The following is a 288,358-nucleotide window of genomic DNA, read 5'->3' as shown; positions in this document are numbered from 1 at the left end:
GATAGAATTCCATCCAGAGAGAGTATTATGTCAAACTTTCAACTCACAAGGTTTCATTAGACCATGATACAGATCCTAAGCAACTTTAATGAAGTTTGGAGTTGTACAAGGGTAAAAACACGAAGAAAACTAGAAACCTTTACAACAAGACCAAAAAGGGTGACGAAACACTGGTAAATTGTCCAAATTTTGTGAAATTCATTGTACAAGCTTGAAATCACATATAGAAACCTACACAAGTCACATTGGGCAAAAAAATCTAAAATAAAAAAGATTTATATTAGGCACGCCGAAGATAAATCTCTTACTAGAAAGGTCATTTTGTGACATTGAGATCAGGGTCTTTGTCAAGCTGTGGGGACCCCATCATGTGATAAAGTTGAGTTTACTTCCACAAATAGGTGCATCCATCTTAGGCACGCCTAATATAGTCTGAGGAAAGTTTCAGTGTTGGGGCATTGTTAAGGCTGTTACGCCGCTAGCGGAAGCTAAATAGCGAGAACTCAACCAACAACAGAATTTGTCAAACGAGGACGAAGCTTGACCCACAGGCGCATGGAAACAACTAGGTGGGTGTCAAATCACCTAATCGACCTTCTAATGACAATCACTACTAAGGAAATCAAATCTAAGTTCTAAAATACGCAAGTGACTGAAACCCGTACTACGAACGAATGCTATATGAAACAGGATCTAGAATCATTGAATCGATCTCAAACTCAAGGGGAAGTCTATGCACTAGGTAAGAACAACACCCTAAAGACTTGAACTGCAAAATCAACCTATAACCACTCCGTGCGGTAAACGCGTATGAAGACAGGCCAAAAAATACAGGTGATCGAAACTTGACCCCGATGGTACTAATGTGTAGCTCTACTCGTTGTGGTTCTATAGATATGCTGCACGCTCTATTACGACACACGAGTTGGAAGAAAACTCACACCGAAGCTCGTAGGAACTTACCACACATAGAAGCCGATAGCGCGCACTCTTGGTATCAGTGCGTAGCTCTCGCCGTTGCTAACACAATGGCGGTGTCACTTCTCCAATGGCGGCTCCGTAGCTCGCGTAGCAAGTAGATAAGACTCTCTCTCTCTCTCTCTCACTCTCTCTCAGACACAGTCACGGCGCTCAAAAACTCACTTTGATTAATCGGAATTCCTTTAGATTACAAAAACTTTGGCTTATATACCTCAGCCTTGGAGGTGAGAACATCTCTAACTAATTACATCAGCAAGTGAAATTACTTCGGGATTACAAGCTGGAAACTCAATTGAGTCCCGTTATTAATGAATGGCTCAATTCAAAATCAATGTCGGAAAGACATTTATTACAATCAATGGTTACAAAAATGATGAGTGTGAGCAAAAATGTGGGTGTGATCCTCTGCTGGCTCGCTCAACACTCCCCCCCTCCGCGTTCATGTCGTCCCTGACATGACCTTTATGCTTGGTCAATAAAGTCCTGTCGTCTTGAGCATCTGCAAATGTGATTCGTATCGCAGGTTGCCGATGGTCAAGGTTGGGCCGAATATTTTGCTTTCGTGGGTGAAAAAGCCGGTGTAGAAAGCTTCTTCGAATGTTTGCATGTGGAAGCTAGGCAAAAACATAATCCTCTGGTATAGGAGGTGCAACACTTTTGGAGAAGGCTGCAATGAAAGATCATACATCATATCAATCACTGTGTCGGTCGTCGATAGTAGACTCGAGGTCGTGGCTTTATCTGGCGCAACCACTTCAATGCAAGCTAAGAGAGTCCTGCAAATTTTCTTGAGCATCTAACACGAAAGGTCAGGAGAGCCAGTAAAGAGCTTGATGGTGCCCGTTAGGGTTTTCACAATGTAGGCTTTACCTATTCTCTCTCCTGCCTTTGGTCCTGGCATCCTTGGGTAATTAAGCCAATTTGGCTTCTTTTCTGCAATCCTGCCATGCTCTTTCCAGCTTCTGACTCTTGGCACCGGGCAGAAGGTTGCATCCTCCTGAATCTCCTTTGGTGCCTCTACCAAGTAGATGAGGTAGGCTGGGTATTTGTTCAGCCAACCTTTCCTCCATCTAGGCTGCGAATCTACAATCTTCTTTGATTGTTCCTCTTTTGTGATGTCGCCTTCGTAAAGAGCAACATACTGCTCCTCCTCTATTCTCTTTTTCGTTTTTATCACTTCAAACTTCATCAAAGGGAAAGGCAAGCTGGGTTGCATCCACTCTTCATGGAGCACTTTTGTGTCTAATCCCTGAAGTCTAATGGAGATTAGGAGTCTCCTCTCCCATTCCATTTCCGCCTTGGCATTCTCCTCTGTTGACTTTTCTATTTGGTCATGGAGCCTTTGTTCTTCTTCTTCAGAGATTCCTGAAGTTGAGGTCACCTCGTGAACTGGGGCTGGATCTTCAATTGTGGTTGCCTCTCCAGTTTCTGGTAGCTCTATGGCTGCTCCACCTGATCCTTCTTGTGGTGTCTCTGTCTCTCTTCTTTGTTGCTCTTGTAGATCTTGGAGCTGTTTGCGGAGGGTCTCATTCTCTGTTCTTAGTGTTTGATTTTCTAAAGTGAGCCTCTCCTCTGCTGCCAATGATCCCTCCGCAATGTGCAACCTTTGCACTTGCTCTAATCTTAGCTCTCTTTGTAAGCTTTGGACCTAGTCTTCCAGAGTTGGTACAAGAGCTCCCTCTTGTTCGGTTCCTGCTCTGCTAGCTCTAGGGGTAGTCCTGAGTCTAGTGATTGTTCTTTCTTGGAGCTCGACTCTTTCCCTTAGCTCAATGAGCTCATCTTTAGCCGCCTCCAAGTGGTCTTCCATCCGCTCCCTTGCTTCCTGTGCACTTGTTACTTCTCTTGAAGCCTTGGCTAGCTGGAGTATCAAGCCATCTCTCTCGTTTTCCGCATCGTAGAGTGATGCTTTATGACTTTCAGATTCAGTCATAGCATCCTCTAATTTCCTCTGCAACTCGGCTTCCCTTTGTTTGGCTATCCCAATCTCCACTTCCTTTGCCTTGGATCTTTCTTTGATCTTGTTGAGCAGTTCATGCACCATGTGCATGTCTTTTTCATCTTCATCTGTCAACTCTAAATCTTTTTCGGCCACCACCTCCACTGGCTTCGGCTCTTCTAGTACGTTCTGCTCGTCCAGTTTTTCATCACTTTCTTTTGTACTCTTTGTATTTTCCTCTGTCCCTCTCCGATCATCTCGTTTTTGTAGGGTGATCCCATAAACCGCCTCAAGGGCCTCTTCTTCAATGTACCCTATCGCTACCAGATCCTCATAATCTTTTTTCTTTTGCTGAATTGGATCTATCTCCTTTTCCTTGGTCCCAGCCTCCGGCTTTTCCATACCAGCCGTGTCCATCTCTACTGTGGTCTCTTCCACAATGAATTCCGTCTTCTTCGCGCTGGGTACATCAGTAAAGGAGGGCTGATTGTCCTTAGTCATCTTGGCTTTCCATTTGTTTGCTTGCCCGTATTTCTCTTGAGGTTCAGTAGACTCATCTACTTTCTTCTTCCCCTTGTCGTCCTTTTTCAGCTCAGCTTTTAAAAGCTGTACTTCCTCTTCAGTGTATGGCTCGACAGGTTGCTGCTCCAGCATAGCCTCTGACTCCTCATAAGCTCTAATATATTGATCATATTGATCAACATGTGGCCTGGCTGAGCTAGTTCCGACTTTAGAGGGGTCTGGCACCCACTTTTCTTCAAAGTCCCCCTTTAGAGCTCTTTCCGCTCTAAACTGCTCCACCAGTCTTTCCATTCTTGCCGCTTTCTGACTTTTGGTTTGCTTGGGAGCAACCTTCTTCTTTGCTTTCTTCATAATCGGCTCATCCACATTCTCTTCAGGTTCTGAAACTATTTCTAGTTTCCTGCGTGCTCTTGTGGATGCCCTCTTGGATACTTCAGGCTGTTCTTCCTCCTCATCGGCTTCTCTAAGCCATTCATTATGGGAGGGAACCTTTGGCCATTGATCTCTAGCTCCAATAGCTTCATAAGCTATTCTTGTCAGAACTTCAGCTCCTCCTATATACTTTGGCTTCTCGTTGTGCATGGCAATTACTTGCTCGTGGATGTGTTGAGCGTAATTCACCTCTTTTGGCATATTTCTCTTCAATGCCCATGTGATGGTAGTTGCAATGGCATGGGGCGGTGTCGTATACTTTTGCGGTCTTTTACTGCAAATATGGAGAAATTGGTTGTACAGTCGGCAAAGGGTTGCCGCTCTTTGGTCTGCCATATCTCCATAAGTTGCATTCTGTTTCTTGGACCCATAAACCTCTATAGCCTCCCTTCTTTCCCTGACAGAGCTCCCTTTGTTGTTCAGCTTCAATGCATCTGCAATGAGCTGTGGAGTGATCTGTACCTCTACTTTCTCTCCATCTATTGCTGTCAATGTGGCTTTCCCATCCTTCTGAATGGATGTTGCCAACTCGTACACTCTTCTTGTATCCACACCTGATGGTCTCGAGGTGAAGAAACTGTGCAAGTCTGCCCTTTCCAGGTACCTGCTGATGTGCTCTGACCTGCTATAATCCACCAATTCTTGTGGGATCATCGGTATATCCACCGCTTGCCCTTGAGGATCTCTGAAAGTCCCCTGGTAGATCTTTATTCCCTCTTGTTCCAGTACTGCTTCCTCCACCCAAGTTTTGGTTGGCTTGAGGGTTTCTGCTGGAATGTCAAAGGGTTCCGCTTCTGCAAGAGCATCTTTGATTGTCGGTCTTTTTCTCTTCGTTGCCGATAACTTGGCGGAATCCATGGATCCTGTAACTCCAATTTCAGAAGTTAGCGTCTTTTTAGTACTGAAGGCCGAAATGAAGCTTTTAACTATTCAAATGACTTGAAAATTGAAACATGAGCTAGTCAGGGCCTAAGGATGCAGGGTAGGTGAAAAAATATGCAAACTGCGCTCAAAATCATGCTGGAGACATCATACGCGTATGATGTCTTTTGTGTCAAAATGACTTCATATTGGTTGTGCTTGTAGCTGATAGTGTATACATGAGTATCATATGCTTGGATTTGAGTTTGGATCCCATTTGGTCAAGTTTTGGCCAATTTAGTCCATATCAGGCTCTTGGAAAAATTTTGAAAGGGAATTGGATTTTACGATCCAAATTGGATAAAACTTGGTGGTTCACCTTCAAATGGCATGTAGATCACTTCTGTTTGGTGGTTGAAGCCCTAAGGTGCCAAAATCACATAGTGAGACATCATACGCGTATGATGTCTTTTAGTGTATTTTTGGACCAAATTTCTCTATAAGCTTGGATATGGCTTTAGATAGGCTTATTCAGTGGATTTATGAATTTTGGATAGATTTTGGGCTAAAAATGGCTCTGGAGACATCATACGCGTATGATGTCTTTTTCATCAATTTTTCATGGGATTGATTCTGTGGACTCCCCATGTACTAGTGAAGGACTGTCTCTACTCAAATCTTGGTTTGGACTTGAGTATGTTGAGTTTGGGCTAAAATAGGCTTTGGATGAAGGATTTTCCCTCAATTGGGCTAATGGGGTGATCCACTTGACTAAATGGTTCCAAACTTCATATGTAGCATGTATTAGATATATATAATGGATGTATGATGTCAAATGAGCAGTTTTGGCTCTGTAAGTGCAAATAGACATCATACGCGTATGATGTCTTTTGTGTCAAAATGGTGCTTTTTGGTTTCAGATAGCTTGTAGATGTGTTAATCAACAATCCTACAAAGTTTCAATGAGTTTGGAGTTATTTTGACAAAATTAGGACCAAAAATCAATTTTATGGCCTACTTTGCGTCTTTTTGGTTTTCCTTGGGTTTTGTAACTCCAATTCTCATGATACTTGGTTCATAGGATGTGATTAACATGTGGAATGAGGCTATGCACTCAATTGTTGAAAAGGATGTGAAAATCATGCTGTGAGTTTTCTTTTTGTTGGTCTTTTTGTGCAAAGAATGCTTTGTGCTAGTGCCCTAAGCCCTGCTAACTAGTTTTCAACTTAAAAAGTCATCAGTTTAGCTAAAAAGCCCCCTTATAGGCATTTCAGTCTCCGAAGTCGTCTTTTTGCCTTGGAGTTGAATTTCTTCAACTTTTCTTCTCGAGAGTTGCATTTCCAGCTCATTGGATATGTTGTGAAGCCACCTATTTGGTTGAACTTGACTTTGGCTCCCCGTTCTCCATCTTTCTCCATTCGGTTGCCCGAAAGCGTCTTTTTCACCATCGGTAAGTGAATCAGCTTTCTTTTGGGTTTTGCTTGCAACATAAGTCATCCATGTATATTTGAAGCTGCTTGTGAAGTTTCATGTCATTTGGTCGTCAATTTTAGCCGTTATGCCAAAATGACGCTTTGTGTGTCCGCCGCCGAATCGGTTGTTCCAACCTACTTTTGGTGATCCAAACCCGGAGATACTCCATGGTTGCATTGCCCTCGATGTTGTTAAGCTTCCTGAGAAGTTTTGTGTCGTTTCGACAACTTTTTTCTGTTTGCCTCTTGCAGGCTCTGTTGACCTAGGGTTTTTCAAGTCGTTCTTTCTCGAGCTTTGAGTGTTAGAAACCCATCTTCTATTTAGGGTAACCCACCTCTAAGTTCTTGTAAGGTTTGGTTAGGCGGTTCTGCCCCTACCTAGCGTTCTTCCCCATTCCCCGTCTGCTCTTGTTTCTTGGTTTTGGTCAGTTTTCGCGACAAAAGTTAATGATAAGCATCAAAAGCTTATGGCAACGAGTCTACCTCTCATGTCTGGTGTCCTCTGAGCTCTCGTAGCAGTCGTAGAAGGCGGTAGAAGGTCGGATGCTCCTGTGTGCTCTTTGCTCTCTCCAAGAAGGTAATAGTGGAAATGAGCTTGAAAGTGAAGTGAAAAATACTTAACTTCGGACTTCCCGGATCACTTGTTACCAAATTTGACATGTGCTCCTATCTCGTCGTGAAATGCACTTTAGGATTTGAAATTTCTCAATTTGGACTTCGTTTGACCTGTTTCTGAGAAATCTGTCCACTTTGCCAAAATTCTGTCATTTCGGGCTTTCCGCAACTTTTTCAGAATTGTACCCAATTTTTACCATGGGTTTCCCTTGTCATTAGGACCATCACCGTCTATTCTTTTCTTTTTTCCGATCTCATTTCACCTATTTTTTTATTTTTCTTTTACTTTGATCAAGAAAATCATAAAAAATAAAGGAAAATAGCAAATTGAAGCCAAAAAATTCCAAACATACACGATAAATAGCTGGTAACCCTGTGTATATGAATATACAGTTATTTGTGATTTCTGGACTTGGATTACCACTTTTTTTACTTTTTTGCTCCAAAAACACTCTTATTTAGTGATATTTACACGTCTAGAGACCCAAATTCATCATTTGATCTCTTCTTGTTGCAAAAAAAGGTATATAAGGGCATAAATATTATCAATATCCGCAATCAACCATAAAAATTGCAAAATCATGTAAGACATTGCCCTTTTAATATAATTTTTGTTTTTCTTTGTTTTTGGCGCTTGTAGCTGCTTTGTAGCTCCTGTATACCTGTATACCTCCCCCCCTCCTAGTCTGAGTTCTCCCGGACGACTATGAAGTGTCTGTGGGCGAAGCATTGTAGTTGTTTTGGTCATAAGTTCCCAATGCAATTGTAGAGCGATGATACAACAGTCTTTCCAATAAAGCTGCTCTTTGTTTGATTGAAGGATTGGTGGTCGGGTTTTGGGTTGGTTTTGGCACTTCGGTAGTAGAATCAGTAGATAGATTCTTCTTTACTTTGTTGTTCTTTTTTACAATCCAAATCTGCTTCTGCTTCACTTGTGCTTGCCACAAACTCTTTGCGACCCAAACCTGCTTTGTTCTTTGTGTTGATTTCCTCGACTTGAAATACCTAGGAGTTTCCGTTGATTGTACTGAAGGGAGTTCCTGTTTACAAATCTTTGGGATCCAAATTTGCTTGCTATAGCTTTGTGCCGTCATGAACTTCTTTGGAATCCAGATCTGTTTCACTGTCCTTGATTGTCTGGAATCACTCTGTTGTCTGGTATTGAAGACTCTGTTTTCCACCTTTGTGTTCTCTGGCACAACCTTTTTTGGTCTCCATACCAACTTTGACTCGTTTTTTCCCAAGGTTGAGCTGTTATATTATTGCTTGTCTTCCTTATCCACTGTTGAGAATTCCTCGTCGAAGAGTAATCCGGTTGTATAGAAACTTTTGGTTGCCATTGCTTCTTCTTTTTCTCTGGTTGTTGTTTACCTTTGTCTTTGGATTCGTCCTTTGGAGTTGGCTCTTCTCCTTTGGTGAACTTAACTGATTGACTTTCACCTTCGTATTTGATAAGCACTGAATTAGAACTCCAGTCAATCATTGCATTGTATTGCTTCTGCCATGGTTGTCCTAGCAATAATGGATGTTGTGTAGCTTGGTCTTCAACCACGTAAAACATATGAGGATACACATATTGGTTAATCTGTATATGTAAAACTGTGCATCCGACAGTTTTGATTGAATTCTCAGAGTAACTCTTTAACTCTTGCTTGGCAGTTTGTAGTTTAGTGTCATTTGTCAATTGTCTATACAAACTGAGTGAAAGTAGGTTAGCTTGAGCTCCTGAATCCAATAGTGCTCTGGCTTTGATTTGGTTGGTTCCTACTTTGCATTCAATGATGGGTTCTTCTTTGTCATTATCCATTTCTGTTATACTGACTGCGTTTATTCGTATTGCTCCTTCATTGCGCTGTTTCTGACGCAGTAGTCTTCTTTTCTCCATTCTTTCCTTCGCCTCGGCTTGCGCTTCCTCCACAATCTTTTTCTTTTTTTGGACACGCAGCTTTTCTTGATGTATTTTGAGAAGCATGTCTTGGGTTAGCGGCAAAAGATACTTTTTCACTCTGCATCCACTAATCCAATTGGGCATTTCTTCTCCGTCTAATGTAGCAAGCTTGACGGCTCCACTTGGTGATAGATCTTTAATCACCAGAGGTCCCATCCCTCGCTTTTTAAGCTTCTTAGCATGCTGTTTCAGAGTGTAAACTAGGACATAGTCCCCAACCTTAAACTCTTTAGTCCGCACATGCTTATCAAAAAATTCTTTTTGTCGCCTTTTTTGAGCGTAGATAGAAGCTACTGCTTTTAGGCGAAGCTCGTCTAGCTTTTCCAGGTCATCTATTCTATCAGAAAGCTCGTGCCCTGTCCACTCTAGATCCTTAGCCACCCTTAAGGTTGAAATCAAGAATTCTATTGGTAAGATAGCATTTAGCCCAAAAACCATGTTATATGGGGTCGTTCCTATTGATGTTTTATATGCTACCCTATATGCCCATAATGTTGAATGCAACTTCTGGTCCCAGTCAGTTCTCGACTCAGATACAATCTTCGTGAGGACCGTGCATATGGTTTTGTTTGTTGCTTCAGCTTGTCCGTTTGCTTGTGGATGATACGGGGCTGATTTCCTATGGATTACCATGAATTCATCTAGAAGGATCTTTATCACTTCATTTATAAAATGTGTGCCTCGATCACTCACAATTTCTATTGGCAATCCATATCGTACAAAGACGTATTCATATAGAAATTGTGCCGTGGTCCTGGCATCTGCTTTTTGAGTTGCCTTTGCTTCGACCCACTTTGTTAGATAGTCTGTAGCCACAATGATGTATTGTGCATGAGTCTTATATGCAGGAGGTGAAATGGGTCCGACATAATCAATCCCCCATTTTGCAAAAGCTCTTGCCCCCATCATTGGTCTAAGCGGCATATCATCTCTTTTAAGTGGTACTTTGGTCCGCTGACAGTCATCACACCGTTTAACGTATTCCTCAGCGTCCATATGTAATGTTGGCCACCATATTCCTGCGGCTAAGACAAGTTTTGCTGTCTTATCACCTGAGAAATGGCCTCCACCTACTCCTCCATGAGCTTGCTCCAGGATTATCACATACTCAGACTCTGATGCGCAAATCCTAAGCTGGTTGTCTTTACCTCTCTTATAGAGTTGATCTCCTATTAAAGCGTAATCTCTAGCTTCTGTCTCTACAGATTTCTGACGAGCTTTTGACGTTCCTTCTGGGAAAGTTCTATTTGTGAGATATTCAACAATATACTGACTCCATTCTGGAGCGATCATTATCTGATATAATGTCGAATACTCTGCTGGCGGTTTTGATGAACATACAATACATACAGTGACATATTCATGTACGCTTTCTTTCATTCCTGGCCAATAGACTCCCAATTGTAACAAATTCCTATATGTGTTCCTTCTTGAACAATGAAATGCACATTCCTGAACATGTGCTTCGCGCAGATATATATTATATTCCTCAGGATTGATGCATAGTCGTAAAACATGATCATTTCCCAATTGATACAACCTTCCTGCAACCAATTGAAGATTCTTGGATTGCTGAATAGCAATATGTTTCTGGTTGTATTCTCTTCTATCGAACTCTCCTCCATAGGTTAATAGGTTAACGACATTTTGAGACCACTTCGGTATCATTTCTATGTTGAACAAGTACGCGTCTGGCATGTCGTCATCTACTCCTATAGGGTCTTCTCCATTCGTCAATCGCGAAAGATGATCAGCTCTAAGATGTGTTTTTCCTTTCTTTACTACTACCGTGAAGTCGAATTCCAGTAAGATAATGAACCATCTCACTATTCTCCCAGTATTGCATGGTTTATTCACTAGGTAGAGCAAGGCTTGGTGATCCGTAAAAAACACAAACTTGTTGGCTAGAAGATAATGCCGAAATTTCTTCACAGCATATATCATTCCTAATCCTTCTCGCTCTGTTGTGGTGTAATTCTTCTCTGCATTGTTGAGCTGTCGACTGGCGTAACAGATAGGAAAATCCATGTTTCCTTCTTCTGGCTGAGCCAAATGCATCCTATTGCATATGCCGAAGCATCTATATGCACATGGAATATCTTCTCCCAATCTGGTGATTTCAAGACTGGAGCAGTAATGAGTGCCTCTTTCAATTTCTTGAACGATTCCTCACACTCCTCTGTCCATTCAAAGTTCACTATTAGCCTGTAAAGTGGTTGGCCTATTATAGCGTACATGTAAATGAATCGTCTATAATATCCGCAATGTCCCATAAAGCTCTGTACTTGTTTCGCATTGGTTGGTCTAGGCATATCCACTATAACTTTTATCTTCTCTAAATCCGTGGATATTCCGTTTTGTGAGACAATATGTCCCAGAATTCTGCCCTGTCGGACCATAAACACACATTTCTCAGGATTGAGACAAATGCGATATGTCCTACATTTCTCAAATACTTTTCTTAGGTGTTCTAGATGCTCATCTCTCAGAAGAGAATGTACACATAAGTCATCCATGTATATTTCTAGAAACAACCTTAAGTATTCTTTGAAAGCATGCGTCATCAGCCTCTGGAAGGTTGCGGGAGCATTGGTTAGACCAAAAGGCATAACCCGATAAGCATAAATTCCCCACTCCGTTGCAAAAGCTGTTTTATGTTGATCTTCCGGTGCTATGGCTAGCTGGTTATATCCTGAAAAACCATCAAGAAAGGAGTATGCTGTTTTCCCTGATACACGCTCTAGAACATGATCAGTTATCGGCAGGGGATAATTGTCCCTGATTGTTGCAGCATACACTTTCTTTAAGTTGACACACACTCGGAGTTTTCCGTTCTTCTTGGGTACCACCACAATCGGAGATACCCAATCGGTGTGTTCAATCTCGTATATGAATTCAGCTTCCATTAGCTTATCTATCTCTTCTTTGATTCGCTTAGCAAATGTATCATTATATGTGTATGGTCTCTGTCTGCTAGGCTTTGCGTCTTGTTTCAGTGGGATTGTGTGTTGGCATATCGATGGGTCAACTCCCTTTAAGTCCTTATAAGACCATGCAAACACATCCCTATACTCTCTGAGAAGACTCAAAAGTCTCTCTTCCTCGCCTGGAGACAAATCTGTGGCTATGTACACCGGTCTAGGTGGCTCACCTGGAGCTGCTAAATCAACTTTTTTTGCATCCTCCGGTCCGTCATAAGATTCGTTCTCCTTTCTCTCTCGAATAGGTGGGGTTAATACCACCTTCCTATCCTCTATTGTGAATTTCCTATAGTGAGAGGGAACATCCATGTTTTCCTTGATTTTGGCGTTTTCGTCCTCTCCACTCTCAATTTCTGTCGTCCAAACTTCTTTCAGAGTTTTCTTGAGCTCTCTGTACTTGTTTCTACGTTCTAGCTTGGACTCCGTGTGTTCTCTGTTGCGCTTGTTCTTTTCTGATTTTTCTGTTTCAGTTTTCGTTCCATTCCTTTGAACTTGATTTCTTGAGCCTCTTTTGTTTTTTCGTAAGCTCTTTTGATCATTGCCTCTCATTCTTCCAGAAATCTTGTCCTTAACACAATCTTTCGCCTTTACTAGCATTAGGAATTGATTTTTTCCTCTTATTCTAGGCATCGGATTGGTTCTAACCCCCTTTGTTTTTCTCTTTGCTCTATAGCGTTTCTGGCGTTGTTTAGTTTGGTTCGGAAAATCATAAAATCGGACATCCGTTATAGTTTCTTCGTTTCCGCTTGAATTGTCCGTTGACTCGTTGTCTGCTTCATTTCCCCACTCAGGATGATCGGGAATGTCGTGAAACACCTCTTCTTCATCTTCCTTTTCCAGTGTATCGTTCTTTTCAGTTTCTTTTTCGAGTACAGTTCTCAACATGAAGTACGGAACCACGTCGTACCCGTCCTTGTCGCAAAATTTCGTTGTGGGACCATCCGGAATTGCACAAACATCTAGGGTTGCTAGAATGTGTGTCCATTCTAATGGTTCAAGCGTGTCCTCTGGAAAGGGTTCTCCTACATAAGTTTCGTCTTCGATAGCCCTTTCTAAAACACATTCTTCTCGTTTCAGACTTCCACATTTCGAAGCTCCACACATCCATAACTCCTTGGGCTTACCTAACCAAGCTGGAAATTCGGATCCCGCCAAAGTAGCTGAATCAAACTCCTCTACCGGTGTTCGGTTCACATCTTTGTAGCTATGGTCTTTCAGGTTCACACGTGTAGTGGTTTCCATATTTCTCAGGTATATGTGATCGTAGCCCCAATCCTGGACCATTTTCAACTGTCTCATGAATGGTCTTCCCAGTATGATATCATAGTTATTCTCCTTGCCAAAATCGACAATAGCAAAAGTATGTTCGTATTCAATGCCGCAAGAAGTCACTACAACTTTCTCTAATAACCCCATAGGTTTCTCCATGTGTCCATCTGCTAATTGGAGTTTCAACCTAGTCTTCCTTATTGCTGGTTTCCCCCATTTTTTCCAGATTTCTTTTGTAGCAATGGCTACCCCAGCTCCGCTGTCTAGTATTGCCATCGTGTTACTCCTTGGAATTCAACTGGTAAGGTTGTATTCCCCTCTTCACCTTCGCAATACTCTCCGACCTTGTTTAAGGGTACAGGCTTAGCGTTCTTTTGTGGTTTACTCAGCTCTTGTATACCCTCTTGCAGTCTCGATGTTGGGTCTTTTATCCCAAATTTCTCCAAGCATTTTCCTACAGTGGTCCACATATGTGGTCTTAGCCTCAAAAGCTCAGCTAGAGTGATAGTGCATGTCACTGGTGTTGACAAGATCTCTATCAATCCTTGCGAGTCCATGACTTTTTCTGATGAGATTCTTCGTGAGGGAAGTGCTCTAGTCTCGGATTTTGCTTCATACTCTCCTAAGTATGAAGGTAAGGTATTCAGTGAGTGAGGTTTGCTCTCCATTGTTCTAACAGAGCCCCCATCTCCCCAGTAAGATTGCAGATCCAAGTCCACTTGAGATCCTGCCTCAAATTCCACTATGGGAGGATTCCTGATGTCCTTTTCCCAATTTGTCTGATTAGCTTGGCAACTTAGCTCGTTTGCAAAGTTTGCCTCTCTCACTTGTTTCCAAAATTCATTGTAATCCTCATCTCTTCCGTAAGACCTCTGTATGACTGGATGAAAACTCTCTATCTCCTGATCGGTTGTGTTCAACACTATGCGGTCATCCTTGTGTGTATTTTCAGGCTTTTGTGCACTGGGAGTCTTTTCAGCTACCCGTGAAACGATAGTCTCTTGCTGAATTGGGTTTTCCGTTCCACAATTCATTGTTTCTTTTGGTGGTTCTAATAAGGCTTGTGCAGTCTCGATCATTCTCTGGCACATTTCAAGTCTCTGCTTTTCCAATTCCGCGTTTGGGTATGTCATCCACCTCTGTTCTTGTGTTTGGTTGTTCTTTAACCTAGCTTCGTAAGCTCTCATCAGTGCGTCCAATGGTTCGTGTACTTTGTCGACTAGCACTGATCCCCCTGAGCTTAAGCTCGTTGTTTCTTTGATACTCTTTTGTTTCGTTCTTTGGGCTCATCTCTCGTTTCCCGTTTTGACTCTCAAGTTTTTCTAATCTATCTTTAGTTCGCTTTAGTTCCTCAGCTAGAATAGCGTCTTCACGTTCTTTTCTCAACTTCATGCGTGCTTTTCTAGCTTTCCATGTGTTTTTCTGACTCCGCGGTCCTTGACTAACCATTTCAGTCGCTAACTTTCCATTCTCAGGTTCTCTAGTGGTTTTCTTAGCTTGAGCTCTAGTAACAACTTGCGTTGGTATCAGAGTTTCATTTTCAGACCCACTGCTGGTAGGAATAGTTTCTAGCATATTCAATGTCGTCTTTTGCACTTTGTTTGGATTCTTTGAACAATCCTCAATGAAGTGAGTAACCCCACACTCAGTGCAATAAGCGTTAATTCTAATGATTTCCGTATGTGGACAAACATTCATCAGATGGTCACCTCCACACTTGTAACAGGGTCCTAGTGCTGGTCTTGGTCCCATTTGATTCGTCCTTTGTGGATAGGATGGTCTTTGTCCTGTTAACCCTCCATGAGCTATGAACATCAATGTTCTTGCGTCCAAATTGTATCTCTCTTCATCAGAAGCACTTGTAATGTTGGTATTCCAACATTCCCAATCATGCCCCATGGTTCTGGTTGTTTGGGTTCTTCTGGTGGGTAATACATAGTTGGAGACATGTGTGCACCAGATTCTTCATAATAGGCTTGAACAGGCACTAGGGCTTGTTCTTCCTGATTCTCTAAGGTTGGTGCATATCTAATGCCTACTGGTCTTGCTCCTGGTAAAGGTGGTTGTTGTCCCAATACCGGTTGCGGTCTTTCTATCCCCATAGGTCCTGGCACATTTCCCGTTGGGTATCGAGGTACTGGATGTACTTGAGGTGGTGCTAATTGAGCAGGAGGTGCATACTGACGCTCCCTTACATACCCTTTGTTGTAATAGCACTCCTCTGTTGGATGGTTTGTCCATTATTGTTCAATAGCACACCATTTCAGTGGTTTTGGCAATGGTTTTTGGTATGGTGCCATCCTTTTTAGAGCCTCTTCTATCATTTGCTCTACATTTGGCATGGTTGTTGTTTGAACATTATTTTTAGTGGTAGTCTCGCTCGCTATGGAGGAAGAGCTACTGGATGCAAAATCTGTATCCGCTGACACCTCTCCATAAACCGTACAGTTATCCACTAAGTACAATGCCTCTCTCGTCACTTGCTCGAAACTTGTACAAGCTTTCAAGTGCAAGTCCTTCTTGAGAGTGTCGTTCCTCAGTCCCTCAATAAAGAGAACAGATGGTCGTTCATGTACTGGACATCTCTCAATGTATTGTTTGAAGCGAAGTGAAGCTTCCTTCACTTTTTCGTGTTCTCTCTGTTTAAAAGCATATATTTGTGAGACCGTATTGTGCTTAATCCCTCGTTTTGAGAATTCCTCAGCAAACTCTCTTAGCAAATGGTCAATGTCATGGAATCCCCCTATGTTCAGTGGTTGAAACCATGTCAATGCCGTACCTTCTAGAGTAAGACCAAATCCCTCGTATTGTGTATGGAAATCTGTTATCTGCTCAGCTCTTAAGACTTGCTTAAAGAGTGACACATGTGCATACGGATCTCCTGAACCACCATACTTCTTTGGCATACACTTGGCTACTTGAGATGGTCTCATGTGTCTATGGTTGGCTACCAATCTCATTGCTCCTGTGTCCCGGCTAAAGCTTTCTCTAGCATCATGGACTTCATGGGTTACCCTTGTCGGTTCCCCTGCCCTGAATCTACTACTAGGAGGTAAATGTGATGGTTCCGCTTCGAACCTTGGACCTGGAGTGGTATACGTGGGGATTGGAACTGCACTACCTCGATTCGTATCCATTGACTCTCTGGAATGTAATGATCCCATTGGTCCGGGCTTCGAGTACTGAGGTTGACTGAAAGAGTCAGCAGCCTGAGTTCTTTGTCCTCCTGTCGTCATTGGGTTTTGCCCTCCATTTGTTGGTGCTGGACTTTGTGAGCTAGAAGTAACATAATACTGATGTAGAGGTCCCCCAAAGTATGTATATCCTTCTAATTCTTTCTTGCCCATTGTTGAGTATTGCCTGCCATACTTGTCGTAAGCGGCAATTTTCACTTCCGATCCCTCTGTGTAGGTAAAGACATAAAGTCTTTTTTGGTCTGTCAACTCTCCAGTGTAGGGTTCTTCACATCTATAATAGAGATCTTGCTCCCCATTATTATATTTGTATAGCCCCACATAGATGTTATCAGTGTTGATCCTTGTAGTTTCATTCTCTCTTCTTAACCTCGCATCAGGGAAGTTCATTATTGGTGCTTTCTCCTCAAGTTCTTCATCTACTTTGGCTTTGGTGCCCATCAATCCCCACTTGTCCACAATGTTAGGGTTTAGGACTACCAAGTACATGGTACCCTCGTCATCTAGATATCTATCTCCGCTATAGCTCACAGGCACTAAGTCCTTGAACTCACTAGGTCTATCTTCTATCTTCACACAATAGCGGTCCATTCCATCTTTGTAGATCTTGGCACCTTGCTCATTGTCGTACTGATATTTTATGAACAATAGCTTCATTGTGGCGGAAGGGTTTGATGATCCTGCTGCCATATTTTCTCTGTTGTTCAGGTTCAGTGTTCCAAGTGTTCGGTGAAAATCTCGTAAGATCTCTCCGAAGAAGTATCAGAGACACTTCCTTCAAAGATCGGCTCTAATGGTTGCACCCAACTTTGGTTTACACTTCCCTCGGTTGATATGACACTTGCTGGTTCCCCTTGTTTTGGTTGGTTATTCTGGAGGTTCCTGCCCGATCTCAAATTCATCAATTCCCCTAAAGGACTTTAACTTTTCCGTCTCGGCAATTTGTTTTCCCCAAGTTTTTGTGGTCAAAATTGATCCAAACTGATTGATACTTGGTCAATTGTTTAATCTTGTCAGTTGGACAACTTCTGTTTCATCAAGTGAGAATTTTGTTGCAGTTATGCTGAAAAAGACATTATACGCGTATGATGTCTTTTTTCACAGATTTAGACTATTTTGGTTATGCTCACTCTCAGTAAGCCCCTTATGCTCTTTCCACTCACAAAATTCAGTTTGAACTCTGTTTGAGCAAGTTATGGCTAATTTAGGCTTTTCTTGGCAATTTTCCGCTTTTGACTTGTTTTTTGGGTCAATTGTGATCCAAATGGGATGAAACTTGAAATATAACCTCTAGACAGCTATTACAATGGATCTGTGTTAGCAAAGTATCAAAATATGTCCAAAATTAGGTCAAAGACATCATACGCGTATGATGTCTTTTTCATCAATTTGGGTCAAAACTTGATATTTATGCTTTCTACAGTGTTTGTAACAATCTTGTCAGGTCAGATATAAAAAATAAGCAGTGGATGTGCTAAAAGACATTATACGCGTATGATGTCTTTTGTCCCAGATTTTGACTATTTTTGGTTTTAAGCCTTCTCCAATGTTTATAATTGAGTTTCAAGTGTTTTTGTCAGGTTTGAATGTAAAAACAAGATCTGAATCCAAAATTTCCTATTCTTTGCGTTTCTTGGACTCCGACTTGTCTTTTCGGGTTTCTTTGAGTGTTAATGCCTTGTTTTAAGTTGAAATTAGGGTATAACCCCCCTTTTGAACACTCTGGTAAAGTCAAAATTTCTGTTTTGGTCTCTGTTTGGTCATTTAGACATCATACGCGTATGATGTCTAAAGTTGCAGATTTCCAGTTTTTTGGCACAGAATCCTTCCTAAAGCTTTCTCAAGTGCTCAGCAACTCCCAGATACACAGAAAATTTCTCTGACTTTTGTTTATTGCAAGTTTCACTACTAACTCGACGGTTTAGTGATCTAACATGCAATCAACCACATCAAGCAAATACTCCAATGATTATTAGCTCTAGATCAGGATCAAATGAAGTCCTACCTAAGCTATTCCTTATCATAAAATGGGTTTGGTAATTGTGACTTTAAAGATATCCATTGTCACTCACGGACTAGCAAATTCTTCTTCTATCAACAACTACTCAACACCAACAAAACAACAAACAAATCTAAGCTAAACTAAAATTACTGTCAACACGGAAGACCCAGGAATACCCCACTTCCTAGTATCTCTCGAGATCTTCGGAGTCCACCACTCCTAGATCTTTTCTAACTAAAGTATACAAAGTAGTTTATACGACTCACCTCGTAGGATTAGTCTAAGGTCACCTACTTAGGGCTCTCGTCCCCGACAGTGGCGCCAAATGTTAAGGCGGTGAGGCGGTCCGGGGCGGGCAACAAGAAGAGTGGCCTCTAGACACCCTTCAAGGCTCCCGTGCTGCTCAATGGGGCTGGGGCACAACACAACACAAACCAAAACAACAAACCCACCGCCAAATCCCAACTACACAAGGGGCACCACCTAGTTTAAGAGCGAACTAGGACGCAAAAGAGGAGAATCGTTAGAGCAACCCACAAACAAGCAAGGAATTTACACTAACCCTAACACCAATGGAATACTCTCACACACTAAAACACGAGAGAGAGAGAGAGAGAGAGAGAGAGAGAGAGAGAGAGAGAGAGATAGTGCTCGGGCTGCTTTGAAATGTATCGGCAATGATCAAGCAAACATAACTATATATTTAAGAAAGAGAGAGAAAGGGGGAGGGGGTGCTTGTTGCATTAATACCTTCTTACAAATCTGTCATGACAAATCAAAGTGAGATTAGTACTTGTTCAACATAGCTTGCGTAAATTTCACCACAACACATCACTAGAAAAGCCACCCCAATCACTGTCTTAAGGCCAGGGGAGTCCTCTCCACCCTGTCGCCCTCTTACAGTATGTGGGATTTATGGCTAGATTGATGACAGCACCAGAGACAAGCTATCAAGAACTTAAAAAAAACCAAGACACTTACGCATCATTGTTGTCCATTACTTCACGTTGGAAAGGAGACAAAATATCCAAGATTAGTCCAAATCCACCCTCCTTGATTCAGCGAATGTTGGGCTTACACTAGTAGGAGAAATGATAGATTTCCTACTCTCAATTGAATGATCACTCTCTCTCTTACAATGGCATAGATTTCCCTTGCTAATCCCCTATTACCACACATGCACATGCATAAGACAATGAGCTTCCACTCAAGAGCTCCTTCTAGAGAGGTTGAGCTTGGCTTCTCAAGCTATAGCATAGTGCTCTTGCTTATGGCTTCCCCCTTTTATGCTAGCTACACCCTCCTTTTATAGCAATTTTGAAGGCTAGGGTTACTCCTCTAACCATGGTTGAGTTAGATTTTCAGCAATTTATCTAATTTCTTTTGCTTGGAATTATCAAGAAGTTGGTGGGGAAAGAGAGAGGAGAGAAATGGAGGTGATAGGACTTTTCATAGTGGGTTAGTGTTAGTAGAGTTAGTATTAATTTACAAATGGAATTGAATATTTACAATGGGAGTATCCATGTAGGATACAAATAAGGAAGAAAAACTCTTAAGAGGTAAGAAAAGGTGGATTTCTTACAAGGTTGATGCTCCAAGTGTCTTGAGTAGGGCCAATTTTGACGCTTGTTGACGGTCCACTAGCTTTGACGGTACATTTTTTCTCCACTCTTGACCTTCCTTGAGAGACAAGGTAATTGAAGCTGAGTAATCAACCACCATGATGCTATCTTTTAAGAGAAGAGGCTGAATTTTGTGGTTTTTTGATAGATATGGGTAATTTGGAGGAGGAAAAATGAGACTAGGTGGTCAATTTTGGAATGGAATTGTGTGTGGGAGGTATGAGTTCACCATGGTTTCTCTTATTCTTCAAGGTTGAGGAGAAGGTGAGTAGTGTGCAGAGAGGAGTGGTGAGAGAGATGGGGATGATGAGTGGAGAAGTGTGTGTGAAAGAGGAAAATGATAAAGTGGAAGAGAGAGTGTGGCTGCATAGCATGGGAAAACTGGGGTCCACTAAAAAAATCATAGCTCACAGCTGGTAGCTCCAAAAATCATGAAAAAATTTGGGGTGATTATTCAGAGCGTGGGCTACATTTTCTCTTTTGACCACCGCTCCAAATTCGGAGTGGAGATAGGTGCCAAAATTCTCACCAAAAAGCCTGTTTTTTATGCCTGCAAAAGTCTTTTAGTGGTCCCCTCCTTTGTTGAATTTGTACAATGCATCCAAGAGTGAGCCCCTCCTTTGTCATATTATAATACAAAGCATTCAAGTTGCCCTTGACCCATGCATGGAGGAGGATTATTGGTGAAATAAGAAATATATACATGGTGGGACTAGTGTATGGACTATTCATGGACTTTAGCTCAATGAGCACATGGTGTTAGAATAATGAGTAAAAATAATAATAAGAATATGGAGGAGTTATGGATATGGAAAGATATTGGAATCATATGATATGGTCCCTCCTTGAATTATTTTGGGTGAAAGAGGAAAAGGTATGCAAGTAAATAATATAATAAAAGTAACCAATGAGTAGAAATCAATTTTTTGTTTTCACGAGGGTGAGGGTGAAAATGTGGGAGTGATTTGTATGAAGGAAAAATATGAGGTTAGAGTATGTACATATTGGCAAAAAAAAAATATAATTATGGTGTAAGAGGATGAAAGAAGGTGTACATAGGTTTAATAAAACACATACCTAAGTAGAAATATTTAAATAAAATACCAAAATAATTATTAAAAATCCCTATATTTAGGCCATATATACAATGAAATATTTACACACAAAGAGGCCATAATATACTTTTATTTTTTTTTTTTTTTATTTTTTTTGGCTCACCTAGCCCAGTGACTAGCTAGCTGAGGGTTTTTAAGAAGATATGGGAAAAGTTCCGTGACTCACGCACGCCTATGTACAGTGAAATGGTAGGGATAGCCACAGTGTTTGGGTGATTTTGGTAGGGTGAGGTAACTCACTGTGGCAATTACAAAGAGCCGAAAAAACGGCTATCATTAGCCCTCCCCCTGGATGATGGTATATTCATGTACCATCATAGAGCATCTTTTCCAAAGAGAGTGCTTCAGAGTCCTTGACGAGATCTTCATTGTTTGGCCCCTCATAATTTTGGCTGGAGTTACACTCATGCTTCATGTAACAATACTTACATGAGACAGCGGCCTTTGGACAGATCTTTGGTAGATCCTTTGGTAGAAGGCGACTCAAATAGGGCTTCAAGCGATACCCGTTTACCTTCCTGGAGAGCTCTTTACCATTCAAGTCCATAAGCTGATAGTACTAGAATTGAAAGCCTTCTTGACTATGTATGGCCCTTGCCATCTAGTTTCAAACTTGGCATCAAAACGATTGTCAAGTCGATTGTCATACCTTAGCACAAGCTCTCCTTCCTTGATGCCTTTGTCCTTCAGTTTCTTGTCGTGCGTTTCTTTCGCTTGTGTGGCTTTCCTCTTGTAGCACTCGTATGCTGCTTCTCTTTTCCACTCAAGCTCCACTAACGTAAGAAGTCGATCCATCCATACCTCTTGATCATCTTGTGCTGATTTGCCATGAAGTCGCATTGTTGGAATGTTTAGCTCAATTGGCTATAAAGCCTCTTGACCATAGACCAAGTGAAATGGTGTGAACTCCGTGGCTTCCCTATATGTGGTTCGATACGCCCACAAGGCACCATCCAAGAAGTCATCCCATAATTTTGTCTTGTTTTGCACCATCTTTCTAATGATTCCTGCAATGACACCATTAGCCTTCTCCACCAAACCATTTGACTGTGGGTAGTATGGTGTGCTATGACGATGTAGAATGTGAAGCTCTTCACAAACTTCTGTGAGCAATCCTTTTATAAACCCTGGACCATTATCAGAAACAATCTCCAAAGGTGTGCCAAATCTACAACAAATGTGAGTGTAGACGAATTTGCTTACTGTCTTCTCATTTACCTTTGCCACACTTTGTGCTTCCACCCACCTAGTCATATAGTCTACAGCCACTAGAATGTAGAGTTTACCATTTTTTGTCCTAGTCAGAGGACCCATAGCATCAATGCCCCACTTTTCAAAGGGTCCATTTGCAAGCACTATTTGCCTCGGGCCATGCACCAACCTTCTATTTCCATTTATCTGACAAGTGTGACAGCTTTTACACCAATGTTGAACATCCACATGCAAACTTGGCCAAACATACCCCGAAAGCAAAATCTTCTTCACAGTTAATTCTTGGGCAAAATGACCACCACATACCTCTTCATGCAAACCTTTTAGAATGGCTGGAATTTCCTTAATAGTTGGTACTCGTCTGCACACTTGATCCTTCCCTCTTTGATAGAGGGAGCCTTCTAGGAAGAGATATACGCTTGCCTTCTTCATGAGTCTCCTCTTCTGAGCTTTTGTGAAGTCTGGTGGAAACTCACCCTCCAAAATGTAGCCAATGATGGGAGCCAATGACTCCAATCCCTGGTACCTCGGTTGCTTCACAGCAGCCGCCACCATGATGACCTGCACTTCTTTCTTTACACATGCAACGGCTTGTTGTGCAAGTAAATCAGCATCTTCATTCTGTTTCCTAGGAATATGATATAGTTGCACTTCTTCAAATTGATTAAACAATCTACGAATGGCATGAAATTTTGTCCGTAAGCTCTCATTCTTGCATGCCCAAATACCTAAAATCTGTTTAACAATGAGAAGTGCATCTCCCTTTACCATGAGGCGTTGTATCCCTTGGCCAATGCACATCTTCAAACCATGAAGTAGAGTGTCATATTCTGCTTCATTGTTGCTAGCTGAACTTGGTAGATTGAACTTCTCTTTCATGACCACCTCTCCACTTGGGTTGAGCAACACTAGCCCTCCCCCTGCTTTTCCTGTGGCTCGACGAAAAGCTCCATCAAAGAACAAAGTAAAAGCATTAGGAATACTTTTTGGTGGTGGCAATGGTAGGGTCTTTACTTCAGGCACCTTAATCTCCTTTTCGTGCACCCTATAAGTGAGAATCCCTGCCAATTGTGCACGCACACTATCTTCTACCTTGAAAGAGTATTGAAACTCTTGCAACTCCATAATCCACTTTGAGATCCTAGTACTAAGATTCATTTGAGATGACACCCAAGGGAACAAATTTTCTGCAGTGAGAATTACAAAAGGTTTTGGTAGCAGGTAGGATCTAAACTTTCTCACCGCAAACATGAGAGAAAGCATCATGAGTTCTACTTCTGTGTAGTCTCTCTCCAAAGCATTCATGACCCTACTAGCAAAGTAGATGGGTCGCATCCTTGTACTGTGGGGATCTTGTTGTAGCAACACAGCACCAATTGTTTCTTTCCCAGCACTAGAGCTAACAAAGAATGTGTACTCCCAACAAGGAGGCATGAGTGTTGGTAGCTCTGACAAAATGACTTTAATGTTACAAAAGTACTCTTCAAGCTCATCAGACCATGAAAATTCTACTTGTTGTGTCAACTTTTGCAAAGGGTGAAGTAACTCCGAGGCTAAGTGAATGAAGCGTGACATATACTTCACCTTTTGAATGAATGAGATGACCTCCTTAAGACTCTTGGGTGATGGTAGCTCAATAAGAGCCTTTGCCTTCGAAGGATCCACTTCAATGCCTTTGTAAGGAACTTTATGACCAAGCAAGATTACTTCATCCTCACCTATATGGCACTTGTCGGGGTTGAGTTGACCTCCCATGTCGTAGAGCTTCTTTAAACCTTCTTCTACCCTTTGTAGATGCAATGATTTTGAGCTATAAATACAGAAATCATCAATGAACACCCTAATTGACTTTCCAAAGAATGCTTGAAACACCATATTCATGAAACGTTGGAATGTTGCAGGAGCATTTGTCAGACCAAATGGCATGACTCTAAAAGCATAACAACCCCAAGGAGTGATAAAGGTTGTTTTCAATTGATCCTCCAGTGCAATCCCTATTTGAAAGTAACCTGAGTAACCATCGCACACAGTGTACTTCTCATGACCAGCTACCTCATTTAGTATCTCATCCTGGAATGGGAGGGGAAAGTGATCTCTCTTTGTTGCCTCATTGAGGGGACGGTAATCCACACACACCCTCCACTTGCCGTTCTTCTTAGGAGTGACAACAACAGGAGAGACCCACTCTGAATTCTCCACTGGATAAATGAACCCTGCTGCTAGAAGCTTTCTTACCTCCTTGAGTAAAGCCTGCTCCTTGATGACTCCTAGCCTTCGTAGCTTCTGAGCCTTAGGTGTGGCCTCTTGCTTCAACTCAATTTTGTGTTGAACAGCATCTACTCCACGCACATCGGTGTAGTCTTTAGCAAAAAGCCTAGGAAACTTCCTTAGCACACATTTGAACTCCTCTCTTTCATTCTTTGTAAGTGTTGTTGATAGCATACCTTCCAGCATCCCTTCATCTTGATCACCTTCGTTCTCTTGAGGACCTATCTCCTCCAAGCCTTGACAAGAGGTCTCTTGGTTGCTTGGCTTAAACCTTACCCCCATGACTTCGATGGAAGACTCCTCTTCAGTAATGCTACCGCTACTTTCTTCTTCTGAAGTGCTATCGGTCCAACCTTCTTCCGTCTCACTTTGAGATGATTCTTCATGGAGCTCCTCTTGGCGTTGCTCCTTCATGTCAAAGACAACCTTCTTGTGATTGTCATTCCTGCAAATTAGCTTTCCACTCTCCCAATCCTGCAAAGCTCGCATTTTCATTAGCCATGGTCTTCCTAGGATAAATGGGTAACCATTTCCCTTGGTAGACATGACATAGAAATCCACTGCCTTCTTAATGCCAAAGGCCTCCACAAAAACATTTTTACAAATGCCTACGCACCTAGCCTTGCTATTGTTTGCCATCTTGACCCTAATTTCAGGTGTCTCATGGATGTGCATGCCTAGTTTTGCATGAGTCCCTCTGTCATGATGCAAATTTGTGCACCCCCATCCACTAGACCTTTCCTAACCAATCTCCCTTTGATGTAACAGTCTAGCACCGGTGTAATGTCCTCATTCATTTCAGCTTGTGCAATTTTTACAACAGGCACACTCTCTTTTACCTTTCTCCTAGTGCTAACTGCCCTTGTTAGATCCCTCCTAACTTGTGGACATAATGCAAGAAATTGAGGCCATGAAATATCAGGACCCTTACCTCTCATGTCTTCCAACAAGTTGTACGGAGCCATACCATGTCCAAGAGGGAAGTCTTGGAGGTTGATACGACGTCGAGTCCTCTTGGTTTCCTTGGTTCCCTTTGCCTTCTTGCCTTGTCCATGGTCACTCTGTGATGTGACTCCTTCTTTCTCTTTACCTTTTCCTCGGCCACGCTTAATTCCATTGGCTTCCATGTCAACCTCATTTGAATTTGTCACCTCTACCACATGCACATTTGGATCTGGCAAAGGTGGAACTCCTTCTACCCCTTGTGGAGGTGGTCTTGGTCCATTTGGCCTTTGTAGAAGCCTTGGTTGTTGACCAGTTCCTTCACCTGCATTCATCACTGGGTAATTCAAGTTAGGCCTCCCTGGCTCCCCACGGGGCCAAGGACAATTATACATCCCATGTCCAGACTCTCCGCAATTCCAACATTGCAAGACTCTCCTAGGTCGTGGATCTCGCTCTTCAGACTTCTTTGCTTGTCCCTTTGGACCTACAGCTTGTGCAAGGTGAATTGACAGGCTGCTTAAAGATTCGTTTAACTTCTCAATTACTTCCGCCGTTACCTCAGGAAGCTCCCTCGATGTTGATGCTTGTGACTTACCTTTGGGTCTAAGACCTTCTATTGGAACCTCTCCCCTTAAGCACTTGAGTTTCCTATACTTCTCAGCAGCCCTAGTTTCAGCTGCATCAAAAGTAGCAGGTGCACCCGCCTCAACTTTTACCTTAAGGTCAGGAAAGAGTCCGGCTATGAACCTCTCCTTCTTTAAAAATTCTGCACCATCACCAGGGTTAGCAGCATTTCGTATCCATAGAGCCCAAAGACGTAGAAACTCTTGCTTGTACAAGTAGTAGTCATCTAAGTCTTTTTGCTTATGAGAAACAATGTCTTGCCATAGTTTCTGAGTGTTTTGGGGATCAAAGAAGTATCTCTTAAAACGATTTAAAACTTCTGTGTAATTCCCCTTAACTTCCTCAGGCAAAGAGTCAAACCAAGTACTAGCATCTTTCCTAAGGACCACCTCAAACATTTCTACACGTTCTTGATCGGTTACTATCCTCTTGATACGGCAAGACATCTTGAAATTTGCTAAAAATAATTCTGCATCCTCTCCAGGCTCTCCAAAGAAAAGAGGATATCCAGACATTTGGCGTTGGCTCTCCATTATTATGAAAGATTACAACACGAGTTACAATAAGGGATACAATAGAGATCTAGAACCACTCTCCTGCAAATGAAGAAGTGAGAAAACACCACTCTAGGTTTTCTTCTTCAGCTATCCAAGCTTCAATAAGGTCTCGATTTGTTTGATCAAAACAAAAGGGTAGACTATTGATGAGATCTAAGAAGGGTTGAAATTCTTCAAAGCTAAGGCGATAAACAGAAATCTCTAGAACTTCCTTTTCTGGATCCAAAAGAGCAACCACGTCCCAAGTGATAAATTGCACTTGCTCTACAATTCCCAATGCACAAGCGGTTTGTATAAAAACTAGATCTTCATGCTCGTCGAAGGCCGTGAGAAAGTAGCAATTGACTAGGAGCTCCTTTCCTTCGAGTTCCACACAGTCGGAGTGAGGCAACCTTCTCACAATTTCATAAAGAACATCCTCATCAAGTCCAATCAAGTTTGCAAGATTTAAAGACTCCACTTGTGCTACAAATTTCCTGGACAAAAACTCCTTAGGATTATGGTTAAATCATTCAAAAGCATAAAGAGATTTACAATGTCTCTATGAACAAAGTGTCATAGAAAGTAGAGAAGGATGAGAATTTATACAAATTTGCAATCTTCTCTATGCTCTCTTTATTAAGACAAGCTCTGAATAGCTCCCTATCTCCTTTGTTGAAAGCGAAAGGAAGACTATTAATAAGATGCAAATGAGGGAAAAATTCACCAAATGTGAGTCTATGAAGCATGAACTCTGGCCGCAAGTTTCCTGAAGAGTCTTCCTCAATGGTGAAATGCACTCGCCAAACGCCAAATTTCACTCTATTTACCAATCTTAGGGCACACACTAGTTGGATGAATGCGCGGTCTTCCTTAGTGCCCAACAACAAGAGGAAAATGGAATCAACGCGTAGGACCTTCCGTCTTAACTTCACCACCCTCTTGTTATGAGGGAGACGCCTTACTACTTGCTCCTGCAACTCAATTGGTAATAGAGCTAGATCTCTAAGGATTGAACTTTCACTGCACACACATTCCCAGTTAGAACAAATGATCGTTTTTTTGTTTCTTGTAACAACTTGGACAAAGAAAAAACAAACATACACACTACTTTGCCGGGCTGCACTTCATTTTAAAATAAAATGAACACATGTACATCAAAAGAAGTGTGGTAGTTGATGAGAGGTAGAATGACAGGGTTTGGTGATGCAAGAATTTCTCCTGCTCTTTGGGCACCAAACATGAACACCATTCGTTGTTGAAAATGGATCTTTCTACTAATTGCAACGTTTATTCTAATGTGTGGAGTAAAATGAAAGGGAAAAACCTCTATTCCTGGGCCATTATCCATGGCCTATGCATGTCCTAATGCTTAAAACAAAACAAAAATATAGACGTCCAAACTAAGGTCGTACCTAATGAGAGGCAAAATAAAAGGATTTACTGAAGCGTTTATCTCGGCCAACCTAAGAGGACCTAAAATTCTACGAATGACACGTTGAAATTGCAACTTAGTACTAACAATTATGTGTACCTTTTGCCTTGCAATGGGAATGAAGGGATCATACAAATCTTCGTGATTCATGCAAACTACTTGACTATGCTAAAGGTTGATTCTACACAAAAATACACAAGCCGTCCTCCGTGGGGGCACCAAAATTGAGGCGGTCCGGGGCGGGCAACAAGAAGAGTGGCCTCTAGACACCCTTCAAGGCTCCCGTGCTGCTCAATGGGGCTGGGGCACAACACAACACAAACCAAAACAACAAACCCACCGCCAAATCCCAACTACACAAGGGGCACCACCTAGTTTAAGAGCGAACTAGGACGCAAAAGAGGAGAATCGTTAGAGCAACCCACAAACAAGCAAGGAATTTACACTAACCCTAACACCAATGGAATACTCTCACACACTAAAACACGAGAGAGAGAGAGAGAGAGAGAGAGAGAGAGAGAGAGAGAGATAGTGCTCGGGCTGCTTTGAAATGTATCGGCAATGATCAAGCAAACATAACTATATATTTAAGAAAGAGAGAGAAAGGGGGAGGGGGTGCTTGTTGCATTAATACCTTCTTACAAATCTGTCATGACAAATCAAAGTGAGATTAGTACTTGTTCAACATAGCTTGCGTAAATTTCACCACAACACATCACTAGAAAAGCCACCCCAATCACTGTCTTAAGGCCAGGGGAGTCCTCTCCACCCTGTCGCCCTCTTACAGTATGTGGGATTTATGGCTAGATTGATGACAGCACCAGAGACAAGCTATCAAGAACTTAAAAAAAACCAAGACACTTACGCATCATTGTTGTCCATTACTTCACGTTGGAAAGGAGACAAAATATCCAAGATTAGTCCAAATCCACCCTCCTTGATTCAGCGAATGTTGGGCTTACACTAGTAGGAGAAATGATAGATTTCCTACTCTCAATTGAATGATCACTCTCTCTCTTACAATGGCATAGATTTCCCTTGCTAATCCCCTATTACCACACATGCACATGCATAAGACAATGAGCTTCCACTCAAGAGCTCCTTCTAGAGAGGTTGAGCTTGGCTTCTCAAGCTATAGCATAGTGCTCTTGCTTATGGCTTCCCCCTTTATGCTAGCTACACCCTCCTTTTATAGCAATTTTGAAGGCTAGGGTTACTCCTCTAACCATGGTTGAGTTAGATTTTCAGCAATTTATCTAATTTCTTTTGCTTGGAATTATCAAGAAGTTGGTGGGGAAAGAGAGAGGAGAGAAATGGAGGTGATAGGACTTTTCATAGTGGGTTAGTGTTAGTAGAGTTAGTATTAATTTACAAATGGAATTGAATATTTACAATGGGAGTATCCATGTAGGATACAAATAAGGAAGAAAAACTCTTAAGAGGTAAGAAAAGGTGGATTTCTTACAAGGTTGATGCTCCAAGTGTCTTGAGTAGGGCCAATTTTGACGCTTGTTGACGGTCCACTAGCTTTGACGGTACATTTTTTCTCCACTCTTGACCTTCCTTGAGAGACAAGGTAATTGAAGCTGAGTAATCAACCACCATGATGCTATCTTTTAAGAGAAGAGGCTGAATTTGTGGTTTTTTGATAGATATGGGTAATTTGGAGGAGGAAAAATGAGACTAGGTGGTCAATTTTGGAATGGAATTGTGTGTGGGAGGTATGAGTTCACCATGGTTTCTCTTATTCTTCAAGGTTGAGGAGAAGGTGAGTAGTGTGCAGAGAGGAGTGGTGAGAGAGATGGGGATGATGAGTGGAGAAGTGTGTGTGAAAGAGGAAAATGATAAAGTGGAAGGAGAGAGTGTGGCTGCATAGCATGGGAAAACTGGGGTCCACTAAAAAAATCATAGCTCACAGCTGGTAGCTCCAAAAATCATGAAAAAATTTGGGGTGATTATTCAGAGCGTGGCTACATTTTCTCTTTTGACCACCGCTCCAAATTCGGAGTGGAGATAGGTGCCAAAATTCTCACCAAAAAGCCTGTTTTTTATGCCTGCAAAAGTCTTTTAGTGGTCCCCTCTTTGTTGAATTTGTACAATGCATCCAAGAGTGAGCCCCTCCTTTGTCATATTATAATACAAAGATTCAAGTTGCCCTTGACCCATGCATGGAGGAGGATTATTGGTGAAATAAGAAATATATACATGGTGGGACTAGTGTATGGACTATTCATGGACTTTAGCTCAATGAGCACATGGTGTTAGAATAATGAGTAAAAATAATAATAAGAATATGGAGGAGTTATGGATATGGAAAGATATTGGAATCATATGATATGGTCCCTCCTTGAATTATTTTGGGGAAAGAGGAAAAGGTATGCAAGTAAATAATATAATAAAAGTAACCAATGAGTAGAAATCAATTTTTTGTTTTCACGAGGGTGAGGGTGAAAATGTGGGAGTGATTTGTATGAAGGAAAAAATATGAGGTTAGAGTATGTACATATTGGCAAAAAAAAAATATAATTATGGTGTAAGAGGATGAAAGAAGGTGTACATAGGTTTAATAAAACACATACCTAAGTAGAAATATTTAAATAAAATACCAAAATAATTTATTAAAAATCCCTATATTTAGGCCATATATACAATGAAATATTTACACACAAAGAGGCCATAATATACTTTTATTTTTTTTATTTTTTTTTATTTTTTTTGGCTCACCTAGCCCAGTGACTAGCTAGCTGACGGTTTTTAAGAAGATATGGGAAAAGTCCCGTGACTCACGCACGCCTATGTACAGTGAAAGGTAGGGATAGCCACAGTGTTTGGGTGATTTGGTAGGGTGAGGTAACTCACTGTGGCAATTACAAAGAGCCGAAAAAAAAAAAGGCTATCAGCGGTTAGCCGCTAGCGGAAGCTATAAATGCGAGAAAACTCAACCAACAACAGAAATTTGTCTGACAGAGGACGAAGCTTGACCCGCAGGCACATGGAAACAAAACTAGGTCGGGGGTCAAATCACTAAACGACTTCTTCTAATGACAATCACTACTAGGAAATCAATCTAAGTTCTAAAATACGCAAGTGACTGAAGCCCTTACTACGAACGAATGCTTATACGAAACAGGATCTGAATCATTGAATCGATCTCAAACTCAAGGGGAAGTCTATGCACTAGGTAAGAACAACACCCTAAAGACTTGAACTGCAAAATCAACCTATAACCAAACTCCGTGCGGTAAAGGCGTATGAAGACAGGCCTTGAAAAATACAGTGAATTGGAAACTTGACCCGACGGTAAATGTGTAGCTCTACTCGTTGTGGTTCTATAGATATGATGCACGCTTGTTTCGAACACGAGTTGGAAGAAAAATCACTCACCGAAGCTCGTAGGAAAATTTCCAACATAGAAAGCCGATAGCGGCACATCTTGGTATCAGTGCGTAGCTCTCTCCTGTTGCTAACACAATGGGCGGGTGGTCGCTTTCTCAATGGCGGCTCTGTAGCTCGGTAGCAAGTAGAGATAAGACTCTCTCTCTCTCTCACTCTCTCTCAGACACAGGTCACGGCGCTCAAAAACTTCACTTTGATTAATCTGAATCCTTTAGGTTACAAAAACTTTGGCTTATATACCTCAGCCTTGGAGGTGAGAACATCTCTAACTAATTACATCAGCAAGTGAAATTACTTCGGGATTACAAGCTGGAAACTCAATTGAGTCCCGTTACTTAATGAATGGCTCAATTCAAAATCAATGTCGGAAAGACATTTATTACAATCAATGGTTACAAAAATGATGAGTGTGAGCAAAAATGTGGGTGTGATCCTCTGCTGGCTCGCTCAACAGGCATATTGGGTGTCTATAGTGCTTGAAGAAAGGGATTTTTAGATATTTTGTGACTTCAAATTGACAATTCATGTGGAATCACATATGGTTTGAAGTGTTGGTGTGCAGGGAATTACAAATTTGCGTAAAAGGACAACACAAGGAGTGAAAGCACTATGTCTAAAACCAACTTAGGGCACTTTTCATGTTTTAAGTATCCTTTCAATTATATGAACTTAAGGTTTGTAGAGTTTTGGGAAACTTGGGTACCTTAGGAAAGAATAGGAGCAAAGCATCCATAGAAGAGAGTGTAAACCAAAGAAGACCATTAGAAACTATTGTGGAAGAAGTTTCAAACACTTATTTGGACTCGAGCTCTACGCCGATGTCTTATTTTTCAACTCAATCAAGAGGTGGGACCTCTCTCAAGTTCAAGCATATCTTGACCTTTTTCAAAGCCAACAAGTATGAAGCCCAAGTTTACTTGCATCCTAGCGAGGGATTTGTAGTAAGGATAAATGATTCCATCAAGTTTGAAGAGGAGTTAGGGAAAACAAAAAGACAACTTCTATATGGACCAAATGGGATGCATTCAAGATACAGGATCTTGATTCAATAGAAAAATGGGGATTGGAGGTTGATACTTTAGTTCCTATTAAGGCTATGAAAGAATGACCTCATGTGCTAGAATTTTAAAAATATGACTTGATAGATACCAAACCTTTGAAACACATACCCACTAACAACCCCAAGCTTGGAATTTATCGTTGGGAATCAAACAATGTCACATATCCAATCTGGACTACCCATGCCAATTGACACCCTTAAAGATTGTGTAAATTTTCAAGATCAAGGAGAAGGGTTTAGCAAAACTACTTGCCATCCCTTTAGGGATTGTTATAACAAGAATTTTTTTGTGATGACTCCGAAGGAGATTGAACAAACCAGATACCACGAAAATTATTTGATCCAAGAAATGACTACATGAATGGTATAAGAAACTAGAAAGAAACTGAATAGAATGTAGGAACAATTGATAGAGCCTATGATAGTATGATCATCAAGAAGAAGCATAGCCAAGGGAATCCACCTCAATGATGAAACCAAGGGGAGTAATGCAGGAACCACCTTTAACAAGGAAAGAATGAGTGACTCTAGGACAAGGAGAGGTCCACCTGAGTCACATCTACCAAACAGTTGGTTTGAAGGTTTAATTGAAGAAAGGCCTGCTTGAAGAGAGAGAATGAGTAGTGAACATAACCGTAGAGTGATACCACCAGACTTCCAAAAATGGGTCAAAACGTACAGTGGGTCAAAGGAATCCGTATGACCAATTAGCGAGCTTTAGATAGGTTTTGAGAGTTGAATGCATAATCGACTTCCATACATATTTTGAGGGGGTTGGAATGACCTTAGAGGGCAAAGCTTTAACATGGTCTCAAACCATACCTCCTCGATCGATAACCAATTTATCAACTTTGGAAATGAGATTTGTTGTTGCTTGTTCAAAAATGGGGATCAAGCATATTACTGTAGCACAAATCTACAATTCCAAACAAAAACAAGGAGAGAGTGTCAGCGATAGTGTGAGTCGGATGAGACAATATATAGACAGGTGGGGTTGGAGATCCCAATTGCACAAATACCTGTCTCACTGTTTTTAGAGGGATTATTAAACAAAGAGCTGCATGCTATCTTGTATAGCAAAAAACACATGACTTGGGAAGCATGCAGTCAGGATGTGATTGAATTGAATGATAATTTCCAGATCCTCAACAAGGAGAGCATTGGTAAAGATACACACAGTAAGCAAACTGCATCCTCCGTGCCAGCACAAGTAGGAATAGTTTTTGCAGCTCCTACCAATGTTGTAGAAGACATGATTAAACGCATGAACTATTTGATGACCAACATGCAAAGGATTCGTATGAGAGGTCAGTGGCAGGGACCAACCCCAAGGAAACCTATGGGACAACAAAGGAGATTGGAATGGTGTTCCATTGAAGGAAAATGGACAAACCATGAGACAAATGAGTGTTACTACAAGCCAAAATATGATGGAAATGTCCATAGTATGTGCCAATGAGTCCATTGGGACAACCCATGTATATATACCCACCAAATGTAGTGACAATGCAAAAATCTCCCATGAATATGGAGAGACCACAACCAGTATTAGGCCAACAACCGCCACTCTCAGAGAATAATGCTATACTAGTCCAGTATATGTTTCCCAAGGGACAAGTGGAGGAACATGCTCTAGTACCTGTTACACCATACCCTGAAACAAGTTCAGTAATTATGGGGGTAGAAGAAGAGTGGTATAATAAACCTAATCCAGTCTCTATAGAACCCATGTGCCAAACACCTACAGACACAACACCAATTTACTTCATTGCAAGCTAGGGAGCTAGACTGCGTAGAATAAATAGAAAAATGCAAGTGCATCGGACAAACCCAGCAAGGAATCAAAACCAAAATTGGCAGCATTGGTATTGGTTCATAAAATTTACAAAAGAATCAACACGCCCTTGTTGCAAGATTTCCAAGATGGATTAAAAGACGATCAAACATTGGAAACCAAATGGAAAAATTATACAACACCTACTATGGAAGCAACTAAATTAGAGTCTTTAAAAACCTGGTGCAAATCATGCAAACCATGCTGAAAAAATAGAAACCTCAATTGAAAATCATAAGGAACCCAGCAAGAGACAAAGACCCTCAGAGAAAAAACACAAGAGAAGGATGAGTTTGAAACTTTAGAGAACAATGGGACACATTCACCTAAACTAATAGTTCTTGATAGTGAGGAAGGATGGGACGGAGTGCCAATAGTCAAAGAATATTGGCCAAACCACCTGTAGAAAGGAGTAAGGGAAGCCAAAGATGGGAGTTTGACTCAGAAATTGTCTCAAATTGAAGAGGTATGTCTAGATAGAACACCCATGGAATAAGATGAACAATCTGTATATGGATATTGGGAATTAGAGTAGCCAAGCTTAACAAAAGGAGGAACATTGAAAATGCTACTTTCATACTTAGGTGAGAATGAAGATAAATCAGTGGTCTACAAAACGACAACACTAAATAGACCAAAACAAACCCTAGATGTGGCTAAGTTGCAATGTTATAACAACTCCAATCGATTTCTCAATCACATTAGGTGAGCTACTAAAGTTACGGACACACCTCTGGGGAGATTTTCAAATTACCATAGAAAAGATCGGACTAAAGGGATTATCTCAAATTAATTTGGAAAACTTGCAAAATGAGGAGATACGTAATAAAATTGTCAACTTTGTGCCCATGAACAAAGTAGCACATTACTATGAGGGGAACGAGGGAAACACAACTCTTCTAGTACAATACAATGACGTAACAATGATGGCTGTTTTGAATAGTGGCAAAGGATTAGCCATAGAAACAAAATATTTTTGGGAGGCCTAGGGAAAGATAGCAATCAGGCAAGCAAGGATGAAACTACAACTAGAAAATGGACACATTGAGAAACTAATGGGCTTACTAGAGAATGTGATAGTCAACTTCTGTGGAATTCACTACAACACACTTTTGCCATTGTAGATTTCAGAAAGAAACACAATTATTGTACTATGTTGAGAAGACTGTTCATGAGATAGATATAATTAATCCAAGATTGATAAAATGATTGTCTCTATCTAAAACAAGTAGGAGTGATTACCCGAGTGAACTTGAAAGACCACTACTACAAGGATTTCGTGAGAACACCTATACAAGAATCGGACTTTGAAACCTCAGGAGAGACTAAATTGCCGTCATGGATACACAAAGACACTCCAATGTGGATGTTTAGGGATTATAAATTGGGTAGTTTATAAAGGGAAGACTGCCTTTTAGATAGAGAAGTGAATGATGCAGACTACATACCTGAACCATTCCCTGATCGAACCTTTTGAGTGGACTTAGATTCTAGCCACCATGGATGTGTGCATTAATGAATCTATACTTACACACTTCTGTGGTGGTGTTTATTGAAATGATCGAGGAGCAACAGCCACGCATGAGCTGGAATAAGAAACGATTACAACGGAGGAATCAGCCTCGAAAAAAGAGCATGTAAGTGCAAAGCTTCTACTCAGGGGAGGGGAAGAAAAGTACTTCGAGTTTCCAAACCAACATCAAAGACGCCAACAAAGGTATCACACAAAACAAGACAATAACCTGAAAAATTAAACATCAAAACCTGCATTAGAAAACAAGACTCAATTCTTAATGGAAGTAGATGTAACAAATTGCATAAAAGACAAGATAATGGAAAGATATCTAGACACAAAACATTCAAAGTAGCAAAAAAAAAAGAAACAAAATTTGCACAAGCCTGATAATATCAAAGGAAAGGAACCTTAGATGACAAAAATTGAACGCAAAGCAAAATACAAGGAATCAAAATCGACATTGAAAGAAGACTAGACCATGGAGATGGAGTCAGATAGTGAAAATCCAGTAGCAATCAATGTTCCATTCCATTATAAAAAATACACATTGCAAGATTGAAGGATCATTGTTGAACAACCCTTGTGACAACCAAAATAACCAGGGAGCTCCTATGAAGGGCCGGAGAATGCCAAGCAAATTGACCTTGTAGAGCCTGGAGAAGACTTGATACATGCATCCATAGGTACGGATTAGTCGCAAGAAGAAGAAGAGATTTGAATTTGTACGTTAAAGGATTATAGGGATGTATTTTCATGGTCTTAAAAAGTTCTCAAGGGAGTGGATCTTGCCATCTTCCATCATACTATCCCTATGAGAGATAATGATAAGCCATGCAGACAAAGACCATATACCTATAACAAACATTTGCGAAAAAGACCAAGGAAGAGATTGCATTAGGAATAGAATGGGGTCTAAAAGGGCCTCTTTATTTGGTAGTTTAAGGGAGTCAAACATGTAGTATTAAGAAAGAAATAAAAGGAAAGATTTTGAACTCAAACACACAAAACGACTAGTTTATTTGAAATTAAATTTTTGTCAAATGGAAAATCTAGCGGGCAAAACCATATGATGTAACATATGTATGGAAAGAGCACAAAATGCAGATCACAGATTCATAATCTCCACTCAAATTGGAGATTGTATGTAAGAGTTATGAAAGGGCAAAAATCATAAAGTTGTCCATCCCCTTTTTTGGGAGAAAAAGTGCATCCTTTGACCACTCTTAACACCTGTCTTACACACCCACCGTTCTTGTACACATGGAGTGCACCTTTTTATCAAAACGTTAATCACCTCCATAATATCATGGCAAATAAAAAGGCCCTCCTAGACTCGATTCTCTTCTTAATGAGAAACTCAAGGAGGTCGAGTTCATCTACAAAATAGAACACACCGATTGGGTATCACCAATTGTCGTGGTGCCTGAGGAAAATGGAAAACTCAGAGTGTGTGTAAATCTCAAGAAGGTGAACGCCCCCACTATACAAGATAACTATCCTCTTTCCATCACAGACCATGTGCTAGAACAAGTAGCTAGCAAAGAGGCTTATAGCTTTTTGGATGGCTTCTCTACTTACAACCAATTGACCATAGACCATAAATATCAACATAAAATAGCTTTTGGCAGGGAATGGGAATTTTTTTCTTTTCGGGTTATGCCTTTTTGGTTTGACCAATGCACCAGCAACATGTCAAAGTCTAATGAGCCATGCTTTTAAGGAATGTCTGCAAACTTTTCTAGAAGTATAGAAGTATATATGAACAATCTTTGTGTGCACTCCACAAAAAAAGAGAGAGTCATTTCAAGCATCTACGAAGTGTCTTTGGGAAATTTTGTCTACTATATAGGATTTTCTTAGAATTGAAAAATGTGTTTTATGGTTAGACAAGGCAACCTTCCTAGACATATTGTGTCAAAAAATGGTATAGCCACAGACATGGAGAAGGTGGCAGTGATTGGTGAAATGGCTAGACCAACATTAGTCAAAGAAGTTTAGGCATTTATGGGGCATTGTGATCATTATCGTAAATTTATCTACATATATGCAGTTATAGCTAAACCCATTAAATCCTTATCACTCATTTTGAATGAAAAAACAAATGTGATAAATCATTCCAAAAGCTTACGTAAGCTTTGACCACAACACCAATACTAAAAGCTTTAGTATTATCTGCATATATGCAGTTATAGCTAAACCCATTTAAATCCTTATCACTCATTTTGAATGAAAAAAAAAATGTGAGAAATCATTCCAAAAGCTTACGTAAGCTTTGACCACAACACCAATACTAAAAGCTTTAGTCTGGACCAAAGTGTTCCATGTGCATGTTGATGCTTCAAGTTCTGCTATTGGTTCAATCTTAGCCTAGCGAAGAGAGGGAACCATGGATTTTTCTATCTCCTATGCCAACCAACAACTAAAGCTATCAGAAAAGAACTACAAAACCACTGAAAGATAAGATCTTGGGATGGTGTATTCAGACAAGACATTTTGACACTACTTGCTAGCTAACAAGTTTGTCTTTTTTTTAGAACATCAAGCCTTACTCTACTTGGTGGACAAACCATGCAATATAGAAAGGATTGTGAGTAATTGAATTTGACTTCACAATGGTAGTCAAAAAGGGTATCACGCACCAAAGAGTGGATCATCTGTCAAGACTCATCATAGGGGAAGCACCCAAAGAGGTAGATGACACTTTACTAGATGCATATCTGTTCTTTGTGGAAATTTCTCCAAGCCGGCCAGAAGACCTTGTATCCTTAATGGCTATACCACAAGTAGATTCCCAAATACCAATCTGTATTACACTACAACTCATATAGCAATCCGTCCTTTATCAATTGCTGGCTGGAAGATTATCTCACAAAAACAAGGATGGAATCATGCTTTTGTTTATTAATCCTAAGGAGCAAGACACCTACTTGAGTCAAGATCTTACTATGGTAGTAGGACAGTATTTTGCACAAGATCAGATCTTACAAGGGTTGACTTGGTTTTGAGTTTACTGGACTACCATGAAGAGAGATGTTCATGATGATGTGAACAATTGCTCTCAATGTAAAGAAAAAACCTCCATACCCCATGCCGTGTTATTTAAAATTTCAGTGATACCGCAGTGGAGTAGGTACCTCGTAGAATATCTAACTAACACTATGAAAATCTTAAATCATTCACCGCGCTCATTTTCTGTGTTTTGTAGAGAGAGAGAGTCAAAAATGGGTTGGCCAGGGAAGAGAGAGGAGGGTGGGGGGAATTTTATGGTATTTCAAGTATTACCACAATTATATCCGCAGTTATTAGTGCATTTATTATCAAACCTAGATTAGGCGCCTAAACATTCAAATTTTGTTTCCCCTTGTTTTTCTTGTGAAAAAAAAGTAAAAAACATTGTATAAACTTTCAAACAAATAATATTAAAACATGAAACAATAGCTATTTGGATAAACATGAAACTACAAAGAGGGTGGTCCATCCTAAAATTATGCACGTCCTCTATGTAAAACAAGCACCATGAGAGATGAGAACCCAAACATGGACGCCGTCTTTTGTCGAGGCATGGGGATGATAAACTGAAGTGTGTCTACATTTTACCAGATAATCGCATCTGTGTTGGTTTCTTGAAGCACTATCTTGCAACAACGTCCTTGAAGCAAAACATGTATGTCATCTTTTGTCGAGGCATGAGGATGATAGAGTGAAGTGTGCCTACATTTTACCAATTGGTACCACCTATGATAGTTTCTTGAAGCTCTTCTTTAGAGCACTCTTGCACTGTGCACAACACAAAACGCTAGCTCCACTTGCACCATAATGCTTTATTTCATAAAACATTGTCCCAAAAAATTATAAATATTTTGTTATCAATGAAATTAATCACTCCCAATTCATTAACTTAATCTAGCATTCTTCAAAAAATTAGAGAGAGAAAAAGAGGATAAGAGTGATGAATGAACGACATAACAAAACGTTTTTGTAACTTAAAATATACAAAATGTTTATGAATCATCTTCCAAAATATCTTTACAAAAAGTGTCATCCAATTCTACGCCATGGCTCCTAAATCAATAAAGAGAGAAATAAAATTTTCATTTGTAGATGTGTTGGCTTCACCATCTTCAAATTTTCCATCCTCCATCTCATCATCATCATCATCGCGGCAATCATCCTCGCTAATACTTGTGGCTGTGGGACTTGAATCATTGATCTCTCTCTCCTTTGGCTCCCTTTCCTCCAAAGTAGTAGGTGGAAGAGGGTCAAAGATGATCTCCACTTCATTAGTGCCAAAAATGGTTCTCCCCCGAGGTGTTACGTGAACTACAATCCAAAGCTCTGGTTGGTGGATTGCAGGGATATAAATGACCTAAAGAAGAGAAGCTTAAAATGAGTAACATTAATTAGTAAAATTAGTGTTACAACCAAATAAAGGTGAAGAAGGTAGCCACTCACCTGCTCACAATTGCATGGAAAAACTAAATTTTCATACCTCCATGTGTGATGCACACTAGAGTCCACCATGTAGAGGCCAACATTTGCAAACCACTTGCACTTGAAGATGAAGGTATGAAAGGTTCTACAATTAACCTCTAGTATCCTTTCAGTATCCCACAATACTTGGCTTCATCACCATCTGTGTCAAAGTTTCCCATGATGGCATAGTCCATGGTGGTCCATTGCTCGTCAATGTGGCGAGTACAAAAGTGACGACCCTCTGACCACATACAGTTAAGCGAAAAGCACTACAAAATAAGAGAATATCTTTTATCAATTACAAAGATAAAATCAAGAGAAAACTATACAATATGGTTTAAATATATGAGTACTCTACCTTTGGTACGTAACCTCGTATATACTCCCATTCTTTTTTGGTGATGTCTTCCCCGCATGCTTTTGCTTTGGTCATCCTCTCATGAATCCACTCAGCACTAATGAGATCTGGGAAATATGCAAGTTGTCTAGGCACTAGGGTTTCCCTCCTTCCTTCATGTGCTTGCTTCCATGATTCCCTCTCCTACAAATGCCTTGCCTTTGCCTCAGCCCACAAGTCCACCCACTTGACCTTTGCATTTAGGATACAAAAGTTCTTGACCACCAAGGATAAAATCATATCTATGCTCAGTAGTTTTCCCTTTCCACTTGGCAAGTGTGAAGTCATCCTTGCATTCTCCTGATCAGACCACATGTGAGTCATTGAGGGATCAATTTGTGCCAAATACTCTAATATGTAAACAAATGCCTCTTACACAATCCACCCTTCGGTCATACATGCCTCTGGTTGGGACCGTAGCCACACAAAATCTTTGAAAGTCTTTTAAAAACTCTCTAAAAATAACATCCATCGTGCATGCGCTACTCCACATATAGCAATCTCTTTAACCATGCAAACCAAGAGGTGGATTTGGCTATGAAGAGGTAATTGAGGGAATGCATCATCATTGGCCCACACAGTTTCCATTGCAAGTGTTTGAGCAGCATGAATGGCATCTATTTTAATTTCCTTGGAGCTCACAAATCTACAAGAAAACACACAAGAATACACTAAGTGCTAGTTGATGTTATTGTGTACATAAAAAAGTTTAGCATAGTGGAGTCTTATACCTCACTAGCTCTCCAAGTTTGAATAGCTTTCCTCGCTTTCTTGTCCTGGCATATGCACATACTCATCGACAAAATAAACTACAATGTGAAAATAGTAAACAATAAAGTGAGAGAAAGTCATACACAAATCACATGTGCCATAAAAAATAAACAATAGAGATAATAGAGAGGAAGAAAGACTTACATGTAGAATCTTGTGCTAATCCTGGAACTTCAACCCATACAATTGAACGCTTCCATCTTTCTTTGTTGTTGTGAAAGTTCCCTTTAGTGACCTCATGTATCCTCTTGGTGTGCAAATAGACGCAATGGTATCCTTGACTTGATCTAGCTCTTCTCTGTCTAGCATCCATGGCACTTTAGGAAGCACAATCTTCCCTTTGGAGGCTCAACATGGAGTGTCGGAGGCGGGGAGATGTTTCAAGGCCCTCAAATCCTCCCTCGCCCGCAATGAGTCCTTTTTTCCAATAGTGTGGTCCCACGTGGTGTGAGCTTCATTCTTGAATATGTGCATGGGATCCAAGAGGTGTTTTATCTTTACGTCCTTTCAATATGGAAGCCTTAAAAATATGGAATACCTTGACATCCCTTTAGGTGGAGTAGTCGGGGCCATATCATTGTTGTAGTGCTCTTCCCTTATAGTTGCCCAATCTGCCATCGTGTGCTTTAGAGGCACCTTTCCATTTGTTGGAGCCTTGTATTTACTATGACCTTGGGGCAAGAAATGATGGCTGTCTAGATAGACTACCTTGCGTATGGCACCTGGTATTTTTGTCACCAATGATGGTCCGCAAGTGGGGTAGGCATTGTGGCCCGATGTGGACAACCCTGCACACATATCACATCATTAGAGAGAAGCTTCAAACTATGAACAATAACTAGATAGAGAAGAATAAAAGGATTCATAAAAGAAATTTCTCCAAGCCCAGGATAGTTGTGCATTGTCCACATGAGGATTTCCTTCACAGTGGATTCTCTACTCTCCTTTGAAAGTGAGACATCTATGACAGGCATGCCTCTCCATAACTCCTCCAAATCCATAATAGGAGGCTTGAGGTAGACATCAAGATTTTCCACCTTGTAATTCCCATGCACAAGCAAGGAAAGAAGGATATTTTCCTTCTTGGTTGTCTCCCATGGAGGAATGTTGTAGTTGATGATAACCACATGCCATGTTCTACATGAATTGAACTTAGTGCCAAAGGGATTGACACCATTTCTTTCCATCCCAATCCTCAAGTGGCGAGGTTCTAGCCCAAACTGTAGCCACTATGTCTCTTTGTGCCTCCATGTAGGTGAATCGACAGGGACATGCATCATTCCATCATTTGAGCAGTGGTTGGTGTGCCATGTGAGTAGCTCCATGATAGACATGCTTTTAAACATGTATTGAATACAAGGGAATAGTGGAAAATGTCTTAATACCTTACGAGTAGGTGCACCCCACTGACTCTAGTCTTCTAGCGTGCTTCCCCACACACAAGACATGAGATAGCATATGCATGATAGTTGTAGTATAGCATGCAATCGTTGACGCACGCGTGGATGCACTCATACTCCATGCCAAGTGCAATGACATACGATCTAGCCCTTCTTTGATTTGAGGACACGTGATGATCTTTAGGAAGCAGAGGGAGAGAGATAAAGAGGGAAGAGGGATAGAGAGATAGAAAGGGAGTGATATATAGGGAAAAGGATAGAGGGAGAGATCAAGAGGGATGAGGGAGAGGGATAGAGAGATAGAGGGAGAGATATAGAGAGGAGGGAGAGAGATACGGATAGATAGAGAAATAGAGGGAGAGATAGAGAGAGGGGGGGGGGGGGTAGAGGGAGAAAGATAAAGAGGGAAGAGGGAGAGAAAGGGATAGAGAGAGAGAGAGAGAGAGAGAGAGAGAGAGGAGAGAGGGGGAGAGGGATAAAGAAAGGGGGGGAGGGGGAGAGAGAGAGAGAGAGAGAGAGAGAGAGAGAGAGAGAGAGGAGTGCAAAATTTCCTTTTGCTCTCTCTCTACTCTATTGCTCTCGTCTTACACGTCTCTGCATCTCTATAAATAGAGTGTAGCGATAGACAGTTAATGATTAGAGCTTAGGTTTCTTTCTTATCTACCTAAGAAAAGATGAACTTCTTTAATCTATAAAAGGTTGGAGTTGTTCATTGCAATAGAGTAAGTAGGACTGGTATTTATTATCTCGGTTGGCATGCTTGTTTACAGGGTTTGAGGGACATCATCGAGAATTATGGTCTTAATAATGGAATCTTTTTAGACTCGCCTATAGCTTTACCATTATTAAGCTACTAGCAAGCTCAATAGGAGTCGGTGCCAATTATGCATTGTTAAACCCAGTCCACTAATTTTTGTAATAAACAGTATTATAAACCACGGGTATAGTTACTTGAGTGCATTTTTTTGAAGACTAAGAGAAGTAGTAACAAAAGATTTAGTCTTTTTCTATCTGTACCCTCTCTATAGGTATGTTTAGGTGTAAACAGAGGATTGGATGCTAGGTTTTGATACTTGTCAATCGATAATGTAGATGTTAGGCAAGAGACCACCTGGCGGGGAGCAACCATCACATTCTTCTTTGGTTGGTTCACATCCAGATGGGCTCCCATCCAAGGTGGATATCGCCACTAGTGGACCCGAATCTTGAGGCGGTAAGTCCAAACAAATACATTAAGCTCATTTGTAGTTAGTTTCTTGTGAGCTTGAGTGTAATTTTTTTCTGATATTTGTAGGCATGGCCCTCCTACACCTTCGGAGGTACCGGTCCATCTACCCTGGTTCCTCCACCAGTGGTAGACCCAAAAACTCCAACGGGAACTCTCTTTACGAGACGAGTACCTCCGTTCAATGAAGGGATTGTTTGGTTGTTACACTCAATAGCAGCTTGCAGCCTACGGCGTTTCTCAGCAGTCCACGCAATGGGGGACCCAGGGAGGGACTCCCTACGTCTAGAGCATCGCATCGACGTCATTTTCTTCTACAATCTGTCTTACCGACCTATTCCTCTCTCATTGCAGGGCCCCACACCAATGCATTCCACTCCCGCTTCACCTTAGCATCATTGATGCACTTCTTTTGGCAGGGTGCACCGACATTCGTCGAGCAGGGGAGCGATCATTGACAGAGGAGGAGCGGCGGGGGGATCTTGTGGCTTCGCTTGTTTTGGTAGTGGGAGGGGAGACGAAGTCCCCTATTTCAGAGCGTTCCACCCCAGACATAGAGGATGAGGATACTAACGCACCCATGTCAAACACGGATGGGCATTACTATAGAGTAAAGTATGGCGGGGAAATGGACTTTGGGATAACATAGAGCAAGGCTTTTTATGCCATCTCAAATTCTTATAGATTTGATGTATAATAATAATTTTGTAAAGCTCAGAGATTAGCAGCCCGATCATGCATGCTATATTGAAAATAAGTTGCATGCTCAATTTCCAAACGTCCCCAATGAACAATTTTCATCACAGTGGTTGGAGGGCTACATCAAGACATTTTTTAAAACTAAGCAGAGCAATGTACGGCACGCAGTGGCCAACCAGGTTAGAGATCTAGACAGGAGCTATCCTGGAGGCAACATGGCAGATGTTGAATGGGAGTGGGCTATGTAAGAAAAGGGCAAACAAGCTGCAACGGGATTATCCTATAGACAATAACACGAAGCTCGGGCCAAACAAACTCCCACACAGTATGGTTTGAGAGGCAAAGCAGCATGGAAGGACAAATATGTAAGTTTGATTAAATTATGTAAACTGGCTCAAAGAAGGTCTTAGTTAATGAATTGCTTTTGTTATTGCTAAATATCAGTCTAAGTCGACCAACCAAAGAGATGGTCAAGTTTCGGGAGAGGCACGCAAAATTCAAAACTTGGCGATGGTTGTTGGAGAACCATCACATCTCTCGGGATCCATTTGACTCAGTGGCGGTCGGATCTCTACAGGCGGTAAGTATAAAAAAATAACTTTAATTTAATTGTTTTCAGCTGTTGATTTGTTTAAATTGAGTTTGGTTAATGTAGAGTCAAGGCAATCAAATGTATGTGACTGTGGAGGAGGAGGAGGAGGAGGAGGAGGAGGAGGAGGAGGAGGAGGACAGATAGAAAAATATTTGTACTCATTTCTTAAAGTCCCAATGTGGCACAAGAAAAACTTTATGAGCATATGTATACACAACTGACTAAAATACCATCTTATTTGTAACTTTTTAAATAGTTGGTCTTTTGCACTATAGATTGTCAAGGTAAGTTATATTCAAATTCTATTGTTTATTTTTTGTTTACACTTTTCCAAAAAACAATTGATGTTTCATATGTTTTATGTAGGTCAAAAATAAAGGTGCTCATTTGGGCCACCCAAAATGGGGTGGCCCAAATGAGCACCTTTATTTCTAAATAATGGTTTAGCAATAATAGTCGTGGATTTATTTTTCGCGCCTATTACCATGCTTATTGCTTATTTTTGCGCCTATTATAGCATTGAATATTACCGCACATGCATGTTTTGTCTCTCATTTTCCATTTGTTATTCCGCGGTAATAGAAGTGGCTCTCAATTTTTCCTCTTATAAATGTTAAAGAATATTCTCAAAAGATATGAGTATACGAAGAAGTAACACAATAGAGACTGAAGTAGCCAATCATACAATGATTGAGGAGCAGCTCTATTGACCTGGGCTGCATTTATACGACCGTATAATGAAAGTACTATTTATTATTCGGATTATATAATGTTTTTCCAAATAATACACACAACGTGTAATCAAAGGAATTCTTTAATCAAAGATTTCTTCAATTGAAATATTATTTGATCAAAGAACCATATAATATATACGCTTCTTCAATCAAAGGAGCGCATTAACAACTTTTGGAGTTTGTCAAAGATAGAGGAGACAGAGCAAGCAAGTATATTCAATTTCTTAGTTTTATTATAATTTTATTTTTTTTACTAATTCATATTGTGCTAGATATTTGCCTTGCACACAGAATTGGTTTGGAGGTGCGTAGGATTATGTTGAGGTTGTGTTGACATAGTCACACTCCTCAAATAGATAGGCATTAGAGCTTTGTCTTGTGGTTGTGTAGACCAATTGAACACGCTCCAGAGAGAGCCATAGGGAGTGTAGAGTACCACTTGTGTTGTGTTGAGGCTCCTTCTTCAAACTTCAAAGATGGGGTATGAGTTTGTCACTTTGTCTTGTGTATGAGAATACTCACACTTCAGAAGTTGAAAAAATATGCAAACATATCTAGAATCTTGCTATCCAATATAGTTTGCTTCACATGCTAGAGACAAAGCTAAACTATAGTATAAATAAAATATACACATTGCCACATTTGAAGGGTGAAGAGTTAAGATTAACTTTCTCTTCATCTACAAGTGTTTGTTTGCACTATTGTTTTTGCTTTTGTTTTATGTATCCAACTCACCTAAGCAATGGTATCAGATAGTGAGTGCTAAGTTGAAGCTTTGCTTCTCTTTTCATCATTTTCTACTACTTGCAATAGGTGAGTAAACATATACTCTCTACGTGTTCTTTGTAACTATGACAAATATCTTTTTTCCAGATGTGATGATTAATTGTTTGATTGTTGCATTGTGTTAGAGATTTTCTCACACTTCAACAATGATCAGATTGATTATTTAATCTTTCAATGAATTAAATAATAGTCACCACTCTTATGTTAGAGCTATTAGCTCACACAGTTTGGCTAATAGTACGTAGTGTACACTTTTTGTAGTCTAATAGACTACTTGTGTGTGACGTCGACTTCCAATGTTCTGTGTTTGGTAGTTGCCACACTTGTGTTAGAGTCTTTAACTCACAAGTGATCTGTTAACTACTTTTTCATAATATTAACTTTTAGTGATCTGTTTTCTACAATTTTATCTTCCATTGCATTACAGCTAAATTGATTGTATAATTATTCAATTATTGATTAAAAACTCTTAGGAAAAAATTGCAGATATTTCATTTATTGCAACAAATCTTTCACTTTAAATTTGTCTAAATATTGAACATTGATACTAAACATTTTCATATTTCAGCATATTTGAAATTTGTATCATTCTCTTAGTGTTAATATATCATTGTTTGTTTTAATAGCCATGTTAGAGACAAAGCTATCTTGAGCACATCATAAACCGTCACTGAAGCTATTGTTTTGCTATCTACATGGTGTGGAAGAGAATCAGTTCCGTCGATGTTTTGAAATTTTAGAGCCTTGTAGTTTCAATGATTTTGTCACTACATCGACAAAAGAAATTGCTGTGAGCACTTAGAACAGTCATTTCCCACAATATCATTTGATATTGCAATATTTAGTGGCGATCAAAGCTTGGCCCAAATCTTGATTGTTTTTTATGCTCTCGAAAACCTTGAAGTCTGCACTCTCCCTCTAGTACTTGAAAGAATGCAATTGGTTCATCAATTACATGCAAAAATGAAAGAAAATAGCAAGCTATAAGGCCCTAGAAAAATACCAAGAGTGACTGGTCCTATCAAGCCATCCAATGAGACACAAGAAGCGATACCTCCCACTCAGCCTACCAATGTAGAAGTAGTAGCCCAAGGTGATGATCCACTAGTATTACACCTCCTAAAGGACCGACATGTTTTCCACTTGCAAGCTCCCCAACTCGGAGAAGGTAGATGGGTACATGTCAAGCAAGTTCTTGTGCTACATCCTGCCTTCTCAAACCTTTTGTATGTAGCTAAAGTATTGAAGGTCTAGCCACACGGGCCGACTGCTGCACAACAAGCCATGGAAGAATCCATCGCTTTAAATATCCAACATCGAGGAATAATCTTGCCACTTGGCATCGTGCGTCACTCCCCACGGCCAATGCTTATCTTAAGATATTGGAATGGAATCCATGTGGAGTAGTGGATACAAGCATGTCACTCGGAAGGAAGCTAGCTTGCCATCAAAGAGTTTTTGCAAATAGCTGGTAGTATAGAGTGCTTCCAAGACAATATCTTACATATTTTTAGTGCTCTACTGTAAATGTAAAAGTACTTTCATCATCATGTTTTTTTGCACAACAACCTTCACCCTCAAAACATTATGTTGCGTTTTGCTAACAAGGGTGTTTATTGCGGCATTACAGATTGGGGCACTTCTAGCTTATTCCCAACTATGAAGACATTTACAAATCTAAGAGGTCTGTCTTTGGAGTGTTGTAACAATCACCTTCAAGACTACCCTTGGGCTGCCCCCGAGTGTATCTCCACCAACCCTCCTCCTTTTTCTAAATCCATGGATATATATTCTTTATGCTGGGTTCTAAAACACATATTTAATTGCATGCCAGAGCCAAGTGATCCAGATCAAAGAGACTTTGTTAAGAAAATACATAAAACTCTTTATTTAAGCAAAGATAAAAATCCCCAAAGTCGATCTTCAGCTTTTGATTTATCCCTTTGTATCAATGGAGCCCACAAAGCTGGCATAAATGTTGTATCTTCTTTTGGTTTCCAACCAAACGATGAATGAATACAAATATCTTTTTGGGGTTGAAATGTCATTGTATTGTTAATGCAATGTTAATATAAGTATCAAATCAGGATGTAAGTGACCATTTGATTTTTTTAGTTCAAACTATCATTATATCATTGAAATTGGTTTAAGTGATATTTGCATCATTGTCTCTATATTGATTTGTCAATTTGATTTGCATTGGCTATATGGTTGTTAAACTTTGGTATTTGGTTTGTAGATGTAGGTGAAGACCTTGATTACAACGAGGCACAACGAATTATCAGATGGAGCAGATTTGATGCACGGACAATCAGACTTATCAGTTGTTCACAACATTCAAGAAGATAAATCGAACCTGGAGGACAAGCCCTTGAGTCACAAGCAATGCAAAGAACTATGTACAAACCACTTTGTTTGGAATACCCTTTTCAAAACAAGTGGCCACACAAAGAGAAATCCACTAGTAGATATGTCTAACTTGCAACATATGGGCTTAGCTCAAGTTCTTCTCCAACGATTTATCAATCAACAATGAGATATCCCCAATAATAATTATATTTCCATATACTTCATTGAGTAGTGCTATGCACATTACATATTGGATACGAGAGTTAGTTGGGATGATAAGCTTCCTAATGTGGGTGTTAGGCTTGGCCGCATTGCCGACAAGGTTTCCTGCAGAACGACCAAAGGCCCCAGCCATCACGAAAGTTCATGTCGTCTTTTTACTAGAGAAGCATGCAAACATTGTGGAGATTAAAATCTAGGGATTTGACCTAGCAAACCAAAGTGAAACTTCTGCAGGCTTGAAATTGAAGGTGTTAAAGCTTGAGACACAGCTTGATGCCACTAGAAGAGAGATTGCACTAGCTCAAAGCAAGATTTTAAAGTACAATGAGAAGTTTGGTCCCCTTGCATAAGAAGATTTTGCAACTGCCACAACCAACCTCAATGCATTTTTGGTTGCACCTTCCTACTCTGCATCTATTGGCTCTAATGAATTTCGCTTGAATGAGATTTTGGCAAATCTCACTCAGCATGCTAAGTTGTAAAAGCTATAACTTCTATTGTTGTAATCCTTCAAGCCAACAATTTTTAATCATTTTAAATAATGAAATCAAATATTTATTGCTTTGTCTCTTTTTCATCTTGGTTATAAATTGTATACAATAAGTATAAAATAAAAGTGATAAGACAATCATACAACACAAAGTGACATAGAAAAAAGAGAGAGATTTTCAGATATGGCCAGCAAACTCAAGCTGATTACAAGTACGTTGTACCAAAGGTATTTTTAAACATTTCATCCTCAAACATCGGAACCATGCCATCAACTTCTTCCATGTCTGAACATTTTGAAGCCACATCCCACTCTGACTCACCATCACTTTGTACCTCATCAACAATTTCTTCATGCGTTTGATTTATACCAAAACAATGTTCAGCTACTCTCATTGCAATTTTGGTTGGATCATGCAACAATCTCATATTAAAAAGCACATATACCAGAGCTTCACCTTGTTTTGTATTTAATCTATTTCTCTTTTTAGTGTGTAAGAAGTCCAATGAAAACCAATTTCTCGCACCTACCACTTGAAAGAGCAACAAATAATACTCTAATATCTACGTGTTCCAGTTCTATCTTTTCTCCATCATATTCTTTCCACCACATAGGTGTGCTAACATTTTTGATGGCGTCAATGTGCGAAGGATCACCAAACATACCAACCCTATGGACATAGTCAACAGGTTGATAAAATGCATCTTTCCCCTCATCCGACCCTACGAGCTGCATGCACACAGCTTTGAAACCATGCATCTCTTTTGATTTGGAGGATTGTTGACGGAGATAAAACTTTGGATCCAAAGAGAATGTTGCATTGTGTCACAGCGTGTGCATTTACGCCCATTGAGATTCTACGCATGAAACTAGAAATGCTTTATATCTACTAGTGTAGCCTTGAAAGTCCTTGACTCAAAGCTTTTGAATGGATTCTAACATATACTAGTACATCTTTCCAAAAACAAAATATTCTTTATCCACCAAGCACAACAGGTCTACAAAGGGTTTTAGTAACATTGATAACCTTTTCCACATTTCTCCAAAACGCTGAAGAATTGACGAGTTGATGAACCCTTAATGTTGTAGCTTGGTAGCTAGGATATTTGCTAAGCCATGCATCCTATTGTTTGTCGGCAATTGTCTCCACCAACGCATGTCAAGAATATTTCGGTGTTGGAAACACATATTATGAGTAGCAAACCGAGTCGCACAAAAGATTTGTGATGCCTTGTTAGGAAACTTTGTTCCGAATAGATGATATGAAAAGTGATGCTCTCATTAGAAAAAATATTGACTCTCCATGGGCCTTGTAAGAATCCCTAATTTCAAGGAAGCCTGCCAAGATTAAGGGGGACAAAGGCTTTGAATGGGGCTTCACCTTTGACCACTAAAAAAGTAGGGGGGTAGAGAGTCTTCTCTCTCTAGCTTTTTGGCCAACTTGTAACTGGCCTCTTAACTCTCCCATGCCACCTAATCAAATCCGTGGGTCAAAGAGGTCAAAAAAATGACTTTTTTCAAAAACTTTCAAAAAAACTCTATTTCCCCCTAAAAAGTACCCCCAACATATATACATATTAAAAAAAAGATTTTTAAGTTAAATTACTTATAATTCAACATTTTTTGACTCCCTCCAAAATTTTAGGAAATTCCCCAAAATTGAAAACTTTCCCTCTTAATCTAAGTTCCTTCCTACACCCATCCCCCCTGCACCTGCACCTGCACTGCTGCTGCACCTACACACCCATCTTCATCCTTAGCATCGCTCCATCCTACAAGCTCTATCCCTCCATCTCTCCATCCTACAATGCCTCTTGACGACGTGACCAATGTCCCAGCAAGCTTTTCACGCGGTAGGTCTCCAGCGCTTTTCCTACGCCTACCTCAAGAGTATGTTCCGACAAAGAAGACATGCTTGGGTACATAACCTTCAGCCAACGAACGCCGCGCTCAAAGGGAGAAGAATGTGGATCTTTGGACTGACGGATGCTTGTAGGGTGAAAGCATGTTAATCTGTCATGCTTTTTCATGTCCCGGACAATGCTAACTAGCACAATTTTGACATATGATAACTAGTACAATAACTTGAGCTACATCTCCAAGATCTATGACATATGATATATCAATAGAGAGCACTTGAAACAAGGAATCCAAATGTACAACCACCGACAAATTTTGATATTATTTGTAAAAAATTTACCGAACGTCCAACTTTTTGAACATGTGCTAACTTGAAACTGCTAACTAGCACAAAAAGCACGAGAGGTTAACATGCTTTCACCCTGTATCCAAAGGATACTTCTCTCAATGTCCATCCGCCTTTTACAAACATTCCATCACTGTTGCAATACGATGGAAATGGAGAGCAAGGTTTGTTGGGCTACTGCAAGAGACTCAATAGACACGAGATTGCGTGGTCTGAGATCTACTTGCATCATTGGCTGAATGGGCGTTTCCACAATCTTCAAGATCAGATGCAAACAGCTACTAGTGCGCTTGAAGAGGCAAAGAGCACCATCACAACCAAGGAAAATGTAATTAAAAAGATTGAGGATACTCTTTCACACATGAAGAGTACTGCCATGGGAGGTAGGGTGAGGAAACGAGAGTTGTCCGAAATTCAGACTCTTGCACCACGTGGTGATGCAAGAAAATTAAGGGTGACAGCTATGAGGTAAGATGTTATTCGCCTCATGTTTTTTGAGTCTAATACCGCTCATAATTATTGTTTTGAGTAGTAGGAACTTCGTCCAAGAAACGTGAGGCGTCAAGAATGCGTCTGCTCGGGCTTCTTTACTTCGTTCTTATTTCAACAAAGAGGACTTTATTGGGATGCTTGATGCTCCATAGGCAAAACACTTGAAAGACGCAATCACTAAGAGAGTTCTTAGTGATTTTTATAATATTGTCACTGATCTAGATGTTCAGAATATTTGTGATGTTGTTGGGATTAGTACGAAGGGCTATCAAGCAATACATCAAGGGTTAAAAGATGCATTAAGAAGTCGAGGAGTCACGAAAAACCTATTCCCACTTCCTCACAGAGTGGCGATTGCCAAGAGGGTGTCAAATGAAGATGTTGTTCACCGATTAGGGGACTACTTGTATATTGAAGACAGAATGCCTCTTCAGCCGCTCCATAGCAAATCACAAGGAAGGAAGGGCCGCGGGAAGGGAAGCGGTGCTGTTTCTAACAGTGTGTTGCGGACCCTCTGGAGTATCTCCTTCCCCAAATTTGGCAAGAAAAATTGCACGTAGCCTCTCCCAATTGGTTTTGTTTTGGGGTTGCAAGGCCTCGTACCATGCCTTAGCCTCCCCTTTGAGAACGAGTGGAAAAGCACACAGCTTTACCTCTTCTTGATCTCTCCCAGAAATTCTGGTGCATCCTCACCATTTTTAGAATGAAAGGTAGGAAAAGTGCTTGACATTTTTACAATACAAGGAGGCTTGTGTACCACAAAGTTTTGACTACGATGAATGATCACATCAAAATGAAAATATATACATCAAGTGTTAGTTCATAATTTATCATAGGCAAAATAAAAGGGTTGATTGAGGCATTAATTTCATTAAGGCGAGTGGGTCCAAAAATTCTCCTAATGGTTGCTTGAAATCTAATTTTGTAGCAATTATGATGTGCATAGATTGATGAGCTATGGGTGTAAAAGGAGAAGGAGCTCCAGGTTGGTTCATGTGACAATGTGTTCTCCTTTTTCTTTCTCTTGAAGAAAGTTTCCTTTGAGTGGATCGCTATCTAAGCGCCTCTTGTCCCTGCCTCAAAACAAAATAAAAACATGGACATCAAATGAATCATCATAATTAATGAATGGAAGAATGATGGGATTTGGAGATGCCAAGATTTCACCAAGTCGTTCTGCTCCAAACATTCAAACAATGCGTTGTTGGTAAAAAAAATTGCAATCTGCACAAATGTTAATTCTGATGCGTTGTGAAAAATGAAAAGCATATGGTGCAACTCTATTGTTCATGAGGAGAATAGAAGGCAATTAGGAAATTTCCTCAGTGGGGGCACCACTTTTATGAGAGCGGATTTTTTGAGATGGGGCTTAACTCAAGGCTCCCACCAGACAACCACTCCGTGAGACCCTACACACGCATGTTGCTTAGGGGCACCACCCTCTTTTATGGAGAAAGAAAGAAACCAAAACAAACCATATACAACACACACACACACACACACTCACACCTTCCTTATGTGCTTCAACACAAAATGCCCTTCAACCATTCAACACACACTTCTTAAGCAATCCCTTTGAACACTGCACAAACTCACATGCAAAGATTGACCTTCACAATATTAGTGCTCATATACTTCTAAGAAACGCAAGCACAAAACCTCAAAACTCAAAACACCATAATGCACAAATACTTGACAACTCCTTTCCTTTCCCAAAAGAAGAGACTACTTACACACATAAGGCGGCATGCATAGAGAGCTCTTCTCATCTATGCAGCCCCAAGACTTACTTACAAAACATAAGGAGAGAAGCCAAGCAAATAGACACCATGGTGCACAAAAAAGTTTCTCAACAAACAAGCAACCCAATGAGCAAAATATGAGAAGCTGCCAAGATAGGCTTACCAATTTTACATGCGTTTAGAGCAAAAGTGTGACGACGACACCCCAATTGCAACAATTTGTTGATCAAACCATGAGATATATCATTGAACTTGATATCCTTGCTCTCATATAGAATCTAAAATCCTTATTTAGGGATGAGTATGAAAAGAGAAATGTTTGCAAGAGAATGGTAGCAATAGCATATTGATGCTCTCCCTATGGTGCCGCTTATGATAGCGAGCTTAGGAAATGGATAGGGGAGACAAGAGGAGAGAGAGATTAGGGCTTCCCTAACCTTAGAGGAGGTTATTTGCAGCAATGGAGTAGGTGTGTGTATTTTTGTGCTTGCAAAGGGCCTTTTATAGTTGTACAAGACCTTGGGTTAGGTTTTAAACTTGACTAGGGTAGGTAATTAACCATAGTTAGGTTCCCTTTTGACCATTCCTCAATTATGCAAAATAAGGGACTTATTTTTTCATTAAAAATAGCTTCTTATGTCGTGGAGGCTCATAAGGGTTGATAATGTATGTGGGCCCCACCATGATGTCCCTCCAGTGGCTCCTGCAGAGTGTCCCCATCCTGTTTGTTGTGTCTCTGGAAGCATCTTGAGCCGACCTCCACATGCAAGTGGTTTTTACTCCCCATTGGTATTTTAGAATGTTGGAGAAGTCAAGAAAAATTTTCACCTTTGTGGTTTACCTGATTGTAACTTTGACTGCAGTAACAGTGTCCGCAGCACCTTGTTTTCACCATAACTTTCAGTGTAACTCAGAATTGGGTGTGTGTAAAGGCAAAGTTGACCTTCTCAAAGTGTTTAAGCTGATTTTGGAGTGTGTTCTAAAGTATACCACGAGATAAGGCGTTTCAAGATGCATCCAAAACACCTTTTGAACCAAGTCTCCTTGTAGGGGGCCTTTAGCATGCATCCAAGGTTGTAGCATGCTTTTTTCAAAAGAGAATCCACCTTAACAAATGAGGTAGGCTCAAATAAAGTTTGATTTATTGGGGATATACATTATATTTAAGATTTATTGACCAACACAAGTAAATGATCCAAGAGTTGGGTCACATAGTGGTGGGGAAGGGAAGGCCTACAAGGTTAACCCTACCCGTGAGAGAAGATGGGTAAGATAAGTGCCCATAAATTATTTATTTATAAATTATGGGATGTAGATAGCCATTTAAATTAGTAAAGGTAATTAGTTAAAAGAATATGCAGTAAAAAACTAGGAGAGTAGAATTAAATTTACTATTTACATTTAGCATGAAGAGAGAAATATGATGTAAATGCATAAAGATCTAAGAAGGGTAAGGACGTGTTTGTATGGAAAAAGGCTATTACGGAAAGAGAGAATGAACACTAGGTTAAAACTTTGATAAAAAATATATAGATTTGAGTAAAAATGTAGTTCAAATACAAAGTTACCATTTAACGCTACTCATATTAGCCCTCCCCCTTCATCTAGGATCATTCATGCTCCTAGATGAAACAAAAGAGTTTTTTCCTTTTTCTTTTTTCTTTTTTTTTTTTCTTTTTTTCTAAAAACAGGGGGAGTGATATACACTCTTTTACTCCATTAGACCTGCTTTTCATTACCTCAATCCCATAAATCGGAGATGGGAGGGTTGCCTTGGGTATGTTGAGATTCCAAGGCTGGTTCTTCTTTGCACATCAAAGCTTTAAAAATAGGTTGGAGCATTTGCCAGGAAGGGAGCATGCCAATTTGGAGATTAGATGATGTAGGTAGATGACTTCCTATCAACGGATTGATACGTTGAAAGTAGGGCTTTAATCCTCATCCATTGAAGTGGTCTTGTGGAGTTTTCCTGATAAATCTGCTAATCTGTAACTACCATTCCCAAACTTTGTTTTTATCATGAAAGGTCCCTCCCCTTTGCCAAAAACTTTTTGTCAAGTCGAGTATCAAGTCGGTTATCTAGCGAATAAAATACCTTCTTCAATTCTTTCCCCTTGAGCTTTTTTGATTTTTCATTGGTTTTTGGCTTGGGCAATGTAATATATTAAATAGACTCTTTTCTATCAAGCTCAAGTCGTTAAGAGATCTAAAATTCCCCTGCAAAGCTTCTTTTGGCCTCTGCTCCCCTGAGAGAATGCGTAGGCTTGCAATCTCCATCCTCAATAGGAAGGAGTGCCTCCTGTCCATATACAAATGAAAAGGAGTGAATTGAGTGGATACCTTGAAAGATGTTCTGTATGCCCATAATGACGATCCCAGTCGTGTGGTCGATCTGCAACCTGCTTAGAAATGATCTTACATATCATTCCATTCACCTTTTCAACCAACCCATTTGCACTGAGGGTAGTAAGGTGTAGAATGCAAATGTTTGACTTTTACTTTGTCAAAAGATTACCTAGGAGCTCTGCTCTAAACCCTGGACACGATCTGACAAAATCTAATGGATTGAGTGCGAATCTACTGCATATGTGATCAAAGATAAAATTTTGATACCTCCTCGGCTGTAATTCGTGTTGTACTTGCTGCTCCGTCCATCGTGTCATGTAATCTACTCCCACAATGATGAAGACCTTCCGGTAGATGTGCGAGGTAAGGGGCCTATTGCATCCAACCCCACTTCTCAAAAGTCATATGAAATTATTGGAACTCGAGGTTCGTAAGTGAGTCGTCGATTTCCAGCAATCTGAAACCTTTGCATGACTTACACCAATGCTGGACATCATGGTGTAGACTTGGCCAAACAAACCTGCTTGCAAAATCTTCCTATTTGTAATATCATGAGAAAAATGACCCCACAGACATCATCATGGATGTAAAGAGGATTCTCTCTATTTCTTGAACGAGGAGGGCACCTTCTTAGCACCAAATCTTTCTCTTTATGATACAGATCATCTCTATGAGTTGGTAAGGAGTTGCCTTTTTTACCAACCTATCCTTTGCACTTTATCCAAGTGTTTAGGGCACTCACCATTTTGGAGCAAAATATGATGTCCTTCAATTCCTCTTGCCCTTGGTACTTTGGTTTGTAGAGCTTCACACCTCCCACCATGATCTGAAGTTTCTCATTGGTGAGATAATCTGCTTCCTTGTTGAGGGTTCTCACAACATGCTGTACCTGTGTAGCTTCAAAGTTCTTTATCAAAGCTTTTCACCTGTCTAGCACTCCACTAGAGTAGGGTTCTTGCACTTCCATATCCCTTGGATTTGTCTAATAACTAGTAAGGAATCACCTCTTATTATAAGTTTTCGATGCCAAGTTTTCTGCATTTTCAAGCCCCAACTTTAAGGTGTCATACTCAGCCTCATTATTAGAATGAACATTTTCTAAGGTGATACCTTTTTAACAAGAACTTCCCTTTGTGGACTTAGATAAGAACCCCCCTGCTGCCTGATCGTGTTGTCGTCGGTAAGCTCCATCAAAGCAAAAAATGTGTGCATTGTCCATCTCCTCCTCATTTTTTTGTGGTGTAGCTTTGTCTCCTGCCTTTGGTGACTCTTTCCTTTCTCTCACTTTGTATGTGAGAATGTCTGCAAGACCTACCCTTGTGCTATCTTCCACAAGAAAAGTGTATTCAAAATCTTGAATTTCTAGAACCCATTTGGCTATCCTAGATGAGAGGCTCATGTGTTGCAAACATATTGTAAATTGTTTTCCATGGTGAGAATGACAAATGGTGCAGGTAAGAGATATGATCGGAACTTTCTTACCACAAACATAATTGTGAATACCACCTTCTCCATATCGGTGTAGCCCTTCTCTGCAGCGGTCATGACTTTGCTTGCAAAGTATACTGGCCTCATGTAGCATGTTTTTGGGTCTTTTTGCATGAGAAATACACGATGGCCTCCATTCCTACACTTGGCGTGATGTAATATGTATCCTTTGGATTTGGTGGCATTATTGTTGGAAGAGAGTTGAGAATACCCTTTACTTCAGTAAAGCATAATTCGTGTTCCTCTCTCCATTCAATGTGGGTTTGTTTGTATCTTGTGCAAAGGTGCAATAGCTTCCGCTAGAAGGTGAATGAACGAGACATGTGCCTTACTTTGTGGTTGAAAGTCATGAGCTCCTTGGTTGTCGTTGGTGGTTGTAGTGACAAGAGAGCATTTACTTTTGATGGATCCACTTGAATTCCTTGCAAAGAAACCACATGACCTAGCAATACCACTTGTGACTCAACAATGTGACACTTCTCAGGATTAAGCTGTCCCCCAAATTGATGAAGCCTCTAAGCCCCTCCTAACTTTTTGGCAATGAAGTCTTTGGCTACTATAGATACAGAAGTCATCCTAAAACCCTAATTGACTTTCCAAAGAAGGGCTGAAAGACAAAGAGTTGTAAACCTTATAAAGGTACTAGGAGCATTTGTGAGCCAAATGGCATCATCTATAGGCAAAGCAACCCAAGGTGTGATGAAAGTGGTTTTTAACTAATCTTCTTCTGCTTTTTGATTTGAAAATACCCTGAATACCATCACACACTGTGTAACATTCATAGCCGGCTACTTCGTTTAAGATTTCATCTTGGAAAGAAGAGGAAATGATCCCCTCTTTGTTGCAGCATTGAGCGGTTTGTAGTCAACACAGACTCCATTTTCCGTTCTTTTTAGGGGTTACTACAATTGGGGACACCCACTCAGAGTTAGACACAGGGTAAATGAAACAGCTTTGAGGAGTCGATTAACCTCTGTCAAAAGTGCCTCTTCTTGTATTTTTCCTAGGGCCTTAGCTTTTGAGCCACAGGTTTAGTACCTGGTTATAATTCTATGCCATGCTCTATAACATCCACACCTCTAATTTGTGAGTAATCAATGATAAACAATTGGGATACCTCTTGAGCATATCGATGTAGGACCGCTTCTCTCAGGGGTAAGATCTTTTGCAAGCATCCTCTCAAAGTCTTCAAGTGCTTGTGGTCACCTTTGTCATCCTTTGTTTGCTCTTTGTTGGGTCAACCTCTATTGATGGAGTTTTTGATGTGTTGAAGATGATTCCCATTACCTCCAAAGATGATTCTTCTTCGCTATTGGATGTAGTGGTTGAACTTTCCTCGTCGCTTGAGCCAAAACTCTCTTCACTTTCTTCATCAGCTGTGGTCTCATAGTTGATGTCGAGCTGCTTTCCTTCATGCCAATCGTATACTACATGTTGCCCTTTTTGAGAATCAATTGTCCTCGTCCCCATTTTTGATCTGCATTTACAGCGATGAGCCAAGGCCTCCCTAGGATGATGGGATAGCCCTCCCCTTGGTGGCATAACATACATGTCCACACTGCATTATATTACATACAGAAACTTTTACATTCTCGATGATTAGGCACTTCACACTTGCATTGTTGGCCAGCTAGCTTAACAATTAGAGGATTTAGTGATTTCAAGTCCTAGTCTATTCATGGCTCTTTCCGTGGATCACACACATTTGTGCTCCACCATCACATACACATTGGATACCTTCCTACCCTTACATAAGCATCTACAATAGGTTCACATCTTGTTGTGGCTTTGAAGTCAATGCCTTTACTGTCACCTTTTCTTTCTTTCTGGGGAGTCTTGTGCTTACAAGTTTTGACCAGTGCTTTCTACCTTGGTGATAGATGTAGGAGTTGAGGCCAAGAAATATTGGGCTTTTGAGTTTGCAAATCTTCTAAGATGTTGTAGGGTTCCATATTCTTTCCTAATGGAAAATCGTTGATGCCGATCTCCCTTCGCCAAGAAACGTGAGGCGTCAAGAATGCGTCAGCTCGGGCTTCTTTACTTCGTTCTTATTTCAACAAAGAGGACTTTATTGGGATTCTTGATGCTCCATAGGCAAAACACTTGAAAGACGCAATCACTAAGAGAGTTCTTAGTGATTTTTATAATATTGTCACTGATCTAGATGTTCAGAATATTTGTGATGTTGTTGGGATTAGTACGAAGGGCTATCAAGCAATATCAAGGGTTAAAAGATGCATTAAGAAGTCGAGGAGTCACGAAAAACCTATTCCCACTTCCTCACAGAGTGGCGATTGCCAAGAGGGTGTCAAATGAAGATGTTGTTCACCGATTAGGGGACTACTTGTATATTGAAGACAGAATGCCTCTTCAGCCGCTCCATAGCAAATTACAAGGAAGGAAGGGCCGCGGGAAGGGAAGCGGTGCTGTTTCTAACAGTGTGTTGCGGACCCTCTGGAGTATCTCCTTCCCCAAATTTGGCAAGAAAAATTGCACGTAGCCTCTCCCAATTGGTTTTGTTTTGGGGTTGCAAGGCCTCGTACCATGCCTTAGCCTCCCCTTTGAGAACGAGTGGAAAACCACACAGCTTTACCTCTTCTTGATCTCTCCCAGAGATGAGGTGTGCCATCTCCAAATTATCTAGAAATTCTGGTGCATCCTCACCATTTTTAGAATGAAAGGTAGGAAAAGTGCTTGACATTTTTACAATACAAGGAGGCTTGTGTACCACAAAGTTTTGACTACGATGAATGATCACATCAAAATGAAAATATATACATTAGGTGTTAGTTCAAAATTTATCATAGGCAAAATAAAAGGGTTGATTGAGGCATTAATTTCATTAAGGCGAGTGGGTCCAAAAATTCTCCTAATGGTTGCTTGAAATCTAAATTTTGTAGCAATTATGATGTGCATAGATTGACGAGCTATGGGTGTAAAAGGAGAAGGAGCTCCAGGTTGGTTCATGTGACAATGTGTTCTCCTTTTTCTTTCTCTTGAAGAAAGTTTCCTTTGAGTGGATCGCTATCTAAGCGCCTCTTGTCCCTGCCTCAAAACAAAATAAAAACATGGACATCAAATGAATCATCATAATTAATGAATGGAAGAATGATGGGATTTGGAGATGCCAAGATTTCACCAAGTCGTTCTGCTCCAAACATTCAAACAATGCGTTGTTGGTAAAAAAAATTGCGATCTGCACAAATGTTAATTCTGATGCGTTGTGAAAAATGAAAAGCATATGGTGCAACTCTATTGTTCATGAGGAGAATAGAAGGCAATTAGGAAATTTTCTCAGTGGGGGCACCACTTTTATGAGAGCGGATTTTTTGAGATGGGGCTCAACTCAAGGCTCCCACCAGACAACCACTCCATGAGACCCTACACACGCATGTTGCTTAGGGGCACCACCTCTTTTATGGAGAAGAAGGAAACCAAAACAAACCATATACAACACACACACACACACACACACACACACTCACACCTTCCTTATGTGCTTCAACACAAATGCCCTTCAACATTCAACACACACTCCTTAAGCAATCCCTTTGAACACTGCACAAACTCACATGCAAAGATTGACCTTCACATATTAGTGCTCATATACTTCTAAGAAAAGCAAGCACAAAACCTCAAAACTCCAAACACCATAATGCACAAATACTTGACAACTCCTTTCCTTTCCAAAAGAAGAGACTACTTACACACATAAGGCGGCATGCATAGAGAGCTCTTCTCCATCTATGCAGCCCCAAGACCACTTACTTACACACAACATAAGGAGGAGAAGCCAAGCAAATAGACACCATGGTGCACAAAAAACTTTCTCAACAAACAAGCAACCCAATGAGCAAAATATGAGAAGCTGCCAAGATAGGCTTACCAATTTTACATGCGTTTAGAGCAAAAGTGTGACGACGAACCCAAATGCAACAATTTGTTGATCAAACCATGAGATAGATCATTGAACTTGATATCCTTGCTCTCATATAGAATCTACAATCCTTATTTAGGGATGAGTATGATAAGAGAAATGTTTGCAAGAGAATGGTAGCAATAGCATATTGATGCTCTCTCTATGGTGCCGCTTATGATAGCGAGTTGGGAAATGGATAGGGAGACAAGAGGAGAGAGAGATTAGGGTTCCCTAACCTTAGAGGAGCTTATTTGCAGCAATGGCGTAGGTGTGTGTATTTTTGTGCTTGCCAAAGGGCTTTTTATAGTGTACAAGACCTTGGGTTAGGTTAAACTTGACTAGGGTAGGTAATTAAACAATAGTTAGGTTCCCTTTTGACCATTCCTTCAATTATGCAAATAAGGGACTTATTTTTTCATTAAAAATATCCTTTTAAGTCGTGGAGGCTCCATAAGGGTTGGTAATGTATGTGGGCCCCACCATGATGTCCCTCCAGTGGCTCCTGCAGAGTGTCCCCATCCTGTTTGTTGTGTCTCTGGAAGCATCTTGAGCCAACCCCTCCACATGAAAGTGGTTTTTAACTCCCCATTGGTATTTTAGAATGTTGGAGAAGTCAAGAAAAATTTTCACCTTTGTGGTTTACCTAATTGTAACTTTGACCTGCAGTAACAGTGTCCGTAGCACCTTGTTTCACCGTAACTTTCAGCCTGTAACTCAGAATTGGGTGCTGTAAAAGGCAAAGTTGACCTTCTCAAAGTGTTTAAGCTGATTTTGGAGTGTTACTAAAGTATACCCACGAGATAAGGCGTTCAAGATGCATCCAAAACACCTTTTGAACCAAGTCTCCTTGTAGGGGGCTCTTTAGCATGCATCCAAGGTGTAGCATGCTTTTTTCAAAAGAGAATCCACCTTAAACAAATGAGGTAGGCTCCAATAAAGTTTGATTTATTGGGGATATACATTATATTTAAGATTTGTTGACCAACACAAGTAAATGATCCAAGAGTTGGGTGGCATAGTGGTGGGGAAGGGAAGGCCTACAAGGTTAACCCTACCCGTGAGAGAAGATGGGTAAGATAAGTGCCCATAAATTATTTATTTACAAATTATGGGATGTAGATAGCTATTTAAATTAGTAAAGGTAATTAGTTAAAAGAATATGCAGTAAAAAACTAGGAGAGTAGAATTAAGTTTACTATTTACATTTAGCATGAAGAGAGAAATATGATGTAAATGCATAAAGATCTAAGAAGAGTAAGGACGTGTTTGTATGGAAAAAGGCTATTACGGAAAGAGAGAATGAACACTAGGTTAAAACTTTGATAAAAAATATATACATTTGAGTAGAAATGTAGTTCAAATGCAAGGTTACCATTTAGCGCTACTCAACAGGTATCCAAGGCAAGTGTCGATCTAGCAAGTGAGAAGCGGTGGGAGTTGTGGAAATATTTGTGTTCATGCACGACGGAAAAAGATCCCAATGTGGAGGTTGCTAACCAACGCAAGCTAGTATGGTCATCCTTTCAAAAGGTTGTGCAATTGATGAATCTTTCAAGCACCACCGTTTAGCAGCAAGAGGACTTCAAGAAGGTGCTTTATGAATTCACAAAGGCCGCTAAGGACGGATGGTCTGAAAGCAAGATTACACACTACATGGTTTGTTTTAACGATCTTAATACATATGCAATGTTTGAAAATGCAACTTTTCTATTGGCTTATCTCCTTTTTCGTTGTTTTAGCACATTCTCTATGCGCATGGTGCATACTTCATGGACCGCTATGGTTCGCTTGATATATGGAGTACACAAGGCATGGAGAAGTCCCACTATCGAGCAAAAGGAGTCTACTTCAAGAATACTCGGCATGGTGGTGGTGGTTCACACTCCAACTTCCTCTAAGAGATGTTTAACTGGTTTTTTAGGCACAACTTTGGGAGAACTCACACTAGTGAGAAAGCAAGAGAGTCGATGTTAGCAAAGCAGTTACGCAACGCCTCCCGTACTGTAGCATCCGAGAAGTGGAAACGCTCGCGAGCGTCCCTGGGCCATAAAGCTTGGCGTGCAACTAAGTATCGAAAAGGCAACGTTTGGGCATCCGGTCAGTCGTCCGCATGATCCAGGTTTACTTGTTAAATTCAATTGGTTTATTTGAGTTTCACTTAATTGGCCGCATAGTGTGAAAGGGACCCAATCTTAGAAAAACCTATTTAAAGGTTGAAGGTGCTCATTTTGTCATTTTCCCTACTAGGTGCTACCATGGCAAGAACAAAACAAACGGCAAGGATTGCATATCCAGAGGGGCCGGATGGCCAATGACTGAAAGGTACAACAACAAAAGCTAGAACTTCACAAGCTCAAGGTGAGGTCCACACAAAAGAAGTTGGAGCTTCAAATCAGCATGGCCGGTCCTCTACAACAGCAAAAGAGAGAAGGAAGCATCGCCTTGTTGTCTATTCATCGGACTCCAACGATTCTGATGGCAATAGGGAGGATGAGAACGACCAAGGCAAAGAAACAAACAGCCAAAAGCAGCCGTCAGAAGGCTCCGAAGAGACACAAACGGATGAAGATGCCCCATGGGTTGGCATCAAAATACAAACTTATGAGGCTCACATGTCTATTGGGGGTAAGACACTCCCTAAAGGGAGTGGACCTACACCATCACATCCGCTCAATAGTGAAGAGCACAAATCAGATGGAGAGTGGGTGGAATCAGATATGAGGTGTTGGAAGTGCGTTTGCGGAAAAAAAAAAGAGAAAGAGCATTGTCTACAAGAAGAGGAAGCAAGCTGCCCCAACTCGTGCAACAAATGCACCTCCCCGTCGACCTCAGAAGGTGCGAAAGCGTAGCCGTGCTTTTGCGGAGATTCGCCACTATCAAAAGAGCACCACCAAGCTCTTGATTTGGAGGGCCCCTTTTGCAAGGCTATGCAAGGAGGTTTTGCAATTGTACAACACTCAGTTTTGGATGGGCGTCGTGGCCATAGAGGCAGTCCAAGAGGCAGCAGAGCAATATCTAACTACCATATTCGAGGATTCGAACCTATGTGCCATCCATGCAAAGCGTGTAACCATTATGCCCAAGGATATGCATCTTTCTCTCCGTTTGCGCCATTAGGAATAGCTTGTAATTAGGCATCAAACCTTTTTGTATTTACAGAACTTCCAAGATTGGGAAGAATTTGAATATAAGCGTTTTTTGATTGTATACCCCACTCTGTGCATTGTATTGGGAAGAATTTGAATATAAGCATTGTCATGAGTTTTTTGGAGCAAGGAATTGCGCATATGTATATATCCATGCATGGTGCATCAAATAAAGGATTGCCCATTTTCCAGAGCCAGGTGGTTATGTGGGGCCCACATGTGTACAAGTAGGACAAGATGTACATAGTGCATCAATTTTCATAATTACCACCACCAGTGTGTTTTCTCTACAATAATGAGGAGTTGGTAGTGCGTAAAAATTCTCGAGGAAGCTATCCGCGGGCCGACGACATGAGGTAAGCAGGCGCATCAGATGGCATCTAGTGGCGTCAGGACGACGAACGGGGTCAATATTTGCACGTGGATAAATACGGACACAACGTGGGTGTTTTCTTGTGAGAGTTATGCAGAAAGGTCATCACTAGGACCAATTTTTGGGGCCACTTCACGTGGTTGCGAGACGCATTATTGAAAAGAAATGAGTGCCAGGTGTGCGGATGATGCAAAAAGGTGACAACTATGCACTGCGAGGTCAGTTTTTGGCCTGTTCGGGGTCCGTTTGAGGTCATCTAAAAGGCCAAGGGTGCCCAACTAATAAATCTAAGTTTGGGAACTGAAAAAAGCAAGAGAAGACCAGAAAAAACGTGGAGAAGAGAGGAGGAACAGCTGTAGGTGTGTTTTTGGGGTTTTTGGAGCCTGTTTTGGCCGTAAACTGCTCATCCGAGGTCGGATTTGATCACTTTGACATTGTAGACTGGGGTTTTGGGACGTTCCGGACACGATGGTGCTGTCCATTGTTCCAAATTTCTCACTCTTTTTTTGCTGTTTTTGTTGTGTAAGATTCTCCGGTGAGTGAAGCTTCTGCTCTAGTTTGTGATTGTATCTGGCTTATTTTTACCCATATTGTGTGAGCTATTTGCCCCACTGGTGCAGGCCCAAGCTCATTTGTATCTAAACATCAGAAATTCTCCTCTTTTGAGCTGAGTTTTTTGGGTGTGTGTGTGTGTATGTGTGTTTGTGTGGAGTGGGCAAGTGGATAGTCTCTCTCCTCTCACTCCAGAGGTGTGTTCCCTGTCTCGGCCAGGTGTGTTGTGTAAGCCGAGTGGTGCCCCATAGTGTGTGTGTGTGTGTGTGTATCTTCCCAATACACACTCTTGGGAAGATACACACACGCACACTATGGGACACCACTCGGCTTACACAACACACCTGGCCGAGACAGGGAACACACAAGAATGTGAGCGGGATGGAAACACACAGAACGCCTCTATAACGACCTGACACACACACTTGGGAAGATACACACATACACACACTATGGGGCACCACTCGGCTTATACAACCCACCTGGCCGAGAAACAGGGAACACACCGATGGAGTGCGAGGAGAGAGACTATCCACTTGCCCAATCCACACAGACACACACACACACACACCCAAAAAACTCAGCTCAAAAGAGGAGAATTTTTAATTTTTAGATGTAATTGAGCTTGGGCAAACACCAATAAGGAAAATAGCTCACACAATATGGGTAAAAGATACCAGATACAATCACAAATTGGAGTAGAAGCTTCGCTCATAGGAGAAACTTACACAGCCAAAACAACAAAAAAAGAGTGAGGAATTTGGAAAAATGGACAGCGCCATTGCGTCCGGAACGGCCCAAAACCCCAATCTACAATGTCAAAGTACTCAAATCCGACCTCGGATGAGCAGTTTACGGCCAAAACAGGCTCTAAAAACCCCAAAAACACACCTGCGGCTGTTCCTCCTTTCTTCTCCACTTTTTTTCTGGTCTTCTCTCATTTTTTGCAGTTCCCACACTTAGCTTTATTAGTTGGGCACCCTTGTCCTTTTAGATGACCTCAAACGGACCCCGAACAGGCCAAAAACTGACCTCGCAGTGCATAGTTGTCACCTTTTTGCATCATCCGCATACCTGGCACTCATTTCTTTTCAATAATGCGTCTCGCAACCACATGAAGTGGCCCCAAAAATTGGTCCTAGTGATGAACTTTCTGCATAACTCTCACAAGAAAACACCCACGTTGTGTCCGTATTCATCCACGTGCAAATATTGACCCCGTTCGCCGTCCTGACGCCACTAGATGGCATCTGACGCGCCTGCTTACCTCATGTCTTCGGCCCGCGGATAGCTTCCTCGAGAAGTTTTACGCGCTACCAACTCCTCATTATTGTAGAGAAAACACACTGGTACTGGTAATGATGAAAATTGATGCATTATGTACATCCTGTCCTACCTGTACACATGTGGGCCCCACATAACCACCTGGCTCTGGAAAATGGGCAATCCTTTATTCGATGCACCATGCATGGATATATACATATGCTCAATTCCTTGCTCCAAAAAACTCATGACAACGTCTTTTATTGTATACCCCACTGCGCATTGTATTGCTTTAATTCTGTACCATGAGATGTAGCACTGGTCCATGTTTTGTCTACATTCTTTTGTATGTATGAAGCCATTCGCTTGTTATTGTGAAAACTTGCCTACGTTAAGCACTTTGGCTAAGTGGGGCATGCACTTCCTCATGCATCCATGCTATGTGAAGCATTGAAGCAAGGGAAAACTCACTATTGCATGGCAAAAGCATCTAGAAAGTCTTGAAAATAGCTTGGAATGCCCACAAAGTGGCTGCCACAAGGGCGCGCATTTGGGGCTTCCAGAGGCATATGGATGGACAAAATGCGCGCCCTTGTGGCAGCCTTTTCTAGGGCATTCCAAGCCCTTTCCGATGGTTTCCAAAAAAAAAAAACAAGCAATAAGGATATTTTATTTGCTTCAATGCTTCAATTAGCATAGATGCATCTGGAAATCATCCCCCTTTAGTCCATGTAGCATATAAATTTTGAAGGATGGATATTGCAACTGTGAAGTCATGCCTATACTCCAAATGGGCTAGAGATTGCCACATGGTTTCCTCTTGTGATTTGTTATTACAACTTTAAGTATCTGGGTCTAGTCCAAGATGGGGTTGAGATTACCCAAATGAGTTTCCAAAACATATTTATCTCTTGTCTTTGGGTTTTGCACATGTTATGTACCTGGGTATCCTTCTAAATGGGCTTTACATGCTCCAAAATGAGCTGCCACAAGGGCGCGCATTTGTCCCTTTCATTTGCTGATGGAAGGCCCAAATGCGCGCCCTTGTGGCTGCCCATTTTGGGGCCTTCCAAGCCCTTTAGTAGGCAAACCAATAACTTTGGAAGCCTAGAAAGCATATAACAACTTTAAGTATCTCGGTCTAGTCCAAGATGGGCTTGAGATTACCCCAAATGAGCTGCCAAAACATATTTATCTCTTGTCTTTGGGTTTTGCACTTGTAATGTACCTGGGTATGCTCCTAAATGGGCTTTACATGCTCCAAAATGAGCTGCCACAAGGGCGCGCATTTTCCCCTTTCATTTGCTGATGGAAGGCCCAAATGCGCTCCCTTGTGGCAACCCATTTTGGTGCCTTCCAAGCCCTTCAGTAGGCAAATCAAAAACTTTGGAAGCCTAGCATATAACAAAGTATGCATATTAATAATTTTAAGGCCTGCCAAACCCTTTAGTAGTCATATCAGAAATTATGGTGCTTCTCATACACAATGGAATCCAAACATACAACAAATTCAAAAACTTGCAAGTAAGAGAGTCGTAGACACCAAAAAGTAGTTTCGTTTAAGAAATCAATGCTTTACATGATTTCCGGCTTTTGCTTTAGGATCTTTCGGATTACAATTTTTTGGTGCTTGGCCTTTTGGGGTGGCTCCCTGTTAAGTAAACTGGTTGTGATTTCTTGGGTGTCATTAACCCCTACAGCTTGGTTCATGCCGACATGGGTGATAAGGTGCCCGCGAAAGTTAACGTCGAAAGTGGATATTGCAAAATATTTCTTTACAAGCACTACAAGGTTGGCCGATTGGGCAAGGGTTGTTAAGAACAACGCCTTGGAGAGTGAACGGAGAGCAAAAATGTTGTAGCGACCATTGGGAGAGTAGTTGGCATGCACAAACACCACGACACCAGTTGGAAGTGTGCCGAGGTAGTGACCAAGTGCCGCTTGAGGTCCGAACGGCGTCCTCCTCCCCCCTGACCGTTGCACCCAAGTGTCAACCTCCAAAACAACTTGCAAAACATAGGTTTTGTGAGAAATATGGTAGAGAATTATGATATAACATTAACAAAATCATTTGTAACAATCAAATGTAAGTGAGCATCTATACCTCTTGTTTACGATCCTCCTCATTAGCATGCGGGTGCAAGTAAAGATCCACACTTGACTTCCCCTTTGGATCAAGCAAAACAGGTGTTGCAGCAGGTGATGGTGAATCCACTCTTGCACATTTAGCCAAACACATGGCTTGCATGGCCGCAAACTCCTCCTCAGAGACCTTGGTGTGCTCGAGCGCTGCCACCTCGGCTTGTGCGATCGCCACTGTGTCCGCCAAAGTATTCCCCATGGACAGTAGGAGATCATCGTCATGGGAGGTGGTGGTATCAACCTCAAACTTGCCATAGGCATCGAGGATGGCGAAACACTCATCCATACGAACCTCAAAGGATTTCTCCAGATCGTGCATAAACACAAACTCCTCCCCACCCACCACAATGGAGGAGAAGCGGGTAATCTCTACCTCAAGGATGGCATCCCGAGTGGTGGTTCCTTTTGGCGGTCCCGAGGATGAACTGACAGATGGAGAAGCCTCCAAGAGGCCTTGAATCCCTACAGGGTAGGTCAAGGCAAGCATCCTCTCCTCTACGGATGTGTCAATGGCCGCAGGCTTGGGATCCTTCACATCAACCAGTACCCCGCGGATCTGCAAGTGTGGTAGCAGTACGGCAGGGCCCGTTGGGCACTCGTTAAGGAGGAAGATCATTATGGCCTAGACAGAGAAAAAAGTTTTTCGGATCCTTCCCTTACGCATTGCTCGCACATCATCAGCTTCAAGCCGCACATATTGTCCGGCAGGTTGTGCTATGGTGGCAAAGCGTGCAAGCCCTTGATGAAATGGCATGTTCCCTTCATAGATGTGGTGGAGAAGATCCTCAAGGACCCATTACCCTTGCCGGTTTGGTAACTCAACAATGAATCTCCCCATGCACGTGGAAGTGTATGAAGTAATGTGCAAGAGATTGAGAGTGGAGGGTCAAGGTGGTTTCCAAATCGGGTTGGGTTGTGAAAAATGCTTGAAGCTCAGGGCGATTTGCATGCCCAGCCTCAATAAGGAATGCATCTAAAGCACTATTAGTAGCCATGTCTTCTCTTTGCGTGATTGGGTATGCTAGGTCTCTCTGCAATGCTAGGATGAAAATGGTGAAATGAGGAGGTGGTCCCCCTTATATAGACATATTCCATCTCGAAAAAAATAAAAAATATGCATTTTAAAAATAAATTTACACCACCTTAAAACTCAAGTACAACACCTTAAAAACTTTCAAAATCTTTAATAAAATATCCAGTATATAAACGATTAAAGTTACAAGCCAATTCACTTAGACAAGATGATTTCGTTTGTAGCCCAATCTTTGTAAACAAGCATAGTGGCCTCCATCCGCCTTCCAATCTACACAACCAAAAAATGGACAATCAAAATACAAATACCCACAAAAATTAAGAAAAGATAGCTAAGCAAGCACAAAGCAGACCTTGCGTTGTTCTAGTTTGAAACTTGCATTCCCGACATCCTCGAATCCCATTATGACAAAGTGTTCCCGAAGATTGGCAAGAGTCCAATGCGGACTCACTGCAACCACCTCCACCTCATTATTGGGCATGCGGACACGAATTTCAAAGGATTGAACCTCTTCGGCTGTCAGCTGCAAGGGTATCTATTTGCCACATTTGTGCATCCACCTCTCGTAGCTAAACCGTGCATACAAGGTGCACATTGCTTTCAAATATCGAAGTCAAAGCTGTGTGGGGGACACATTGCACTTGTAACAATCACCATCATGCAAACCGTCAACATATCCCCAATTGACACCTAGAATGGTGTCCATTGCATCTATGTCAACTTCTTTGCAAACAAACATTGTTGGTGTTTCTACAATCGGCAGAGAGCGATATGCATGCACAAACAAATGAATGGGACAATGCTAACTGAGACCCACCGATCTGGTTGCCTTACCAAACTTTAGGGACCCTTGGAAATCTTGCATCACCTTGCGCTTGAAAGAAAGCAAGGCCCAATGGTCTGGAGTCGTCCATTCTACACTCTGCAATGAGGGTGTCTCCACGGCTTCTAACCTACCATAGCTTTCGCTTGACTTCAGCACCACGTACTTATGGGAGTACATGAATATTTGTTGCTCGATAAGTTTTTTCAATGAGACATTAGGAAACATAAGCTCCCCAATGTGAGCATGTATAACCATGAACGTGCCTGAGAGGCACTCAAGCGGCTCCTCCTCAACTAAGCTGGATGGAGAAACATCTTTACAAATGCCCTTAGTCAAACATAATGATCGCATAAATGTAAACATGATATATGCATGGGATAGCTAAACCATGAGGATTTACAATGAGGTGCAAATTGAGTTGAAGCTCTCTTCAGGTGGATCTCAGCTGCACTATACACGTGTTGCACGATGGCCACCATTCCGGACTTGGTTTCTTTGAATGCCAATAGTCTTCTCTTCGAATGGCGTTCCAATACGCCTCGACATTGTACGCGATGAGGTCCAGCACTAGATGGTTGTATGTAGACCCATGAACCCTTCTTGAATACCTGTGGGATCCATCCCCCCTCTGATTTTTTTTTTGTTGTGCAACACAATCTCCTGTAACTCTGGTTTGGGCCGTCTATGCGTGTTAACGGTGGACATGCTTGGGAAGCTGGGCTTAGGAAGGGATTGGAAATGGGTGGGAGGAAGGTGAGGGAGAGAAGTGGGCAAGGATGTGGGCTATTGTGTGTGGGTACTGTGGAGAGAGAATGAGGAGCTGAGGGAAGGGTGAAGTGAGCTACCAAAGGTGGCTATGGTGGCTTTGACAATGGAGATAGAGAAAGAGGGGAGGAGTGAGAGGTAGAGGATAGTGGAGCTGGGGGCTATGGGGTGTGGGACTGTAGGGGGTTGATGGAGGTGTGAGAGAAGGGGGAGCTATGGAGAGAGGAAGAGAGTGGTGGAAAGCTTTTGGCTATGGCTGCCTTGACTGTAGAGAGAGAATGGGAGGAGGAAGAAGAGGGAGAGTGTGGGAGAGAAAAGTAGTGAGAGAGGGAGAGAAAAGTGGATTTTGGGGGGGAAAATTGACTTTTTGAAGTTAGTTTATTTTTGGGGCAGTTTTGGAGGCAAATGAGACAATTTTGACACTTTTTAAAAAAAAAATCATTTTTTTGGGTTTTTAAGCGTTCGCATTTTTTCTTTTTGGGGGTCCCTCCCTCTTTTATGACACCTCTTTCCTCCTATTCCCCCCCCCCCCCCCCAACCTCCCTCCCACCTCTCTCTAAGAACCAAGCATTGAAGAGGGAGACAATTAGGTTGCACCCCCACCATTCCTCCCCATCTAGGTGATATCCCAAGAGCCCTCTCATTGGTTCTCCCTTAAAAGCCTTCACTAATCAAAAAGGCCCAAGGAGAGTCCATATTTATCCTAATGTCTAATGAAATTTACTATTGTGATTGCTTCCAACAAGTAGTCTTTATTTTTTCAAATTTGCCAATGTCTTCTAGAAGAAAATTGATAGAATGTACACAACATGGTACCCATGTTAATTCCATTTACTTTGCTTGCATTGCAAGACCTACACCTTTGTAATTTGCAGTATTGTCGCTGAAGATGGTTGTCACATTCTTAGGCCCTCCAGCTTTTGATATGGAACGCTCATAGATCTTTGAAAGAAAGGAAATGATTATTTCTTTAAGGACGTATCAATGGCTTCAAAAAATACTAACTCTCGAGGACAAATCAGCATCATATTGATTAAAGGCTTTTTCTAACAATTGATCTATCCATCCAAAGCTACAATACATCCATAAGTAGGAACATATTCTAGATAATCTAACATCACAAATCCTTTTTTGGTGGTGCCATCAATGCATCTTTGAAGATGGGGTTGCGCACTACATTGAACAGAATACCACATGTGATGCTTGCATCCACTTCAAATGTAGTATTTGATCCGCAGATAACCCTCTTCCAATACCATCGATACAACTTCTCTTTGAATTAGATGCATTACTAGATGAACCTACTTCAAAGGATGTACCGTGCACTTCACTCTGGAAACAAGGATTAAAGGAATTCTTCTATGTATTTGCAGTGCCCATCGGATCCCTCCTCATTCATAACAGGTTCTTCTTCATCCATTGGATCTGCTCTTCCATAGTATGACCACTTTTGCTTACCCCTTTACTTTTGCCTTCAAGGACAACTTTTACTTTTTGTAAATTGTAATAAATGCGGAATACAATAAGGATCTAGTAGCAAGGAGAGTAGAGAGAGACACGATGCAAAGTAGATTAGTGGCAAATCAAAAACTTTAGATTAGCACACTCTACAAATTGATGGCGTCATCCACCCATGCGCTCTCAAGGTAGATCTTAGATGGAAATTTAGACAACTAGAGCAAGTGAATACAAGGAACTAATAATCCTTACACAAGGATATGCTGTGTGCGTCAAGTGTGCACACCATTCTACCAAAATACTCAAGAAAATGCCTCCTTATATAGTTGTAAGGGAGCCTCTAAGCGCCCATGTGCAGCCGTCCTTAGATAGCCAAGTCCAAGTAGGACTCTCCCATGCGCCCATGTGTAGCCGCTTTTGGGTAGACAAGTCCTCCTAGAAATCGGCCACCGGCCAAGGAAATCCGGCCACCGGCCAAAGACCACCGAACGGCCATTTTCCGATTGTCTTCCGGTCGTCGTCCGGCCAAGATATTCCGGCGAAGGAGAAGTTGCCCCTGAATTTTCTCCGTACCACCCACGATCACAAATAGAGATCTCATCAGCGTGCATAGCTGGAATCCACCAAATATATGTGCACCATTGGCTTCTCCTCATATGGGGGCCTTACAAACTGTGCAGCATATATTGTGGTGGCAAAACTTAGAGAGGTGGGCATTGCAAGTATACCAACATAAATAATCCAAAAAACTTTCAAATATGTCTTGTGAAGTCAAGGTACAAGGCCCAACATTGCCTAGCACTAAACAAATGCTCTTTGATCCTCGTAGCATTGCCACTGAACACATGGTGACAAGACTTGCACTTCAATCGATATGCAATTTGTCGTGGTAAGATTTCATGCACGTACATCCACTCATGACCACGAACCATGATGTAAAAAGAGATCTGTAAGAAATAAGACAATTGTAATTTGTAAATTGATCATTTTATTGATCAAACATATTAAAGTAAACAATTGATTAATTGATTATGCCAAAAAAATGGAAGTACATAGTCAATTGTATCCAACAATAGTTTTGCATTGTATGCACATATCCAAAAAGAGAATATAATTCATTGTTTAGGTATTTTGAATAAATTTTGGATACTTTACACGTAAAGGTGATAAGAATTGTACCCTAAACAGTATTTTGTTGCATCGGATCATCTGTGAGCATAATTCTCTAACTCAACACGATGGTCATTGGTAACCAATGATCAAATTTGGATTGTAGCTACACTATCATGAATTTTTACAAATCACATTCACTATAAGAGGAGTAGTCTATAACCGTTAGCATTGCCGTGGAGAAACAAAGAAAAATGGAGAGAAAAATTGTGTGTGTGGCAATAATTGCGACTCAAATTGCGATAGTGGTTTGAGAGCAATATTCACGTTAATATCTGCGATAATATACCCACTCCTAGTACCGCATCAATTGCCGTTGATATTAACATGCTAATTATCATTAAACACCCATTCAGAAATAAAGGTGCTCATTTGGGCCATCCAAAATTGGGTGGCCCAAATGAGCACCTTTATTTTTTACCTGCATAAAACAATGAAACATCAATCTTTTTGAAAGAGTATACAAAAATAACCAAAAAATTGAATTTGAATTTACTTTACCTTGACAATTTAATGTGCAGAAGATCAACTATTTAAAAAACTTACAAATCAAATGTAAATAGTTATATATATATTGTTCCACATTGGGACTTTATGAAAGTTTGGAAATATTTTCCTATCTAATCATCCTCGTTCTTATTGTCGTCCAGAGGCACGTACGTTTTATCACCTTGACTCTACATAAACCCAAACCAAATTAAACAATTATGAACAACTTGAACAACTCAAAACAATTGATACAAAACTACTTGTTTAAAAACATACTGCTTGTAGTGATCAAGCCGTTGCATTGAATTGCTCGCGAGAGATGTGGTTGTTCTCAAAAAACCATCGCCAAGTATTAAAATTTGTATTTTTACTCCCAATACTTGACCATTTCTTTGGTTGGTCGAGTAGGAGTGATATTTTCCTAAGTTAACAATAACAATAACAAATCATCAATTATAATCTTTATAATCACCGCCTTAGGTTGTAATTAATCAATCTTACATATTTATGTTTCCATGATGCCTTGCCTCCCGAGCCATAGTGTGTGGGAGTTTGTCTCGCATGAGCTTTGTGTTGTTGTTCTGGCAAAGCAGGAGTGGAATGAAGTGGCGTAGGACCCTCTTGTGATACCATGGGAGTGGGACCCTGCGATGCCATGGTAGTGGGACCTTGCGATGGAAGAGGAACAGCACGATAAAAAGGGGTCGTAGATTGAGGTGTCATCGATGCGAGGCTCTGGATGTAAGGATTCCCTCCCTGACTCCCCCATGGTGTGGAATGAGGAGAAAGACCATAGGTCGCAAGCTGTTGTGGAATGTAGTGGCCAAACAATCCCTTCGTTGAACGGAGGTACTGGTCTCGTAAAGAGAGATCCCCCTGTAGGTCTGGATCTACGATCGTTGGAGGAACCTGAGTAGAGTTGGTGTACGATGGCCATGCCTGCAAATAAAAAAAATAAACCTATGTCACTCATAATTTAGGGTTAAGTAGCCAAAAATAATCTTCATTTCTTTGCTTGTTCTCACCGCCTCAAGACTCGGCTCCACTTGAGGCGATGTCCACCCCGTGTGGGAGCCAACCAAAAGAAGATTTAGATGGCTGCTCCCCACCAGGTGGTCTCTTGTCTGTCATCTACATTACAAAGAGGAACATGAGATTTAGCTTTCCCCCTACTCACTCGTCTATTGAGGGCGAGCTTTTTGAAATGGGGCCTCTAAACCCAAACCAATGGGCCTACCCTCACAAAATGTTCGTAAAGAGGTACGCACACTACTTGGGGCACCACCTTCTTTTGCGAGTGGAGAAGGAAACCAATAAAAAAAAATAACACTTGCACTCACCCACCCAAGCAACACACTTTGAAAACCCCCTTACTCTATATACACTTTGGACACTTGAACACCATCAACGATTATGCAACCCAATGCCGTGTATCAAAATGAAATATGCAATTTGTGGAATAGCATTCACCTTCTCCCCATAAAAATACCCATAATACATCCAAACTCTTCCTCTCTCAAGCACTCATCAAAAAAAATCATGCGCGCAAGACTTGCCTCTCAAACACACAAGAGAATCAATTACATCAAACTAACACACTTTGCATAGAGAGCTCATCTCCATCTATGCAATGCCGTGACACAAATAAAATCACCATGAGAGGTAGCCACATGCATATGTAATGAAGCAAAAGAGATTTGGAGTGAGAAATTTCTTTAGACCAATTGAATAAGTGTGAAGAAAACAAACCAATGGTAAATTGAGAATAGAACACTTACTTGATTTCTCGCACACCTTTTAAGGGGAGGACAGACGCTGGCTAACCATCACGAATTGCGACACTTGAAAGTTTTTGAAGATGATTTCATGATCATTAGCATAACCATGAGAGAGATCATGATGTATTTACAAGTTATTGAGGTGCTACAAATGATTTATTGGGTTGATGGAGTAAGAGATTGTAGAATGGAGAGAGTGGAGAATAGAGTGGCACTTCCTCCAAAGAGGAGGGTTAGGAGGGAGGATGTGAAAGAGGGAGAGTTGGGGTTTTCTCTACTATTGATCAAGAAACAACATGAAGTTGAAAATATAGGTGTGTGTCCTTGAGTCTCTCCAAGGGGGGCTATTTATAGTTGTGTAGGAGTAGGATTATGCTACACTTAATTAGAGTAAGTGATTAGACCTAATTAAGTGTCCTTTGACCACTCATTGAATATTGGACATAAAAGGGACTATTTATTCACCAAAAATATCATTTTAGACCGTGAAGGCTCCATAGGGGTGCATAATGTAGGTGGGCCCCACCATGAGGCCCTACGGGTGGCTCCTGCGGGGTATCTCAACTTGTCTGTCTTGGCATTTAGAAAGCATCTTTAGGTTGGTCCCATCACATGCAAGTGACCTTGAACACTCATGGCTCTTCTAGAAGATGAGTAGGGGAAAAATAAGATCTCACCCTCTTGATTTACTTGATTTACAGTTCCCTTTTGCTGCGAATCTGTCAGATTTACACTATTTTGACCATAACTTTTTACCTGTAGCTCGGAATAACATGCTTCAAAAGGCAAAATTGACCTTCTCAACATGTTTGATATGAATTTGGACTATTCTTCACGCCCATGCACCAAGGAACTCGGTTTGGGAGGTCCACACTAGGCTAGGGAACCTTTTGCTTCCAAGTCTTCTTGTATGGGCCCTTTGCTTGTATGCATCCAAGGGGAATCATGCTTTTTCAAAAGGCTATGATGCTTAAACAAATAGAGGAGGGCCCAATATTATTTTCTTGTGAAAAGAATATACAATTGGAGTCTTTTTGAAAGGAGAAAAACTATATGTATATTCTTAAGAGATATTGGGCCACCTATGTAGGGGGCATAGAAGACTTGTAGAGAGGGACCATAATCTTTGGTAAAGACAAGTGGAGAGTTGATTTCCATGGGAATTTATCTATATGGGGTGGAACATGGATATATTATTTTTCTACTACTAATTCAAAAGAGGTAAGAAAGTTTGGGGGTATATAGTTGGTTATTGTATGCTTATTCTATTTACAAAGCAAAAAAGAAAAGGGTGGTAATATAAATATATGACTAAGGTGACATTTTTGAGAAGAGTATAATGTATGTGTCGCCACAAAGGTTAAACGAAGAAGGGGAATTTACTCTAGATAACTTAATAGCGTAGAAAAATATATACACATATGAGGAAGAGGACGTTGAGTAGGCTGACAAATGTTGCAAAAAGATGGTTACCATTTTATGCCACTCACTATAAATACGCACACAAGTATATTAGCACACAAGTATGTAGATACATATATATACTAGTAGACCTAAGTAAAGGCTAGTAGTGCCAAAGGTCAAGTGGCACCTCTTTAGATATCATCACAGTCTCAATCATGATAAAACCAAAGGTACGTTGTGGTAATCCATGCATGAGTGGATCAATGACCACAACACCATGATTAAAACAGAACTATACCCAAGAGTAAGCCTCCAACCTTCGGGTGCTATGCTCCCGTACTTAGTGCTTACATACATGCATTACAAATATATATGTACACACAAATATAAATACAATTATGTAATGTAGCCATCGTTTTGAGTAGAGATAAAGAGTTATGGTTGTAAATGTAGCCATCGTTTGTGTTGTGCGGAGTGCGAGAGTACTCTTGCTTCTGTAAAGTGCTATGAAAAAGAGTTTCTTTATTGTGCTTCTTGTGCAACATCTCTTTACATAAGCTCCTTGTTTGAGGGATTACTTTGCACATTGCATTTTGCTTCCATTTTGAGGTACGGTACCGTTGAAAGTTGTCCAACCTAATGCCTATTCCGTGGGGAGAAAGAGATAGGAAGAGATAGAGAAAGATATAGAAGCTAAGGAGAAGAGAGTAGAAAGCAATTTCTGAATTCCATCAGCTTCACGAAAAGAACGTTTTTTTCATAGCACTCTACAGACGCAGAAGCATACCTGCTCTGCGCACATCCCAAAATGGTTGCTTTGCCTACAACCATTGCTCTTTATCTCCCTCTTTCTTTATCTTCCTCTCTCTATCTATCTCTTTCTCCCCACGGTATCTCTCTCCCTCTATCTCCCTCTTTCTCTCTCTCTCTCTCCCTCTTTTCCCCCCTTCCTCTCTCTCTATCTCTCTTTCCCTCTTTCTCTCTCTTTACCTCTCTCTCTCTCTCTCTCTCTCTCTCTCTCTCTCTCTCTCTCTCTCTCTCTCTTTCTATCTCTCTATCTCTATCTATCTCTCTTTCTCTCTCTCTCTCTCTCTCTCTCTCTCTCTCTCTCTCTCTCTCTCACACACACACACACACACACATAATAACAATATCTAATTCTCTTAAATGATTTTCTCATGTTAAATTGGTCATTTAATATGGGGAAGTATCAGAGGAGAAAAAGCTAGGTTATTGGTAAGGCTAGCAACTTGGTCACAGTAGGGATCCAAAGGGAGGGCCATCTAAAAAAGAGCAATGTGCAACAATGGGCTCCAAAGACCTTAGGGTTCATCCCATTAAGACTTCCAAAATGCTAAGGTTTTAAAATTCAAAGGTTGTGTCCAATGGTCAAATCTTAGGGAAATTGGATGCTTTGTGAGTGTACACAAAAGTCTTCAAGACTCCTACATAAAGGGAACAAGCACTGTAAGTAAGGGATGAGAGAGAAACACACACACGCACACTCACAGGCTCCCTTTACACAAAGGGAATAGGGGACACATGTCAGATCCCTAGCCCAGTTGCCCACAAAGTACACTCAAATCCTATTGTATGGCCATAGAGGTGGACCAATGAGAATTAGGCTAGAGTAAATCTAGTTCAATTCATTTAAAAACACTTATTAATTAAAGAACCAATAAGAACTAAGTTCTCTAGAAGACTATTGCCTAGTCTCCCAAGGCGTCCAATGAGCATTCAACAACTCAATGGATTTTTTTATTCCTATTGGCCAGAAGAAAAAGGGGTCCAATGAGAGATTAATTGATTTATATAATTACCTAAAGCTCTCACAAAAGGGGAAAGAGGGACGTATGTCACAAAGCTATCACTTATGCTTCTCATTTTTCATTGGCTAAGAATTGCAGGTTCCAATGGGGTGTCAGCATGAGTATTTTGCAAGAGGGGTCGACCAAGAGAGAGAGAGAGGGGGACGATTTTGGCAAGGCATTAACACACAACACACACTCTCACACAATCTCATGTGTGAAGCAAGAATACTCTTTCTCTCCTTCTCAAGCTTTAATTGAAAGCTCATCATCTACTCCAAGCTTGGAGAAGGGAGGCCTACACCAACAACTCTTGGCTTTGTGATGCAAATCCAACCAAGAGCCATGCTTCAATGCATGCTCATCTCCTCTACCATGCTAATTACTAAGCTATGCTAAGCTACTATGAGTGATTATGTGAGGAGATATACTTCTTTCTTGTAAGACTACTCCTTCTTCCTCTCAATCTACTCTCATACCCCGCTAGCTCTCACCATCTTTGAAGGTGTGTGAGGTCTTGGGTCTGAGACCATGACGGAATTGATGTTGTGTTTTATAAGTGTTTGCTTAGTACTTGAAGCTTCCATCTTCATTGCGGTAGCTAGTTATTGAAGGAAGCAAGTATTGAAGGTCCTCAACTGTTGTCAATAGCTTAATGTCTCTCTCGTTTGAAGTATTGTTCATGCCTATCTAACTAGGTGTTATGCTTTTTATTGCTCTCTCCATCCAAGCACTCTTGCTATGCTCATTAGGAATCTAATCTAATGAAATGCTCACTATGTTTATTCTTATTTGCGCTACACACAAGTTACTAGGCCATTAAATTTTACATTGGTATCATAGCACAAGGTTTCTCTTTTCTTGCTTAAGAAGGGAGGTCCTCAAGCTAGATATAAATTGTTGGTATTATTAATTGTAATTGAGTAAGTAGAATACTAGGGATTTTTCAACCTTGTAGTCCGTCTCCCTTCGTGCAAATAATGGGGCATCACCGTTGAGAGATATGGTCTTAATAGTGGAGTCCTACGAGGCTTGTCTACGGCTTAACCACTATTGAGCTATTAGAAGCTTGATAGGAGCCAGTACTCTATTGGTGTTGAAAGACCCTCTCTTCTTTTTCTTGCACTTAATGATATTTGAGCCACGGGTACAGGAGATTGAGTGTTTTTCTAAAGAGGTAAAGAGGAGTAGCAACTAGGGCTTGAAGTGCCAAAGTACACCTAAAAAAGTTTACACCTAAAAGTTGTTAGAATGGCTGACAACAGTAAAGAGAGTAAATTAGTGTTGATAGCTTTGATTTTACTAATGAGCAGGCTACTAATGATGCCCCTATGCTTGTTAACTACCTTAATTCTAGGCTTCAACATACCATGGGCAATCCATCCCTCCAAAGTGAAGTGCAACGGCATCTTTGTGCTCATGGGATTCTCCAAGTCCCCCCACCATGAAGAGAGAGTACCTAGGAAACCTCCTTGTGAGACTTCCAAAAGAGGCCTCTTTCCGATTTGGGAAGAAGAAGAGGATCCATAAGAAGGGCTCAAAAATTTACTACTTGACAACGCATCTCCTTCCTAAAGGAGAACTCAAGATCCCCTACCAAAGGAACGAGAAAGAAGTGAGTCTCCTGCCACCTCGGCAGAGATGGCTCCACGAAGACGGCAGGCAAAATGCTCTCCAGCACCTCCTAAACGAAGAAGACCATCGCATACTTCTCCACACCATAATTCAAAGAGGGATGACAGAAAATAAGAGAATAAAAAGGCGAGAAAGAGGTCACCCTCTTCTACATCTTCTTCATCATCTTCCTCTTATGAAGAAAGTGATGGCGCAAACAAAGAGGAACAAGCCAAGAAAAGGCAAGAAAAAGGTCACCCTCTTCTCCATCTTCCTCAAATTCTTCATCCTTTTGAAGAAAATGATGGTGCAACTTTTGAACCATCAAAAAGAACAGGCCATAGGAAATCCTACGCCACAAGCAAGAGATCGTCCAAGATCACGAAGTTCAAAGAGGGAGGAAAGAGTATCTCTTTCCTTACCTACGATGGCACCTTTGGCGCTACGGATAGTCTTGGCTTTCATCCAACAATTCGATGCAGAGTTTGGAGATGAGGGATTCACTGAGTTCTCTAAGATACACCATGTAGCTATGCACTTTCAAAAGTCTGCCAGGCAATGGTGGTCTAGCCTACAGGAAAATCGTGAAGCTCCATGAGCATGATCTTTAAGAGCTTCCATCATGAAGCAGTTTTTGGCCACCGATGCCAAAGACAAAGTACTCATAGAATGGCGGACCTTGAAGCTCTCTCCTTATAAATCTATTTATAAATATGTAGACAAGTTTTGGGACTTACGTCTCAAAGCCACTGTCTTCAAAAGGATGGATTTTGGAGAGCAAAAACAACAATTTTTTTGCGGGCTTAATTGAAGAAATGGCGGAGTATGTCAACTCCCAAAGGCGATGCACCATATCTATGGTCATATACCATACCATGGTGGCTTCACAAATCAATTTCCAAATAGGGACCAAGAGAAATCATGTGCCCACGGGAAACAAGGGTTCTAATGAGCCTAAGGGGAAGGTCAATGTCCAAAAGTCTCCTAAGGGCAACTCCAATAACAACTAAGCTAAGGAGAAGGGAGTTTACAAAGGCAAAAAAAAACTCTCTCCTAAAGAGCCCGTTGATTTTTGGAGAATCCAAGAAGGATATGATTTTTTTGCATCACACGATGGTCGAAGAGCGCGACAAGATGAACAAATTTATGTGAGACAAGCCCAGACTGATTCGGAGCCAATTGAACACTAGAAGCTCTTGAAAACAGCCTAAAAGTTCAACGGCCTTTAAAAAAAATTTCCCACTTGAATTATGGCCATGCATTAAAAAAAAATATTATACTTGTCATTTTAGGGCCCCAGGGACCCTCAACATGACGGGCCACAAGGGCGCGCAAATTGGCCATCCAAAATTTTTGAATGGCCAATTTGCGCGCCCTTGTGGCCCCTCATGTTGAGGGTCCCTAAAATGACAATTACAGGCTTTTTTTAATGCATAGCCATGAGATAGAATTGGGCAATTTAATGTATTCATAGAAAACCCCCCCCCCCCCCAATGACAAATAGCTAAACATTGTATCATGCCATGCATTAACAAAAAGCTTGTACTTGTCATTCTAGGGCCCCAGAAAACCTCAACATGAGGGGCCACAAGGGCGCGCAAACTGGCCACAAGGGCGCACAAATTTTGGATAGCCAGTTTGCGTGCCCTTGTGGCCCCTCATGTTGAGGGTCCCTGGGGCCCTAAAATGACAAGTACAGGCTTTTTTTAATGCATAGCCATGAGATAGAATTAGGCAATTTAATGTATTCATAGCAAACTCCCACCCCCCCCCCCAATGGCAAATAGCTAAACATTGTATCATGCCATGCATTAACAAAAATCTTGTACTTGTCATTTTAGGGCCCCAGGGACCCTCAGCAAGAGGGGCCAAAAGGGCGCGCAAACTGGCCATCCAAACATATTGCCCATAAGCTATCTTCTTGGCTTTACCTAACTCAATTTGGAGTTATGAGTAAAAGTTGAGATTTAAATTTGAATTTCTTAATTTATTTGGATAGTATTCATTGCTTCTTATTGTCTAAATTGATTGAGAAATTAAACTTGAAATTAAATTGAGAAGTTAAAAGACTTCTAGACTTAACCAGTGGTAATAATAGTTTCACGAAAGAGTTAGTAGAATTTTATTTTTTTTCTTTGAAGAGTCGGAAGCATAAAGATGATTCCTATATCATAAACATTGATATACATGATTTTATCATTGGTATCAATTAGATGATTGAAAATCATGTTTTGATTGATTGTTAAGAAAGAAAAATGATGATAAGTCACACTCTTCGTGGAAAGAAAGAGATTCTAAATCTAGTTTTGGCCATGATATTGATAAGGTGACTTAGATAAGAGTGTGAGACGTTTCTTGTGTTTGCTAATGAGATTAAAGAAGAATCTGGGGATAAACAGAAAGAGACAAATCCAGAATTTGTAGAGGATCTCTTACATGAATTTAAGAATGTGTTCGGGACGATCTTCCTGGTATACCTCCGCCTAGAGTGGTAGACCATGCCATAGATCTATATCCAGGAGCAACACCTTATTCAAGGGCTCCATACAGGTTCAATATTGATGAGCTTAAAGAGCTCAAGATACAACTTGATGATCTTTTGAAAAAGGGTTTCATTAAACCTAGTGTATCTCCTTGGGGTAGTCCTGTGTTATTCCAAAAGAAAAAGGATGGTACATATAGGTTATGCATTGACTACAGGGGATTAAAAAAACAGACCATTAAGAACAAATATCCTCTTCCTCACATAGATGAATTGCTTAGCCATTTGAGTGGTGCCACAATATTTTCAAAGGTCGACCTTCGTTCTGGCTACCATCAAATCCGCATTAAGGCCGAGGACATTCCAAAGACTGCTTTTCGTACACGTTATGGGCATTATGAATTTACAGTTCTTGCTTTTGGTTTGACTAATGCACCGGCAACTTTCATGTGCTTAATGAATAATATTTTTCACCCGTATCTTGATGACTTCATTCTGGTATTCTTGGATGATATTTTTGTGTATTCTAAGAATGAAGAAGATCATGCATTGCATTTAAAGAAAACATTTGAGGTTTTGCGTGAACATAAATTGTATGCCAAAGCAAGTAAGTGTTCTTTTGCAAAGGATCAAATTGTGTATTTGGGAAAAGTGATTTCTAAAGAGGGGATTCACATTGATCTTGACAAAGTTAAGACTATTGTGGAGTGGCCAACACCTAAGTCATTAAGGGATGTGAGAAGCTTTATGGGGAGAGCACACATTAAAGATTTCTCTAAGATAGCAAGTCCTTTGACCAAATTGACCAAGAAAGACAAGGGTTTTGTGTGGAGTTCTAGCTGTGAGACTTCTTTTGAGACCTTGAAGGCTAAAATAGTGGAAAATTGTGTTTTAAAAGTTCCTGAGATGGGTAAACCATTTGTTGTGTCCTGTGACGCTGTTGGGCGCATTTCTGACACCCCGTTTTTTGTAAATTTGTACATACGGACATGACGCCCGATGTCAAAAGGGCGTGTGGGCTTTCTTTTTGTGGGTTTTTTAGATTGCTTTAGAAACCACATGTACATGCACTGCAAGTCACTAGTCTAGTGACAGCTGTCGGGCTACTGTAAGTGCCCGTGAGTGAGTTTTTTGAAGTGAGCCTTGTATATAAATTAAAACTCCTGTACAAACTAAAAAAAGTTCATCCAAAGATCAGAAATTTGCAGGTTTTAGCTCGTTCTGTCTCCTTGGTGCTCTTGGATGCAGTTTTTTGCCCCGACTAGCCTTCTCTACGTGTAGTCGTGCTGGGACAGCTCTCTGTTCGCGTCAATTTTTCTCATGGGGGCGTATGGAATCAATTTTAGTCATCTTCAGCTTTCTCGCCAATCATTTTTCAAGCTTTCTCTCAATCTTTAACGCCCCAATTGGAGTTGTGCTCATCAGGTTACGACTAGTTCTCTGCAGGGTTATGGCTATGGCAGCCTAGTGGCAAATTGTGTGTAGACAGATTCTGAGGGCATGTATCTATGAATGGTGGAATTGATGTTGAAGTTGTGGGTTTGTGATGTTTGATTGTGAAAGGAGAGGCTCTTGTCTTCATATGCATTGGTCGGCGTGTGCTGTAAATCCATGCTTTGGCAGGGTTTTGCTCCTATGTGACATAGTCTCTTCGGTTGGGGACGACTAGTAAATTCCCAAGGGTCTACTCCTATTGGACTTGTGGTGTTTCAAAAGGATTTTGCGAAGCTTTTTGTGTCTTTTAGTTCTCTTTCAACGCTCTTGGGTGACATCATTATAGAGGTGTTCTAGTTTGCTTGTTTCCCAACAGTGTTTTGGTGCCCGCCACCGAGGAATCGTTTCAAGTTACCTTCAGTTTACAGGTTTTGAAGACATGGCGTTTAATTTTCCAGAGTTTAGTGGGAAACCTAATGAAATTTCTAAAGGTTTCATTGAGAGAATGGATTTTGCTTGCCTTCTTGCTGACAAGCAAGACCCAGCGTTGGTGCTACGAATCTTCTACTTCTGTTTGAAGGGAGATGCTAGGGAATGGTTGGAAGGCTACGAAAAGGAGCTACAATCAGCCCAACCTCCTCAAGTCATGACTTATGAAATGGTAAGGCATGCTTTTCTTACACACTTTCAATTGGTGGAAGACCCACAAAAGGTATGGCAGTCTATTCAAGGCTAAGTACAAGATGAAGGCCAAACCATAGAAGACTTTGTCAAGGCATTCAATACGTTATGGGCAAAGTGGTGTACATCTTTGGCGGCTGAAATTACTCCAGCCATGTTGAAGAAGGACAGGTTTCTTGCAAGCTTGAGGAGTAACCTACGCTTGAAGGTAGAGCTTAAGCAGCCAAGGACCTTTGAGGAGGCAGTTGAAATTTCAAAGAATAAAGAGTGGAAATCAGAGCGTCTTCATCAACTTGGAATCAATGTGGAGCCAAAGCTTGAAGTGAAAGCGGTAGAGCAACCAAGGGTCCTCATCAGGGAGCCAGGTTATGATCAACAAGCTTCTCATGATGTGAATGCCTTTCGCAAGGAGATGCAAAAGGTTGTAGGTCTTATGAAGAATCTTAGTGTGAATATGATGGGAGGTGGAAGAGGTCAAAGTTATGGATATGGACGTGGTTATGGAAGCAATGAGGGTTATACAGGTGGTAGAGGAAGAGGCATGGCTGGAAGAGGGGATATGTTTCATTGCTACAATTGTGGTGAATGGGGTCATAAAAGCCCTCGATGTGACAAGCCAAAGAGAATGGGTGGCGACATGTTTCCTCTTCCTCCACAAATTCCTTCTCGAGCTCAAGATTATGGTATTGAGATTAAAGGGGAAGCAGGACCAAGTGGATTGACAACAGAAGAGAAGGGAAAAACAAAAGTGGTAAGCATAATCCGTTTGGAGAAGAAAGAGGATGATTTGGGAGCTATGGTCATGCCTGTAGGTAAGAGGGTTACAAGAGATCATGACATGAGTGATGCAAGTCCCAGCCATAAAAGAGGGAAACAGGTTGAAATAGGTACAAGTAAAGAGAAAAAGAAGAGAAAGCCCAGGAAACACTACAATGCATCCGACTTTCCTTTGGGAGAAGGGCAACCAAATTATAGTTTAAGGGCTGATTTGGTGGGTAGAAAGGCTTATGTTACCTTTGGGAAACTCATGGAGATGTGTCCCAAGTTAAAGAGGCAATGGAAGCACGTAGTCAACCCCATGAAGAAGGAGCCTGCAAGGGGGTCAGTGAGAGTCTTGTCTTTGAATGAGCTACCTGATATATGTCCTACTATGGATGCATGACATAAGAGGAAGTGCATTGGAGAGGCTTATATTGATGGAGGTGCTCAGGTATGTGTTATTACTCAAGCTTGTGTATCAAAGTTGGGACTCAACATGGTGAAGAATTCAGGTTTTCGCATAAAGCTTGCCAACCAATCAAGGGTGAGGTGCTTGGGAGCTGTAAAGGACTTGGAGGTGGATGTATTTGATATTAAAGTTCTGGTAAATTGCCATGTTATGCCCGCGGGTATTGGTGCTTTCCCTCTCATCCTTGGAAGACCATGGTTATAGGCAACCAAAGCTATACAAGATTGGGGACATGGTACCATCACTTTCTACAATAGAAGGGGTGATAAGAAGAGGTTTGACATTTCTAGAAAGCAATCTTTGGATGCTGATTTTGATGAGAAAAGTACTCAAGTGAAGAAGAAGACAATGGGAATGAGGGCAATGAAGTGGAAGATAGCAGCGATAGTGATCTAGATGTTTCCTCCTTGTTTCTTGAAGAAGAGCATGATGAGAAACAAAGATTTCTTGGCCTTATGGAGAATGAGGATATCTCTGGTCCTTATGAGCAAATTGAAGAGCTGATGCAACCCAAAGTTCAACCTAATGTCAAACAGGAGCTGATACAAGGTATGTTGTCTTCCGACTTGACTAGTCATGAGAAGGGTGAGTACCTACATATGATACAACAATTTCTCCATTTATTCATCACTTCTTATGAGGAAATTAGAGGCTTTAAGGGAGAGGAAATCCACATTCCAATCAAGAAAGGAGCTCAGCCCGTACGCCAAAAGCTAAGGAGAATGGGACAGGTACAACTTAATGCTTTAAAAGAAGAGGTAGACAAGCTTCTTGAAGCAGGTTTCATATGTCCTGTGAGCACTACAGAATGGGCGAGTCCTGTTGTTGTTACACCCAAGAAGGATGGAAAGTGAAGGATATGTGTTGATTTTAAGCCTCTAAACGCAGCCATGAAGAGGGATCCATACCCTCTTCTTTTCATAGATGACATACTTGATTCTATTGCAGGGCATGAGAGGTATAGCGTATGTGATGGATTCTCTGGATATTTTCAGCTCACCTTGGCTTTGGAAGATCGAAAGAAGACCACATTTATCACTCCATGGGGATGCTTTTGTTATTGTATACTTCCTTTTGGTCTTATGAATGGCTGTGCGTGGTATCAAAAGCGCGTCAACAAGTTGTTCTCTCCCTTTCTTGGCAAGTTTGTGAAGGATCTTATTGATGACTTTTGTGTTTATAGCTCTAGAAAGGATCATTGTGCAAATCTTGGGATGGCATTGAAGCAATATGATGAAAGTGGAGGTCAACTCAACCCAAAGAAATGTCATCTTGCTCAACCAAGAGTGAAGTTTTTGGGGCATATGATCTCAGAGAATGGGATTGAAGCGGATCCTGACAAAGTGAAGGCTTTGGTGCTCCTCCCATCACCTAAAGATACAAAGCAACTTTCTACTTTTATTCAAAAGGTGAAGTATATGGCAAGGTTCATTCCTTTGTCCTCTCAACTTCTTTATCCTCTACAAGTAGCAAGGTTGGATCCTCTACAATGGACAAATGAATGTGAAGAGGTTTTTCAAGGTATCAAAGAGATTCTTGGTTCTCTTCCTGCTATGCAAGATCCTAATTGGGATAAGGAGTTTTATGTGAATCCATCAGTAGGTGAGGATGCTATTGGAGCTATGCTTCTTCAACGAGGTAACAATTCCCACTACATGAAGCCTATCTATTGTGCTAGCAGGGTGAATCTAGAGGTGGATAGAGGCTATACTGAGGTGGATCTCATTATGGTGAGTGTGATTTATGCATGTAGAAGGTTTAGGCACTACCTTCTCCCTAAACCATTCACATTCCTCACTAGCTACACTCTTCTACCTCAATTGGTGAATAGCCCTACTTTGTCAAAGAGGCTCATGAAGTGGATTGTGGAGCTACAGGAATTCCAATTCTCTTTTCTTGTTGAGGAGAGTACAAGGGCTACATTGGCTGATTTGCTTACCTATAAGGAAAGCCCTCTTCTTCTTAAGGAGGATGCAGTGAAGAAGCAACACATGGAAGCTCCTGACATAGACAATGCCTATCTATTGTTTTTTGATGGCTCTTACAGGAAAGCGTATGGTGAAGCTTCAGGAGGTGTGGTAGTTTATGATCCTCAAGGTGCTTTGCTAACTAAAAGGATTTTGAAGCTTACAGCACAAAGCAACAATGAAGCTGAGTATGCTACTTTGGAGAAAGGTCTCAACCTTTGCCTTGAGCTGGGCATCCGTCGTGTGAGGGTAAGAGGTGATGCTCTTTTGTTGATTAATCAAGTACTTGGGGTGTGGCAAAGTAAGAATCTAAGGCTGAAAAATATGTGTTTTCAAGTGAAGAATCTGCTTAAGCATTTTGAAGCTTGGAGTTTAACGCATGTGGACAGATCTCAAAATGAAGAAGCACATGGTGCAGCGCAAGCTTCAATTGGGCAATTGTATGTGATAAGGGATGATTCTCCTCTTTATTTGGGAAGGGAATCTTTACAAAGGGAGGAAGAGTTTCTACAAACAGGTATGCTTCCATCAGAGCTGGAAAAGCCAAAAAAGTACGCCTTCCTACGTCGTGCCAAAAGGTATGTTCTACTTGGTGATGCCTTGTATATGAAGGGGGCTGATCTTGTGATGAGAAAAGTGCCTTGGAAAAGAGGAAATTTACAAAATTTTAGAGGAGAATCATGAGGGTTCTTGTGGTGGTCACTTTGCATAAAGTCTTGAAGGAGGGTTATGTGTGGCCAAGTGTTCAACGTGATGTTCATCATTGGTGCAAGTCTTGTAAAGAGTGTCAAAGCATCCCATATAGGGTTCTCAAATCAAAAATTATAGGCACCATTGTGGCTTATGATGTGTTTGAGAAGTGGGGTATTGATGCAGTAGGTCCTCTACCTATGACAGCTAGAGGCAAATGTTACATACTTACTGCTGTTGACTATCTATCGAGGTGGGCCGAAGCCAAAACTGTCAAGCACATCACGAGTAAAGATGTTTCCTTATTTATATATGAAGATATTTACTGCAAATTTGGCATGCCATTGGAGTTACTTTCTGACAAGGGTCCAGGTTTCAGGGGAGAGTTGGTGGATTATCTATGTGAAAAGCTTCATGTGCATCGCAGGTTTACTACTCCATATTATCCCCAATGCAATGGCATGAATGAAAGGTTTAATGGAGAGCTCATAAGGATGCTTACAAAGATGACAAGAAAAAATGTGAAGACTTGGGATTTAGAGCTACCTTGTGCTCTATGGGCTTATAGGACTGCCATCAAATCAGGTACTGGTTTTTCTCCCTTCCATCTAGTTTTTGGCAAAGAGGCTTTACTTCCTATTGAGGTGGAGATACCATCCTTGAAGATGATGCTAAAGCTTGAAGAAGAGCCCAAGGATGCATTCAAGGAAAGACTTTTATATTTTCAATGTGTGCAATTGGATAGGGTGTTAGATTTTGAGCATTATGAGTAGGTCTTGAAGAAGAATCACGCAAAAGCAAATGAGAAGGTAAAGAACAAGGACATCAAGAAGGGTGACATGGTGCTTCGTTACAATAGTAAGCTTGATAGAACTTTTCAAAAGAAATTTCAAATCAAGTGTCAAGGTCCTTTCTTGGTCTTAAACAGGTTTCCGAATGGCACATATCAACTTGCTGACTTGGATGGTACCCCGCATAAAGCACGTGTGAATGGCTACAGGTTGAAGAAGTATATTGCAAGGTTGATGAGAGTGATTGAGGATGAGCCTTCTTTTGAAGAATTTGCTGATCATGTGGTTAATGATGAAGATGAGGTGAAGACTCCCTCATGTGGTTTACAGGATCTCTTTTCTGCTGCTGATCATGAATGATCTAGCAGCCTGGGGTGTGGCAAACTATGTTGGGCGCATTTATGACACCCCGTTTTTTGTAAATTTGTACATACGGACATGAAGCCCGATGTCAAAAGGGCGTGTGGGCTTTCTTTTTGTGGGTTTTTTAGCTTGCTTTAGCCAGCACATGTACATGCACTGAAAGTCGCTAGTCTAGTGACAGCTATCGGGCTACTGTAAGTGCCCGTGAGTGAGTTTTTTGAAGTGATCCTTGTATATAACTTAAAACTCATGTACAAACTAAACAAATTTCATCCAAAGATCATAAATTTTCAGGTTTTATCTCGTTCTGTCTCCTTGGTGCTCTTGGATGCAGTTTTTTGCCCCGACTAGCCTTCTCTACGTGTAGTCGTGCTGGGACAACTATCTCTTCGCGTCAATTTTGCTCATGGGGGCGTATGGAATCAATTTTAGTCATCTTCAGCTTTCTCGCCAGTCATTTTGCAAGATTTCTCTCAAGCTTTAAAGTGCCCCAATTGGAGTTGTGCTCATCAGGTTACGACTAGTTCTCTGCAGGGTTATGGCTATGGCAACCTAGTGGCAAATTGTGTGTAGACAGATTCGGAGGGCATGTATCTATGAATTGTGGAATTGATGTTGAAGTTGTGGGTTTGTGATTTTTTATTATGAAAGGAGAGGCTCTTGTCTTCATATGCATTGGTCGGCGTGTGCTGTAAATCCATGCTTTGGCAGGGTTTTGCTCCTATGTGACATAGTCTCTTGGGTGGGCGACGGCTAGTAAATTCCCAAGGGTCTACTCCTATTGGACTTGTGGTGTTTTAAAAGGATTTTGCAAATCTTTTGGTGTCTTCTAGATCTCTTTCAATGCTCTTGGGTGACATCACTATAGAGGTCTTCCAGTTTGCTTGTTTCCCAACAACGCTAGTGGTGAACAATAAGGTTAATTGTGTTTTGACAGAAGAAGGAAGAGTGGTTGCATATGAGTTTAGGAAATTAAGACAACATGAATTGAACTATGCAACACATGATCTAGAATTGCTTGCTTTTGTTCATGCATTGAAGCATTGGCGTCATCTTTTGCTTGGTGTCAAATTTGAATTGCGTACTGATCATCAAAGCTTGAAGTATATTTTCACTCGGCCATTGTTAAACAATAGACAAAGGAGATGGATTGAATTGCTGACTCAGTATGATTTTGATTTGAAGTATTTTTGTGAAAAAGAAAATAAAGTTGCAGATGCATTGAGTCGTAGGTCCATGTGTAGTTTGTTGACTATTGTGCGGTCCAATTTGATTGATGATATACATGTTGAAGTTGAAAATGATTCCTTTTATATGCCTATTTTGAGATTCTTGCGTGAAAATATTGGTGAGATGTATGAGAACAGATATCACTTGTATAAGGGAAATCTGTATTATTATGATCGCTTGTGTATTGCTGCAAATTTTGTTTTCAAGAGTCAAATTCTGCATGAGTGTCATAATTCACCTTTTTCTGGTAATCCTGGATTGAATAAGACATATGAAAAGATTAAAAGTTCATTCTTTTGGCCGCGTATGAAATTGGATGTTAAGACTTATGTGCCTGAATGCTTTCAATGTCAACAAGTTAAGATTGAACATAAGAGGATGCCTGGTGACCTTCAACCCTTAGACATTCCTTTACAGAAGTGGGAGTCTATATCGATCGTCTTTATCATTAGACTTCCTACTACTCGTGGAGGGTATGACTTGATCTTTGTGGTGGTAGATAGACTCACAAAACAAGCTCACTTCTTTCCTGTAAAATTAACTAATACTGCTTTGACCATTGCATGCTTGTTTGTGAAAGAGATATTTCGTTTGCATGGCATGCGCAAGAGCATAGTGTCTGACAGAGATTCTAAGTTCACTTCTCATTTCTGGAGAGCGACTTTTGACTCTATAGGTACCCCGTTACGCATGTCTACTGCTTTTCATCCTCAAACAGATGGGGAAACAGAGAGAGTGAATCGTATTTTAGAAGATATGTTACGAATGTATGTCAATGAAAACCAATCTAATTGGAATGAATATTTGCCTTCGGTTGAATTTGCATACAAGAGTTCATATCATTCATCTATTAGGATGACTCCGTTTGAGGCAATGTATGGCTATAACTGTCCCACACCTATTAATTTTCTTAACTCGAGGAATAAGGTAGAACTGTCACGTGAGATGCTTGAGAAAATGGATAACGAGTTGGCCAAAATCAGGGGGAATATTAGAGAAGCTCAAAAGAGACATAAATTGTATTATGACAAGAAACATCGGGTTGTGGATTATGAAACTGGTGATATGGTTTTCTTAAAGGTTATTCCCGAGAAGTCTCATTTGATTCTTGGAAAGGATAAGAGATTGTCTCCACGATTTGCTGGGTCGTTTAAAATTTTCAAGCGCATTGGTTCATTAGCTTACAAACTGGAATTGCCTTCTCATGTTAAAGTGCATCCTATATGTCATGTGAGTTTATTGAAAAAGTATGTTCCTAATGTGCATCATGTTTTACAAAACAACTCTAAGTTGAAAGATGACGGACCATTGACTGTAGAACCAAACTTAGTGCTCACTACAACACTAAATGAAGATATCGACGCGTATATATCGACGACCATGCTTTTCACGCGTATATCGACGACATTAGCGGGCGTCGCTATACACGTCGCAGTGTGCGTCGATATACACGTCAAAGGCTTTTATTTTCCGCGCGTCTATCGACGCGTATAGCGACGCAAAAAATTTTGGGGGAAAAAAGCGAAACCCGCGCGCAACGGCCATTTTTGCCTGCTCGGGTCTGCTGCGCAGGTATTATGTCCATCTCCACCCTCCCCAACCCCTCTCTCTCTCTCTCTACCTCTACATTGTGTGTGTGTGTGTGTGTGTGTGTAGGAAAGAGAGAGAGAGAGAGAGAGAGAGAGAGAGAGAGAGAGAGAACGGTGTGTGTGTGTGTGTGTAGGAAAGAGAGAGAGAGAGAGCGGTGTGTGTGTGTGTGTAGAGGAAAGAGAGAGAGAGAGGTGTGTGTATGTGTGTGTGTGTGTAGGAAATAGAGAGAGAGAGAGAGCGGTGTGTGTGTGTGTGTGTAGGAAAGAGAGAGAGAGAGAGAGAGAGAGAGGTGTGTGTGTGTGTAGGAAAGAGAGAGAGAGAGAGAGAGAGAGAGAGGTGTGTGTGTGTAGGAAAGAGAGAGAAAGAGAGAAATGTGTGTGTGTATGTAGGCAATCAAAGAGAGAGAGAGAGAGAGAGAGAGAATTAATGTATGCTTAGAAAATTAAAATTAAAGAAAAAAAAATTAAAGAGAGAAATGAAATGAAATGTTATGTTAACGTCTTCGAAAGGCCAAAGTGACCTATGAGACATGAGACAAGAAAGTTACAATGTGATGGATCTGATACAAAGTCAGAGTAAGAAGATGACAAAATAAAATATTATTATATCCGAAACTGCTGGGTGTGGACTAAATGGCTAAATGAGCTAGTTGGGATAGGTAGATCTCTTCCATGGTCAGTACTCTGATCGGGCGTTGTGCATGTCGAGCCAAAGTGACCTAGCTAGATCCTCTGATGCAGCCTCTGTCGATGTTGTGTAGTCCTCCGTAGTCATGGGCGTCTAGATCTCCCTAGATCAGTCGCTCGTTGAATCATTAGAGAGATAGGGAAGTAGAGAGCGAGAGCGAGAGAGAGAGAGAGAGAGAGAGAGAGAGAGAGAGAGAGAGAGAGAGAGAGAGGAAATAGAGAGATAGAGAAAGAGAGTTATATATATATATATATATATATATATATATAGAGAGAGAGAGAGAGAGAGAGAGAGAGAGAGAGAGATAGGGAAGTGGAGCTCCAGGAGTTATGGCAGAGAAATAGGAAAATAGAGAAATAGAGAGAGATCGGAAAATAGGGAAATAGAGAGAGAAAGAGAGATAGCGAGAGCGAGATTGAGAGAGAGAGAGAGAGAGAGAGAGAGAGAAAGAGAGATAGCGAGATCGAGATCGAGAGCGAAAGAACGAGAGATAGGGTACGTCGACAGAGAAGAAACTATGGAACTAAAAGAGGCAAAGGGGTTTTGCCTGCTACATGCATTGCCATGTACACCTGGGAGTGCACGTATGTGTCTACCCATATAGGATTTGACCAATAAAGACGAGATTTTGACCCGGTGGTCCTGATCTCCGTACACCTCTGGACCGAGGTATACGGAGATTAGGCAAGACTAGAGAATGCGAGGTAGTTTATATTGTGAGGAGTATATATATATATATATATATATATATATATATATATATATATATATATATATATATATATTAAAACAACATTCATAATCATTGTAGATGGCAACGTCATCAACTAACATGGAGGAAAAGATTGCATGCTATTGCACGCTCTGCAAGTATCAAATCCTGCGCAAGCGTAGGATATGTAATGAGCATGTGCACAAGTACGGAGAGTTTGCTAGAGAAACCGTATAGAATCTGCAATACGACTTCTACGGAATGGGCATTGATTTCCGCGACATAGCACCTACATCTGAGAGAGAGAGAAAAAAGATTATGCGTGAAGGTCCGACCAATATAGAGCCACGAATGGAAGTAGAAAAGGGCTTACAGACAGAAGACGACGGCATGGAGGAGATGTTGGATGCCTTCTTCCAGACAAGCGGGGAGAACGCGAACGAAGCAGCACCAGAAGCCGTGCGCTTATCTCCTGAAGACATGTTGAGGAAGTTGGCACGTCAACCAATCTATGAAGGCGCCAAAATATCTGTGCTTCGTACTTGTCTGGTGTTTTTGAATCTTCAGTCAGTGTACGGGTGGTCAGATGCAAGCGTCACTGCTTTGTTTAGATACGTATTTTACAAAATATATTTTTCGATTGCAACGGTGATGTGCTTGGAGATCTTTTTAATTTAATGTGGCTTAAACAGGTTATTGCGGGAGCAACTTCTCCCGGCTGGCAATGAAATGCCTCCCTCCAGGCCAGACGCAAAGCAACTTCTGACCTCAGTTGGCTTGGACTACAACAAGATTCATGCATGTCCAAATGATTGCATTATTTTTTGCAATGAATTCGCAGATTGTCTGTCGTGTCCTAAGTGCGGAGCAATGCGCTACAAACAAGAGGCAGTTGGCGAGACAGTGCTAGCTAAAGTGTTGCGGCATTTCCCTATTATTCCTAGGATAAAAAACATGTTTCGTTGTGGTTCCATTGAAAAGTTGATGCGGTGGCATTCTACGAATAGATCCACTGACGCAAAATTTAGGGTGCCCGCTGATTCGAAGGCTTGGAGGCACATTGAAGATACCTGGCCACATTTTAAGAGTGAACCACGCAATTTGCGTTTGGGCATGACAATGGATGGAGTCAATCCATTTGGCTTTAGAACCTCGTCATGGAGCACTTGGACTGTGTGCCTTATCAATTACAACCTCCCGCCGTGGCTTGCTATCAAGAAGGGTCATTTGATTTTAAGCTTGATTGTACCTGGTAAGTTCAAGGCAAAAAACATGGATGTTTATCTAGCTCCACTAGTTGACGAGCTCCAGGAGTTATGGCATGGGATCGACATAGCAGATGCGGTTGAACCAGTAGGACAATCCATGGACTTCTTATGTGGACTATGCATAATTGGCCAGGATACGGAGAAGCTTCTACTAATGGTTATTGATTTACAAAATTCTCGCTATTCGCAAGCCCTTTGCCTTGGCCTGATTCATGCTTTGATATATGCAGGACTAACAACTTTGGAATACAATGCATGTCCAATTTGCGGGCAGTCTTTGGATGTGCGCTATTCTACCTCTCTTCGAAAGACAATTTATCAAGGCCAACACCGTTATCTTCCAGATGGCCATCACTTGCGCGAAGGCCATCTTGGTCGCGTCGAATGTCGTCCTATGCATGTACAAGAGTGGCGTCGCCGATGGGAGAAACATGAGGGTCTCTTGTATTGACGAACGAATTTCTATCCGTTTCTGACCCAGAAATGCCTCGACTGTGGAGCGATGAGGAGGATGCAAGACTGGTGGGAGAGGAGCCGCAAGGGCAAGGGGTGCCGAAGAAAATGAACCTAGCTATGCGAGAAAAGATCATGAAGTTCTGTATACTAAATTCAGCACTGATGCAAAAATGGCTTGAAAGGTACGAAGAAGAGAAAGAGAGACGCAATCTAGAGCGACAGGATTTCAGGCGAAGTCGAACGACTAGAGGCTTACCCTTGCCAGACTTTTTCGCTCCTCTACCTGAATTACCTACAATGGCATGGTTGGACAAGACAGTGAGAGCAGCTCGACAGATTGGAGAACCCATATCTCTAGAAGAGGAAGAGCTGGCTATTGGATGTGACTGGAAGTATCATACATACATGGCACTGTGGTCGCATGGAAAGCATTTCAGAACACAACAAATTGATAGCAGAAGAAACACGTTTGACAGTGGGGTAATGGTTAGTTTCATGCAGAAGAGCAGGGCCAGTGCTAGAGACACGAATGACAGCACTAGCAACCTGGATTACTGTGGCCTGGTGTCAGATATCCTGAAAGTAAGCTTCAGGCGGTTTGAGATGTTTTTGTTGGACGTGAAGTGGTTCAAGGTGATTACTTCTGGTCGCAATGCAACAGTACGCAAAGATGGAAATAAACTTGTGCAAATAGATTCTACAAAGATTTGGACAGATGCAAGCGACACATTTGATCTCCCCGAACATTGCGAGCAAGTGGTATTTGTATCGGACCCTCGAGAGCGACAATGGTGGTTTGTGGTTTAGGTTGCTCCAAGAAATAAACAATTATTTGAAGGGCAAGATCTCCTGGAGGAAAGTCAGACGGACGACGTCCATACTGCTGTGACATTAGATGAGATGGACGAAGGTATGGCAGAGGAAGCTGACAGATATACGAGGGATGACGCAGACGAGCCAAAATTGACACTTGTAGATGAAGATGCAATGGATGAAGACAATCTGCCAGAACGAGTTGGGGCAGAGTTATGTTTGCAATTAGAGATAGACGATGATACGGTGCAAGATCTTATCGATGATGCCTCACTCGTCGAGGCCTAGGCCTGTAAGTGTTTGTGTGAAGACTTTGATTTAAAATTAAGCTTAAAGTTAATTTAAACAATTGTGTTCTAACGCTTTATTTTACTTTCTTTGTGCAGGACTTTAGTATGGCAAACGAGATTCTAGATCCCGCTTCCATGAGTGCAGATGCATTCATGGGCTTCGTTACACGGATGACGCTTGCTCGGATGGCAAAGGCTTCTCAGTACTGGGTAGCCAGAGGCACGGGTACTACGCCTCCGGGGTTCACACCCGAGGGTCCGACTCCTAGGGGGGGACGCCTACGAGGTTCAGGACGCCTATGGGTACGACGCCTTCTTCTCCCATCACGGCCGCTTCAACACCTAGGAGTGGGGCAGAGGCGCGTACGTCCTCATCTCCGCAGCACGGGCGCACTCACCGATCTCGGCGATCGTCAGGTAGAGGTGGTGGTTGCTGTGGAGGAGGGTCCACAGATGCTTCGACCCCTCCTCGCTCACGATCCCCATCCTACCCAGGCACACCTCTCGACACACCTCTTGGCACACCTCCGACACCTTGGGGGGCACACAATCCTAGTGCCTCCAAGCTCTATACTGTACGGGGAGATGGTTCTGTTGACATGGATAGAGTCAGGACTGAGATGCGACAGCGGATTCAACAATGCAATGGAAACCTAAACAAAAAGTCTATCAACCAAAGTTTCCATCACAAAACAGCATCAAGAACAAGCCAAAGGGAAGAAACCAAGTGTTAGTATCCAAAGAACACATCCAAGTCAAAGACCCAGTTTGAATACATGAAGCACGGGTTCAACCACAACAACAAAAGGTGACAGGGTGGGTAGCATCAAATGAGTCAATCACTACTCAGGGCTACTTCCAAGAAAATGCTAATGCTTGGGCCAAAAATCCTAAAGTAACAGCCTGGATCTATTCACCTCAATCAACAAGTTCTAGAAAGAACAAGCCGATCTATCAATAAAAGACAAACAGCTCAACCAGGAGAAAGAAAAATAGAAAAAGACAAAAGAAAAGACCTTTAAAACAAGCAACGTGACAAGTATGGGTGCCAAAGTCAAACTTCAATGAAGCTACCCAATACAAACAGGTACAACATCAGATGATTCCAGTCAAGCTACTTGAAGCACAAGGATTTTATGAAGGTAACAATCAAATATGGTTACCAAAAATTGTAGCTCAATCTGAAACAACCAAGAGAAATCAGGCAGCATAAGCTTCTACCCAAAGGAAAGCAATGACAACGAACAGCCAACAAAATCCAATTGAAACTAAGACTGCTTCAATCTACAGATGGATACCTTGCCATCAACTAGAGAATCAAGGCTTCTACAAAGGAAACAATCAGTTATGGATACCTAAGCCTAGTGTCCATCAAGTCATCGAGAAAAAGAAGCAAATACAAAATATGGTCACACACATACCAAAGACAAGGTGGGTTCCAAAATTTCTCGTAGAAACTCAATCACAGAGAACCCACACATCCCAACAACCGCTTTTTATGCAAAGTAAATCAAAGGCTCCATCAATCTCTACATCAGCTGAAGAACTAGTTTCACAAAGCAATGTGAGCATACAACAGGCAAGTCAACAGGAGCCAAGATATGCCAACCTACTCAACAAAATGGTGGAATCCAATGAACAACACAATGGAAGAGGCCTAAATTTCCAAAACTTATGGAATTGGGTTTCTGGCCTTGAAAGGTAAGTTCAAGTCGCCATTAAAAATACATGGCATAAAAGTCAGAGTCGAGTAGCTAAGCCACTAAATGAGCGAGGCGTTAGTCCCAAACCTTCATGTAATATTCTCTATGGTCTAAGCGTCTTAGCTATTCTAGGTACCGCTCAAGCTGGAAGAGTTGATCATAATTACGTTGTGTCGCTCATGCTGGTACAACTAAGCATAAGAGTCGAAGTAATTGAAGTATAGTGGTAAGTGAAGGAGGAAATCCAAAAGACACTCACGCACTCAACACAATGAGGAATGGGTGGAGAAGCTTTTACATCGAAAACCCTTCTTGGAAACGTGGAAGCTATTGAGACATCCTTTGATGTCACCTGTGCTACATTTGTTCCTTGAAGCACCCATCAAATCCCTCTTTCGCACTGCATGCTTTCGTTTGAAAATTTCTCATATGCATATAGAGTGTCCCATAATTGGCATTTGCATTAGGTACTCTTCCTTTGTTTCTCCCAAGCACTCACCTTGCATGACAGGTACTTCAAATTCAAATGCTCAACTCCAATAAGAGCATATAACAAAGGCACTTTTATCCCACCGGGTTTTTCTCTTTGGTCATCCAGGTTTTAAGACCCTAATCTAGAAGCCCTCATCATCAACTTCTTGTATATATTCCTTCTACATCAACAATAATAAAATGGCTATCCAAATTAATCGACAACGACTTGGAGCAAAAACTGTAGGTCTCCATATGATTATCAAGAGAGTGCTTTATCTCCAAGGTCGACAACAAAGCTCCATCAAATAATGGCAAGTTAAAGAGTGGCCTACAACAACAAGCAGTTACAAACTCTGCAAGAGAGTCATCAACAACAATCAAAAGTAGCTCACACAATGCTTCAATGTCGGTGACCAACTCAAATTGTAGTGGAATTTGAAAGAAAATCCATCATCAAGTCCACGCCACAAAGAGGATCAGTTCTACAAGCTCAAACACATCAACATCCATCTTTATGGCAGCTAAGATTGGAAACACATAGGCGAATGCACAACAAGGAGAAAAGTTGCATCGACAATCAAAGCTCATATCATGTATCAACAACACCACATCTATGCATCACTCAAGGAAGGGGGGAGTGTCATCAACGCTAAAGATCTTTCGAACAATGTCATACAAAGACCACGGACAAACAATGATAACTTCAGCAAAAAAGCTCCCAACAACAAAAGCTAAGGAGTTCCATAGTGCTAAAGCTAGTGAGAAGAGTTGCAAGTCAATGACAAAGACATAAACATCGACTGAACTCTTCACAAAAAATATGAATCACTCAAGGAAGGGGAGAGCGTCATCAATGACAAAGAAATTTCCAAGCTGAAGACCAACCTTGAAGACAAAGCTAAAGACAACCCTATGACAAGACTGCACAAGGTGGGGCATGGTGACTCGGATGGGGCACGGTGACTCTTTGAGATTAAGGATGCTATCTCTATCTCACAGCAAAGGCAAAAGACTGCTACTGATAAGCACAAAAGATCCCAAGCCTTTAAAGAAAATGATTCGGTCTTGCTTAAATTTCCCAAGGCTTGATTAAGGCACACCACGAGCAAGAATCCTACGGCACACCAGAAGTACTATGCTAAGTTAGCAAAAAGGTACTATAGCCCCTTCAAGATTCTTAGACCAATCAATGAGATGGCCTATCAACTCAAGTTTTCTAGTCATTGGCTCATACATAATGCTTTTCATGTGAGCCTACTTAAGCCTTACAAAGTAGAGCCACCTCAAGAACCAACTATTGAAGACCCACCGGAGATCGAGGACCAAGAAGAGGTGTTGCAGCCCGAGTCCATTCTCCGAGATGAAGACAAGGTATTAAGAGGCGGTAAGATTATCCTATGGTATCTTATTAAGTTTAAAATTATCCTTTTGAAGATGCTAGATGGATGCAAGGCATACAACTAAAGGATAACCTGAACCTTATCAATGCTTAAAATGCTTCCCTAGACTAAAAAAATGTACAAATGTTTAAAATGAACAAAGTTTTTGTCCTATAAGACTCTCTTCTTCTTTACTGTGCACAAATATTAAGTAATATGCATGCTTAGATCAAGTTTGTGGAGACAAAGTGTTCCAAACACCAAGTAGACCTTGTCACTTTAGTATGGAAGATTGAGAGGACTAATGTTGAGACATGCTTGCGGCAGCCTTAGGCTCTCAAGCGCCAAATAGATTAGTCATCAACTCTAAAAGGATGTCGTAGGGTAAGATAGGGATCCTCTACCCGCTAGGAAAAGGACTAATTAATAGGCTTTATCTTATGTAACCCATAGTCGAGGATGACTATGATTCCAAGAGAGAGGTAATGTTATAATAACTAATATCTAATTCTCCTAAATGATTTTCTCATGTTAAACTGATCACTTAATATGGGGAAGCACCAGGGGAGAAAAAGCTAGATTATTGGTAAGGCTGCAGCTTGGTCACTGTAGGGATCCAAAGGAGGGAAAATAGGGATCAAAAGGGGGGGCCATTTACAAAAGAGCAATGTGAAACAATGGGCTTCAAAGACCTTAGGGTTCAGCCCATTAAGACTTCCAAAATGCTAAGGCTCCAAAATTCAAAGGTTGTGTCCAATAGTCGAATCTTAGGGAAATCGGATGCTTTGTGAGTGTACACAAAAGTCTTCAAGACTCCTACATAGGAGGGGTGAGCCCTGTACGTAGGGGATGAGAGAGAAACACACTTACAGGCTCCCTTTACACAAAGGGTATAGGGACACATGTCAGCTCCCTAGCCCAGTTGCCCATAAGGTACACTCAAATACTATTAGATGGCCATAGAGGTGGACCAATGAGAATTAGGCTATAGTAAATCTAGCTTAATTCATTTAAAAAGACTTAATAAAAGAACCCATAAGAATTAATCTCTCTAGAAGATTATTGGCCAGTCTCCGAAGGGGTCTAATGAGCATTTAACAACCCAATGGCTTCCCTGATTCCTATTGGCCAGAATACAAAGGGTCCAATGAGAGATTAATTGATCTATATAATTACCTAAATATCTCACAAAAGGTAAAATGGGGACACATGTCACAAGGCTATCACTTATGCTTCTCAATTTTCATTGGCTAAGCTTGGCAGGTTCCAATGGGGTGTCAGCATGAGTATTTTGCAAGAGGGGTTGACCAAGAGAGAGAGGGGACTGATTTTGGCAAGCCATAACATACACACACTCACACAATCTCATGTGTGAAGCAAGAAGACTCTCTCTCTCCTTCTCAAGATTTAATGGAAAGCTCATCATCTACTCCAAGGTTGGAGAAGGGAGGCCTACACCAACAACTCTTGGCTTTGTGATGCAAATCAAAAAAAGAGCCAAGCATTAATGCATGCTCATATCCTCTACCATGCTAATTTCTAAGCTATTATGAGTGATTATGTGAGGATATATACTTCTTTCTTGTAAGACTACTCCTTCTTCCTCTCAATCTACTCTCATACCCCACTAGCTCTCACCATCTTCAAAGGTGTGTGAGGTCTTGGGTCTGAGACCGTGAGGGAATTGATGTTGTGTTTTATAAGTGTTTTCTTAGTGCTTGAAGCTTCCATCTTCATTTCACTAGCTAGTTATTGAAGGAACACAAAGAATCGTATTGTAAAATGTCTCCCTTGATGGGGGAAACCTATAATACAAAGCCTTTTGGAGGGAGGACCGGCTCCATATAAATCCGGTCCTCAACTGTTATCATTAGATAAGTTTCTCTATCTTTTGAAGTATTATTCATGCCTATCTAGCTAGGTGTTATTATTTTTGTTGCTCTCTCTATCCAAGCACTCTTGCTATGCTCATTAGGAATCTAATCTAACAAAATGCTCACTACGTTGATGCTATTTTTCGCTACACACAAGTTACTAGGCCATTTAATGTTACACACTTTCTCTATGTCTCCCTCTCTCTCCCCCCCTCCCTCCCTCTCTCTCTCTCTGTCTCTCTCTCTCTCTTGTTGAGATGTAGAGAGAAAGAGAGAGAGAGAGAGAGAGAGAGAGAGAGAGAGAGAGAGAGAGAGAGACGAGACAAGAGACACACCAAGTACGCTCCAAAAGATTGATTCCTATTGAGGAAAAGATGCAAATATATAGGTGAGACCAAGTTGAGTAGAGTGAGCCATATATAGTTCCAACACCCCCACTCAAACAAAGCTCTCTAGCTTTGGATGAAAAAACCTTTGGGGAGTTCAAGGGCAAAACCCAAGCCCCTATACAATGTGAAAATATGAACCAGCGATGATGATGTGAAAGTGAGTTGTGTATCTATGTACAAATATACAAGTGACTCAGAGATCACAATGTGAAAATGTGGAGTGTGCGTAGTCCATGGTACCTAAAGGATTACAATTTCATATGTATAAAGCTACCACAATAGCGGAGAAGCTAATCTAGAAAGAGTAAGGTAGAAGCGACTCCAAGCTTCGAGCACAAGAGGATAAAATGTGACTCGTTGAGGCCTTTGGTAAGAATGTCTGCAATCATCTGGTCACTTGGGCAGTGCTCAACCATAATGGTTCCTTTGCGTACTTCATACTGACATAATGATAATGGATAGCAATGTGCTTTGACTTATTATGTTGAACATAGTTTTTTCCAAGACTAATAGCACTTTGGTTGTCACACCGCAAGGGTGTGCTAGAAAGAGGAGAATGACCAATATCAACCAGCATTTGTCGAAGCCAGATCAGCTTACAAGCTGCAAGTGATGTCGCGATATATTCTGGCTCAATTGTAGAAACTCAACACAGCGTTGTTTCTTGCTGCTCCAAGAAAAAAGACAACCATTTATAAAGAAGCAATTTCCACTAGTATATCGCATAGATAAATGTGATCTTGCCCAGTCTGCATCTGTGTAACCCAAAAGAGAAAGAGATTGCATGGAATCCAATGTGAGTTGTCGACGATAAACCAAACCAAAATCTGTAGTTCCTTTCAAGTATTTCAATACACGCTTTGCAGCAGACCAATGCTTAAGAGAAGGACGTGCAATATGTTGTCCAAGATAATTAGCAACAAACAGAATATCACGACGAGTATTCATGCCAAGAAACTGAAGAAATCCAATCAAGTTAGCATAAGGTTGATTCGTGACAAGTTGACCGCCATTGTTAGAAGTGTTCTTCGTAGAGCTCACAAGACAAGGTGTGTTGGCCGAATGTGTGGATTCTATACCAAATGTTTGAATAATATCTACAATAAACTTTGACTATCGAAGGAATAAAATACCTTTTGTATGGTTTCGTTGGATCTGAATGCCAAGACACGAGTGAATCTCTCCAAGATCCACCATTTCAAATGCAGAAGACAATAACTTTTTCACTTGCTGAAGAAATCTCAAATCATCGAAAACAAAGATGGTATCATCCACATAAAGAGCAAGAATCACAAAGCTGCTACCTTGGCATTTTATGTATAAGTTGGGGTCTTAAGAGCAAGAAATGAATCCTTTAGAGGTGAGAAAAAGATCGAATTTTGTATACCAGGCTCGCAAATCTTGTTTGAGACCATATAGTGCCTTATGGAGTTGAGCAACAAGGTCTTCTTTACCTCGAATAACAAACCCTTCTAGTTGTTCCATATAAATTTTCTCTTCCAAGTCACCATTAAAAAAAGCAGATCGCACATCCATTTGATATCAAATTGAACAACAAATGCCAATAAAACTCGAACACTTGTAATGCAAATGAATGGTGAAAAGGTCTCTTGATAATCAACACCAGCTACTTGGGAGTAACCTTTTGCAACTAGACGTGCCTTGAACTTGTCAAAAGATCCATCTGATTTTTCTTTTGTCTTATACACCCACTTACACTTAATAGTTATACAACCAGGAGGTAGTTCAATTAGTATCCATGTACCTTTAGAGATAAGAGAATCGTACTCTGCTTCCATAGCCTCTTGCCATTGATCTTTTTGTGGTGAAGAGATAGCTTCATCATAAGTAACGGGATCTTCAGAAGTAGAGAAAGAATTATCAACAATATCATCAACATAAACATGACATGAGCCATGTTCAAAATCAATAGACAGATCAACAAAAATATCAATATCATCATTGGCAACATTGGGAATGGATGGTTGTGAAGAGGAAAGTTGCTCTATAGGAAGAGTTTCATCTTCTGAAAGAAATGGAAAAGCCTGAAGCAATGATTTAGTATCATCAGAATCATCCATGGACCATGAGCCTCCCATAAGCTGTTCGTTCAAAGTAGCATCACGATTCACAATGACTTTCTTGGAGGAAGGGTCATAGAATTTGTAGCCTTTAGAAGCGTCAGAATATCCAATAAAAATAAATTCAAGACCAGGAGCATCAAGCTTTGTTCGTGTTTCTTTGGGATTATGAATATAAGCAATGCATCCAAAGGTTCGAAAATGAGATACACAAGGAATGTCACCTGTCCATGATGTGATGGGTATTTTACCAGAGGGTGCAGTAATAAGAAGATGATTCTGAATAAATACTGCCATTGAAGTAGCTTCAACCCAGAAAACACTAGATAAACCAGAATGAATCAGCATACATCTTACAGCATTGAGAATAGTGCGATTCTTTCGTTCAGCAACGTCGTTCTGTTGAGGTGAATATGGAATAGTGTGTTCATGATGAATTCTATTGTCAGCACAGTAACTCACAAATGCTCGAGAAACATATTCGCCTCCATTGTCACTACGAAGCTTCTTAAGGCGACGACCGGTTTGAAGTTCCGCAGCCTTGTGAAATTGTTTGAAAACAGATAAGGCCTCATATTTTTGTCTAAGTAGAAATACAGTCGTATACCGTGAGAAATCGTCAATGAAAGTAATGAAGTAGCGATATTGTGATCTTGAAGAAGGTAGAGGTACACATATATCAGTATGAACAATATCCAATATGTCATGAGAATGAGTTGTATTTGAAAGAGGAAAGGGTTTACGCTTGTGTTTCCCAAGAGCACAAAACTCACAAATTCACATATGGGGATGGGCTTTAAGATCCATGCCATGAACAAGATCACGACGCTAAAGATCAAGGAGTTTTGAGAAATTAGCATAAACAACACAGTGCTGCCATACTTTGCAATCATGATCACCTGGAGCAGTGACAACATTTGCTACAGCATCATTGAGAGAGAGTTCAAACAAATTACCGTTTCGAGGAGCAGTGGCTATAGGCTGTCCATCTTTCTCAATTCGGCATTTTGTATGATCAAATCCAACAAAGAGACCAAGATCAACAAGTCTAGCAACTGAGATTATGTTGAAGATCTGGTACATGTAATACTCCTCGCAAAATTCGATCAGTGGAAGAAGATAAGGTACCAAGATATAAGTCTCCAATACCCTTTACTTGACAAGTAGTAGCATCAGCAAGATAAACAACACGTTGAACTGGTAGTGGATGATAGTTATGGAGCCACTTAGACTAATATGTCATATTTTTTTTAGCACCAAAATCGATAATAAAAAGTGATCCATCAGGTACATGAAGTATTCTGTCTAGAGCAACTAAACATTGGACACAACTTGTTTCTAGTATAATATTGTTTCGATATTCAGTAGCATTTTCTCTATTAGGATCTGTGTCGAATCTTCATCATATTGACGTGCCCAACAATCATCTTCAGTATGGCCATTTTTGTTGCACTAAGAACACTGCTTATTGGCAAATTTGAGACGAGAGAAAACATTACCGCGACGGCCACCTCTACGGTTTCCTCGTTGAAATGGACGCCTTCGAGCATAAAAATCATGTTCCATCTGTTGTGACTCAGTCTCCTCTTGTGAAATCATAGTTGTATCATGACCAGCATTACGACGTTCTTGACGTTTGCATGGTCTATAAAATTGTGTATATGCATGGCCATGATTGGCCCTTTTATGCTATTGATGTCAATGCATATGAACACACTATGCTGTGTAAGAAGTGGGTCTTTAGCATTGCACTCAAGGGTTTTTGATGGCGAGGTATCTTGTGTTGGAATTCTCTTGAAGAGTAAGTCTTGTAACAATTGAGCTCATTTTTTGATTATGCAATATGCACTATCCACTGCATGATGACTGAAATCCGTGGTCACCATTGTGGTGATGGTTTAATTTTTGGTACCCATTTATACCTGATTGTTGCGAACTTTGTCTTTACAACCATTTTACAACATTCTCTGGTCCTGATTTTTGGTTTGTGCTTAGGTTTTCAAACCCAGTTTCTTGTTTGTAATGGTGGTCTCCTTTGTTGAGAAAGATAGGATTGGTTCGTTGTAGGCTTGTTGGCGGTGTATTGTAGCTTTTTAGGCACCCATATTTGTTGAGGTTGGTTGATGACCTGACTTTTAGGTATTCAAATTTTCATGGTTCCCTGTATGTTATGATTGTAAGAAGAAATCTTTGGAGAAGCAACATTAATAAATATATCCAATGACTCCTGCTTTGTCGATTGGAAATCACCGAGAGCTGTTTTCCATTTTTCCTTGCTATATGCAAATGGTACCTTAATCTATCCTCCTTTAAGTGCAAGTTCCAAAATTTTGGCATCCCATTCTTGGATTGATTTATAGGTTTGCATCCATGGAACTCCAAAGATTAAGTCTTCATTCATGTGCTCATCTAATATACATATGAAAGTATGCAGGCATGAGAATCCATGAACCATGATATTCAAGATGATTTTCCCTAAGGTTGGAATGACTTTTTTGTTGCATCCTTTGACTGGCAGGCTCAACAATACTCAAGTGGTTGAGTAATTGCCTTTTGATAGGTTGCATTTACTCTGGCACCTGTATCTGATAAGGCCTTGACTGTGTAGTTCTCTTTCAGATTCACTGTGATTCGCATATCAAGACCATCCAGCCATTCCTCAATAATTTTGACCTCATAATCTACTAGGAGTTGAAGCTTAAGGGTGTCGAGATGTAGAGCTTGAGGAATAGGGCCTTGCCGCTTTTTCCTTCAAAACTCAAATACATGCTTCCTCCTAAGATTCATCAATGACCAGCTGTTGTTTAAGCTTTCTTTCCTTTGCTACATGCACTTTTTACAAAAGATCATTAGTCAAGGGTAGATGGTATTTTCCGAGTCGACATCCACTAATCCAATTTTCCATGATTTCTCCATCTAAGGTAGCTAGTTTGACAACACCACTCAGTGAAACATCTTCAATGACAAAAGCACCATGTCCTTTTTTCGTGAACTTGGGTATATGTTGTTTCAAGGAGTACACTAGAACCAAATCCCCTGGTTTGAAAATTTTAGTTAGCAATTATGAGTCAAAATTTGTTTTTGTTTTTTATTTTGTGCATATATATGTATATATATATATATATATATATATATATATATATATATATATATATATATATATATATATATATATATATATATATATATATATAAGCAATGGCCAATAGTCGTTGTTCATCTAGTCGTGTAAGTTCTCAAATCGTTCTGAAAACCCGTGCCCTTTCCATTCCAACTCATGTGCGACGCTGAGAGTGGGTAATAAGAACTATGTTCGCAGTATTGCATCCAGACCATAGACCAAGTTAAAAGGAGTCGTGTTCAAATCTGTTTTGAATAAAAATTGTTACGTCCACAAGGACAAATAAAGATACATCTCCCAATCCGTTTTTCTTGAACTGACTATTTTAGTTAGTATAGAGCTCAAAATTTTGTTTGTATGTTTTGCTTCACAATTTGCTTGAGGATGATAGGGTGAAACCTCGTTATGGACTACCGTAAACTTGTTTATAAAGTATTCTATCACCTCATTGAGAAAATGCGATCCGTGATCACTCACAAGCTCAATAGAAAGTCTGTATCTAATGATTATGCATTCGTACAAGTCCACAACAGTAGTTTTAGCATCGTTCCTCCTAGTGGCTCGTGTCTTAGCCCATTTGGTTTAGTAATCTATGTCCACAATAATATATTGTGTCTGAGTTTTGTATACCGGTGGTAGTATCGGGTCCACAAAATTTATACTCCACTTTGCAAATTCACGATCGCATAGTTGAACAAATTCTTTGGCATAGACAAACAATATTGGCCACCAGATGCCTACCATCAATATAGGTTTGGCTGTCGTTTCATGAGACAAGTGACCCCCTACTAGGTTTCCGTGTGCTTGCTCCAAAAAAGGAAGATATTCCTCTTCATTGATACACAGTCTAAGCTATTGGTCTTTCCCTGGTTGATAGCTAAGTTGCATTATACGTTAAATATTAAACATATTATAAACGTTCAATGCCCGTATAATATGTTAGGGAGGATAAAATTTTAGTATTATACGATGAAACATCACTGGATTCGGCTCTCCGTACTATTTCTCTGTACTTTGATTGAAGAAAATTTGATCGAAGAAAATCTTTGATCAAAGTGCTTAGTATATATATGCAACCGCTAGAGCCCCTTTACTAGCATTTCACACAACAAAATATTGAGCCATTTGATAAAAGTAATTCTTTTCTGTCTATAAGACAACATATTTATAGGAATACAAAAATAATAGTTAGTTATTTATTAAAATTAATTTTAATGATAGAATTAGATTGTAATTTTATATTTGTAGTTTTTATTGTCTTCAATTTTTAAATTGAATAGTTTTGAATCAAAAATAAAAATTACAACTTTCTCTTTCTATCTTGGAGTTTTGTCACCACTTAAAGAGAAGAAAATTATATTTGTTACCATATATCATTGTGTTGGAGTATATACTCACACTTGAAGATGGTTGCGTATTGTAAATAGTGATTATTTTCTTTTTTGATAGAGTAAAAGTGTTTACTCTGAAGGTAATCAATTGTTTCACTTAGATTAAGGTTTAAGAATTAAGAATTCCTCTAAGTCCTTGTGTTAGGGTGATATACTCACACATGACAAAATTTTGGCAAAGTTTCTAATTCAAACTTTTTGACCATACTTGATGCTTATCTTGTATGGTTAGAATGCTTCAACTACGACAATATTATCATATTGTTGTGTTAGAGTAGCTGCTCACACTTTTGGATATATTTTCAATTAATTTTTTTTGGTCGTTTATCTTATGCCGCTAGAAGTGCTTCAATTACAATGATGTTATCACCTTGTTCTATTAGAGTAGTTGCTCACACTTCTAAGAAGATATGCAATGATCAATACAATTTTTTTTAACCAATCACTATAAAAATGTCTAATTGTTTACCGCGGTCTTTTACCGCGTTTTGTAGAGAGAAGGTCCAAATTCATCTAGAGAGGGAAGAGAGAGGAGGGTGGGGGGATTTTTTTTGTATTTAAACTATTATCGTGACTATTTTTTCCAATATTATTGCGTTTATTACTTCAATTATTATCGCTATTATTACCACGTTTATTTTCGAGGGGAGATTTAGAGTCTCACTTTCAAATTCACGCTTAAATATTCCCCCCCTCCCCTCTCCTTCTTCAAATTTTGGTGTTTCCCTCCTCTAAATAAAAAATAAAGAATATTATATAAAAATTTTAAAAATTTTAAAAGAAAAGATATGAAAACATGTAACAATAAGTAGCTATTTAAGATTACATTTTGTTACTAATCATTGTCACTTGATTAACATAATCGAGCATGTTCACAAAATTAGAGGGAGGAAGGAGGGGAGAGACAGATGAATGGATTACACGACCAAAAATATTCATAACTTAAAGTATGCATAATGTTTAAAATCACCTTCCAAAAGATTCCTACATGAAGCGTTATCCAATTCTAATCCCATGGCTCCTAAATCAACAAAGAGAGAAATGGAATTTTTGTTTGTGGAGCGTTGCCTTCATCATCCTCAAATTCATCATCTTCCATCTCATCATCTTCATCATCATGACAATCATCCTCGCTAAGACTTGCCGTCGTCGGACTTGATTCATCAACCTCCCTCTCCTCTGTCTCCACCTCATCCAAAGTAGGAGGTGAAAGAGAATCGAAGATGGTCTCAACTTCATTAGTGAAAAAAATGGTTCTCCCCTGAGGTGTTACGAGAATTTCAAACCAAAGTTGTGGTTGGTGGATTGCTGGGAGAGAGAGAGAGAGAGAGAGAGAGAGAGAGAGAGAAGGGGAAAGAGGGAAAGAGAGAGAGAGAGAGAGAGAGAGAGAGAGAGAGAGAGAGAGAAAACATGAGAGATAGAGATAGAGAGATATAAAGAGAGAGAGAAATAGAGGAGGGAAAGATAGAAAGATAGAAAGAGAGAGAGAGAAAGAGGGAACGAGAGAGAGAGAGAGAGAAATAGAGAAGGAAGGAAAGAGGAAGAGAGAGAGAGAGAGAGAGAGAGAGAGGGATAGAGATAGAGATAGATAGGGAGAGAGAGGGATAGAGATAGATAGGGAAAGAGAGAGAGAGAGAGAGAGAGAGAGAGAGGGAGAGAGAGAGATAGAGGGATAAAGAGAGAGATGTTGGAGCTATATATGGCTCACTCTACTCAACTTGGTCTCACCTATATATTTATATCTTGTCCTCAATATGAATCGGTCTTTGGGAGTGTACATGGTGTGTCTCTTGTCTCCTCTCTCTTTTTCTCTCTACATCTCAACATGGTATCAGAGCAGTAACAATCACGCACCGATTCAATTCATGGTGACAAAACAGTGTGTGTATGCGATTCGCATGTAAGATTCAAAATTGCTACAAATTTTATTTTGGAGCATTGATTCTTGTTGACTGTGGTTGTTTTGTGTTAAGAAGAATATGATTAGTGTTTTGTGTAGTGTTTATTGCTAATCAATCTAATGAATCATTGATTACGTTTTCTTGTTGATGACACCCTCCACTTCATCTCAACTTTTGGGGTCTTCTGCTCAAAATTTGGAGAAACAAAAAAAGCACCATGGAGCATAGTGTACATAATGTTTTTTATCCAAAAATTTTTCATCTCCTCAAGCTCTTCGATTTGAGTTCTAGGTTTGCGTCATTCGGAGTTCGCAGCAGAAAGTTATGCTGTTTTTACTACAATTGAGCTTGACGCAGCTTTCGTCCTCGTGCGTCTTTGTGAAGCGTCCACGATCGCTTTTCTAATTTTGGCATTGAATTTTTCGAGCAAATTTAGATTTTTGCTATTTACATTGTGGCCGTCAATCTTGCGTTTCACACCATTCTATTTTGAGGACTCTTTTATTATTAACGTCTCCTTTTTTCTGCTTTTTTGGGTAACGTCTCTCACATCTTTGATAAAGAGCTCATCTCTAGACCAAGTTTGATCCATGTGCAAATACCATCATGTTGGGGAATTGATGAGAATTAGGGATGCATTAGAGTCCAAGTCATCATACTAGAGAAAAATGACCATATCTACACCACAAAGTGATATTTTGCACTCTCCGTGCAAAATATTGATCCGTTTGACCTCAAACTCAAAGGGGGGACTCTATACATTACACTTGACCCTTACTAACCTTCATTGGGCACATAACTACTGGATAGGGACTCCAAATCAAGCTTGGTTTAAAAGAGGACCATCAACTTCATCGTAGGCAACACCAACTGCAAGATACACAACCAAGGCCATCACCCACCATAACTAACATAGTAGAAGCTAGATATGGCAAGCTAGGGGCATAAATAGCAATAAAATGCAACTTTTATCTTAGGTGCGTGGAACATGATCTACCATGCTTTAAGCACTTTTTGCATGTTTTTTCATATGAGCCTAATTCCCTTACCTTATAGATAGCCTACAGCACCTAGGTACACTTTTCCCATGCATACATTAGCCCATGGTCACTTTACCGCCCAAAAGGCACTAAAAGTGGACATAACTCACTTTTAGCTTGTCAAATGAGTCCAAAACTCACCAAACCAAGTCCCCACTCTATGAAGCAAATCAAGTTGGCAGAGCCCAAAATGGCCCAAAATCAAACAATTCTATCTTAGGCACGCCTAAGATAGAATTGTGACCAAGAGGTCTAACTCATCTAGTTATTTCAAAACAGAAATGCTTATATGGCTCATGATAATTTTCATCTTTGGCAAAGCACAACTCCATCAATCATCACAAGCTCTAAAAGCGGAAAAGTGGACACAAAGTTAATAATAACTCTCACCACAGGTATCAGAAAGCCATCACACTTTATGCATACCACCTACAACACATACACACCTTGTGCATCCGCTCTGGTACAAATTTACATACATACACACACACATGCATCTTAGGCGCGCCTAAGATAAAGTTTACCAAAAATTGTAATTCTAGGTCCTTATTTGCTTTGTTAGGTTTTCTACTTATTGGGAATTATTGGAACTATTGTGACAACCATATTTGGTGCTTTTTTGCCAAGTTCTCTCATCAACTTCAAGAGCTCCAAAGAACAAGACAATGAAAGCAAAACTGGTAGAGCTTCCCCCATATCAGCTAGATGAAGAATCTCTGGAAGAGGCCAATGTTACAGGGCTGGTCAAAGATAAATTAGAACATCAACATGTCATGGTGTACGGTGGCACATTCAAGAGTGCACAAGGATCTCAGGTAGAAGTGCAAATGCTACCCAAAGAAGCTCAGGATCTGGCAAAAGAAGATGCACTTAGGCCTACGGGGAAAAATCATCCTACAACATTACAAGAGAGCCTATGAACTACTACACAACATTACTGAAGAAGGTTAGGCCACCATTTTTTACTTAAATAACACCTCGATTGAGGTAAACATCATAGAAGATCAAGTAGCAGATGCTCTAAGATTGGCAAAGGGTTGAAATCCAATGAGAGACTCCAAGCTACCCACAACATGCATATTTACTAGCAAACAGACACTTCCACTTCACTGCAAAGCGGCCACCACGATACATTGTTCCAAACCATGCATTGGCATCTACATTTACACACGCATTCAAGAAAGAGGGAGCCCCTATAATAGACCATGCCAACTACATACATACACCCTCACACATGTAAAGAAGCCAGCGAACATCACCTTTTTGGGAGCTCCTGGTGTGATTACAAGGATAGCCTATTAGGCTATCGGCCAAATAGAGCATCTACCATTGACGCCAGAACAAAATCTATGGCTAGCATGCAATAAATAAGAAGAAGAAGAAGAAGTACAAAAACGAGCACCATCAATAGCCACAAGGTTGCAAGTAAGACTAGTCAATGCATCAGAAGAGGAGGCAGCCACAAGAACTGTTGTGGTAGCAAAAATAGCTGACATCAACAACGAAGAAGAGGAGGAGGAAACTCCACTCGAAAGAAAGAAGAGAGAGAGAAAGAATATAAAAAAAATGGAGGAAAAGGATTTCAAGAAAAGACTGCATCCTACAACACCAATAAAGGAGCCTGTTCAGAAAGCTGCTAGGGTCGAGAAAGAAGCAGCTGCATTTGAGCTCAAAAGACGGCTCAGGGGTGACTTTGAAGAGAAGTGAAAACCCTCACCCACGAGATTCAAGGTTCAAACTAGAAACCCCATGTACAATTTTCATGATGATCCTATGGCAGTATTGGAACATCTTTATCAATAAGGGGAGTGTCAAAGAGAACAAGCAACGGCACAAGAGAAACAAGTACGCAAAAGGAACCACCCAAACAAGAACAAGTACACAACAAGGAAGTTCTACACTCTAATCCACCAAGTGAGCAACCCCAAAAAGAGGCAAGTGCTCCACATGTTGAAAAAATTTAGAAGCACATACAGAACCTCTCGAGAAGCCTGCAGAAGAACAAGTTGATAAGCCTGATGAAGCACTCTCAGCAGAAGCTAAAAATACAAAGGTGGATCATCCTGAAGTGAGCACTCCTAGAGGGTGGAAATCTTGGAAGATATCAATGAGTATGCCAAATATGCTCATGATGTTCTGGATAGAATGAAAGAAGAAATTCATGCTCGCCATCAACAGCTTCATAACCTACACACATGTCTAGCTTTAACTATTAAACACCTTGAGCTAGCCAAGTCCTTTAATGAAGCATACCAAGAGGCAATTGAGGTATAATACAAGGAACTAGTTGAATTGACTACAAAATCCACAGTGGAGATGGAAACTCTAACAGCAAAGAATCAGCAACACAAACAAGACCGTTAGGACACAACAACCGTGTTACAAGACTCGACCTCAACAAGTTCAAAGGATGTGGTCCGATTAAACATTGCGAATAATCAACTGGGACAATCAGAAGAGTATCACTACCAAGAGCAAAACACGCTACTCAATCAGCTCAAACATAACCCCACCATGGCCACACTACAAGTCCCTAGAGAAAAAGGTTAGAGACATGGAGATGGAAATAAAGCTAGAATAGATGAACCGGCAAGAGCTCTCCATTGGATTTATGAAATGGGAGAGAAGGATATCATAAGAAAATTGCACAACTCAAAGAAGACCTTTGCAAAGCTCAAGATAAAGCTAAGGCACATGCATCCACTTCACAGGAAGAACAAACAGACACAGCACTAGGAGATAGATATGTCTTGCACTTCATGAATTTTGAAGAAGACACATCTCAAGAAGGCAGTCTCCCAGAGCTTGTGATTCCTCAAGAGGAATTTGGACCCTCCACTCAGCCAAAAGTCTATGTTGCAGAGGAAGAGATTGCACTCAAGAAGCCAGTCAAAGAGAAAACAAAGCACATATGGAAAGAGCAGATGTAGTGGGAAGAGTGCATCTTGCACTCAATCAATGTCAATCTTCTCATACCGACTACTATCAATGAAGAATGGCATCAGTAGGATCTCCCCTTCCCACTCCTCAAGTTTGAAGTGCTACAAATTAAGGAAAGATTTCTCAAGGACATTGAGGCTAGCTATGCAATGGTACATCCAAAATGGCAAGAGATTTGGTTAAACCGACACTCTAGGTATCTCATCCTGTATGCAAATGCACCTCCGAGTATAAAGTAGGATCCTATGTAGTGTCTGATAAGAAGAGTCTGTAGTTGGCAACCACACCTTAACATTCAACAAAATCGATCATCTTGGTTAAATTATCCCAAGTTCCCACCACCAGCAAAGGGCATCCTACTGAAGATTTCATGGTGGACAATCTTTCATGGACTATTCAACTTTTCATAGGAATACCAGATTTTTCATGCTGGTAAAGATCTCCAAGATGCTCCTTAGCTGTCTACAGACTTTCCACCATGCCGAACAAACAAATGCAGCATGGATGTCATTCCTCGAGGTAACAAAGGATTGTGCTATCATCTATGAGGCCAACCTTAGGAGAAAGTGCTCCAATGTTTTTATGCTCGGGTGATGTTCTTGCCATCCTATCATGTGCAAACCTTTGAAGAGGCATTTTATATACGCTTCTTCACTTACAAATCAGAGATTTTTGGCCTAGTCATCACTAATCTCCGAGCAAGGTTTGTAAACTATTCAGTAGTGGAACAAACGAACAAAATTACCATGCAATTCATGTCCACCAAGGATAAAGAGCTTCACTTGAAATATCAACAAGGCTTGGAACATCATGCAAAGAGGATTGACGCCAGAAAGCCTGACCACTACTTAGCACCCTAAGTAGTCACGAACGACACAGTCAAGGAGGGGGGGAATTTTAACTGCTCGACTAACAATTAAAGGACATCATTTTTATTTTTACCCTCATTGATTGTATCACAACTTTTTGTATTAATGAGAAAACTCGTAAAATTCAAAAGCCGTTATATTATCATTGACTATTAAAGAGTGTAAAGGGGCTGAGGGACTCCAAGTTTGTAAATAATTTTAGTTCCTAAAAGCATTGTTATTACGCCCAAATAGCTAGAAATCCATTCTTAAACCTTGGCTAAGGTATAAAAGCCAGCTTTTAAAATTTTGGACCTAAGTTTTTGGATAATATATGAAAGTGAGCGACATTGCACACTAGTTATGAACACAAGTCCTTATCCTTTATGGACAATGGTAAACATGTGCTTTTACTTGGTGAGAAAAATATACCATCTACACCTCTTATATGTACAGCCGAGCTTTCTATTTTGCAGAAAGCAGACTTAATAGATGAGGTCTTTTTGTGTTACTATTTGTCTCCAAGTCTTGTGAATTCTCAAGAGCAAAGTGCGGTGAATTCTAGTAATGGTATACAAAGTGCAATGAATTCTAATGGTATGCAAAGTGCAATGAATTCTATTGATAAACAAAGTGTTAACAAATCTAACGAGAAAAGTTCTCTCAGTTTTAATTCTCCAAAGCAACGTGCAACTCTTGTAAAACAAACATTACAGGAATTACAAAATTCTCCATCCCAGCATAACTCTAGTTTATTTTCTCCTTTTGCACGGCAAAAGCTAACTCACTTACTCACGGAGTATAGTGATGTGTTCTCAAGTGATTTACCACCGGGTTTATCCCCTACACGTGATGCGCAGCATGGCATAGATGTCTTGCTAGGCACTAAAACGGTGAGTAAACCACCTTATCATATGAGTGCTAAAGAAGCCAAGGACCACAAGTCCATGCTTGTACCCATACTTCTCCTCTCCGCGTGTCGGAAGGCGGTTCACGGCAGCTTTCTGCAAAATTATGGTTTAATCATTAGGTAAATCTTCGAATAACATATATTTTATCAATAATTTAAAGCATACATATAATACTTACAAACTCATGTCGAAGAGTATCGTAGCCTCTACTCCTCAGAGATGTGACGCTCCAGCAGATGTGACATTCACAATGCTGCAGAAGTACGAATGTATCCAGCACATCTATCCACACCCGCCTAGAGTTCACTTGAATCAATCCACTCTTGTCTTTAGGCACAGTCGCATTAGGGCCGCTGTTAATAACTTTGAACCACTTGAAATCAAAGATAAACATATCAAACTTTTTAAAGCTAATCTTCAAGATGTCTTGGATGTAGCCAAAGTATTCAAGCTAGCTAGTCTCTGTATTCTCATCCCTGGCACTACTTCTACTTTCTTGGACGAAGCTTGCCCTAACACCACTGTTGAAAGTGACCCTTTGTTCGTCGATCCGTTGCACTCTAAAGTGTTTCCCATGCGACCATAAAGCTCCATATTTGTGATACTACAGACACAAAATTGAAACAGACTAAAAGTTATTAAAGCAAACTATCCTTCATGTGGAGCTTTGGACATGAAGTTTGTGAAATATACATGCCAATCGCAACCCATTGACATCTCCTGTTCCTCTTCAGTAATTAACACTCCACTCCTCTTTGCCTGTGAGAGTGTCTCATCTAACCACCACCCAGTTGGAAAGTCATGCAATTTTTGAAGATGATCTGGAAAAGGAAGGTTTCTAGTGGCACAGTGGCGCTTGAATTGAAGGCGATCTGTCAAGCATTGTGCTTTCCCCTTTTGTACCTCTCTAGCCACTTATGCATGATGTCTGAGTTCAGAAGGCAAAATCTCATAACCTTTTCTCACATTGTGATGTCCATCTTCCTAACGATGCCTTGTCCATGTGGCTTGTCCCCTGTCACCTTGACATTGACCTCAATAGTCCACATTCGGGGCATCGCTCGATCAATTGAGACAAAAAATTCACTGATGAGGACAAGCCTTGCTCTCCCTTTTTCCAGTGATGGTTTTCCATATGATCTCCCTCACATTCTTGAAGATGTGCATTGGGTTGAGCAAATGATTAATCAATGGGTAACTCGAGGAAGGTCTTTTCATTCCAGGTGGCATCTAATCTCCCCTCTCTAGCCACATGTTTTTCCAATCACTCGCTTTCATTGGATGCATGTCATGATGCATATGTTTGGTCCACGTAGCTCATGTCCTTCAGACAAAAATCTACCATGCTCCTCGTAAATTGTCTTGCTCAAATGCTCAAAGCGGCGGAAGCCAAGTCGAGGACCACATTTTGGACATGCATGATTGCCCGAGTAAATCAAGCCTGAAACATCACAAAATTAGAATATAAAACCGTTGGCATAGCCATGAATCACATGTGTGTGAGGGTTTTAAAGGCACTTACCTGAGCACTCACCGAAGCCTGGCCAATCGTGCATGGTCCACATGAGAATGCCTTCCACATGTACATTCCGTCGCCCAATTGGTTGGGACATATAAACCACATCGATTCCTGTCTACAAGATTTGGAGCTCTTCTATAAGTGGTGCCAGATAGACGTCCATGTTCTTTGCTTTGTACTTTCCTGGGATGATCAATGACAACAACATATGGACCTTCTTGATAGTGAGCCATGGTGAAAGATTATAATTAACCAGACAAATAGGCCACGTGCTCCATGAAAAACTTCGTAATCCCACTACAAGAGGTTGTGTTCTCTTGTGACGCTTATAGCGACGGAAATACATTGGGTTTTTTAAACCCCCGGCGTCGCTAAAAGCGTCGCTATTAGCGTCGATACGAGAACATCGCTATAGCCGTCACTACCGCAGTCTCTATCAACGTCGCTATAGGCGTCGCTATATTGGGTTTTTAAAATCCCCGACGTCACTAAAAGCGTCGTTATTAGCATCGATACGAGAACGTCGCTATAGCCATCACTCCCGAAGTCTCTATCAGCGTCGCTATACAGCGACGCTGCAGTGCACAATTTAGCGACGCCCGAGATTAAAAAAATTTGGTGGCAGGGCATTCACCCATCAACCATATTGAATGTTTCATTGGTCTATTTACCTTTGAAAAAAAGTACAAAGGTAAATATAAACCCAAAATAGTCAGCCACAAGACAATATAATCATTAACTCCATCATCCATAGTACGTATTGTTTGCAAAATAAAGATACAAAAATGACAAGCGTGAATTGATGGAAGTAAATAAATGACAATTGTACACAGCAGCAAAATCACTTCATTGTTAATCATTGCAAATGTAATAGTTACAAACCATTGTCATTATTTAAAAAATATATATGGTTTTCAAAAATACATAGTTACATGGTCTCATGATACATAAGCTAGGACAAAAAGAAACTAATGCTATCTAGCTATGGCTAAACTGACGTCATCTAATCAGACATCTCATTGCGTCCAAGCGGCGTATCTATCGGATTCTGCAAAAAAAAACAATAAGATATATAGCTTTTTGTAAGTATAAACATATAGCGAGAGACGTTTATAAAAAAATACAATAAATAGAAAAGAATAAACCCTAATACTAACCATGCCGCCACGAGAAGTCGGGATGTCTATAAGGGCGTTTAAGCCCTTCCTGCCTGCGTACTCACGCTCGTACGGAGTGGGATCACGTCCTGTAAACGACCACTGTCAAAACATACAAAGAATCCATTATGTTAGAATTTCAAATCCCATAAACCCTAAACTATCGAACACAGATGCGAAAACACTTACAAAATCGGTCTCAAATGATGCCCACCTGCCGCTCCCCAAGTGGTGCAAGCTCTCTGCCTCTACTCGCGCTCTGGCTGCCTCCTTTTGTTTCTTCCACTTGTCGGGATTCTCACGCACTTCTTTCTTCGCATGCTTCCAATCTTCTTTGGCCAGCCAATCTGGTATGTTCCATCCATGCTTGATTGCTTTTTGCACTTCGGAACGCTTTATGCTTGCAGTATTCGCGCATTCGAACCTTCATCACATCTTCATTGAAGCGGTCATCCCGTGTTGGAACGGGAAACTCGTCATGAAGCATGCTGATGACACTGTCTTTTAATTCATTCGGTACTTCACTCCAGGTGTTTAGTATGTAGTTTCTAAACACCTGAGAGCAAAGACCGCACATGCGCGAAATCACCTTGTTGCCGTCATCATCCAAGATGATGCCGCCGCTGAAGTCGATGGAGTAAGGCAAGCCCTCTCGCTGCTGACGCGTGAACCTGGGTGTCTCGACAGGAGTCTCTAGTGGCGTGTCAACGGGGGTACGGATGCCAGGTGTCTCCACTGGAGTTTGAGCCCCGAAGCGATGAGTGTCCACTGGAGTGACTCCTGGAGGAGTAGCTAGTGGTGTGTAGCTATGGGGAACGGCACTCAGCCGCGCAAAACCACGTGTCGATGGGGATGCCGTGGCTGGTGTCGGGACGAGCAAAGAAGGGGAGGGTAAAGAGCCTCGTCAAACAAAAGGCGGTGTCGAAGCATCGGTGGCGCCACCGCCACCACCACCACTAGAGCGCCGGTGCCTAGACGAGTGTGAAGATCGTCTCGTCGACACCGAAGCTTCGGAGCGCGCTGAGGACTCCGAAACAGAGGGAGATGCGGATGGAGTAGGAACGCGCGATGGTGCACCTGAGCGATGACACTCCACGTACCACTGTCTCTGCTGGGGTGACAAAGAAGAAAGAAACTCATCGTCATCCATACCTGCATTAAACACACGAACATTTAAACTTAATATTGAATGAATGGAGTAGAAAAAATGGACAAGTAGAGAGAGAGAGAGAGAGAGAGAGAGAGAGGAGGAGGAGGTGCTCGTCGTCTCTGCTAATGAGAACATACCTAGAGCATACGTACCTGGAGTGGACGCAAAGACCATTAAATACAATGACGCAATGACGCATATAAATACAATGACGCAATAACGCAAATACTTAAAGAGCTGGAGAATCGTACAAGAACACTCCAGTGCTTGTAGCTTTGGAATGTTCAAAGGCTAGCAGTAACAGAAAGCGTTCTTCTTCAATTCAACTTGAGTGATGAAAGAGGCAAGTGCATAACTCTGAATTTACAAAACGGAGCACACTTGTTCAAATAAATTATTTATGGCTTTAAGAGATTCTTGCCCTTTGTCGCTCTTGCTTTGCATCCTCATATTGTGAGATCCACTTCTGCGTGACTGGATTGTGAAGCATGCAAAATCGGTTGATTTTAGCCTCTAGAACTTTCGTAATCTTCTTCTCAACACTAAGATTGCACATGACAATTCCAGATATGGGATCCACATCTATGGTTCGCCATAGCGTGTCCCGAGCTCTATCAAATCCATCTAGCCACTCTCCAATGTACACTAGGGACTCTGATACCAGCCAACCTTCTGCCATGCTACCCTCCGGACGTGCCTTCTGACTCACATATCCCTTGAGCGTTTTCATGAAACGTTCTAAAAAGAACATCCATCTGGAATGTACTGTGCCGGCTATTTCCACCTCATCAACTATGTGAACAAGAAGATGCACCTGAATGGTTAGCATGGTAGTAGGAAAATGTTTCTCAAACATACACACAACCTCCGCAGCGTTTAGTTTGGCGAATGGTATGGAGTGTACGTTGATCTCCTTTTGTGAGATCCATTGTACCAACTTCGCAAGTTTGTAGATTGTGTTACGGACGTCAAGAGACAGACATCCCTCAATGGAAACCTGTAAAATAAACTGCAAAACATGTGCAGCAATGATATTAAAGTACTTCCACACACGAATTTGTTACACAATTCTCACTATGATATACTCCACTATGAACATACCTGATACATTTTATGCCAGTCGTGTGACTTCAAACCGGTAAGCTTTCCTTCTTTAGTAAAACACGTTTGGAGCGAGTGCATTACGCCAGTGGGGGTCCGCAAAGATCGAATGGTCTCTTTTACTTTGCGTTCTTGGGCTCCTATGAAAATCCATGGTGCTTTAGGGAGTTTAATCGATCCATCGGACGCTGTTTGTGGCCATTACTGCTCCATAAGATCCACATTTCTAAGGTTAACTCTGGCTCCCAAAGTATCTTTCTTTCCGGTCAGATGGTCCCATAGTAGATTACCCACATTCTTGAATATGTGCATTGGATCGAGCAAGTGATTGATCATGAGTCGGGACCAATATGGTAACTCGTACCATAGAGATAGTCTCTTCATCCCTAGGGGCAATCTGTCATCACACATCTCCTTCTGCTCTAACCATGCTTGTGCAGACATCCTCGGTGGCTCTCTTCCCAAAAAGCCATCGCGTAACACATGATTCTCTGGAAGATACGCTTGATGACCTTCGTAGATTTGCTTCTTCAGTGAGGGCGCCCTACGTGCATTCAGTCTAGGTCCACATGTGACACATGCTCTGTATCTGCTTGTTTGAAGCCCAGCATGTATACACATGATAATAGATCAACTTGAGAAAAAGCAAGATTTACAGTGTCTGAGTGAGGAGTGTAAATAGATCACCTGAGCATTCTGTTAGTCCAGGATAGTCATGCATGGTCCACATTAAAATGCCTCTGATCAAAGCATTCCGTCGACTTGTGTGTCGGCTCATATCCACCACCTCTATGCCAATCCACAATTGTTGTAGCTCTTCCTATAGTGGACGAAGATACACATCCATATTCTTCACTTTATATCGCCCCGCCACAATCAAGCTTAGCCATAGGTGCCCCTTCTTTGTAGTCAACCACGGGGGAATGTTGTAGTTGACGATGACAACGGGCCATACACTGTAAGATGTTGATCTTTGACCAAATGGATTTACGCCACCCATAGCCAGGCCTAAGCGCAAATTTTGAGCTTCCCTGGCAAAATCCGGCCATGTTCCATCTATATGTTTCCAGGCTGCACAATCTGTAGGAATCCGTAGCACACCATCCGAAGATTTATTCTCCTCATGCCATGATGCTAGGGCGGCCATGGACTTACATTCGAAGAAATGCTTGATGCGAGGAAGCAGAGGAAAATGTCACAAAACCTTTTGTGGAATTTTTGTTCCGTGGAGATCTACTCGATATCTTTCGGAATCACATTTCGGACACTTCTCCATGTCTATGTATTCCCCTCTGAAAAGAATGCAGTGAATTAGGACAAGCGTGGATCGAATTATAATCCATCCCCAAGTTTCGCAAAATCTTTCTTGCTTCCTCTCGAGAATCTGGCATCACATTATCAACTGGTAGTATGTGCTCTTTGAGCAATCTACACAACATAAAAATACGGTAGAATTGTGTAAAAATCTATCAGATCATTATACATTTAGAGTTTTATTAAAGTAAACTAATTGTAATAGATCACCTGAAAAGCGTTGTGACGCTAGTATCACTCTATCCAAACTTTGTCTGCATGTTGAGAAGAACTAGGAGCGCTTTCAATCTAGACACACGTGCTCCATCATACAATGGCGTATCGGCTTCACTTTTTATATCATCACGGACAAGCCTTTCTGAATCCATGATCATCTCGATCATTTCATCAACTTCGGGCTCAAACATTGCCTCGTTGGGAATGTGGTCTGCATGATCATCCCCCGAGCTGTCAGAGGATACATCTTGTGGCCTCACATATGCTGCTTGACCAAAGCACCTGCGAACACGTCTATTGGGTTGCAAGATTGCTGCCTCTTGGCCAGCGTCAGAGTCCGACGAGTTATAATTGGCAACAACTCGATATATAATAGATGGATCGAACTCGCCAAATTCGTGAACGTGCTGCAAAGAAACGTGTCTTGTCCGTCGCACAGCATGCTTGCAATGGTTACAAGGACATAAGACCCTCGTTGAGAGATAGGTGTTTCGGTTGGACGGCCCCACATCCTCGTCACTACTCATAATGAGGGCAAAAATCTTATAACCTGGACAACAAATTTAATCTTCTATTGGCATTCTTCGTCTTTTCTCTCTCTCTCTCTCTCTCTCTCTCTCTCTCTCTCTCTCTCTCTCTCTCTCTCTCTCTGTGTGTGTTCACACTGTAAACTACCTCACATTCTCTAGTCATGTCCAATCCCCGCACACCTCGGTCTAGAGATGCACGGAGATTAGAACCAACGGGTTATAATCTCGTCTTTATTGATCAATTCCTATATTTATGGGTACAAGAAATCTACACACCCACGTCTACATGATACTGCATGTAGTGGATAAAACCCCTTTGCCTCTTCTCTTGCTGTAGCATTTCACAGCATCTTAACATCTTTTCATAGTAGATCTTTGTTTGTAGCATGCAGGTACGTCATTCTTGAAATGTAGCTGATGTCTGCTCAAGGCACTTAATTCTTATTCTAGATTTGACGGGATGTGGTGTGTGTGTGTGTGTGTGTGTGTGTGTGTGTGTGACCCTTGGAATCGTCATCTTGCATCACTAATTTGTGCGTATGCTCAATTTTCTCTTCCATTAGCTGAACATGACGGCTTATTGTATGGTAGCAGCAGTCGAACATGCAAGTGGAATTGCTGGTCCGCATGGACTGTCGAGACTGTGAGCGCAAGAAATTTTCTCGCCATTTCTTCTAACCTTATCTTAAACGATTTCTTCGCCATTTCTTCTAACCTTAATTAAATAACCTAAATCTAATTTAATATAACATATATAAACCTAAATTAGTAAACCTAAATCTAATCTAATATAACGTAAATCTAAATCTAGCGTAAAGAAACCTAAATCTAATCAAACGTAAATCTAACTAAAAATAAACCTAAATCTAATCTAATTTAATTTAAATAAACATAAATCTAATTTAACGTAAGTCTACTAAAACCCTAATTAATCTTTAACGTCTTTTGGGATAGTTTCCTACGGCGTTAAAACTCTCTTCTTCTTGTGTGTGTGTGTGTGTGTAGGTGTGTGTGCCAATAAAAATAGAAAAATGGTATAACCTTTCTATCACTCAAGTGTGGTAGATTGGTTATGCCATTTTCCTCTTGAATAACAAGTCTTGGTTTCAAATCCTCGTCGGCTAGATTTTTAGGTCTCTTTAGTTAGTTTCCTATGACGTTAAATTAAACTCTCTTCTTCTCGGGTGTGTGTGCACGCCAGTAAAAAAAGGAGAAAAATGGTATAACTATTCTATCACCGAAGTGTGATACATTGGTTATGTCATTTTCCTTATGAATAACATGTCTTGAGTTCAACTCTTGTTGACTAGATCTTTAAGGTCTCTTGGGATACTTTCCTACGATGTTAAAACTCTCTTCTTCTTCTTCTTCTTTTCTCTCTCTCTCTCTCTCTCTCTCTCTCTCTCTCTCTCTCTCTTTGTTTTATATATATCTCTCTCTTTCTCTCTTTTCCTCTCTCAATGTGTGTGCATTCTTTGATTATGCATGTGTGTGTGCGCTTTTTTGGTTTATGCATGCTCTCTCTCTCTCTTTTCCTCTCTCAATGTGTGTGTGCTTTCTTTGATTATGCATGTGTGTGTGTGTGCATTTTTGGTTTATACATGCTCTCTCTCTCTTTTCCTCTCTCAATGTGTGTGCTTTCTTTGTGTATGCATGTGTGTGTGCGTTTTTTGTTTATGCTTGTGCTCTCTCTCTCTCTCTCTCTCTCTCTCTCTCTCGTTCTATCTCTCTCTCTCTCTCTCAAAAACACAATGTGTGTGTGAGTGAAAGAGAGGGAGAGAGAAAGAGGGGAAGGGACCATGAGAGTGAGGAGAGGGAAGGAGCATACCTGGCTCTCTTCCTCTCCTCGTGTGTGTGTGTGTGTGTGTGTGTGTGTGTGAGAGAGAGAGAGAGAAGGAGAGAGAAAGAGGGGAAGGGAACATGAGAGTGAGGAGAGGGAAGGATCATACCTGGCTCTCCTTCCTCTCCTCATGTGTGTGTGTGTGTGGAGAAGAAAGAGAGAGAGAGAGAGAGAGGGAGAGCGTTACCTTGCTTGCTTTGAGCGCGTGTCAAAAACTCAGATCTGAGATCTCAGTTTTCGGACACTCTCGGTTATTTTTTTAGCCCTGTTGGCGTCGCTATATGCGTCGCTATGAGCGTCGCTATGTTACTTTTAACATAGCGATGCCGTGCATTTTCATGTTTGAGCGTCGTAGTATGAGCGTCGCTAATGTTAAGCATGGCTTGTAGTGTCCGAATGGATTTACTCCATCCATTGCCAGACCAAAGCGGATACATCGAGGCTCGTTCTTAAATGTAGGCCATATTTTCTCTATGTGCTTCCATGTACGAGAGTCAGCAGGTACCCGCATCACATCATCTGTTGATCTAGTATTTGAGTGTCATGTCATCAAAGAGGCTATGGACTTGCACCTGAACATGCTCTTTATTCTTGGAATGATAGGAAAGTGTCGAAGGACCTTTGCAGGGATAAATTTTCCTTGTGTGTCCTCCATGTACCTGATTGATCCACAATCGGGACACTGTTCCAAGTTTGCATACTCATTGAAAAAAAGTATACAATCATTAGAACATGCATAAATTTTTTGATAATCCAAGCCCAAATTAGTAAGAAGCTTTTTAGCGGCTGGAGGGGTAGGGGGCATGTGATTCCCTTCTGGCAAGATTTGCTCATTGAGCAACCTGTTTTTACATGAACAAGTCAGACCTTTGATCACTTTATATGAACTATAATTTGCACTTTACCATGCTTAGGATAAAATGTGTTTACCTGAAAAGTTCAGTGAGACTGAGACGTCATACCAACCATAGACAGACTGCAAATTAAGCATTGCGAACGCGATACGGAGAACTGATATTTTTGCACCAGTGTAGAGCGGCATGCGTGCAAGACTTTGCATCATCTCACCTTCTTTGTCGTTACTATCATGCCGTCAATATGAACGGGATGGCTGAGGTTGGTCCACAGTGCTGCGTTCAATGTTGTCCCCTTCTATGTTGGAATCCATGTCAAAGAATGCGTCCAACATCTGCTCCATTTTTACTTCTTGAAATGCCGCATCAGGTATTAGTTGGGAGGACTCAGTCGATGGCTTCTTGTTTGAAAATCGTCTTCTCTAGGATGAAGTTGGAGCAATATCTACTTGCGGAATTTGACCTTCAATCTCTAGACCAAGAGATCGATAACGCAGGTCTTGTAGTTGCTCTATCGAAAAGAGATCGTGATTGCGTATGTATTGGTCGCAGATTTTTTGTTTTTGAAAGATCTGATGCTTGCAATGTGCACAAGGACACGCCATCCTATCGTCCATACTTTATGTACCAATGATGCAACAAATAATTAAAACAATCTAGTTGTCATAACAACACACTACTAAGTACATGACAATACATGACAACCTCACATTCTCTAGCCAGACGCGATCCCCGCACGCCTCGGTCTAGAGGTGCACAAGGATTAGGACCACCGGGTAATTATCTCGTCTTTATTGGTCAATGACTATATATTAAAGTTCTTGAAGTCTGTGTGCACTTTTGAAGTCCGATTGCGTTTTTTCAACTATTTGCTGCTAGCTCTAAGAACCTCACATTCTCTAGCCAGGCGATCCCCGCACACCTCGATCTAGAGGTGCACGGAGATTAGGACCACGACGTAATAATCTCGTCTTTATCGGTCAATGACAGTATATTAAGGTTCTTGAAGTCTGTGTACACTTTTGAAGTCTGAGTGCGTTTTTTCTACTATTGATTTGACGATAGCTCTAACCTAACTTAGCTTATAACATAAACCTAACCTAACTTAATGTAACCTAACTTATAACCTAAAACTAACATATAACCTAAGTTAATCGAAATCTGTTTGCGTTTTTAGAAGTACACGAGTCATCTGATTGCGTTTTTCCTACTATTAATTTGACACTAGCTCTAACCTAACCTATAATCTAACCTAACCTAAAACCTAAATCTAACCTAGCTTAATGTAACCTAACTTATAACATAAACCTAACCTATAACCTAATCTAATCAAAGTCCGTTTGCATTTTTAGAAGTACACGAGTCATCTTCGAAATCCGTTTGCGTTTTTTCTACTATCAATTTGTCGCTAGCTCTAACTTAACATATAATCTCATCTAACCTATAACCTAAACCTAACCTAACCTAACCTAACCTAACATAAAAATAACACAATGGTGAGGCGTTTAGCAAAAGGCAAGCCATACAGCTTGCCCACAATGCATATGTGATGCTTGCAATCTCAAACGGCTCCCATTGTGTTGTTTTTAGGGTTGCGAAACAATTTTATGGCCTAAAAACCGCTCGAAGACATATAAACAACACAATGGGTAGCCGTTGTCAATATTGCAAGCCATAGAGCTTGCCCACAATGCATATGCCTTGTGGGCAAGATTTATGGCTTGCCATATTGCCAAACGGATCGCCATTGTGTTGTTTTTAGGGACATGAGGCAATTTTAGCGTTTGAAAATTGCTTGCAAACATATAGACAACACAATGGTCACTCGTTGGCAATATGGCAAGCCATAGAGCTTGCCCACAATGCATATGCATTGTGGGCAAGCTCTATGGCTTTCCCTTTTGCCAAACGGATCTCCATTGTGTTGTTTTTAGGGCCGCGAGATAATTTTAAAGCTTGAAAATTACTCGCTGACATATATACAACACCATGGCTAGCCTTTTGGAAATAGGGAAAACCATAGAGCTTGCACACAATGCATAGGCATTGTGCAAAAACTCTATGGCTTGTCGTACTACCAAATAGCTTGCCATTGTGTTGTTTTAAGGGCTCCTCAGCTATTTTAGGGCTTGAAAACCACTTGCGGACATAAAAACAACACAATGGCAAGTTGTTGGCAATATGGAAAGCCATAGAGATTGCCCTCAATGCCTATGCCTTGTGAGTAAGCTTTATGGCTCGGCTTATTGCCAAACGGATCGCCATTGTGTTGTTTTAAGGGACACGAGTCAATTTTAGCGCTTAAAAATAGCTCGCAAATATATAGACAACACCATGGCGAGCCGTTTGGCAATACGACAAGCCATAAAGCTTGTCCACAATGCATATGAATTGTAAGCAAGATCTATGGCTTGCCATATTGCCAAAAGGCTTGCCAATGTGTTGTTTTTAGGGCCACTTAGCTTTTTTAGGATTTAAAAACCGCTTGTAGACATATAGAAAACACAATGGCGAGCCGTTTGGCAATACGTCAAGCCACAGAGCTTGCCCACAATGCATATGCATTGTGGGCAAGCTCTATGGCTTGCCGTATTGCCAAATGGCTCGCCATGGTGTTATTTTCAAGGCCGCTTACCTATTTTAGGACTTGAAAACCGCTCGCGGACATATAAACAACACACTGGTGAGCCGTTGGCAATACGAAAAGCCATAGAGCTTGTCCACAATCCATATGCCTTGTGGGTAAGCTTTATGGCTTGCCGTATTGTCGAATGTAGCTTAACCTAACGTAGCTTAACCTAACGTAGATTAATTTAACCTAACCTAACGTATAAGATAACCTAACTCAACCTAACCTAACTTAACGTAGCTTAACCTAACCTAACCTAATATGACCTAACCTAATGTAGTTTAACTTAATCTAACCTAACGTATAAGATAACTTAACCTAACTTAGCCTAACGTATAACCTAACCTAACGTAGCTTAACATAACATAGCCTAACATATAAGATAACTAACCTAACTTAATATAACTTAACTTATAACCTAAAACATAAACCCCATCAATTGCATGATTTAAAAAACGATATAATTCAAAACGAAATTTCTTCAAAACATGATTTTTTCATAAACCAAAACAAATTTTTTTCATAATTTAAAATCACAAACCATAATTTCTTTTAAATCATTGAAAGTTTAAAGCATTAAATTTCTTTTATTAATATACGAATTAATTTAAATAAATTTAATATGCATTTAAAGGTTCGAGCACTCGCATTCGTCCTATTTGAGGAATGAAAGTTGTTGTAAAAGTCTTGGAACCTGTAAAAACGCACCCTAAACCCTAAATCTACAAGTAAACATGAAACAATCTCACTTTAGTGTTATGGGCTAACCCACAAGCAAGATTAGCACTTCCAACAACTTGTTTCGCACCAGATCTGTAAGAGATGAGGAAGAAGAGAGCTTGAGAAAATGCGCATGAAAGCTCGAGGTTTCGTTTTTTGCAGGTGCCGTCGGTACAGAAGTCGGCTTAGGCATCGGAATAGCCGTCAGAGCAAGTGTCGAAAAGTGCATGCGCGCTGACGTCAGAATAGGTGCCGGAACATGCGTCGAAAATTTAAAAACAAAATTCTTTAAAAACTTTATCTCCTCCATGCATACACACACATATATCGACGCTCGCTAGTGACGCCGAGAATGTGGCGCCAAAATTTAAGTGACCTCTTGTAGTGCATAGCTTGGTTGGAAATGTGCTATGCATGGTCACCCTCCAAGCTTTAAGTGGTTGCATTTTGCACCCTCACATATGTTGCTTGAGTAAAGCACATGCGCACATATCTATTAGGTTGCAAGATCGTTGTTTGTTGGCCAGCATCAGAGTTCGACAAGTTATAACTGGCAACAACTCAATCTATAGTAGATGGGTCAAACACGCCAAACTCATGAACGTGCTACAAAGAAACATGCCTTATCTGTCACATAGCATATTTACATTGATTACTTGAGGACATAAGATCCTTGTTGCAAGATAGACATCTCCGTCAAACGGTCCCACATCATCGTCACTACTCATAACGACTACCTTGAACCCTATATAAATTAAACATAAATTTACTCTTTCTTCTCTCTCTCTCTCTCTCCCTCTCTCTCTCTCTCTCTCTCACCCCTCCCTCTAGTAGCAATCAAGCAACCATAAATCACATTGTAAACAACCTCACATTCTCTAGCCATGCCTGATCCCTACAGTACACCTGGGTCTACAGGTGCACGGAGATCAGGACCATCGGGTTACAATATCGTCTTTACATCAATGTCTATATTTCTGGGTGTAGCAAATCTGCAAACCCACGTCTACATGACAATCCATGTAGCGGGAAAAAACCCTTTGCCTCTTGTTCAACTCTAGCCATACCCTAGCTAGTATATACTACCTTAGATTTTCTGGCCATGCCTGATCCCTACACACCTCGGTCTAGAGGTGCACGGAGATCAAAGATTACCACGTTATAACATCATTTTTATTGGTCATGTATATCATTTTTATTGGTCATGTGTGTGCATTGTACCCATGGCATTGTGGCAACCGAAGAGGCCACAAGCAATGCTCGAAAATCCCACTCACAAATTTTGAGATTTACCTCTCAATTTTAAATTTGAAGGTGAGAAAACCTACAAAATTTAGAGAAATTTAGTGTAAATTGTTGAAAACCTAGATTTAGTGTAATCCCACTTACAAATTTTGAGATTTACCTCTCAATTTTAAATTTGAAGGTGAGAAACCTACAATATTTAGAGAAATTTAGTGTAAACCGGTGAAAAAACCTTCAAATTTTGTCGATTTACCTTTGAAAGTTCTCATAAGTAGGTTTGCCAACTTATTCGAAACAAGAGGAAAAAAAGTAATGAAATCACGTGGCCTGCCAAATAACCTCTAATAGTAAAAACATACTAGAAATTTAAGAGTAAATTTAGGAGATGCCGCATGACTACAGAAAGGGGAAGTTCAACTCAGGGTTTAGGAGATTACAGCTCCTACGAGAGAATGCTGCGCTTGAAGGCATTTCAAGCTTTGAGGTATGGCGGAAAACTCAACAAAGCCCATTTCCTGAAGGTGCCAACTATCGTCAGCACGCTCAATAGGCCTCGCTTGCCACCAACACTCGCCTCCTCCTCCTACGTCTCTGCACAACCGGAGCTTCAAGAGCCTGCCTCAGTGCCTGCCCCACCTCCTTACGCCCCCGACATTGAAACAATTCTTTCCTACCATGAAAGAACCAAACATTCCTTCCAAGAAATACACAAGAACATGTTGTTTGCTTGGTTGCCCGTTTTTCGGTGTAATAGGAATAATCTTTGAAGTTCTTAAAGTCGAAAAGAATGTAGCAGGGCATATCTTTCGTTTAGCACGATTTGAAAGATTGTTGAATAGTCTATTAAATAGAGCTTATATGAATGACTTTGAGATATTAAGAGAGAACATATATTCTCTTTTTTAAATAATACACTAAAGACGTTTTGATGAAGATTAATGAATAACAGATAGTCTGTCTATGAACAGTAAAATTGAGATTTTTATTAATATCAATATTTTATATTTATGTGTTTTAGCTTAAAATGCATGGATAGGCTTAAAATAAGTTGAAAAAGTAGTGGAGACCCAAAAATAAAGGTTTTATGAGTCGCGATCAAAAAGTTGCGTTTTCAGACAAAGAAAGACGTTTTTTGCAATTCTGTCTGAGTACCCTTGTAGACCAAACCTATTCCCGTCGTTTTGAGTACCTAGATTGCTCTGTTCTGAGTTCGTTTGTAAAAGTTATGATGAAAACAAACAGAAGACAGCAACAGTGTAGTATACACAGGGACAGAACGAAATACAACATCATACAGTTCTCCCGGCTATCCACCAAGAAGTGGATTGTTTCTTCATGGTAGAGTATGGCAATTGAGTTTATGAAGGTATATAATTATGTTTTTTAACTTTGATTATCATGTTGAATTGGTTGCACGAGTATGTTCTTTTGGCTATTTTGTAGGCGATGCAGAAATCAATGTGTGAAACAGGATCTGTGCAAAGTGTCATGATAGAAATCTAACCTTTACGGATCGCTTAGCGATCACGTTCTTATATTATTCTCGCAGGTATACTTGGTGCGAAAATCGTGCACGCTTTTCGAGGAAAAGAAAGATAAAAGCACGACGGGTGGTGCGTTTGGGGATCATTCACCGATCTCTTCTTTTGCGAGTGCGAGTGCGAGTGAGACGCTGCATGCAAGCGAACTGAAGCTCGAGGGTGGTCGGGAGGTTCGAGCTCCGTACAACAGAGTGCGCCCATATTCAATTGCTCCTCTGTTGTATCAAAAGTCTGCAAAGATTCATCAATACAAAGATCTCTTTCTGTACCTTTTGCTCTCTATCTCTATTATTCTGTTCCCGTGACAATTGGTATCAGAGCAAGCGGTTGATTCTGGACATGGAAGGATACGAGAGGAGGATGAAGAAGCAAGAAAACCTGATTCGGCGACTATGAGAAGATCTGAAAATTGCAAATCGGGAGCGTGGTGAGGCTCTGCGGGGCAAAGCAACACGAGAGCTTGATATCTATGTAGACCTTGATGGCCAACATGAAGGTGAAAACCATGCTAATCCACTTGGAAACAATAATCATCGTAGCGGCGTTGGGGTACCGCCAAAAGAAACGATGACGATATAGGAGAAGCGACAACCAAATCATTCTTATTGAAGGCTAAGCTTAAAGAGTTTGATGGCATAAGAAAGATATGCGAAGATTTAGAAGCGTGGATTGAAGAACTCAAAGATTTGGATTATACTTTCAATATCGAGAACACGACCACGAGACTTTCGAATGCTCGAGCAAGGTGACCGATAAGACAATACGTACCAAGATGGCTCAATTGGAGACTTTTGGCGTTGCGTACGATAAAGGTAAGTCATCTATCCCTTTTTTGTGATGTTTTATGTCTTTGATACGTCCTTTGAAAGCTTCTGTGGGATCGAATTTATGCGTAGAAGTTGAGATAAAAATTTGAATTTCTTAATTGATTTGGATAGTATTCATTGCTTCTTATCGTCTAAATTGATTGAGAAATTAAACTTGAAATTAAATTGAGAAGTTAAAAGACTTGTGGACTTAACTAGTGGTAATAATAGTTTCACGAAAGAGTTAGTAGAATTTTTATTTATTTTTTCTTTGAAGAGTGGAAATCATAAAGATGATTTCTATAACATAAACATTAATATGCATGATGTAATCATTGGTATCAATTAGATCATTGAAAATCATGTTTTGATTGATTGTTAAGAAAGAAAAATATATCTTTAATCATTTGATGATGATAAGTCACACTCTTTGCGGACAGAAAGAGATTCTAAATCTACTTTTGGCAATGGAATTGATAAGGTGACTTAGATAAGAGTGTGAGACGTTGCTTGTGTTTGCTAATGAGATTAAAGAAGAATCTGGGGATAAACATAAAGAGACCAATCCAAAATTTATAGAGGATCTCTTACATGAATTTAAGGATGTGTTTCCGGACGATCTTCCTGGTATGCCTCCGCTTAGAGCGGTAGACCACGCCATAGGTCTATATCCAGGAGCAACACCTTATTCAAGAGCTCCATACAGGTTCAATATTGATGAGCTTAAAGAGCTCAAGATACAACTTGATGATCTTTTGAAAAAGGGTTTCATTAAACCTAGTGTATCTCCTTGGGGTAGTCCTGTGTTATTCCAAAAGAAAAAGGATGGTACTTATAGGTTATGCATTGACTACAGGGGATTCAACAAACAGACCATTAAGAACAAATATCCTCTTCCTCACATAGATGAATTGCTTAGCCATTTGAGTGGTGCCACAATATTTTCAAACGTCGACCTTCATTCTGCCTACCATCAAATCCGCATCAAGGCCGAGGACATTCCAAAGACTGCTTTTCGTACACGTTATGGGCATTATGAATTTACAGTTCTTGCTTTTGGTTTGACTAATGCACCAGTAACTTTTATGTGCTTAATGAATAATATTTTTCACCTGTATCTTGATGACTTCATTCTGGTATTCTTGGATGATATTTTTGTGTATTCTAAGAATGAAGAAGATCATGCATTGCACTTAAAGAAAAAATTTGAGCTTTTGCGTGAACATAAGTTGTATGCCAGAGCAAGTAAGTGCTCTTTTGCAAAGGATCAGATTATGTATTTGGGAAGAGTGATTTCTAAAGAGGGGATTCACATTGATCTTGATAAAGTTAAGACTATGTTAGTAACAGATGTAAGAAGCTTTATGGGTCTAGCACAATATGAGAGAGCACACACTAAAGATTTCTCTAAGATAGCAAGTCCTTTGACCGAATTGACCAAGAAAGACAAGGGTTTTGTGTGGACTTCTATCTGTGAGACTGCTTTTGAGACCTTGAAGGCTAAAATAGCGGAAAATTGTGTTTTAACACTAGGTTGGTAATGGGACGCTTTTATGTCCTGGGACACTTTTATGTCCTGTTAAGTGACCATTTTCCTAGAATTATACCAACAAATTCAAAATGGATTTTGAGGTGCTATCTATCTAGAAAGTTGTCTCATGAGCTGAAAAAAACTCGACATTTTTTTGGAATATCAATTTCATCTTTAACCTTGTCCTTGCACAACATTTCACAACCTAAACTGTGTGAAAAAACGGGTCCTGTTTTTGGCTTTTTTCAACTTTTTGCAACTATACCACTCTAGAATTCATGTTTGTGAGGTCTATAATGCTAGAGAGCTATCTTTAGTAGTCCTCAACATGTCCTGATGCTTCTAGGGACAAATAAATATTAAAGTTGTAAGTTATGACCAAATTACAAAAATTGTCAAATCCTGTTTTTTAGCCAATCACTACAAGAGGTTGTGTGCTCTTGTGACGATGTTAGCGACGGAAATACACTGGGTTTTTATAACCCCTGGCGTCGCTAGAACCGTCGCTAATAGCGTCGCTATATGCGACGCTATAGGCGTCGCTATATGTGTCGCTATGAGCGTCGCTATATAGAGACGCTCATAGCGACGGTCATAGCGATGGTTATAGCAACGTTTACACAGAAGTCTATAGCGACGCTCATAGCGACGCTACAGAGCCATAAATAGCGACGGTTATAGCGACGCCCGAGAGAAATTTTTTTTGGTGACAGGGCATTGAATGCCCTGCCACCCATCAACCATATTGTACTTGATTCACTTTTTTAAAAAAGTGCAAGGGTAGATAATAGACCCAAAATAGTCACCCACAAGACGCATTGTTTGCAAAATTGACAAGCGTAAAATTGACAATTGTACACAACATAGGCAAAATGAATTGATTAGCAAATGTAATAATGACAATTGTACAACATCATAGGCATAAAGAATTGATTGGCAAAATGAACTGCGGTGACAAATGTAATAATATACATGGTTCAAAAAGACGTATAAAATCCGTCTCATGATACATAAGCTATGAGAAACCCTAAACTAATGCTATCTAGCTACGGCTAAACTGACGTCGTCTAGTCAGACGTCTCATCGCGTCCAAGCGGCGTATTTGTCGGATTCTGCAAAAAAAGACAATAAGACAGCTTTCAGTAAGTATAAACATATAACGACATTTATAAAACAATACAAAAAATAGAAAAGAGTAAACCCTAATACTAACCATGCCGCCGTAAGAACTGAGAATATCCATTAGGGCATTTAAGCCCTTCCTGCCTGCGTACTCGTGCTCGTACCGTGTGGGATCACGTCCTGTCATCGATCACTGTCAAAACATACAAAGAATTCATTATGTTAGAATTAAAAAACTCATAAATCCTAAACTATCGAACATAAAGAGCAATGCGAAAACACTTACAAAATCGGCCTCAAATGATGCCCATCCACCGCTCCCCAAGTGGTGCAAGCTCCCTGCCTCTACTCGCGCTCTGGCTGCATCCTTTTGTTGCTTCCACTTGTCGGGATTCTCGCGCGCTGCTTTCTTCACATTCTTCCAATCTTCTTTGGCCAGCCAATCTGGCCTGTTCCACCCATGCTTGATTGCTTTTTGCACTTCGGAACGCTTGTGTTTGCATTATTCCCGCATTCGAATCTTCATCAGGTCTTCATTGAAGCGCTGATCCCGTGTTGGAACGGGAAACTCATCATGAAGTATGCTGATGACTCTGTTTTTTAAATCACTTGGTACTTCACTCCATTTGTTTAGTATGTAGTGTCTAAACAGCTGAGAGCAAAAACCACGCATGCGCGAGATCACCTTCTTGCCGTCATCATCCATGATGATGCCGCCGCTGAAGTCGACGGAGTAAGGCAAGCCCTCTGGCCGGTGACGCGTGAACCTGGGTGTCCCGGCAGGGGTCTCTAGCGGCGTGTCGATGGGGGTATGGACGTCACGTGTCTCCACCGGCGTCTGGGCCCCGAAGAGAGGAGTGTTGAGTGGGGTGGCTCCTGGCGGAGTAGGTAGAGGTGTGTAGCTGCTAGGAACAGTCAGCCGTGCAAAACCTGGCGTAGATGGCGATGCTGTGGCTGGTGTGGGGCCGGGCAAAGAAGGGGAGGGTAAAGAGCCTCGTCGAACACGAGGCGGTGTGGAGGCATCGGTGGCGGAATCCCCACAACAACCGCCACCACTAGAGCGCCGGTGTCTAGACGAGTGTGAAGCTCGTCTCGTGGACGCCGAAGCTTCGGAGCGCGCCGAATGCTCCGAAAGAGAGGGAGATGCGGATGGAGTAGGAACACGCGATGATGCACGAGAGCGATGACGCTCCACGTACCACTGTCTCTACTGCGGTGACAAAGAAGAAAGAAACTCCTCATCATCCATACCTGCATTAAACACACGAATATTTAAACTTAATATTGAATGAATAGAGTAGACAATGACGCAAAGACCATTAAATACAATGACGTAATGACGCATATAAATACAATGACGCAATGAATTGAGTGATAGAAGAGGCAAGTCAAAAACTCAGAATTTTCAATCAAAAGATGTGAGCGCGAGTAGAAAAGAGCGTTATACACCATGGAAGGTACTTAGAGAGCCAGAGCTTTTACAACACGGAGCAAAATTGTTCAAATACAATATTTGTGGCTTTAAGAGATCTCTCTCTCATCCTCGCATAACTCAACATAACTTCCTATATCTATATAGAGCTCTCTGTTTGAACACATATCCTCTGTTTCATTTTGTAGCTCCTCTGCATGCACCCCATATAGAGTAGTAGCATCTTGATGCTCGTCTGGCACCACCGCAGCGGCTTCTGATTGAGCATCTTCTCTGATCTCCTCCATTGATGCCGTTGTGATTGGCACCGAGATTGCACATGACAATCCTAGATATGCGCTCATCATCTATGGTTCGCCATAGCGTGTCCCGGGCTTTATCAAATCCGTCTAGCCACTCTCCAATGTACACTAGGGACTCTGATACCAATCAACCTTCTGCCATGCTACCCTCTGGATGTGCCTTTTGACGCACATATCCCTTAAGCGTTTTCATGAAACGTTCTAAGAAGAACATCCATCTGGAATGAACTGTGCCAGCTATTTCCACCTCATCAACTATGTGAACAAGAAGATGCACCTGAATGGTTAGCATGGTAGTAGGAAAATGTTTCTCAAACATGCACACAAGCTCCGCAGCATTTAGTTTGGCAAATGGTATGGAGTCTACGTTGATCTCCTTTTGTGAGATCCATTGCACCAGCTTTGCAAGTTTGTAGATTGTGTTACGGATGTCGAGAGACAAACATCCCTCAATGGCAACCGGTAAAATAAACTGTAAAGTATGTGCAACAATGATATTAAAGTCCACATTTTATGCAATGATATTAAAGTCCACTATGAGCGTACCTGACACATTTTATGCCAATCGTGTGACTTCAAACCGGTAAGCTTTCCTTCTTTAGTAAAACACGTTCGGAGCGAGTGCATTACGCTAGTGGGGGTCCGCAAAGATCGAATGGTCTCTTTTACTGCGCGTTCTTGGGCTCCTGTGAAAATCCATGGTGCTTTAGGGAGTTTTATCGATGCATCAGAAGCTGTTTGCGGCCAATATTGCTCCATACTATCCACATTTCTAAGGTCAACTCTAGCTCCCAAAGTATCTTTCTTGCCGGTCAGATGGTCCCATAGTAGATTACCCACATTCTTGAATATGTGCATTGGATCGAGCAAGTGATTGATCATGAGTCAGGGCCAGTATGGTAACTCGTACCATAGAGATAGTCTCTTCATCCCTAGAGGCAATCTGTCATCCAACATCTCCTTCTGCTCTAACCATGCTTGTGCAGACATCCTTGGTGGCTCTCTTCCCAAAAAGCCGTCGCGTAACACATGATTCTCTGGAAGATACGCTTGATGACCTTCGTAGATTTGCTTCTTCAGTGAGGGCGCCCTACGTGCATTCATTCTAGGTCCACATTCAGCCAGGCCTAAGCGCAAATTTCGAGCTTCCCTGGCAAAATCCGACCATGTTCCATCTATATGTTTCCAGGCTACGCAATCTGCAGGAATTCGTAGCACACCATCCGAAGATTTATTCTCCTCATGCCATGATGCTAGGGCGGCCATGGACTTACATTCGAAGAAATGCTTGATGCGAGGAAGCAGAGGAAAATGTCGCAAAACCTTTTGTGGAATTTTTGTCCCGTGGAGATTTACTCGATATCTTTCGGAATCACATTTCGGACACTTCTCCATGTCTATGTATTCCCCTCTGAAAAGAATGCAGTCATTAGGACAAGCGTGGATAGAATTGTAATCCATCCCCAAGTTTCGCAAAATCTTTCTTGCTTCATCTCGGGAATCTGGCATCACATTGTCAACTGGTAGTATGTGCTCTTTAAGCAATCTACACAACATAAAAACACGATACAGTCGTGTAAAAATCTATCAGATCATTATACATTTAGAGTTTTATTAAAGTAAACTAATTGTAATAGATCACCTGAAAAGCGCTATGATGCTAGTGTCACTCCATCCAAACTTTGCCTGCATGTTGAGAAGAACCGGGAGTGCTTTCAATCTAGACATACGTGCTCCATTATACAATGGCGTATCAGCTTCACTTTTCATATCATCATAGATAAGCCTTTCTGAATCCATGATCGTCTCGATCATTTCATCAATCTCGGGCTCAAACATTGCCTCGTTGGGAATGTGCTCTGCATGATCATCCCCCGAGCTGTCAGAGGCTACATCTTGTGGCATCACATATGCTGCTTGACCAAAGCGCCTGCGAACACGTCTATTGGGTTGCAAGATTGCTGCTTGTTGGCCAGCGTCAGAGTCCGACGAGTTATAATTGGCAACAACTCGATCTATAATAGATGGATCGAACTCCCCAAATTTGCGAACGTGCTGTAAAGAAACACGTCTTGTCCGTCGCAAAGCATGCTTGCATTGATTACAAGGACATAAGACCCTCGTTGAGAGATAGGTGTTTCGGTTGGATGGTCCCACATCCTCGTCACTACTCATAATGAGGATAAAAATCTTATAACCTGGACAACAAATTTAATATTCTATTGGCATTCTTCGTCTTATCTCTCTCTCTCTCTCTCTCTCTCTCTCTCTCTCTCTCTCTCTCTCTTTACCTCACATTCTCTAGTCATGTCCAATCCCCACACACCTCGGTCTAGAGGTGCACGGAGATCAGAACCACCGGGTTATAATCTCGTCTTTATTGGTCAATACCTATATTTGTGGGTACAAGAAATCTACAGACCCACGTCTACATGATACTGCATGTAGTGGACAAAACCCCTTTGCCTCTTCTCTAGCTGTAGCACTTCACAGCATCTTAACATCTTTTCACAGTAGATCTTTTCACTGTTCGTCTAACTCTAAACCCTAAACCGTAAGTAATTCTTGCGTGGACTCGATCTAACGTAAATAAGCGTAAATCTAAATAAACGTAAATCTAACTAAAAATAAACCTAAATCTAATTTAACGTAAGTCTACATCTAACCTAATCTTTAACGTCTTTTGGGATAGTTTCCTACGACGTTAAAACTCTCTTCTTTTTTTGTGTGTGTGTGTGTGTGTGTGTGTGGGTAAACCTAAATAAACCTAAGTCTAATCTAATATAGCATAAATCTAAATCTAACGTAAATTATGTTATATTAAAAACAAAGAACTAAACTAACAGGGATTATAAGAACCTTAAAACTGATTTAACACATAATTTTTCACATAACTCGGCAAGAGTTGGCATTCTCATCACTAAAGATGTGAGAGTTAACTTCCGGCGGTGACGCTGCCTCATCTCCATCCACATCTGACGACAGCAATTGGCCCTTTAGACCGTTCTTGCTCTTGTTACTAACTTTGAAGTTGCTGTTGAATGACTAGAGGTTGTCTAGATGGTCATTGTGTCGGGGATGTAGTGACTCTTGACGCCCTGAAGATCCACCTTCTTCCCTATCTTCTGAAGATATTTCACCAGTACTTTTGGATCGACGGAGCCCACCATGAGTGAAGGCAGCAATACCCTATATTCCATTGAGGGCTTTCTTCACCCGCTTCATGCAGGCATCGCAGTCTATGGAGACCTAAATCTAATCTAATATAACGTAAATCTAAATCTAGCGTAAATAAACGTAAATCTAATTAAAAATAAACCTAAATCTAATCTAATTTAACTTAAATAAACCTAAATCTAATTTAACGTAAGTCTACATCTAACCTAATCTTTAACGTCTTTTAGGATAGTTTCCTACGACGTTATAACTCTCTTCTTCTTGTGTGTGTGCGCGTGTGTGGATGTGTGTGCCAATAAAAAGAGATAAATGGTATAACCTTTCTATCACCCATGCCAAGTATGATAGATTGGTTATGCCATTTCCCTATTGAATAATAGGTCTTGAGTTCAACTCCTCGTCGGCTAGATCTTTAGGTCTTTTAATTTTAATTAGTTTCCTACGACGTTAAATTAGTTTCTCTCTCAATGTGTGTGCGTTTTTTTGTTTATGCATGTTTTCTCTCTCTTTTCCTCTCTCAATGTGTGCGTTTTTTGTTTATGCATGTTCTCTCTCTCTTTTCCTCTCTCAATGTGTGTGTTCTTTGTTTATGCATGCTCTCTCTCTCTTTTCCTCTCTCAATGTGTGTGTGCATTCTTTGTTTATGTATGTGTGTGTGCATTTTTGTTTATGTTTGTACTCTCTCTCTCTCTCTCTCTCTCTGAAAAACACTATGTGTGTGTGTGTGTGAGAGAGAGAGAGAGAGGGAGAGAGAAAGAGGGGAAGGGAACATGAGAGTGAGGAGAGGGAAGGAGCATACATGGCTCTCCTTCCTCTCCTCGTGTGTGTGTGTGTGTGTGTGGAGAAGAAAGAGAGAGAGAGAGAGAGAGAGAGAGAGAGAGAGGGAGAGCGTTACCTGCTCCTTGCTTGAGGGCGCCGAAAAACTCAGATCTGAGATCTGAGTTTTTGGGCGTCTCTGTTATTTTTTTAGCCCAGTCGACGTCGCTATGAGCGTCGCAAATTTACAGTCGACGTCGCTATGAGCGTCGCAAATTTACTTGTAAATTTGCGACGCTCATAGCGACGCCGGGAATTTTGTTTTTGAGCGTCGCTGTGTGAGCGTCGCTAATATGAATAGCCTCTTGTAGTGAATTTTAGCTCTTCTATGATTTTTTTGATGGATTTCATGATCTCCAAATGCATTTTTGATTTTCTATGTAACATATTGTAACATAAAACTAATATTCCTTGAGTTTTGGGGCACCTAATACCCTATTTTGCAAGTACACAAGGATGGTTGATTTTTTCAATTATAGAAGAAAACAAAACATCTAGTATATCAAGTATAGATTTTTCAATATTGTTAGTTTCTTATGACAACTATGTGCATTTTGTAGGTAGTAGCCATATCTAGTCATAAGGATCATATTTGGCTAGATATTAAATAGTTTCTATGGGATTCTACAACTCATAATGTTGAACCCAGTTTTTTCATGTTTGTTGTATTTAGCACTTCATCTTTGTCCCCAAGATTCCCCTTCGTAAGAGATGTATTATTCTTTTGACATGATCCATGGCTCCTTATGAACATAAAGGACAATAGGGAACTAAGAAAACATGCATATAATATTTGTATTGAGCGTGGCTATAGAAACTTTGATGATAGGTTTGCAGAATGGTAAAAATTCAACTTTTTTGTACCTATTTATTTTGGCAAAAAAAAAAAAGTGAATGAGAAGCAATCATATGTTCTGATCACCAACCCATTGAAGTTAACTAGGAAATTTATATATCTCAAGTCCTACAAAAATCCCTAATCTTATTTTATTGTAACAAAACATAAGAAATGACTGTTTTGATGAAAATGCATTAGTCCATCAACTTTGGAGGCTTGGTGTGACCAAAAGATGAGAAATTTTACAAGTTTATTATTTTTTCCATGTGTAGTAGGCCTTGAACTATAACCTCATGAAAGGATTTTACGAAATGAGTGGATCTACTATGGTTTTGGAGGTTTTTTTCAAAACCCTGAAAGGACACTTTTTTGTTCTGTTAGGTTACCAACCTAGTGTTAAAAGTTCCTGAGATGGGAAAACCATTTGTTGTGTCCTGTGATGCTAGTGGTGAACAATTAGGTTGTGTTTTGACGCAATAAGAAAGAGTGGTTGCATATGGGTCTAGGAAATTAAGACGACATGAATTGAATTATGTAACACATGATCTAGAATTGCTTGCTCTTGTTCATGCATTGAAACATTGGCATCATCTTTTGCTTGGTGTAAAATTTGAATTGCGTACTGATCATCAAAGCTTGAAGTATATTTTTACTCAGCCATTGTTAAATAGCAGACAAAGAAGATGGATTGAATTGCTGGCTGAGTATGACTTTGATTTGAAGTATTTGTGTGAAAAAGAAAATAAAGTTGCAGAGGCATTGACTCGTAGGCCTATGTGTAATTTGTTGACTGTTGTGCGGTCTAATTTGATTGATGATATATATGCTGAAGTTGAAAATGATTCTTTTTATATACCTATTTTCAAATTCTTGCGTGAAAATATTGGTGAGATGTATGAGAACATACATCACTTGTATAAGGGAAATCTGTATTATTATAACCACTTGTGCATTCTTGCAAATTCTGCTTTTAAGAGTCAAATTCTGCATGAGTGTCATAATTCACCTTTTTCTGGTCATCCTGGATTGAATATATAGGACATATGAAAAGATTAAAAGTTCATTCTTTTGGCCGTGTATGAAATTGGATGTTAAGAATTATGTGCGTGAGTGCTTTCAATGTCAACAAGTTAAGATTGAACATAAGAGGGTGCTTGGTGACGTTCAACCCTTAGACATTCCTTTACAGAAGTGGGAGTCTATATCCATGAACTTTATCATTAGACTTCCTACTACTCGTGGAAGGTATGATTCGATCTTTGTGGTGGTAGATAGACTCACAAAACAAGCTCACTTCTTTCCTGTAAAAATAACTGATACTGCATTGACCATTGCACACTTGTTTGTGAAAGAGATATTTCGTTTGCATGGCATGTCCCAGAGTATAGTGTCTGACAGAGATTCTAAGTTTACTTCTAATTTCTGGAGAGCGACTTTTGGCTCTATAGGTACCCAGTTACGCATGTCTACTGCTTTTCATCCTCAAACAGATGGAAAAACGGAGATAGTGAATCATATTTTAGAATATATGTTACGAATGTATGTCAATAAAAACCAATCTAATTGGAATGAATATTTACCTTTGGTTGAATTTTCATATAAGAGTTCATATCATACATCTATTAGGATGACTCCATTTGAGGCAATGTATGGCTATAACTGTCCCACACCTATTAATTTTCTTAACTCCAGGAATAAGGTAGAACTGTCACGTGAGATGCCTGAGAAAATGACGAGTTAACCAAAATCAGGGGGAATATTAGAGAAGCTCAAAAGAGACATAAATTGTATTATGACAAGAAACATCGTGTTGTGGAGTATGAAACTGGTGATATGGTTTTCTTAAAGGTTATTCCTGCGAAGCCTCATTTGATTCTTGGAAAGGATAGAAGATTGTCTCCACGATTCGCTGAGCCGTTTAAAATTTGAAGCGCATTGGTTCATTAGCTTACAAATTGGAATGGCTTCTCATGTTAAAGTGTATCTTGTATTTCATGTGAGTTTATTGAAAAAGTATGTTCCTAATGTGAATCATGTTTTTAAAGACAACTCTAAGTTGAAAGATGACGGAACATTGACTGTAGAACCAGACTTAGTGATAGATAGATGTGTCAAACATCTGAGAAATACAGACATTGTGGAAGTTTTGGTTAAGTAGCATAACTATCCAGTAGAGGATGCTTCATGGGTTGATCTTAGTGTTTTGCAAAGAGAATTTCGCTCTCTTTCCAACTCTGAGGACAGAGTTAATTTTGATAAGGGGAGAATGTAATAGGACTAATCTTTGAAGTTCTTAAAGTCGAAAAGAATGTAGCATGGCATATCTTTCGTTTAGCACGATTTGAAAGATTGTTGAATAGTCTATTAAATAGAGCTGATATGAACGAGTTTGAGATATTAAGAGAGAACATATATTCTCTTTTTTAAATAATACACTAAAGACGTTTTGATAAAGATTAATGAATAACAGATAGTCTGTCTATGAACAGTAATATTGAGATTTTTATTAATATCGATATTTTATATTTATGTGTTTTAGCTTAAAATGCATGGGTAGGCTTAAAATAAGTTGAAAAAGTTGTGGAGACCCAATAATAGAGGTACCTGGATTGCTCTGTTCTCAGTTAGTTTGTAAAAGTTATGATGAAAACAAACGAAAGGCAACAACAATGTAGTATACACAGGGACAGACAGACATACAACATCATACAGTTCTCCCTGCTATCAACCAAGAAGTGGATTGTTTCTTCATGGTAGAGTATGGAAATTGAGATTATGAAGGTATATAATTATGTTTTTTTACTTTGATTATCATGTTGAATTGGTTGCACGAGTATGTTCTTTTGGCTATTTTGTAGGAGATGCAGAAATCAATGTGTGAAACAGCATCTGTGCAAAGTGTCATGATAGAAATTTAATCTTTACGGATGGCTTAGCGATCACGTTCTTATATTATTCTCGCAGGTATACTTGGTGCGAAAATCGTGCAGGCTTTTCAAGGAAAAGAAGGATAAAAGCACGATGGGTGGTGCGTTTGGGGATCATTCACCGATCTCTTCTTCTGCGAGTGCGAGTGAGACGCTGCAAGCGAACTGAAGCTCGGGGGTGGTCGGGAGGTTCGAGCTCCATACAACGGAGTGCGCCCATATTCAATTTCTCCTCTGTTGTATCAAAAGTCTGCAAAGATTCATCAATACAAAGATCTCTTTCTGTACCTTTTGCTGTCTATCTCTATTATTCTGTTCCCGTGACATTTGGGCAAACGCAAAGTAAATTGGGGCTTCCAAAGCATGACTGAGCCCATTGGTGAGGTGATTGGTGAAATTGTGCCTTCTGAGGTTGTTGCACGGACTGTTGGTCCCTGCATGTCATAAGCTAGGTGGGAGGGAAGGGCTAGCCATCTTAGCACTTACCCATGTATGGTGGGATATCATTGATAAAGTTGTTGTTGCCTCAAGGAAGCCCATAGCTTGCAAGAATCGCGTTTTCTCAAGGGCATGGAGAGGCATAAGAGGGTGTAGCACTCTTCAAAGCTAAGCCTAGCTGTGTTGCCATCTGCGTCCAACCGGTGCATGAGTTTGTCATGTGGGCTATGGCCGAATGACGTTCACAACCATGGCGAGCAGGCGGAGCTATGCAAGTGCCCAACTTTTCCCATCAGTGCCTCCTGCGTTCACAGCCATGGGGAGCAGGCGGAGCTATGCAAGTGCCTAGCTCGACACGCATGTGTAGACTTATTGACAGGAGCTCGGAGATCTAAGGAGCACTCAACACATCAAGCATAGCACCACTGGGGCTCAATCGTGATTCTGTGTAGTTCTCTCTCTCTCTCTCTCTCTCACACACACACACACACACACACACACACACACACACACACACAGAGCCCCCTTGGGCCTGGGGCATCTGGCCTCCACGACCTTTATAGGGTTGGTGTGTCAGAGGCTTGTCTTTTTATTATTTTTGTAATACTTATTTGATGAAGTGACCTCATCGAGAGATCTTCCCTATCTTGATCTACCAACTAAAATTTATTTTAGTCTACGAAAATTTTAAAACTCTTTTGCTAATTTTAGCTCCAAACCACAATGTTTCATCATTTTCATGACAAGCTTCTAAAACAATGAGTGTCCACTTACTTATCTACCAATCAAATCTAATGAGTGTCTAGCAACCAACCAATCAAATAAATCTACATTTTTTTTAAACAACCTCTTCTCTTTCACTAAGAAAAAGGGAACACATCACTATGGCCTTAGCCCTTTGGGCAGGCCAAAAAGTTTTTTTCAAGCACGGCTCACAATTGAAATTTTCACTTGTGTGACAGGGGTCTACAAAGGCTTCAACTTTCAAGGCTCGAAGGATCTAGAAGGCAACCCACTTCCACTATCGGGATTTATGTTTTTGCGCAAATCCCAAAAGCACATGGTCCAGGGGGGCAAATGAGCTCGTTGCAACTGGGCCGCCCACTAGACGCTTCTTGTCCGGACGGATTGAGCGAAATACATCTGCCTACTGTCTCTTCTGAGCTCTGAGCTCTGTAAAGACTCCGCTCACAGAAAGTAAAGCCTTATCTATGTTGCCATTCCAAAATCATACACACAGTAATTCTCGCGCTCTCGCTCTCGCTCTCTCACTGCAATACTCTCTCTCTCTCTCTCTCTCTTTGTGCGATGGGCCGCGGAAAGATCGAGATGAAGCGCATCGAGAACAGTACCAGCATGCAGGTGACCTTCTGCAAGCGGCGTGTGGGGTTGGTGAAGAAGGCTCGCGAGCTCTCCATCCTCTGCGATGCCCACGTAGCCCTCATCGTCTTCTCGAGCTCAGGCAGGCTCTTTGAGTATGCGGGAGGCCGGTATGCAGACTTGATTATCACAACACCAAAGTAACTGCTGCCCATTTGTGTTGTAAAAATACCCACTTTATGTGCAATTATTGGCTGTCTGCATGGTTAGGAGCATGTCTGAGATCCTGCAAGCATACTGCGACGCTACTCATAATGAGGACCGATCTCGACCCATATTTCATGAGGCTAAGGATACCACCGACTTTGAAGCTGTAAGTCCTCCTCCTCCTCTCATACTTCCTTGAACCTGTTTCTCTTCATGAACTGCAAGCTAGGACCCATGGGTCTGGACACAGTGGTAATTCATTTCATGGCGTCAAAATTATGTAGACAAGCGTAATATAATGCTGAGCAGCTCGAGCGGCCGCCCATGCATAATGCTCTTTTGACCCTTACCCTAGCTCTTTTGATGCTTTAGACATGCCAAGCCTTTTTTTTATCATTGACTTTACTCACAGGAAGATGTATTGGGCCCCTTTCAAGAAGTTACATGCACTAATGGCAAGCCAAAACATTGACTTTCCAAGTGTGTGCATATGGCCTCTTGCACATATGGCCTGCAATCTGCCTCCACACTATCTCACACGGGCATGCTCAAATGGGATCGACGGCTTAGGTGATCTGGGCCGTCGGATGCGCACTTGGTTAATTCGGGGCGTTTGGTAAATTCGGAAAAAAAAGTAAATTCGGGCAGGCTTGTAAATTTGGGTCGATCCGCACCCCGTGTCTCGAACCCCTGACCTCCCCACCACGAGCCATGTGCACTAACCACTACACCCTCATGCGTACGTTGAAATATAGGCGACTCGAGTATGTCATATTGTAAATGTGGGCCGATTAGTAAATTCAGGGCAAATTTGTAAATTTGGACAAATTGGTAAATTCGGGGCAGCCTCTGATCGGACGGTCCATAATTGACGCGCATCGCCTTTTGCTCCTCCACCATTGATCCCATTTGACCATGCTCGTGTGATATAGTGATGAGGTGCAATCTGTGATCGCGTGGTATTTACTACACATACATGCATAGCTATATTATGAATAGGGCTTGCGATATTCGAGCATCAACATACAAGCACTTATAGTTTTCATATGTGCCACACGGCATGGCAAGAAATGTGTCTAGAAGAATCCATCCGTGACATGGTGAGCCAATCCATCAGGGATAGGTGTGATATACATTTTGTGCATAGACAAGTGGCACTTTCACATATGTATCATACCATTGGGGCGAGCTAGCGCTAATGCATTGGCATATTTACTACTTCTGCACATATGAAATGCCCATCTAAGGTTTAAGTTTTCTTACTCATAGACAACTTGCCATATTTGAGTATGGAACCACATATGCATGTCACATGTTTGTGTGTGTGTGTGTGTGTGTGTGTGTGAGATTGCCGAAACCACAACGGAAATCACATAATACATATCGCAGCTAGCTTCCATCTGCGCTACTTATTCGTGCGTCGTTAGCATAAGCAATCGTAGTGACTCAAGTCTTAAGCCAATTAGAACATGTCTAATGTTTAAGAAAGTGTCAAATGATTAGTGTTAGGAAATAAGACGTAGCTAAATAGATAATTGAGTAGATTACTTAATGGAGAGAGACAGATTTATATACACGAGATTATAGAGTAGAGAGAGAGAGAGAGTACACACGATATACGTGGTTCACCCAATGTGGGCTACGTCCACGGAAAAGCAGCCACTCAATGGCTTTAGTACTTCAAAACAAGAAGTAGTTTACAAAGGGATTATACCCTTAATGGAGCTCCCGCCTTGCTTCACTCTCATCATCTCACACTCACCTTGTTGCATCAACTTCACACTATGAAATTTATGTAGAAATGGCCTCTTTTTATAGGCCAAAAGGGCTGCCCTCTCTTATGAAAGATAGCCATGTGTAGCCGCCCTTGTGCGAATAAGTCCAAATCGGACCCTCCAATCCGCCCATGTGTGGCCGTCCTTGAGAAGACAAGTCCGCTTTTGAATTCGGCCACCGGCCACCGACCATTGACTTCCGACCATCGGCCATTGACTACCGGCCACCGGTCAACCGACCGATTGTTTTCCGATCACTTTCCGGTCGCCGTCCGGTAATAATATTCCGGCAGAAAAAAAAGTCTCAGAGGCCTCCCTCCCCGAGGCCTTTAAAGTTGCCCCTGATTCTTGTCCGTGAAAATTTTGGTTTCCGGTGAGTGATTTTCCTTCACGCACGATGGCTTCTCCTCATAATGGGGGCCTTATAAATGTGTGCTTTTACCACAGAAAATTACAAGGGTAAATCAGGCTCCATACTTAACAATTAGGGATGGGCTTTACCAGAGTGAAGATAATTAGCCAAATAGTGGATTTAATTAAGCATATGGATTAGAGTGAATTATAACTAATCATACACTAAACTTTAATAGTAATCTCATACAAATTGAAGGGTTAGGATGGATATAAGAGGACCTTTCATGATGAGAAGAGAAAATGAGGATTGTACTACTGACATCTTGAATTGTCAATTGAAAGTATATAAAATAGTAAAAATTCTTTGTCAAATTTAACACACGGGAGTGCATGTTTATCAAATGGGTTTTGTTGTCAAGGCACCTATGAAATGGGATATTTTTTTATGGAATGCAAATAAGCTAGGCTCAACCCTGATACTAATCACATAGTCCACATCCATGATGGGTGAATACACGTGAGGGAAACCTAGTCTCCTTATGTGTGATCTTGCAAAAATTTTCATTTAGTCACCTAGATTTACTAGCTTGACATGTTGGATGTCTCTCATCTCCTTGTGATTTGCATTCTTACTTGTATATTGTCGGTCGCTTTCTCCCCTTACCCCTTTGGAAGCTCGAGAGCAGAGGGAGATGGGGCTTATCATTTTCTTTGAGAAGTTATCTACAAGAGAAGTATTTGTGGAATGATCCAAGAAGGCATCAAGGTAGCCTCATGCACATGATATGCTTAACAAAAATGATATGTAGCATGATGCACCCTTTAAGAAAAAAGGACATAAGGTATAACATGTTTTTTGTATATAAAGTAAAGACAAAGTTGATTAGACTGGGAAAGATGGATGAGATATAAACACTCTACTCCGAATCATTGAAGCTGCAATCCAGAGTAAACGTATACTTCTCATAGCAAATACCATGGTCATCATTAGTTTCTTCTCTTTTCAACATGCAAGCCATTGTGTGCGCCACAATTTGTGTGCATATGTACGTGAGGGTGGGGTATGGTTCTTGTTAATTTTCTTGATTTGGATCCTTATAAACCTTATAAAGTTGTCTTGGATTGTAAGGTCCTTATGTGATGAGTGGGAGAGAGCATGACAATACACATCCTTTGTTCTCAAAACATGGTTAGAAAAAGCGCACATAAGCTCCACCCAACCAATCCCTTATTTTAAAGTGACCTCTTTATAATAAGGGCCCCTTTCCACACGTGCATCTCTTAGACTAGGAGTAGTCTTTGGACTATATTTCCATGCTTATTGTGCTCTTACATATAGGACCTTCGTTTAGACCCTACTTCCATCTCAAAAAAGATTTTTTGTTCTCGAAAACATTGGAAAATCTCTTTAAAGAGCACTAATGTTTTTCCACGCGGAACCTTTTTCACGTCTATCCTTTCACTTGTTGGTTGTTTTCTTAAGCAAATATTAACAGGCACGCTTGGAGTGATCATCAATGCAATTAACAAAATACAAATGGTTCTCAAAAGATGCAGTATGCATCAAGCCACAAATGTGACTATTGACAAGTTGCAATTTTGAGTAGCCCGCAATATAGATTCATCCTTAGGAAACTTAGAAGTTAGAAGGCTACATTGTTTCCAAAAACCATCCTTCACATACATGTGTCAATGGTCTCTCAAGATGGAAACAAAGAAATCATATTCATTTTTTGAAGATGCAGTAATACAAAGTGACAAAATCTAGATAACCAAATTGTGCATGACGATGTTTTGCATAGAAGTAGCTTGCAAAGTGGAGACTACACATGTTGCATATGACACATACATGAAGGAACTCTCAGTGTAACAAGAAACGTTTCGAGACAATTGGTTTCGTTTTGTGTTGAAAATTCTAAGATGAAACACAATACAAAACACATGTTTTTAGAAGGTTTAAGAGAGATAATATCTAGGAATCTAGTAGGTGGATACATTCTGTATAGAGGTCGTAAGTTGTTTAAATATATGTTACACATCATATGCAAATTTTCTTTGGAATCTAAGAAACATGTTTCGTTTCTCTATTTCAAGTTGTTTCGAAAATGTCATTTCGTTCCGAGAAAATGCAAGTTGTTTAAATATATGTTACACATCATATGCAAATTTTCTTTGGAATCTAAGAAAGATGTTTTGTTTCTTTATTTCAAGTTGTTTCAAAAATTTCTTGAGCATTTCATGTGACACGGATTGTCACATGTTGCAACAAGTGCAATCTTTCCAAATCCCTTAATTGGATAAGATACATTGCTAGTACATATGCTAGCTTCTTGTTTAGAGGCAATATCAAGAAAATTAAAAAATCACAGTGATATGTAATGTTCTTAGTTGTACTACTATCAAACTATGATACATGTAACATGATCCATACATTATGCAATATGCGCAATGGATGGGTCATATAGATTTCCCACTCAAAGTCCATTTAGGATCTTACACAAAATTTGTCAAATCTTCTTTTGAAGAAGCATGTGAAATGGTTGTGTCTGACTTATTTTTTAGGACTCTTTAGTCTTGAGCTTAGGACATTGCATGATGACATGATTAATTGCATTATAATAATGGCATCTGTCTTTATGGCTGGACTTTTCTAACCGATTGCCCTTCTAAAGAAGCAATATGCACTCAAAGCCCATTTAGCATCCTGCACAAAAATTGTCAAACTACATTTGAAGAAGTATTTACAATTATTATATTTGCCTTCTTTTTTCGAGCCTCTTTAGCCTCTAGCTTAGTACATTGCTTGATGACACAATCAAGTGCATTACAGTAATAGATCTCATCTTTTCTTTTCGTCTTTATCATTAGACTTCTCTAATATATTGTCGATTAAAGAAGCAACAACGACGAGGGTAGGCTTGTTGATTGAAGAAGTATTGGATGTTGTAATAGTGATGTTCTTCTTTTGATGCACCACCACAAATGCGTATTTAATTGAATGTTGCTTAACCTTAATTTTTCTAGATTGGGACTCTCGCAACAATACGAGTCACAAAAACTAAAGCCTTATCTATGTCGCCGTTTCATAATCATACACACAGTACTTATGATAATAATTTCCTCTCTGTTTCTCTCACTAACTGTGTACACGCGTACAATGATGGGTCGCGACAAAATTGAAATGAAGCACATCAAAATGATACCATCTGGCATGTGACGTTCTGCAAGTGGTATGTGGGGATGATGAAGAAGGCTTGCAAGCTCTCCATGCTTTCGATGCCCATGTAGCTCAGGCCGGCCGTTTGAGTATGCGGAAAAGGCTGGTATTCACACTTTATTATCACAACACAAAAGAAACTAATGTCCATAGTGTTGTAATAATTCTTGCTTCAACCATCTTGTATGCAATTATTGGATGTTTGCATCATTAGGAGCATGTCGGAGATCTTGCAAGCATGTTGCAACCTACTCATAATGGGAATCGATATCGACACATATTTCATTAGGCCAAGGATACCACCCACTTTGAAGTTGTAAGTTCTTGTCTTCCACTTCCTCCTCTCATACTTCTTAAACCCATTTCTCTTCTCGAAGAGCAAGGTAGGATTGTTGCTCAAAGTCCAGGTGATGTGAATACGCATTGCGCACTCTTAATTCATGTCATGATTCTATTAGAAGAGTACCAAAATATCTAAACAAGCGCATGATGCTGAGCTAAAGTGGGTACCCATGTCTAAAGCTCCACATCATTGGGCCATGCCTATCTCCTTTGTTCTTGAGACATGCAAAGTTTTTTCTTATCATTGATTGATAAGGACCAACTTATTGAGACATCTCATATGAGCCAATTAGTACTAATGTTTACATATGGAATGTAATAATTTGTGTGTAGGGAGCCAAACGCCATATAATGCTTGCCTCATATGTGGTTATTTCATACATAAGGCATGCCTTAACACGAACATACCCACATGTTAGATTTCTCCACGTGTTACTTGTCTTTGATACTAGCTCGATAAAGTGAAGTTATCGATCGAGTACTTTGTAAAACACATTCTAGAGTGAGCAGGATTCCTTATGCTTACATGAATCTACACCTAAACCTATGATTGATTTGAGGAGTTTCTGTTGACTAGTTCAACTATCAAAAAATAGGTGTTTTGCATATTACTCTAGTTGTAGTGGCCACACAGAACATATAGGAACGAAAACATGTAAAAATCTTGATTAATGCCAATGAATCTCGCAAAATTAGTTCTTGTTTGTGTGGAAAAGGCTCTCTTGGTTTGATCGCTCATGCCTCGTTATAAGTATGTGATCCTAATGGAGACTTGAATGTAAGTTTATATTGTTAATATGTTGCAAAAATTGTCTTGCACATCAATCAAACACATGTTGAGGAGCTTTATTTGATTTATTGGTGGATGCTTTTAGAAAAACATCTTAGTATATTAGAATAGTGAGATAAGCTCTTAGACCAAAATATAATAAATTTTATAAAATATTTTTCCAGCTTATGGTTTTCATATAGCTTTATTTCTTTGTAGCAACACGAACATTCTCGCTCCCATGATACAATGAACGTTCATGAGCGCTATTAGGGTCACCTGGCCACACTTGAATCCCTGACCGGGTCACGGAGGACAAGTGCTCAACCAACTAAACTAGCTCCTTATGGTTTTCATGTATCTTATAGCGCTTAGTGCAACTTGGTGCCTTTAGAAAACAATGTGAGTAAAACTTATCATCATCAGAAACCCATGTTCTATTCATTTCTATTGAATTAGTATGGTGCATATCTTGGTTGGTAACATGCCAAAGCCACATTTTGTTGCATTTTTTTGTCAATCAAAGGAATTTTCCTAGGCTCCCAGTCCTAGTTGGTCATGCAAACATGTGAGTGGAGACTCCAAAGAAGCAAATAGCTAGGTATATTAGTTGTCACACTCGATACCACCTATAGTACAAAGTAAATATGTCTACTCTTGCACCCACATTAGTAGAGAACTTGGTAAGCCCCTCGGTGCTTATCTACGTTGTCATAGATGAAATTTTTGAGGACCCCGACCAAGACGTTTTGACTCGGCGAGGTCAAGGTAGATTCTTAGTATGTATTGTAGTAGCACCTACGGTTGTTGCCCACATGTAGCTGCGGGAATTTCAACTCGTTCAAAAAGTTGCCACATGTGAATCACTTTTAACCTTGCAGGCTATTAATAAACGGGCTATTAATAAGCGCCCAATTCAAAATTTTGTATTTTGAAAAATTACCAACACATCCCAAAATTTTAGGAAAATTCCCAATATACCTCTCATATTTGGCTAACAAATCTCAAATTGTCTCTTCAAATGCTTTCTTTTTGCAACTCTTCACTTGAAGATTTGTTCTCCCTTGGTTGATAGAAGATGATAGAGACAATCTTCTAGCTAGTATTGCGGGCTCTCAAGATGAATTCATTTATTATTTTTAGATGCAGATGCGTCTATTTGTGAGCTATTTGGTGAATAGTTTTGTTTAAGACACTTAAAGATAGATCTCTATTGTAGAAATGACAAGAATACGCAAAAATTAGGGTAGTTCATCCGAAATGAAACGAGGTACTTTTAAACTTGAGGGGCATTTTGTAAATTTTCACAAATCATTATATAATTAAACCTAGATTACCCCAATATCTAGATCATAGTTTGAAACATACGCATATGTTTGAGTTTGCAAACGTTTGGTATTTTTGGAGAATGTTGGACCCAAACATTCTTGTCATTTTGAAAAGTCTAGCTTAAGAATTTCAAAATTTTAGCCTCTAGAGCTTTATGAGCAATGAAAGATAGTATTGGATGTTCAATGTTAACTTGCGGCTTGTAATTTTCAACATTGTTTAAACTATTAATGGCTTTGTTGATAGCATATTTATCGAGAAAATTGTCTAGAATCTAGGGGTCACGTATTTTGAAGCAGCCCCTTTGAAACATACTTATCAAGAAAATTGTCTAGAATTTAGGGGTCACGTATTTTGAAGCAGTCCCTTTGAAACATACTTATAAAATACTTCCATACCCGTATGCATATGCGTATGATTCCCGTATGTTTCAAGCTATGATCAAGATTTTACTTGCGACTAAATTATGTATGTCCTACATAGCCTTGCTTCCTTAAGGCTTAGTGGAAGCTTTACACCAACTGCTATGTACACTCATAACCAACCAATCTAACAAAAATGCTATCATGATACAGGGCTTACCAAAAACTTGTTAAATTTTCTAACTTGAGAGAAAAAAGGCACATCGAGAAGTTTTTGAGTTTTTAGGTCAAAAATTTGAAGGCCTTGATGGTCTTTACACTAAAATCGAGGAAATTTCACCGGTTCCAACTTTCCATTTATCGGATAAATATTGATCTTTTTTCATAGTGGGGCCCCTCATTACGGTGCAAACCAAAAATTAAGAATTGTGAAGGAGTTTATAACTACTCTCTTGCAATTTTGTTGGGTTTTCATACTTTTATTCCCATTTAAAAGTTGTTTTAGTGGGCTATAGTCTAGGTTGACGTAAACCTTTCTTGCACATTTGGTTAAAGGTCTTAATGTCCAGAGTTGTGGAAGAGTAGACTTCTTCAAGCTATATATCAAGCTTGTCTTGAAGAAACAAAGATTCTAATGTAAAAACCAATAGATACTCCATTTTTGTACACAAAATTGAGCGAATTTTAGAGGAATCCTCATCTTGTGAAAATCAAGTCTTGGAGAGAGAATCCACAAAGTGATAGAAATCCAGTATATTTTAGCACAATTAAGTGACAAAAATAAGATAATAGTCAATTTTCACATTAGAAATTAATGGGGACATTATTTTTGGTGAGGAAAAAAATTGAAAAAAATTAAGAGTGTCCTTTCTCAAGTTAGATAGGAAAAATGCTTTTGGAAATTTGTTGAGCTTGCGAGTTGTGTTCAAAGTTAAGCTTGTTAGGGATTCTGAAACCTACATACATGAGCAACTGCGATTTGCATGGACAGTATGGGACTCTCTAACGCTCCCGTCCTACGTCACAAAAATTTTCCCTCACTAGCATGGAAGTAGTGTTTGAAGTTTATCATCAGCAAAGAAAAGCCACTTACTCACTCTTAATTTTGGTTGAAGATAGAGCATTGATCTTTGGAATACGACTTAATGCACGAGCTCTATGACATTTTATTATCTCTTATGATACTTTAGAGACGATATTACAACGTGGGATCATATTCTTGAAGGAACTCTACTTATGTGCCTTGTAGCTCTTTTGATAAGTAGTGAATTAAGTAGTATCTAGAGTATGTCCCTAAAAGATGATGCTTTCAATTACATACGAGATATATAATGACACCATTAGGAAGAGGATAGGAGGTAGGAGGGCCTCGTTATTTGCCATGAGCTTACAAAGGTGATAAAGATTTTGACAAATAGATATTTGCCATGTGTGCAAGAATGGTGGGTGTGTAAGAGTCTTCAAAGGATGCACTTTTCCCCTCTGAAAGGAGATGGACATTTTTGTGATTTTTGGCCTTCCATAACTCCCACATATGATCTTGGATTTGAGCGGAGATCATAGATCTACAATCTATGTGTCGAGCTCTTTCTGTAGATATGCTACATGATATGGTTTTACCCGCTAGATTTCAAATTCCATTTTGGGGGAATCTTTAAATTCAAATAAACTAGCCATTTTGCCTGTTTGAATTCAAAAGTGATCCATTGATTACTTTCTTAATACAAAAGGTTTGACTTTCTTAAACTGCCAAATAAAGAGGCCCTCCTAGATCCCATTCTCTTCCTAATGACAATTCTCGTTTATAAGAATATTATTTTTGCTACTCTATCAAGTGTCTTAATCTCAACAGCTATAGGCCATCGACCATCTTGAAGTAGGATTTTTCCTATAGTTCCGTTACAAGCACGTTACAAAGCCAACAAAAACGGTCTTGACCCTGGAAAAAGTCTATGAGAGATGCCTCTTTACAAAGTCCTAAATAAATTTGTGATAATAGCTTGTTAAACATGAAAATATTTGAGGCTCTTAATGGTTTTAGATGAAGTCTACTTCAATATGGAATTGGTTAGATTTAGAGGTGCTTGCTATTGTGACAAGCATGCCCCTGACATCTCTAGTCACCCTATCGGGCTACTGCCCATTGACTAAAATGGTGGTCAACATGGAGCTCACACGGTGTTCGACGCATTTCTGACACCCCTTCTTTTGTAAATTTGTACATACGGACATGACACCCGATGTCAAAAGTGTGTGTGGGCTTTATTTTTGTGGGGTTTTTAGCTTGCTTTAGCAAGCACATGTATATGCACTGCAAGTCGCTAGTCTAGTGACAGCTGTCGGGCTACTATAAGTGCCCGTGAGTGGGTTTTTTAAAGGGAGACTTGTATATAACTTATACTCATGTAAAAACTAAAAAAAGTTCAATCAAATATCAGAAATTTTCAGGTTTTGGGTCGTTGTGGCTTCTTGATTCTTTTGGATGCAGTTTTTTGCCCTCAACTAGCCTTTCTACGCGTAGTCGGGGCCATGGCAGCTTGCTGTTCGCGCCAATTTTGCACATAGAGGTACATAGAATTGAAATTTGTGGTATTCAGATCTTTTGTTGTAGAAAATGCAGAGAAATTTAGAGGCTTGAAATCATCCCTTTTGAAGTTGTGGTTTGGGAGATACAATTTATTTCCCACAGCGCACAGGATATGGCAGCTTGCAGGCAGTTTGGTGTATGGTAGATTGTGGAAGCTCTCTTGTTTGGAGATGTGTGTACACTTCAAAATTGTGTTTTTGAAGAGTTATTTGGTGAAGGTGAAAGATATTTCTCTCAGGTGCATTGGTCGGTGTGTGCTGTAAATCCATGCCAAGTTAAGTGCATTTCTAATTTTCATGGTGGTCTTTTGGGTGGGCGTGTGCTGAAAATTCCCAAGAGATCACTTTTCTTTGAGTTGTGGTTTTGTTGAGGTTCTTTTGATACCTTTTCTGGTGATGATCTTGTGTCTTGAACGCTCTTGGGAGACATAGCTATATAGGTGTCCCTTGCTCTTGTTTTCCCAACAGTGTTTTGGTGCCCGCCACCGAGGAGTTGCGTCAAGTGACCTTCAGTTTACAAGTTTGATTGGATTGTTGGCTTGAGTTACCTTTAATTTGGATGGTTTATACATAAAATTGCAACCATGGTCAAGCTCAGGGATGCCTTGTTGAGGATGAATGATGCGATGAAACAATTCAAGCTAAGCAGGAACTAGAGGTTTTTGAGGATATGGTTCTGGATGCAAAGGAAGAGAAGTTATTGTTCATTGGTACCCTTCTAGGATGTTTGGGCATTGAAGTTGACTTTTTGGGTGTGAAAGGCATTGTTGATTTCTTGAAGCAAGGAAGATGGTTGGAAGATGTCAATCAATCATCTATTTCTTCATGCATTTCACACAAGAGCTCCTTTGTCACTAGTGATGGTTGTAGCAATGATGATGAGGTTGAGCCAGATGTAGAAGATGAGGTTCTTCCTCTTGATGATCTAAATATTGATGAGGAGTTATGTGCAAGAAATATTGTGAAAGAAAGAACCTTGGAGTGCATGTATAACAAAGAGGGCAATAGTATAGCTGATTTGGATGCATGTCTGAATGATTGTAAAGATGAGGACTTGTCTAGCTCTATGTGCTTGCGTTATATGCCTTTGGATGATTTTGGTTGTGATGTAGATGACATGCATATTGAGATTATGGATGATCTTTTCTCTCCTCCATCTTATGAGTTGTTATGGTACCCTGATGAGTTGTGGGTATGTGGACCCATTTGGGATATTGAGATTAATGTTTGTGATGTTGATGATGCTATTGGTGACACTGAGTTGATTGCTAGTTATGATTTTCATTATGAGCAAGAGGATGGTTTGAGTGATGTGGATTGTGATGGTAGTCTTGATTGGGGCTTTGATGACCCACAAGTTGAGATGGATGAGGAGATGCAAGTTAGTGTGTGCTATGCATTGTCAAGGGTGAAGAAGCTTATGAAAACCTCACATGCATGTGTGGATGTTGAAGAGGATTGTAGCTTGGAAAATTGGGATAGCCATGATGACATGGATACAATGGATGTTTTGTCTTTGCTGGATGTGAGTGATACATCTCACAATGGTGAGAATGCTGATCCATGGTCTTTTGATTTGTATGACATGTACGTTGATGGTTGGAGCTCACTAGTGATTGATGATTGTTCTTATGACTTTGAAGGATGCCATTATGTGTTCATGATGGATGCAAGGGATAATACTTTTCCATTTGATCTTGGTAAGGGTATATGGTGCTGATTACTTTGTACATGATGTATGTTTGTACATAAGCTTTTGCATAGTCTACTGCTAAGCATGAATGCTCTAGCAGATTGGGGGTTTGGCAAACTATGTTGGACGCATTTCTGACACCCCTTCTTTTGTAAATTTGTACATACGGACATGACACTCGATATCAAAAGTGTGTGTGGGCTTTATTTTTGTGGGGTTTTTAGCTTGCTTTAGCAAGCACATGTACATGCACTGCAAGTCGCTAGTCTAGTGACAGCTGTCGGGCTACTATAAGTGTCTGTGAGTGGGTTTTTTAAAGGGAGACTTGTATATAACTTATACTCGTGTAAAAACTAAAAAAAGTTCAATCAAATATCAGAAATTTGCAAGTTTTGGGTCGTTGTGGCTTCTCGATGCTTTTGGATGCAGTTTTTTATCCTCGACTAGCCTTCCTACGCGTAGTCGGGCCATGGCAGCTTGCTGTTCGCGCCAATTTTGCACATAGAGGTACATAGAATTGAAATTTGTGGTCTTCAGAGATATTGTTATAGAAAATGCAAAGAAATGTTGAGGCTTAAAATCATCCCTTTTGGAGTTGTGGTTTGGGAGATAGAGTCTATTTCCCTTAGCGCACAGTATATGGCAGCTTACAGGCAGTTTGGTGTATGGTAGATTGTGGAAGCTCTCTTGTTTGGAGATGTGTGTACACTTCAAAATTGTGTTTTTGAAGAGTTATTTGGTGAAGGTGAAATCTCTTTCTCTTAAGTGCATTGTTCGGTGTGTGCTGTAAATCCATGCCAGGGTAAGTGCTTCCTAATTTTCATGGTGGTCTTTTGGGTGGGCGTGTGCTGGTAAACTCCCAAGAGATCACTTGTCTTTGAGTTGTGGTTTTGTTGAGGTTCTTTTGATACTGTTTGTGGTGCTGATCTTGTGTCTTCAATGCTCTTGGGAGACATAGCTATATAGGTGTCCCTTGCTCTTGTTTTCCCAACAACGGCATTGAACCCAGCGGCTGGGCGCTCGGAGTTTGGAGCTCTACCACCTCACCTACATGCACTGTCATGCCTTCGAGGGGCAAGAAGCAGATAATAAGCTTTGAACGAGGTGTTGCGTCCCCAAAAACCATCATGACCGACTGTGCCGGTCACCTGCACTTACACGTGGACAAGCACCTCGATGATAAACCATTGCCCGTCAATATAGCCTCTAGGTTGTTGCAGGAAATCTTAAGACCCATACTTGAGATGATATGCTCAAGATGGTAAACCTCGAACTACATGAACTCACATTTAGTGTTTATAGCATAGGGTGCATATTGTTTTGATAACTCAAAAAGGTTAACTAAGATGTTCTAAATGTTTCACCTTGGAATGATTGTGAATGAGAATTTCAACGAGAAAAATGACGACAACCTTTCACAAATAGGGTTGTAAGATTATCCATAAGTGTCATAAACGTGGCTTGCGCATTAGTAAAACCAAAAGGTATGACTAGACATATATAATGCTAAATCTGGTTCCAAAAGTTGTCTTATGAACATCCATCATAGTATTGATTTGTACTATATGGTATCTAGATTGTAAATCAATCTTGTTCACAATCTAATCTTGTTGAAGTACGTACTTATATCTTGGAGTTGATCGAAAAGCTAATTAACTCTAGGCATATGGTAATTATTATTAAAGGTAAACTTACTCAGAACATGATAGTATACAAATATATGTATAGTATAATGCCTTAATTTATCGATAGTATCAAAGAATCCCATGGAGTGGAAGTGGCTCAAACAAAGTGCCTCCTAAGATAGACAACAATCTAACTTTACATCGGGGGATTCCGATTGAGTAAGCTGATAAGCTAGCTTACTAATGGGTTAATTGCTTTGGAGATCAATGCTATGAAGCAATACTTGAGAGAAGTGTCAAGGTGAGCTCAATTGGAGATGCACAAGATCAATGCTATGTAGCAATACTTGAGAGGAGTGTCGAGATGAGATCAACTAGAGATACGTAGATGAATCTCTCGTGTATTAAAGAAAACCTAAAAAATTCCAATTTTGTGCCATCAAAATCCTCATTTTGGATTCCTTTTACGATGTGTGGATAGTTGTTAGACTTGCAATTAGGTTTTGACATGAGTTGATTTCAAGAAACCTTTTGTATTTTACATTGTAGTTTTGGTTGTAACGGACTTTGTGGTTGTGGTTTCTCTGCATGTGAGCATGGATTACTATAACAAAGCTTGTACATTTTTTGTTGTGTGTTCCATTGTATCTCCCACAATTCTACCTCGATTGAAAAGGCAAGATACAAGGGTAATAATATTTCTTCTCCATAGACTATGTATCTCCCAAGCAGGTTCCACAGTTCCATTGTTCAATCGCATGTAGTGTGCATTGTGAAAACCCTCACCCACCACCTTCGCTAGTCCATCGAGTATATTGTATAGTGGATTTTAGACCAATGGAGTACAATGTACAGTGGAGTTAAGCCCAATGTTGCATTGACACAAGCCCTATCAAGGCTCAAGCGTAGTCTTTGCTCACTGCACACTGCAGACGCCAAGCATCTAAGCAAAGAGTAGTCTGTGTGGCTTTTTGCTTTGATACTCCATTTGAAGGACAAGCTATAGGTTTGTATTGATGCTCGGAGATCTCATGAGGGTTATTTCTTGTGTCCCATCATTGCCCCGCTTTTACTCACGTCCTCGCAGCTGACAGTCCTCACCCTTGTCCCCTTGGGGGGATTCTCAATGTTGCTCCACAACGCATTATAATTAAATGGTTTAACAGTGAAGTTTCATAGTAGCTTTGCAGCTCCTATGGCAACCTTGGGCTTGGCCTTGCCTGGGCATTCCGCTCCGTTGACTATTTTCTTCCCTTACCCATGCAAAACTCTGTCCCAGATCGAGGTGCTGTATGGAAGGGAAGCCTCTCAACACAATGTCTCCTCGACTGATGAATATAGCCCATATATAGTAGCTAACATGCAACATATGCAACATTTGCAGCATAACCCTCCAACCATGAGTAATACTCCTTTGCCTCCAATGTCTTATGTTGAAGCTGTTCGGGGACCGCAGGACCGATTTTTCAATCCCTTTTTTAGGCCCTCCCACCATAGAGATTCATGTATGAGCTTTATGCCTCCATTGTTTCAACACAATATTTGGGGCATGCGCTAGGGTGCTCTACTTGGAAGGTATTAGATCAGGCAGTAGCATACCTCACGCACAACACCGAGTCCCCTCCATCCTCTCACTAACCATAATTTTCCTAACCAATTCAAAGGTAATGATTTCTCACAAAGCTGTAAAGAAGTCCAGAATGACCCTGAGGTTCTCAATCTGTGACCATAAGTAAGGATAGGTTGGTATAATTAACTCATGGATAGATTTGTTACTGGGTTGTGCCATGGTCCCAAACAATCTCTGGAATCTTGAGTTGCCACTAATTGGGAAGACAGAAATCTCTTCTCTCAACACATTCAATACTTACCCAATAAGTACTACCTGTTTTTATTTGAAGATGCTAATAGGGATTTATAAATAATCACAGAGGTTTAGTGGCTTATCAAAAACACCCCTATTTCTTTCTTTAAATGGTACAAAGGCTTTAAACTAAACGGGTAAAAACCTACTAAGGCCCTTGTCTGAGTTGGTTTCTTTGCCTCATAAACATAGGAGGTGTTATAGGGAAAGTGTTAGGGCAGAAAGCTAGAGGGAGGATCAACCCTAAATGGGACCCCCAACTTTTGATAGAAGTGGATCTTAATAAAATCCCCAAACTTAAAGTGTCTATTGAGGAGTGTGCAGACAATTTATTGCGTGAACAAAAAGTCTTGTATAGAAATCTATCCAAAATCTTGCTTTCACTACTATCAGCAAGGTCACTTGATCAAGGACTACCCTATTTTTCAACAAGAAAAATAGCAAACCTTTGCTAACAAAGAGCCAAAGAAAAACCACGAAAGACAAATTCAGCAAGTTAAGAGGAGGAATACTATCGGAAATCAAAAGGAGGAAGCCAGCAGGAGCCCACCTTTATGCTAGCAGGAACCCACCTTTATGCTAACTATTTTGATGTTTATGTTTTGCTAGACCATGTCTTTGAACCATACATTGTGGTTATCAATTCTAACCTAACAATCAATAACAACCCTTTAAAGAAAGCTCAATGTGAAGCTAGTACCAACAAGGATGTCCAAGAGAATCAAATTTCCCACGAGTCCCACTCATGGAAAAGCGAGAGGTTTATCTGATTTTGAAACTAAAGGAGAACGTGTTAAAAGCTCCCAACAAGGCCACCAAGAATCATCAAAGGATATTGTGCAGATTTCTATGGAGCTAGATGATAAAGATTTAAAAAAAAAAACTATATGCAGGTTTCCAAGGCAAAGAGGAAAGTGGAGAAATTCAATGATCCAAATAGAGCCTCAGTACCATTGGCCAAACTAAACAAAAATAGTAAAAAATGAAGCACCCCAATTTAAGTGGCTTCTCCCTTAACTGTAACTTGGGACTTTCAGATCCTTCTAGGCCTATGGCAATCAATGGTTGCTAGATCTATCTCTGTATTTAGACTTTATATGCTTGTAGGAAATAAAGCTGATAGGTAAAGACTTGGAAATCAATTTGAACAAATTCGACTTTGGATATAAATGGCATTATACTAATCATGTTGCTGGCAGAGGTGGTGTTGCTTTTGGAATTTTCCATAAATGGTCCAACCTTATCACAAACGTAGAATCTTCAGATAAAGGTTTGTGGGTAGTTGTCACCTTATCTAACCCTTTCATTACAATTTAGTTAATGTATATACTCCTAGCTCCCTTGCTGTAGAGAGATCTCAATGCTTGCAGGAAATTGCAAAATTACCTAAAAACATTGTCATCGTAGGTGATTTCGATATGGCGAAAAAAGTAACAAATAGGTCAAAATCTCTTGGTCAGTTAATCTCTAGTAATGACAAATCACATCAGGTAGACCTGATAGACTCTATGAATCTGTTGAATGTATATGAAGATTGTGCCTTTACTTGGAGTAAGAAGCATTTGGGTGAATGCTAGAAATCTTCTAGATTGGACAGGGTCTACATGTCAATAAATGGTTTTCAAGACCATTGGTTGATAAGGTGTAAGTCTGAGGCTTCAACATTGACGTCTGATCATAAAAACTTGTGCTTTTTGATCTATTAAGAGCTGAGTCTATATATAGAGCTGGTTAGCCCATCTTGAGCATTCCTTGTTGATATTGAAGCTATAAAAATTTAAGTACATATTGCATGAATCTTATACTTTATTTTCTCCACCTCAAAATGTTTTATAGAACACTTACTGATTATAAAAGAATAACTAAAACAATTAGGCAAAAAGAAGGATGATGATTTTTGGGGAGATTTCTTCAACTTGAAGATATTTTGTTCATTGGTGATCAACCCCTTGGTAGCCTCATTGAGCTTTAAATCTCTCTAAGGCAAAGAGAGCTCTTAGAAGCAAACAATTTCCTTGCTTTCACTAGAGAACTCTAAGTAGGGAAAATTAACAGATCTATCAAGAATATGTTTGAGCTACTGAAGAAAAAGAAATCCAAGGACTAAATTCCTCCCTTAAAGATGAGATTGGCATTGTGGTTGAGAATAGCAAGGATAACCTTACCATTGCTAGAGAGTTTTTTACCAAATATATTCTTAATTAGTGCATCCAAAAGAAATACAAATATTCAAGAAACAAGGGCTTCTATTGCCTAGATCAAAGGGAAGACTGTGACTCCAAATGTAACACACTCCCTTACACTCCTTTGATCAATCTATCTTTGACCAAGTGAGCTCAAAGAATCTATTGCTAACCTCAAGGTTGGTAAGTCTAGAATTAATGGAATTATCAATGAATTTAATATTCAATAGACTTTCTGGCCCCTTATCTCATGCTACTGTGGTAAGAAGCCGTTAGGAAGGAGCTCTTCCTATTTGTATCAATATTAGGGTTGTAAAACTCTTGCAAAAAAAGGTAGTAAAGAGGAACTCAAAAATTGGAGACCCATAATACGCCTGATTGCAATCTATAAAACTTTTGCTCCTTTTTTAGCTAGGAGACTTATTCCATTCATAGATAGCATCATCTTGAAAGAACAAAAAGATTTTCTTAAAGATACATTCATTTGGATACTATCATAACTTTGTGGAAAGGCATGGAGTATGCATTACAGAATGGACATGATTTTTTCTTTTCCAAGGTAGATTTTGACAAAGCATATGACATGATTGAATGAGACTTTGTCTTGGAGTCTTTGTTTGACATGGGCTTTGGTAAAAGTTTTATAAGGTTTGTGCATGTACTTTTTGGGAATGCTTTTGCCAGAATTTCTATAAATGAAAATTTCCCATAAATGGGAAACTGATTGATGCCATCACTCTTAAGAGGTCTGTGAGACAAGGATCCCCCCTTGCTCCTATACTATTTTCTATTATCTCATATGATTTTGAATGGCTTGTTAGTAAACAAATGCAAGTTCAAAAACTCAAAGGGATCAAAATTTTTGGATCTGATGTTGACTTACATTAACAAATGTTTGCAGATGACACTAATGCATTGTGCAATGTTAAAAGGCATCTACAAAACTTCTTTGGAATGTACATTTTTTGCCTTGCAAGTTTTCTTAAATTAATCACCATAAAACTGGTTTAGAGCATGCAATGGGAAACTTTCATTGGCAATCACTACATCAAGTGCCAATAAATTTCATATGGTCAAGTATGTGCTAACAGTTTTGGAAAATCATGGAGGTACATAGTCTTCGACGATGCGTGCTCTCTCTCTCTCTCTAGTCCGACTCCTCAGTTGAAACTGGACTTCTCTCTCTCACATTCCTCTATGTCGCTGGAGCGAGTAGTTTGTAGGAGTCGACATGGGGTGCATGAGGGAGCAGAGGGACGTGCGAAGGTTTCGGGAGCAGACCTCATTGTATTTTTTCCTTATTCATATGATTGCTGATGTGATGACAAGAAAACCATGTTATGATGGTTACTGCAGAAGTTTCAGGATTCTCACTTGTATGTGGTCAAGCTTGATTCTTGATGATGTTTTGTTGTGCTTGCGCTTCTATTAGTAGATTGGTTTAAAAATCGGAGAAGATTTTTGGCAATATATATACAAACGAGCCAGTATGTCCTAAGTATTCAAACTATTAAGAGTTTCAATGGGTTTCAAGATTTCAATGGCTCAGAGGTGGAAATGGGTCTTCGACAAATTCTGAAAAAAAGTCTTTATGTGGTATTCCTTTCAACCTAATTTGTCTGCAAGAACATTTGTGTTTAACCATTGCCTATTGTCCTCCTTAATATACTTCCTACCATGCTGTAAACCTACCAAGGTAAAACTTACAAGCTATCTCTGTGGCAAGGAGATTCTAATAGGGAGGCTTAGAGGATACACAAAAATTTCCAAAAGTTGCTTGGAGAATTTGTTGTATGCACAAACCCAAAGGTGGAGTGGGGGTTTTAAATTTGGAATGTATTCAATCAAGCTAGCAGGCAAATGGGATAGCTCGGGTAGTCTCTATTAATGATTCCTTGGCATGTCTTTTGAAAAAAGATGTAAGTAAATTATATTTGTATGAATACAAGGTTTGGTCTGGTCTTACTCTTTGGAAATTGGGATACAATCACCTCTGTTGGAAAATAAAACCAATCATAAGCTAGTTGATAGTATTCATGTGGAATGCCTGGTTTGAAATACAGAAGGGACTGCACATCCCTCAAAATTATGTTTTTTATCCTCTCATTTTTTGGTGCAAGACTTCATGTGGATATGCAATATCCCAAATATTATTGAAAGATCTCTTTCTATTGAAGCTCACAAATGCTTTAAAGATAGACTGGGAACATGGATTGACTTACAAACAAATGGAGAATGGATAACCCCCATCCAAATTACTAACACTTATAACCTTTCTTCTGAGTGTATTTTTGAGCTTGTGTACATGATAGAAGAAGCGAAGTCCCTTATGTTGGATGATAGGATGTCTCATTGCAAACAACTCTCTCTAGGACTGTGCTTGGAAAGCATACATGAATAGCTTCAATAAAATTCTTCAATTTTGATGAAGACCTCCAGACAAGGTTGAACAGAAAATGGGAGGTAAACTGAGCTCAAAGCAATGGATTTGCAGATTCAAATGTATTTGGAGCTTTTTCATACACATCAAACATAGTTTCTAGCAATATGTCTTATCCTCCACCAAGGAATATGGACAAGTGAAAGAGCTCTCTAGGCTAAGGTAGGAGGAGAAAAATATAGAAGGTGCAATGCCAATGAAGATTTGAAACACATCTTTATGTGCTATGAGTAGAATTCTAGGAAACTTATGATCTTGTAGTCTTGTTGTAAAGAACTTCATCCTCAACAGTTTACAATCAAAGAAATTCTGTTGGTGGGGAAGTACCCAAGGCTGGACATCCATCCGTATGCAGAACTATGTTTTCTTACTTATGGCCTTGATAAAGAAATGAAGCCATTTTTCAGGTGAGTTCTAGAGATAACTCAACCTCCTTCATCCTTGAGCTCAAAAAGCTCTCTACCCTTATCCTAAGTTACATGAGATATGTATCTCCCATGCCTCTATTTGATATTAAAAAATTCCATAGATGGCAAATCTAGAAAATTAGCATGTTGAAATTTTACTCCAAGGAGAGACTGTCCATGGTTTCCTCCATGGGTTTGTAATGCTTCCTTTTGCATGGTTTTGTTTTGTTTCTCCCTTCCTTTTATGTCCCTCTCCCTACATGTGAGGCAAAGTTCTAACTCCCCCTTTTTTAAATAAAAATTCCTAATCAAGTCAAAAAAAATATAAGGATATTCTTGCTATACATGTATGGAATTAACACGTGAACGGTGAGATCAACTGCTCATGAGCTTCTCATACTAACTCTAATTTGGGTCCTCTCAACCTCTTGTGCCATAAAAGTGTTTCAACCCATTTTGAACTCGAGGAGCTCTAAAGGGCATGTTCATGTGGCTAAGAATAAGATAAAACCCTAGTCGCGCGGAAAGGGAACTAAGCTGCCAAGTGAACATACCCTTAGGCAGACGAGAGGAGGAATAGAGTATGTCTAAAGACTCGGAGGTCAATGCCAAGTTTTTTTTTTTTTGAGATAGAGAGAAACTATAAGGACAGAACAAGTTACAATTGCACCTCACAGGAGGGGAGAAAGGCATCCCATAGGAAAAAAATTAGAGATCCAAGCAAGAATAAGCCATAGAGAGCATGTCCTTGGAGTAGTACTTCAACATCAGATCCTTCAGCTAGCTTTGCCATATATGGAATTTTTGAATTACAAATAGGGGCAAGGGAAATACATCTCTCATGAGATTGAGACAAGAAACATATAATTTCTTGATTTCTATTAGGAATGATGTGAATTGTCTCCAAAGTTGTGGTTAATTGAAGATAGCTTCATTTCTTTGGCTCCAGCAAGCCCAAAGATAAGAGAATATCCACATATTCCAAAGTAGAATATCCATTTTGATGCATTCTTCTAACAAAATCTCACTCACTGTAAATTGCTAGGGGTGCACTTCTCTACAACAGTTATGTAAAATCTGCAATTTCTTGCCATTATGCAAACAATAAAAAATATGTCCTCCAAATCTTCATTAGCTTGACATCTTCTGCATTTTCCAGCTCCTATCTTGGCCAAGAGAGCTTTTGTCCATATGTCCTGATGAATGATAAGCCATGCTAATTTTTTTTGTCTAATTTGAATAGCAAAACTCCAAACACTTTTGAATCTGTACATCTATTGCTTTGAATTCCAGTGAAGATTCCATTTCTCGTTCAACCTTTTCCCGAGGTCTTCCTTGAAGTTGGGAAGCTTGTGAAAGCTAAAGTAAGATTTCTATACCCAACCTTAGAGTGAGAGATGGTTGCTGTGAGTGAGGTTCACAAGTTCTAATAAGTTCTTGACATCATTTAACGTGCACATGAGCTCAGAGACACAACTAGGGGCTAGATTACAAGAGTTAGGAATTTGAGTAACAGTAAGCCAGGTTCTATTTTCTTTACAATTTTTCCAACTTCTAAAGTAAGCTCTAAAGCATTTGTAAGCTTTAATGGAAAGAGAACTTCCCGTAATTTTTGGTATCAAACAAGTCCAAATTGAATCCTGTAGTAAAAAATGAGTAGTTAACACATTAGATTGAGGTATCTCTAGACCCTTTTGCACTTCAAACGAGGATCTCCACATTGAGACTGTCAATTTGCTTTCCATTGATTTAATATTCCAATTTGAGGTTTTCCTACAACCCAATCCCATCGTTGTGCCATGGTGACTTTGAATCCCAATAGTCTGAAGATCAAACCATCACGTAACCCGATAACATGTAGCAGTAACAGATAGGGGAGTTGTCCCATTTGAGGATTTCAAGCCACCCCTATGATGGTCGATTTGAGAGCCACCGGCCAAGCAAAAAGTATTAAGGCATTCCAAAAAGTTGTCAGTAGATTTCTGATCGGAATTACATAGAGCAGGAGTATCATCAAAAAACATTTATTAGCACAGGTCACTATCAGCACCAGAGATTTTGGTCCCTTTTAGATTTCTCGCATTTGCTTCTAAACCAGCCCCCCTAAGGCATCTGATACAATAGCATACATCAATGAAGCAAGAGGATACCTTTGTCTGACAGACCTCATTAGGGATACAACATCAATAAATTCCCCATTTAAGGGTCCTTTTCCAGATGTATTACCAAAGGGTATATGAACAAATCTTATGAATTGTTTCCCAAAATCCATCATGTAGGGATTGCAAAGTAAAATCCTATTCTATTCTATCATAAGCTTTATCAAAGGCAACTTTGAAAAATAAAAAATCTTGTCCATCCTCCAATGTACGTTCCATTCTTTCTCACAAGGTTATAATAGCATCAAGAATAACCTGCTTTTGATGAAGCCTTTTTGCTCTTGAAGGCTAAGTCCGTCCATCAGGGACTAATTCTCCTAGCTAAAGGTAGAATAAAATTTTTATAAATTGAAGTGAAATGTGTGATGGATCTCCAATTGCTGAAATCCTCTTTACAACCCTTTTTATGAATAAGTTTAACAACCCATTGTTAATACAAGCAAGAAAATCTCCTTTCCTAACAGGTTCTTGCCACACTAGCAAAACATAAAGGGCTATGGAATTCTTGTATTGTAGATAGAATTCATTGGGAACACCATCTAATCTATAAGGGATTTACCAGCCTTGGAGTTACCAATAGATTTTTGATTTCACCTTCAGAGATAGGTAGATCAAGGAAATGTGCTTATTTTGAAGTCACAATCTTCCTTTTAGCTAGGGAAATTTGGGCCCTAGATTCTTGTATAACTCTATTTCTTTTGGGTTCACTAGATAATATATTGATAAAGAACCCACTGGCAATGGAAAGGTTCTTCTTATGAGCCTTAGCTAATATATACCTTCATTGTAAGGAATAAAGTCTTTAACTTTCTTTTTCTTCAACAAATCAAACATCTTTTTGGTGGTTCTATAACCTTTGCCACCCCAGAACTCTCTAGTGTAAGCAAAGGCATTGCTAGTTTCTAGAAGCTCTTCCCAATTCAGAGAATTTCTAAGCTCAAGGAGCTTAGTGGAAGGAGGATCAACTTTGGAGAGGGATTCTTCAATCTGAAGAATCTCCCTAGCTATCATCATTCTTCTCTTTGCTCTAATATCTTTTGCCACCCTTTTATGGTCTGTAAGAGTTCTCTGAATATTTTGTACAAATATGTCTCAAGTCTTTGCAGGTGAGGTAAACATGGAAAAGGCCTCATTCATAATAACTGGAACTTTTTCCCTAATACATTTGATGTCAAACAAAGACTTATCGGGATGTATCCAATAGAAGCTCTTTCCGATTTAGAGAATCTCGAAGCTCGAGGAGCTTAGTGGAAGGAGGATCAACTTTGGAGAGGGATTCTTCAATTTGAAGAATCTCCCTAGCTATCATCATTCTTCTCTTTCCTCTAATATCTTTTGCCACCTTTTTATGGTCTGTAAGAGTTCTCTGAATATTTTGTACAAATATGTCCCAAGTCTTTGCAGGTGAGGTAAACATGGAAAAGGCCTCATTCATAATAACTTGAATTTTTTCCCTAATACATTTGATGTCAAAGAAAGACTGATCGGGATGTATCCAACGAGCTTTATAAGACATGCCAGCCCTCATAAAGTCAAAAAACGTAGTCTTGTGGTCAGATTGAAGCAATGATACATCATATTTACATTTTACCAACCAATGCTCTTGAAGCACATTAATTATATACATGTATATCCTATCAAGCCTAGTAGCTCTATAGCATTCACCTGATTTGTCGTTACTTTAAGTAAAGCCACAATCTTCAGACACATCCCAATAGGTTCATCGAATCAAGAAGGTCCACCCAATGTATTTTCTTAACTCTAAAGATTACTTGATCTAGAGACCTTGATCTATCTACAATATTTTCAACCATATTGAAATCACCTGCAATAACTATATTCTTAGATAGCCTGAAGATTTCTTTCCAACACTGAGATTTGTCAATAATAGAGCTAGAAGATTATGCACTGAATAAAGTGTAATTAATAGTTTCAAACAGAGTAACACGAATCTAGATGTCTGAGATAAAGTTGGCCCACTTACAAAGATTCCCACATCAGCTCCTCCTCTACCAGAATTTTGGTTGGTGAAATGCCAATTGTAGTCAGATCCTAACCACTTCAAATTGCATTCCAAATCTTCACCTGCAATTTTAAGTTCGTGCAAAGATATGTAGTCACAATACAGTGGTAAGTATTGTATCCATTTTTTAATAGCCATGGATCTAGAAGGGTCTGAGAGCCTTTTGGAAAATTCATTCAGGTTGGGACACTTCATTTCTTACTGTTCTTGTTTGGTTTAGCCATAGTAACAAATGTTCTCTTTGGATCATTAGACGTCTCCACTTTCCTCTTTGCCTTTGAGGCTTGCGTGTTTGTTGGAAAACTCTCCTCTTTAGCTTGGGTCATGAGAATTTCAACAGAGGGGGTAAGTGAGTTGGCAACATCAAGCATTGCCTTTCTATCATTTTCTTTATGTTATTTACCAAACTGTAGAACATCATCTGAAGGCTCTTGAGGACCCTAGTGAGAGTTTTTGATGCATTCCTCTTCAGTGTCAGAGTTAGAGAGCCCCCTGGTCTTCTCCAGTGGATTGTCAAGTGAAGCTTGTTGTTTTTGAGTAGCCTTATAGAGGCTAGTCTCACCTTTAGTATTCTCTAAGGATTTGGGGTACTTCATTGATGATAGGATTATCTTCACAGTGTAGGGCTCAAATACATCTTCTAGAAGAACATCAAAATAATTGTTGTTGGGGTTGGCTCCAATTCTTCTTTTTAAATTCCTGATAGCATTTCTTATGCTAACTTGCTAAAAATGTTTATGGAAATGTCTTTGGAGATTTTGCTTAGGATCATTAGTAGCACTATTTTATTGCTTGGTTTGCTGTTAAACAGGACAATCTTTAATCAAATGACCTTATTCATAGCAATGAAAACACGAGTTGGGTAGGTTTTTGTATAGGATTTTTTGTCCATGCTGCTGGTGACTCGAGTGGTCCTTGATAGGGACCTTTAGTTTAGGGGCTTTTTCAGGGTTAACTTCAATCAATAGTTGGGGGTCCCATTTGGGATTTATCACCCCCCTAGCCTTCTATCCTAGGACTTTTTCCAAGATGCCCCCAATGTTCTTTAGCGAGGCTACTGGTAAGTTCGGGAAATTAACCCACACAGGGGCCTTGGTGGGTTTTTCACCTTTAGGATTGAAGCTCTTATACCACTTAATGAAGGAGATTGGGATATTTGTAATGAGCCAGTGACCTTCCAGGATCACCTCTAGAGCACTATCAACATCCTCAACAAAGAAGAGCTAGTAGTTATTAGAAATATATTGAACGTGTTGAGAGAACATATTTCTATCTTACCAATTGACTGAGACCTAGTTCTACAAGGCTTCAAGAGAGGGTCTAGGGACATGGGAGAGCCCAACAATAACCCTATCTAGAAAATGATTGTGTGAGGCTTCCAAATCATGCTTTTTGATTGTCACCGCCTTAGAGCTCTCCGGGTCACTCTGTTCTCCACTATGGGATTTATGACTGTTGAATAGAGACGAGGCACGAGACGAGAAAAGAGAGATCCGACACCATCATATGAAATCCCCTAAGTGTGTGGAGAGCACACACTGAGTACACATATATATTGGGGGCTCCTAGCTGCTATATGTAGCATAAGTGTGGGCTTTCTATATAGCTCCAACACCCCCGCTCAAATAGAAGTCCCTAACTGTGGATGAAAAAACCCTTGGGGGTACAAGGGAAAAACCCACAACACTATATAGATACACAATTGTATTAATAAATTTTCAAATTTACAAAATATGTTCTTGAGAAGCTACATCACTCCATACTATACAATAATGGCCATAAAGGCTAAAAATAAAATAAAAATCTAATCAACACAAAGTGATGGTTTAAATTGTAGGAGCTTTAGCGTCTTTGATCCCTTGTATGTGGTGCTTAATGTGATTTTTACCCTATTGACAACAGCAACTCAAGAAACATATCGAGATGTAGATGTTAGACATAATCACATCACATTGTCCTTAGAGATGGTTCACGTCGCTGCTCTATAGATGACATAGAAACAAGCATAATGCAGATGCAATCATATGTACAAATGCCATAGAAACAAACTTAATATTAATGTAATCACATGCAGAGATATACAAAGCCGACATGTCATAAACATATTGGGTCCCCCAAGATCTCAACTGCCACTTGTCATTATCATGGCTTTATGTACCATGTTATCACGGTATTCACCATGGCATTAGAGACGCTTAGAAAAACTTTCAAATAGCAATCCTTATGGCTTTACGTACCATGGCATCAAAGACGCTTTCTACAAATTATCAAACCAAAACTGTAAAATAGTAATTATCATCATGGCTCTACGTACCATGACATCAGAGACGCTCTCAATGAATAAAATAAATTGAATAGCAATATAAGATGAAAATACCCATGATAATATGGATCCATGTTGTAATCATGTAGGCTCAAAGTACCGTGCATCATTGTATATCGTCACTATCATTAGGAACCATGGTCGTAATTGATAACAAATAAAGATCTGTAATCATTGATAACAAGAGTAGTTGACGTAGAAGCAGTGTGGTATGAAACTTTTTGTGGTTTCGGTCGTTTTGGGGTTTCGAGGTTTTAAAACGTTTTGTTTCATAGCGTCAAAAACATGAAACAGGTTTCATAAACGACATTAAATTATATATTAATAAAATATGATAAATATGTATATAATGTAGCACACATGACTCTAGACTTTAATGTCCACGAGAGAGAGAGAGAGAGAGAGAGAGAGAGAGAGAGAGAGAGAGAGAGAGAGAGAGAGAGAGAGACGTGCTCACTGCTTAGAAGCGACTTCAAGCGAGCACGATCAAAGAGATGTTCAGTATTGATGAAAGTTAAAACACAACCACTAGTTTCATGAATCATAACTGATGCATCATTGATTCATTTAACAAAGTACTTCTATTGAACAAAGTTTCTGGAAAAAAAGCCCCAATTTTAAACGTTTCATAAAAAATGCCTGTCCGTTTCATGCGTTTCGGCAAAACGTTTCATAGGTTTTGGGGTTTCGGGGTTTCATCAAACTTAACCCAACAAATCGCATAGCAAGAGGTTGTAGTCGTCACGAGTTAAAGCAATGCCTCGCCAAAATATGATATCTTCTGAAAACAACATGAGAAGCATTCTAAACTACGAAAGACAAAGTAAAAATAGCACATGAACGTGTTGCCGGTTTGGGACAGTCGTAGTCGTCGCGAGGCACCGCTGCAAGCCCCGAGCTTATAACTTTTCAAGCTGGGCGTGATCCATTGTGTACGAAGTATCAAGAGAATCTCGTTTCCATCTTGAGTAACAAGTCGTAAGTTCAAAACTAATCTTGAGAGGGACCCTCGACAGCTAATCCCCTATGCCATTCCCAAGCCCCTCATCATGTAGCCCCCTGTCCCAGGTCCCTTCATGCTTTCGGCATTTGAAGCTGTAACGGCCCTCAGAGGTACCCTCTCCTCTCGTTCCGATGAAGCGCTCCCCCCTTTTTTTTCTTCAAATTAAATATAAACTGTGAAATAGTAATCACCATCATGGATTTACGTACCATGGAATTACAGACGCTAGTTTTGTGCAAAATTTGCAAAACCTCAAGACAATGACAGCTAGTCAACTGCTTTGTAAAATCATGTGAAATATTTTATGAAAAATCGTGACGAGATTAGTAGCATGTATCAAGAACCAAAGCCATGATTAATGGAGAAAACAAAAACACAACAAATAATATCACCTTGAACCATGGATGAAGATAATAAAGACGCATCATGTAACTTCACCCATGACATCATGGAGCTCGATTTGGTGAACCTTATCGTTTCTACGTCAATGATGCACATGAAGACTGTAAACAACATCTCACGCTATACTAGGCTATGTGATTGAAGACAAAAGAAACCGGCCACACTATACTAGGCAGAAGCTTGCTACAGATAGCATGACAAAATTGTCTCTATATTGATCCTCCGCAGTTCTACATCAATTTTCCCTGCTTTTGGACGCTATTTTAAAAAAAGGAGGAAATAGACACTAGAGTCTCTTTTAGTACGCAAATACGCACAAGCACATCCATGAAAATCCACTTGGTCATCAACATTGGTTACAATAACGTGGTATTTATTTTAAAAAACATGCAAGTTAAAATAGATCACCATAAAAATAGCATTCCTTGACCCGTTGTTGATCGGGGCCGGTGGTCGTAGCCCTTTCGGGGTAGTGAAGGTCGTAGCCATCATGAGGCACTGCCAAAGCTGTGACTAGTCGACAGTGTAAAAACTGGATGGTCGACAATGCGCTTTCTTGAGAGAGTTTGCATGGCAGCAAATAGTACGCAACAAGCCAATCGTGGAAGTCATGGGTAGTAGCCATAATGTGAGGATTCTAGGTACTAATCCTTTATTTCACTTAAACTCATGCAAGACTTAAGAAACTTGAAGTGAACTTAGAAACAAGACTTAGAAGACTCTTTGTTTGATTGATTGAATGTGTGATACAAGGGCTCCTTATATAGGAGACAAAGAGACACAATGAAAAGACATGTCTCCTAGTGAAGAGACATGACTTTAGACATAAAGACACATTCTATTCGGCGAAGAGCTGCAACCATTGGGCGAAGAGTCGCACCCGTAGAGCGAAGGGATATGACCAGTCGTCAAAGGAGTGTGACTTTTGGTGAAGAGGCACATCTCTTGGGCGAAGGGGTGTGACCATGCAAGCACAGGGGTCCTTCTTGGCATGGCACTTCGCGTATCTGCAACTAGGAGTAGATGTAATACTGCAACATAGTCACAATCGTGACATTCCCTCCCTCTTTAAATAAAACCCAGGGTAGTTGAAGAAAACTCCGGGAGAAGGAAATATATTTTTGTAGTTCTTCTGCATCCAAAGCTCTTTCTGTTAAGTCCCATGTCATGGCACTGTTATTGATCATGACTATTTTGCCAAACTAAAAATTGATCATATCTGCAACTTGATAAGTGTCTTTGTCAAAGTCTTTTGTAACTTCGAGCTTTGTCCAATAAAAGATTGAATCTTTACCTGCTTCAAGTGAAACTATTGGTAGATTGACTTGAGTTTTTTGTTGAGTGATGATCACTGGTTGGAAATCTGTGAGGTATTCCATTGGTTTATCTAGAACAGTAAAATCCTCCTGAAGGGATGTCCTAGACTGAGACAGAGTAGTATTTGGAGGTACATCCATCTGTAAAGGTTTATCTGTGAAACAAGTTGTGTCCAAATATTCAATTGCAGCGATTGAACAATCAGCCATACCATACTTTGACAACATGTCCAAAGCATACTGTCTCTGTGATAGCCATACACCCTCTGGAGTCCTGATCACTTCAATGCCACGAAAGAGCGCAACCCGCCTAAATCTTTCATTTCAAACTCCTGTTTGAGAAGACCCTTCACATGGTCAATCTCCATAGCATTGTCACCAACAATAATAAAGTCATCTACATATATGGTAATGACCACAATCCCCACATCACTCTCACGTACATAGAGTGAATGATCAGCATGAGCTCTCCTAAAACCAATACTGACAAGATACTTGGCAATCCTGTCATACCATGCTCTAGAGCCCTTCTTCAAACCATACAAAGCTTTGAGAAGTCTGCATACATAATCTGGGTAACCTGGATCGACATAACCAGGTGGCTGATCCATATACACTTCCTCTTGCAACTCACCATTCAAGAAGGCATTCTTTACATCCATTTGATGCATAATCCATCCTCTAGATGCAGCCACTGCCATGACAGCTCTCACTGTCGTCATCTTTGCCACTGGAGCAAAGGTCTCCTCATAGTCTATGCCATACGTCTGTGCATAACCCTTTGCGACCAGCCTTGCCTTGTGACGCTCAATGTTACCATCAGCCTTATGCTTGGTTTTATATACCCATTTACAGCCAATAGCTTTCTTGCCACTTGGCAATGGCACCAACTCCCATGTGTCATTTGCTTCCAATGCAGCCATCTCTTCATTCATTGCATCATCCCAATGCACATTTCCAACTGCATCCTCAAAACATGTGGGCTCCACATCCTGTATCACCTTAGCCATGTAGGCTTGGTGATACGCTAGATACCCATCATAAGTCAATTTCTGAACTGGATTTCTGACTCTATTAGATCTGCGCGGTCCTGGGTCACTCCTTTGCCCTCTAGCATCTTCTTGTACTTTCCTTACACCAGGTGTCCTGACAGCCGGAATTCCAAATTCCTCATCAAGACTTTGTTCAGAACCATCTGAATCCATGTCTACATGTGAAAAACCTGATGATGCATCAACCATAAAGGGAGGTTCATCAACCTTTTCCTTTCCTTTTCGTGATACATTCCCTGTACCTGTTGGTGGAGTAACCTGCGTACGTAGTCTACCATTCCATGGTTTCTCAACAGAGCCACGAGAAGAGGACTCTTGTGGTCCACTCAAAACCTGTGACTGTGGCCTCACATTTTGTACAACCACATCATCTTTTACATCAGCCCCAATAGTGCCATGTGCATTACTGTACCAGCTACTCATCTCATCAAAGACTACATCTCTGCTCACTCGTAATTCTCGTGTAGTAGGATTGTAGCACCTGTACCTCTTTTGTTCAGGGGAATATCCCACAAGAATACATTTCTCTGCTTTAGGATCCAATTTCCTACGCAACTCATCTGGTACATGCACGTTAGCTATGCAGCCAAACACTTTCAAGTGTGCCAAATCAGGCTTTGTACCTGTAAACTTTTCCTCAGGTGTTACATCATGCACCGCAGCTGTAGGTGTCCTGTTCATAATGTACACAGCTGTATTTACGGCTTCAGCCCAGAAATGATGAGGCATGTTCTTCTCATTCATCAATGCACGTGCAATCTCTGCAATGTGCCTGTTTTTCCTTTCTGCGACCCCATTCTGCTGTGGAGTATATCTGCATGTAAACTGCCTGTGTATACCATGCATTCGCAGAAAATCTGAAAAATCATTGGAGAAGTACTCTCCCCCTCCATCTGACCTCAATGTCTTGATTTGCATATCTGTCTCCTTCTCAATCATGACTTTGAAGTCTTGAAAGTGACCAAACACTTCACTTTTGTTACGCATGAAGTAGACCCATACTTTCCTTGTATGGTCATCAATGAAAGAGACATAATATCTGCAACCATGTATACTTGCAGTATCGGTTGGACCCCAAACATCTGTGTGCACCACCTCAAGTGGCTTTTTACATACATTGCGCTCATGTGGAAATGAGCCCTTTGACTGTTTTCCAAACTGGCATGCTGCACACACTTTATGCATACCATCCACCTTGAATTTGGGCAAACCTTTTACAATCTGTTTTGATTGCATGCTGCGCAATCTCTGCTCATTGACATGGCCAATGCGTTTGTGCCAAATGTCAACATCAGCCACAACACCTGTGCCCTGTGCAAATAATGCAGCTTTTACCTCAGGCATGTTTACATTCAGCGTAAACATTCTGCCCACACATTTGCCCTCTGTGATCAGCTTACAGCCATTCTGGAAATCTTCTACATAACAGCCATTTGGATTGAAGCGAACCTGCAAACCCTGCTCAACCATTTGTCCAACAGAAACAAGATTCTTTGTAATGTTTGGGACATGAAGTACATCTGCTAAGTACTTTGATTTCCCACTCTTCGTATTTAGAGGTATGTCCCCTACATGAGCAATGGGGTGAGCTGTGTCATCTCCAGTCTGCACATAGCCTGACACATCTGGTTTGCGCATATCTCTAAACCACTCTCGACGAGACGTCATGTGATTAGAGGCACCTGAATCCACATACCAAACATCATCTTGGGTGGAATCCTCTGTAGTCATTGTATTCATTACATGCTGCATAACAAACATGCGCTCGTTTTTGCTATCATCTGCATCTCTGCTAGTAGATGCACAGTTGTCATGTTCTCTCTTTCTACTTGCTTTTCCCTTTGGACAGTCACGTGATATGTGACCTCTTTCACCACAAGTCCAACATTCTCTACTATCTGGAGTATGTTGCTGCCTGCTTGATCCTGCACCACGACCTCTTTGACTCCCCCTGCCTTGAGACTGGTTTCCCCTGCCACCTGTATTGTTTTGATTTGATTGACCTTCCAAAAATTGGCCCCTGCAACCCCTTGGGCCTCGACCACGACCTCTACCTCTACCTCTGTTGGAGTTAAAATAGAAGGCCTGTTCAGAATTATTTCTGCCATGAGAAGAAGATGTGTCAAGGTTCTTCTCCTCAAGAATAAGCATAGAAATCAAATCTTGGAACACGGGGATGTCGTCTCTTGTATTCATGGAAGACCTAAAATGTACATACTCATCTCCTAGACCATCCAAGCATGCACGGACAATGTCATCGTCTTCCACTGAGACTTTAATAGATCCAAGAGCCTCAATGATACTCTTGATCTTCAAAGCATAATCATTGATGGAGAGGTTGTTTCTCTTAACTTGATTTAGCTCCGACTTTAGTTGAAGCTTCTTGGCCTTGGTGTTCACCTCGAACACTCTACCTAAGTTTCTCCATGCAATGGCGGGGGTTTCAGCATCCTGTAGATAGCCCATCATGCCATCTGTGATGCTCATAGACAGCCAATACATCACTTTGCTCTGGCCTTGTTGCCAGTCTCTCAAAGCTTTCCTTTGTTCTGCTGTAGCATTTGCTTCGGGAATCTCTGGTTCCTTTTCATTGTCTCCTTCTACATAGTCCCAATAACCTTTTCCTTTTAGGAAATTTGTTATTCTGAACTTCCATGCAGGGTAGTTATTTTTCGCAAGCTTCTCAGTAACAATCTGACTGAAACCGTCAGACATCTTGAAGCACTAAGACAAAATAGCTGCAATCTGCAAAAACCTGCAAATCTGCTGAACCTGCTATCGTGGTTCGTGTAACGCTTTCTACACTCAACGAGTGTCCACAATCAAGCGTTTCACAACCACTGTACTTGTACAGTAAATCTCTGTATACTGCACTTTGAAGACCTGTTCAGAAACTTGTGCGAAAAACCCCTAAAAATTTTTTCGCTGCGCGAGGCGCCTTCGGCATCAGGTCGTGGATTGCGAACGAAGGGATTGTGATGCTCTTGCTCTCTTAGCCTCTCTTGCCCGCACCAAGCTCTGATACCATGTAAAGAATGAGGATGCAAGAGAGCTACACAAGACAAGCACAAAGCACACAGAGATGGAAAGCTTCTTCTTCTTCTTCACAAAAAAGAGAGTACAAAATGACTAAGTGCTAAAGCTGAAAAGTAGCACATATGTACATGCGGTCACTAAGTGTGAACTCGCTAGAAGCGTACTAGGCTGGCACTATAAGTGTAGTCCAGCTGTAGAATCACTGGCAGAGATCCTCCGTGTCGGTCACCTAACGCGCCAGTGAGTAAATGCCGTAAGCGGCCAAGACCCGTAGTGGATGCCAGCTCAAGGTGTAGAGCTCGACATCTCAACACTCCCCCTCAAGTCATGACTTATGAAATAGTAAGGCATGCTTTTCTTACACACTTTCAACAGGTGGAAGACCCACAAAAGGTATGGTAGTTTATTCAAGGCTTAGTACAAGATGAAGGCCAAACAATAGAAGACTTTGTCAAGGCATTCAATGCGTTATGGGCAAAGTGGTGTACATCTTTGGGGGCTGAAATTCCTCTAGCCATGTTGAAGAAGGACAGGTTTCTTGCAAGCTTGAGAAGTAACCTACGCGTGAAGGTAGAGCTTAAGAAGCCAAGGACCTTTGAGGAGGCAGTTGAAATTGCAAAGAATAAAGAGTGGAAAGCAAAGCGTCTTCATCAACTTGGAATCAATGTGGAGCCAAAGCTTGAAGTGAAAGCGGTAGAGCAACCAAGGGTCCTCATCAGGGAGCCAAGTTATGATCAACAAGCTTCTCATGATGTGAATGCCTTTCGCAAGGAGATGCAAGAGGTTGTAGGTCTTATGAAGAATCTTAGTGTGCATATGATGGGAGGTGGAAGAGGTCAAAGTTATGGATATGGACGTGGTTATGGAAGCAATGAGGGTTATACAGGTGGTAGAGGAAGAGGCATGGCTGGAAGAGGGGATATGTTTCAATGCTACAATTGTGGTGAATGGGGTCATAAAAGCCCTCGATGTGACAAGCCAAAGAGAATGGGTGGCGACATGTTTCCTCTTCCTCCACAAATTCCTTCTCGAGCTCAAGATTATGGTATTGAGATTAAAGGGGAAGCAAGACCAAGTGGATTGACAGCAGAAGAGAAGGGCAAAACAAAAGTGGTAAGCATAATCCGTTTGGAGAAGAAAGAGGATGATTTGGGATCTATGGTCATTCTTGTAGGTAAGAGGGTTACAAGAGATCATGACATGAGTGATGCAAGTCCCAGCCATAAAAGAGGGAAACAGGTTGAAACAGGTATAGGTAAAGAGAAGAAGAAGAGAAAGCCCAGGAAACATTACAATGCATCCGACTTTCCTTTGGGAGAAGGGCAACCAAATTATAGTTTAAGGGCTGATTTGGTGGGTAGAAAGGCTGATGTTACCTTTGGGCAACTCATGGAGATGTGTCCCAAGTTAAAGAGGCAATGGAAGCACGTAGTCAACCCCATGAAGAAGGAGCCTGCAAGGGGGTCAGTGAGAGTCTTGTCTTTGAATGAGCTACCTGATATATGTCCTACTATGGATGCATGGAATAAGAGGAAGTGCATTGGAGAGGCTTATATTGATGGAGGTGCACAGGTATGTGTTATTACTCAAGCTTTTGTATCAAAGTTGGGACTCAACATGGTGAAGAATTCAGGTTTTCGCATAAAGCTTGCCAACCAATCAAGGGTGAGGTGCTTGGGAGTTGTAAAGGACTTGGAGGTGGATGTGTTTGATGTTAAAGTGCTGGTCAATTTCCATGTTATGCCCGCGGGTATTGGTGCTTTCCCTCTCATCCTTGGAAGACCATGGTTACAAGCAACCAAAGCTATACAGGATTGGGGACATGGTACCATCACTCTCTACAATAGAAGAGGTGATAAGAAGAGGTTTGACATGGCTAGCAAGCAATCTTTGGATGCTGATTTTGATGAGAAAAGTGATGAAGAAGAGTACTCAAGTGAAGAAGAAGACAATGGGGATGAGGACAAGGAAGTGGAAGATAGCAACGATATTGATCTAGATGTTTCCTCCTTGTTTCTTGAAGAAGAGCATGATGAGAAACAAAGATTTCTTGGCCTTATGGAGAATAAGGATATCTCTGGTCCTTATGAGCAAATTGAAGAGCTGATGCAACCCAAAGTTCAACCTAATGTTAAACAGGAGCTGGTACAAGGTATGTTGTCTTCCGACTTGAGTAGTCATGAGAAGGGTGAGTACCTACATATGATACAAAAATTTCCCCATTTATTCATCACTTCTTATGAGGAAATTAGAGGATTTAAGGGAGAGGAAATCCACATTCCAATCAAGGAAGGAGCTCAGCCCGTACGCCAAAACCTAAGGAGAATGGGACAGGTACAACTTAATGCTTTAAAGGAAGAGGTAGACAAGCTTCTTGAAGCAGGTTTCATATGTCCTGTGAGCACTGCAGAATGGGTGAGTCCTGTTGTTGTCACACCCAAGAAGGATGGAAAGTGGAGGATATGTGTTGATTTTAAGCCTCTAAACGCAGCCATGAAGAGGGATCCATACCCTCTTTCTTTCATAGATGACATACTTGATTCTATTGCAGGGCATGAGAGGTATAGCGTATGTGATTGATTCTCTGGATATTTTCAGCTCACCTTGGCTTTGGAAGATCGAACGAAGACCACATTTATCACGCCATGGGAATGCTTTTGTTATTGTGTGCTTCCTTTTAGTCTTATGAATGGTTGTGCGTGGTATCAAAAGCGCGTCAACAAGGTGTTCTCTCCCTTTCTTGGCAAGTTTGTGAAGGATCTTATTGATGACTTTTGTGTTTATAGCTCTAGAAAGGATCATTGTGCAAAGCTTGGGATGGCATTGAAGCAATATGATGAAAGTGGAGGTCAACTCAACCCAAAGAAATGTCATCTTGCTCAACCAAGAGTGAAGTTTTTGGAGCATATGATCTCAAAGAATGGGATTGAAGTGGATCCTGACAAAGTGAAGGCTTTGGTGCTCCTCCCATCACCTAAAGATACAAAGCAACTTTCTACTTTTATTCAAAAGGTGAAGTATATGGCAAGGTTCATTCCTTTGTCCTCTCAACTTCTTTATCCTCTACAAGTAGAAAGGTTGGATCCTCTACAATGGACAAATGAATGTGAAGAGGTTTTTCAAGGTATCAAAGAGGTTCTTGGTTCTCTTCCTGCTATGTAAGCTCCTAATTGGGATAAGGAGTTTTATGTGAATCCATCAGTAGGTGAGGATGCTATTGGAGCGATGCTTCTTCAACGAGGTAACAATTCCCACTACATGAAGCCTATCTATTGCACTAGTAGGGTGAAGCTAGAGGTGGAGAGAGGCTATACTGAGGTGGAGCTCATTATGGTGAGTGTGATTTATGCATGTAGAAGGTTTAGGCACTACCTTCTCCCTAAACCATTCACATTCCTCACTAGCTACACTCTTCTACCTCAATTGGTGAATAGCCCTACTTTGTCAAAGAGGCTCATGAAGTGGATTGTTGAGCTACAGGAATTCCAATTCTCTTTTCTTGTTGAGGAGAGTACAAGGGCTACATTGGCTGATTTGCTTACCTATAAGGAAAGCCCTCTTCTTCTTAAGGAGGATGCAGTGAAGAAGCAACACATGGAAGCTCCTGACATAGACAATGTCTATCTATGTTTTTTGATGGCTCTTACAGGAAAGTGCATGGTGAAGCTTTAGGAGGTGTGGTACTTTATGATCCTCAAGGTGCTTTGGTAACTAAAAGGAGTTTGAAGCTTATAGTACAAAGCAACAATGAAGCTGAGTATGCTACTTTGGAGAAAGGTCTCAACCTTTGCCTTGAGCTTGGCATCCATCTTATGAGGGTCAGAGGTGATGCTCTTTTGGTGGTGAAGCAAGTACTTGGGGTGTGGCAAAGAAAGAATCCAAGGCTGAAAAATATGTGTTTTCAAGTGAAGAATCTGCTTAAGCATTTTGAAGCTTGGAGTTTAAGGCATGTGGACAGGTCTCAAAATGAAGAAGCACATGGTGCAGCGCAAGCTTCAATTGGGCAATTGTATGTGATAAGGGCTGATTCTCCTCTTTATTTGGGAAGGGAAGCTTTAGAAAGGGAGGAAGAGTTTCTACAAACAGGTATGCTTCCATCAGAGTTGGAAAAGCAAAAAATGTACGCCTTCCTACGTCGTACCAAAAGGTATGTGCTACTTGGTGATGCATTGTATATGAAGGGGGCTGATCTTGTGATGAGAAAAGTGCCTTGGAAAGAGGAAATTTACAAAATTTTAGAGGAGAATCATGAGGGTTCTTGTGGTGGTCACTTTGCTGCAAAGATCACTTTGCATAAAGTCTTGCAGGAGGGTTATGTGTGGCCAAGTGTTCAACGTGATGTTCATCATTGGTGCAAGTCTTGTAAAGAGTGTCAAAGCATGGCAAATAGGGTTCTCAAATAAGAAATTAGAGGCACCATTGTGTCTTATGATGTGTTTGAGAAGTGGGGTATTGATGCAATAGGTCCTCTACCTATGACAACTAGAGGCAAATGTTACATACTTACTGCTGTTGACTATCTATCCAGGTGGGCCGAAGCCAAAGCTGTTAAGCACATCACGAGTAAAGATGTTTCATTATTTATATATGAAGATATTTGCTGCAAATTTGACATACCATTGGAGTTACTTTCTGACAAGGGTCCAGGTTTCAGGGGAGAGTTGGTGGATTATCTATGTGAAAAGCTTCATGTGCATCGCAGGTTTACTACTCCATATTATCTCCAATGCAATGGCATGAATGAAAGATTTAATGGAGAGCTCATAAGGATGCTTACAAAGATGACAAGAAAAAATGTGAAGACTTGGGATTTAAAGCTACCTTGTGCTCTATGGGCTTATAGGACTGCCATCAAATCAGGTACTGGTTTTTCTCCCTTCCATTTAGTTTTTGGCAAAGAGGCTTTACTTCCTATTGAGGTGGAGATACCATCCTTGAAGATGATGCTAAAGCTTGAAGAAGAGCCCAAGGATGCATTCAAGGAAAGACTTTTATATTTGCAATGTGTACAATTGGATAGGGTGTTAGCTTTTGAGCATTATGAGCGGGTCTTGAAGAAGAGTCAAGCAAAGGCAAATGAGAAGGTAAAGAACAAGGACATCAAGAAGGGTGACATGGTGCTTCGTAACAATAGTAAGCTTGATAGCACTCTTCAAAAGAAATTTCAAATCAAGTGGCAAGGTCCTTTCTTGGTCTTAAACAGGTTTCCGAATGGCTCATATCAGCTTGCTGACTTGGATGGTACCCCGCATAAAGCACGTGTGAATGGCTACAGGTTGAAGAAGTATATTGCAAGGTTGATATGACAGTGATTGAGGATGAGCCTTCTTTTGAAGAATTTTCTGATCATGTGGTTAATGATGAAGATGAGTTGAATACTACCTCATGTGGTTTACAGGATCTCTTTTGTGCTGTTGATCATGAATGATCTAGCAGGCTGGGGTGTGGAAAACTATGTTGGGCGCATTTCTGACACCCCGTTTTTTGTAAATTTTTACATATGGACATGACGCTCGATGTCAAAAGGGCGTGTGGGCTTTCTTTTTGTGGGTTTTTTAGCTTGCTTTAGCAAGCACAAGTACATGCACTGCAAGTCGCTAGTCTAGTGACACCTGTCGGGCTACTGTAAGTGCCCGTGAGTGAGTTTTTTGAAGTGAGCCTTGTATATAACTTAAACTCACGTACAAATTAAAAAATGTTCAGCTAAAGATCAGAAATTTGCAGGTTTTATCTCGTTCTGTCTCCTTGGTGCTCTTGGATGCAGTTTTTTGCCCCGACTAGCCTTCTCTGCATGTAGTCGTGCTGGGACAGCTCTCTGTTCGCGTCAATTTTGCTCATGGGGGCGTATGGAATCAATTTTAGTCATCTTCAACTTTCTCTCCAGTCATTTTTCAAGCTTTAAAGTGCCCCAATTGGAGTTGTGCTCATCAGGTTACGACTAGTTCTCTGCAGGGTTATGGCTATGGCAGCCTAGTCGCAAATTGTGTGTAGACAGATTCGGAGGGCATGTATCTATGAATTGTGGAATTGATGTTGAAGTTGTGGGTTTGTGATGTTTGATTGTGAAATGAGAGGCTCTTTTCTTCATATGAATTGGTCGGCGTGTGCTGTAAATCCGTGCTTTGACAGGGTTTTGCTCCTATGTGACATAGTCTTTTGGGTGGGCGACGGCTAGTAAATTCCCAAGGGTCTACTCCTATTGGACTTATGGTGTTTCAAAAGGATTTTGCGAAGATTTTGGTGTCTTTTAGTTCTCTTTCAACACTCTTGGGTGAGATCGCTATAGAGGTGTTCCAGTTTGCTTGTTTCCCAACAGCGTGAAGAGCCATCCTCTTCACTAGAGCTTCATGCAGGGCCATTGAGGTTTCCTCGAAAGGGGAAAGCGTTTGGGGCTGTCCGTAGCAAAGGAGGAAGAGTAGGAAATGTGACTTCTTGTACCGTTGATGATGACTCATTGTGAGCATCTGCATCCCCTTCCCAAACTGTTTTGTTACACAATGTTCATGAAAAAACCAGTCGGTGCCAAGTTACCAAGGGAGAGCGCCATGGAACTTGGGCTATGATCATGCAAGGGCATCGCTATCCGTTTGGGTAGTTGGGGCTACTAAGCCTCTTGCACATTGAATGAGTGTAACGGAGCCATGGTCACGGTCTTAGGTGAGTACAGCTATCAACGGTTACTTGCATGTGGCACTCAATAAAAGCTGCATGGAGGATATTACCTTCATAAGCGTAAGGAGTAGAGAAGAGAGAGGATCTAGAGAGAGAACATTGATTTCTTTGAAAGCTTCCTGCATTAAATGTATTACAAATGCCTCCTTGTGCAACTATGCCAAAATCTGTGCATAGTTGTAAAACGCTATGCTCGATAGTGCTGAGCTGGCTCAGTAGGATACACGTGACATTGCGAGCTCAATTATCTACATGAGTTGCTCATAACCGAGCCTTGTGTGACCACCACCTTGGAAGGCTTTTGGGGAGTTTCACTCTCGAAGAGTAGTCTAGACTCTCTAGAGAGAACGAGGGGTCCCAACGGTGGACCTTTGACTGCGCGGCTTTCAAGTTTCATATCGTATTCGAGACAATCACGTGCTGCTCAAAGGTGGGAGAAAACGAGGACTTGACATGTGGCAACAGTGTTGCCAGAATTCAGGGCTTGTGGTCCTTATTGGGCAATTGGACTGTGGACTCTGGAGTTGGGAGTGTGGACCTCTTTTTATCGGGTAGGCCCCCGCTTCACTCTCTCATATTTTTCCTCGAGGTTGAGGCTCTCAAGTCTCGAGGCTAGCTACCGCGGGAAACATTGAAGGCCTGGGAGCTCTGAGGCAAATGACGACGCTTGCTAGTCCCTCTCTCTCTCTCTCTCTCTCTCTCTCTCTCTCTCTCTCTCTCTCTCTCTGTGTGCACACCTGCACTCTTAGAGCAGAAGCCTTCTATTCCCCGGCCTGTATTGTCGACGTTGCCCTCGCCTCCTCGACCCTACTAAGGCCACGTGGGCTTGCACTCAATATGTGAGTCCCTTATCTACTTACTGTGTGTGCTTTCTTTTGAACTGTTTGCTTTTCTTGCCCTTATTGAGAATCCTCTGCTAAGCCAATTGCTGCGTTTAACGGGGGTAGCCATTTGCTGCATATAAAGGGCATCACGCAGCGTAGCCTATCTCGCTATTTTTCTTGAACTGTCCATTGCATTGAGCTCTTCGGAAGGCTATCCTGGAAAGGTTTTCTTAGTTACTACAGAAAGAAATCGTAAAACAGTATTTTGTATTCAATATGGGATAACCTTTTTTTTAATTTTTATGTATATACCTAATGCAATTCTGTAAAGATGTCCAAACTTTGAATACAAGAGGATTCTGGCGGTTTCTTTCCATTTCACATCAGAAGAATTTTATGGGTTTTCTTTTAATTTTGATCTAGAAAGTAATAATACATTTATTATCTCAAAGAAGATATGCTTAGTAACTAGACTTAAATAAGTTAACATGTTGATTGGTAATTGAAGAAATGATGAGCTCCAAATAAAGCTACTTTGTTACTTTGCTTGATACTCGTGGTGGGTTTTGCTTATATTTTGGCTAGCTTACATGTGTGGCAGAGTGGTTGGAGCCGGTTGCCGATCAATTGAAACCGGTAAGGTCAACACGTTTGCACGGCACGAGTCTTGAACTCTAGTACTCACCGTCGTAGGTAGGAGCTGTACCTTTACGCTATGTACACACGGTTGCAAGAGTGGTGCAAGTTGCCACTGATAACTCCAAAAGAAAAGTTGTCCCCCTCCAAAAAGCATCGTGAATGGCTCTATCGGCAAGCTCCACCTACACGTACCTATGTTGGTGAAGTGGTTTACACAATGAGGTCCCTAGTAGAAACATGGGCAATATTTTGCTCTTATAAAAGATGAAACCTTCTTCTCCTTGATACTTGCGCAGTAAGGTAGCGAATTCAAATCCATATAAATCTGATCTTGACCTACGATATGTAGCATTCTGCCCTTAACACTAGGTTTGCGTTTGTGAGCCACAATAGCACCTTGTTCCAAAAAATTGGTTGTAAGATTGTCTATTTTTCATAAAACCGTAAACTTAGGATATCCATGAGGTTCTTGCACATAGAGAAAATAAAAAATAAAAAAAGTTTAAATTAGTAAAAAGCCACTAAACTTGCTTTTAAGTTTCGCAGCATACGTGTTTTTGAAGCCTATAACAAATCGGCAGTCTTTTTCCTGTAAGTAGGATATGCATAAATTCTTATTGTTTGCGTGTCCAAAAGTTTCAACGTGCATGCTTTGAAGGGTTTTAAGGAATCTGCATGGGATATCAAATCTTTCGAGCAAGTTTTGTTCGATTGTACCTGAAAGATGACCCTTGAAAAATACTAAATTTATATCGAATTATTTATTTTTAATTTTTTCAACTCCCTACATGACTTGAACACAAATCCGTGAAAGGTTTTGTTGAGGTTTTCTATGGTTCATGAGAACACTTAGAGCAACTAAAGTGGCTTATGTTCACACAACCCTAGTGTGAAGGAATGACTAAAAGAATGTTTTGATAGTACAAAATTTCTACTCTTTTGGCGTTCTTGAAAAACAAATCAGCATCTAGGATAGATACTTTCTTAAGTATGCTCAAGATTTCTCAAACTTTGTCTTCTTGTTATTTTTTTTTGGGTAGAAAATTTATAGCCTGCTATCCTACTGAAAATGCATTCAATTGGCTTGGACATTATTCATTTGGGATGCGAGATCGTCCACAAATCTTTTTCTTAGCCCATTAGAGAAGTTTGTAGTGGTTTGTCAAAGACATTGATTCACTTGGGATGCGGGAGCCTCCACAAATCTTTCTCTAATCCCATAAGAGACGTTTGTAGTGGTTTGTCGAGGACATTGAATGGCTCTTATGATGATACATTGCTTGAATGAAGAAATCAGTTAAGTATATTTATTACTTATATTTGAAAATGTTTTCTACATTAACCTAGTAAAGAGCCCTAAAAATAAAGTAAACGGATAACGCAAATTGCATCATGTATTCTTGTGTTTATATGAAGTCTTTGAGAAAAGATGAAATAGCACCTCAGTTGAGTGCAACATTGTTTATAAGAATATAGTTAAATGAATAAACAAAATTGCATCTTGTATTCTTGTGTTTCCATGAAGTCTTTCAGAAACGATGGAATATCACTTGAGTTGAGTGCAACACTTAAGTTATAATAATATATTTTTCCCTCAAAAAAATATTTCCTAAAGATTTGTTGGTTAACTAAGGAATGTCATACACACCAATACGGGACGATGAAAATTAGATATTATGTTTTGTGGAGAAATTCCTATTGAGGAATATTATAGAGTGAAGATTTTGAGTCTAAAGCATTATTACTATTTCCATTGTTGCTTCTATGTATGCTTAAATGGAATGATGTCTGGAGTTGGATTCTCATGAATTATATCATCACCTACACTTTTGTTCAAATCAATTATTTCCTTACTTGTTAATGTTTATATAACGTAATGATGTCGGGAGTTGGATTCTCATGAATTATATCATTACTTGCACTTTTGTTAAAATCAATCAGCTAGATGGACCAAAATCCTTCAAGATTTTGATTGTAAGCTACGATATTGCAAGGGGCGATATAATGTAGTAGTCGATGCACTAAGTCGGATGCCTCATATTAATTCACTTGCTTCATGGAAATAAAGAGTGGATTTTTAGAGTCATTACGTTGCAAGTGTGCACAAGATCAATCATATGCTAAAGTGCGGAGTACAGTTTTAAAAAGGGACTTCTCACACTTACATGTCTCTGAACAGCCAGATCAACATGTCTCTGTACGCACAGATAGAAACTCCCAACACACAGAGCTCCGTCCCTACTCAGGAAGAGCTTAAGCGATGGACGAATTTTTTCATTGATGATGGCTACTTACTCCACAAGGGTAGAGTATGTGTGCCAAAGGACTCATACACTATGCATAAAATCTTATTTGAGTGTCACGATAGTCTAAGTGTTGGTCATCCAAGTACTCGTAAGACGTTAGTTCGACGGCAATTTTATTGCTCTTCAAGTCCGTTTGAGTAGTAAACCATTTGATACTCTCATGGTAAAAAACTACTTCAAACTTGACACCATATAAATAGTGTCGCCACTTTCGTAAAGCGTGAATTATGGCATAGAGCTCTCTCTCATAGACATAATAATTTTGTTGAGCTTTATCTAACTTTTTATTTTCAAAGGCCATAGGTCTTTCCTTCTGGAGAAGTACCACACCAATTTCTTTATCACTAACATCAGTCTCTACCACAAACGGCTTAAGTGGGTCGACGATTGCTAAGATAGGAGCAGTGGCTATAGCTACCTTCAGCTGTTGGAAACTGCGTTTTTGGACTTCTTCCCAAGAAAAGGTCTTATCTTTTGCTTTAAGTCGATCTGTCATAGGAACAACAATTTTGCCATAATCACGAATATACTGTCGATAAAATTCAGCCATGCCTAAACATTTGAAGCTCCTCAACTGTGTTGGGATGTGGCCGTCGAAGAATGGCAGCGATCTTGTCAATGTTCATTTTGATGTCAGAATAAGATATCACATGACCGAGGTAATGTATCTCTGTTTTAAAAAAATTGCACTTGCTTTGCTTAGCATAAAGTGTGTGAGCTCGTAGCTGTTCGAACACTAATCGTAAGTGTTCTATGTGTTCATCTTCAGTCTTACTATAAATGAGAATGCCAAGGAAAACCATAACAAATTTTCCAAGATAGGGACGTAAGACACTATCCATGAGTGTCATAAATGTAGCTAGAGCATTGGTTAGACAAAAAGACATAACGAAAAATTCAAAATGTTCGAACCGTGTTCTAAAGGCAGTTTTGGAGATATCTTGTAGTAGGATACGTACCTTGTGGTATCCTGAACGAAGATCTATCTTTGTATAGTATCTTGATCGGTGGAGTTGATCAAACAACTCATCCACTCGAGGTAGAGAATACTTGTTCTTGATGGTTATCGCATGTAATCCGTGACAATCTACGCACATGCGTACAATACCATCTTTCTTTTTTACCAATAGAATGGATGATGCCCAATGCGAAGTGCTAGGTCTACTGAAACCACGAGCGAGGTAATCAGCCAACTGACTCTCAACCTCCTTGGCTTCTTTAGCACTCATACGATAAGGTGGTTTTACTCACCGGTTTAGTGTCTGGCAAGACATCTATGCCATGCTGCACATCACGTGTAGGGGGTAAGGCCGGTGGTAAATCACTTGAGAATAGATCACTATACTCCGTGAGTAAGTGAGTTAGCTTTTGTTGTGCAAAAGGAGAAAGTAAACTAGAGTTATGCTGTGATGGAGAATCTTGTAATTCCTGTAATGTTTGTTTTACAACAGTTGCATGTTGCTCTATAGAATTAAAATTGAGAGCACTTTGCTCGTTAGATTTGTTAACACTTTGTTTATCAATAGAATTGATTGCACTTTGCATATCATTAGAATTTATTGCACTTTGCATACCATTACTAGAATTCACCGCACTTTGCTCTTGAGAATTCACAAGACTTGGAGACAAGCAGAACAAAAAAATACTTCACCTGTTAAATCTGCTTTCTGCAAAATAGAAAGCTCGGCTGTACATACAAGAGGTGCAAACGGTATATTTTTCTCACCAAGCAAAAGCACATGTTTACCATTGGCCATAAAGGATAAGGAGTTGTGTTCATAACTAGTGTGCAATGTGTTTCCTAAACCATGCAGCCACTCTCGTCCTAAAAGTACATCAGCACAGTCCATGTTCATAACTTGGAAGTCAAGGGTCATCGTATGATCTTGAACAATAATCTCAACCCCTTGAACTACCGTGTTCCATACTTCTTTATCATTCCCAGACATCTGCTCCACCACATACTTGTGAGAGCAGGGACTCTGTGTAAGCTTCAATTTCTTGAGTAGCTTATAGTTCAAGAAGTTATGAGTTGCATCATCATCCACTAAAATACGAACACGTTGTCCGTTTATAGGGCTATGCATGCGAATCAAATCATGGGGGCCAAAGGTGGGTTGCCAGATTGAAGTAGGCACACAACACTTGTGCTTTTCTTCCATATGAAGAACCTCTACAACACAATATTTAGGAGATGAATCTAATGTGAGGTGTTGCACCGTATGCATGGCCTTTTTTTTGCCTTGCAAAAGAGGACAATCTTTCTTGTTATGTTGGTTCGAAAGAATCTAAAACACAAATTGTGTTTCTTTGTACGCTCAAAATCACCAGTGCTGAGAGACCCACGTGAAGTATTTCGTGATTGCTTAGGCTTCTTAGCCTATTGTGGGCGTGGAGAGGTAGATTGTCTCTTATTCCTCTTGGAACGTGTGGGAGATCTACCTCGTCATTGGCTCTTAGCAAAAGTATTCTTAGAGTATGGAACATTTCCATTCCTCTCTTGGTCATCAACATATCTTTGGGCATGATTGATGGCTTCTTTCAATGTTTTTGGATGTTGGGTCTTGACATAAAGACGATAGTCTTTGTCAAGACCCCTATTAAAACCCCCTATCTTTTGGAATTTATCTAGACCTTCTAGCTTTAATATGATTTTCCGATACTTCGAAAGGTATTGTGTGAGAGAGAGGCCAGACATGTGGCATGCATCCCATGCTAACCAATTTTTATCTTCTTCATTGGAGTCCAGAAACTCTTTGGAGAAAGAAGCTTGAAACGGAGCCCAAGACGGAGGACGGGCATCTATTGGAAATGTCATCCACCACTTATAAGCCTTGCCTTTAAGAGAGACTTTGTTTCCACAGTCGTCTTTATATCCGGAGTGTGTCTCAATCTATGAATATCACTCCATTTGTGTAAGAACGTATTCACCGTATTCTTGTTGCTATCACGCTTCCGTGAAACTCAAGAATGGTGATATTCTTAAGTAATGCATTGCTACCTTCTACATATTCTACAGCACTTGTCTCTTAAACTCCTGGAGTCGCAAGCTTGGTTTCCTTGAACCGTGCCACTTGTGGATCCTTGAGTTGTTTGTGAATTCATAAATTTCACAAGTAACTCCGTAAGATTCATAACATTTGTATTTAGTGTAGAGAGGTTGCTTTCAAGTACGCTTTGGTGATGTTTCAACGTCTTGAAAGAAGCCATATCTACAAGCCCATTATCTCCTAGATTATCATCATCATGCATATTAGTGTCAGCAGTACCCGTGGTGCCCTGATTTTGATCTACGCGCTCAAAAACAAAAGTGTGTGTAGGTGGATATCCTCACTGGCCATGGTAAACACACACTAATGTAAAGAGAGAAAAAACTTCAACTTGTACCTTGTGAAATTGAAGTCTTTGTGTTTTGTATGCTCCGCGATTTGCGTTGCATGCGAACCTTGCCTTGCGGTAATTGCAGCGCTTCACGTGTCGTTCGTCGTAAGAACACCTTTGTTGCCTCTCATAAAAATTCGTCGTTTTTGTGAAGGATTTTGCTCACTTTGAAGCTACCTCCTTGAGGAAAAAGAATTTTTGGAGGAAAACTTGCCTTCCTTCAAGAAGTGAAAAGGAAGGGTGAAACTACTTTCTTGAAGTTTGAAGCTTTCCCTTTCCTTTTAGCTTTCCTTTCAACACAACTATGCTATCTTTCCTTGTTATACACAACAAGGGTCAATAGCTTGATGGTGGGTGGGTTCAACCCTCCTCCATGCAAGGATTAAGCGGGCCTTCCTACGTGCGCAGCCAACGACGCCAACGAAAGCCTTTGGAGCCTCGGTGCCGTCGAGTTGCCGATCGAGTTTTCCTTGGTCGTGCGCTGTGGAGGGTGTAGGCGGTTGGCTGTCGTTGTCTGTTCGCGCTTCGCACATGAGACTGTGCCTGTCTTCTTTTTGAAACACAGCGGAGACGTCGCTGTCTGTGGAACGTGGGTGAGAGGCAGCACGTAGCACGCACATGAAAACCGCTTTAAGCCTCCTCCCAAAAATAGCTCGGATACCAGTGAAAGGGTGGTGGTAATGCGTGTGTTAGTCTCCACCCAACTGTGCTATCTTATATCCTCCCCCTGGCGTACACTGTCCGGCCGTGCCGGTGGCCTTGCCCATAAGACCCATATCCTTACATGGATAGCTGCAATCATACATCATAATCATGTAGGCATCTCATATCCTGAACATACATATATAAGAGTAAGCATATAGTTGCTTGTACATTAGATCTCCATGGAAGTTAGCAATAAAATGGTCATACAACGAGAGTTGGTTACACAAACCTACACTACAAACATTGTGATGTGATGATTATGATATGCTTAAATCTTTGAGGTTTGCTTGTGAGAAGACATACTAGTTATCATAAGAGAAACTTTTGCATGTAAATAGACTCTTAAATAGGTCTTCTGCTTTACAATCATTGGCTAGAGTGGTTGCACCGTCTTGCTTTTGGACCATGTCATCATTTATCTCTTCCTAGGTGGCTAGAGGGCATTCCCACATGGGCTTACCATAAAAATTATCCCCTTAAGTCAAACTTGGGGTTTTACATAGATTTTATATGTTTTGGTTCACATGACTTACACATAGGTTTCACACAACTAAGGGTATTGTTGCTCATAGCACAAAAGGGACTGCACTCACACAAACTATCTCCCCTAAAAAAAATTCCTTCCCTAGACACGAAAGGTGCAGGCACATGAACATCTGTGCGTAGGATCACATGTACAAGCCTCCCCTGGCACAAAAGGGTAAGCACACAAGTTTCCCAATCACAAGGGTAGACACACAAAGCTCCCCTATCACAAATGAGGATGACAGAACTGAGTGCACATAGATTCACAAGGTTATTCTTGTTTGTAGTTTGGAGGAATTTGTCCCCCACACAAAACTGCAACATGGTGTTTGTGTTTGTTGTCCTTATCTGCACCTTAATGTTGTTGTCTTCATAAGTTGCCATCTGTATGTTTTTCTCTCCTTCTTTATGTTCATGTGTATGTTGATGTTGTGCTTTTGGTTTCTTGATTTTTTGTTGGTCCATACTCTTGAAGGTGCAAATTTCATGGCCGATTTTGTAAAACACACATACATAGCAAATGTGGTGCGCATCTTGTACTTGCTCATGTTTATGGACGGCCTTACCATACAAGACAATGTCTAGTCCCTTGCTGAATGTGCTTTTGTGCATTAATATTGTATACATATCAAGGTGGGATTTGTGAAAATGATCTTCAAGAGATTTTACAGAAAAGAATTCTTGGCCAAATGTGAAGTCACTCCTCTCTTGCAAGAAGTACCTCTTCACAGTGGTTGAAGATCTTGAAGCTCGAGAAGAGATTCCCTTGAAAAATTACTTGACGGTTGCTTGCCTTTGTTATTGCTGTGGGATAATGTTCTTGATATGGGCCTCGGCTTTTGAGTTTAGCCTGACACTCGTGGATGTGGACAATAGTGCTGCAAACAACATGGAAATAACCCCTTTGGATAGTTGAGGTTTCATTAAGGGCTTTAATCCCTTTTGTCACATGTGGAAAGACCCTCCAATTAGTTGGGGGGTGGGGGGGGAGCAAGCTGGTGGCGAGGTGCTAAGCGTGGGATCTCTTGCTTAGCAGGAGTTAAAGTTGGAGGCAACGCGGCGTGGGAACTAACCTAGCGGATCTGAACAACCAAAAACCTTTAGTTGATGGGTTTTCACATCCGGTGGGTGTCCAACAATGCAGCATGATGCCTTCTTGCAGATCCGACAGTCCCCTTAGGGCAAATTGGCTTCAAAAATCGCATTCGTGGATGGGCGATGAATTGCACATGAGATCGGCCCCTTACTGAACCGCCTGGGTTGAACAAATTGAATTTGAGGACAGCTGTGTATCGGCCCGTCTTGCCCAAATTAGGATTGTGCGATTTAGTCGCAAAGCAATTTCCCCCCACCCAAATATAGAGTGAAGAGCCTAGCCACTAACTCCACTTGCCTTGCTTGTGTGAAGATGCTAAGAATAAAGATCTTAAGCTAGCATTGCAAGGTATACACACCCCCAAGATTAGCAAAAAAAGTTGGAAGAGATAATGACCTCGGAATCTGGTGATTAGGAGCTTGAGGATAACACACACACTAATTTTCTCGAGCTTGAAAGTGAAGCTATCTTGGCGTTGCCAACTCCAATCGAAGCTAGTGAGGGCTCTATGAAAAGGCGTCAAGGAGCACTTCGCACACAAGTTGCACAAGCTAATGAATAATACAACAAGAGTAATGCTAATGTAAAATGGATTGAAGAATAAGCACGAAATCACACTAAAATTATGCACACAATTATTAGAACACCTCTAATCACCAATCAAGAAGGGTAGTGGCTCATTTGTATTGCCAAGAACGTACCCAAGCTAAATCAATGATGTTGGTGATTAGAGAGGGAGGAAGAAAGGAATAAAGTAGGCCAAGGTATGAACTGAGGGCTCCAATACCACTTTTTGGGTTAGTGGAGGAAGCTATCCTAATCACCAACAATGACTAGCATTAGGCTATGGAGGGTGAACTTTGAAGCCTTGTTAGCTTAACCATGGTGTTAGGGTTAGGCTTAGAGATATGGAGATCAGGGTTAGGCGGCACCAATTGCAAGATCATAAAGAGAGAGAGAGTATAGGCACAATGATAGAGCTCAAAGTGCAATGCTGCATTAGATTTAGCCTCTTAAATTGGCTTCGTGCTTCATACTAGAGAGGTTGCACCCTCTTGCTATTGGACCATGTCATCATTTATCACTTCCTAGGTGGCTAGAGGCATTCCCATATGGTGCCACAAGTTGGGCGTACCCTAACAAGGGGAAACTAAGAACCATGTGGAAGAGAATCAGCGCTGGCACACAAGATTCCTCAGTGACCTGCAACAAATTGTGCACGCTTGGGCTTGTTGGGTGCACAAGGAGCAAGGCTACACTGTGTGTTATAGCACGTCAGTGAGATGAGAATCCTTGTTTTTATAGCTAAGACTCCATAGCTGGCTCATATAAGTCTCTTTTGTAATTTTTTATTCACATCTTGGCCGGTCACCCTATTTTGGGCATTTGGGGTGGCCAAGGGGCCATTCCCCCGTAGTACTTCTTGTTTTCTTGAGGGTAGAAGAGCTATCCCCATGGTTATTTTCGAGCAGAGAATTTGCAAAAGGCAAAGCAAAAATTTGGATATTTTCAATTGAATATTGCAAAGTTTCTCGATTTTATTCTCGGTACGTTGAACTTGGCTTGATTAGTATGATCAATACAATCATCGAGGCAGTCATAATTGAGAATTTGACGACTTCTTTTTATTGCACATGCTTTTTTAACCGGAATTTTGAAGATATTGAGGCCGTTATCTTGAAGCCATTCTGCACGGCTTTGATTTTGGCGTCTGCAATTTCCTTTGAACTTACTGCATTGATCGCTCTTACGGTTCCTAGAGACTTCCAAGTTCAATTTGAAGCTTTTCAAGCTTTGTGACGGCTTCTACTTGCTATCCGGTAAGGTGTTGGAGTTGAAGCATACATGTTTTGATGTCTCTTTAGTAGTAGTTTATTGACAATCATTCTAGCAATTTGGAAAGGGCTCCGCACCGTGGCTTCTGTCCAAGGTGTTTGTTTATTTATTTTTAGCCAAGGACTACGCTATGGATTTCATGTTTCGCTTGCTTCACATGGATCATCCCAAAAATCAACTTTTTGATTTTGAACTCTCTCCACAGATATCCACTCCTCCACAAGAGTGTGTTGGATATCCTTGAGAATGAAGTAATCTGCCTAAAGCAAAGGAATATGTTACATGACATGATTTTCAAAATTTTGAAAACCGTTTTTGTAAGTTGGTAATACGTGAACAATTACTAGCGACTTTGGTGGAGACACTTATTGAGTTATTTAACTCTTTTATCATGAAGGAGGCAAAAAATACTCTACTTCCATTTACTCAAGGAGTCGTATTCTCCAATGTAATCAATTTCAAAGATGAATGAGTAGCAAGTGGTAACGGTCTTTTCCAACCTCGCTAATAAGACTGTGGATCAGAGATTTTAAACAGACAAAGGTGAAAAATTATGTTTTAGTTGCTCTGAACTGCACCAGAAAAAGAATTCTTTGCATGTCCCTACTCAGTAAGGCTTTAACAAATGCAATTAATAAGTTTTAGCTGTGATGTGCAAGTCGCACATTAGGTATCTAATTTTCTAGTTATTTGTATATGATGCATCAAAGTGATGGATACAAGTGAAGCCGTTAGGAATTTGCAAACTTACAAGTGATGGATACAAGTGAATCTCTTCCTGCTGATTTGATTTTCCTTGTTAGGAACTTCTCTTTTGCAAATATTGCATTGTGTGCTCGACCAATCTACAATTTTTTTGAGGGAAAGGCCCATTGAAAGTCATACGCTTTTACCAAATTTCTCATGGCATGACCTATAATTGCTCAAGGAGCTATCTATTTCTGTTGGATCCTACAACTATCTATAAGAAAGGCTACAATTGAGATTCCAGTCTTCAAGATTGGTTTTTGATTTGAGCAAATTGTGCAATTATCCGTTGTAATGGGGGAGCAAGGCTCCATAAGAACCCTAGGTAACTCAAGTTGTCAATTCATTTATGCATATTGCATACTTCCGTTATGCATTTTGCTTAAATGAAGTGATAACTTGAGTTACCTAGGGTTCTTATGCAGCTAGTTAAAGGTGTATGGGCTATTGGTTGCTCATCTCTACCCACCCATACTCCTTTTATAAGCCCTTGGCCCTCCTACATGAGATAAAGCTTTGACATGCATGAGTAGTTTAGGGCCTTTCCCTCTATGGTCCTACCATAGTCCTATCATTTTTCCCCTCTTGGAGAAGCAATATCGTCCTCGAAAACAAAGATGAGAAAGCTTTCTTGAAGACGCTAATGTTCTCCACAAAAGCATCTCCTTTGGATCCAGTTGTTCACTTGACCAATACCATGATAGTCAAGAATACGTGTAGCTTCATACGGTTCACTAGGAAGTTCAATGAAACCAAGAAGAACATCTTGATCGTCTACATTGTTGTCTCTTTTTAAGTGTTTTTGAAAACGGCTCATATACAAATCAAATAAGTGATTTACCACAAGTAAGAGGTAATTAAATAAATGACCACTTTTCATACTTTTTGAAGGTATTGGATACGTAAGGATACCTCTTCTTAACTTTTCATGAAAATACCTTGCCGATCCCTCTTTTTGAAGGTGTTCAAATACGTAAGAATAGCTCTTCTTAACTTTTTGTCAAAGTGGCTTGCCGATATCTCTCAGTAGTATAGTTCTTATATCTATATTATTATTGACGAGCAACATTCAACATATTCATATGATTATGGACAAAGTCCTTGACTTGCTGACATGCCTCATCGTTAGCCAACCCCACAATAACGATAGAGGTTGAAAACCATTCGTAAGAGAGACTAAACTTTTTAATAACATGCTTTGAATCAGGATAAGCAAAATCCAAAGTTGAGAGGCAATTTTTCCAATTCGATTGGTTCTCGCTAACATACGCTCTTAGCATATCCTCTAGCGCTTGATTAACGCTTAGAAGCTACCCATTTGTCTCTGGATCATGGACAATACTCATATTGAGTTGTGCTCCCAAGCGTTTACAATCCTTCAGAAATTATTGGTAAAGGTGGGTTTACCATTACTTACTAGTTTGAAGCAAGGCTTCCTATTTTATGTCTTTGACATCTTGGCTTCTAAAGTTTGTGGTATGGTGTTAGCATACAAATTGGAGGACCAGTGTATGCGATCAGTTATCCCAGAAGTTTCGACATGTATCATGCCAATGGCCTTAGATTGGTACATAGGCCGAGCTCTAGGTGTTAGGCCTAGGGTAAGACAGGGAAAGCCAAGGGCCTGGACGGAGCCATGCGGTCCAGGGGGTCCTAATATTAGCAAGGCAAGGCCTATATAGGGCATGGTTGGGTGGAGAGCTGCACGCTCCAGTTTTTTCACTCTAGCTCTAGTTCCGTCAGTCTCACATTGGTACCAGAGCTCAGAGGAGGGGAGAGCTGTGGAGGAGGGGGGATACCGTGCATTATTTTGCATGATATCTCTCTCTCTTGTCAGGGATGGAAGGAGAACAATTGTGTGAACAAGGCGTGGAAGAAGCATGAACTCGTTGGTTGCTCTTTCAACCTCTACCTCTCTCTCCATGAAACATGGATGCTTGCCATTTGCATGATGGCTTAGTAGGCTGAAGATGAAGGAAGAGTAATGTTATAGTGTGGGAATGTCCCCTTGGGTCAAAGAGGAACGAGGTCGACCTGGGTAGAATCATGCATGCTTAGGCTTGTCAAATGCGCACAGCAGAGATCAGGAAATCTTGTTTTATGATGGCGGTGTGTCGAGCTTTGCACAATGCGAGCTCTATCTCGTTTACCTCCTGTGCACTACTGCTCGTTGCTGCCATGAATTCAACCTCCCTTGTTCAAATGCGACCGGTCAAAGAGAAAGGACTTTTAGGGTTAAATCTCATAAGGGAGTGGGCCCACCCTTGGCACACCAACCTTCCTCGGATTGGAAAACGAGAAAGGATTTATGCTATCAACTCGTTTTTTTTGTTTTTCATACAAGTCAAGGTTTTGACATTTTCAAGTGGGAAGAACTTTGAAGTTAATTCTATATCAGCAAACATTGCACAAGTACAATAAAGCGTATCAAATTCGACCTCGATACGAGAATTTGATGAAAGTGATTAGCATTGGGCAAGGGCTGACAAGAATGTCATCCAGTTGTTCAGGTGACTTTAGAAGCACAACTTCAAGCTATGCATGGCATCATCAAATAGAGTAGAACGCTCGAACAGACATGAACGTCTAACAACGACAATCAATTTCACAGAGACAAATACTTTGGCTAAGAGCTCAATTTTCCCAAAAAACCATGGGATTCTACAACATGCAAAGCATCAGGTACAGATTTCATACATTTCACCTTGGATTGCAAGTCGGGCAAGGCCCTTAACAACTTGAAGTCAGAAATCTATTGAACAACAATAGATTTATTCTATAAACTAAGCAAAGGTATTCGAGGGCAAGGCAAGTCGGCACAAGTTATTCACGAGGTATCTAGTTGGCTTTTATCTTTATTATTATTTTTGAGACTTTGCTCGTTCGTTATTGCATGCAAAACATGTGTGTTCACTGTAAGAAATCCAAAGGCACGATTTAACTATGCAACAACTCAATCACAAGTATGCCTTCTGCTGAACACCTCGATCGAGCATGCTCATTAGAGGTTTAATTTTTTTGCCATGACAAGGCCAAACCGCACTGCTTCCACTCTCAAGGAGATCGGCACAGTCTCTTGTTAGCACTGCTGCAAGAGACATAGATGCTCGGTACGGCCACACTTTTGTTTCAATTTTAAGTAGTAGTATTAGGCACCTCAGATTCATTATGGGAGCAAGGCTCCATATACCGACACTTAAGAAACTGACTTTGTATATTGCGTCAACTATTATATTCTCGATATCTCCTCCTTGTGATACCTAGAGGAGGGGGGAAGCAATGCTTTTAGGAGCACGACTCCGTGCATTGGATGCATAATCACTTCAAAGCCATTGTAGCTTGCCAAGGAGCAGGCAACATAAGTACACAAAGCACATTGGAAATCACATTGACATCCACAACTATGAGTTGAATCCAATGTTGATCACCACTCATAGGGGATGATATGACCTTTGATGCCAAGGGTAGTTTGTGTGTTAACTTTAAGTTTAACTTTTGAACTTGCTCACTTTCACAGGAATTTTCACAATGCCAACTTTTCAAGAAAATGTTGCTTCATTCAAGTAATGTTTGGCAATAGTTGACACTTGATAGTTAAGCTGTAGATGCTGTTTCTATCACTATTGGGCAATCTCATGAATCTCAATCAGCTGCACGATTGGGCAAGGCTGATTCTCTATAAAATTTGACAAGGTCAATTATTTTTTGCTTTGATGTATGCGTGTCACTAGGAACACCTGTTAGCTATGAGCACTCAAGCTGCATTGCGCCTCATCTTTTTGATGAACTTATGTAAAGCAGGGCTTCAATTCGGGGAATCTTCCATAGAAGTTTCCAAAGTTTGGGGTATGCTATTAGCATACAGATTTTGGGAAACTTGGCACCATGTTTATCTGTTTTTCTCTTTGAGGTTGGTACTATCCCAGCCATGATGGCATGTAGGGTACATCTGATCGCTCTAAATTTCTTATCAGATACGGCTACGAGCTAGCTTCAAGCAAAGACAACTGTTGTTAGAGAGGCCACAAGACTTCATGCCAAGGCTTCTATGTTCCGAAGAAACTATCACTTGACTTTAAATAAAGGATGATGGCACACATATTTGCCATTAAGTGGATATAAGCCAACAGTTTGAGTCTGGCAACGACGCATTGTGATGTATCCATGTGAGTGTAATGGTGCAAGGTATGTATAGCTGTATCTCACAAGGTTGAGACTATCATTGAAACCAAGGTCTTATCAATCTATTTCTCTAAGATGCATACATGGAATGCGAATCAGATGGCAGTATGTCCACTCCATCATGATATACGCTTTTGCAATACCATCAGCTACGCTCTCTATGAAGATTTGAGACTGGTCGATGGGCTTCCGACCTTTGTATATGTATAAAGTGGTGCACACTTTACATTATTGGCTCTATGCATAAGGTGTAGCTAATTCCACTGATGGTTTTTATGGGTAGCAAGTAAGCATGTCCTAGCTATCAAGCAAGTGATTCATTGGGAAGACATGAATACTCTAAGAGAGCCTCCATAGGTAGTCTCTTGTGTAAACACCTGAGAAAATTTGGTATGACTATTTTCTTTGAGGGTATTTGTCATCTTTCTCTGTTGTCATGGAGGGAAAAGATTCTGTCACGACCTAGTTGTGAATAAACATTCAAACTGAAGAAGAGCTGTTGCTTAGTTGCATCACTAATTATGCCTCTAGGAGTGGCATTTTCAGGGGCATGACCTTGTTAATACATAATTACTCCATAGGTTTTGAGAGTCACGATCTGAGCTCAGCACAGTGATACTTGCTGATTTGAAACATTTTTTAACACGAAGCTAACCAAGGATTTAGTTGCAAAGTCAATCCTGAAGGTTACCAGTTTCTACTGCTTGTTTTCGAAGTTGTTTCTTTGTGGTTTGCAAAGTACACGTGACCTCAGGTAAGACTCAAGTAAGTGAACGTTATGTTCAATATCCATATAAGTATCTGATTTGGTTATTCTATTTTTGAACATGTTTTGCTTGAATTTTTCAGCTCGGATGAATAAGCTTGACTGCTTCCATCCATTTCGCTCTTCAAAGAGATGACAAGGTCATGTAAGAGCAACTAATGTTTGACCACACTGTCCCAAATACATTTCTGCATTCTGCAGTTATGGACCTATATATACGGTTTTTCTTTGGCACATGTTGTCACATGGGATAAAACATGGTCTAGGAACTTAATTAGTTCAGTTTAGCCAATGTGGAGCATGGTTATTGAGGGTCATGAGTGACAAGGTTAATGAGGGCCCTCTCACTCATGTCTCTGAGTGTTTACGGTTACATCCACACACAAGTACATTTTGTACTTGAAGGATGTTCTTTTTTCAAACATGCTTAGTTGAGACATATTTTGCATGTGGAAAGCTCCGCTATTTCAATTGTGTCGTGACAAAGTCCCTTGGTGCTGTTCAAATTTGTTTATAGGACCATTTACACACGTCGTATTAGAAACAATTTTTGTGGCTAGAAATTATCGGATACTTGGCCTCACTTGTTAAAATACAAGTGTTGTATTAACAACTATAACGGATGGTTGTTTATACATGTAGCAATGCTCTATTCTATTGATGAACATATTTCATTGGTACCTATGTGATTGATTTTCAGATTCCATTATGGTCCAATTGGAGGGCCAAAGGCCGGGACAGACATGGATATGCACGTTGGGATCTCTTTTTGCTAAATGCATGCACACTAGGTGTTATGGGTCCTAGTGTATAGCAAAGGATGATTTGGAACAACATGCACAATCATGACATAGTTGCTTATAAATCATCTTACACTCTATGTGCAGTATCTTTATGCGATTACTTTTGGATCTACCAATCACCAATAGAGGTCATTGCTCGGTTTGGGTGATTGTGGATCTTTCAAGTTAACCAAGATGGTTATTCATCATATTGTTGATATATTCTTTAGCAATGTTGTACAACATTGGATCCCTGTTTACCAGTCATTTTAGAAGACCATCTATAAACACTAGAGAAACACACGTCAGTATTGTCATTAATCCGGAGGGAAGAGACAGATTACAAGTGTAATCTTGTGCTCAAGGATATGCAAAGCGCGTATGTTAGCACTAAGCAATCCCATTAGAAAGAATGTATCGCTCTAGTTGGAGTTTGCTTGCCATAAGGTAAAGCATGTTTGTGACTAGGTTTAGTCTCTTCATGTTTGAGTCATGTTCTCAACCTTGAACACTAGTTATGGTGGGATTCTTTTTTGATACGATACGATAACAAGTCAAAGACTTATACTTTGCTAACGAGTTACGTCAGCTAGTTACTTCCATGGAAAGTGAAAAGAGATACTCTTTGGGATACATCTTTGTTGTGATAACTCGTTTAGTATGCTCATGTGGGGTCTAAATGGAGTTTACACACTATGTTGGTTATGGGACGGTTATAGAATACGGTTGCAAAGGGACAACAATGTAGACAATCAACATGCTAGACTTGGTTTCATTAAACTCCGAATTGTGTTCCAATCAAATAGTGGATCCATGAAGGTTGCCACTGTGGAAAACATTAGTATTCTTATGAAGATATAGCCACTTTTTTTTGAGGAAGAAAATGCTTCTCCAAGGGGGGAGTAATGTCAGGCCTAGCGTAAGACCGGGTAGGCCAAGGGCCGGGATGGAGCCATGCGGTCAAGGGGGCCCTATTATTAGCAAGGCAAGGCTTATATAGGGAATGGCTGGGTGAAGGGTTGCAGGCTCCAGTTCCCTCAGTCTTACACTAGGTGTATCACAACCCACAACTTTTTGCTATTTCATAGGAAAGATGTCGTGGTAAATAAGATTTACAAAACATAGTGACTTGTTGAGTATTCAAACCAATCTTGTCAGATTTGGCGAGCGGTTGGAAGGTAGCCGGGAGTCTTAGCTATAGAGACAAGGATTATCGTCTACAGGTTAGTACAAGGGGTTTTCTATATCTACTAACTTGTACTTTTCTATTTAGTTTACAAGTCACGAAAATGGATGGATCAATAGAAGAAAGGATTTTGGGTGAGGCATCTTCTTTGTTCCCAAGAGAGGTTTTATTGTGGTAAGTATATCGTACTTTTCCTTAGCATATAATTCAGTTTCTAATGCTCCAGGTGAGCTTTCCAAGTGGGATGCATATTATTTAGTGCTTTCATCCCCTTAGCTCTTTATTTCCACGACGAGGTCATGTTTTTTGGTGTGTCAAGACAATTTTAAGTATCCTAAATTCTACCGACTCGAATATGTTTTTGTCATCGCAAGCACTCTAGGTGTATCGACCCTAGTGTTTGCCAAAGGCTTGTCTAGGGTCGCATGGTAGTTCATTCACACATTGTGTATAACTAGGACAATGCCGAGCAAGGGATTTAAGTTGCCAAGGCAACACCAAGCTTTTTGACCAAAAAAAACCAAGGATTCTTTTTAGTTGCACAGCACTGTTGCCCAAATTGTTTTGATGCAAGTGGCATGGTGAGGCATCGCTACATGGGAGCAATTATGGGAAAGGTTAGCGGTTAGTATACATGTTACTTTTTCTTATCATGGGATTGTGGGGTCCACTCTTGATCTTTTATACACTTTCATGGTCACGTCTCTTACGACACTCATAGGCGTTAATGATGGTGTGATCGTTTTTGGCACATGTTAGTCACAAGGTGTCATGGAGTTCGGTTTAGCTAGTGTGGAGTAGGGTTTATGAGAGTCCCTCTCACTTGTGTCGTTGAGTGCTTCAAGTTATCTCCACACCCAGGTATTTCTCGTACTTGATGGATATCATGTTCATTAACATCAATATATGAGAAATATTCCACGTGAAGAAAATGAATCTGTGGGATTGACACCATAGTTTTTCCATACGTCAACCATGCGTCTCACTCCAGCAGGTATGGAAGGGCGAAGTAAGCCCGATTCAGACTCTTCGAAGATTCCATACGTGGAATACCATACAATACCCTTAAAAATAGTCTATTGCAATTAAAACATTAGAGAAGCACAAAACCATAGAATGCATTAAAACACCATAGAAAATGTAGAATTGTGAGGAGTGCAGAGTGAAAAGTAGATACTCGAGCAAATTTGCAAAGCAAGAGGTGGCAAAATACGGAGCCTCCAAAACCACCCTCTTCATTAGAGGTGGTTTGTAGCCCTATGGGCAGTTTTATTGGCTAATAAAAGGATCTTTTTTCTCAGGGAAATAAAAGGTCGAGCATTGAAAGGAGAACTCATGTTTTGAGTCGTTGCCATGATCATTATTTGTCTTGGCCATATGCCACGTGAAATTGAGATTCAAAAAAGGAACCCTACTTGGGCTTATTCCAAAATCCATTTCGGTATTAGTTAAAATCTTCAATCTCGTATTTGAGATTAAGAAGTGGCCAACAATGAGTTTCTTAAGTTTTTTTTTTTAATTTAGTTGTAATATTCACCCCTTAAAAGTGTATAGGAACAGCATGTGGCACACCCCTTCCTCTCCTCGTGTGTGTGTGTCTGTGTGTGTGGAGAAGAAAAAGAGAGAGAGAGAGAGAGAGAGAGAGAGAGAGAGGGAGAGCGTTATCTGCTCCTTGCTTGAGGGCGCCGAAAAACTCAGATCTGAGATCTGAGTTTTTGGGTGCGCTCTGTTATTTTTTTAGCCCAGTCGGCGTCGCTATGAGCGTCGCAAATTTCCTATAAGCGTCGCCGGGATTATTTTTTTTTGAGCGTCGCTGTGTGAGCGTCGCTAATATGAATAGCCTCTTGTAGTGATTCCAAAATCCATTTCGGTATTAGTTAAAATCTTCAATCTCGTATTTGAGATTAAGAAGTGGCCAACAACGAGTTTCTTAAGTTTTTTTTTTGAAATTTATTTGTAATATTCACCCCTTAAAAGTGTACAGGAATTTTTTAAAGTGACATAATAGGTTTCTGTTTCCATTTGCATCTTGTTTGAGGGGGGTCTGATAAGGCTTTGCCACTGTCTAGAGCATCTGGAACAGCATGTGGCATGTTTAGCATGCATGTTTAGTTGTAAAAATGCTCATTCTCACAATCCTTCTCATGTTTAGTTCATCTTGTTCTCCTCTTTCCTTTGGCAATCAAGGCACAAATGAACATCTCGTTGTGACTTCTGTTGACAGGAATTGGTATATCTGAAGGAGGAACTGGAAAGGCTCCGAAAAGAGGGAAGGTAATATTCTTTATTTCTTTTGCTAAGTGCCCATGTACATCTGGAAAAGGAGAAAAGCAGCGCTGCTCGGACGAGCACCTAATTTGTCAGAGTGATGGTGTAGGAGGAGGAATGGAGAGACGGCGGCTCTCGAGACTCTGTCGATGGAGGAGCTGGTGCGCTTGGAGGGAGAAGTGGAGAGCAGTCTAAGTAGCATCCGGGAAAGGCAGGCATGTCTCTGCGCTCTTGGTGTGATTATGCATATCTTTAAATGTAGCAACTATTAAGGAGCTGGAGAGACGTAGTGTTGGAGTAGCGGGACTTTGGATGATGATGTGCAATATTGCAGGAGCAGCTGAGGGCGAGACAAAAGGAGGAATCGGTGAGGAAGGTAAGAGATGTGGTTGCAGGGATTAATGGGTGAGGGTATTAATGGTGCCAATTAATAATCTGGTCATGATGGCGAGTGACAGGAAGAGGAGCTGCTAAGGGAGAACGAGAAACTGCGGAAAGAGGTAGTTTATGTGTCCCTGCATTAATGAAGATGATGCTGCAATGCAGCGCTGACCGACCGTGATTAGCGATATTTTATTGCAGGTGGAGGAACTGCAGCGGGCCAGATGGCAGGGATGCGGCCTGCAGATGGAGAACGCCACATCAGCATGCAGCTCCTATAGTGCCTCCCGCGAGGAAATGATGGACTCTGATGACCACCACTCTGACACCTTCCTGCAACTAAGGTTCGCTCATCCACCTTCCTACTCATTTTCCTACTACGGAATATTGCTCTCTCTCTCTCTCTCTCTCTCCTACTTTGGAATATTGGCCTCATAAATAAATTTTTTTGGGAAAAAATTCTAGTATTCCTTCTCAAGATTCAAGGAATCTTCTTATAAGCCTTTCTGAATAAGGATTGAGAAAGTCACCTAGGTAAAGAGGAGAACGTAAAAGAAGATCTCGAATGACTTATCCTAGTTTGATGGGAAAATAAGTTCCAAGGGGCAAAGGCTTCTCAGTATGCCAATGCCGGCTCTTCCCCCCCCCCCCCCCAACAAAGCAGTGAACTTTATATTAACAGAGAAGGAGAGAAGACAAAAATTACATGGTCCATCACATGACCGAGTGATTCCGCAGGGAGACTCTGCCTTGTTACAAAAACCGTCCTGACAATATTTTTGACTTGATTGTAAATTCCGACGAGATATAACATAATTGTAATTACTATAGCATAACATTGGCTGTAATGCCGAACAAATACACCATAACCAGATCCGAGACATTGTAGCCCGTATTGTAGACCACATTAAACCTTCAAGGCATTAATCATGTCCTGAATTTTTTCCATGAAATTTTCAGCTTTGGAGACCGCCTCATAGGCCTCCTAAGATGCTTCATGGTTGGCAGCCAGCATGTTCCTTATTTCCAATAGATTTCTCTTGTTGATGGGAAGTTCGCAATCTTCTTTCTCCATTGCCTTATGAGCTTTCTCCGCATCTTTAATAATCCAGTTCCTCAGATAGTAGATGTTGACTTCATTGATTTTCACTTTGAAAATTTGCAAATTGAAATCCACAAAAAGAGCTTTCCGGCTGGGAGCTTGATAAGCCACACTGAACACATAGCTATTTCTCAATTTTCAAATGATCCATAAGAACTCAGCCCTCGTTAGGTTCCAATAGCAGGTCAGGATACGTATGAAGTCTCCTAGTAAAAGTTGTCTCCAAGAGAGTGGTTTTTTGAGTACAGTTCTTATTGGGGATAGAATGACATCAGACTGTGGTCAGTTTAAGAACAAATGAAAAATAGACTCTACTCATTTGCATCTCAAATAGATTCCGGTAGATAACCCTGCATTTAGACTTTTCTCCCCTATCCACAGGGCTTTATGGAGGATTAGCCAAAGGAGGACAGATTTCTTGGGTTGAATTGTCTTATCCCACAACTTTTTGAACTTGAACATCCATTGTCCCCTGTCTAGGTTGATGTTCCAATGTCTGTTTAAGGTGATATGCAGCTGTGGGGTTAGGTCACTCAAACTCAACTGCAAGTCACTATGAGAGATCGTGGTGTTTACCGCGGACCATTACCGCAAAACAAGAGAGAGAAATCCAAAATGAGGAGAGAGAAATAGCTTTGTTGTTCATGCAGCGTATTACCGCGTATATTACTGCGCCCATTATCGCCAAGGCCATAGACCCCCTTTCCCCCTCCTCTCCTGCGGGTTACCATTTAAATCAAATACAACTCAAAATGTATTTTCAAACTACAACTCCTACACTCTCCAGAATACTCACTTCACTTAATCTCTCTTTCACTCTAAAAATTCTCTACATAAATCATAATACTCACAACAAAACCATTACAAATACTATTCATAAGTAGCACATAACGAAACATTTACGAATTAATCATATACTACCAAAAAAAAAAAGAATAGAGAGTTTTATTAATTCTCATCTTGTATAAGATCTCTACAAGAACTAGGGTACATATTAAGACCCATAGTATTCAAATCAATAAACAAGTTTAGAGATTCTTCCTCCTCTCCATCATCTCCCGTAGAATCATCATCGCTTTCTCGTTCTTCCTCCTCCTCAAGATGACTAGTTGCAATGCTTTGCTGACCTTCTTCAACTTCAACTACATCTTCCTCTACATCTTGTGGTGATGGTATGATGGGATCAATTACTGGCTCAATGTCCGTCTCTGCAAAGATAGATCTACCTCGCGGCGTGACTAGAATGACATACCAAAGTCTTCTTTGATATATACATGGCACATAAAAAACCTGTACGTCACACGCAAACAATAAGCTGATATACATATATTGAATTTTTAATTTAAGTTGATTGCACATAGCCCAAATTACCTGCTCGCAACTACTAGGATACACCAAGTTGTCAGTTTTTCCCCGATGTAAGTGGGTGGCATCCACCATAATGAGCCCATTTTCAGGTCTTTTGACCTCACCCGCAAACCATTGGCACTCAAAGAGGAATTTGTGAAAAGATATGAAATCCACTTTGATTATTCTCTCTATAGTACCACAATATCTGACCTCATCTGTTGTTTTGTCAAATTTTTCCATCACGCCACAATCGTTAGTGGTCCAACGCTCATCTATCTTACGGGTGCGGAAATGTCGGCCTTCGGACCAAATGGAGTTGAAAGTGAGACCCTACAATCACAATGCATAAGAGGTTACATCGCATTTCATAAAGCAATTTATATACATGCATACATAACATATACACACTCACCTTGCGCAAACATCCTCCCGCATACTTCCATTCTTTAGGGCTTATTTGTTCTCCTTGTGCTTTGGCATTGGTCATGGCATTATGGATCCACTCTACTTGAATCAAATCAGGATATTTTGCAAGCTCTTTAGGAAAAGGAGGTGCGCGTCTACCTCCATGCGACCTCTTCCATGCATCTCTATCCCTTTCTCTAGCTGCACGAGCTTCCAAGTACATATTGACCCATTTGGTCATGATAGTGGCATTGAATAAACAATAGTTGGTGAATATGGCATGAAACTCTCTATCCATGACCAACAGTAAGCCTTTTCCACTGGGAATGGCTGAGTGCTTTCTAGGATCCTCTTCCTCACTCCACAGACGAGGCAATGATGGATCCACTGTGATGAGATACTGTGAGACATACACAAATGCCTCTTGCACCACCCAACCTTCTGCCATGCTCGCCTGAAAACATTAAAACCACATTTTTTTATTAGTAACTCTATAGCGTATAAATGCTATCTATATTGTATTGATTTTGCATACCTCCGGTTGTGACCTCAATCTAACAAAATTCTTTAAAGTCTTAAAGAATCTCTCCAAGAAGAACATCCATCTAGAGTAAACCACCCCACAAATGGCAATCTCCTCAACAAGGTGAAGCAATAGGTATACTTGGTTAACAAGGATTTTACGTGGGAATGCATTCTCAATAGCAAACACTGCCTCTACTGCTAGCTGATGGGCTACTGATATGGCTTCCACTTCTATCTCCTTGGAGCTCACAAATCTACAAGGCACAAATAATATAGTACCTAAAAAAAATTTCCATTGTACATGGCACAACATGATATAGTACTTGAAAAAAAAACCATTACCTCACAATCTCACCCACTTTGAATATTGCAAAATTCACCTTAGTGTCTCCATAACCACTAATAGTTATTGGAAGTACAAACTACAAACAATAAAACATCTTAGTGAATGTCGACTTATATATAAGGACACATAGACACCACAAACTGTTCTACTCTTACCTGAAGAATTTTATGCCAATCATGGGATTTCAATCCATACAATTGAGTGGAGCCATCATTTTTGGTTTTTGTGAAAGGATCTTTGAGTGATTGCATATACCCATTCGAGTTCTGATGGATACCATAACTTGCTTTGTCTGCTCTTGGTCTGCCTTTGACAGTATCCACGGTGCTTTTGGGAGAATCATCTTTCCCCGCTCCCCCATGCGGGGCATGGCTGAAGGGAGGAGACGTCTCATGGCTCTTTTATCTTCCCTAGCACCCAATGAATCCTTGTTGCTAATTATGTGATCCCATATAGCTTGCCCAACATTTTTGAACACATGTCCAACAAGTGCTGAATTTTCAATGAAGCCCAATAGGGGAGCGACAAGAAGATAGAGTACCTTGACATACCCCTTAGCATTCCATTGGGAGGGGTGAGGTACGGTGATGCTCCTTCCAATGCTTCGCCCAATCAGCCATGTTCCAATGGAATGGCTTCACTTCATTGATAGGGGGAGCATATCTACGATGTGAAGGAGGCAGGAAGCGATGGTTGTTGGGATAGATCACCCTCCCAAGAAGAGGAGGTCTCTCTGACACAAGGGAAGGGCCACAAGTTAGACATGTACCATGTCCAGATGTTGACAGTCTTGCCAAGAGGTAAATAAACATTATACATGAGATGATAAAACTAAAGGAAAGAGTACACTTAACATGTACATACTTACCAGATATCTCTCCAAATCTTGGGTAATCATGCATGGTCCACATGAGGATGCACTTGATGACGGCTTTGCGGTCTCGTGGTGGCCGTGAAATGTCAATGACATCTATGCCTCTCCATAGATCTTGAAGCTCTTCAATAAGAGGCTGCAGATATACATCCATGTTTTTTTACCTTGTGCTTTCCGGGAATGAGAAGTGATAGTAAAATGTTTCCCTTTTCTGTTGCCTTCCAAGGAGGAATATTATAGTTCACAACCACCACCGGCCAAGTGCTCCACGGTGCCCAAATTGATTCACTCCATCACTAGCTAACCCAATCATCAAGTGACGAGGCTCATCCGTGAACTCTGGCCATGTTTCCTCTATGTTCTTCCACGTTGGTGAGTCAACTGGCACTCTCATAATACCATCTGTGGAGTGATTTTTTGCATGCAACTCAAAAGCTCGTTCGTATCCTTCAATCTAAACATTGGTTGGATGCGAGGGATGAGTGGAAAATGCCTCAAAACTTTACATGGAGTTTTGTTGCTTTGCATTCCTTCTTTGAACCTGGACTCCCCGCACGATGGACATGTGTCACAATCGGCATGCTCATTACGAAAGAGCACACAATCGTTCATGCAAGCATGAATGCGATCATAATCCATCCATAATCCTCTCACAACTTCGCGTGCTTTTCTTCTATTCTCTGGCATGTGATTGCCATCTGGGAGCATCTTTCCTAGCAACCTATCACAAGAAGAAAGTATATTAAAAGCTAATTTATGCATTCCACAAGCATCCGTCACAATCTCTATACATACTTCAAAAGTGGATTGACACTTGCATTGCTCCATCCAAACATTGCCTGAAGGTTAAGGACTTCGAGAGATGTCCTTAAAATGGAGTAGGAGCATCTCTCATATAGTGCAATGTGCAATGTGTGTCGAATCAAGTATCTCACTCCTCGTTCTTTCGGAAGCTTCTTCGCATGCACACTCTGATTCATGCTTCTCTCGTGCAAGGAGATCCTCAACCATTCTATGGCTAAAAGCAATGGATGGTGGTACAAAATTGGTTGTCCTTGACAATACCTTTTGATGGTACTTTGACAAATCTTTGCAACGCGATTTATCCAAGTCATAAAAGAAATTAGTATCATATTATATATCATTGGATACATCTTTAAAAGAAGAACATCAAAATAGAATGTCGGAGAAGTTTTGACACAAAATACAAAAATTTTACCAGCCCCCACTTTTTCAGTGGTACCAATAAGGTGGAAAAAAAAATTTGGTCCTTTTTTTGTACCACCATCCCTTGCTTTAATCCCTATGCAAATGGTCGTCTTCTGCATCCACGTAAGGAGATGGGACGTGGTCACTCGTAGAGGGAGCAGCAGTTGACTGATTTGATGTGCTTCTTTCCTCTCTAAGGGATTCCTGGCGCATGCGTTCTTCCACCCTCCTTTCCCTTCCTCCACAACCACACGCCAATGAGGGGTGACGTCAATAGCCGCTACAATTTACGGATCGTTTGTTTCCATCTGTGCACGCTTGCGAGGATCGTCCCATAGTCCATAATCTTCTACATGACTCAAACATATCCCTCGAAGGCGAGCAATGACGCATTTGCACCGCACGTATGGGCATGGTAATCGCTCGGCCAACCATCGTGATCTATCCGGTTCAGTGGACGGTCCAAAATCATCCCAAACAATCTGCATTAATAAATTATATACACTAATTAAAATCAATTTACAAAAGAAAAGGTTAATAAAATATCAGCAAAAAGTAAAAAGAAAGATCTTAAATGCATGGTAATCAAAACTTTTAGGTAGCTATGTCATTTTCAAAGTACTAGGAAGCATTTCATTCTATATATATTTCATCAAAAATATAGTACCAAAAGATATTGAAAATCAAAGGTCATAATGTCAGAACGTGTTATTCTTTCTGGTTGCACCGAAATTGCAATGCGGTAATAGGCGTTGTAATAGCTTCGGTAACTGTCACGGTAATGTTTACGATAATAGGTGCGGATTTTTTTTTTATAAACTTTTTTATAAATAAGGACACCCGCGTGCCTCGTGAAGTTCAAAACCATAATTTTTGAATTTCATCGTCTTCTTCACAGAAGCCGAAAGCAAGAACCTCACAACCTTGAGCTCTTACACCCTTGCTACCTACTCTTCTACTCTCCACCATCTCTGCTCTTCCATCTATACTCTCCTACCCTCTCCCAACGTTAAGCTTTTCAATTCCACAATGTATGTTTTTTTGTTATGTTTCTTGATTTTTACACACACGCACAAATTAACACGCATGCAAATACACATACACATGCATATAAACACAAACACACATGCATAGTTTTTTTTGTTATGTTTCTTGATTTTTACACACTCATGCACACATACAAACACGCACAAGTTAACATGCATGCAAATACACATACACATGCATATAAACACAAACACACATATGCATACACAATCCCACACATACACATGCATGCACTCATACACACACACATATACACACACATAGAAACAAACATACGCACACATGCATATGTTAATTTAAGTTATGCACTAGTATGTGCATACTCTAATTAGTGTGTGAGTACACACACTAACTAGTGTGTGCATATGCCAATGCGTGCACTAATGCACAGACTAATTAGTGTGTGCATTAGAATCACACACTAATTAGTGTAAGTAAAGACACACCAATTAGTCTGTGCACATGTTAAACTTAACACTTGACATTGGCGACATAAACTTAACAGCTACTTGCAAAACCGAAACTTAACACACTAATTAGTGTGTGCATTGTCCAATCACACTTGTGCACACACTAATTAGTGTGTGCATTGGCCAATGCAGACACTAATTAGTGTGTGCATTGCCCAATCACATTGGCCAATGGACACACTAATTAGTTTGTGCACAAGCCAATTAATTAACACACTAATTAGTGTGTGCATTAGCCAATTGCATTGGCCAATGTACACACTAATTAGTGTGTTAACACACACTAATTAGTGTGTGCATTGACCAATCACATTGACCAATGCACACTTGTGAACACACTAATTAATGTGTGCGCATTGGCCAGTCACACTTGTGAACACACTAATTAATGTGTGCATTGGTGAATGTGATTTGCCAATGCACACACTAATCACAAATTAATTAGTGAATTTGTTAACACACACTAATTAGTGTGCATTGACCAATCACATTGACCAATGCACACACTAATCACACACTAATTAGTGTGTGAAGTTTAGGTTTTGCAAGTAAGTGTTAAGTTTATGTCATCAATATCAAGATTAAAATGTGATATGTTTAACATGTGCACACACTAATTGGTGTCTTTACTTACAGAATAATGCACACACTAATTAGTGAGTGTAAAGAACACATTAAGTAGTGTATGTAAACACACTATTAGTGTGTGTAATCATGCACTAATTAGTGTGTGCATTAGAGTAATGCAAACACTAATTAGTGCACGCATTGGCATATGCATATACTAATTAGTGTGTGTAATCACACACTAATTAGTGTATGTACATACTAATGCATAACTTAAATTAACATATGTATGTGTGCGTATCTGTGTTTGTACGTGTATATGTGTGCGTATGAGTACATGCATGTGTATGTGTGAGTCTGTGTATGCATATGTGCGTTTGTGTTTATATGCATGTGTATGTGTATTTGTATGCGTGTTAACTTGTGAGTGTGTATGTATATGTGTGTATGAGTGTGTAAAAATCAAGAACATAACAATAAAACATACATTGTGGAATTGAAGAGCTTGTTGGAAGAGGGCAGAAGAGTATAGATGGAAGAGCAGAGATGGTGCAGAGTTCAAGATCTATGGAGAGACATGGATGTCATTGACATTTCACGGCCACCACGAGACCGCAAAGCTGTCATCAAGTGCATCCTCATGTGGACCATGCATGATTACCCAGGATTTGGATAGGTATCTTGTAAGTATGCACATGTTAAGTGTACTCTTTGCTTTAGGTTTATCATCTCATGTGTAACGTTTGTTTACCTCTTGCAGGACTGTCAACATCTGGACATAGTGCGTGTCCAACTTGTGGCCCTTCCCTTGTGACAGAGAGACCTCCTCTTCTTGGGAAGGTGATCTATTCCAACAACCATCGCTTCCTGTCTCCTTCACATCGTAGATATGCTCCCCCTATCAATGGAGTGAAGCCATTACATTGGAACATGGCTGATTGGGGGAATCATTGGGAGGAGCATCATCGTACCTCACCCCCTCCCAATGGGCTGCCAAGGGTATGTCGAGGTACTCTATCTTCTTGTCGCTCCCCCATTGGGCTTCGTTGAAAATTCAGTACTTGTTGGACCCTATGCATGTGTTCAAAAATGTTAGGCAAGCTATATGGGATCACATAATTGGAAAGAAGGATTCATCGGGTGCTAGGGAAGATTTAAGAGCGATGAGATGTCTCCCCCCTTCAGCCACGCCTCGCATGGGGAAGCGCGAAAAGATAATTCTCCCAAAAGCATCATGGATACTGTTAAAGGCAGACCAAGAGCGGACAAAGCATGTTATGGCATCCATCCAAATTCGAATGGTATATATGCGGTCACTCAAAGGTGCTTTCACAAAAACCAAAAAGGGTGGCTCCACTCAATTGTAGGGATTGAAATCCCATGATTGGCATAAAATTCTTCAGGTAAGAGTAGAACAGTTTGTGGTGTCTATGTGTCCATATATATAAGTCGACATTCACTAAGATGTTTTATTGTTTGTAGTTTGTACTTCCAATAACTATTAGTGGTTATGGAGACACTAAGGTGAAGGATGCAATATTCAAAGTGGGTGAGATTGTGAGTTAATGGTTTTATTTTCAAGTACTATATCATGTTGTGCCATGTACAATGTAATTCTTTTTCATGTACTATATTATTTGTGCCTTGTAGATTTGTGAGCTCCAAGGAGATAGAAGTGAAAGCCATACCAGTAGCCCATCAGCTAGCAGTAGAGGCAGTGTGTGCTATTGAGGATGCATTCCCATGTACAATCCTTGCTAGCCAAGTACACCTATTGCTTCACCTTGTTGAGGAGATTGCCATTTGTGGGATGGTCCACTCTAAATGGATGTTCTTCTTGGAGAGATTCTTGAAGACTTTAAAGGATTTTGTTAGATTGAGGTCATAAGCGGAGGTATGCAAAATCAATACAATATAGATAGCATTTAGTCGCTATGGAGAGGAGGACTCTCCCAATGAAAAAACAGAATATGGACAATGAGGCTAAATCAAGAAATGGGAGGCGGGAAAATCCACATAGGTGGACGATAATGCCATCTGAGTACACCCTGAACCATGGTGAAAAAAGGCCGAGAACACCAGAGTCGATGGAAATCCTCTCTGCGCTCTCGCATGCGGTCGAAGCTGCCTTGGAGTCTCTCTAGCTTTCCTCTGAGAGTATGGACCAACTCTAGGCAAAGATCGCGAACAGTCTTTGCTGGTGGTACAGGGCGAGCGTCAAGATGCGAAAGCAGCGTGCCCGCTAGATGAACCATAGTGTCAAGCCGCTGATGAGCTCCAATCAATCCTCTCTCTCACTGTACCACTCCTCTAGAGTAAGCTCTGTGGCAGGCTGGAGTATAGGTCGACCCTTCTGCGTTACTATCATCTTGTTGGTGGAAGATAGCTCAAATTGAAGTGCCGGGCCCGTGAGAGTGGACCAAGAAGCTGTCCTTCAAGTGTACTGCCGAGAAGTGGACAGAGCTAGCATCAACTGAAGAACACGGAGCCACACCTGCTGTGCCAAAGGATATTTCCAAAGACAATGACACTGACTCTCCACAAGATGGTCACAAGCTGCACATGCGCTCGAGAGACCACTATGTACAAGCAAGCTCCCAACTGCTATAGCTCTGTGTGCAATCAGCCACTAGAACAAATTGACTCGTCTCGGCTGTCTGGAGTCCCACAACCTCTCCCAAAAATCTGCCAAGAACTCAGTTGTGAGATCCTTCTCTTGCCAATGAGGTGCTGCAGTAGGACGAGCCTCTCTGTGTGCTGTCAGTATGTGACATCCCAGTTAAATAGTATACTGAAAGAAAGGGACACTTGTGTGGTCTGTAAAGGAGAAAGGGTCCCTCTAGAGATTCACTCTAGGATCCCATTGTACTTGTGCTAGTGGACAGCTCTCCCAAGCCCATAGCCTCTAGTGGCCAGACGCCAGAGCTGCTGGGTCGAGATCTATGAAACAAGTCCTCCCACAGATTCCCACCACTCGGATCCTCTGAAAACAACACTCTACCAACTGCGGGGCCTCTACTACAACTCGGTGTAAGCATCCCTCACCTTGTAGCTCAAAAAACAGGGAGGGTATAGTCTCTGAGAAAGCCCGAATTGAGGTGAGAACCTCGAGTCGCGTGAAGTCTCCTCCATCTAGGTGCTGTTGACTCGAGAGGTGTGAGCCACTCAACTGGTATTGCCTTTGAGATGTCTTCACACATGCCCTGCACCGTTCTCATGCCCTGTATAGCTGAAAGCTCTGGAGCTCCTCTTACAAGCTTGAAAACTGTAATCAATCACCTAGAGAGCGTGATGGGCTCTCTGCCATGGGACCCTAGGAAACATGAGGCCGAGTACCAACCAAGTGGCCTCTCTAAGTGGTAACCATGGGGTTGAAAACAAGGGGTTGTCTCAGGCACTCCTCCGTGCAAGTAGGCTGATGTTACTCCGGCCTTATCGCAGTTGCTCCCAAGATCGGAGCAAACTCACAACAAAGTGGTCCTTCAGTCTCCTGCTCAAGCCAACTCTATGCATCTCCGTGAAAATCCATCTAATGGAGGGTCGCCAGGGGCCTTGCGCCTGAGGCATCCTAGCCCTAAGCCACTGAAGCAAAAACTCCTTCCAAGGCTTCTTACTTGGAAGAGGTCCTCTGATGATGAACTTCCCAAGAAGGGCTCTACTCTACAGTGCTGGGTCTATGATCCCTAGCCCTCCGTGAGAACAAGATAGAGTAATGACTTGCCATGTCACTTTGGGCCGAGATATCTGAGTGTCACGCCTTGACCAAAGGAAGTTATTGATCAGCCTCTCTACCTTGATAATACAAGAAATCGAGAAGATCAAGCAAGAAGTGATGTACCACATAGTAGCCAATAACACCTGGTTGACCACTACAACTCTGCCTGCCAAAGAAAGTCATGTGGAGTTCCAATGTAACAACTTCCTCCTGATAAACAGGAGGACGGGAGCAATCTGCTGCGTGGGAGACAAGTCCAAACCAGCCTAACAACACTAGTATCGAACTGCAGTCCCTCGGGAAATCCACATGAAACCCTCACCTGGGATCCAATCGGGCACATGAGCACTACCAACCGAGAAATCCACTCTCTTTCTCCAGTTGATCAATGCGCCATACGGACAACGGAAAGTCTCAAGAGCCTGTTCACACCTGTGAAGGTTGGCCTCTTGGCCATCCAAGTACAAGCTTGAGTCGTCAGCAAACTCAGCCTCCAGTATCTCATCTCCCCAAATAAGAAGTACTAAGCCACGTAAACCAACCTGCTGTGAAACCAAAAACCTGCTCATCACCTCAACATGGAACAGAAAGAGGAAGGGGTAAAAGCGGGAAGCCTTGTCTGACCGAACGTGTGAGCATGAAACGATCACCGCTACCTGCTTACAAAAGTACTTGACTGTGTGCCCGTCTGTACAAAGCTGACACCCTTCTAGTCCAAGCATTTGAGAAGCCCATCCTACGTAGAGTGCCCTCCAAAAAGTCCTAGTCAACTCTGTCGTAGCCTTCTCAAAGTTGAGAAGAAGAATCATTAGATCCACACCACGGAGCCACGCTAGGACAGAAGCTTTCCCAAAAAGTAAAGATGTTAAGGATACTACACTCCTTGACAAAACTTGTCTGGGTCCTATGTATAATGCTCTCTAAAAGTGGCTAAATTCTCAAACTCAAAGCCTTGGCAAGAGTTTTGTAGGCTGAGTTGAGGATGGTGATGGGGCATCACTATCGAATCTCATCCAAGGAGCCATCCTCCTTGGGAATGAGGTAGATTAGACCCTCACTCATGCTGTCAGGCATCTCTCCTGTGTGCAGGAGTACTGGAAAGCACTACAGAGGTCTCAGCCATGCAATTCCCAGTACTCCAAGAAAAAACTGGGAGTCAAGACATCCTCACTGGGATAGCTATCACGGGGGAGTGCGCTAAGAGCCGTGTGCAGCTCAAGCCTCTCGCTGATCTCCTCAGTCACAAGACAAGGCATCTGTGTCCTCACCTGCTCTCTGCATGCATCATGACACTCTGGCTGAGGCTCTGCAGATAGTAGATCACGATAGAAATCACTGGCAACTACATGTATGTCCTCTGGCTCGGAAGGAACTGACTTTTCCGGCCTTCTCAACTGACTTACCTTGGCATGCAAATGCCTAGGTCCCAATGCCTCAAAGAAAGTGCGTCACTCTATCACCCACCTGGGTCCATTGAGATGCCTGTCGATGGAAGGCAAACTCATGGCACCTCTTCTCTGTACTGACAAGCTCCTGTGGAGCTTGCTATAATTGCTCCTCCAACCAAGGACTGTTTGTATGCTACTCTTGCATCCTCTACAAGGAAGCAACGCTTCTTCAAAGACGCTGCTCCTCCTCTCTCACTAAAGCCAGCGGAGCCAAAGACTCTTGGAGAAAGAGTCAACTAAGCTGAGAAAGTCTTGAGGCCACTCTGTCAGCAAGAGAGTTCTGTATGTCTAAGCTCTCTGTAGCCTCCACTCTCTCTCTAAGGGCTGAGTCGAGCAAGACCCTCTTTGGGATGCGGAGCATTGTGCTACCCCTCCTCTGTCAATCAGTCCACTGTAAGGATCAGTGGAGCATGGTCCAAAAAGGAAGTCCCTGCAAGAATACCGACCGTCCCACCCAAGTCACAGAAGTGGTCACTAGCGTAGAAGCGATCTATCCGAGATAGATTCACGCCTCTCACTCTGCTGTCCAAAGGAGAGAAGGCCAGGCTATCAGGGGGTCTTGCAAAACTAGAATGCTGCCACACATCTATAACCCACAGAGTCATACAAAACCTCTCCCAAGCTGCCAGCTCAACTCCATGCGCAATAGTATGGCTACCACTAATCGTGTCTGAGGGTTCCTCCAACATGTGACTTCCCTATGTATCATTGCTCTGCCTGCGGTAGAGACTCAACAATCCGAGACGAAAACTCTGCACAGACACTTGCCGAATTGGGCGCACAGATGTTCAAGAAGCCCACAAGACAACCCTGAACCTGCATAGTGATCTACTAGGCCTTGCCTGGCACAATAATCTCCCTGCCCACAATGGCCTGCTGCAAAGAATCCGCAATAGTCATACATACCCCGCCCTAGATGCCTCTAGGTCCAAAAGCAGCTGACCAAAAATTCTCATACCGTCCACGCAAAAGCTGACCACAACATTTGATCCGGCTCTCACACAGGTGATGCTCGTGTAACATAAGAAGACCAATCTCTACTCCCACGAGGCATCGCTGAAGCTCTTGACGCAGTCGGCTCCTCTGACGCTGAAATTGGGGTCCATCTTGTCCTTGTATATTCCATGAGACGATCCTCATGGGGAGCGAGAGAGAACTGATGCTGCTGTAGCAGCTAATCGTGCTATCTTCGAGGGAGGCTTGGATGGGGAGTAATCTGCATCCGAGCATCCTCGAGATAGGCGTGACTGTAAAGAGTGTCCAGCCCAAGCCCAAGTAGACGAGTCGTGCGTAAAGAAATCTCCTCTATCTAGGAGTCGTCATGTATGTGTACATAGCAGGGCGGACTCTGCGTGTCCGCAAAAAAGTGAACCACAATGTGTCTACATCCTACTGCGTTTGGAGGTGTCACAACAAAGTTGGCCACTGGCCAGAGAGCAGGGATTTCAAAATGACGTGGTCACACTATTATTTCAGATTAATAACAATAGAAATACGAAATAACAAATATTATGTTAATTGACATTCATCTTTTTTGACCTGCAAGGAGACTTGGAGACCGGCTAAAGGCCCGTCGGGCTAAGTAGTTAACCCGCCGGGCCCGCCGGGTAAAGCCACTTCCCCGCCGGGCCCGCCGTGGCTATATAAAGACCACGCCGGTGCTTGTCTTTTTCACAAGAGAGGTACATTGAAAAGTCTTCTTCACCAAACTTTCTGGTAGCTTTCCACATTCTCAAAGCAGTGTAGCGGTAATTTTTTAATCCCTTCCTTATTTTATTGATGTTATTTTGAGTTTTTTTGCGTTAAAACTTAAAGGTATAAAATTCTTTTATCAAATCATCGTACGTGGATGCACTGGCATATGGTTGCAATCGTGGCTAGGTGTGTCATTGCAAAAGCGTACGATGATTATGTTTTATATTGCTCCCAGTCATTCATGCTTCGGCACATGGTTGCAATTGCGACTAGGTGTGTTACTGCTAGATTGACGGTAGCATCTGTTTGAAAGAAGTCACCGTGCGTGGATGCACTGGCACATGGTTGCAATTGCGGCTAGGTGTGTCATTGCAAAAGAGTAGGGTGACTATGTTTTATGTTGCTCCCAGTCATTCATGCTTCGGCACATGGTTGCAATTGCGACTAGGTGTGTTGTTGCTAGAATGACAGGAGCATATGTTTGAAAGAACTCACCGTGCGTGGATGCATTGGCACATGGTTGCAATTGCGGCTAGGTGTGTCATTGCAAAAGCGTAGGGTGACTATGTTTTATGTTGCTCCCAGTCATTCATGCTTCGGCACATGGTTGCAATTGCGACTAGGTGTGTTGCTGCTAGAATGACAGGAGCATCTGTTTGTAAGTTGTTGTACGGTGAGGCATACTGCACTTTTTCTATACTGCACTTTTTCTTTCACGTAGAAAAGATCCAAATGGAGTGGCACATAGTTATATTTCACAATGTGTTGTTTGCAATAATACCATTGCAGGAAAAATGGATCCTTCTGCTACTTCAGTGATAGAGTTCAAAAAAAAAATTAGACAATTGTTGATTACAATCGTCAGTGCACTAGATCCTGAGGATATAGCGCAGATTGTTGCAGATGAGTCTAGATTGCAATCATTATACAGTGAGATTGCCCGCAAAATTTTGTTGTTATATCCAGACAAAACAATCGAATCAATAATATCATTACTAAGCAGTTTGGTGGGCAATTTGCCCAAGGTGGCCTCTGATTTGAAAGAGGAATGCTCTCAAGAAGTAGACAAGGGTAAGCTAGAGCATTGGAACGCGAGATGGAGAGCTGAAAAGGAGAGGTCAAGGCGAGCATCCCACATAGACACACAATTTGGCCTAAGCAAGAAAATGCGAATGGCTATCACGAGAGTTATGGGGAGCAGCCAAGTTGGAGAACCGTTTATTGAGGAGGCTGCCATTGAGGGAACATCGGGTGCTACTGCTTCTGCCAGTCACCTGGAGAGCAGTATATACAATTCTGAATGTAGTATGACTTTGGGCATTCCAAATAAGTCCATTAAGAAGATCAAGAAACTTGGGTCAGGGGCTTATGGCACAGGGTGGCAAGTTCAAATCAAAGGGATCAGTTTCCTTCCTACAACGAATACTTATTGTGCCAAGGAGTTCAAAGGACAGGCAAAGCATCAGTGGAAAAGCTTTGCATCAGAAAGTGGAGTAGATCTCAACCATAGAGGTATTGTGAGGAGAATTGCCCACTCTGTAACGTTGCCATGGTTTCTGATATTCCCCTACTTCAATGGGGGAACTTTAGGTGATCTTATGGAGACAGTGCCCCTTCCACATGGCTCTTTCACGACGCTTGTAGCGCATCAAGAGAGGAAAGGAAAGATCCCTGAAGACTTTAAATGGGAGCAGCCCTCTGAAGACAAGAATACACGTATCAAGAGTCTGTGCAATCATGCTCCCTCGTTGATCCATGCCTTGGTGAAGGCATTGCGATTCGCACATGACAAGGGAGTGATCCACAATGATCTCCATCCATGGAACATCATGTTGGACTTTACCAAGGATCTCACTCTCTGTATTGGAATAATTGATTGGGGATTGGCTCTGCGTGTTGGCTTAGAGACACAAAAGACCAACAATACTGATGAAAACTGGCAAAAGCTTCATCCTTGGCGAGCTCCTGAGTTACTAGATGGCAAGAATTTATGCCCATGGACCAAGGCCACAGATGTGTACGCCATAGGATGGGTGATATGGCAATTTTGTAAGTTTTGTGGAGAGTTCTCTGACTACTACAGCACAGATTGGTTCAAACATAAGGTTTCAGTGGAGGTACAAGCCATATCTAGGATTGTTGTGGAAGGTTGGGTGAGGAAGAAATCCACAGACAGAAAGACCTTGGCACTTTTGGACGAAGAATTAGAAAGATTTAAAGCCCAGCCGGAACGATGCTTACGCACTCCCTCTGAAATGAGTTGCCTTTTTTTGATGGATATATGATGTACTTTATTAAGCAGGGTTTTCTGAGACTTGTGACTTATAAAAGCACTTTTAAAAACTGGGTTTTATGCGCAACGGATGATGTATGAGTAATAAAAACACTTTGTTATATCTCAATAGACAACAAATTTTCTATGAGTTTTGTTTTTTCTCTTAAGTTTCAAGCAATAAGCCACGTGGAGTCACTGATTGTCATTCATTGATTTAAAAAATGGTGGTTACTCTTATATCAATTGATTGTCGTAAGATGGTGGTTATTCTAATATCAATTGATTGACGTAAAATGGTGGTTAAAATTATAGCAATTGATTGTCGTAAAATGGTGGTTACTCTTATAGCAATTGATTATCATTAAGTTTGTATGCCGTAACTGAAGTATAGTGTTTAATCAGGATATGGATAATGATAATCAAAGGGCTAAGCGCGCTTTTGAGCGTTTCAGATCCATGTGTCAAGGCGGTGGAGTGAACGACACCGCTCGAATTGCTGCTCGTTGCTCCTAGTGGGCCAACCCAATGGGTACACAATGGAAAGAGGTGAACACTAGGATTGACCGAGAAATGGTGAAATCCATATGGCCAGGCGTTGCAGATGACAACATCAATAAAGGCCGACTCAAGCTATCACAATGCATTAATGCAGAAATACGAGACAATGGAGAGAACATATATCTCGATGTTATGGGTCATCCTATGCATCATATGAATTTTCCATTGTGGTTTGCCAAGATGTATACATGTATTATGTCTTGGGTGAAGCAGTCGACTTTAGCTCAAGGACACCTCACATGACGGTGGAGGACATTCGTAGTACTGCAATCACCGTCACACGGCAAGAGATGTCATTGGCACTAGAAGGTGCATCAATGGAAGTGCATCAAGTTAAGGAGGAGCTTCAAACTCAACTCAGGCAAGCATCACAAGCTACACAAGGATTTCATGCAGAAGAAACCCTAAATAGAGACTTGCAAAGGGAGGTGAAGGTGCTATCTCGCCACGTAAAAGAGTTAGAGGCGACTATAAAAAAACAAAATGCTGTCACATTGATTGAGCACCCAACATCTATTGAGGCCCCTCCAGCTTCTGGTGAGCACGGTGGTCCTTGTCCCATATGTAGATCATTCTTTCATGAGTGGTGTGGTCACTTCAGCTTGCCATGCGGACATATGTATCATATATCATGCTTGATGCAAAGCATGATGAATAACTTTCATTGTGCTATATGTGAGTTTGAGATATCCAAAAAGCTATATGCAATGTTCAAAATGTCCGAAGACTATAATAAGCTTAAATGTCAGCGTGAACAGGAGAATGAAGATATTCTCACAAATATTTCACTGTCACTCGGATAGTTTTTGTAACATTTGATAACATTGACTCGTTGTCTTGCCAGAATTTATTAGTGAATTGTGAATTGTCTTTTCTTCAGCTTCAATTATGATATGTGATAATGCAACGATTTGTTAGGGCTTTGTATATTATGAAGCTTTAATAGTGATTTGTGGCCTTGTAAAGGTTTTCAAGGGCTTCGTTTATTATTAAGCAAATGTCTAAACCTTAAACTAAATATAAAAAAAAGCTTATAAGATAAACAGTTTCTGAACTTAAGCAGAAGTCACTCAATGGATTCGATAATCTATTAATTAAACCACCGTCACTTGCTGCGACGGGTCAAAGTTGGTTCAATTTCCAAATTCTCTTCAATCTCTTCTAAAGTACATGTAGTTTCTACTTCATGAGATTCCCCTTGCAGCTCACTGTCTTCGTCCACCTCATCATTGGTTACATCATAAGTCCAACGCGGCATCTCCTCTTTGTAGTTCTAAGCTTGCACTCTTGCCAATAGCTGATGGTTGCAGTACATATACACCAATTTTTCAGCTCTTGAATTTAGAAGGCGGTTTCTGATGGTGGAATGTACATATTTATATGTACTCCAGTTTCTCTCAGAACTTGAATTGGATGCACATTGGGCTAGGATTCTAACAGCTAGGCGTTTAAGGGTGGGTGCACTACCACTATTCATCATCCACCACTTCCACGCTGGTTGCTCCGTGGCAAGTTTCTACACAAATTCTGTACCAAACTTACCCTCTTTGAGTTTAAACTTCGTAAGATCAGTAACAGTTGATGCATGCTCATCAGGATCATCATAAAACTTTCTTATCACATCATAAAAGTCTTCCAGCACCTCCTCATCAAGTTTGTCTATTTCCATTGCCTAATACTCTGGATCCAATAAGAAAGCTACGCTGTGTAGTGGACTATGTGCTCCAACCCATCGACCATGCACATACTTTCTCAAAATTTCTCTCCTCTTTTGAGTGAATGGTGTCTTCCAAGGCTTCACAATTGGCTCCTGGGGCTCCTCTGGATTTGCAAGGCTTTCTTGAACAGTCTACCAAGCCATCCACACCTTACCTATGTTAGGCAAGGCAGAATCCAGTTGGCGTAATGCGAGCATAATGGGCATCATGACATTGTGCACATCCACCACATCATCCCAGAAGTGACGATCAGATAGTAGATCTCTGATCACCCCTATTTTGCTTTTTATCTTCTCCCTTTGACCAGCCTCCCATTCTGAAAAAGTGGCACAAACAAATGTCTCCATCACAGCATTCTTATTTTTTATTAGTGATTCTACCGTATAGTAGTTGGTGCAAAATCTAGTTTCGCACGGCAGTTTTAACATAATAGACATCCTCTGACGGTACATGTCAAGAACCCTCTGACGCTTCAAAACAAACTTGACTATTAAGCGAGCATTGTCTACTATCTATTTGAACCACTTTGTGTCCTCCCTCTTGTACCAATCTTGCAATACCAAGTTCAAGCTGTGTGTACTGCAACTAGCACTATATAGGTGAGAGAAGCGACTTTCAAGTATTCTACCTGCAGCCCTGCAATTTTTGGCATTGTCCATGATTACTTGGACAACATTTTCTTTTCCAATTTCCTTAACTGCGTCGCCAATGATGTCAGCTATAAAACTGCCAGACTTTATTTGACCAGAGCTATCCACAGCTTTGATAAAACATTCACCACAAGGACATACAAGCATGATGTTGATCAATGGCCGCCTTTGAACGTTGGACCAACCATCACTAAATATAGTGTATCCAGATTGTTCTGTTGCATTTAATATTACCCTTTGAATATCCTGTTGTGTGCTTGTGTAACATTTATCCAACAATTGGTTTCTCATATGGTGATATGCTGGAGGGGTAAATCCAGCACCATACTCCCCAATGCGTTTCCAAGCTGACTTCCATGCATCACGGGTGACAATGGCCAATGATCCCCCGGTGAAACAGACGGCTTTAGCTAGTGCAAGTTGTGCTTCTTCTAAGGCAAGTGTTTTGAAGCTCGTTTGTAAGCTAACCTGTCTACTTTTTGACGATCCTACCTGAATGTCAGGAGATCCATGGTTTGGAGGAGTACTTCCATTGATATGAGAAGTTGGATCCCTACTTTGAGTGCTTCCATTGGTGGGCGTTACACCCAATGATCCCTCATACTGGTTTGATCTTATCGATACGGGGTGTGATGGTCGAAAGTAGAGAGTTTTGATCTTTTTCTCGTGGAAATTAGATTACCAATTAAAGCTTTTAAGTGCATAGCTGCTTGTTCTGCACCTAAGCCCTTGCATTTTTCTCCTTGAATTCTGGTATTGCCACCTAGCAAATGATCCCTTATTCTTGGTGCTCCTCCAGATTTCTCTTTGCCACAAAAGTTACATTTCCAATCTTGATACTTATTTAAATTTGTGGCAAAATTCCACTCGGGTCCTGGACTTTTTCCACCTGCCTTTCGCTTGCCCTGCGAAGTGGTTCCCTGCGAAGTAGGACCTGGCATCGAGGTAGGAGGTCTCCTCAAGGAAGCCAGGCTGGAGACACCAACACCACCGCTGACATTCCTGGTGGAAGACATACTTATTGGATTCCTGCAATACCAATAAACATAGCTCAGTATGCTATCTCTTCTTTCAAGTATTATTCAAACCAAACATAAGTGTTATAATAAATATCACACACAAGCGTAGTAGTGAAGCCTGAAGGGAATAACCTCAATCTACTCAAACATGAGCAAAGAAAATACAACGGTGAATCAAATATGTGATCAATCCATCCCAAAAGTAGAGATATCGACCCAAAGATTCACCTTCCTACCCCTTTCATGAATCAGTCCAGTCCAAAAAAGAACTAATGACCCATGATTGGAGCTCTAATCGAAATAGCAAGCAAATACAGCGGTGAATCAAACATGTGATCAGTCCATCCCAAAAGTAGAGATATCGACTCAAAGATTCACCTTCCTACCTCCTTTCATGAATCAATCCAATCCAAAAAAGAACTAATGATCCATGATTGGAGCTCTAATTGGAATAGCAAGCAAATACAACGGTGAATCAAACATATGATCAATCCATCCCAAAAGTAGAGTTATCGACCCAAAGATTCATCTTTCTATCTCTTTTCAAGAATAAGTTCAGTCCAAAAAAGAACTAATGACCCATGATAGAAGTTCTAATCAATATAGCAATCAATTTAGCAAATATAACGATGAACCAAACATGAGATTAGTTCATCCCAAATGTAGAGATACCGACCCAAAGATTCACCTTTCTACCTCCTTTCAAGAATCAGTTCAGTCCAAAAAAGAACAAATGATCCATGATCAGAGTTTCATTAAGTTTTAATTTTTTTAAAGACTATTCATTCTTTTACCTTTAGTTTTTCTTCTAAATTTTAAAGGATGACCAAATTTAGAGGAAGCGGTGATGTGATGTGATGTCTACTACAGGGTTATATAGAGCCGCCAAATATGGAGGGGGTACATGATGGGGCTGGCGGGATTCTTGCTTTGCCCGCCGGGCCTGTCGGGATTCATAATATGCTCGCAGGGCCTGCCGGGGTTTGTGGTTGCCCCGCCGGTTCTACGTTTTCTACCGGTTTTCGTAAGTCATGACATTAGATATGTTATTAACATGAAAAAAATAGTGATAATAACAACAATAATTAACATTTAACAAAATGCGTCATCGCGTAATTAAAATCCCTGCCAGAGAGTCTGAAGCGAGTCTGTAACTTCTAGGTCTCGCATGTGATGAGAGAACTCTAGGGTCTGTGTCTGTAGCTACTCCAACACTGAGTCTAAAGTCCACTCAGCTTGGTCCCTGTCGCAGAGGGAAAAAGAGAAGCCAACCGCTGAGTCCAAGGCCTCTATCCCTCTAGCTTTAAGGAATTGTACATGAACTCTGAAGGAGGCTGTCTCAAGGTCTGGTGAGGGTGTTCCCAAGAAACCGTGTAAAGAATTAGGCAAAGAAATCCCAACGATGACAAATGTCGAAGCTCGTCAGACCAAACTGTTGCAAAAAGAGACGTCTGCACTTGAAGAGGAGGTCGCAAGAAAGGTTGTCTCTCTCTCGCCAAACAACTTGTGGCAAAGGCGTTGCCAAGAGATCTCCTAGCAGCTGAAGAAGGCCCTCTCTCTTAGGACAGCTGTGGGACTGGAGCGGGAGGAGGTGAGGGAGCAAGGGGACAAGGGGACAAGGGGGGGGGAGGGGGTTCTGTAAAGGGAGGAGGGCGAGGTGTAGAGGCAGAGGGAGAAGGGGTGGGGGTGGGGGGGAGTAGGGGCGAACTCAGGGGAAGGAGGGGGGACTGCCAAGGGTGAGACTCAGGTGGAGGTTGGAGCGGGGACCTCGTGCTGTTGAAGAGGGTCAAATCGGTTCCCCTTGGGAACTCACTGTTGCTGGGAGGGAGCTTGAGGACCACTCTGAGTGCCAGGCTGGCGCGGTGGCCCCTGCCAACCTCGACCACGAACCTGCTGCTAGCCCTCCTCTGCTTGAGTCCCAGGCTCAGAGGGTGGCTCTTCCTTTGTACTCTGTGGATTTGTCTGCTGATGTTGACTAGCCTTTGAGGGTTGGGGCTCTGGAGCTGGGTCTTCGGTGTAGGTCGGATCTCCTCCATAGACATGCCTTCGTGAGATGGCCCATTTGTTGACAAAATGAAGCATTGATTCGGGAGGTCGAATATTCCACGCTCTGTCGTAACCAACTCCCACTCACCCGAGGAAGTAAGATGACCTTTGGGAGAGTGGGGGTGTCCCTAACCAGAATGCGTACTACGGGAATGCCGGCCGCCTTGGCAGCTACTGAGGCTGCCCTGCAAGGTGTCTCTAGGACAATCTCAATCACTGAGCCTATCCTAGACAAAAGTGGTAGGTACTCTCTCCTCAAACCAGAGAAGCAGACGGAGATGGGTAGGTATGCCTCCTCTACTAGAATATTTGAAGCTGTGTCAAAACCGTGTTCCCACTGTCAAAAGTGGGCTTGACGTGCTCGGATGATCAAGGGACTCATGGATATGACCTTGGACGCCATCTCAAAGGTCTCAAACTCGATCTGATAGTAACCTCATCCAAGAAACTTTATATCCAAGATTTTGACCACCTTTGCAAGAAGCTGGGCCTGGAGAAGATCACGCAGCTCTCCTCTGCTAGGTTTGGTGCCGAGAATCTTGCAAATGAAGTCAATCCCTTGCAGGCGTTCTACCTCTGCGGCTAGGCTCGCTTGCTTTGTTGGTGAGAGAGCAAGTGGCTTAGCGGGGCCGGGCGAGGGGGCTTCATTGGAGTCTCTCTGCAGTAGAGCATGAGCCTCCATCTGTATCTACTGCTGTGAAGAAGAAGCAAAGGAACGTTGACGAAATGGGAGACTCCTGCTGGACCGAGCACGTCGATGGTGTTGGTGAGGCCCCTCAAGCAAGAAGTGAGAGGGAGAGGGCTAAAGGCAGAGTGTAGGCGTTCTTCTTTCCCGTTCTTCTTACTGGGATGTGGGGTAGCATAGACTTCCCTCTCTCTTTTGTCTATGGGCATCATATGTGCTTCTTTCCTTTCAACCCGCACAATACCCACATGAACACCAGAGGTTTGAGGCCTAATTTTCCTGCTCAATACTTTGATCTCCCCATATATCCAATGCATAATCATTAGCCCTATTGGTAATCTGCTGAGGAAGTGGAAACATATCACCTCCCATCCTTATTGGCGTTGGACATTGAGTTCTGATATGACCAAGTTCACTATAATTATAGCAGGTAGGAATGAATCTCCTTTGTGGCTCAAAGACACCTTGTCCACGACCCACATTAGCATTTGGCTCAAAATCATAGGTCTCGGCCATTCCTTTACCATGACCATGACCATGACCATGACCACGACCACCTCCAAGAACATTGAGCCGCAATTCTTGCATCATGGTCATCATGTCTTGCACATCTCGTTGTAATTGTTCAGTGTTTGCAACTCTTTGAGCACGTTAGCCTCTAGCCTCTGCCTTTTTTCTCATTTTGCTCACCATTACCTTGCAGATGTAGTGGTCTCTGTTGAGAGAGAAAGAGAGAGCACAGAAATAGAACCCCAAAGTGTGTAGAATACACACATGAGATGATGTATATATAGAGGGGACCTGGGTGCCATATATAGAGAAGCCATATATTGAGTAGCTTCACATATAAGGTCAACACCCCTCCTCAAATAAGGGTCCCTAACTGTGGATGAAAAAATCCTTGGGGGATCAAGGGAAAAACCCACAACTCTATATACACCCACCGTTATATTATAAAAATCATTGAATATACAAATGTTCATGAGGAGTTACATCACTGCTTTTACAATGAATATTTTATGAGGAGCTACATCACTCCTTTTACAATGAATGTTTTATGAGGAGTTACATTACTCCTATCCTATCAAATACAATAATGAATACAAAGGTTCATTAAAGAGGTGTAAATGTTGAGATGTAGAGAGAAAAAGAGAGACGAGACAAGAGACACACCATATACGCTCCCAAAGACTGATTCATATTGAGGAAAAGATACAAATATATAGGTGAGACCAAGTTCAGTAGAGTGAGCCATATATAGCTCCAACACCCCCACTCAAACAAAGATCTTTAGCTTTGGATGAAAAAACCCAAGCCCTTATACAATGTGAAAATATGAACCAGTGGTGATGATGTGAAAGTGAATTGTGCATCTATGTACAAATATTCAAGTGACTTAGATATCACAATGTGCAAATGTGGAGTGTGCATAGTGCATAGTACCTAAAATATTACAATGTCATATGTACAAAGCTATTACAATAGCAAAGAAGCTAATCTAGAAAGAGTGAGGCCGAAGCAACTCCAAGCTCCGAGCGCAAGAGGATGAAACGTGACTCATTCAGGTCTTTAGTCAAAATGTCTGCAATCATCTGGTCACTTGGACAGTGTTGAACCATAATGGTTCCTTTGCGTACTTCATACCTGACATAATGATAATGGACAGCAATGTGCTTTGACTTATTATGTTGAACATAGTCTTTTGCAAGACTAATAGCACTTTGGTTGTCACACCGCAAGGGTGTGCTAGAAAGAGGAGAGTGACCAATATCACCCAGCATTTGTCGAAGCCAAATCAACTCACGAGCTGCAAGTGATGCCGCAACATATTCTGACTCAGTCGTAGAAACTGCAACACAACGTTGTTTCTTGCTGGTCCAAGAAAAAAGACAACCATTTATAAAGAAGCAATTTTCACTAGTAGATCGCATAGATAAATGTGAGCTTGCCCAGTCTACATCTGTGTAACACAAAAGAGAAAGAGATTGCATAGAATCCGATGTGAGTTGTCGTCGATAGACTAAACCAAAATCTGTAGTGCCTTTCAAGTATTTCAATACACGCTTTGCATCAGACCAATGCTTAAGAGAAGGACATGCAAGATGTTGTCCAAGATAATTAGCAGCAAACAGAATATCAGGACGAGTGTTCATGCCAACAAACTGAATACATCCAATCAAGTTAGCATAAGGTTGATTTGTGACAAGTTGACCGCCATTGTCAGAAATGTTCTTCGTAGATCTCGCAAGACAAGGTGTGTTAGCTGAATGTGCAGATTCCATACCAAATTTTTGAATAGTATCTACAATAAACTTTGACTGTCGAAGGAATAAAATACCTTTTGTATGGTTCCGTTGGATTTGAATGCCAAGACAAGAGTGAATCTCTCCAAGATCCACCATATCAAATGTAGAAGACAATAACTTTTTCACTTGCTGAAGAAATTTTCAATCATTGGAAACAAGGATCGTATCATCCACATAAAGAGCAAGAATCACAAAAATGCTACCTTGGCGTCTTATGTATAAGTTGGGGTCTGACGAGCAAGAGATGAATCCTTTAGAGGTGAGAAAAAGATCAAATTTTGTATACCAGGCTCGCGAAGCTTGTTTGAGACCATATAGTGCCTTATGGAGTTGAGCAACAAGGTCTTCTTTACCTGGAATAACAAACCCTTCTGGTTGTTCCATATAAATTTTCTCTTCCAAGTCACCATTAAGAAAAGCAGTTCGCACATCCATTTGATGAGCTTCTAAATCAAATTGAACAGCAAATGTCAATAAAACTCGAACACTTGTGATGCGAACAGCTGGTGAAAAAGTCTCTTGATAATCAACACCAGCTACTTGGGAGTAACCTTTTGCAACTAAACGCGCCTTGAACTTGTCAAAAGATCCATCTGCTTTTACTTTTGTCTTATACACCGACTTACATTTAATAGCTGTACGACCAGGAGGTAATTCAGTTAGTATCCATGTACCTTTAGAGATAAGAGAATCGTACTCTGCTTCCATAGCCTCTTGCCATTGATCCTTTTGTGGTGAAGAGATAGCTTCATCATAAGTAACGGGATCTTCAGAAGTAGAAAAAGTATTATCAGCAATATTGTCATCATAAACATGACATGAGCCATGTTCAAAATCAATAGACAGATCAACAAAAATATCAATATCATCATTGGCAACATTGGGAATGGATGGTTGTGAAGAGGAAAGTTGCTCTATAGGAAGAGTTTCATCTTCTGAAAGAAATGGAAAAGCCTGAAGCAATGATTTAGTATCATCAGAATCATCCATGGACCATGAGCCTCCCATAAGCTGTTCGTTCAAAGTAGCATCACGATTCACAATGACTTTCTTGGAGGAAGGGTCATAGAATTTGTAGCCTTTGGAAGTGTCAGAATATCCAATAAAAATAACTTTAAGACCAGGAGCATCAAGCTTTGTTCGTGTTTCTTTGGGAACATGAATATAATCTATACATCCAAAGGTTCAAAAATGAGATACAGAAGGAATATCACCTGTCCATGCTGTGATGGGTATCTTACAAGAGGATGCAGTAGTAGGAAGATGATTCTGAATAAATGTTGTTGTCAAAGTAGCTTTAGCCCAGAAAGCACGAGATAAGCCAGAATGAATCAGCATACATCTTACAGCATTGAGAATAGTGCGATTCTTTCGTTCAGCAACACCGTTCTGTTGAGGCGAATATGGAATAGTGTGTTTATGATGAATTCCACTATCAGCACAATAACTCACAAACTCTCGAGAAACATATTCGCCTCCATTGTCACTACGAAGCTTCTTAAGGCAACGACCAGTTTGAAGTTCTGCAGTCTTGTGGAATTGTTTGAAAACAGATAAGGCTTCAGATTTTTGTCTAAGTAGAAATACAGTCGTATACCTTGAGAAATCATCAATGAAAATAATGAAGTAGCGATATTGTGATCTCGAAGAAGGTAGAGGTCCACATATATCAGTATGAACAAGATCCAATATGTCATGAGAATGAGTTGTATTTGAAAGAGGAAAGGGTTTACGATTGTGTTTCCCAAGAGCACAAATTTCACAAATTCCCATATGGGGATGGGCTTTAAGATCCATGCCATGAACAAGATCACGACATTGAAGATCAAGACGTTTTGAGAAATCAGCATGAACAAAACGGTGATGCCATACTTTGAAATCATGATCACGTGGAGCAGTGACAATATTTGCTACAACATCGTTGAGAGAGAGTTCAAACAAATTACCGTTTTGAGGAGCAGTGGCTATAGTCTGTCCATATTTCTCAATTCGGTATTTGGTATGATCAAATCCAACAAACAGACCAAGATCAACAAGTCTAGCAACAGAAAGAAGATTACGTTGAAGATCTGGTATATGTAATACTCCTCGCAAAATTCGAGTGGAAGAAGATAAGGTACCAAGATATAAGTCTCCAATATCCTTTACTTGACAAGTAGTATCATCAGCAAGATAAACAACACATTGAACTGACAGTGGATGATAGTTATGAAGCCACTCAGACTGATATGTCATATTTCCTGTAGCACCAGAATCGACAATAAAAAGTGATCCATCATATATATGAAGTATTCTGTCTGAAGCAACTGAACATAGGACGCAGCTTGTTTTTGGTACAATGTTGTTTCGATGTTCAGTAGAATATGCTCTATTCCGATCTGTGTCGAATCGACACTTATAGCACATATGAGTGGGATGATCAGATTGTCCACAATATTCACAAGAAGAAGAAGAAGAAGAGTCTCTAGATAAACGTGGTTGTTTTGTGGTAATATTGTGTTCTTCATCATATTGACGATCCCAACAATCATCTTCAGTATGGCCATTTCTGTTGCAGTGACGGGAGCAAAGCGAACCCCGAACCCCCGACGGCCTCTAAAACACCGGGGACCGAATGGAGTGTCTTGATCCTGTCATGGTAAAGCAAACAGGGGCACCACCTAGCTTCAGCGGCTAGGACGCAAACAACACACCACCATAACAAAGTTTTCATCCAAGAGAGATGGATGCTTGGGAGTAATGATGAAGAGGAAAGGGAATGAGATCAAGTGAGAGAGAGAGAGAGAGAGAGAGAGAGAGAGAGAGAGACAGAGAGAGAGTGAGGGAGGGGGTATAGAGGCTTAGTACTTAGGCACCACAAAAGGATGGCGAATCCGCATACCCTTCACACATACACAAGCTCACTCCAAACACAAGATTAGGTGGCGATTCCGCACACCTCACATGGGCAAAACATTGCAAGAAAACATACTCACAAAACCTCAAGCTTTATTTAGAGAATAAGGCGATGAAATGGGGAGCATAGGGTAGGGGAATGAGAAGGGAGAGAGTGGTATAGCACATGGCGGATAGGTGGGAGTTGATGGCGAAGACTCGCACGAGGGCTATGGCCATCATCCTTCATTTAGTTGTCCTTCATCTTCCATAGCCAAGGGTCAAGACAAGCATGGTGATTGCGGTAATGGTGATGGTGTGGGTGTGTGTGTGTGCACTAGGCACACACAGTGCATAGTGTGTTCTTTGGTGATGTTGTGTGTGTATTTAGTGTGATGGTGACCCCTCTTTATATAGGGGAGGAGGGGGGAGGAATTCTAGAATTTAGAAATGAAGAAATCATTATCTACATAGGCCATGTGACTGTGGGCCCCACTTGTTTGGCTGTGTGTATATGTGCCAGAACAGCAGTCTCATGAGAGAGAGACTAAGAGAGAGAGATGGGTTGATAAAAAAAAGTGAGAGGTGACATGGAGAATAAAGTAATTACAAGAGGGGAGAGAGGAGAGTGTGTTCAGAGGTGAATCTGTGTGCAGATGTGTGTGGACACAAGAAAAATCAGGTAACCACCGGGTGGGGATGGGTCTATGGGCACCTTTTTCAGTGAAACTGAGTGTGTGTGAGTGTGGGGGAGGTTATTTAGCTACAAGACAAGAGACATGGCGCCCTTTAGAGAGAGAGGGGGGTATTTGGGTCATGGGATATGATAGGAGAGAGAAAGGGGGGGTGGGGTATACTATTTTGGAAGATAGCATAAGTTGCATGTGAGTTAGGGTGCATTATTGGTGAGTTAGAATGCATTATTGATGAGAGGTGGGGTAGCTTGAGGGGAGAGAGAAAGGAGAAAGGACAAAGGGAAGAGAGAGGGGGTTGACCTTTTGAGTCGAGGAGAGGAAAAGGGACACACGGCGGGGCAACAATGAAGAAAAAGGAGGCAAGGTGGGAATGGGCTATCCCGCAGGCATGAGGTGGCCTATTTTACCTTTCTTATATAATTACATAATCATACTTTATTTTTTTCTTACTTTTTCTAATGCTTTTTATCACTCCCTCCCTAAGAGGGGGTTTTCATGGGGTGGGGACGAGAGAAGAGGGGTATGGGAGCTTGGCTTATGAAAAGCCCCCATCATTAGTCCGCCCCTTTTGGGTAGAGGCATTCATGCTTCTAGCTCTGACTCTGATTCTTCTTCTGCTTAGCTGTAGGAGCCGATACCGAGTTGTCTTCTGAACTAGCCATTCCATTTGGCCATTGGTGAGAGTTTTGGGATATTCATGAAATTGCAACAGGTCCGGGTGATAGCCTGTTCCTTGGAATAGTGTCGGTTGATTAAATGGGAAGCCCATGGCTTCCAGAACTTTGTGCGAGTGTCCTCCTGGATCCCAAGTGAAAAATAGGATCATTGTCTAGAGTGTCCTGACAATAAAATTTGCATGCCAAATTGGACCAAATTTGTAACCATCAGTAGCGAGAGGGGAAATGAGCATCTTGGCTCCTGCAAAGACAGAACTGAAAATTAAGATTCCAAAGAGTGTGCCAAGAATCCACCATGTATGGCCGCCTTGTTGGTGTGGTGAGCTCAAGTTGTCTTCAGAATCCTGCTTACTGCCATGACTAGAAAAAACTGCAAGCATATCATGCTTCTTTTGGGTGTGTTTAAACATGTCAGCTTCCTTTACTGATGCTAATAGCAAGCCACCTACCTTGTGGCTTAAATACAAGGGTAAACCACTTACCTTTCTCCAAAGAGAGGATGCACTCTTTGTAAAAAATTGTACCAAATTGGGAATGAGGTCTTCATTCTTGCATTCTATCAGCCTTTTGTCTATCCATGGCTCCTTTGCTCTTATCTCCATGCTGATCTTCTCTCTATATGTTATAGCGGCTAGCCATAGCCATAGGTCTGATGCATCCCATGCAAACACAATGCTGTGTTGTGGAGGAGTTTGGAACATCCTTAAAAGGTTGGCAACATATTGACCATCAAACTTACTATGAACATCCTCACATAAACTGGAGGCATTACCCATCTCCAAGTTTATAACACCCTTCAGTAGACTAGAGGCATTACCCATCTCTAAGAGTATATCACTACACAATAAAGTCTTGCTCGGCTGCCAAGCCTTTGGAGCTATAGCCAACTCCAAACCTTCAGTCATACTTACCTCTTCGTTATGGTCCTTAAGTGAAACTGCCTTGATGCAAGATTCCTTTAGCTTGCTACACTGTCCTGGGTCCATGGTGGTGCACAGGCTTCCGTTTTCAAAGCCCTTCCCTTTGCTTGATATGTTGTCCACCTTCTGCAAAGCCTTGCTAGCAGGCTGGTCTTCCTCTTCTCTTGTATCTTTCATGCCCTTTGCATTCCTCTTACTCTGACGAGGCCTAATCAAGACTTTACACCTTCTTACCCTTACTGCCCAAAGCTCTCGATTGATCGCTTTGGAGCCTATTTCATTCAATGTTAAAGATGTACTCACATTTGTAACACAATTTTCTTGACTTACCTCCCCCACCTGGGTAGCATCTTTTGATTCTTTAACCTCTTGTTCCACTGCTTCAGTTCTTTGAATAAACTTCTCGCTTGATCCTTCTTCGGTTACCTTCATCTTGACCTCTTCTACAAGACCAATGATACTTGGTGTGCGGGTACCAATTGATGGTGGGCGTAGGATGATTATAAGTGGTGATTGTGGCGGACGTAGAATTTGTGTTGGTGCGGCTGGTGCTCGGGGTGGGGGTGTTCTTTCTCTAGGGGGTGACAATTGGTTCCTCCTACCTCCTCTATTATAGTTTTGTCGTGGTTTGGGACAGTAGTACATACCGTGACCGTCTTCTCCGCAGTTGTAGCAGTGATACTCTCTGTTTTGTCGTCGTGCTCTTCCAGGGTCTTGATCTCTTTCTTGACTCCTCCCTTGCTGTATTAAGTGGACAGACAAACTCTGCAGTTGGTCATTAATACGGGCCAACATATCTCGTTGGTCATCTCTTACCCCAAGAGCCGGTGGTGATGGTGGAATGGTGGTTGTCATAGTTTCTGGTCGACGCAATGTTCCTGCTTCTATTGACTCGGTTTCTTTGGCTTTCATTTGCAGCTTCTTGTCCTTAAGGCGAGCAATCTCAACGGCTAACTCGTACGTAGTCGGGAATCTACCTTTCACCTTCTCCTTGAGAAGCGGCCATAAGCCATGCATGAACCGATCTTTTTTTAGGAAATCGGATGCAGCTTCCCCCCTTGTCAGTGACTCAACCCACCGTTCCCACAAATCCACAAATTTGGACTCATAGGTGGCATATTCTAAAAGACCCTCCTGCTTCAAGTCTCTCAATTTGTCCCACAACTTTTCTGAAGTGGTACCTCCCCCAAAGCGCCTCTTAAAAACGGTTTTTAAGGGTTACCAATCATCCTTGGTTGCTTGTGGAAGTGCATTGTACCATGATCTAGCTTCTAGCTTCATGAGATGCTTAAAGATTCTAACCCGGGATTCATCCGTATCTTTGTTGCTCACTACACATGCTACTTCAAAGTCATCTAGGAAGTCTGTTACCAAATCCTCCCCCTTCTTTCCTTTAAATGTTGGAAATGCTACACTTGCCATGATTACTGAGAGAGAGCTAGAAAGACACACTGCTTAACTTGCAAAAGTTTTTTCTTCTTTACAATGAGGCGTGTATACCCTCTTATACTAGGACATAGATTAAAACTTCAAACGGTACATTGCCTTGTACCAAAGGTAAGACAAATGGTTGATCTGATGCTAGAACCTCCAAAAACCGCTCCCCACCCGGCATGGTGTCAATGACGTGCTGGTAGTGAGTCTTCAAATCCAGTATTACCTTGATTGAGCGTACACGTGTTGGTATGTGTGATCTGTCTTGAGGTAGGTTGTATTGATTCATGTGAAGCTTAGAGGTGCTTAGTCACTGTCCAAGTTTGTGGGAGAGGGTGGTGTTCTTTCCTGAAACAAACTCAGTAGATCCCTAGTTTCTCTAGTGAGAGTGCGAGCCAATCCTTCCGTTATCTGTGCTGCAGCATCAGGTGCGACTTGAAAACTGACTGTGATAATTACCTCGGTGACTTGAGTTACCCGATTCTCAAAGTAGAATAGTGTTGATTCTCTATTGTACAGAGCTCCTTCCATTTTGTTGTTGTGGGTTGGTTGTAGATTGCGGACATGGTTTCGACCTTGTCCTTCTTCTTCTCGGCACTTGACCTATGTATATCCATTGGGTTTGGCGTGTTGGTTGACTCTCCCACTGCAAATCAATTACCGTTACGCCTAGAACTCGAGCTTCGATGGAGATGCGGAGTTCGTCTAGTTGTGCTTGGAGCTCTTCTTCTTCTGTCGTCTAATTAGCAAATCCTGCTAGCCTTTCATCCATTCACAATATTTTAGGGGTTTCAGTCTTGTAAACTGAAGGGTTTCATGAAAAGATCCTCAATGGGGACACCAAATGACGGGAGCAAAGCGAACCCCGAACCCCCGACGGCCTCTAAAACATCGGGGACCGAATGGAGCGCCTCGAGCCTGTCATGGTACAGCAAACAGGGGCACCACCTAGCTTTAGCGGCTAGGACGCAAACAACACACCACCATAACAAAGTTTTCATCCAAGAGAGATGGATGCTTGGGAGGAATGATGAAGAGGAAAGGGAATGAGATCAAGTGAGAGAGAGAGAGAGAGGGGGTATAGCGGCTTAGTACCTAGGCACCACAAAAGGATGGCGAATCCGCACACCCTTCACACATACACAAGCTCACTCCAAACACAAGATTAGGTGGCGATTCCGCACACCTCACATGGGCAAAACATTGCAAGAAAACATACTCACAAAACCTCAAGCTTTATTTAGAGAATAAGGCGATGAAATGGGGAGCATAGGGTAGGGGAATGACAAGGAAGAGAGTGGTAGAGCACATGGCGGATAGGTGTGAGTTGATGGCGAAGACTCGCACGAGGGTTATGGCCATCATCCTTCATTTAGTTGCCCTTCATCTTCCATAGCCAAGGGTGTAGAGGTCATGCTCAAGACAAGCATGGTGATTGCGGTGATGGTGATTGTGTGGGTGTGTGTGTGCGCACTAGGCACACACAGTGCATAGTGTGTTCTTTGGTGATGTTGTGTGTGTATTTAGTGTGATGGTGACCCCTCTTTATATAGGGGAGAAGGGGGGAAGAATTCTAGAATTTAGAAATAAGGAAATCATTATCTACATAGGCCATATGACTGTGGGCCCCACTTGTCTGGCTGTGTGTATATGTGCCAGAACAACAGTCTCATGAGAGAGAGACTAAGAGAGAGAGATGGGTTGATGAAAAAAAGTGGGAGGTGACATGGAGAATAAAGTAATTACAAGAGGGGAGAGAGGGGAGTGTGTTCAGAGGTGAATCTGTGTGCAGATGTGTGTGGACACATGAAAAATCAGGTAACCACCGGGTGGGGATGGGTTTGTGGGCACCTTTTTCAGTGAAACTGAGTGTGTGTGAGTGTGGGGGAGGTTATTTAGCTACAAGACAAGAGACATGGCGTCCTTTAGAGAGAGAGGGGGGTATTTGGGTCATGGGATATGATAGGAGAGAGAAAGGGAGGGTGGGGTATACTATTTTGGAAGATAGCATAAGTTGCATGTGAGTTAGGGTGCATTATTGGTGAGTTAGAATGCATTATTGGTGAGAGGTGGGTAGCTTGAGGGGAGAGAGAAAGGAGAAAGGACAAGGGGAAGAGAGAGGGGGTTGACCTTTTGAGTGGAGGAGAGGAAAAGGGACACACGGCGGGGCAACAATGAAGAAAAAGGAGGCAAGGTGGGGATGGGCTGCCCCGCAGGCATGAGGTGGCCTATTTTACCTTTCTTATATATTTACATAATCATACTTTATTTTTTTCTTACTTTTTTCAATGCTTTTTATCACTCCCTCCCTAAGAGGGGGTTTTCATGGGGTGGGGACGAGAGAAGAGGTGTATGGGAGCTTGGCTTGTGAAAAGCCCCCATCAGCAGTAAGAACATTTCTTATTAGGAAATTTGAGACGAGAGAAAATATTACCGCAACGACCACCTCTGCGGTTTCCTCGTTGAAATGGATGCATTCGAGCATAAAAATCACGTTCCATTGGTTGTGACTGAGTCTCCTCTTGTGAAATCATAGCTGTATCGTGACAAGCATATCGACGTTCTTGACGTTGAGAGTATTCAATTAAAGACATGCAGGCTTGGTCGAAATCAAGACCATCTTTATTAGAGACAATAGTAACAATGTTATCATAAGAAGAGTCCTTCATCGTATCAAGGAGAAGTGTAATCAGTTGCTTTTGTGGAACAGGATCACCGGCAGCAGCAAGTTGATTAATAATAGATTTGAAAGATTCAATATGTCCCGTCATGGCAGTACCAACTTCATATTGTAACTTGTTAAGCAACCCTCTCAAATAAAATATTTCTGTAACAGATTTCTTCTGAAAGTTTGCAATAAGGTACTTCCATACGTCGTGGGAAGTAGGCAGTTCATACATATCATGCAAAAGGGAATCAGTAAGAGCAGAAAGAATATACCGACGAGCTGCTTTATCACGTCGTTGCCAATCGGTATAGGCAACATTCCAATCTTCAAATATAGGTCCTTCAGTGATAAGCACGTTATCATTATCCATATCAACAGGCCGAGGCGGACAAACACTATTTCCACGAACAACATCGGAGAGTTCATCACCTTCAAGAATTAACAACATCTTTGCTTTCCAGCCTGGAAATCCTTGACCTTGGAAAGGAGGAACAGAACGCTGGCCAGAAGGAAAGCCGTTGACGAGAATATTCATAGCCATATCTTGTTGTGAGAAGACGTATAAGATAAGATCGCAGAATCTGCACACCATATATGGTGAAGGCCGCAATTGAGAATGAGAGAGATATGAGTACTGCTTTCTGTCAAGACTCGAAGCACTGTGTACACATATATCTATGGGGCTAGTTAGCAAGCTTTTTGGCATGATCTACTGGCTTTATGCTTATCCAAAAGACGCCTAAACAAAGTCATTCTTGAAAATCATTTATCAATCTAAACTGTGTAAAAAACGTGTGTTGTTTTTGGCCTTTTTTGAAAGGATTGCACCTACAACACATGAAAGCAGTTACTGGTTATTGTGAAAGTTATGACCTAAATACAAGAATTTTTAATCCTAATTTTTCTGTCAAATTTTACACTTTCACGATTCTTTTAGTGACTTTAATAAAATCCAAAGACAATTTTTATTATGCACGTATGCTTAATAACATGAAACTATTCTTACGTGAGTTTTGGGACATTCAATACCACATATATTGAACAACTTTAATCTTCATAGTATTGCTAAGTTAAGTCACCAACTATGCAACCTTTGCAGCTTATATCCATATCTAGTCATCATCTCTAAAGCTACCTATATATTGAGCATTCTCTAGAGGATTGAAAATATCAAAAGGTGGAACCAAGTTTTTTCATGTTTGTTGTTTTAGTTCTTCTATATTATACACAAAATTGTCAATGTTGAAACCTTTTTTGTATGGTTTTTAAGTGGTGATTTCTACTTACAAATGTAAAGATGCATGGGGGCTTAAGAAAACATGCACTTAGTAGCACTAACAAGAGTGGCTATATAATCTTTGATGAGATGTCAGCAAAATAAAACTTTTTTGAACCTTATTTTTTGTCCCTTAAAAAATTGGTGAGACTAAAAGAACGACATGGTATGATCATGAACTCATTGACGTTTATGAAAAAAATAATGGTATGATAGAAGAAAATCCTTAGTATTCTAGTGTAGAGTTGATTATAAGAAATTCTATTTTGAGGCAAATGCTATGGTGCATCTACTTTGGAGTCTTACCATGACCAAACTGTCAGAAATAACTTTGCTTGTATAATAAGTTGCTCATTGATATCCTTAACACTAGCAAGGACGGTGTCCATATCATCTTCCTCATTGCAACTTACATATAGACCAGCCAAAATATTCCAAGCTTGATTTGCAGATTTTGCTGAATGAATGTGAGGAGTAATAGTGTGCTTCGCAGACAACGCAATCAATGTATGACCCTGCGCATCTTCTTTATCCCAACTAGCTTGCTCAATTGTAGGCAAAACGGCTCTGACAGCAACAATCCTGCCACCAAAACTTGCAGCATCCTCAACATCACCTACATCCTCGTAACCAGGACGTACATCAATGCCCTGCAGAATATTCCAGACATCCTTTGACACAAGGACATGTTGCATCATATAAGCTCACATAGAATAATTTTCGCCATCCATCTTCAGCAGTAAACATCTTGGAACACATTTTGGTTGTTATTAGCCATGGCAAATGTTGCACTTAATGTCAAAACTACTCGAGAAGAGGAGAAACAAAGCGATAACAACACGTGTTATACAACACAAATTGTAGAAGACGGTAAGGGACCTGCTATGCAGAAAACGGCACTGACAAAAATTCTACACAAAATGACGAAACAATCTCCGTAGTACTTCCTGTAGTGGAATCGAAGGCCGAAATGAGCCCGAATCAGAAATCTGAGCGGACGCTCGCCATAGCTCGCAGAAATCGGAGAAAGTGAGCATGCATGTGCTAGAGTTGCTGATGACTAAGCCCGGGAAGATGTAACCTTCTCTGATACCAATTGTTGGAACTAGGATTGTAGGAAAGCACACACAACTTGGAGAAGATAAAGGAATCTCAAGGCACACAACAAAGAGTGTATTACCTACTGTGCAATGGAAAGATTGATAGTCCTAGAGTGATGGGTGTATGTATAATGCACGGAGGGAAAACCCTCCTAATGAGGGAAAAAATGCCCCGACGGTCCTAAATGTGTTCACACACATCACTACCACATGTACAAGACAATACAACCATTAGCTCCATCATGTATAGTATTGTTTGCAGAATAAAGATACATATACGTGTGAACTGGGGAGTGTGGGTCAAAACTAGTAGAATTTGGACCACAAATGATAAAAAGATACACAAAAATCCTCACTGGTACCACCATAGTTCTGCTTTATAGTGGCACCTCAAGAAAATCCTTAGCAAATTTTTGTTCTTTGAACTCTTTGCATAGTATCTTTGGCATTGGATGATCACGTAAATTGTCTTTGTTTCTGGCATGGTCAACACATACTGTTAAAAATTGAACCGCTTTCTTACCATCTCCACTCCAAACCCTGGCATAGGCGGAGCCATCATCTAGCACCTTAGTTTCCATCCGCACAGTCGTAATGTAGGGTTGTCCCAGAATCAGTGGGTAGGAGGAATGCTCTTGTATAAAAAAGATTTGCTCATATTAGACATCCCTAATAGTTACCGTAACATTTGTACATGCATTGTAAAGATCTCTTGGAAGCATGTTGGCAGCTTGAATCCGCCACCAGTGGTCCACATCAATAGGCCAATTCCCCTTCTGGTGCAAATCTTCGCCATAAGATTGATTTCTGAAACATGGTCTATAAGGGCTAAGACCGGCTTCTCAATCTCGCCAAGCTTTACCACAGTTTGTGTCTCTGCTCTTGTACAATAAGTCCTTGAAAAGTGACTCTTGGGTATAGTTTCTTCATCTTCCTTGTCATTAAAATGCATGTTTCTTACCTTGGGTACAATCAGTTTTGAAACCACCACAGGCTTTGACTCTTCTTCTTCAAGATCTGCTAAATATTCTTCATAATCATCCAAAATTGCTTCAATGTGACGAACCACTTGGCTCTTAACTGATTCTGGCTCTTGCTAACTCGATATCTGTTGCTTCCTTTTTATAATATCGATGATCTTCTCATGGAACTTGCGCTTTGCAATTGCTAGAATATCCCTCAATGTCAGCTCCACTTTACTTTTCATGATACGTTCTTCAAAAACCTTCTTCAGATCTATAGCCAATTCAATATCAGATTTGAGTTTATACGAGGGCCCTTTAGGCTTACCTTGCTTTTTGTCCTTCGGAACCTCCTCCATAACCACTTCAGGAGCAGGCTTAAGAGCAGGCCCTTTCTTCTTTCTTGTTGCTGGATCTCGTTGGCCTTTTTGACGTCCCAGCAACCTCTTCATCCCTTTTTCCCTTCTCTTCCACCATAGCTTCATTGGTTTGAGCTTTAGCAATATATGCATACACTGAAAGAGAATCTATTGAATCGGTCCACCCAGTAGTTTCGCGGATTGAATTCCCCACCTGGCGTAACTTTCCATACATTACCTTACCTGCTTCTGTTGTCTTTAAAGCATATGACCACAAATAGCCCTTTGCACCTGTACCTTCATCATCTTCCTTATCACAAACCTGCAGCCCATATGTAGTTGCTTCCACAAGAGCAACATAATGTTGTATTTCTTCCACTAGCTTCTTCATACCGCCTATGCCAAAGTTTAAGTGGAGCATCTCTCTTGCTGCCCTGAGATGAATCTTCTTGTCTTTCCAAAAAATACGTTCTTCTTGTAAGCTTCATCAAACACGTCAGACTCTTTTACATACCTATGGTCTTCACTATCGCACCACATGCATCAATTATCCCAGTTTTTATGTGGTGGCTGTTTCTGCTTAGGTTCAAAAGTAGACGCTTTTGCAGCTAACCCTTCAAGTTTAACCGTTTTGAAATTTTAGCTCTTAAATACCTTTTACCAGATCATCGAGAACAGGCTCCTCCACCTTGGGTACTGTTGAGGGTGATTTCACTTTGATCTCTTCTTCAGCATTATCTATTACCTTGACTACGACCTTCTTGTCAACTCGCTTCTTTCGTTTAACAATCATATTCACTACTTGAGAGACTGTTTTCCAATCTAATGTCAACCCCAGTTCTCCTGCCGAGTTGTCCAATATTTGCACCAAATTCTTTTGAAGTCGCAGATCAGCAGCTTGAATAAACAATTCTACCTTCTGATCCTTCAAAGTAGGGTGTTCTGCTGATGATAATTGATCAGACTTCTTTTCAAACTCTCATAACAATTCTCGTGCAGATAAATTTTTACTCTTCCTCTGCACCCACTTCATAAAACTTTGTCTGGTCACCCTCTGAGAATCTTCCAGAAAATATTCCTCTTGCAGTGCCTTCTTAATGTCCTGCCAATTCGGTCTTTGAGCCGCCTGGATTTCTTTAATCCGGATCCTAAGTTTCGACACTGCAATCAGATGAAATCCTTCCAGTGAGTTTTGGTCTTCAATTCCATTATCTTCCATAGACTGCTCATAAAAATTGCAAAATTTTGAAATATCTTGGCCTTTAAACTGTTGCAACTTCTCTGTAACACTTTAACGAGCTTTACGAATCTGCTCTTGCCGATTATGTTGCTGTTGCATGTACATTGCAAACTGCTGCATGGCTGCCTCTTATGATGTAGACATAGGCTTCTACTATTTTCCCATCCCGGCTCGGGTTCGCGTCGGATTCCTCAGGTGTCGAGGGATATGTGCTCGAAATGTAAGCCGGGTTAGCGCCTTCCTGCTAGCTGTGGGAATGAGAGAAGGAAAAGATGCACCACACCGCAAAACTGTCAAGTAACCTCTTTGAAACAGGAACAAAGTGCTAAAGTAATTGAATTTTATGATGCCGACAAAATCCAACGTACAATAGCCAGGGCACTGTTGTTAACAACAGTGTTAACTTACGTAATTGCGGATTGAGGAGTTTAATCTCCCGTTTACAAAATCTAGGCCAAATTAGCTTAGCATGCACATATTCAAAATGACCGCCGTGATCGGTGTTGACAAACGTAAGACTAAACATTGTGAATTGCTGCAAAAATTTTCCCTCTGTTGCTAATTCTACTTCTTTCTACTTATTTTGTGGATTAAGAATGACTTCCTTTCTGCAAGAGAGAGAAAGAGTCCCGCTTTGCTGAGCTATAACCTCTTTGGTTTCTTCTTATACACCTCGTTTTCCTCTCTCTTTGCATGCCGAGGACGGGAGAGAGAAAGAGAGAGCTTCCCTTTGTCTTGCTAGTAGAGGAAGAGAATCTTGCTTTGTTTTGCTAGCCGAGGACGAGAGAGAGAGAGAGAGAGAGAGAGAGAGAGAGAGAGAGAGAGAGAGAGAGAGAGAGAGAGAGAGAGAGAGAGCTTTGCCTTGTTCTCCTTGCTTTGGTAGCCGAGGTCGAGAGAGAGCGCTCGGTCGAGAGAGAGCGAGCTTTCACCTTCCCTTGCTCTGGTAGTTGAGGTTGAGAGAGAAAGAGTGCTTGCCTTCCTTCGGAGCTCCTCAGCCTCGCTTCCTTCCTTTGCCGTCACAATTCCCACACAACTCCTCCCGTCCTCTTTTCCTTGCTTTGGTAGCCAAAATCGAGAGAGAGAGAAAGAGTGCTTGCCTTCCTTTCAAGCTCCCCCTGGTCTCCCTTCCCTTGCTTTGCTTTCACAACTACCCTCTCTTACCTTCTCAACTTTCCCTTTGCATGCCCTAAAAAACCAACTAATAATAGCCTCCCCCTCCCTTAGCAACGACGGCGCTATCGTTGCTAGGGAGCATAAGAATTGCCTCTTGATGACGTGACAGCCGACAGCGGGAGCAACACAAAATTTGCCGAGAGTGGTGCCGAAAAAAAGCGCAGTGGCGAGCTACACATTTTTCCCTTCCTGGACAGCTTGCTTATCCAAGGCTTGTACAGGTCTACGCGACCTCGTCTTCCCTTGCGCAATCATCTGTCTGTTGCTCACGCCATGCCCTTCTTTTCTTTTTCTTCTTCCACACTGGCCCCTCTTTTTTTTAAACCAAGTGCATCTTAAGGTCATGGGCGGGCGGCCCTTTGACCCTTCATTCATAAGGGTACCACATTTAGCATGAAAATTAACCAAGGCACCTGCACTCAATGTACTCCACGAGACGTCTTTTCGGACAATGAGCTCATTAAGAGATTTTTGTGCTTTCGTAATGGCACCATGTTTGGTATTTGGGTGGATCGATTGGGTGGCCAAAATCAGTTGGCTTCTTCCTCCAACAGTCCTATGTCATCGTGCATTTTGTTGCCAGTTTCCACGACACAGCCTTCAAGATGCTAGTATAGGTGATTGCATTTTGAGAGAGACCCTCGACTTCGTATCTGCTTAAGCGATAGCCGTGTTGGGAATTTCTTTCTATCAACAATCTCCAATAAATAATATTCTTGTCAGGCACAACATATCAACCAAATCATTGTTGCATGACGTTCCAAAACTTGGTCGAAGTCAAAAGTTCCTAGATGGCACTCCGTTGGAGCGGACCAGACTAGTACGGGTTGGTCCTTGGCGAATCTTTAACGGCCAATATCTTTGCAACCGAGCTCCGATCACTGATCTGAAAAGACCGCCGCGCTCCACAATGTGATCACTTCAGGCCCATACATTCACTTCATTTCTGGCCGCTGAGCTATAGTTGCCCAATCCGGTACGGGTCTGCAATTGATTCAAACTTCAAATTGCCATAACGTTTTCATCGTAGCTCCAATCGACGAGCCGTAAAGACACGTCGGTAGAGCACTTCAAGCAGTAAAGTTCTAGACCATATACTCCCATCTCTGCTCACTTCAGAGATACTCCTTTTTAGCATCATTAAGGCATCTATTGGCCCTTTTAAGACATATTTGGCATACATTAATCATTAAACTTGGCCTGTTAACAAGCCTTGATCACTGACCATTAATCAGGTAAGCTTCAAATAAGCTCGACATGCATTTTTTTGGTTTCTTTCTTAGCATGGGAGCGGAGCTGCACAACACTGCGAACGCCAAAATGGAATGATTTGATCACGCTGACATCTATTTTGGTTGGAGATTTAGAGTTGGATGTCAGGTCAGATTCAATAGGACAACACGTTTTGACTTCAGATAAACATAAGGTAATCAGATAATAAAGTGAACTAAAAGTACAAAGTCATATACTGTACGTAAGACATCGAAAATGATCTATTTATATAAAATATTAGAAGTACAACTAGCATTCAATGCTGGATTACAAGAGAGCTTGGTTACAATTAGAGCACTGATCTTGTATAGTGAGGATTGTAATAGGTTAACATTGTCAAATCCCTTTCTCCGGGATGAAATAAATCAGAACTTCCATGAACCTTTGCGGTAGCACATCAAACTCTATGAGATACAAATGGTTAAGTCCAAGGAGTTCCCAATGGTTAGAGTAAAACTATCCTTTGTAGGGAAACTACGATGAGAGGGCAACACAATGAGCAATTATGAAAGGTACATATGTCCTAACCCATCCTCAAGCAGATTGTAGTAACTCTTAAGTGTACCATTGTACCTTCATTGTTTCTATCTATTCCATGTTTGAGGCATATTCAAATTACATTCAACAAAGCACGGGTCTCTCCTTGAACATGCAACATGGTTGATTGAGCTTCCCCATGCACAATTACTCTTTAATCCACAAGTCACCCCTAGCTCTTGCAAAAGCACAAAAAGTTCTTATGTCTATAACCTATAGGGTGATGCTCCTGTACCATCCAAACACCAATGCATCTTCAAACAAGGCATATCTAGGTCTCCTATAGGCTACCTCTAAGTTATGCATGAAATGGGTCCACCATGCGCTGTCGTGCAGCTCCGCTCCCATGATGAGAAAAAGAGCAGAGAAATGCAAGCTAAGCTTCTTTGAAGCCTACACATTAAGTAAGCAGTGATCACGGCTTGATAACAGGCCAAGCTTAATGATTAATGTATGCCAGATGCGGCTTAGAAGGGCCAACGGATGCCTCAATGATGGAAAAAATGAGTATGCTTGCAATGACCACAGATGAGAGATTATGAATTAATTTTCTTTCCCTGCATGCATATGTAAATGGAACTGTAGTGCTTGAAGTGCTCTACCGGCATGCCTTTACGGTGTCGTGCCGTGGCACGTACGTAGTGTGAAATAAAAACATTCACCTCACTTTTGACACTTCTCGATGCATGGAAAGAAAAACAATAATGTACATATCGTGATCTATGCTAAAGCGGCTACTGTGGTCGCTATCATGTACATACCTATCTGGGGAGTTGTGGCCCTGGATGTGGCTCATTTGCGTGCTTTTTCACTTGATAAGATGCCTAATTTGGTTTGAAAATGTGCATAGTCCAAGTATTTCATGGTGGCACACTCATCTCGCCTACAAAGACTGATGCGGGCAAAAACTCCCATAAATAGCAGCTAACAAGCGCCGTTGCAGAATTGCATGGAAAGTGACCCAAAATGGTATATTGATGAAAAGTGATGCTTATCTATGCTTTTTATGCTTATGAGAGTGATCCCACAAATTTAGGGATTTTCCTGACTCCGTTTGGGATTTTTCGCATCGAAAATGACATTTTTTGGGTCAAAAATGAGCTGAAAATGGCCTAGTTTTGGTCCAAAGTGGCAAAATGGCCCAAAACTTGACACATCAGATCATAATGCCGTGGGGAAGAGAGAGAAGAGGGTTTTTTACAAAAAAAACCATCAATTTTTCTCTAGTGTGTAATAGCTTCAATGGTTGCCCAATCTATGTGTACTGCAGTCCCGCCTCTTTGCAATCTTGTATCTGAACTTGTGAGGGAGTGAATTAGGGTTTCCCCTTATCAAAATGGTGTTTAGGCTTCACTTTAGAAGCTCATAAATCTCTGCAAAATCAGAAAATGGCCGTCGTGAAGGTGGAAGCTCGAGCATCATAGTAACAGGGAATGGACATTTTCAGGTCCCCGTTCCTCGTTCCCATCCCAATTTCCCGTTCCGGATCCCCGTTTCATGTTTCAAACGCGAGTATCCGAAATAGGGAATGGCATCCCTGTTCCCCGTTCCGATTTCCCATTCTGGGTAACTATGTCGAGCATTCCTTTCAAATGTTTGATGCTACGACTATGTAATTGGGGGCGAGGCTACATGATACCATGAAAGAGGTTTGGGTTTTGATTGAGAATTGTGCTTGTATGAGCATCGAGGTTTCATGGCTGAAACATTAGTATTTTTCAATGGTCTTTTTAAGTGAAATTGAATGTGATTTGATGATCCTCTCATCATACTCTCGACTACGAAAACAAGCAATTTCCAAGCACGATAGGAAAGAGGGTCTGTGACTTTGCTGTCACGAACGCTCTTAAATTCTCTGTCACCCTTAGAAAGAGGGTTGGTGATTCTCCACAAACGGTTTTTCGCAAAGGGTTTGTGACTCTCATCATAAACTCTCACAACCAGGGGTTCTGCACCTTCCCAGCTAGACCGCACACTTTCCGACATTTCTGGTAAACCCGACGCGAAGTTACTGGGGTGGGGTTTGTGAATTGATCTACACACTTTATTAGCCATGGATAAAATTGAAGAGACACAAGGGATGCACTTTGATCCTGTAGTCATGCAGATGTTTCAAGCATTTGCCATGTACATGTAGCAACAACAAGCAGCTGAAAGAAGCCAGATTTCAACTGCAAAAGCACTACAGTCCATTGTGAAGAGAATTGACCTATTTGATGGCGAGGACATCACAAAGTATCTACGAGCTTATATGAAGGAAATGGAGTTGAACCGCGTCTGTGAGGAAGACATGGTTCGAAGTTTTGAGCTAGTTTGTGTCCCAGAGATCAGAGACAATATTAGGGCAATTCAAAATGCTCATGGAAGAAATTGAGAGGAATTCAAGCTTGCTCTAAAAGAAGACTACTTTATGGAGGACTCTGAGAGGGTGACCAAAAGAACTTTCTTAGATTGGGTTGCAAAGCCTAAAGAAGGGATTTCTGCTACAGAGCTTCTGAGAGAGTTTGAGCGACGATATTCTCAACTATCACAAAGTGAACAAGCTTCCTTGGATAGGGAGAAGGTAGAACTTTTCCTAAAAGCAGCGGGCAAAGAAATTGAAGAAAAGTTAGAACTTCTCTTGGAAGACAAAGATACAGTGCAAGGTTTGAAGACAAGGTGGAATGATGTACAAGATGCAGTCTCCTTGTTGGCAAAAAGACAACGCAGAAGAGACAAGATGGTTGTGAACAATGGTGCTCCAGTTCTTGGTATTACTGAGAAGCAGCCAAAACCTTCTATTGTAGCTTTTAAGGATGATGGGTCTATGCTTGAAGAACTTGTGAACGGCATATGTGAGCTGAAATTAAAGCTAGCAAGGCTTGAAGAAAAGAGGCAAACATCTGGACAGTCATCAAGTCAAAGACCTCAGAATAGAGAGGGATTTGTAAAGGTGCATCTGGTGTGATAGCCCATACCATCCAAGAAGGGACTCTGAAAGCATCCAAGAAGGGACACTGAAAGCTTCAAAGATGCCTTGGCTAAAGATCTTGTCTTCTTCAAAGAAGGGAAGATACATCTTAGTGAAACAGGGAAGCCCTTGGCGACCAACTTTGGCAAAGGAGGGATGAAAAAGGTAGTTGAGGACATGGAAACCAGTCATGCTATCTCAATGGTTAAAGCAGCAGCATTTGGTTTAAAGGCTGGTCAACTCATACTCAAAGGGTCAAAATCTATTGAAGACGTGAGTGAGGATGGTGAAGATGTCTGGTCATCTGCGATGGAGCTAGCTATGAAGGGAAAGTTGACTAAAGAAGTCTTACATGAAGCAGGAGATTGTATCCGTCTTGAGACTAGGTGGAATGAACCTGTAGATGCATTGTCAGTGCATACCTACATTGCAAAGTGTCGAGGAAACAAGGCACTTGTTGAAGAAAAACGTAGGAGAGAAAATGGGGATGAAGGCCCCTCAAAGAGGGCTACTAGAGGTGGAGGAAGAAAGGATCCGAGTCCCTCTCAAGAGCCCATGGCAACAGAGCCTCCATCACAAGAAGTACCAATGAGAGATGTTGCACCAAAGGAGAAGCAAGATAAAGAAAAGAGAAGGGAAAAAGCCCATCATACAAGCTACAATTAGATATTGAAGCTGCCACAGATTTAAAGAAGGTTTTAGAGGAAAGGATCTTAAATAGCAAGGTGGAGTTTACATTGGGAGAAGTCCTTGGCATTGCAAAAAGAGAGTTCCACGAGGAAATCATTGATATCATAAGAAGGAAGCGACAAGCTTTAACGGAGTCTATCCAATCAGAGGTTGAAGAGAGTGCTTCAAAGACACATGTGATACAAGTACAACAAACAGATGAAGATGAGAATTTTGTAACCTGCTACCAATCTTCGGGCGGCAGAAATAGGCATGTTAAATTTGAAGATGAAGATGAAGACGAAGCCACTCATAAGAGCCACTATTCGAGAAACCATTGGGCAAGGGCTACAACAGAAACCTTGGTTAAGGTGGGAGATCTTGAGGAGCCTTATGTGGCCCTGATAGACCATGGTTCAGAGATTAACCTCATGTCCAAGAGTCTCTATATGAAGGGAAAGTGGCCAATTGATATTGACCATGGGTGGATGATTAGGGTTGCAAACAACTCATCCGGGGATCTCTATGGTGTTTGTCTAGATGTTAATGTAACCATAGGGGATGTGAAAGGTGAGAAAAATTTCTTTGTTCAAGAGATGTCAAGCTATCCTCTAATCCTTGGACAACCATACATCACCGCAGTGCGAATTGAGACAAAAGTGTTGGATGATGGATCTGCCTATGCAAGGGTCAAAAGCAAAGATGGAAAACGAGCTAGTCAATTCTTGACAGTTTGCGTTGACCATGAGCCAAATCGTGACAGCTTAAGGGAGCATTGTCTACCAAAACCAAGTAAGGAGTTTCGAGATCAAAGGGAGATGAGGGTTTTTGGACGAGTACCATTGTAAAGCGGGAGTACAGTGGTACAGAAAGAAAAAGGTTCTCGCCTGATCCGAAGGGAGACGAAAATTTTTCTACAGGTGCCCTAGTAGCAAAGGATGGATCAGTATCTTTCACAATGCTTGGAGATTTAAAGAAAGGACAAAAACAATATGTAAATAGTGTACAGAGAAAATACAAAAACCATAATTTGCTAGATGAAGACGAGTACATTTCAGGTGTTTTTGAGGAGGTTTCTTTTGTAGAAACTTTGGGTGATCTCAATGCTATAACAAGTTCTAGTTTTCAACAAGGAAATGACCTGGTAAAAGTAGCTTCTATGGACATGTATAGAATCATTGAGTCTTTCAAAGATGAGGAGTTCTTCAATGTGCAAAAAGATCTAGAAGTGCGAGTGGAGACAAAATACAAAACTATAGAAAAGAAGGTGAAACCAGTGGCATTGACTTTGCCTACAGATTTCAAGGAAACGATGGATCAGGCTTCTTTGCAACTTAGTCTCTGAGATCCAAGAAGAATTGGACACAAGTTTACGCAAGAGTCATTGAAGATTTTAAAAGTTGGAGGCAATGACTCCTTGACAGATATTGAAAGAAAATGCTTTGAACAGACACTCTCCAAACATGGAAAAGCTTTTGCATTCGAGCCGCATGAGATAGGGTGTGTGGATCCATCTATAGTCGAACCAATGGTAATATTCACTCTATCTCATGTGCCTTGGAATCTACGACCAATTCCAGTTCCAAAAGCACTCTTGCCAAAGCTTATAGATTTACTCAATGAAAAAATAAAGATGGGGATTTTGGAACCTTCATGTGCCTCCTACTCAAGTAGATGGTTCACAGTACCAAAGAAAAATGGAGCTCTACGCTTCATTCAAGACATGCATCCTGTCAACAAAGTCACAATCAGGAATATGGGTACAGGGCCAATTGTAGATGAGTTTGCAGAAGCATTTGCAGGAAGGGAAATATATTCTATGGGGGATTTGTACTTAGGGTATGATCAGTTCCAACTAGCAATAGAAAGCAGGGACTTGACCACCACGAGAACACCCTTGGGTTTGGTAAGGATGTGCACCTTATCGAAGGGAGCAACCAACTCGGTTGTGCACATGATGAATGGTATGAACAAAGTCCTTCGTGACTTCATACCTCAAATTACAATGCCTTTTCTTGATGACGTTCCAATCAAAGGATGCGACTTAGCTAAAAAAAGATGAGGCTTTGGATTCGAGGGGGTGCCGTAAATATGTAGCAAACCACATCAATGATTGTGATAGAATTTTAACAAGGTTGGAAGAAGTGAACCTTACATTATCTGGGAAAAAGTCAGTGTTTGGGGTTGAAGAAATATTGATAGTGGGACATCTTTGTAATCCTCATGGCCGCCGACCTTGTCCAACTAAAGTGGATGCAATACAGAGGATGAAGGAAGTATGCATAAATATCACGAAGGTGAGAAGGTTTCTAGGTGCATGTGTCTTCTATCTCATATGGATTCCACATTATGAACATGTTGCAGATCCTCTTTATCAATTGCTAAGGAAGAATCAAAGGTTTCAATGAAATGATATACATGTAAAAGCTATGAGGAAGTTGAAGCAATTGTTGCTGTCTTCACCAACTTTGAGGAAGATTGACTACGAGTGTGGAAGACCGGTAATTGTGACAAAGGACACTAGTCCAACGGGGATTGGATGGGCAGTAGGACAAGACGATGAAGAGAAACACAGGTATGTGGTGAGGTTTGGGGCGAAGGTTCTAAGCTGTGACATTAAAGTGTGACAAAGAGTGCTTCATTGGAGCATTTGTAGTTGTGGAGACTGATTGCTTACCACTTATAGGGATGATTGCAAGCTGCTCTACTCGTGATATTGCTATGCTTAGGTGAATTGCTTATATAAAGTCCTTGAACCCAGAATTGAATCACATTGCAGGAAACGATAATGCAATGGCAGATATGCTTTCAAGGGCAAGGCATGAAGACGAGGATGATATAATTGATGAGGAAGAAGATGTGGGCACAAAATTCTACACAATTTCTCATACAAAGTGTGATGATATATGCATTGTATCTTCACTTGAATCCTTTTCAGAGGAGTTCTATGAGGATGAATGGTTGCTTATAGGTCGCTACCTGAGTACTTTACATAATCAAGATGATTGGAGTGAGTTAGAATTCAAAAGGATCAGAAAGAAAGAATATGGATTCTTATTGAGGGATGGTTACTTATGGAAATATCCTAATAGAGGAGATGGGACTCCATTACGATTAGTATGTGATAAGCCTACTCAGCTCAAAGTTATCAAAGAGATTTATGAAAGCCTATATGCTGGACATCGAGGTGTATGGGCTACTTTTTTCATAGTGAAAGAGAGATATTGGTGGAAAGGCATGTATAAGGATGTAGGGGATTTTGTGGAGTCTTGTGTCACATGCGAAATGTATTCCAATGTACGTCACCGTGATGGATTGCATCCTACCTACCCATTAGCCATGCACTATAAATGGGTTGTTGATCTAGTCACAATGCCTTTAGGGCTTTGGCAAATGAGATACTTGGTACTTGCACGAGAAGACTTAACAAACCAAGTGGAAGGGTGTGCATTGAGGAAAAAAACTACAAAAGCTGTTTGTAAATTTTTTCTTGAAGATGTAATTTGCTGCTATGGCTGTGTGGGAAAGATAGTTGCTGATAGAGGTGAGTTAGACGCAGATGAAGCAAGGGATTTCTTTACAATAATTGGTATCAAGCTAGCCCTGACTTGTGCTTATAATCCAGAGGGAAATGGGAAAAGTGAAAGAGGACATCCTCCTATTGTCAAAGCTTTAGCTAAGGCATGCAAAGGTAGAATGCGTGAGTGGCCAAGGTTGCTACCATATGCTTTGTGGGCTGATCGTACAACTCATAGCTCAGCGACTGGTTACATGCCTACCGAATTGATGTATGGTCAGAAGCCGGTCATGCCAATTGAGGATGTAGTTCCTACTTGGAACATGTTACCTTGGGAAGATGGTGTAAGTAGGGAAAATCTACTTGCTTTGCGCATAAGGCAATTGGAAAGAAGACAACAAGACATAGACATTGCTAAATCTCGATTGAAGGATGCAAGACTAAAGAATGAAGATAGGTTTGATAAAAGACATAGGCTTCGACCATATTCAAGAGGGTGATTGGGTCCTAATGTACGACAGTAGCCTTGACAACCAACACACCACACAAAGAAAACTTGCAAAAAGGTTGTTTGGTCCCTATGTTGTCAAACATGTGCATGGAAATGCTACATATACTTTGAGGGAGCTCGATGGAACAGAGCTTTAAATTCCCATAGCGGGCAAAAGAATCAAGGTGTTTAAGAGGAGACATGATAATGATCCTTTTGATTCACAACAAGATGATGATGAAGATCCTAATGACATTGCTACAGATGAGGATGAATAAGCACAGGATGATTTTCCAAACTTTGTAGAAGATGAAAATGACATCCAAATATTTGTGGATCTTAATGAAGATTAAACATATATATGGAAAATGTTGGCACATGCCAGAGGATGTGAAGGTTCAGAGGGGTTGGATGTCGTGCTGTGGCACGTACGTAGTGTGAAATAAAAACATTCACCTCACTTTTGACACTTCTCGATGCATGGAAAGAAAAACAATAATGTACATATCGTGATATATGCTAAAGCGGCTACTGCGGTCGCTATCATGTACATACCTATCTGGGGAGTCGTGGCCATGGATGTGGCTCATTTGCGTGATTTTTCACTTGATAAGATGCCTAATTTGGTTTGAAAATGTACATACACGTGTTTCATGGTGGCACACTCATCTCGTCTACAAAGACTGATGCGGGCAAAAACTGCCATAAATAGCAGCTAACAAGCGCCGTTGCAGAATTTCATGGAAAGTGACCTAAAATGGTATATTGATGAAAAATGGTGCTTATCTATGATTTTTATTCTTATGCGAGTGATCCCAAAAATTTAGGGATTTTCTTGACTCCGTTTGGGATTTTTCGCATCAAAAATGAGATTTTTTGCGTCAAAAATGAGTTAAAAATGGCCTAGTTTTGGTCCAAAGTGGCAAAATGGCCCAAAAATAAGAGGGATTTTTACAGAAAAAACCAGAAATTTTTCTCTACTTTGTAATAGCTTCCATGGTTGCCTGATCTATGTGTGCTGCAGTCCCGTCTCTTTGCAATCTTGTATCTAAGCTTGTGAGGGAGTGAATTAGGAATTCCCCTTATCAAAACGGTGTTTGGGCTTCACTTTAGAAGCTCATAAATCTCTGAAAAATCAGAAAATGGTCGTCGTGAAGGTGGAAGCTCGAGCATTCCTTTCAACTGTTTGATGCTACGACTATGTAATTGGGGGCGAGGCTACATGATACCATGAAAGAGGTTTGGGTTTTGATTGAGAATTGTGCTTGTATGAGCATTGAGGTTTCATGGTTGACACATTAGTGTTTTTCAATGGTCTTTTTAAGTGAAATTGAATGTGATTTGATGATCCTCTCATCATACTCTCGACTACGAAAACAAGCAATTTCCAAGCACGATAGGAAAGAGGGTTTGTGACTTTGCTGTCACGAACGCTGTTAGATTCTCTGTCACCCTTAGAAATAGGGTTGGTGATTCTCCAAAAATGCTTTCTCTCAAAGGGTTTGTGACTCTCATCACGAACTCTCACAGCCACGGGTTCTGCACCTTCCCAGCTAGACCGCACACTTTTCGACAACGGCTCGTCGATTGGAGCCACAGTGAAGAAGTTATGGCACTTAAAAGTTTAAGCCGATTGCAGATCCGTACCGGATTGGGCAACTGCAGCTGAGGTGAAAAAATAGAATTGATTACACGGGTCTGAAGTGCTCACTTCGTGGAGCGCTTCGGTCTTTTCACATCAGTGATAGGAGTCCTGGTCGCCAAGATATTAGCCGTTAAAGATTCATCGGGAGCCGGTTCCATACCAGTTCGGTCCGCTCGATCGGAGTACCATCCCGGAATTTTTGACTTCGGCCAAGTTACGGAACCTCATGGATTAATTCTTGGTTGAAATGTTGCGCCTGACCAGTGTGACATAAAAACGCGTTTCATATGGATGAAACCCCGAAACCCCGAAACCTATGAAACGTTTTGCCGAAACGCATGAAACGGACAGGCATTTTTTATGAAACGTTTAAAATTGGGGCTTTTTTTCCAGAAACTTTGTTCAATAGATGTACTTTGTTAAATGAATCAATGATGCATCAGTTATGATTCATGAAACTAGTGGCTGTGTTTTAACTTTCATCAATACTGAACATCTCTTTGATCGTGCTCGCTTGAAGTCGCTTCTAAGCAGTGAGCACGTCTCTCTCTCTCTCTCTCTCTCTCTCTCTCTCTCTCTCTCTCTCTTGTGGACATTAAAGTCTAGAGTCATGTGTGGTACATTATATACATATTTATCATATTTTATTAATATATAATTTAATGTCGTTTATGAAACCTGTTTCATGTTTTTGACGCTATGAAACGAAACGTTTCAAAACCTCGAAACCTCGAAACGACCAAGACCACGAAACGTTTCATGTCACACTGCGCCTGACAAAAATCTCATATAATGAAGAGTTACTGATAGCAGAAAATGCCCAACAGGGCTATGGCTTAAGCAAATACAAAATCAGGTCTCTCTCGAAATGAAATCACCTATACTAGCATCTTGAAGGTTGTGTCGCGGGAAAATGTCAACATGGCTGCGACTTGCAAGAGCAAAATGATTTGCTTGGCATTGCCTCAGCCGATATGTATGCCAAATGTGGTACCCTTTACTCCAAGGTTTAATGGCCAAAGGCTACCCAAGGCAAAGCTAATGGCCACCTAAGAGGGGTTGGCCGCCCATTGAGTAAAATAAAGGCATACTGGGTGTGAAGTGAAGAAAATAGGGGGGAGCAAAAAGATGGTAGCGACAGGCAGAGCGCAGGGGGAGAGGGAAACTCGCATCGGCAACAGCGAGCATCGGGCGATGTCGAGCGAGAAGGGAAAGAGGCATAACTCAGTAGCGCGCACACATTTGGTCCAAGCTGCAGCAAAATCCGCGTTGGTCCGGATTTGGGATGCCACGTCAGAGACACCATTCCCGCGCCATGTCAGTGACGCCCGGTGCCACTGCTTAAGAGAGGGGCACTCTATTAATAGATAACTCTTTTTTGCATGAGATTATTGGAGGCATAACGAGGAGAAGAGAAGGGAGGTTCGAGGAGTTGCATGGAGAGTTAACGGGGGGGAACCAAGCCAAGGAAGGAAGGGCGAGCTTCTCTCTTGATCGGCAATCCAAGCTAAGGAAGGGCGAGCCTCTCTCGAGATCCAATCCGAAGGTGCTTCGGCTCGTCCTCGGCACACAAACAAGGGCGAGCTCTCTCTCTCAATCTCAAAAGCAACTCAAGGGCAAGATTTCTCTCTAAATCTCCAAGCCATGCAAGAGCGATGGCAGGTATAAAGAGGGAAGTAAGAAAGTGAGGAAGCTATCAACGAAGCAAGAAGAGGAGGACCAAGGCGAGGAGAGCCGAGGGGAGGTATCTCTCTCTCCATCTCCAATCAAAGCCCGGCTCACGTAGCGAACACATATCCCCCGACATTTTTGGTGAACCCGATGCGAAACGAGCCGGGGTGGGAGGTAAAGATGGAGAATGCAGATGATGAAGATGATTGCAGAGTTAAGTGCGAATGGTTTTGATGATAAGTCAATAGTTCCAGATTTTGCAAAGATGCTTCAATTGGTTCAAGGATCTCTGCTTGAAATAGAGACCGTAAAGAAGGTAAATCAAATGGATGAAGCTTTGGATGCAGCTTTAGATGCAATATACGATGAGAGACGACTCTTTGATGGATACGATCCAGAGGACTACCTAGAGTGCTATGAGCTGAAGACCAAGGTAAGAGGGATACCAGAAGAATTGATGATCAAATCTTTTGACCAGTTAGTGAGTTCAGATGTGAAGGAGCAGATTCAAGAGGTTACTAGAGCTTGCAGCGATGACTAGGAGTATTTCAAAGAAGCTATTGTGCAAGCAGGTTATGAGGAGTATGAAATCTTTCAAGAACAGAGTTCAAGTCTACCGGACTACGTAGATATCCGAGGACAAGTACCATCAAAGTTAGAAGCTGTGATTGATGAGTTTATTGTACAGGATGCTACCTTTTTATAGGCTAATGATGAAGACATAGTCAAAGCTGTGTATGCAAAGTTGGGTTTTGCAGATTCCGTGTATGAAGTAGAAGTCCTTGAGGGTGAGTCTCTACAGCTTCAAACTATAGAGGGTGAATTTTTCAAAGAACATATACCTGTAGTACAGGAAGAAAAGAAATCATGGGATCAACACAATGAATTGGTGAAAGCTCAGGAAGATGTACATGAGAATGAGTGCAACCAAATTCAACTAGACATGCAGGAAGATTCGGTTATTATAGGTGATACTCTTGCTAATGAACTAGAATTATAGCAAAATTTTTCTGGTACAGATTCTACCATAGAGGTGATTGAAGATACTGGTACAGGTTTTGCCAACGAGTTGATTAATGGTACAGATGTTATAGATCAAAGCAGGGCTGTTGTTGAGAGCAACAAGACCATGGATTTTGGTATACCAGATTTACCGAGTTTGGATGTACCAAATTTTGAGGACTTGGCTAAGCAAGAGTATGTGCTTAATTCAAAGGGGGTGTTCTCTCTCACCCTCATGCTCAACAAGATAAAGGATCTCTCTCTTGGCGAAGGGAATTGTAGGGGAACAAGCTTGAAGAAGGCGAAGCTTAAGAAAGGCAAAGCTTCTTTCTCTCTCCCTCTCAAGCTTGAACAAGAAGCAAGCAATGCCAGAAACTTGTCAAAGCGAATCAAGCAATAATTGAAGCATAAAGATTGAGGCAATGAGCAGAGTTAGGTAAATGATGCAGATAACACGACTAATGGAATCTCATCACCGACATCATTCTGAAGGTTGATTAAGCATTTTGTTAAGTCCGGTGTCGTTAACGGCCCGGTTAGTCCTGTAAACGGGAGCTTAAACTCCTTGTCAACAGATGATCCAATTGACGGTGCTGTTAACAGCCCGCCCTGGCTAAGACTTAAGTTGTACTCAAAACTTCAATCAATTAATTGATGATTACGGTGATTTCCAGATTTAGTTACATCTGTTGTTCTTGTTCTCTCTCTTTCACACCTCCCACAGCCAGAGGCCCTGCGCTTGCCCGGCTCACATAGCGAACACATATCCCCTGATATCTTTGGTGAACCCAACGCGAAACGAGCCGGGGTGGGAGGTAAAGGTGGAGAATTTAGATCAGATGATGAAGATGATTGCAGAGTTAAGTGCGAACGGTTTTGATGATAAGTCAATAGTTTCAGATTTTGCAAAGATGCTTCAATTGGTTCAAGGATCTCTGCTTAAAATAGAGACCGTAAAGAAGGTAAATCAAATGGATGCAGCTTTAGATGCACTATACGATGAGAGACGACTCTTTGATGGATACGATCAGTAGGGCTACCTAGAGTGCTATGAGCTGGAGACCAAGGTAAGAGGGATACCAGAAAAATTGATGATCAAATCTTTGAGCAGTTAGTGACTTCAGATGTAAAGGAGCAGATTCAAGAGGTTACCAGAGCTTGCAACGACGTCTCGAAGTATTTCAAAGAAGCTATTGTGCAAGAAGGTTATGAGGAGTATGAAATCTATCAAGGACAGAGTTCAAGTCTACTGGACTACATAGATATCCGAGGACAAGTACGATCAAAGTTAGAAGCTGTGATTGATGAGTTTTTTGTACAGGATGGTACCTTCTTACAGGCTAATGATGAAGACATAGTCAAAGCTGTGTATGCAAAGTTGGGTTTTGCAGATGCCGTGCATGAAGAAGAAGTTCTTGAGGGTGAGTCTCTACATCCTCAAACTACAGAGGGTGAATGTTTCAAAGAACATATACCTGTAGTACAGGAAGAAAAGAAATCATGGGATCAAGACAATGGATTGGCTAAAGCTCAGGAAGATGTACAGAAGAATGAGTGCAACCAAATTCAAGTAGACATGTAGAAAGATTCGGTTAAAGGTGATACTTTTTCTACTAAACTAGAATTAGAGCAAAATTTTTATAGTACAGATTCTACCATAGAGGTGATTGAAGATACTGGTAGAGGTTTTGCCAAGGAGTTGATTAATGATACAGATTTTATAGGTCAACAAGACCAATAAGACAAGACCATGGATTTTTGTATGGATTTTTGTATACCATATTTATCGAGTTTGGATGTACCAGATTTTGAGGACTTGGCTAAGCAAGAGTATGTGCTTGATTCAAAGGAGGTGCAAACTCCTTCATTGACAAGCTTTTGTGAAGCACAGCTACCAAATTGGAAAAGTGATCTTGAAGGTGATTACGATAATTCAGAGGGGGTGCAGACTCCTTTGACACGCTTCTGTGACCTAGAGCTACCGATCTGGCAGAATGATCATGAACTTGATGATGTTGATTCAGAGGGGGTGTATAGTGAAGTGCAATCTCTTGTTGATGAATATGATTGTTTTCATTGTGCCGATGATACAGACAGGACAGTAGATAAAATTTTAAATGTGCATGCTGAACTTTGTGCTACAGAAGTGCAAAGATATCTGGCTGAGGGTGAAAGACTTAAAGAGCAGTTTACTTCAGATACAGTTAGTATGCATGTCATACGTGGAAATCTTGGTTTACTGCAGCAGCCTGAGATGTGCAAGGTGGAGGAACCTTCTGAAGTGGTGGACCTAGACCTTATGTGCTTATTGGACGAAGCTTTGGAAGGGTTCTCAAACACAGATATTAAGGATATCAATCAATGCAGATTCATGTATGAGCAAGTTTATTCAGATGCAGCAGATGATGAACTTATGTAGCTATTAGATGATACTCTATTTTCTTCATATGTTTATAAGTTACGTGAGTCTGATGATGGAAAAGAGCTTAATGTACCCATAGCAGATACAGATTGAAGTGTTGTTAGCACAGACCGAAGGTTGTGCAGGTTCAGAGGGGGTGGATATCGTGCAGCTCCGTTGCCATAATGAGAAAAAGAGAGAAATGCAAGCTAAGCTTCTTTGAAGCCTACACATTAAGTGAGCAGTGATCACGACTTGATAACAAGCCAAGCTTAATGATTAATGTATGCCAGATGCGGCTTAGAAGGGCCAACAGATGCCTCAATGATGCCAAAAATGAGTATGCTTACAGTGACCACAGATGACAGATTATGATCTAGAACTGTTAGAGGTATTAGTCATTAAAGATTCACCGGGGGCCGGTTCCATACCAGTTCGGTCCGCTGGATCGGAGTGCCATCCCGGAATTTTTGACTTCGGCCAAGTTACGGAACTTCATGCATTAATTCTTGGTTGAAATGTTGCGCCTGACAAAAATCTCATATAATGAAGAGTTACTGATAGTAGGAAATGCCCAACACGGCTATGGCTTAAGCAAATACAAACTCGGGTCTCTCTTGAAATGAAATCACCTATACTAGCATCTTGAAGGTTGTGTCGTGGGAAAATGTCAACATGGCTGCGACTTGCAAGAGAAAAATGATTTTCTTGGCATTGCCTCAGCCGATATGTATGCCAAATGTGGTGCCCTTTACTCCAAGGTTTAATGGCCAAAGGCTACCCAAGGCAAATCTAATGGCGGCCTAAGAGGGGTTGGCCGCCCATTGAGTAAAATAAAGGCATACTGTGTGTGAAGTGAAGAAAAGAGGGGGGAGCAAAAAGATGGTAGCGACGGGAAAAGCGCAGGGGGAGAGGGAAACTAGCATCGGGCGATGTCGAGCGAGAAGGGAAAGAGGCATAACTCAGTAGCGCGCACACATTTGGTCCAAGCTGCAGCAAAATCCGCGCTGGTCCGGATTGGGGATGCCACGTCATAGACACCATTTCCGCGCCATGTCAGTGACGCCCTGCGCCAGTGCTTAAGAGAGGGGCACTCTATTAATAGATAATTCTTTTTTGCATGAGATTATTGGAGGCATAACGAGGAGAAGAGAAGGGAGGTTCGAGGAGTTGCATGGAGAGTTAACGGGGGGAAACCAAGCCAAGGAAGGAAGGGCGAGCTTCTCTCTTGATCGGCGATCCAAGCTAAGGAAGGGCGAGCCTCTCTCGAGATCCACTACAAGGTGCTTCGGCTCGTCCTCGGCACACAAACAAGGGCAAGCTCTCTCACTCAATCTCAAAACCAAATCAAGGGCGTGCTTTCTCTCTAAATCTCGAAGCCATTTAAGGGCGATGGCAGGTATAACGAGGGAAGTAAGAAAGGGAGGAGGCTATCAACGAAGCAAGAAGAGGAGGACCAAGGCGAGGAGAGCCGAGGGGAGGTCTCTCTCTCTCCATCTCCAATTAAGCAAGAGAGGTTCTCTCTCTCTCTCTCTTTGGAGCTTTGCGAAGGATCCGTGCTAGAGTAATAAGGCAAGACAAAAAGGGGATATAGCGAGGGCAAGGAGGAAAAGAAGAAGGGAGCAAGGGCAAAGAACCCTCTCTCTCGCTCTCATGCTCGGCAAGATAAAAGATCTCTCTCTTGGCGAAGGGAATTGTAGGGGAACAAGCTTGAAGAAGGCAAAGCTTAAGAAAGGCAAAGCTTCTTTCTCTCTCCCTCTCGCGCTTGAACAAGAAGCAAGCAATGCGAGAAACTTGTCAAAGTGAATCAAGCAATAATTGAAGCATAAAGATTGAGGCAATGAGCAGAATTAGGTAAATGAGGCAGATAAAGCGACATAAGGGAATCTCATCACCGACAGCATTCTGAAGGTTGATTAAGCATTTTGTTAAGTCCGGTGTCGTTAACGGCTCGGTTAATCCTATAAACGGGAGCTTAAACTCCTTCTTAGCAGATGATCCAAGTGACGGTGCTGTTAACAGCCCTCTTTGGCTAAGGATTAAGTTGTACTTAAAGCTTTAATCAATTAATTGATGATTACGGTGTTTTCCAGATTCACTTACATCTGTTTTTCTTATTCTCTCTCTTTCACACCTCCCACAGCCAGAGGCCCGGCGTCTGCCCGGTTCAGGTAGCGAACACATATCCCCCGACATCTTTGGTCAACCTGACGCGAAACGAGCCAGGGTGGGAGGTAAAGATGGAGAATTTAGAGCAGATAATGAAGATGATTGCAGGGTTAAGTGCGAACGGTTTTGATGATGAGTCAATAGTTCCATATTTTACAAAGATGCTTCAATTGGTTCAAGGATCTCTGCTTGAAATAGAGACCGTAAAGAAGGTAAATCAAATGGATGAAGCTTTGGATGTAGCTTTAGATGCATTATACGATCAGAGACGACTCTTTGATGGATACGATCCAGAGGGGTACCTAGAGTTCTATGAGTTGAAGACCAAGGTAAGAGGGATACCAGAAGAATTGATGATCAAATCTTTTGAGCAGTTAGTGAGTTCAGATGTGAAGGAGCAGATTCAAGAGGTTACTAGAGCTTGCAACAATGACTGGGAGTATTTCAAAGAAGCTATTGTGCAAGCAGGTTATGAGGAGTATGAAATCTATCAAGAACAGAGTTCAAGTCTACGGGACTACGTAGATATCCGAGGACAAGTACGATCAAAGTTAGAAGCTGTGATTGATGAGTTTATTGTACAGGATGCTACCTTCTTACAGGCTAATGATGAAGACATAGTCAAAGCTGTGTATGCAAAGTTGGGTTTTGTAGATGCCGTGCATGAAGTAGAAGTGCTTGAGGGTGAGTCTCTACATCCTCAAACTACAGAGAGTGAATTTTTCAAAGAACATATACCTGTAGTACATGAAGAAAAGAAATTATGGGATCAAGACAATGAATTGGCTAAGGCTCAGGAAGATGTACAGGAGAATGAGTGTAACCAAATTCAAGTAGACATGCAGGAAGATTCGGTTAAAGGTGATACTTTTGCTACTAAACTAGAATTAGAGCAAAATTTTTCTGGTACAGATTCTACCATAGTGGTGATTGAAGATACTGGTACAGGTTTTGCCAAGGAGTTGATTAATGATACACATGTTATAGGTCAAAGCAGGGCTGCTGTTGAGAGAAACAAGACCATGGATTTTCGTATACCATATTTATCGAGTTTGGATGTACCAAATTTTGAGGACTTGGCTAAGCAAGAGTATGTGCTTGATTCAAAGGAGGTGGAGACTCCTTCATTGACAAGATTTTGTGAAGCACAGCTACCAAATTGGAAAAGTGATCTTGAACGTGATTACGATGATTCAGAGGGGGTGCAGACTCCTTTGACACGCTTCTGTGACCTAGAGCTACCGATCTGGCAGTCTGATCCTGAATTTGATGATGGTGATTTAGAGAAGGAGCAAACTTCTTCTCTATCAATAATTTGTGAGACAGGACCTACACTATGTCAAAATGATCATGAACTTGATGATGTTGATTCAGAGGGGGTGCATAGTGAAGTGGAATCTCTTGTTGATGAATATGATTGGTTTCATTGTGCTGATGATACAGACAGGACAGTAGATAAAATTTTCAATGTGCATGCTGAACTTTGTGCTACAGAAGTGCAAAGATATCTGGCTGAGGTTGAAAGACTTAAAGAGCAGTTTACTTCAGATACAGTTAGTATGCATGTTATACGTGGAAATCTTGGTTTACTGCAGCAGCCTGAGCTGTGCAAGGTGGAGGAACCTTCTGAAGTGGTGGACCTAGAACTTATGTGCTTACTGGACGAAGCTTTGGAAGGGTTCTCAAACAAAAATATTAAGGATATCAATCAATCCAGATTCATGCATGAGCAAGTTTGTTCAGATGCACCAGATGATGAACTTATGCAGCTATTAGATGATGCTCTCCTTGATTTTGAGTCTCTACGAAATAGAGAATTGTTTATAGATGCATATTTTGAGCCTAATGAAGATGATTTTATCAGAGACTTGATGTATTCGATATGCATGATTTGGATTCCAATACTAGTGAGAGTGAAGGTGCACTGCCAATGCTTATACCTGTGATTGATGATCGACAATTGGATGAGCCAGTTGCACACGGGGTATGGCAGTATCTGATGCTACCTGATGCTATATGGAATCTGATGTTACCCTTTGATGTAGGGAATTTTGGGCTAGCTTTTGACCCAGGAGGTGACAGATATATGCATGGTCCTGGGCAATTGCCTTATATGCCATATGATCCAGGCGGTTTGCATGAAGATTTGTGGGCTAATTTATGTTTATGCTCTAATAATTGGAAATTTTTGTATATTCCCTATGATCCTGGAGGATGGTGCAAAATTTTCAAAGGAATGCTCAGAATGGGACAAATGATTGGTTTCCCGTTTGATCTCGGGGGCTACTGAAGTGCAAGTTTCAGATTTGAAGAGTACCAGTTATCTGTTGTAGAGGGTTTCATGGTACAAAGTTTCGTTTTCTAGATTTATGTTGAGTCATAAGAGTTTTCGGTTATGCATTCAATAAGATTACATGGCTGGATTCCAATTGACTTCTTTGGAGAGTTGATGAAGTATCTTCACATCTTTTGAGTTGGTTTTGCTAATAGAACTTGAAGTAAAGGACTTGACGGCCATTCCGTGTGCACACAGAGTAAGGCATACTTGAGCTTGACAGGGTTCCTTAAAGAGAGCTTAATGGTCAAGCCGTGTGCATCATTAACTGGAGCACTTGAGTCTGGCGAGGTTCACTAAACAAGTTATCCATGATTGAATGCTTTGAAGATACGATAGATACAGTTCAAAGATTTTTGATGGACAGCTATCTAATGATTAAGCTATAACATTGATGATAGGGTATAAGCATTATTTCATTTTTTTTCATATGTTTACCAGTTACGTGAGTTTGATGATGGAAAAGAGCTTAATGTACCCGTAGCAGATGCAGATTGAAGTGTTGTTGGCACAGATCGGAGGCTCTGCAGGTTTAGAGGGGGTGGATGTCGTGCAGCTCCGCTGCCATGATGAGAAAAAGAGAAGAGAAATGCAAGCTAAGCTTCTTTGAAGCCTACACATTAAGTGAGCAGTGATCAGTGCTTGATAACAAGCCAAGCTTAATGATTAATGTATGCCAGATGCGGCTTAGGAGGGCCAACAGATGCCTCAATGATGCCAAGAATGAGTATGCTTGTAGTGACCACAGATGATAGATTATGATCTAGAATTGTAGTGCTTGAAGTGCTCTACCGGTTTATCTTTAAGGCTCGTCCATTGGAGCCACGGTGAAGAAGTTATGGCACTTTGAAGTTTAAGTCGATAGCAGATCCGTACCGGATTGGGCAACTGCAGTTGAGGTGAAAGAATTGAACTGATTACATGGGCTTGAAGTGCTCACTTCGTGGAGCGCGTCGGTCTTTTCAGATCAGTGATCGGAGTCCCGGTCGCCAAGATATTAGCCGTTAAAGATTCATCGGGGGTCGGTTCCATACCAGTTCGGTTCGCTCGATCGGAGTGCCATCCGGGAATTTTTGACCTCGGCCAAGTTACGGAACGTCATGCATTAATTCTTGGTTTAAATGTTGCGCCTGACAAAAATCTCATATAATGAAGAGTTACTGATAGCAGGAAATGCCCAACACGGCTATGGCTTAAGCAAATACAAACTCGGGTCTCTCTCGAAATGAAATCACCTATACTAGCATCTTGAAGGTTGTGTCGTTGGAAAATGTCAACATGGCTGCGACTTGCAAGAGCAAAATGATTTGCTTGGCATTGCCGCAACCGATATGTATGCCAAATGTGGTGCCCTTTACTCCAAGTTTTAATGGCCAAAGGCTACCCAAGGCAAAGCTAATGGCTGCCTAAAAGGGGTTGGCCGCCCATTGAGGAAAATAAAGGCATACTGGGTGTGAAGTGAAGTAAAGAGGGGGGAGAAAAACGATGGCAGCGACGGGCAGAGCGTAGGGGGAGAGGGAAACTCGCGCCGGCAACAGCGAGCATCGGGCGATGTCGAGCAAGAAGGGAAAGAGGCATAACTCGGTAGCGTGGACACATTCGGTCCACGCTGCAGCGAAATCCGCGCTCGTTCGGATTTGGGATGCCACGTCATAGACACCATTCCCGCGCCACTACTTAAGAGAGGGGCACTCTATTAGTAGAGAACTCTTTTTTGCAAGAGATTATTGGAGGCATAACGAGGAGAAGAGAAGGGAGGTTCGAGGAGTTGCATGGAGAGTTAACGGGGGGGAACCAAGCCAAGGAAGGAACGGCGAGCTTCTCTCTTGATTGGCAATCCAAGCTAAGGAAGGGCGTGCCTCTCTCGAGATCCAATCCGAAGGTGCTTCGGCTCGTCCTCGGCACACAAACAAGGGCAAGCTCTCTCTCTCAATCTTAAAACCAACGCAAGGGCGAGCTTTTTCTCTAAATCTCCAAGCCATGCAAGGACGATGGCAGGTATAACGAGGGAAGTAAGAAATGGAGAAAGCTATCAACGAAGCAAGAAGAGGAGGACGAAGGCGAGGAGAGCCGAGGGGAGGTCTCTCTCTCTCTATCTCCAAAGCAAGAGAGGGTTCTTTCTCTCTCTCTCTCTCTCTCTCTGGAGCTTTGCGAAGGATCTGTGCTAGAGCAATAAGGCAAGACAAAAAGGGGAGATAGCGCGTGCAAGGAGGAAAAGAAGAAGGGAGCAAAGGCAAAGAACCCTCTGTCTTGCTCTCATGCTCGGCAAGATAAAGGATCTCTCTCTTGGCGAAGGGAATTGTAGGGGAACAAGCTTGAAGAAGGCGAAGCTTAAGAAAGGCAAAGCTTCTTTCTCTCTCCCTCTCGAGCTTGAACAAGAAGCAAGCAATGTGAGAAACTTGTCAAAGCGAATCAAGCAATAATTGAAGCATAAAGATTGAGGCAATAAACAGAATTAGGTAAATGAGGCAGATAAAGCGACATAAGGGAATCTCATCACCGACAGCAGTCTGAATGTTGATTAAGCATTTTGTTAAGTTCGGTGTCGTTAACGGCCTGGTTAGTCCTGTAAACGGGAGCTTAAACTCCTAGTTAGCAGATGATCCAAGTGACGGTGTTGTTAATAGCCCGCCTTGGCTAAGAATTAAGTTGTACTCAAAGCTTTAATCAATTAATTGATGATTACGGTGATTTCCAGATTCAGTTACAGCTGTTGTTCTTATTCTCTCTCTTTCACACCTCCCACAGCCAAAGGCCCGGCGCCTGCCCGGCTCACGTAGCGAACACATATCCCCCGAGGGTGCCCCTTGCACGTTATATGCACAATCCTTTTGGGAAGCTCACAAAACAAAGGCCTGAGCAAGAAGTCCAAGGAGTGTGAGGCTGTACGAAGCCTTTGAAACAAATTACAATCCAATAGTTTAGCCTGGAGACAACAATGGTGATAATGAGAGAGAGAGAGAGAGAGAGAGAGAGAGAGAGAGAAAAGAATACAACACCATGTATTAAGTATCGGAGTCATCTGATGTCTAAAGGTGCAATCAGAAAAAAAGAGTCTCCTCTATGACTATGGATGGTATACAAGGCAACTAGGGAACCCAGGGAGAATATCTATATGCCTGGGATAATACATTATCACGAAAACTCAGGCCTACTCTAATCCATCTTGTGGTGATGGAGGCGGGTGTACTACGCTGTACATAGGAAAGTGCTCCCTAAGGACTCACATTATCTCTACTCCATCTTGTGGTGATGGAGGGGAGTGTGCCAGCTATGCGCGAAGATTGGACATTAAGCTGATTGCATGTTTGCAAGTTTCCAGGTTATGTTTAATTTGTTGTTATTTTTTGGCATCTGCGATTATCTTACGCGCACGCACAGAGAGAGAGAGAGAGAGAGAGAGATTATCTTACGCGCACGCACAGAGAGAGAGAAACTCGCGCCGGCAACAGCGAGCATCGGGCGATGTCGAGCAAGAAGGGAAAGAGGCATAACTCGGTAGCGTGCACACATTCCGTCCACGCTGCAACGAAATCCGCGCTCGTCCGGATTTGGGATGCCACGTCATAGACACCATTCCCGCGCCACTACTTAAGAGAGGGGCACTCTATTAGTAGAGAACTCTTTTTTGCATGAGATTATTGGAGGCATAACGAGGAGAAGAGAAGGGAGGTTCGAGGAGTTGCATGGAGAGTTAACGGGGGGGGGGGGGAACCAAGCCAAGGAAGGAAGGGCGAGCTTCTCTCTTGATCGGCAATCCAAGCTAAGGAAGGGCGTGCCTCTCTCGAGATCCAATCCGAAGGTGCTTCGGCTCGTCCTCGGCACACAAACAAGGGCAAGCTCTCTCTCTCAATCTTAAAACCAAAGCAAGGGCGAGCTTTTTCTCTAAATCTCCAAGCCATGCAACGACGATGGCAGGTATAACGAGGGAAGTAAGAAATGAAGGAAGCTATCAACGAAGCAAGAAGAGGAGGACGAAGGCGAGGAGAGCCAAGGGGAGGTCTCTCTCTCTCTATCTCCAAAGCAAGAGAGGGTTCTTTCTCTCTCTCTCTCTCTGGAGCTTTGCGAAGGATCCGTGCTAGCATGAGTGTGTCTTGTGGATGACTACCATGAGTCTATGCCCTGCAATTTTTGCTAAAGGTGAATCTGAGCTGATCCTGGATCTGAGCAATGTATATACTCAAATATCTTGACCTGCGTGTGTCTGTGATGGATTGTAGCGAGTCGCTCTCTAATGTTGACATGCTTTGATCTCCTTTACTCTAGCAAGGGCAATCCTTGCTTTGCTTTTAACACCGGCATGAGCCGGCATCTGTGTATGGTGAAGAAAAACTTTATATGCATTGGGCATTGATGTCTTGGGCAAGTGTCCCAGCTATGCGCGAAGATTGGACATTAAGCTGATTGCAAGTTTCCAGGTTATGTTTAATTTGTTGTTATTTTCTGGCATCTGCGATTTTCTTACGCGCTCGCACAGAGAGAGAGAGAGAGAGATGAAAAAGGAAACAAAAGTCGTGCTTCCACGTGGCCTAATCCACTTTTTCTTCTCTCTCACTGCCCAATTTTCTAGTATCGTGTGTGATCCTTTATACTTTATGGTTTTATGTGATTGGCTAGTTTCTAGAGAATTTTATTTCAGTCTGTTGCTTGGTTTAAGAGTGAATTATTCTAATCTTTCAAAATACAACTTAAGTCTTCTGTCGTGTTTTGCCTTTCTTTTTCTAAAGCTCAATTTTCAATGTTTAAATTTGGGCACTAAGGCAATAAATCTCAGTAAAATTCTGTCCAAATTCTGGTAGTTGGACTAGTTTTTCTAGGGATCAAGGCTTGAAAATGGCTAATTTTCTAAAATGGCACGTTATTTCTTCAAAAGAAGAGGGAAAGAGCCTTGCCTACAATTGTGGTAAATGCGCATTGGCAATGGCAAAATTATGGCCTTTTTGTGGTGAGTAACAAGAGTTGTTGAACAAATACTAATTCAAGTAACAACATTTTTTTGAGTAGTGTCATTCTTTAGCTTCCGAAGTTGTAATTGGTTGGATTGGATTTTCTCCATGCAGGCTCAAATAACCAAAGCAACTCAATTGTTGTATCATTGATGGAGTGCCTCTATTGGCGAGAAACATTTAATTCATTTTTGACCTGAAAACTTCCAATTCCAACACATTTGCCCCTTGAGTTCTACAAGCCTTCAATTCAAGGTTTGGAAATTCATCCACAAGCTCGAGGGTGTCGCGCTCACTCACCAGACGGAGTAATCGATCGATAGCCTTGAGTGATTTGTAAAGCTTGCAAGTTTAGTGGCTGTCCATGAATTCTTTTGCTTCTTGGACAGGACATTTCATTAGAGAATCCCATGCAATAAATATAGCGGTAATGTCAAAAATCTTCTCGAATAAAGTTGTTGTGAAAGCATCAAAGAGGAATGGAAGTACCGGTCTCCCTGTCTCATGTTTTCTCCCTCCCTCTTTTCTCCTTTTCAGTCTCTCATTCCACCTCCCTCCCTTGGTGCCCCACCCTCACTCTTATCACCCCAACGGATGAACCGGTATCGTTTTCCCATTCCCTCTTCTCCCATGGGTGAGCTTAATTATCTCCCTTTCCCTTTTTCACTCGCACATGCCACCCCCTTGCTCGCTCTCTCTATCACAAGAAGATTTGGAAATTTTCTCATGTAAGAAAACGGAGCCTTTATCAATGTTTTTCATACAATGTATAACATCATGAGCTTTTTCTCGAGAGGCACCGCATACCTAGCTAGGTACGATTGGGGGCAGGGGACCAACGGGCCCCCACCGGGCCGGCGGTCCCCTGCTCCCAATCCTACCTAGCTAGGTATGCGGTGCCTCCCTCACAGAAGCTCATGATGTTGAGGTAAGTCAGAATGTGGGAATCATTCTGAGAATTTGTCCCAAACGTTTTGTGTATGTAAAACTTTCTATAATAAAAGTATCCTTTACGTATTAATATTTCTACTATTTTAAATAAAAATCCCCGTATATATGTATAGTTTTTGCAACTCTACAAGAAGAAATTAACCTGAAATCACGTGTTATCTAACATATTTTTTAGTGAACCCCTCGAGGGCATATATAGCGACCAAGGCATTGTCAAACCGAACATGTTTTTGTGACAACTTGAAAGTTGCAATCCCATCCAACAAGTTTGGAGCTTTCTTAGCCAATTGTTGTTGGACACCTTCCCAAAGCATTCCAATCTTGAGGCTTTGTCCACAAGAAATCCTCACTTCGGCTTCATTCAAAATGGCCGAGACCTTTTTGGCATTTGCCTTGCTTGGCATATCGTCCAATCATGGAGTCCCACAAGCTTATATCATGAACATGAATCTCCTGAATAACTTCCTTGTGATTATCATATATACTCCACAAAGTTAGATCAAGCACTATATGCCTCTCCAACATCCGTGAACCTTGCAATTATCATAGACATGCCACAAAGTAAGATCAAGCACTATATGCCTCTCATACATCCTTGAAGTGACAATCCCAATATAGTGAATTATTTGGGTACATGTTAGCATTTTGCGCAAGAAAAGGTAATTCCATGCAAGAGACCTTTTTTGCATCTATTGAATACAAACAAGAGCTTCTTTGACGCAATCATGTTGGGAATATTGTGCAATGAATGCCTGCTACTAGGAGACATTATGAACCATTTCATCTTCAAGAAAAACATTTCTTGCCCACATCCCTTGAGAAGTAATCTCATCACAATACCCATCACCCTTGGGAACACCTTGCACAATGTCATAGACCTTCAAGGTGCAAGCATAGGTGATTGCATATGGAGAGACATTTCACTTGCATATGTTGAAAACAAGTTCTTCTTTGCCACATTCATGCTGGGCATATCCAATAACTATTGCATTCTAAGACGCAACATTATGCACGTGAGGCTCATCAAGAACTTTTTGGCTTTTGTGATAACACCACAGTTAGCAAACATATTGATCAAAGCACCACCAAGAAAGGAAGATTGCTCTAGCAACCCTTGACTAGCAATCTCATCGGGAATTGTTTAACGTATATAATTGACTTGCATAATTCCTCATGCCTTCAAGTTCCCACCTCTCTCTTCTCGAGGCGTAAAAAAAAAATCAACTTAATTGTGACCTGTAATTTAGGGCTTTGCGAAAGAATCATTTTGTGTACATCATATATGAAGATCTACTTGAATTTTTTGGTCTGCAACGTGTATGCAAAACGCATTCATAATTGCCTTTTGAATGGGAAAGTGATATTGCAGGTTGCACAACTCATCATAGCCAACGCATCTTTGTTATTTCTCTCTTCTTTCTTGTTTTATATAGTCAATTTGGCTAATGAGATCAGAACATTCTCGAGGAAATGAAAGAGGCTATTTAGAGCCATTTGATTTCATTTGACTCAAGTTGTATAAACTCTAGCTCTAAGTCTTGTCTAAATACAAATTTTTCCATTTGAGCTAATGTAGACAACTTTTTTGAGAGCTTTCAAGTGTAAAATTTGGCTATTAAGAGCCGTTCATTTTTATTCCATCAAAAGTTGCAGTCATCTCTAGCTCATAGCTTCCTCTTAAATTGTAAAATTCATGTGAGCTAGTTGTTAGCTAGCCAACGTTTTGTAAAAACTGGCTTTCAAGAGTCAATTTTTTCAGCAAAGTTGCATTGTTTCTAGCTCTTGGCTTCTTTTAAATTCCATATTTCATTGAGCTAGCACTTAATCAACTTTTGAATGATGTATGAGAGGTTGTAAAAATTAAAAATTTGCTTATGTAGAAGCATTAACTCTCCCATTTTTGACATATATGCATAAACTTGCTACCTTAGAGCATCGTGTGCATTACCAAAGGCACTTTTTTCCCTTGAGTTTTTTCCCTTTGTCATATTTGGGTATTTGAGACCTTAGCTTTAGGTTTTCATTAATGTTTTTTGCGTGCCTTTCAATAAGCGGTTTTTGTAGCTTGTGTTTACACTTAGCATCAATCTTGGATTGTAAATAAAAGGATAAAGAGACTTCTCTACACAAAGTGGATACCTATCAACTTAAGAGTAGCGGAAATTAGAGAGAGTACTTCTGAGAAATTACTTTGTGAGCATAGAGGGTGAGCATAATTGAAATTAGCAGCATAAACATAGCATTTAGTTAACTTGGCATGAACAATACTTTTGGAAGATAGAGAATTTAGAGAACATGACAACAGTTGAGGACCGGATTTATGTGGAGTCAGTCCCTCCTTCGGTAGGCATTTGTATTATGATTTCTCCCATCAAGAGATACTTGTTACAAAACAATCTTTGTATTCTTTATGACCTAGGTAATTCAATGAAGATGGAAAGCTTCATGCATCACAAGCATAACATAAACTTTGTGGAAAGTATTAACTATTCCAAGCCTTAGTCCCAAGACCTTAAACACCTTCAAAGGTGGAGAGAGCTAGTAGGCAATGAGGATAGGGAAGAGGAAGAAGAAACATTTCATAGGAGAAAGAATTAGTTCCTCACTTATCATCATTCTTCTTGCTAGCATACATAATAGCATATTAATGAAGATGAAGAAGATGGCAAGATTAAGCATTCGAGCATGGCTCTTGGTTGGATTTGCACTCCATAGCCAAGTGTGTGGGTGTCCGCTCTCAACCTCTACTTGCCATTAGGAAAAAATTGGACCCCCTTGGGGCCATGCAAGGATCCCTAATTTAAAGGGATTAAAGATAATTTTGTAGCGGATAGAGGGAACAAAGACAATAAATAGGGCTACTTTTGTAGCTCTCTCTCTAACTTCTCTTTAGATAGGACAGAGGGGGAAAGTAGGGAATGAGGGTGGTAAAGTAGGAGGATTAGGGGGGATAAAGTAGGAGAGAGAGGGGAGTAAAAAGAGAGAGGAGTAAAGGTAGAGAGAAGAACCATTCTCTCTCTACGTATCACTAAACAAAGAGAGTAAGTAGTTATGACAAAATCCACTTTTCAGTTCGTGCATCAATTTACCCCCAAAAAATGATTTTTTTATAAAATCTTCAAAATGGATCTTTTAAGCTTTCAAAAGGCCCCTATATATATATATATATAAAATAGTATTTTTTTAGAAGAATCTAGCTTTTATAAGCTCCAAATCTAAAATTCCTTGGGTCCCTCTCTACATTAACTCCAAGAATAAATAGACAATGCCACATCATCAAAACGTCCATCTAATAAAGCCTAAAAATTGAAATTTTTAAAATTTAAAAATTTCCCTCCTTTGAGCTCAAAAATTGAACCTATATATGAAAAGATATATTTTTAAGTCTTTTTATCCCAAAAATTGTTTGTTTATCCCAAAAAGTATATCTTATCAAATTTTTTTCCCATCATAACTTTTCACCATGTCTCTTCACGACATAACCAATGAATCACCTGCGCCGTCATCTACTAGGTCAACTAATGTCAGTCTGCGTCTACCGATCGAATTTGCTCCCACAAAAAAAATGACGAGAAAGCATCTCAACCGGCATCCGTATGACGGTTTCGAGGAGAAACCAATGTTGACTTGTGGCTTGATGGAGGGTTGTATCCAAAAGATCCGCTCGTGGGCTGTCATCCGACATTCCCTACACTCCCAAGCTTAATCAAATATGTGGGAGAAGGAGAACGTGGTCTTCTTGGGTATTGTAAGAGATTGGACTCCAATCACGCAGGTGCGTCGGCATATTTCCGACAACAATGTCAAGTGTTACACAATCATTCCACAAATCTCCAACAACAACTACATTCCACAGAGAAACAACTCAAAGATCTTAAAGAGGAGATGAAAGCTACAGAAACAGAGGTAACTAAGCTACAGATTGCAATGATGCACCTAAAAGCCACTCCATTTGGCATGCGTGAGCGTAAGAGGGAGTTCTCTTTCATTGAAAACTTAGCACCAATGGAGGGGCACGTAAGAAGCAGATCACGGCAACCAGGTATTTTTTTAAATTCACAGTGTTTATAACTCTCAAATAATTTTCATCAATTTGTAACTCGGTTCACCTTTTGAAATAGGACATATATACAAGATGTGTGAGGAAGTTTTAGACAAGAGGACCGTTGCAACCTTCTCCTAGGATGCATCTCAAAGGAAGATATACTTTACATCATAGGTTGTGAAAAGGCCAAACACATGAAAGATGCCATCACAAAGGAGATCCTAAAAAAGATCTCTAACCTTGTGTCTGAGGATGATGTCCAGAGAGCTTGTGATCAGGTTGGGATCAACACAAATGCATACCATGCAATTCATGCATTGATGAAAGATGCATTATGAGAGCAAGGCATCATCGGGAATTTATTTCCTATTCCAAATAGGGTCCGACTTGCAAAAAAAGCAAACAATGATCTTGTTCGGGAATCCCTTGGCGAATACAAACACATTGAAGGATCCATGGTGTACTCTTCCACGAGTGCCAAGTCACGTGGTAATATAAAGGGATGCAATACTATTCCTAATGGGACAAAGTCTTTTAGTTATCATCAATTCAACAATATTTTTGTTGACTTGAAACGACTACAACGAGCTATGGTTAAATTTTATACTTTGTCTCCACAAGGTAATACAAATTGTAATGTCGTTTTTTATTTGTATTCAATATCATTTAGTATAACAATTCAATTCTTGTGTTGTTTCAGTACTTAGAGAAGCTCATATTTATTCTTAAGCTAGATGAATGTAAAATTGTCAAAGGACGGAGATTGGAACGTATGAGTGTGACACTCATGAATGAGGCAATGTTTTTTGCAAAAGTCGATGCTATCGGTGATCCTTCTCAGAAACCATCATTTAGTGTACAATCGAAAATAGAAATATGGTGGTTAGGAGCTTTTGAAGTTCCGAAGGAGACTCACGAGGTGTTGGTATGGGTCTTCTCTATGATCCCGTGGATCACAGAGGTTATTAAGGCACAACTAGAGGGAGAAAAGCTAGAAGTAGATGGAGTAGGTACATTTGATGTTGAGTGGCACTTAGGAGGTGATCTAAAAACAATCAAATGTATACTTGGGTGTAAACAAGGTGCTTCATCACTTCTTCCTTGTCCATATTGTGTATGAGGATACAAGGAGAGTACTCGTGGCTCCACGTCTTCAAAGAAAAATGTCAAGGGAAGTCAGGCAACAGGGTCAATGGATGATGATGCAAGGGATTTTGTGTGCTCGGTGTTGAAGTGTCCTATCATGGAGGTCCCCAATCGGTCAACAAAAGATAAAACATGGCATCCCATTATCAATTTTCCACTTACAAATGTACACTTTTGCACTTTGCATGCCTTTATGCGTATATTTGATCGCCTTTTAAAGCTTCACATAAAGTACGCTTTCACAATGAAACCTCTTTCCAGATCCGTGGAAGCCATTGGAATAGTTGAAACAATTCTAAATTTGATTGGATGTTATGGTGACAATGTTTCTATCATCGGTGAGGTGGATAATATGCATGAAGTGCCACAAAAAGTATCTATGAATGGTGTGAAAGCACGTAGGTTTTTCAAGAAACCAGAGATGCGAAAGGAGAGGGGTGAAGAGGATGCTCCATGGGAGCTATGGAAAGCGCTTTGCAAGTATACGACGGATCAAGATTCAAATCTCGTGCTTGTAAATCTGCGTAGGCAAGTGTGGCACCACTTGGAGTTAGTGCTTCAAATCATGTGGAAACCCCAAACCACGAGCGAGCAACAAAATTTGTTCAAAGATCACATTTCGAATTTCACTAAAGCATTTGTGCAAGCGTGGGGAGAGAGCAATATCACACACTACATGATAAGTTACTTTGTTCAGTTCAAATTTTGATGCTATACATAAATATTTATTTGATCTAAGCATTTTTTCTTGATGCAGCATATTTTGTATGCACACGGAGCATTCTTTATGTCAAAATATGGTTCATTAGACATGTGGAGCACTCAAGGAATGGAAAAATCACATTATCGAGCAAAAGGTGTTTACTTTAAAAATACACGTCACGGTGGTGGAACTACAAGATCCAACTACATAAAGGAAATGTTTGATTGGTTCTTTCGTTGTTCTTTGGGGAGATGTCATGCCATAGAGCGAGCGCGAAAGTCAAGTCTTGCCAAGGAGGTTAGGAGACAATCTTGACTTACTCCTAAAGAGAAATGGAGAAACTCCACCAGGCCCCTTAATCATGCTAGGTGGCGTGAAAATCGCCATAGAGTGTGCAAACGTTGGTTACCCAACATGTAAAACAAATGATGCTATGCAATATAATGTTTATATTTGTAGATGTCTTTGTTGAGTTGTATATAATACTTCTCCATTTATCTATTTTTTGTTTTTTATATTTTGATGATATTAAGAGTTTTTTTAAGTGGCCTGGTCAAGTGTGAAGAGACCTTTTTTTAAAAAAATAGAGGGCTTTTAGAGAAGGAGTTTTATTTTCAATCTTGTCCCTTCTTACACCATGGCACGCACAAAGCAAACAACAAGAAAAGATCAACCTTTTTTTGCTCACCCTCACTCAACCGTCCAAGGTGCTCAAAAACCACCTTGGATACACGAACAAGAGCTCTTAGAAGAGATGGAGAGAGAATGGTCAGGTGAAGAGCAACAAGATGGACAACCTTCACGCAAGAAGAAACGGGTAGTGACATCAGACATAGAAATCGAAACGGACAACGAAGCACAAAGCCCACCATGGAGCGGATAGGAGATCCCAAGCAATCATCGAGTTCCGGCCGGGAAGACATTGCCACGTGGCTTCGGCGCTCTGCCGTCAGATCAGCCTAGAGGTGATCATGGGTTACTAAATGAAGAGGATTTTGAGGATGTAGCAGACGAGCCAGTTGGAGCGCAAGGTGGAGTTGAAGAGCCAGTCGGAGCACATGGTGGTCTTGAAGATGCGCAAGCTCCCCCTCGCAAGCCATCTCGTAAAAAGAAAAAGTTTTTCAAGGTTCGCCCTCGCAAGGCCCATGTCCCAGATCCTACCATCCCTCAACAACGGGCTCCTGCTGTGAAGCGACGCATTCCAAAGGCGTTGCAAGAGATTCGTCACTATCAAAAAACTTCAGACCTTCTCATACGTAAGGCACCATTCGCACGTTTGGTAAAAGAGATCATGCAAAGTTATCGAATGGCATTTCAATTTCAAGGTATCGCCGTAGAAGCTCTGTAAGAAGCGGCAGAATATCATCTAATTTCTATTTTCGAAGACACCAACTTGTGTGCTATTCATGCAAAACGGGTGACAATAATGCCCAAAGATTTAGCTCTTGCGCTTGGAATCAGATGACAAAGAGATTGAATTTGACTTTTAGGCAATTTTGCCAATGTAAAGATATCTTTTTGAAATATAACGAGTCGTGGATTTTTCAAATATAAAGAGTCGTGTACATTTGTTTTAAGTGATAAGTAAAGCTAAGTAGAGAGAGAGAGAGAGAGAGAGAGAGAGAGAGAGAGAGAGAGAGAGAGAGAGAGAGATGTGGATAAAAGAACTGTCAACCAAGTTTGGTTGATTGAATAACCAAAAAAACATTGTATTCTTATAATTTTTGCTTTAAAAAACTTTAATTAGGCTGTCTAGAGGCTTGCCGCAGAGGCGCGCGAGAAGCCAAAAGTAAATGTTACTTCTGACTTCTCGCGCGCCTCTGCGGCAGGCCTTTAGACAGCCTAATTGAAGCTTTTTTATGCCAAAATTATAAGAATACAATGTTATTATGTTTTTATTGATGGAGATTGGACTGAAAAAAACTCTATATTTTGATTCAGAGAATTACACAAGTATATCACAAGATAGAACCAATCATATACTATCTATCGTACAATAAACTCAATATAGAAGTTGAAAAGTACCAGTTAAAATCAATTTCCATTCGAATTTTGAAATAACAAAGTACAAAGATGTGATATCTCATTACATACTTGAAGGAGTTAATTACAAGATTTATGCATCTATTGACTGCTTGATCCATCTAAGATATGGCAAGCAATGTTTTCTCGGCGCTCTTGGGTGCAAGGAAGCTGTTTGTGCAGCACATCCCAAGCAATTTGTTCCACATTGCTTAGACCTACAGCTTGGCTTAAGGCCACGTTACAAAGCACACGACCACGAATGTGTGTCGTAAATGCAGCACTGCCATGGATTTATTTACAAGATATATAACTTGGGAGGCTTGATATATGGTTGACAGGCATAGGATGCGGCTCATTGCTTTCATCATTGACACCCAAAATTGACCAGAAGGAGTGTACTCCTTGTGGATTATCGCAAAGCCGTCCTGGGGGAGCTTGCCAAGGTAATGCGCAAGAGACGACTGCCATCCAAAAGCTTGGCGCCTACCATCTCCTCCCCGACCTGCATGCTCATCCAGCTCCACAACATTCTACAAAGAAATCAAT

At 41.0% G+C, this 288,358-nt stretch overlaps 1 protein-coding gene and 1 pseudogene across 5 annotated transcripts; one reads left to right on the top strand and one right to left on the bottom strand.

The window, feature by feature from the left end:
- The first annotated feature begins 148,965 nt into the window (after positions 1-148,965).
- LOC147435960 (truncated transcription factor CAULIFLOWER A-like) lies at positions 148,966-279,690 on the top strand. 5 transcript variants are annotated; one of them, XM_086488862.1, is made up of 9 exons: positions 148,966-149,357; positions 149,458-149,560; positions 211,526-211,575; positions 211,679-211,784; positions 211,910-211,945; positions 212,028-212,069; positions 212,152-212,294; positions 220,348-220,528; positions 220,606-221,329. In XM_086488862.1, exons 1-9 carry the CDS (start codon positions 149,176-149,178, stop codon positions 220,657-220,659), a joined length of 897 nt encoding a protein of 298 aa, XP_086344988.1. In that variant the 5' UTR covers positions 148,966-149,175; the 3' UTR covers positions 220,660-221,329. The 5 variants fall into 5 exon arrangements, with proteins under 5 accessions (XP_086344988.1, XP_086344990.1, XP_086344987.1 ...); XM_086488864.1 differs by having other exon boundaries at positions 211,904-211,945; positions 220,348-220,521; XM_086488861.1 differs by having other exon boundaries at positions 211,904-211,945.
- LOC147435961 (uncharacterized) lies at positions 212,714-214,837 on the bottom strand (annotated as a pseudogene).
- Positions 279,691-288,358: the final 8,668 nt, after the last annotated feature.

This window comes from Adiantum capillus-veneris, chromosome 18 (assembly GCF_014529385.1).
Source record: "Adiantum capillus-veneris isolate H3 chromosome 18, ASM1452938v2, whole genome shotgun sequence".
In the NCBI taxonomy this organism is placed as follows: domain Eukaryota; kingdom Viridiplantae; phylum Streptophyta; class Polypodiopsida; order Polypodiales; family Pteridaceae; genus Adiantum; species Adiantum capillus-veneris.
This window is presented reverse-complemented; position numbering and strand designations above follow the sequence as displayed.

Coding starts and splice junctions, on each gene's coding strand:
- LOC147435960 (XM_086488861.1), top strand. CDS start 149,176: ATGGGCCGCGGAAAGATCGAGATGAAGCGCATCGAGAACAGTACCAGC. Junction 211,576..211,678: donor AGGCTCCGAAAAGAGGGAAG/GTAATATTCTTT, acceptor GTGATGGTGTAG/GAGGAGGAATGGAGAGACGG. Junction 212,295..220,347: donor GACACCTTCCTGCAACTAAG/GTTCGCTCATCC, acceptor GTGGAATTGAAG/AGCTTGTTGGAAGAGGGCAG.